Source organism: Bubalus kerabau, chromosome 9 (assembly GCF_029407905.1).
Source record: "Bubalus kerabau isolate K-KA32 ecotype Philippines breed swamp buffalo chromosome 9, PCC_UOA_SB_1v2, whole genome shotgun sequence".
Classification (NCBI taxonomy): Eukaryota; Metazoa; Chordata; class Mammalia; order Artiodactyla; family Bovidae; genus Bubalus; species Bubalus kerabau.
Window position 1 is genome coordinate 63,576,979 of NC_073632.1, and position 288,358 is coordinate 63,865,336.

At 36.4% G+C, this 288,358-nt stretch overlaps 2 long non-coding RNA genes across 4 annotated transcripts; one reads left to right on the plus strand and one right to left on the minus strand.

The window, feature by feature from the left end:
* Positions 1–47,710: 47,710 nt before the first annotated feature.
* LOC129619940 (uncharacterized) lies at positions 47,711–217,609 on the plus strand. Of its 2 annotated transcripts, XR_008698299.1 has the most exons (6): positions 47,711–48,031; positions 132,569–132,609; positions 134,927–135,068; positions 189,649–189,764; positions 204,152–204,247; positions 217,304–217,609. It is a non-coding gene; the product is annotated as an uncharacterized LOC129619940 (long non-coding RNA). The 2 variants fall into 2 exon arrangements; XR_008698300.1 differs by lacking the exons at positions 134,927–135,068; positions 189,649–189,764; positions 204,152–204,247; positions 217,304–217,609 and adding an exon at positions 137,728–138,094.
* Positions 72,474–84,445, minus strand: LOC129619941 (uncharacterized). Of its 2 annotated transcripts, XR_008698302.1 has the most exons (4): positions 84,039–84,445; positions 83,859–83,935; positions 74,974–75,148; positions 72,474–72,992 (listed from the first exon to the last, which is right to left on the minus strand). It is a non-coding gene; the product is annotated as an uncharacterized LOC129619941 (long non-coding RNA). The 2 variants fall into 2 exon arrangements; XR_008698301.1 differs by lacking the exon at positions 74,974–75,148.
* Positions 217,610–288,358: the final 70,749 nt, after the last annotated feature.

The following is a 288,358-nucleotide window of genomic DNA, read 5'->3' on the forward strand; positions in this document are numbered from 1 at the left end:
GTTTCACACTGTTCAGTAGACTTTAGAAGAGCTCACATACCAACTACTACTGTTAAGCAAATTCAGCATTCGATTAAATTCAGTACTTTTTAAGACACTATGAAAGGCATAGCAGACATAAAAATAATAAAAGTATGGCCTCAAGGAACTCATAAAATTGTGTGAAAGGAGACAAAGTAATTATGAATATAATATAATACCACGTGCTAAATATTTCAAAAGAAGGAGAAAAGTATCATTGAGGTTCAAAGGCAGACTATGCGTCCCAAGACTTCTAAAGTGATCCTGGCTTTCTTAAGGTAACCAGGAAACTACTGACCTAGATAATAGTGAACACATGGATATTTAGAGTAAAGAGGACTTAAACATACTGATGCCAAACAGTAGCACATCAATTTTGAGACTATTCCATCTGTTTAAACTTGGTGAAACAGTTTCTTAAATTACTGAGGCAGCAGAATTTAAGAGGATGTGAATAGCATGGCCCACAGTACTACAATAAGTGACCCAAGTTCATAACTTCGTGAACTGTGAAGTTGAACTAATTACTTGTCTTTGGACCCTCATTTTCCACATCATTTAAAGGGTGACACATTAGTACCTAATTTTTAGTACTTAATAAGATGCCTAAGTAAAGACAGTGATTTCTAAGATTTGTTTCAAATATTCAACACTTAAACAAGTGCATGCATACATGCATGCATACACATAGTCTTTAGAAAGCTTGGAGTTTGCCAGCTTAAATATTTGTTGGGCATCATGTCTCTGAATTTGTTAATAGGAAAAACTGTTAATCTCAGAGAGAAGAAATATTAGAAAATATCTCAGCAAGAGATAAAGAACAAGGATACATTTTTCACCCTGGACCTAGTCACAAATTCAAATGCCTATCATAGACTAATAAGTAATGTACAAGGGTAAGATAGGTCACAAATAAATATGTTTATTCACATTTTGTCAAAATCTGCAGTCTGTGGGTCTGTTCTTTTTCCTCTTTTGACAGAGACATAGGTACAGATGCTATTTCTAAACAATTAGGTTGAATGCAAAACCAATTGTGGTTTTACAGTGTTGAACTTTACCATTTGATATTGGAATACATTCTTCAATAAATGTGATTATGTTATACATCATTTTAATATACATTTCTTTATGTGTTTTTAGGAATGACTTATTACTTGCTCTTTATATTTAAGCTATAGAAATACTGTTAGACAAAAGGCAAATTTGAGCAGTTTTTAAATTCAAGTTCAAAATGGGTCATTAAACAGCAGAGACGACTAGCAACATCAACAACACATTTGTCCGAAGAAGTGCTAATGAAGGAATAGTGGTGGTTCAAGAAGTTTTGCAAAGAAGGCGGGAGCCTTGAAGATGAAGAGCGTAGTGGCTGGCTATCGGAAGGTGACAATGACCAACTGAGAGCCATCATTGAAGCTAATCCTCTTACAACTACACGAGAAGTTGTGGAAGAACTCAGAATAAAACATTCTATGGTCATTTGTCATTTGAAGCAAATTGAAAAGATGAAAAATCTTGACAAGTGGGTGCCTCATGAGCTTACCAAAAATAAAAAAATAAAATAAATAAAATCATCCTTTTGAAGTGTTGTCTTCTCTTATTCTATGCAACAACAGTGAACAATTTCTCAACCAGATTGTGACATGAGATGAAAAGTATTTTTTATACAGCAACCTGGGATGACCAGCTCAGTGATTGGATGGAGAATAAGCTCCAAAGCACATCCCAAAGCCAAACTTGCACTAAAAAAAGGTCATGGTCACTGTTTGCTGGTCTGATCCACTACAACTGTCTGAATCCTGGCACAATCATTACATCTGAGAAGTATGCTCAGCGAGTAGAAGAGATGCACAGAAAGCTGCAATGCCTGTAGCTGGCATTGGTCAACAGAAAGGGCCCAATTCTTCTCCATGACAATGCCGGACTGCATGTCACACAACCTATGCTTCAAGTTGAATGAATTGGGCTACCAAGTTTTGCCTCATCTGCCATATTCACCAGGCCTTTTGCCAACCAACTACCATTTCTTCAAGCATTTTTGCAACTTTTTACAGGGAAAATGCTTTCACAACAAGCCGGAGGCAAAAAGTTCTTTCCATGAGTTTGTCGAATTCCAAAGCATGGATTTTTGCGCTACAAGGATAAACCAACTTATTTCTTGTTGGCAAAAATGTGTTGATAGTAATGGTTCCCATTTTGATTAATAAAGGTGTGTTTGAGCCTAGTAGGTGAAGGCAATGGCACCCCACTCCAATACTCTTGCCTGGAAAATCCCATGGATGGAGGAGCCTGGAAGGCTGCAGTCCATGGGGTCGCTGAGGGTCAGACACGACTGAGCGACTTCACTTTCACTTTTCATTTTCATGCATTGGAGAAGGAAATGGCAACCCACTCCAGTGTTCTTGCCTGGAGAATCCCAGGGATGGGGGAGCCTGGTGGGCTGCCGTCTATGGGGTCGCACAGAGTCGAACACGACTGAAGTGACTTAGCAGTAGCATAATGATTTAAAATTCATGGTCGAAAGCTGCAGTTACTTTTGTGACAGTGTGAAACTGTTAGTTGCTCAGTTATGTATGACTTTGCAATCCCATGGACCGTAGCCCACTAGTTTCTCTATTCATGGAATTCTCCAAGCAAAGAATATTGGTGTGGGTAGCCATTCCCTTCTCCAGGGGATCTTCGTGACCCAGGTATTGAAACTGGGTCTCTGGAAATCCAGGCAGATGCTTTACCGTCTGAGCCACCAGGGAAGCCCCAGTGCTTTTGTGTCAACCTAATATAAGAAGAGCATCAGAATGAGAACAACAATAGATGGCAACTGACAGTCCACTGCAGTGTCATGATGCTCCTCTGTCCATGGGGTTTTCCAGGCAAGAGTGCTGGAGTGGATTGCCATTTCCTTCTCCAGGGGATCTTCCCGACCCAGGGATCGAACCGGGGTCTCCAGCATTGCAGGCAGACACTTTACCTCTGAGCCACCAGGGAAGCCCCTAATATAAGAAGAGCATCAGAATGAGGACAATAGATGGCAACTGACACTCCACAGCAGTGTCATGAAGGTAGAAAACAAATGATGGAAACTGTTGATTTGGACACTTTGTGTCCCTTCTAAAAAATAGCAGCTGCTGTTCAGATTTAACAACTCTTGACATGGGGAAATTCAGATCTGGTGTTAGTAGCTTTTGCAAGAGAAATTTAATGGATTTTTCAAAAATAAAAATTAGTTTAACCGTTGAGTAAAAACTAGCAAAACAAAAAATACCCATTCACACTCATTTTGCTGCAAAAACATGTCTGTGAAATTGTCCATGTAACCTCTTCCTTAATGTTCTATTTTATATAACCATAATATGTACACTACTCTCTTGTCTATTTATATTAAAACCAAAGGCAAAAGATAGTTGGCATGCTCTTAGACTTTTCTTAGTGGTTAACTACCTGTCATTGTTTACTCTCAGCCTTTCAGGTAGAAATCAGAGGAGCAGTGCTACACGTTTGGTGTCACTTCTGAAAAATTGGACATCATCTATAATTTAGACTGATAATTATAAGCCCTAGCTCACATTAAACCTGCCCAAACTTTTTTTTTCTTTTAATTTAGTTAGTTTCAAGTAAGTCCAAAGCACATTTGTTATTTTAAAACTTTATAGAAAATTCTAATATATAGACAATAACTGCCCTAGTTTGGACTTATCTTTTTACACATAAGGAAATTGAAGACATGAGGAAATAATACAGCTATAATAGCTATTATATAAACTTATTCCACTTGATGCCTGATGTATGCTAAGTGCCAATGTTAGTGTGTGACTGCTGAAGGGGTTCCTATTAGGCTAAATCTTAGTTTCTAGACATTATGGATTTGTTTTCTACTGTAGGCCTTCTAGTTTGGCACAAATCACACCCCAGACCAAAACAAAGCAACTCTTGGAGACAAGGACTTTATGTTCTGTTATTTCAGCACCACAGTTTCAACCAACAAGTTCCATGTGAAACTACAACCAATGGATTTATTCTTTCAAATGAAACAATAACATACTGTGAATATTACCATAAAATACACTTTCTCCTGGGTGACACTTACAGTGGTCCCATTGAATCATGTTCTTTTGTACTTAAAATGCTTTACCTTTTGTTTAATGTGACAAATAGTTGAAACTGTTAGTTTGCTTTTCAGAAAACTCATAAGAGAAAAAGAAAAAAATATAATCTGAACAAAAAAAAATACATAAAAACAGGATATAATACTCAAGGACCACAGATTTACATAGGGATTTATACCAGGACCTCACACTGAATAAATGTTGTAATTACACATATTATCTCTAGGATTGCTTAGAATACATAGAGAGTATTTTAAAGTAGTTCATAGAGAAGTATATATTATTATTTGATAATGTTCTTTATGAATTTGGAGTGGAGGTAAGCAAAACTTTTTTGTAAAGGGCCAGATAGGTAAATATTTTAGATTTTGAAGTTTGGATTGTCTCTGTTGTAATGATTCAGCTCTGCCATTGTGGTAAAGCAGTCATAGACAAGATGTACTCAAATGGGCATGGCTGTATCCCAGCAACTCTTTTACTAAAAATCAGGTTTCAGTCTGCAGGCTGGATTGTGCCAATGTACCGTTAACCTGTCTTATTGTGGTTTAGTTCCTCAGTCATATTCGACTCTTTGGACTGCTGCACACCAGGCTTCCCTGTCCTTTACTATCTCCTGGAACTTTCTCATACTCATATCCATTGAGTGGCTAATGCCATCCAAACATCTTGTCCTCTGTTTTCCCTTTCTCTTCCTGTCTTCTATCTTTCCCAGCATCAGTCTTTTCTAATGACTTGGCTCTTCTCATCAGGTGGCCAAGGTATTGGAACTTCAGCTTCAGCATCTGTCCTTCCAATGAATATTCAGGATTGATTTCCTTTAGGATTCACTGGTTTGATCTCCTTGCAGTTCAAGGGATCCTCAAGAGTTTTCCCCAACACCACAGTTCAAAAGCATCAATTCTTCAGCACACATCTTTCTTTATGGTCCAACTCTCACATCCATACACATCTACTGGAAAAACCATAGTTTTGACTATATGGAACTTTGTCAGCAAAATAATGTCTCTGTTTTTAATACACGGTCTAGGTTGGTCATGGCTTTTCTTCCAAGGAGCAAGTGTCTTTTAACATCATGGCTGCAGTCACTGTCCACAGTGATTTTGGAGCCCAAGAAAATAAAGTCTGTCACTGTTTCCATTGTTTTCCCATCTATTTGCCATGAAGTGATGGGACTTGGATGCCATGATCTTAGTTTTTTGGATGTTGAGTTTTAAGCCAAAGTTTTCACTTTCCTCTTTCACCTTCACCAATGGATCTAGTTCCTCTTCACTTTCTGCCATAAGGGTGGTGTCATCTGCATATCTGAGGTTATTGATATTTCTTCTGGTAATATTGATTCCAACTTGTGTTTCACCAGCCCAGGATTTGGTATGATGTACTCTACATATAGATTAAATAAGTGAGTGAAGTGAAAGTCACTCAGTTGTGTCCAACTCTTTGAGAAAGCATGGACTATATAGTCCATGGAATTCTCCAGGCCAGAATACTGGAGAGGGTAGCCTATCCCTTTTCCAGCAGATCTTCCCAACCCAGAAATTGAACCAGAGTCTCTTGCATTGCAGGCGGATTGTTTACCAACTGAGCTACCAGGGAAGCCCAAGTTAAATAAACAGGGTGACAATATACAGCCTTGATGAACCCCGTTCCCAATTTTGAACCAGTCTGTTGTTCCATGTTCTGTTCTAACTGTTGCTTCTTGACCTGCATATAGGTTTCACAGGAGGCAGGTAAGGTGATCTGGTAATCCCAATTGTTAATAAATGATTCCTGATTTCTGAATATTGTTCTAATTATAAATAGATATCCATGTCTGATAGCTATAAACATCATCATATATTTAAAAATGAAATTAAAACTAAGCAATATACACAATTAGTAAAGTAAAATGATTAAATAAAATCCGTTTAAAATTTTTTGATGAGTTAATAGGCTAATGATAGAGAAGCTAAAAATCTATAAGTTGCCTAAAGTTCCTTCTTTTCCTAGATAACTTATGTAGTCACTGTTTTAAAAAAGAAGGCCTAACCTATCATTTTATTCTGATGATTCAGATTAGCCACACAACAAAAAAAATAAGTCATAGCCATGTTATATATTGACACTACATGGGTGCTATTAAATCATCTAATTTCTCTTGATCCCTACTATAGAAACTAATTTGATCAATTTCAAAGAAGATTTCATTGAGACAGGGATTCACACTTCATCAGTTTTTTAATTTTATGATGAGACATTAATCTGTATGTAAATTCTACCACTTTTACCTTTACTGGATGATAAATGCCATAGTATGAACACCTGTCTATCTATGTAGTCACCCTATTGAACAGATACTACAGCTGCCAGTAAACATTGCTTTGGACTCTTAAACTGTGATTCATTGTCCAACAACATTTATGTCATCTGGGATCTTGTTAGAAAATCACAATAACAAATCAGGATCATATGTATTAAATTTCAAAAATACTGATTAGGGCACACACATAAACTATGTACTGAGCTACTCAATGGAAATCTGAGATGACTTTATGATCTTATTGTGTTCGTTTTAATTAGGAATTTAACCTAAGTGTGCCCTAACAAGTAGCGACTTGAGCTTTGGCTGTGACTTTGAAATGAATCTAACCTAATAGTGAAAATGTTCTTTAGCCCAATAAGGCAAATATATAATTGATTTTTTTTTAACTTTTTAACTGATGGTTCTTATATTAAGGGAATCATTGTGCATTATGTGCATTGTGGAAATCTTTAGGAGTATAAAACTAAGAAATCTCCAAGATGATTATCAGATTTCTTTTATACATTTATAAATCTGTTTATATAATACACATGTAAGAATAAATTAAAAAGCATTTCTTATCAAAATTGGTCAATATTTTGATATTTTATCATTTAATTCATAAATCTGTATTTTAGGAGAGCATTGTTTTCTATATAGTTATTCTTTTTTTAATATACTTATTCTTGTGGTACATTTACCCAAAGGTGGTTGTTGTTATTTTTTATTCTAACAATTAAAATGTGTTATGGTATAAACTTACCAATGCGAAGATTGTTGGCCATAGAATTTGAGTACTGGAATGAGGAGAAGCGGCTATAAGACACTGGAGAATCCACTTTACCGTCAATTCAACAATGTTTACTTTCTAAGGGTTGAAGGAGAGTTACCTCTTCTTTTCAGGGCCCTGATATCCCTTTAGGTTATTAATGCCTAGAGTAGAATGCTTTGGTCCTGACACAGATTCCCTTTGAGTTACACTTTGACATCAGGAAACTCATGTCTTTACTCCAGAGTCTCTAGAGTATGTGGTCATCCCAATAGGTGTGCAGGGTGATTCATAGGGATCAGGATGACAATATTATTTACATTTTATTTCTAATTATTCTATTTCAATATGCTTTACTTTACTTCTCTTTCTGTACTGTTTATAAAAAGTCAGTTTCCCTGGTGGCTCAGACAGTAAAGAATCAGTCTACAATGCAGGAGACCCAGGTTCAATCCCTGGATTGGGAAGATCCCCTGGAGAAGGGAATGGCTACCCACTCCAGTATTCTTGCTGAGAGAATCCCATGAATAAAGGAGTCCAGCAGGCTGTAGTCCATGGAATCACAAAGAGTTGGATACGACTGAGTGACTAAGCACATGCACAACAATGTATGCATTAATAACTAAATTAATATTAAATAAACATTAATGGAGAGATGCAGACTTGTTTTTTTAACTTAGAATAGTATATGTTCAAAATATGGAAACCTTAAGAGTATAAAACTAGAAAATATCCAAGATGATTATCATAATTATTTTATACATTTATGAATCTATATGTAATGCATATGTAAGAATAAATTTTAAAAACATTTATTAACAAAATTGATCATATTTGATATTTTATCATTTAATTTATAATTCTATATTTTATGAAAGCATTATTTTATATATAGTCTAAGCAAAGCATAGACACTATGTGCTACAAGGAACTGGATTCATAATTTTTGCAATAAAATATCAAAAAGGCCATTATTTCTATAAGCGAGTGATATCATGTAGCCATGACGACATGTAGATCTTAATAAATAAAGCGTAGTCATTTTTTCACACATAGAAGACATATTTTAACTCATTTTGGCTTCTGTTAACCTCAGTAGATGCTTATATTTTTTATTGTATAATAACTCAGCATAGTAGTCTTCAATTTATTTTTCCTATTTCTCTATTTTTAGCTGTCACTTTCAGATATAAATTGAGTAGCTTTTGAAGAAGTTTCATCTTGAATCCTCCAAACTGCATGAATGTTAAACTGCTTACTAAACTGAAGTCAGTGATTGCCTTAAATCTGTATCTTCTGAATATTTAGCAGAATTTCGTATCGTCAGTGTTTGAATTTGATGAAAATAAATACAAATGCTTTTAAAGTGAAACAAAGAAGTGCAACTTTATGCTTTAAAGAATGTAATATTCCTGAAATATAATCTAATCAATTTAAACTGACTACATCCTCATTGGCATTGGTTTGTGTTTATAAGCATTAAATATAACTTTTTCACACTTATTTATAATATTGAAATTGCTGTGAAAGAATGAGACTTGTGATTCTGTTTGAAATTTCTAATCAGTCCCAGAGACACATGCTTAACTCTAGTCTTAAAACAGCAAGAGTATATTCTTCCCCATTTTCCTATTAATAAAGACATCTGTAGTTTAAGAGAATATTAATAAAAGCTAAAATTTGAAAAATCTCTTAGGAGATAGTTTCAGTCAGTTCAGTTCAGCCGCTCAGTTGTGTCCGACTTTTTGCAACCCCATGAATCGCAGCACTCCAGGCCTCCCTGTCCATCACCAACTCCTGGACTTCACTCAAACTCATGTCCATTGAGTCAGTGATGCCATCCAGCCATCTCATCCTCTGTCGTCCCCTTCTCCTCCTGCCCCCAATCCCTCCCAGCATCAGAGTCTTTTCCAATGAGTCAACTCTTCACATGAGGTGGTCAAAGTACTGGAGTTTCAGCTTGAGCATCATTCCTTCCAAAGAAATCCCAGGGCTGATCTCCTTCACAATGGACTGGTTGGATCTCCTTGCAGTCCAAGGGACTCTCAAGAGTCTTCTCCAACACCACAGTTTGAGACAGCAAAAGAGACACTGATATATAGAACAGTCTTTTGGACTCTGTGGGAGAGGGAGAGGGTGGAATTATTTGGGAGAATGGCATTGAAACATGTATAATATCATATATGAAACGAGTCACCAGTCCAAATTCAATGCACAATACTGGATGCTTGGGGCTAGTGCACTGGGACGACCCAGAGAGATAGTATGGGGAGGAAGGAGGGAGGACGGTTCAGGATGGGGAACACATGTATACCTGTGGCAGATTCATTTTGCTATATGGCAAAACCAATACAATATTGTAAAGTTAAAAAATAAAATTAAAAAAAAAACAAAAACAAAAGCATCTATTCTTTGGCGCTCAGCCTTCTTCACAGTCCAACTCTCACATCCATACATGACCACAGGAAAAACCATAGCCTTGACTATACGGATCTTTGTTGGCAAAGTAATGTCTCTGCTTTTGAATATGCTATCTAGGTTGGTCATAACTTTCCTTCCAAGGAGTAAGCGTCTTTTAATTTCATGGCTGCAGTCATATAAATGATCTTTGACTGACTAATGTCACTTAAAGTTTAATCCAGAATCCCACTGAAATCTTAAAGATGAGGGTTGTACTGGGTGTTAGCATAAATTTGAAAATTTTCACTATATAAAAAAAAAGTCATGATAAGGATACTGGCTTGAATTATTTTGACTTCAATTTTTGTATTCTCCTTATATCCCTTGTTGCATTTTAGACTTTTAGTTTGTTACTAATTTATCCATTAATATGAATTATAATTATTTGATAGAGGTTTAGTTCTATGTTTAGATACCTATATGTGTATATTCATAAATATAGTTTATATAAATAAAACACTATAAATTTAATGGATTGTAAGATAATTCTTAATTATTTCTAGATAAAGTAATGACCTAGAATTTGAAAATCTGAGTTTGAATTCACCACTAATTCCATGGCATAACTTTTGGTATGAAGTTCAGTTAACTTTCTAGACTCAGTTTCATCATGTATAAACTGGAGACCAAACCAGCTTGTAGATTTGTAGTAATGTCTGAATCATAAATTATTTGAAATCTATAAAAGTCTAATAAAGTATGTTTTTATACTAATAATTTTACAAAATAGAACAGTGTTCAAGAATTAAGTCAGTAAGTCTTCCAGCTAGTTTCAATGACAACTTAATTTCTTATATATGTGTATTGTATGTATCTGTATATTATTAAATTTTATATTTTAAATTTTTGAACTAAATTTTATCAATATTTTAATTTTTTTCCATCATAGGCTACAAGTTTTAACAGCTTGTCAGTGTCTCACTATATCAAAGTGACACTGTTCATTATGTCTCCTATGAGTTAACAAAATTATTCTTTAATGTGTCAGCATTCAGACTTCAAAAAATTCTACCAAAGGGATAGTTTTCTTTCATTCTTTACAATTTCCATTAATCAGTGCTTAACATGAATAATCTCTGCCTTAAAAAAAGCTAACAGGTAAAAATTCAGAAAACCTCACAGATACCAGTTTTTAACCATTAATAAAAGAATTGTTTCTGAAAAACAAGTCATTTCAAATACATCTTCGATAGACAGCAATTATATAGACAAAACCTTTTCTCTCAATCTAAGATGTAACAAGGAAGTAATTCATAGTAAAGAGAAAACACAAGTTCCAAAAGAAAAAAAATCTCTTGACGTACTAAAGATACTCCAAATTTGCTATACCATTTGCCTCTTTTCATAAAAGCCATTAAATTTTAGGAAAGCAGTGAATAAGATTAAAAAATAATAAGTAATATATTTTATTTGTTTAATAATGTAAAAAATAATGTGGAATTTTCTCACTAAAGTAAGCTTGAAAACTATCTATAATTTTCCACCAGTCATTCATCATTGACCTATATAGCAGTAGTATCTCTTCTTCAAAATTCTATATGATATATATATGATTCTATAGCATTGCTAATTTTAGAAATAATAATGATAATAATAATGATATTTACTATTGACAAAACTAAAAGAATCCCCAAACAGTAGATTTATTGAGCTATTGCTAGTTTAAACATTAGGATAGAGGAGTAAATATGTTTTTGATTTTGAGTAGTTTAAAAATGTCCCAGCTATATACTCAGTAACTAATGATTGCTAGGAAATAACCAGGTAGACTTATTACAATTTGAAAAGTTATGATTGATTTTTTAATCAAAAAGTGCTATTTTAAAATAATTATAAAATTATAAGGTAAAAATTGTAAATGGATGGTTTTCTGGATAATAACTGTAGAACTATATGAACGATTTCTCATTTTTAACTATTGTCAAAATAACTAGTTTAGTACATTCATTTTATAGCTTGCTGACTTTCACCAGCAAATAAACTTGCTTGATGGTTTCTTAGCTATTTATCTGAAGTGTCTTCAAATAATCATTTTTAAAGTGGTAGATGTTAAATGTGTTGTCATAGACCTTTTATACCTGCAGAAAGACAAGAAATGTAACTTACATAAAAAAACAAAGCTATACTTTGTATGAATTTCACAACAAATTGTGAACATAGATTTGTTTGTAATATGGATTATTTAGAATACATTTTAAATAGTATTAACTACACACTTTTGCTCTTATAATATTGTGTTTGTGCATGTGTGTGTGTGTAAACAAGTCTTGAACTTTCAGAACTTTCAAGTTCTGGCAGAAATGATGGAAAACATATTGATTCAGATTTTCTTAAATTTGGAAATTTCCAGCAAATACTATGTTTTAGCTTTGCAGAAATACTAGTAAGATGTTAAATGGAATTTGTGAAAAGTACTGTAGCTTCTTCAATTGAGCACTACTTTTACCTACACTAAACAAAGATGTTTGAACTCTTCATGATAAATTCGATTAATTCATTTTCAATTTCAAATTATCTTTACATTTTGTAAAGCTTAGTAGTTCTGCACAGAAATCTATTTAATGATTCAGATAACTAAATTAGAGTTTAAAATTCTAAGAAAATAAGTTCTAATAAAGTAAACCTTTAAACTATATAACTGGAAGCTCTTAGAGTTTGTGTTCCCAACATGTCTAACATACCAAAGTGGATTGGGCTCTAGTTATATGATCACAATTACTGGACCATGGCATGGTTTGTTTGGTGAGCTCAGCCATCTTATCTGATTTGAATTATTCCACTGTCAGTCTAATCAATTCAGCTGTGATCAGTGGTTAAATATGGCTGGAAAAACAATCAACCGTGAAGCAGTCAATTTAGAGACTGCCTAAAAATACAGATATATTATGGGGAAAATAGATTCTAATGATAATGGAAAAAATGCAATAAAGCAGCTGAAAACAAGTTGAAATAAAGTAAAAGTTATTTTAGCACTTGAACTACTCTAAATACTTTTGGGGGGGTAAGGAAGTTTCTCAAGATAACATGAATTTTTCTAATCCAACTGCCGCCTTATTTCTTTATGAATTTTTTTGTAGAAACAAAAGGAAAAAATCATAATTTATACATTTTCTCTAGAAATGCCCTCTGTTTACACCACTTGTTCACTCCATTTTTCATTCAGAGAGTAATGAAAACTTTAATCCTCTGCTAAGTTTGCTGTGGAAAATCCCATTGCATCTCAGAGCAGTAATCTTTCTAATCTGAAGATAACATTTTTAAAGGTTGAATTGGATGCCTGTGTTTTTCTTAACTAGACACCTGAGAATGAAGAACACAACTGTCAAGATATCTCCTGGCCGGCATTACAGGAAACTTAATCCATTTACTCACTAACGTGATGTTATGCTAGCAGGAAGCTAGAATACACTAATAAAAATTTTCAATTCTTTATTTAAATGCCTGTATTCTGTCCTCACCCCATCCCCCAAAAATAAACAACAACAACAACAAAAATGTACTTTCAGTGCAATTTTAAGATTTTTGAAATTAATGAGAAAGCTGTTTTCTTAGAAACTAGGTAAGTAATGTATTGCAAGTTACTGTAACTCCAAACAAAACAAACATCTTGAAACATGGTAAACATGTATAGATTATTTCTTCAGACAGAGTATTTCAAGTAGATCCCACATAATTAACTGAATTTATTTAGAATCTAAGGACATACCAAACAACCAAAACCCATAAAATTAAACAACAGATAAGTGACCAAATTTCAAAGAACTGAAGTAAAAAGTTTATAGGGCATCAGACCAAGATTGGTATTATCATTACAGAACCTCCCTCTAGTTTAAAAGCAGATAATACATACAACCAGAAATTAAAGGATGGTCATTCATTTTATAGAAAATATAGCCTATCCTAATAAAGTAGATGAAACTTTGAAGACTTAGCCAAACTGTCAAGATAAGTATTGTTTTCCTTCTCATCAAAGCTAGCATCAGTGACTTTAGAATGAAAATCTATTCCATATGTACATAGGAATATTCCATATGTTCCAAATATTCCATATATGTATAGGTCTGTGTATATACTTGTTTGAATACATATACTAATGTATTCTGTATACATATATCTGTGTTAAAAATCTTTTGTACTAGAGCAGTGACCTGTTGTCTTATCAGTTTTCTCAAGTACTATTCAGAAATCTGCTTTGGTTTTTCAGAAATCAATGAAGAAATGAGAAATGCCTCTTTAATAGCAGGGACTGATATTATAATGTTCTTTATTAAGCAGCATCTGACATAACTAGATAAAAATGAACAATGAACTGATCTTGCAGTAAGAGCTATATCAACGGAAAAATATTTACTGTTCCTATTAAAAATGAATTAACACAGACAGCCTTTTAATTGAAATCTTTATCACATTTCCTTCCCATTTAAATGCAAATATAAAATCCTTTTACAAACTAATAGAAAAAAAAAGAAATCAGAAACTAAAAGGTTAACCACAACTTACATGATTCAGTTAGCTAAAATAAGTTCAGATTCAATATAACACATACTAAAAGTATTAGAGTGACTTATAGAATTCAATATAATTTAGCTATTATTTTTAAAAATTCTAAAATAATTGCATATTTCTAATTCCCATCGGAGAAGGCAATGGCACCCCACTCCAGTACTCTTGCCTGGAAAATCCCATGGATGGAGGAGCCTGGAAGGCTGCAGTCCATGGGGTCGCTAGGAGCCGGACACGACTGAGCGACTTCACTTTCACTTTTCACTTTCACGCATTGGAGAAGGAAATAGCAACCCACTCCAGTGTTCTTGCCTGGAGAATCCCAGGGACTGGGGGAGCCTGGTGGGCTGCCGTCTATGGGGTCGCAAAGAGTCGGACACAACTGACACGACTTAGCAGCAGCAGCAACTTCCATGGACGGAGGAGCCTTTTGGGCTGCAGTCCATGGGGTCGCTAAGAGTCGGAAACGACTGAGCGACTTCACTTTCACTTTTCACGTTCATAGGTTGGAGAAGGAAATGGCAACCCACTCCAGTATTCTTGCCTGGAGAATCCCAGGAATGGGGGAGCCTTGTGGGCTGCTGTCTATGGGGTCACACAGAGTCGGGCACGACTGAGGTATTAGCAGCAGCAGCACTGGATTTTAATTACTATGTGAATTGATGTTTCAAACACATATACTTTGTTACTACCTTTCTTGGAATAGTAAAAAAACATATTTTGTCTTTGACAAATTACTACTTTATATCACTAATGTATTGCATTATAACACCTTTTCCCTTACATGAAGTATATAAATGCTTATCTTTGAACACAACATTGCTTATGTAAGCTTAAGCAGAACAATGTGTACATTATGTACTGTGACCACTAGATGTTATTTAAGCCACAGTTTAAATAAAGGAGAAAGAAAATTTTTAAATTCCTTCCATGGCTTCTATCGCAGGAAGAGGGCCCAGTGTTCAGTTGTATGGAATTGACAAATTGGGAGTTATATTCCTTAGTATCTTCAGCACTTGGCAGTGTAAAATCTTCATGTAATTTATTTAACCTTTATGGACTTGAATTTCTTAGTTATTCTAATTAATTTTTTTAATGTTATATTTTAAGGACCTTCAAGAGCTGAAACTCTCATAGTATATGTTTTGTATGAACTCTTATGATGAAAGTATATGTTGCTTACCTAAGGTGTTCAGGTTCTGTGGGGGGCAAGGTGGAACCAGATGTCCAGCTTCTTACCCGAAGGTCAGCCTTCAGATGGAGAAGGCAATGGCATCCCACTCCAGTACTCTTGCCTGGAAAATCCCATGGATGGAGGAGTCTGGTAGGCTGCAGTCCATGGGGTTGCTAAGAGTCGGACATGACTGAGCAACTTCACTTTCACTTTTCACTTTCATGCATTGGAGAAGGAAATGGCAACCAACTCCAGTGTTCTTGCCTGGAGAATTCCAGGGTTGGGGGAGCCTGGTGGGCTGCCGTCTATGGGGTCGCACAGAGTCGGACATGACTGAATCGACTTAGCAGCAGCAGCAGCAGCAGCAGCCTTCAGAATTTGATGTAGTATACAGTTCTCAAGTAGTTGATTTAGTGTTTACCTGAATACACATGGTATATTACACATCTCTTTAGATCTTTTGTCTGCTGTTTAGCCTCCAGGTTTATGAAGCAAATGCTCTTCTTAGTAGTGAGGGAGAGCATATTTACAGTGCTGGATAAGCATGAGTATGTTATTAATTAGAAAAGTATCATTTTCATTATTCTACTCCCTTTACTCCTGACACTCACTAAACAGTAGCTAATGTGAAGCATACTTGGAGCCACTAATAATGCATCTTTTTGTCAAAATTATGCTCCCTTTATTGAGAAAGTTGGCACTGATAAACCTAAATCATTACTGGTTGTTAAGATCTTGAATCTTACAATTGAAAAAGATACGTACTTTTTAGACATTACTTACAAAAAATTAGTGTACACATGTGTATAGTTTTGGTTGCCTAGTAAACAGCAACAATATTTAAAAACCTCCTGAGTTAATTTCATGTCTTTTTTCAAATCAATCTAGATATGAGACTTTATCAAATTTCTTTGCAGCCAAAGTATTGATGTGTAACCCATGCTTGTCTAGTCAGTCTGGTATTAGTACCAGCTGTGCTGTAGGAAGACCTGGAGATGCTGGTGTCCAGTGGCCATGATAGCAGTGTCCTCTCTGGGCAAGATCTGGGGTGTGATTTGGACAGCAGTTCCAAAAACATAGCTTTCTTAGGTGTCTGCCCATTTTACTGAGTCTGAGATTCTGGGTTTTTAGCAATTTAATGATAACATCATTACTTTTTTCAATAAATTTGCTTTCTGACAGGAAAATTTAAAGCAAATTCCTCATGGTACAATGCCAATTCTAGATATTTCAGTAGGTATCTATGTAAGAGCTGTTTTTTAACTAAAACCAGAGCAATAACATAAAAACCATAAAAACCAGCAAATTAAACATTTCTTTAATATGTATTTAATAACTAGGTCATGTTTAGTCTTTCCATTTTATTTTTTTTTTAAGTTGGCTGATATCCAAGCAGAAGAGATCCATATATAAGTGGTTTGTTGACACCATCTCATAAGTTTCTTTTGATAGCTAATAGTAGTCATGTTATCTCCACCCTCGTAGCATTAATTTATTGAAGAAATTGGCCATGTGTCTAGTGAAATTTTGCCAATTTTATCTCATTGTCATGTTTTATTGCTCCACTATCTCCTACCAGCCTTCAAAGAAATTCAAAGAACTCTTTATATAATCTACTCCATCCCATTCCAAGAATATTGGCAGAATTTCCATTTTGCTCCTTTCTAATAACATAACGTGGCTTTGGCCTGCTTTCATCTATTTTGCTGGCACTCAGTTGGATCTTTTAATTTGGAAACTGAAGGTTATCCTTGAATATCTTATTAATAATTTCCTCTTCTCACTTCCATTTTTTGGAATTTTATGAATTTGTATGTTGAAACTCCTATGGTGATTATTATTTCTTATAATCTCTATCTTATTTTCCATATCTTTGCTTTTTGATATATTTTCAGAAAAGAAGCTGCAGCTCTTCTTTACTTTTCATGAATTTTTCTTTTAAGCTAACATTTTTTTTTAAATTTCCAGAATTTGTGTTCTTTCTATTTTATAGCTTCCTGATCTTTATGAAAAGAAGAGAAGTGAAAAGCAAAGGCGAAAAGGAAAGATATTAGCATCTGAATGCAGAATTCAAAGAATAGCAAGAAGAGATAAGAAAGCCTTCCTTAGTGATCAGTGCAAAGAAATAGAGGAAAACAACAGAATGGGAAAAACTACAGATCTCTTCAAGAAAATTAGAGATACCAAGGGAACATTTCAGGCAAAGATGAGCTCGATAAAGGACAGAAAATGTATGGACCTAACAGAAGCAGAAGATATTAAGAATGGGTGGCAAGAATACACAGAAGAACTATGCAAAAAAGAACTTCAGACCCAGATAATCACAATGGTGTGATCACTGACCTAGAGCCAGACATCCTGGAATGTGAAGTCAAGTGGGCCTTAGAGCATCACTACGAACAAAGCTAGTGGAGGTGATGGAATTCCAGTTGAGCTCTATCAAATCCTGAAAGATGATGCTGTGAAAGTGCTACACTCAATATGCCAGCAAATTTGGAAACCTCAGCAGTGGCCACAGGACTGGAAAAGGTCAGTTTTCATTTCAATCCCAAAGAAAGGCAATGCCAAAGAATGCTCAAACTACCGCACAATTGCACTCATCTCACACGCTAGTAAAGTAATGCTCAAAATTCTCCAAGCCAGGCTTCAGCAATACATGAACCGTGAACTTCCAGATGTTCAATCTGGTTTTAGAAAAGCCAGAGGAACCAGAGATCAAATTGCCAACATCTGCTGGATCATCAAAAAAGCAAGAGAGTTCCAGAAAAACATCTATTTCTGCTTTATTGAGTATGTCAAAACCTTTGACTATGTGGATCACAATAAACTGTGGAAAATTCTTAAAGAGATGGGAATACCAGACCACCTGACCTGCTTCTTGAGAAAACTATATGCAGGTCAGGAAGCAACAGTTCGAACTGGACATGGAACAACAGACTGGTTCCAAATAGGAAAAGGAGTACGCCAAGGCTGTATATTGTCACCCTGCTTATTTAACTTATATGCAGAAGACATCATGAGAAACGCTGGACTGGAAGAAGCACAAGCTGGAATCAAGATTGCCAGGAGAAATATCAATAACCTCAGATATGCAGATGACACCACCCTTATGGCAGAAAGTGAAGAGGATCTAAAAAGCCTCTTGATGAAAGTGAAAGAGGAAAGTGAAAAAGTTGGCTTTTTTGAGTGAAAAAGCTCAACATTCAGAAAACGAAGATCATGGCATCTGATCCCATCACTTCATGGGAAATAGACGGGGAAACAGTGGAAAGAATGTCAGACTTTATTTTTTTGGGCTCCAAAATCACTGCAGATGGTGATTGTAGCCATGAAATTAAAAGACACTTATTCCTTGGAAGGAAAGTTATGACCAACCTAGATAGTATATTCAAAAGCAGAGACATTACTTTGCCAACAAAGGTTCATCTAGTCAAGGCTATGGTTTATCCAGTGGTCGTGTATGGATGTGAGAGTTGGACTGTGAAGAAGGCTGAGCCCCAAAGAACTGATGCTTTTAAACTGTGGTGTTGGAGAAGACTCTTGAGAGTCCCTTGGACTGCAAGGAGATCCAACCAGTCCATTGTGAAGGAGATCTGCCCTGGGATTTCTTTGGAAGGAATGCTGCTAAAGCTGAAACTCCAGTACTTTGGCCACCTGATGTGAAGAGTTGACTCATTGGAAAAGACTCTGATGCTGGGAGGGACTGGGGTAAGAGAAGAAGGAGACGACAGAGGATGAGATGGCTGGATGGCATCACTGACTCGATGGATGTGAGTCTCAGTGAACTCCGGGAGTTAGTGATGGGCAGGGAGGCCTGGTGTGCTGCAATTCATGGGGTTGCAAAGAGTCAGACATGACTGAGCGAATGAACTGAACTGAACTGATCTTTATGTATGTATGTGTGTGTGTGTATATATATATACATGTATGTATATATAATTCTTCATTTTTTGAATATACACTTGTTTATCTCTGATTTTGTTCTAAATCTTTGAAAGAGCTCTTTGCTGTCATGGCACTCATCTTTAGACTTTACTGTAAGTTGATCTGTAAGTTGATTTGTAGGTTGATACTGTAAGTTGATTGAGCAGTCTAATCTATAGTCATATTTATGTCTTTACTGTGAGCTTTGCAGATTATCCAGAGAAGGCTTTAACTGACTACCCTAAGGGTAACCTTTGAAAGAAGAAGACATATCTCTGCCTTTGTATATAATATTCACTTATTTGAATTTTATTAAGTATAGAATTCTTGCCCTCAATTCTCCTTATTATTCTTACCCTTTCAAGAAAAGGGTTTTGCTTTACAGACTTTTAAGACTATGTCACCAAACTTCTTGGAAGATTAGGAGGAATCAGTGTTTTGAAAATGAAAGTGGCAGTTTCACATTGCTTTGAAAGTGAAAGTGGGTCTTGTCCAACTCTCTGTGATCCCATGGACTATAGCCTGCCTGGCTCCTCTGTCCATGGAATTCTCCAGACAAGAGTACTGGAGTGAGTTGCCATTTACTTCTCCAGGGATCTTCCCAACCTGGGGATCAAGCCCAGGTCTCCTGCTTTACAGACAGATTCTTTACCAACTGAGCCACTAGGGAAGCCCTAGTGTTATAGGTTTGGTTTTGAGGAAGGAGGTTCTGAGACTGGATTTGTTTGCAGGATGTTTTTTAAGCAACTCAATGTGTTCAATACCTGTAGACAGAAAGGGAGGAAATTATATTTGTATAAAGGAAAAAGTCAAGCTGTGATGTAGTCCCAAAACACTTGGCTGACCCTATAGAGAACTGTGGAACTAGGACAACCCTTCAGAATTGCCACTACTTGGGCTTAAATACTTATCCCTTTATTTGGTCTAGACCTCTATATGATGTTGGTTAGTCTTTAAATGTTGCCCACTCCTAGTAGGGATGAGACTTTAAGTCAGATGGCCTTCTGTAAACTGAGGTAGTGCCTGAGGAGACCTACACTGAAGTCTATCTGAGGCAGCTGTCACACAGTGGGATTACAAATCATTCATAAGGGGGCATCTGGACCGTGCCTTAGAGTGTCCAGCAGCACAGGCATTCACAGAGCTGGACGGGTGGACAGAGAGCGATTCTTACTGCTTCTTCAACATTCTTTCACAAAATACCCTTGTTTTCTCTCTGCCTTTTTCCCCCTCTATAGAAAGCATCCTGGAGAAGGAAATGGCAACCCACTCCAGTACTCTTGCCTGGAGAGTCTCATGGATGGAGGAGCCTGGTAGGCTACAGTCCATGGGGTCATGAAGAGTCAGACACTACTGAGCAACTTCACTTTTACTTTTCACTTTCATGCATTGGAGAAGGAACTGGCAACCTACTCCAGTATTCTTGCCTGGAGAATCCCTGGGACAGAGGGGCCTAGTGGGCTGCTGTCTATGGGGTTGCACAGAGTCGGACACCACTGAAGTGACTTAGCAACAGCAGCAGCAGAAAGCATCCAGTGAGGCCAGTGTCTACATATTTTGTGGCTGTGTAAATTGTATTGCTCAGCTTTCTCCAGTGCCAGGATAAGACTCAGCTCTCTTTGATATGTTGTCAGTCACATGCATCTATAGTCATTCCAGATTCCAAAAAGTTATCTGCTGTTTTACCTTTAACTGTTTTCTTGATACTTATACACTTATGAATCGTTAAAAATCCTTTTAATTCAAAGCAAAAATTAATGGGTGTGTTCAGCTCATCATTTCTATCCGTATGTCCCTGGCTTCACTGGTAATATGAACTTTTATGCTTCTCTCTGCTTTACCTTTTGCTTATTCTTTTCCCCCAAAGTTCACAATACATTTCTATTACTTTATACAATTCTCTTTTCCTATAAATATTAAAAGAATCATTTAAAAATATTATCTCAAAGTTTTATCTGATTTTTCTACTTATTTATCAAATGTCTCTATGTCTTCAATACGTATTTTTCTATGTGTGAAAAAAGAATATGCCTTTACCATGTCCATACAATTCATTTGGTTTAAAGGTGCTTTAAGGGTAGTCATTATAGCTAGGATAGAAGGATATTCTTTTTTCCTAGTTGGGGTCCTTCTACATTATTATTTTCCTATGATGGTGGGAACTGAACAGAAACCGATCTAAGTAAGTAGGTAGGGAGTTACAATCTCACAAAAAATTCTGTGTATTGATATAATGTAAATTTTTTGTTTTACAAGTACAATTAAAGAAGGAAGAAGTTTGGATTTCCTCCAGTCCCTGTCCCTATCTAAGATCATAATATATATCTAAAAGGTCTCAGTGTAAAATAAACATAGGCATTTTTTATTATTTTTTAAGTTTATTTTATTGAAGTATACTTGATTTACAATGTTGAGTTTATTTTATTTATTTATTTTTTATGTGCTTTTGTATTTTATTTATTTTTAATATAAATTTATTTATTTTAATTGGAGGTTAATTACTTTACAATATTGTATTGGTTTTGCCATATATCAACATGAATGCGCCACAGGTATACACGTGTTCCCCACCCTGAACCCCCCTCCCTCCTCCCTCCCTGTACCATCCCTCTGGGTCATCTCAGTGCGCCAGCCCCAAGCATCCAGTATCGTGCATCGAACCTGGACTGGAGACTTGTTTCATATATGATATTATACATGTTTCAATGCCATTCTCCCAAATCATCCCACCCTCGCCCTCTCCCACACAGTCCAAAAGACTGTTCTATACATCTGTGACTCTTTTGCTGTCTCGCATACAGGGTTATCATTACCATCTTTCTAAATTCCATATATATGTGTTAGTATACTGTATTGGTGTTTTTCTTTCTGGCTTACTTCACTCTGTATAATAGGCTCCAGTTTCATCCACCTCATTAGAACTGATTCAAATATATTCTTTTTAATGGCTGAGTAATACTCCATTGTGTATATGTACCACAGCTTTCTTATCCATTTGTCTGCTGATGGACATCTAGGTTGCTTCCATGTCCTGGCTATTATAAACAGTGCTGTGATGAACATTGGGGTACACATGTCTCTTTCAGTTCTGGTTTCCTCCGTGTGTATGCCCAGCAGTAGTATTGCTGGGTCATAAGGCAGTTCTATTTCCAGTTTTTTAAGAAATCTCCACACTACTCTTCATAGTGGCTGTACTAGTTTGCATTCCCACCAACAGTGTAAGAGGGTTCCCTTTTCTCCACACCCTCTCCAGCATTAATTGCTTGTAGACTTTTGGATTGCAGCCATTCTGACTGGCGTGAAATGGTACCTCATTGTGGTTTTGATTTGCATTTCTCTGAAAAATGAGGGATGTTGAGCATCTTTTCATGTGTTTTTTGTTCAGAATTGACTTCATGATACTCAAGCCTTGAGAGGAGTATCTTTGGATTGCCCTTACTCTTAAAATGTATTTTCAAAATATATCTGAATCCATTGATATATCAGTCAGTTCAGCTCAGTTGCTCAGTTGTGTCTGAATATTTGTGACCCCATGGAATGCAGCATGGCAGGCCCCCCTGTCCATCTCCAACTCCTGGAACTTACTCAAACTTGTTTCCATTGAGTCAGTGATGCCATGCAACCATCTCATTCTCTGTCATTCCCTTGTCCTCCCACCTTCAGTCTTTCTGATCATCAAGGTCTTTTCAAATGAGTCAGTTCTTTTCATTAGGTGGCCAAAAAATTGGAGTTTCAGCTTCAGCATCAGTCCTTCCAATGAATATTCAGGATTGATTTCCCTTAGGATTGACTGGTTGGAACTACTTGCTGCCCCAGGGACTCTCAAGAATCTTCTCCAACACCACCATTCAAAAGCATCAGTTCTTTGGCACTCAGTTTTCTTTATAGTCTCACAACCAAATATTCTTACTGGAAACACCATAGCTTTGACTAGATGGACCTTTGTTGGCAAAGTAATGTCTCTGCATTAGAATATGCTGCCTACGTTGATCATAACTTTTCTTCCAAGGAGTATGATGCATCTTTTAATTTTATGGCTGTAGTCACCATTTGCAGTGATTAATGGGCCAAAAAAATAAAGTCTGACACTGTTTCCATGGTTATCCCATCTATTTGCCATGAAGTGATGGGACCAGATGCCATAATCTTAGTTTTCTGAATCTTGAGTTTCAAGCCAACTTTTTCACTCTCTTCTTTCACTTTCATCAAGAAGCTCTTTAGTTATTCTTCGCTTTCTGCCATAAGGGTGGTGTGATTTGCATATCTGAGGTTATTGATATTTCTCCTGGCAATCTTGATTCCAGCTTGTGCTTCTTCCAGCCCAGCGTTTCTCATGATGTACTCCTCATATAAGTTAAATGAGCAGGGTGACAATATACAGCCTTGACGTACTCCTTTCCCTATTTGGAACCAGTCTGTTTTTCCATGTCCAGTTCTAGTTGTTGCTTCTTGACCTGCATACAGATTTCTCAAGAGGCATGTCAGGTGGTCTGGTGTTCCCATCTCTTTAATAATTTTCCACAGTTTGTTGTGATCTGCACAGTCAAAGGCTTTGGCATAGTCATTAAAGCAGAAGTAGATATTTTTATGGGACTCTCTTGCTTTTTTGATGATCCAATGGATATTGACAATTTGATCTCTGGTTCTTCTGCTTTTACTAAATCCAGCTTGTACATCAGAAAGTTCATAGTTAATGTTCTGTTGAAGCCTGGCATGGAGAATTTTGAGCATCACTTTGCTAGCATGTAAGATGAGTACAGTTGTGAGGTAGTTTGATCATTCTTTGGCTTTGCCTTTCTTTGGGATTGGAATGAAAACTGACTTTTTCCAGTCCTGTGGCCACTGCTGAGTTATCCAAATTTGCTGGCATATTGAGTGCAGTACTTTCACCACATCATCTTTTAGGATTTGAAATTGCTCAACTGGAATTCCATCACCTCCACTAGCTTTGTTTGTAGTGATGCTTCCTAAGGCCCACTTGACTTCGTGTTCCAAGATGTCTGGCTTTAGGTGAGTGATCATACCATTGTGCTTATCTAGGTCATGAAGATCTTTTTTGTATAGTTCTTCTGTGTATTCTTGCCACCTCTTCTTAACATGTTCTGCTTCTGTTCAGTTCATACGTTTCTGTCCTTTATTTTGCCCATCTTTGTATGAAATATTCCCTTGGTATATCTAATTTTCTTGAAGAGATCTATACTCTTTCCTATTCTATTGTTTTCCTCTATTTCTTTGCGTTGATCACTGAGGAAGGCTTTCTTATCTCTCCTTGCTATTCTTTAGAACTCTGCATTCAAATGGATATATCTTTCCTTTTCTCCTTTGCCTTTCACTTCTCTTCTTTTCTCAGCTATTTGTAAGGCCTCCTCAGACAACCGTTTTGCCTTTTTGCATTTCTTTTTCTTGGGGATGGTCTTGATTCCTGCCCCCTGTACAATGTCATACACCTCCATCCATAGTTCTTCAAGCACTCTATCAGATTTAATCCCTTCAATCTATTTCTCACTTCCACTGTATAATCGTAAGGGATTTGATTTAAGTCATACATGAATGGTCTAGTGGTTTTCCCTACTTTATTCAGTTTAACTCTGAATCTGGCAATAAGGAATTCATGATCTGAGCCACAGTCAGATCCTGATCTTGTTTTTGCTGACTCTATATGCAGAGTACATCATGATAAACTCTGGACTGGAAGAAACACAAGCTGGAATCAAGATTGCCGGGAGAAATATCAATAACCTCAGATATGCAGATGACACCAGTCTTATGGCAGAAAGTGAAGAGGAACTCAAAAGCCTCTTGATGAAAGTGAAAGTGGAGAGTGAAAAAGTTGGCTTAAAGCTCAACATTCAGAAAACAAAGATCATGGCATCCAGTCCCACCACTTCATGGGAAATAGATGGGGAAACAGTGTCAGACTTTATTTTTCTGGGCTCCAAAATCACTGCAGATGGTGATTACAGCCATGAAATTAAAAGACGCTTACTCCTTGGAAGGAAAGTTATGACCAACCTAGATAGCATATTCAAAAGCAGAGACATTACTTTGCCAACAAAGGTTCATCTAGTCAAGGATATGGTTTTTCCAGTGGTCATGTATGGATGTGAGAGTTGGACTGTGAAGAAGTCTGAGCACCGAAGAATTGATTATTTTGAACTGTGGTGTTGGAGAAGACTCTTGAGAGTCCCTTGGACAGCAAGGAGATCCAACCAGTCCATTCTGAAGGAGATCAGCCCTGGGATTTCTTTGGAAGGAATGATGCTAAAGCTGAAACTCCAGTACTTTGGCCACCTCATGCAAAGAGTTGACTCATTGGAAAAGACTCTGATGCTGGGAGGGATTGGGGACAGGAGGAGAAGGGGATGACAGGATTAGATGGCTGGATGGCATCACTGAGTCGATGGACGTGAGTCTCAGTGAACTCCGGGAGTTGGTGATGGACAGGGAGGCCTGGCGTGCTGTGATTCATGGGGTCGCAAAGAGTCAGACACGACTGAGCAACTGATCTGATCTGATCTAATAGAGCTTCTCCATTTTTTGGCTACAAAGAATATAATCAATCTGAATTGGACCATCTGGTGACATCCATACAAAAAATCTTCTCTCGTGTGTTGGAAGAAGGTGTTTGCTATGGCCAGTGTGTTCTCTTGGCAAAACTCTATTAGCCTTTTCCCTGCTTCATTCTGTACTCCAAGGCCAAATTTGCCTGTTACTACAGGTGTATCTTGACTTCTTACTTTTGCCTTCCAGTCCCCTTAATGAAAAGGACATCTTTCTTCTGTGTTAGTTGTAGAAGATCTTGTAGGTCTTCATGGAACCGTTCAACTTCAGCTTCCTCAGCATTACTGGTCAGGGCATAGACTTGGATTCCTGTCATACTGAATGATTTTTCTTGCAAAGGAACAGTGATCATCCTGTCATTTTTGAGACTGCATCCAAGTACTATATTTCAGACTCTTATTTTGACTATGATGGCTACTCCATTTCTTCTAAGGAATTCTTGCCTACAGTAGTAGATATAATGGTCACCTGAGTTAAATTCACCCATTCGAGTCCATTTTAGTTCATTGATTCCAAAAATATTGGCATTCACTCTTGCCATCTCCTGTTTGACCACTTCCGATTTGCCTTGATTCATCGACCTAACATTCCAGGTTCCTATGCGATATTGCTGTTTACCGCATCAAACTTTACTTCCATCACCAGTCACATCCACAATTGGATGTTCTTTTTGCTTTGGCTCCTTCTCTTCATTCTTTCTGGAGTTATTTCTCTACTGATCTCCAGTAATATATTGGGCATGTACCTACCTGGGGAGTTCATCTTTCAGTGTCCTATCTTTTGGCCTTTTCATACTGTTCATGGGGTTCTCAAGGCAAGAATACTGAAGTGGTTTGCCTTTCCCTTCTCCAGTGGACCACGTTTTGTCAGAACTCACCACCATGACCCATCCATCTTGGGTGGTCCTACATGGCATGGCTCATAGTTTCATTGAGTTAGACAAGGCTGTGGGCCATGTGATCAGATTGGTTAGTTTTCTGTGATTGTGGTTTTTAGTCTGTCTGTCCTCTGAGGGAGAAGGATAAGAGGCTTATGGAAGCTTCCTGATGGGAGAGACTGACTGAGGGGGAAACTGGGTCTTGTTCTGATGGGCAGTGCCATGCTCAGTAAATCTTTAATCCAATTTTCTGTTGATGGGTGGGTCTGTGTTCCCTCCTTGTTATTTACCTGGGACCAAACTATGGTGGAGGTAATGAAGACAATGGAGACCTCCTTCAAAAGGTCTCATACAGGCACTGCTACACTCGTGCCCCCAACCCTGCAGCAGGCCACCGCTGACCCACACCTGTGCCAGAGACTCCTGGACACTCATGGGCAAGTCTGGGTCAGTCTCTTGTAGGGTCACTGCTCCTTTCTCCTAGGTCCTGGTGTGCACTAGGTTCTGTTTGTACCCTCTGAGAGTCTGTTTTCCCAGTCCTGTGTAAGTTCTGGCAGCTCTATGGTTGGGTTAATGGCCACCTCTTCCAAAAGCGGTTATGCCATACTCAAGTCTGCTACACTCAGCTATACCCAAGTCTGCTGCACCGAGATCCCCGACCCCTGTGGCAGTCCACTGCTGTCCCATACCTTCACAGGAGACACTCAAACAGTTCTGTCTCAGTCTCTATGGGATCTTTGGGTCCCAGTGTGCACAAGGTTTGTTTGAGCCCTCTGAACCTGTCTGCCAGGTATGGGGTTTGATTCTAAATGAGATTTCCCCTCTCCTATCTTCTTGCTGGGGCTTCTCCTTTGCCCTTGGATGTGGGGTATCTCCTCAAAGTTGCTCCAGCACTGCGCAGCCACTGCTCCAACACCTGCCATCTTGCTGGGACTTTTCTGCCCTTGGACATGGGGTATCTCCTCACAGTTGTTCCAGTGCCATACAGGCACCACTCCAGCACCTACCATATTGCTTGGGCTTCTCTGCCCTTGGATGTGGGCTAGCTCCTCACAGTTGCTCCAGCGCCATGCATCCACTGCTCCAGATTCTAATTGATAAATAAGGATCTATAATATTTATTCATGTTGCATGTAGATACATGCCCTACACTAAAATTTGCCCTTTAGATAATTTCTCTATTAGGTTTACAATTTCCTTCCTACATCTTGGTAATGAAAAAGTAATAAAGAAGAACAAACATTTGGAAAAGGAATAAAGATTAGTAATTCAGTTATCATAGCACTACTGCTGTTGCTGAATACTATGAAAAGGCTCATTCATCATTTGTCCCAAAATAAAAATTTTAGCATCTATTTTTGTAATCCAAGACCATAGAAACAACCTAGTGTGCTTCTTGGATTCACAAGTCAGGTCAGTATTGTGATGTATGCTTATCACACCAGTGCTTATGTAAAAGGAGTGAACTGTACCCAGTAATGGGAAGGAGCTCTTTCATTATAATGCTAAATACACAGGGTGAATCATACATCATACAGGGTGATAAAAGCTGACATATAGAAGGATATACTGATACAGAAGTTAGCTAAATCTGACAATTTTTTTTCCCCTTTCTGGAAATCTGGTAAATGCTGAATAAGGCTTTTATTTGATCTTTCTTTAATGCAAGCATCAGCTGTTCAGTATAGAGAGAGCTGATAGAAGAAAAAAAAAAAAAAATCAAACTCCATCCTCCCAACACTTGTCTTTAAAAGGTTCCTTTCTAGTAAATGGCAGTCTATTAAGGTTCTTCCTAGACTTAATCAAAGTGCTGTACAGAAAGATCGCCCTCTGTGTGAACAGCTCTCTACTCTCTCTGTGAGAGCCCAGGTCTCTAATTTTGTAGCTGGCCTAGTCCTGCGAAGCCCACACTCTGCACAGTGTGTGGCTTCTCACTCCCTGTGGTTCTTAGTGGCAACAGGAAGTTGAGGGAGAGGCTGCAGTGCCAGGCCTGCAGGCAGGGATGCTGTCAAGATTGCCTTACTCTCTTCTCTGTAAATAAGGGGCTAAATCCAATTGACACACACTGAGGTAAACAGGCAGTGACATATTTGTAGACAAATTGTCATACAGTAGATTATTCACGAAACAAATTGTTTTTGATTTGAACTCATAGATTGGGGGGAAAATGTCTGCCAGCAGTAACAGCTGCTCCCTTTTCAAGGGAAACACGCATTTAATGAAAAAGTTAATTCAAAAATAATGTTCTACTCTTGCTAAAATCCCTTAGGGGAATTATTTAACTCTGCTCAAAACTAAAAGAAAAGATATTTGTTTCAAGTCAATGTAGAAATATCATAATTTCCCTAGGAAATGTAATAGGTCTCTAGTTAAGGTTTTGGAATAATTTGAACTTTCTTAGTGTTGACAGAATAATTGTAAAAGTAATAATAAAAATAATAAGCTTGATATGCCAGTATGTTTCCTATGGCTCTTTTCTCATTCACCAAGCACTTAACAGTTTCCTTGGAATAAGATTTAAGCTTTAAAAAATTGTGTCATCTTCATGACAATTCTGTTTTGTTAATTGAAAAACAAACTTGTATCACTTGAGAATATTTTAGAATGACTTGAGAATCACTACTAAAAGTTCTCATAAGAAGAATTTACATATATTCCACTATCATCACTAAGACAGGTCAGCTTTTACCAAGACAATAACCTATTCTTGCTTTAGGTGGCAACATCACCTTTTATGGCCTCCTCCTGTCTTTAGTAAATCAATTTTTACTGATATCATTGGTTACAAACAAGCATCAGGGCCCTGTTATCTAATCTCAGATCCTGCTTCCTAAATCCACTACTCATGTGTGTGTGTGTGTGTGTGTGTGCGCACATGTGTGTGTTTGTACATGCTTGCACACCCAGTCGTGTACTCCTCTTTATGACCCCATGGACTGCAGCCCACCAGGCTCCTCTGTCCATCAATTTTCCAGGCAATATTGGAGTGGGTTGTTACTTCCTTCTCCAGGGGATCTTCCCCACCCATGAACTGAACTCTCATCTCTTGTATCTCCTACATTGGCAGGTAGATTCTTTACCACTGTGTCACTTGGGAACACCCCACTACTCTTACACAATTTCTTAATTCTCAATTCTCACCCTAGATTTTCTAGAGGAAAATTACATTTCCTCTATTTTGTTTCTTTTGGTTTGACTGAAGTGGTCACCTAGCTAAACTGAGAAGGAAATGGCAATCCACTCTTACCTGGAAAAATCCCATGGACGAAGCCTGGTAGGCTACAGTCCTTGGGGTTGCAAAGAGTCAGACACGACTGTGTGACTTCACTTTCACTTCAAATGATTTTTTAATGGAAAACAAACATTTTTGGTTAGTCTGATCTGTCAGCACTACTCCAGTCATATGCTACAGGCTAGAACAAATGTTGCCTGAGGTTTCCACTCTCCTTTTCTTTCTCATTAGATTAAGTTATACAAAAATATTTCTGAGCTGTGAACATTCTTTAAGTCTGACCAAATAAACCAAATATAGTAAATGTAGTTTGTATTTTGTGACTTGCTTCTCATCTTTTAGCATTGCTATTTAAAACCCATTTCTTCTCAGTTTTCCTTATCCCATTTTCCTCTGTAGTGGCATTATGACTGAATACTTTAATTTATATACAATCATTACTTTGTATAATTTATACTATATAGTATTTGTTGTCTTGAATTATTTAATACTTTAACATATTGAGGATATATATCTCATATAATGTTTTCTCCCTAAAGAAAGAATCTTATATGCTATTTAAAAACATTCCAAATGTTAATTTCCTTCTACATTTCTTTTTATTATCTTCAATATTCGATCTCAAATGCATTGCCTAATGTTTTATTCTTTGACAAATAGTTAAGAATATAATGTTTGTCAAAATGTCAGAACCAGGGGGAGCTTTGTAAAAATTTTAAAATTGTTGTTCTTTATTGTAGACAGTGATTGCATTATTTCAAAAAGGAAACAAATGATCTCACTGTACTTTAGGTCTCTCCTATTTAAACTTATTTCTACTACCAGACGTAATTCTTTCCCTAAAATATTTCAGTATTTTAAAGTCTTCTTATTTTCTTTTCTATTGGAAATCTCTTTCAAGAGAAGAATTGACATAATCATTTACTATGTGTACAATACCTTAGAGATTAATTGATGAAAAAGCACCTTAAGGATTGGAATTTCTTTCCTGTCACTGTACTGTGTCCAGAGCAATCTCTCAGTCTGTCCTCAAAGCTGCTTCCACCAGGGTATTTCATTTTCCATCAATTTCTGCTCACTGAGTGGTCCTAACTGCCAGTTCAGGGATTAATAGAGGGGAAGTAGAATGGAATCCCAGAGCTTCTCAGCAAATAGGACATTTAGCTTCTGGTTCTCCAAATGGGATTCAGTGCCAACATAATAACTGACCTTGTGCTCCAAGAGGACATAGAAATGAATAAAACAAGATCCTTGTAGTGTGCATTGTCTAAGGAGACAATCAGGTACTGAAGCACACACACAAAAATAATGTTAACATGATAATAAAGTCTTATATGAAGTATATCAGCTGCAAAATGTAAAATTAAACCATCTTTTGTAGGTGATAGTGTGGGGAATGCGTCACCAAAGGGATGACATTTAAAGATAGTAGGAGTATTGGATATGAAGATCATGTGTTGCTTGAACAAAGATGTGGGTATAAGAAAGAGTATAGTCTGTTCAAGAATATGGTGGCAAAATACTTATAAGAAGCATTAATATGTCTTAGAGTGAGCTAAAGCTTAGCTGAGCCTCTGCACAAGCCAACATGAAGCTTCTAGAATTAAACTTTATAGAGTTTTAATTTTATCTTAAGGTAGACTATAGAGAGGTGATCTTGCATTATCCAACTGGAATCAGGAAGAATTTGGAGAAGGCATTTAGGATAATGTTTAAACACTTGGGCTTTGAAATCAAACAGAGCTGGATTAAAGAAATAACTCTCATTCACTATTGTTTAGAGTAATGGATTTAAACTCTTTAAACCTCAGTAAATAAGAGGGTCATCTGCAAATAAGAATAATAATATTACATACCTTATAGGGTTCTGTAATAGTGAGATAACATGTTAGAATCTGATAATATTATCATGGGATAATAACATATGGGCAGTGTTCAATAAATGACAACTGTGATTCTTTATCTCTATAGAAAAATGCAGAACAAGGTCATTTTGTTCTATAGCTCAATTCATTTTGTAGTCAGTTTATTTTTCACTTAAGTTAGTTTTGTATGCTGGTGTCAAAGGAGCAGCAGGTTAGCCAGGGGTACAGGTCAGAACAGAAGGTGCATACACCTGCCCAGCCACTGAATAAATCTGTCTTTGTGGGATAGGTGTTGGCAAGCAGACTCAGTAGTAAAAAGTCACAAAATAAGGTGAAGTCTGTATTTCTCAAGCTCAGTTCTCTCTTCCTATCTCTCTTTCTCTATCCCATTTGCTTTCTCACGTTTGCTTTCTCTCCAAACCTGTTACATCAGATTAAATACTTCTAAATGAAACTCATTTTCTAATCTATACCACACTCTACTGTAACACCCAAACAACTGCTCAAATTAGAGAATTTAAATCAACAGTACATATTGGCCATTGAATCCTGTGGATTAAACCTTTAAATTCTTACTCCCCTCCTCCAACTCCACTCCACCAATGCTCTTGGTGAAGTAATTTCAACATAGTACTAATTCTCTGTATCTTCTCTTGTCTTTCTGTATAGAACTAGTAGATTATTTTTTTTGCATAAACATAATCATATCATTTTCACCCCTATAGTTTGCTGCTGCTAAGTCACTTCAGTCATATTCGACTCTGTGAGACCCCAGAGACGGAAGCCCACCAGGCTCCCCCATCCCTGGGATTCTCCAGGCAAGAACACTGGAGTGGTTTGCCATTTCCTTCTCCAATGCATGAAAGTGAAAAGTGAAAGTGAAGTCACTCAGTTGTGTTCGACTCTTAGCTACCTCATGGACTGCAGCCTACCAGGCTCCTCTGTCCATGGGATTTTCCAGGCAAGAGTACTGGAGTGGGATGCCATTGCCTTCTCCCACCCCATAGTCTGACCCATGTCTAATTCTTTAGATCTATCTTGGCTCACTTTAGCCTAGGTGACAGTCAGTATATTCTCTGATTCAAAGCAATGTATATTAACTTAGATGGTAAACATTTGTGGATATAAATCTCAGACTAACCATCACTAACTAGATAACTCTGTAAAATTATTATTTTGTATTGAACTACAGTTATGTCATATATAAAATAGTAATGATAATATTTGCATTGAAATTATTTTCAATTCATAGTAAATACTCTGAAGTACCTAGTAAAGTTTCTTTACTTTAAAGTTCTTACAGACTTCTAAAATTTCTGTCGTGGTAATGAACAAATGAAAAAATGAATGGACCTAAAAATAACAACTCAGATTGTTAGTACCTTTGTACCTATCTTTGCCTGGAATGCCCTCTACCATCTTATACAGTTAACAAAATTATACTCATAAGATGTAACTGACTCTGACTTATTCCCTTACTTATCTCAGGTAGAGTGAAAATTTTAGCACACTGTTTTCTACTCTGGTGTATGGGTGTGTATCCCTAGATGACTAAGGAGTTTAAGCAATTTAACTGACCCAGATTTGGCTACATGATCTTACTTAAATCAAAATCTTTCATAGGCTCTTTTCAGTACTATTAAAACATAAAGTTTGAAATTGAATTTTGGTAAGATCCAAAGTAGAGATGTAAATTGTCTTGTCGAATAGGCTACCCATGGGGCCAGGGGCAATTGTTTCAGTTATTCTCTCTACTCAAGGACGAAACATTCTTTCTAGTGCTATAATCTTACTCTTATCACGTTCTGACATTTTTGTTTCCTAAACGGTATCTACCACTAGCAAACTCATGGAGGGCAAGGCATTTTTTTTTTTTAACATGTAATTTCAGTGCATTTCCTAAACCAATTGAAAAGAAGGGGATTGACTTGTCTCAAATGTATTTAATAAGTGTGACAGTACTGATGGTATAGCTGTAGATATGTCAGGGAGTTCTAGAAAAGGTAATGGGTGAGTGTTCCAGTGGGACCAGTGACAGAGAGGCAGACAAGGAAGTAAGTTTAGAAGAAAGGTATATGATGAACCAGGAAGACTAGCCAATTAATAGAGTATTCTCCAACATATACTGAAGACCTGGGCTGCCTAGATTCAAATTCCAGCTCTTCTGAGTGCTTAGTTCTGTGACTTTGAAAAATTATTTTATTACTCTGTGCTTGAGTTTCTTAAACTGTCCCAGCAATAGAGGGTTATAATATTAGTTATGTAAGACGATCTATAAAAACAGCTTAGAACAGTATTCAGAGAAGACAATGGCAACCCTCTCCAGTACTCTTGCCTGGAAAATCTCATGGATGGAAGAGCCTGGTAGGCTGCAGGGGGTCACTAAGAGTTAGACACCAGTGAGCGACTTCACTTTCACTTTCATGCATTGGAGAAGGAAATGGCAACCCACTCCAGTGTTCTTGCCTGGAGAATCCCAGGGACAGGGGAGCCGGGTGGGCTGCCGTCTATGAGGTCACACAGAGTCAGACATGACTGAAGCGACTTAGCAGCAGCAGCAGCACAGTATTACATAAATGTTAGTCCTATTATTGGGAAATATTGGTAGCAAGGCATTATTTGGAGATCTAGTATTAACAGTTTCAGAGGAACAGGAGTAATGTTATCAAAACTGTAGCTTTGCAAAAGGAACAAAGCAAAGACTCAATCATGAGAACCAAGTTTCAAGGACCACTGGTTATGAAGAAGCTCAAAGAAAAAAGAGCTTCCCTGGTGGCTCAGAGAGTAAAATTGTCTGCTTGCAATTCTGGATACCTGGGTTCAATCCCTGGGTCAGAAAGATCCCCTGGAGAAGGGAACAGCAACCCACTCCAGAACTCTTGCCTGGAAAATTGCATGGATGGAGGAACCTCACAGGCTACAGTCCATGGGGTCACAAAGAGTCAGACACGACTGAACGACTTGGCTTTCAAGGGAAAAAAAACCTAGGCACTAACACTAGATCTAATTTGGGACAGGAACAGAATTAGGAAAGGAACTTGTGAAGGTGAAATTGTCAAATGGTCCTTGAAATGAAGAGTAGGACAATGAAGTACCAGGACAAGAGATTTAAAGATGATTTGGAAATATAGTCTGATTTTGAAACTTATATTTTGGGGGAAATGATGTGAATTTCAAATAATTTACAAGTGAATGTTTAAAAGTAATTTCATTTAAAAATTGTCTATTTTATCTCATTTAGCATGATAAAATTATCAACTTTCTGTTTTTAACATTCAGAAATGAATTCCAGCAGACTTGAAGTATACAGATGATAATTTAAATTGCTAAAGAGTAATGAAAATTTAAACTATGCATTCATGATAGTTAGTGTTCCACACCACTCAGAGCATCTACATGAGGTCAAACTGGCCATGTAAGCCTTCAGTTTTCGTTTTCTTTATGACAACAGTCTGAATCCTCTTTTGTCCACTCACCTTCTTTCTGAGTTAGATGCTATCACACTGTACCAGAATATTTCCTAATTCTTTCTAATTATGATCATCAAAATAAAATATTATAAAGTTATGTAAAAGGAGTCAGCTGAGTTTTAAACCTGTTCATGTTTTCCCAAAACCTGTCAGAGAGTACTCAAAGCAGTGTGACGTTTCTCCGAAGGTCTGCAAGGATAAAGAGAACACTTACTCATGCTTTGTGCTGCTGCTGCTGCTAAGTCACTTTAGTCGTGTCTGACTCTGTGCGACCCCATAGACGGCAGCCCACCAGGCTCCCCCTTTCCTGGGATTCTCCAGGCAAGAACACAGGAGTAGGTTGCCATTTCCTTCTCCAATGCATGAAAGTGAAAAGTGAAAGCAAAGTCAATCAGTCGTGTCCGACTCTTAGCGAACCCATGGACTGCAGCCTTCCAGGCTCCTCCATCCATGGGATTTTCCAGGCAAGAGTACTGGAGTGGGTTGCCGTTGCCTTCTCCGATGCTTTGTGCTGCTGCTGCTAAGTCACTTCAGTCGTGTCTGACTCTGTGCGACCCCATAGACGGCAGCCTACCAGGCTCCCCCGTTCCTGGGATTCTCCAGGCAAGAACACAGGAGTGGGTTGCCATTCCCTTCTCCAATGCATGAAAGTGAAAAGTGAAAGCGTAGTCACTCAGTCGTGTCCGACTCTTAGCGAACCCATGGATTGCAGCCTTCCAGGCTCCTCCATCCATGGGATTTTCCAGGCAAGAGTACTAAAGTGGGTTGCCATTTCCTTCTCCAATGCATGAAAGTGAAAAGTGAAAGTGAAGTCGTTCAGTCATGTCCGACTCTTCGCGACCCCATGGACTGAATGAAGCCTTTCAGGTTCCTCAGCCCATGGGATTTTCCAGGCAACAGTACTGGAGTGGGGTGCCATTTCCTTCTCTGATGCTTTGTGCTATTGCTGGCCAAATTCCCAGAAGTTTGGAGGAGCAGAGTAGAAGAGGGCAAATGAGAGAAAGAGAGCAACCACACCTAATTAGAGGCTAGACCCTTTTTCTTACTGCTCAGAACAGTACAGAGGTCATAATACCCCAGAAGAGAGTTAACGGGAGTCAGTTCCATAAGTTAGAAAACAGTTTCAGTTTACTGAAGAAGGGAGTGATAGGGAAACAAATACTAGGAAAGTAACTTTCAAATTAGCACTTCACATTTATCTCAGATTTGACTTATTTCATCTTGTCAGCAAAGTGTAAGTTATCAGTTATCTTTAACTCAAAATAACCAGCTTCTTTCTCTGATTCAATAGAATATATTGAATAACACAAAAGCCTACTTATTTTGTTTTTAAAAATTAAAACTTATCTAAAATATTTTGGTTACATCTTTGCTTTATACTATAGGACATTTTTATTCTATAAGTTAAGCATTTAATGCTTTTAACTGTCAAATCTAAAATTAGTCTAAATTTTCCCTGAGTATCTGAGAAGAGGTAAATCAATAGTTTATGAGTTAATAATAGAGCCTACACTTTAGAATTAATGAAAGAAAAGAAACTACTTACTGGTCCATATAAAGCAGAATTGTTCTAAAATCAGCAATAAAGCAGTGACATAAATATAAAAAGGACCAAAATAAGCTTTTTAATGTACACTGCTCATTCTATGTTGTATAATTTTTTAATTGCTTCTATATCTTTATAATTGGACTAATCTTTTTTGACATTAATAAGGAGGCATTTTTGCATTTAAATTCTAAGTTTGGCATATTGACACTTTTGGAGGACACTTAGGATGAAAGCCACATAAGTTAGCTAAAATAATTAATGTATATCAATTTTTCTTGATATTCTTCATTTCCCACCTCATCTGCTTGATGGTTGGTTATAGCATTTATATGTTGATGCTTCTCCATGGTTCATATCCAAAGGCATTTATAAACTCAATTTGCTTTTCACATTTTTATTTTTAAGGATTTATGGTAGGATGAAGTGGTAACACATGGTAACTTCCACCAGCCTGGAGTACCAGCTGGTAGTGCTTGGTTATTAAATAATCACCCAGCTTTGCTTTTGTCATCTTGAGAAAAGCAGGATTAATAATAGTTTTAAAATGAGAATTTAAAAAATAATAATGATGAGCATAATGTCCTTGATACTATATACAGAGGAGTGGGGTTAATCATCACTAAAAATGTTTCATCTTTCCTACAGATTGATTAAACTGATTAACAACCAAGAACAATTTTGCACAACAGTTTAGCAGGTGGACTAAAAAAACATACTAGTGGGAGGAGATGAGGTCATTTAGAATACAAGTTAAGAGTGAGTATGGGCAGTGTACTGGAACACACCCACTTGAATTATATGCCAAGAGTATTTTTATAACCTCTGCTGTATTACCAACTAAAATGATACAAGTTGTTTGTTGTTATTGAATATTGGCTTACTTTTCTTATTCCTATTTTTCCAGAAGTTATATTAATTCAAATAATAATTATTGAATAAAACTTTGCAGAGCATTTCCAAAAGTATCTACACAAACTAATATGAACAATTTCATCAATATTTAGTTTTACAAATAAGGCAGCCAATGGATAGGGAAGTATTTCAGTAGCAATTACAAAGTCAATTAAAAAGCAGAGTCAGAATAGAGTAGTCTTCTGAAACAAACTCCTCATTCTGATGATACTCTCCTAAAGGGAATGGACTTAGAGACACAGATCAGTTACTTATTAATTCCAAAATGCCTATGATTTTTGTAATTTTTCCTGAATGCCATGGACCTTATTTATGTTTATTGTGTGTGTGTGTGTATAATAAATAATTTCATTAATTAACATGTATTTGTCAGTTCATAATTAACAGACTGCTTTTTATTTTTTAATAGTCATAGTAGTAAACATTGGGTATGGCCATCTGATGAGTAGAACTGCAAGTTCTCACTACAAGTGCAACCACTCACTACAAGTCAGTGATTCACTTGGAATCAAAATAAAAACTTTACAATTTATTTAAAATAGGCAATGTAATTTCCATTAAAAATGAATCCTGTAAATGTATTTCAACCCCAATTCTTAGCTGTTACCCTATAAACAGACAAATTAAGCAAATAATTCAGTATCAACAAAAAATCATTTTTGGTGAAAGGAAGACTAGTCAAAACCTCAAAAGTATAAAAAATAAGTATAAAATGCAATAATATTGAAAAGTAGTCTTGTTATAGTAGGAACATCACCTTGAAAGTTGCTGAGCAAAATAGCGAAAAGGAAAGAAGCACTGGAAGCAAATATATTCAGACTCATAGAAATACAAAATTATTTGACATATCAGTATTTGTAAATGAGATTCAATGGATAGAGTGAATACTCCACATTTGATCAAAAATAGAACCTCCACCCCCTACAGTATTCTGTATAGTTACTTGAAAATTAAGGAAAAAACTATGTGGTAATTGTGAATGAGAAGAAATCAATAATGGTATTAGTATTAGGAATTCAAATTTAATACAAAAAATATAAATGAAACGAACTTTACAATGATAAAATGCAAAAAATCTGCAATTGGAAATTATTAAGAAATTTTATATATGGATTAGAATTCATAAAGCAAAAATTTCCATAAATACAAATAGGAATAAACAAAATAATAATAGGAAACTTACAGTCAGTCTATTACAAGTAAAGATGAGGAATATTAATAACACTTAGAATACTATAAACTAATAAAAGAAGATACAAAATTCTCTTTATTTCACTCTGGAAATTTTCACACACACGTACACACATAAACACACATACACAAGTATGACTTTCAAGTATGACCTGGATATAAACAATGTGCTTTTATTTCTCATGGCCATGAAACATGAAAACAGACCCTGACAAGTCTTTATACTTCAAGAAACTCTATAAAAAATAGAAATAGTACATGCTGTATTTTCTGGCCATAGTGCAATGAAATCACAAATGAGTGTACAAGAACCCTAATATAAACTATGTCTTTGGATGATAATGATTTGTCAATGTAGGGTTCATCAGTTACAACAAATCATACCACTCTTGTGGGGAATATTGATAAGAACGGAGACTGTGCGTGTGGAGGGGAGAGAAAGGGGCAATGTGGAAAATCTCTGTACTTGCCCTTCAGTTTTGCTGTGCCCCTACTGCTGCTAAGTCACTTCAGTGGTGTCCGACTCTGTGCGACCCCATAGATGGCAGCCCACCAGGCTCCCCCGTTCCTGAGATTCTCCAGGCAAGAACACTGAAGTGGGTTGCCATTTCCTTCTCCAATGCATGAAAGTGAAAAGTGAAAGTGAAGTCGCTCAGTCCTGTCCAACTCGTCACGACCCCATGGACTGCAGCCTACCAGGCTCCTCCACCCATGGGATTTTCCAGGCAAGAGTACCGGAGCGGGGTGCCATTGCCTCCTCTGGCTGTGCCCCTAAAACTACTCTAAAAAATAAAGGGTGATAAAAATAAGTAATACCAACCACCTTGAATTTACAAAAAAAAAAAAAAAAAAAAATCCAAACAAAAGTAAAAGCACTCAAACTTCTCTTTTTAAAAAAATCCCTATCGACAAAGTGAAAACCAATACCCAATTTACATACTGTCTAGAAAGAAATATAGTAAAAACACTATGCATCAGTTCCTATGTGCCCAGTTAAAGAAGTTCTCAGATGAAGATCTATGCCTTAAATGCTTTCATTTTCTAAATAAGAAATATTTAAAACAACAGATTTAAGGATTCAACTAAAAATGATAGAAAAATATGGCCAAGATAAATACAAGGAGAGGTGGAGAAAGTCTTAATAAAGATGGAAGAGAAAATAAAATAATTTGAAATTTTAATAAATAAAAAATAGTAAATCTACAGCAATCTTAATCAAGAAAAAAAGGAGATATTTGTGTTTCTCTTTCTGACTTATTTCACTCTGTATAACAGGTTCATGTGTGTTAACACATATGTATGGAATCTAGAAAAATGGTGCTGATGAACCTATTTGCAGGGCAGGAATAGACATGCAGACATAAGAGAACAGACTTGCCGATACAGAAGGGGAAGGAGAGGATGGGACAGATAGAAAGCAGCATCAAAACATATACATTACTATCTGTAATAGACAGCTAGTAGGAAGTTGTTGTATAATCCAGGGAGCTCAACCGCGTGCTCTGTGACAACCTAGAGGGGTGGAATAGGGTGAGTAGTGGGAAGGACATTCAGAGGGGAAGAGACATAGATATACGTATGGTTGACTCATGTTATTGTACGACAAAAACCAGCACAACGTTGTAAGGCAATTTTCCTCTAATTAAAAATTTTTAAAAAATGGATAATCAACAAAGACCTATGGTACTTGGAACTCTGATCAATGTTACATGGCAGTCTGGAAGGGAGGAGCATCTGGGGGAGAATGGACACATGTATTAATGTATGTAGAGCTGAGTCCCTTCTCTGTTCACCCAAAACTATCACAACATTGTTAATTAGCTATATCCCAATACAAAATAAAATGTTAAAAAAACAAAAATAAAAATAGTGAGTGTGAAAGCACATAATTACAAATAGAAATGCCTAATAATCAGGTAGAGGGGCACAGAAATAATTATAAGATGATAATTTGTTCAGTACTATTCAAGTAAATTTGGAAACTCTGGATGATGCAAATAATATTTTGCAAACATATACACTATCTTTAATGCACAGTATAGCATCAAAAATTACTGGTTCTTCAAAATCAAACCTGTATAACCGTGAAAGAACTGAATATGGAAGACTTTTTGCAATGCATATTCATATTATTAAGATTTTATTAAAAATTCACAAATCTATGTGGAAAAGGCTGAGAATCTAATAGAAATATAGGCAAAATATTTTTAATATTACCTTTATAAGGAACATATCCATCTGGACAGGGAGCATCTTGTTTAACACCATTAGTCATCAGAGGAATGCCCATTTAAACCACATGTGTGCTAAATCATTTTAGTCGTGTCCGACTCTTTGCCACCCTATAGACTGTAGCCCAACAGGCTCCTCTGTCCATGGGATTCTCCAGGCAAGAATACTTGAGTGGGTTGTTATTTCCTTCATCTGGGGATCTTCCCAACCCTGGTATGGAACCTTGGTCTCTTATGTCTCCTGCATTAGCAGACAGGTTCTTTATCACTAGTGCAACCTGGGAAGCCCACAATAAATTACAAATGTGTGTCTGATGATTGTTAGTGAGGAGGTAGTGTTGATAGGTAGGCAACAAGAACTTTCATGCACACCAACTAGAAGTGTAAATGACTACAATCACTTCCAAACACTTGTCAGTATCTACTACTGTCAGTATCTATTAAAAAATTAATTTTCTATTTTATTGAAAATAAGCAAATCCTGTGAACCAGTAATTCCTCCTCTATGTAAACATACAACATAAATACATAAGTATGTGCTCCTAAAAATATATACAAGAATACTTATAGCCACTTATTCTAGATAAACAAAAACTGGAAATGACTTAAATATCCATAAACAGTAGAATATATAAATATATTGTGGCCAGCTCATAAAATAAGTAAGAGTGATGAACTCATGCTTCTGCACATGATGATAAAAAGAAAACAATTCCTGTTACTAGCAAAATCTTGGATCAATCCTAAAAAGTATGGATCAAAAAAAAAAAAAAAAAGAGCCATATACTATAATTTAAACTACACAAAGTCAGAAACCCTTTATGATAGTAGAAATCAGAACACTGGTTACCTTAGGGGACATAAATGAATGGCAGAAGGCAAAGGAAGACTTCTGAAGTGTTGATAACATTGCATATATTCATCTGTGTTATGTTCATATTAATGTGTTTAACATAAAAATACTTTGAACTGTAGCTGAAATTTTGTTTATTTCAATCATTTTCCAGGAAAAAAAATTAAAGAACACTTTAAAAACTTAAAAAAAATTAATACCCCCAATAGAAGGATGGTTATGGTTTATGATTAGGTAATTTGCAAAAGTAAATAAGCAAATAGTTCTTTCTGGAAAAAATATATTATGTAACTTAACAAATAAGCTAGTATTTGTTTAGTTTCAGAAGATAAAAAACCATACCATATTAAAGTATTAAAAGGCTGTGGTGGAATGATATTCTAATATGTGTCTGTTGACTATGTAAAAGAGCACAATATTTCTAAGGAACACTTTGGCTATTTATTTAAACCCAACAAAGAAAAACATACAAGGTCCATATTCTTGAGCTAATTATTTAATCCTTAGCTTTATATGCAAAAGTCAAATGCTTCAAATAAACAAAGGTATTAGCATAAGATACATCTAAGAAAAAAATCAAACTGTTAGCTATAAAAATGTTATGGTATAAAATGTGTACTTTTCAAACATTAAAATCATGTTGATAATAATATTTAATAACACTGGAAATAATGAAAAATATTAATAGACTATATATACATCAAAATTGTAATTATCTTTGATTAATTGTCTATATTATGTATTAATTAGCATATATTAAGCAGAAAATAATTTTGTCTAAAATACATAGTTGTGCAACTAGATCTAAGTGTAAAAACACACAAAGTCCTGAAAACCTGGGTTCCTGGCACCCTATGACTTTGTTCAGGGGATGGTGAGGATGTATTTGCACATTCACTGATCTTACTTTTTAGGATATTGTCGTTCTATATTTCTAGTACTTAACTAGAAGGCATGGCACATGGAAAATTGACTAAGTTTCAGTCCCCACTCACCATGTACTTGTGTTCTTCTGCTAAGCACAACCAGCGCAGCCATTTTCAGTAGTCTCATTTTTCTTTATGCCCAGGCAGGTCCACTGCATGATTTTCTCTTGAGATTCTCATGTTCTGAACAGACACTACTATCATTAACCCAGAACTGCTATCAATCATAATTTATTACAACCTTGAACTCACTTCCAAATATAGATTAAACATTTTTCAGCTCTCTCTAAATGAGGTCTCAGAGTAAAACTTATAAGACAACCTTGAGTGCAGTCTTTTATTAGTGACAATTTCTTAGCTCAGTCAAAAGAGCATGCAGATTATTTAAGTCAGCTCTACTTTAATAAACAATGTTTCTTGGCCTCTCTAGACCTTGAAATCACGTTTATGACTGTGTCATAGACTCTGACTTCTAAAATATTCCTTGTCATATTAAAAATTAAGGATGGAGAAATTAACACTTATTAATCTCCAAGCTCATGTCAAGCACAATACTGGACACTTCTCATCATATAAAATTATTTCATTTCTTATAATGACTCTTGAGAGTTGTGAAAGATCTTTTTTTTAACTGAAGACAGAAAAATAAAGCTCAGAAAAGCTAGGGGACTTCAAAATGATTTTTTTTAAAAAATAGTATGTGGCAAAACTGGTATTTGAACATTTGTGCCTAAAACCAGATATCATGATCTCTAATGGTCTTTAGTGGATAAACCTACATGTACTGAGAACCTTTAGCTTCCATCAGGAGGCAGCACAGCGTAATAATCAGGTCCTTCTGCTCAGGATCCAGACCACCACGTTCTGAATGCTGGTTTTAGCACAATAGGTAAGGAAAGTTATTTAACATCTCTTAGCACTACTATCTGGGTATAAAAGTAGTTATACTCTATCAACTTATTATTAGGAGATCAGTCCTGGGTGTTCATTGGAGTGACTGATGCTGAGGCTAAAACTCCAATACTTTGGCCACCTGATGCGAAGAGCTGACTCATTTGAAAAGACCCTGATAATGGGAAGGATTGAGGGAAGGAGGAGAAGGGGACGACAGAGGATGAGATGGTTGGATGGCATCACCGACTCAATGGACATGGGTTTGGGTGGACTCCATGAGTTGGTGATGGACAGGGAGGCCTGGCATGCTGTGGTTTATGGGGTTGCAAAGAGTCGGAGAACTGAGCGACTGAACTGAACTGAACTGAATTGATCTAATTATTGAAATTAATAAAAAGAATTTAGTGGAGCTTGATACATGATAATCATTTAATTATTGTTAGTTATAATTCTGATTTTGTTTTTTCCTTGGGCTTCCCTGATAGCTAAAGTATCAGGTAAAGAATCCACCTGCAATGCAGGAGACCCCAGTTCAATTCCTGGGTCAGAAAGATCCCCTGGAGAAGGGATAGGCTACCCACTCCAGTATTCTTGGGCTTCCCTTGTGGCTCAGCTGTGAAAGAATCTGCCTGCAATGCGGGAGACTTGGGTTCAGTCCCTGGGTTGGGAAGATCCCCTGGAGAAGGGAAAGACTACCCACTCCAGTGTTCTTGCCTGGGAAATACCATGGACAGAGGGGCATTGTGGGCTATAGTTCATGGGGTCATAAAAGAGTTGGATACAATTTAGTAACTAAACATTTCCAATATCCTTCAAAACTGAAACTTTTACTACCATTTTAAGAATTTAATATTTCAATCTAACAGGATGCAAATTTGATTTTTTTAAATCTCCTAAAAGAATTTATTTAATGTTCCACAATTTCTTAAATTTCCAGTGTCTTCTTATGTTAAATGAAGGAATCTAGATAAACACATGATATTTCTTTGTGAAACATTTGTTGATAATTTAAAAGTTAATTATTTCAAGGGACTCCCTGGCCATCCAGTGGTTAAAACTTCACCTTCCAGTGCAAGGGATGCATGTTCGATACCTGGTAGGGAGCTAAGATCCCACATGCCTTGAAGCCAAAAAACTAAAACATAATACAGAAGCAATATTGTAATGAATTCAGTAAAGACTTTACAAATGATCCACATTAAAAAATCTTTAAAAAAGTTAATTATTTCAAGATTATTTATTCCCAAATGCACATGGCTACTATAAAAGAAGACTGACATAACTTCTCATATGTAAGATTTCTTTTCCTTCTTTGTTATAGGGTTTACATTTTTTGAGGTACTTCTTTAAAAACCATTTGAGACATTCTGTTCGAGTGAACACATTTGAGTTGAAAATCAACATCAAAGCAACAGAAAATCAGAGCAAGTTCAAAGTGAAGAGACTGGCTCATTTTTTGTCCTCTTCTTTGCCTAATGGGAACTTAGTCAAAAATCATTTAATGTTTCTTGCCATCTACAAAAGGTAAATAAAGATTTCTAACATTATGTTTTCTCAAAATTTAAATGAAGGTGCATTATGTCCATTATGGGGTTCAGAGTTCTTTGATACACATAGAAACATAATATAAGAATATAAGAATATAAGAATTATTCATTGGTTCATCTAATAGATAGGTATGCAAAACTTACCATGAATCAGGACATTTATCAAGCTCTGGGACAGCAAAGAACATATCCCTCATTCTTACAACAGTTTGTACTGAGTGAAGTGAGGAGAGATTCAGTAAATTACTAATCAATAAAGTAATTTCAGACTGTGGTTAGTTTTATTAAGAAACTAATATTCAGTGATACTTAAGAAGGGAAAAAACTATATTGCTCCAGGTTAATACTTGGATTGAGATCTGAGATTGAAGAAATAAGTCTGCTACTTGAAGATCCAGATTAGAGTATTAAAGATATTAAGGAAGAGCCTTTGCAGTAGAAAAGGAAGAAAAGATGTCTGTAGTATCTGAGGGACAAACAAAAGATAATATGGTAAGAACATAGAGACCTGAATAAAATGGTTGGAGATCAGGTCTTACAAAGATCTGTAGAGTTTTTTTATTTTAGAATTTTCAGCAATATATACTAGGTATCATTTTCCTTTAAAAAAAATCACTCTGGCTTCACTTTGAAAATGGATTGAAGAAAAAGGCAATTAGGGATGGAATTATGTTTTTGTGATTGTGCAGGTAAAAAAGGATAGTGACAACCCATTGAGGCTGCTAGGAAGACAGAGATAAGTGGATAAGAATGAGCTATAATTTGGATGTAACCCATGGTGAATTGAGTATCTAAGTCTGAGTAAGATAGAGGATGCCTATCTTTTGGTTCTGAGTAACTGGGTAGTTGATGTTGCCAGCCACTGAAAGGTACAGAGGAAGAGTTTGGTGGCAGTAGAGTTCTCACTATGTCAAAAGTGTTCTTTATCATCACTTTCCTCACTTCATATAAAATTTCAGGCTATGTAGCGTAATGTTTTGAGCAGACTGATACTTGTTCTTAGTTACTAATACTAAGAATTATCTGGGTAGAAGAAGTTCTCTAAGGAAACTTGTAATGGGAAATTATTGGAGGATTCTCTTTAAGACATGACAAGAAGTGCAAACAATTTAAAGAAATTTCAAGTTTTATAGATATCTGTATTTGTAGACTACAAGAATGCCATTAATAACTGAACTCTAAGGGGTATAATTGGAGAAGGCAATGGCACCCCACTCCAGTACTCTTGCCTGGAAAATCCCATGGATGGAGGAGCCTGGAAGGCTGCATGCAGTCCATGAGGTCACTAAGAGTCGGACACGACTGAGCGACTTCACTTTCACTTTTCACTTTCATGCATTGGAGAAGGAAATGGCAACCCACTCCAGTGTTCTTGCCTGGAGAATCCCAGGGACAGAGGAGCCTGGTAGGAAGCCCGTCTATGGGGTTGCACAGAGTCGGACACGACTGAAGCGACTTAGCAGCAGCAGGAAAGGGTATAATGATAAAAACAATAACAGTACATTAAATAATCTCTTTTCCTTTTTCTATTTGCATAACTTCACTTATGCTACGGTCCTTGCTCTGGTTATTTATTGCTGTATTACAAATTATCTCAAAATTTAGCAACTTAAAATGATAGCAATCATTAATTTTACTTGCAAATCTGCAGTTTTTGGATATCTCAACACGAATGGCTTTTTTGCTTGTTGTAGCATCAGCTGGGATGGAGGAAGTAAAGCTTGAGGTTTCACTTTCAAGGTGGTTCACTCAGATATCTGGCAAATTGGTATGGGCTGTCAGCTGCGAGCTCAGTCAGGGTGTCATTTGGGTGCCTCAGATGAGTCTCTACATTGGTCTGCATGTGCTTCCTCACAAATTGGCAAGTGATTTCAATCAGCAAGTGTTCCAAGAGGCCCAAATGGATGCAGCAGGGAGTGTAACTTAGCCTTGAAAGTCTCAAACATTCCTGCAGTATTCTATTAGCCAAAAAATTCACTTAGGCCGGCTCAGATTCAAGGAAAAGAGAACTAGATACCACCTTTCAGAAGAAGTGGAGCTTCCATGGTGGCTCACATGGTAAAGAATCTGCCTGCAATGCAGAATACCCAGGTCAATCCCTAGGTCAAAAAGATCCCCTGAAATAGGAAATGGCAACCTACTCCAGTATTCTTGCCTGGAGAATTCCACGTATTCCATGAACACAGTAGCCTGGTGGACTACAGTCTGTGAGTCACAAAGAGCTGGACACAATTCAGCGACTCACCTTTGCAGAAGAAGTAGAAAAGAATGTGTACTCATCTTTAATTTACCACAGATCATCTTAATAAAGGGCTTCTCAGGTGGCTCAGATGGTAAAGAATCTGCCTGCGATACAGGAGATGTGTGTTTGATCCCTGGGTTGGGAAAATATCCTCCACAGTGCTGCTGCTGCTAAGTCGCTTCAGTCGTGTCCGACTCTGTGCAACCCCATAGACGGCAGCCCACCAGACTCCCCCGTCCCTGGGATTCTCCAGGCAAGAACACTGGAGTGGGTTGCCGTTTCCTTCTCCAATGCATGAAAGTGAAAAGTGAAAGTGAAGTCGCTCAGTAGTGTCCGACTCTTAGCAACCCCATGGACTGCAGCCTTCCAGGCTCCTCCATCCATGGGATTTTCCAGGCAAGAGTACTGGAGTGGGGTGCCATTGCCTTCTCCACTCCACAGTGCTACTAGTAAGTAAATAAATGAATACTTAAAAAATATATACTAATATTATGCTGTTCTGATTCCTATGTTAGTTGCTATTAAGAGTATTCCCATTGAATTTTTTGTGGGTGCTAACGAGTTTGCTTATAGTCCAATGAAAATTTGAAAAAAAGGAAATCAATATGTGTGGATTAACCATAAACTCAATTGCAGGTGATTATGACAAACCAAATTTTCAAGTAGAATTTCCATTACAGTGATTCTATGCTAGAAAACAAATTGAAATGCCAAATAATGTTCAGTTGAGTTGTGTCCTCAGATAACACTTTTCTAATTGCATTTCTTGCTTTAGAGAACAGCAATTAGAAAATTACATATGCCGAGAAAAGAGGCTCAGGAAAGGCCTTGAGATTCTGGCTTACTATTGTTAATGAAGTCATACAATCTGTCTTTACTTATTAGGGTTTTTAAGCAGAGAACAGCTGAAAAGTAAGTCCATTTAAAATGAAATTACAGAAAGGCAGAGAAGACTTTGATAAATATATTTGAAAGAGTAGTATTTTTTACCTGTTCATGTGGCGAACATCTGTGGGTTTTTTGCCAATTCGTGTTTCCACTCTAAAAGAAATCTAGTTCAAAGACTCATCCTCCCTTGTATCTATTTCTTTGAAGTGTTCCCTTGGATTCCTTAAACTATGGGTAGCCAAATGATTTTGGCATGTGGAATATAGATTCATTACAAATTGAGTCTCAGGATTCAATATTTTATCTTCCAGTCTGTCACTACCTGCTTATACTTTTAACCAGGTTCTTTTGAGCAGTTAGCCTTGCAATTAAGCAGAAATCCTACTTTCACAGGCAAAACAACATTATGACATATTTTCACACGAAAAGAAAAGGGATGATGAGATTGTTAACTTATAGTGATAAAAGATAATAGACAATAGAGACTGTATATATGCTGGTAGAGAAAGGTTCTCAGATACACTTAAACGAAAGTGAGTACATAAATTTAGGTATTGTCAGTGGTGACATGCAGCTTGCTCTTTGAAATTTGGTTCTATGGTTTCCCTTCAAATTAATAAAGTTATTCCTCAGCATTTTAACTAAATAAATATTTAACATTTTCTTTTTCTTGTCAAGGCTACAATGTATTTAGAAATATAGCGATTTAAAATAAGGAAATGATCAAAACTTAGATAATGAAGTAATCCTTCTAAATGTTCAACCACATATTAAACTGTCCTTACCTCTATGATAAAAGACATGGTATTTTTCCTCATCTAGAACATTTTAACATTTAACATTTCCTCATCCAGAACATTTTAACCCCTAATAAGAAGTGTAATTGTTAAATACTTTTTTTGTATTTGGTGAATTAATGCATTTTGATTCATAGCACCAGAATATTGGTAGGTGACTTTTTTTTGAAAGAAAAGATAACACTTTTACATGTTTTATCTTTAAGGCAGGAAAATATATCTGTTTAGCATTACTAAATTAGTAAGTAGTATTTACTATAGTAAATTAATATTTGTGTGCATGTGCATGCTAAGTCACTTCAGTCATGTCTGACTCTTTGCTACCCTATGGACTGTTGCCCGCAAGGCTTCTCTGTCCATGAGAGTCTCCAGGCAAGAATACTGGAGTGGGTTGCCATGCTCTTCTCCAGGGGATCCTCCTGAATTAGGGATTGAACCTATGTCTCATTGGCAGGTCGGTTCTTTACCACTAGTGCCACCTGGGAAGCCCCAAATTAGTGTTTACCATATTGTATTCTTATAGGCAATTCATTTTTACATATAGAAATATTTATCCACCTTGCTTTGCTTTAGTAGGGATTTGATAGGGGTAATTTGCACCACATCATGACAATTTATCCCTTTTGTTATTATTTTAAACTGTCCAAAGAAGCATATATTTATTTATTAGTTGAAACTATAAGGTGATTAAATTGATTATATATATGTTAGTTATATTCTCTTGAAAATTATAACATAAGTACCATGTGCTATGATTATCAGTATGCACAAGGTGATGTTCTAAGAATGTTTTATTAACTCATTTAAAACACACAAAATTCACAAAATGTGCATGCTATCATAGCAAATTTAATTCAGGGAAGTAAAGTACAGAAAGTTTAAAATAGTGCTGCAAGATCATACAGCTTGTAAATATTGAAGTCAGGTTTTGAACCATGGATTCATAACCCAATTTCTAAAATTTAAATCTACTTAATAATAAGAAATTTGAACACACGTACAGAGGCAAGGTCATATGAAGACAGAGGAATAAGATAGTCATTTACAAACCCAGGAAAGAGACGTCAGACAAAACCAATACCTTGATCCTTGACTTATGTCATCCAGAATTGTGAGAAATCAAACCTGGTAAACCATCAAATATGTGGTACTTTATTTTGGTAACTCAAGCAAATAATATGGATGATATATGGCAAAAAAATCAGCCTGCAATGCAGGACACTCAGGTTAGATATCTGGATTGGGAAGATCCCCTGGAGAATGGAATGACAACTCACTCAAGTACTCTTGACTGGGAAATCCCATGGACAAATGAGCCTGGCAGGCTGCAATCCATGAGACTGCCAAGAATCAACATGACTGAGTGACTGAGCATGAGCAAATAATACAGGACAATGCCCTATTTTTTGACTTTAGGAAACAAGATATCTTCTAGTTGTACTCCCTAATATTTAAAATTTGGGAGGAAGAGTGATCAGGGGAATGGAAATCAGAGCTGTAGTTTCAATTGAGTTGGAGATCTCATTGTGCCTTCAAGTTGAGAAGCCATGCGTACAACTCAGTCAGTGGATCTGGGACCCAGTGAGGTGTAATAGCAATCTGTGAGACATGAGGTGATACCTTATACAAAAGGTGAAATCAGTCACAATATCTATATACTTAGATGTAGTTGTGTAGACTTGTTCTGTGTTTTTATTTCTGTACAGTGTTATTAAGAACCTCCTACAGAGGAGTACAGATAGAGGTAATATCAGTGTTAAAAAAGGTGCTTCATGAATGCAAAAGATGGAAGATGAATAAAGATCAAATGCTTAGAACAGAAGGCCAAGATTGGTGGAAGAGATCTACAAGGACCATAATGAGTTAATCTTTATTTTCGCTTTCCCATAGTTACATAGGAAAATGCAGAGAGCTCTAAAGACCAAAGGAAACACTTAGGAAGAAACCATTGAGAATCACTTAGAGTCCATTTGATGATAGTTTACAGAACTTTTACATTTCCATTTTTGACATATAGTTTGTGATTATCATGGCAGGAGAATGATAGGGATAGAACAGTTTGAGAATATACTAGAGAAAATATTAATAGTATGTCATCAAAATGGAACTCACCACTTTAGGGCTGAAAATATGGATAGTGTTCTATGGCAGCTGCAATGTGCAGGCTGACCAAGGGGTTGTAGAAGCCAGAAAACACAGGATTTGCACTTAAAAGGAAGCTGTCCTAGGGCACATGGCTTGCAGTGACAAGGGACTAAACAGAGAAAAGGGATTTTTAGCCTTCCCTCCTGTTGATTCAACACATTGGCATATATGAAAAGACAAATTCAGATACTTGGAAAAATGGTGGATTCATCCTTCTTACAATTTCACAGTAGGTAAAATGACCTTTTGATTTTAATCTGGATCCTTGCCCTTCCTCTTTGGTTTTATAAAACCAAGAGTTTTCTTTTAATATCTCTGTGCCCAAATTCATGAATTCTTTCCCAGCATACTTGACCCAAATTCAGTGTTGCCTAGAGTTTTGAGTTCTTTTCCCTAATGAGGATGATGACAGTTTTTTAGGTGCAAATATTCTCTTGCAGTGGACACAGATATTTAACTTAAAGAATCTGAATATGAAAATCACCAAAATTTTCTAAGTTCTTTCTTAAAGTTTATGGAAAATATCTTGCATTTTTGTTTACTTTTATGAACATATAAAATGACTATTGTGAACCATGATGTAGAAAAACACACTCAGCAATGGTAAAGCTTATTCAGAACAAGCCTCTCCAAAGTCTATAACTTTTCAAGTTGTTGGAGTGCTGCTTAAAAATATCAAACTGCAAAGATGCACTTCTAGAAATTATAAGTAATTTGTGCATCAAACAATATGTACAATAGTACTATACAGTAAATTGGACCAGCTGCCTATTCCTACCATTACAGCTGGTTGCAAAGTATGTAATTTATGTTTTCTGCAGCAGAAAGTGTGAAGCCTTTTAAAAACTGCGTTCATGCTTTTATAAAGAGCCTTTTCCTGTTTTATTTTTTAACCATTGTAGGTTCAAAAGAGATGGTATTTTTCCATTATGTTTAATGTTAATCCCTTTATATTATAGTTAAAAGGTCTATTAAAGCACTTTTCCTATGACCTTGTATTCATCCTAATGAGTAGATGATTTACTTATTTACCTTCATGATATTCTTAAAATATGAATTCTATTTTTAAAAAAGCATTGGTAACACTAATAAAGGTATCAGTTCAGTTCAGTTCAGTAGCTCAGTCGTGTCCAACTCTTTGCGACCCCATGAATTGCAGCACGTCAGGCCTCCCTGTCCATCACCAACTCCTGGAGATCACTCAAACTCACGTCTATTGAGTCGGTGATGCCATGCAGCCATCTCATCCTCTGTCATCCGCTTTTCCTCCTGACCCCAATCCCTCCCAGCATCAGTCTTTTCCAATGAGTCAACTCTTTGCATGAGGTGGTCAAAGTACTGGAGTTTCAGCTTTAGCATCAGTCCTTCCAAAGAACACCCGGGGCTGATCTCCTTTAAGATGGACTGGTTGGATCTCCATGCAGTCCAAGGGACTCTCAAGAGTCTTCTCCAACCCCACAGTTCAAAAGCATCAATTCTTTGGGGCTCAGCTTTCTTCACAGTCCAACTCTCACATCCATACATGACTACTGGAAAAACCATAGCCTTGACTAGATGGACCTTTGTTGGCAAAGTAATGTCTCTGCTTTTGAATATGCTATCTAGGTTGGTCATAACTTTCCTTCGAAGGAGTAAGCGTCTTTTAATCTCATGGCTGCAATCACCATCTGTGGTGATTTTGGAGCCACAAAAAATAAAGTCTGACACTGCTTCCATTGTTTCCCTATCTATTTACCATTTGGATCACAATAAACTGTGGAAAATTATGAAAGAGATGGGAATACCAGACCACCTGACTGGCCTCTTGAGAAACCTATATGCAGGTCAGGAGGCAACAGTTAGAACTGGACATGGAACAACAATCTGGTTCCAAATAGGAAAAGGAGTACGTCAAGGCTGTATATTGTCACCCTGCTTATTTAACTTCTATGCAGAGTACATCATGAGAAACACTGGGCTGGAGGATGCACAAGCTGGAATCAAGATTGCTGGGAGAAATATCCATAACCTCAGATATGCAGATGACACCACCCTTATGGCAGAAAGTGAAGAGGAACTAAAAAGCCTCTTGATGAAAGTGAAAGAGGAGAGTGAAAAAGTTGGCTTAAAGCTCAACATTCAGAGAATGAAGATCATGGCCTCTGGTCCCATCACTTCATGGGAAATAGATGGGGAAACAGTGGAAACAGTGTCAGACTTTATTTTGGGGGGCTCCAAAATCACTACTTGAAAGCAAATAATTGGCTCTTAAAATTTAGTAAATGGCATATGTTCATCTAAAAAGTTAAAAAAAATAATGCTTTCTATTGATAAACTGAACAAGTTTCAGAATGTCACTGTTGCAATTTCTTTTACTATTTCTTAGCTTTTTACATTTGTTATTTGATAACAAACAATATAAAATATATTTATATATTAATCACTGTTTTCCAGCGTGTATGATAGAATGACTCAATATCTGAGGAAAAGGTTAAATGTAGAACAGTTATTTAGAAAGAGATTTAATTTTGAGATTTAGAATACCTATCCCATTTTCAAACTAACCCTTAAAAAATTTGAAAATTGCTTAATATGTGACTTCGGTTGTAGGATTCACTTTTTAAATTCAATAGTGTCATGGGAAAACACAAAATGTAGATTAATGTCTAGTGAATATGTTAATGGCTTATGAAATTTTACTGATTAATTTGGATGTTTTTCATGGTAAATTTACATGTTCAAGTTACATAAATTTTAAGCTTTGGAATATAAATATTCATATTATCCAACTTTAATCAAATAATTATTATTCATTTAGAATATGAACAAAGTAATCCTAGGTGAACTGCATCCTTCCTAAAGATTCAGGTGATATTTATGAGTAAATTATATAAATGAAAAAATATTAATTGTGACCTGACTGACTTTAGTAAAACTCATAATATTTATCTCCTGTAAGTAAAATACAAATGTGTAGTTGAACATCTGTTAAAATTCTGAGAGGAATATTTCCAAGGTTTTTTTTTTTTTTTCTTTTGGTTATTTTACTCACTAATCTGGCTTTATTTTGGTTGTTTTGATTAATTAGTGATGACAAGAAATACACTCTCAGCATTTCCAGGATAAAAGGAACTAACACCTAATGGACACCAGTGCTCTTGTGTGCACTTGCCCAGATTGGGGGCTCTGAGTGTTTCTGATAGGGGAGAGATTTCAGGCCTCTTGAAGAATGGAGGAAAATAATTTTCTCATGTTCGAACAAGAGGAAAAGAAAAGGGTTGCCTTTTCAGAAAAGTTACCTTTTCATGAGCTTTCTCTAATTCTTAACGTTCCACCAGTTGACTGTAGTCTGGGAGGAGCAACTTGGGTTCCCAGTAAACTAATTTAGCAGATTTAAAAAAAGGAGGAAAGACAAAAGCTAAGGTTCTTTCGAGTGAACCTGTAGAAAATATCATTAGCCCATTTTTGAACAATTGTTTTATATACTGACATATAATTATGAAGCCTCTGTATTTATATATTTTAGTCAACTCAGTTTATATACTGTATTAGAATAGGATATTCCACATTTGAGAAGAAAATAAATATAATCATTAAATATATATGATCTCAGAAAATATATATGATCTCAGAAATATAACTGTGGCTGCCTGAAATGATGCTCATGGTCTCATTAAAACTTCCAGAAATGTAATAATTTTGGTTACAAAAATAAAATGTTGAATTTCCCTCATGTTTTATCCCTTTAATTTCCTATTCTTTCAGTTTGCCTTTGTTTATCTAAAGATAAGGCACCCTCAAGCATCCTCACTGAGTCTGTTGTCTTTAACATGGTGTCAATATTAAATCTTTATCTTGATGATTGAGAATTCTGGAGATGATGGCTCTAATGAGCCTCGCACAGACCTGTTTATTATACTGTGCATGCTACTCTTAAAATCCCTCTGATGGTTTTTTCACACTCTGTTGCTCTGTGTAAGTAAATGAAAGATGATTGACTTTTTAAAGAATAAAGCCTAATATGATTCATTTCAATAGAAAAGTAGAGAGGTAAAGGATGTTTTTTTGTTGTCAGCTTGAATAAAGATAATCTATGTTGTGGGTTATAACCTAAAAGATTATGAAATTGGAATCAAGCAGATTTGGTTCAAATCCCATCTATGTTATCCCAGGTATTAGTCACCTGGGTTATGATTTATTTAACTTCTCTGAGAGTCACTATCCTCTCTATAAAATTTGGAATTAAATCTCTTTAGGATTTCTGTGAGGATTATAAATATCACAGGGCCTATCAGAGTAAAGACATTCATGGTGTATATAGTTGACTGTGTGTGGGTGGCGTTAATTATCCTCATTTAAATTATTTTTTTAACTTTAATTTTGTCTTATTTGAAGAAAAGCTTTAACTTCCTTGTTGTATTGGTTTCTGTTGATCTGAAATAGTCAGCCTGATATTTCCCCAGCAAAAATGGGTTTGTCTGGGGTCAGCAGAGAATTGCAGTTTGATGTCTGCCACCATAGTGAGCCATATGCAGCTGTCTGAAGAGCATGAGGAAACAAAACAAACACACTTTATAGAGGGGAAAATGAAGTTGGGAGGGTTGTAGAAAGCATAGAGTCCATGGCTTTTCAATGGCTGAGTCCTTGCGAGGAAAGAGGAAGAGTCTTTCTTTTTTCTTTTAGGTTTTGCTCTTGTCTCAGGGCAAGAGAACTCCCCATTCTGATCTCCCACCTATATTTAATTGAGGTTGTTATTTATTACTTTTTTTATAGCTCCCTTTTTTAATCACAATTTTTGGAAGCATCACTCCTCAAGAGTCAGCCTTTCTAGATTTAACAGATTTTTGTCTCTCAAGGCCAGGGAGGAACTTTCCTTGGTATAGTGTCTCACACTGAAAGGAGAGTGCACAGATAAGAAACCTGTAGAGGTCACATTTGAGTAACAAAAAGAAGTAGAAGAGAGAACTCTCTGGCAAATTTTATGTAAGTCCATATGTTATCAAGATTTTAGTCATTGGAGATCACTTGAATTATGTCATCATCAAATGTTTAGTGATAGATTTCCAAGAAGCATGGTTCAGATATCTTTGGAAAGCTGTTTCATCTGATGTGGTCTGCTTCAGTTCTAGGAAATCTGTACTTTGAGGTCACTAGGTGATGTGCAGGTCCAGTCAGGGTTTAGTGCTTACTTTAGATGTGTCATGTGAATAAGAGTCTTTTCTTTGGAGTGTGGTGGCACAAAAGTGGGTAAGCAGAGCTGGGGAAAAAAAAAAAAAGTTGGTAAGCAGTACCTGTTAGGGGCCTGTCCAGTGAGGTCAGAGAGAGTTTTTCTGGAGATGTCTTTACTAATAGAAGAAATCTCCAGATATCAAGGTATGATGCATAAGGTCTTTGTATCCTGAGAGTACACTATGCAAAGATTTTTCTATGAAAACAAGATTATGTCTATCAGATTGTATTTCAACAGCTGGGACGAGTCAGGTAGGCACTTTTTATGACCTTGCAAATGTTTCCCCATCAATATTAACTCATGAAAGCTATCATTTTGTCAGTAGGCCGGCAGTTTAACATGTGTACAGTGATGAGGAGTGGGAATTTTAGAGTCTCTAGTAGGACTTGGTTGATAGTTGGCCTAAGCCAAGACTTTCTCCTTTTTATCAAACTTACAATTGTTGAATTTCCAATCTTGTTTTTTTCCTTTTTTAGGGCCAATTGATGGGTTTCTGTAGCCAACTTTTCTATAGTATTGTTGGGGGAAATATTCCTTGGACCATGACAGAGGCTTGGCTACTCTTTGTTCTTTCAGGACAGCACTCTTTGTGAAAGTATTAGCAAGGTGATTTCCCTTAGTTGCAGAATGTCAAGTTTAGAAGGCCTCAGAATCTTAAGAATAACTAAAGTGGTAGTTAAAAGTAAGGCATCTAGTAATTTGGGAATACTTTTAATTTTATTTCAGATGGAAGTAAGGAAGCCACATTGCTTCTGCAACATTCCAAAATCACAAGCTACTCCAAAAACATATCTACTAAGGATATTGGGAGTTTTACCCTTGGCTGAAAATACAAGCCAATGTGCATGCATGCTGTCTCTCAGTGATGTCCAACTCTTTGTGACCCTATGGACTGTAGTCCACTGTAGGCTCCTCTGTCTATGTGATTTTCCAAGCAAGAATACTGGAGTGGGTTGCCATTTCCTCCTCCAGAGGGTCTGTCAACCCATGGATTGAACCCATGTTTCTTGCATCTCCTGTGTTGGAAGATGGATTCTTTACCCCTGAGCTACCTGGGACACCCCACAAGCCAGTGCAAGAGCATAAAATTCAGCCTGTGGAGCTGAAATAGCCATAGATAAAGATGCTGCCTCAACAACATCAAAAAGAGTAACAATAGCATACTCAGCACAGTATTTGCCACGTCATCTTTTATGTAAGAACCACTAGTGAACCATGCGAAGTCAGTGCTACCCAGAGGAATATCCTGAAGATCATCACAAGAAGACAGGAGGTAATTGATCAGCATTGAGTAGTTGTGAGGGGGATAGAGGGGGAAAAAGTAGGATTAAGGTTATTACAGTGTAAAAGAATTATATGAGGAGCACTTTGCAAAAGGACTTCACAGGAGGTGAAGCATCTGGCTGGTTAACATTGAGTGTGATAAGAATTCAGGAAAGCCTTTATTGCATGAGATACAAAAATGGTTAAAGAAGATCCCACAAAGTTTTTCTCAGTGGTTTAACCAATGGATAGTTGACAGTATTGGCTCTATAAGGATGGAGGGTATCCCCATCCCACAGGGTTCATTTGCTGATTGGAATACCCCAAGGGCATTTTCTTCCTTTTCAATATGTAAAAGTAAAGGAGGAATCTGATTATTGGATTGCTCAAGGGAGGTAGGTTCATTAAACTACCTTGAAGGCCTTAAAGTTTGTGTCATCTGGCTCTTCCCATACTATGGGTCAGGCTTGTTATTCTTTAGTAAAACATATGGAAGTTTATCCATAAGAGAGAAATTAGGAATCCAGTTTTGGCAAGAACCAACTAGATGGAAAAAACTTCAAAGCTGATGCTTAGTTTGTGGTTTGAAGAAACTCAGGACATTGTGAAGTCTGTATAAATCTAGGTCTAATAGTTGTCCGGATACAGATAACCTCATTATCAAACCTGAGTTTGGGCAAACTGAAAATTTTCTTTGATGGTCTTAGGTCCCTTTGAGAATAAAAGTTTAAGAAAGTGCATGTAGTCTTCCTGTGAGGAACCTGAGAACAAACAGGCTAATAATCTACATATTGAAACAAAGTAGAACCTCCAGGCAATTTTGTATCACTCATATAAGCCTTTAATATTTGGGAGAAATAAGAAGGACTCAGTAAAACTTTAAAGCATTACTGTGGAGCTGAATTGTTTTTCTTCTCAGTTCAGTTTAGTTCAGTCACTCAGTCGTGTCCTACTCTTTGCGACCCCATGAATCGCAGCACGCCAGGCCTCCCTGTCCATCACCAACTCCCGGAGTTCACTGAGACTCACGTCCATCGAGTCAGTGATGCCATCCAGCCATCTCATCCTCTGTCGTCCCCTTCTCCTCCTGCCCTCAATCACGCTCAGCATCAGGGTGTTTTCCAATGAGTCAACTCCTCACATGAGGTGGCCAAAGTACTGGAGTTTCAGCTTCAGCATCATTTCCTCCAAACAAATCCCAGGGCTGATCTCCTTTAGAATGGACTGGTTGGATCTCCTTGCAGTCCAAGGGACTCTCAAGAGTCTTCTCCAACACCACAGTTCAAAAGCATCAATTCTTCAGCGCTCAGCCTTCCTCAGAGCCCAACTCTCACATCCATACATGACCACTGGCAAAACCATAGCCTTGACTAGACGAACCTTTATTGGCAAAGTAATGTCTCTGCTTTTGAATATGCTATCTAGGTTGGTCATAACTTTCCTTCCAAGGAGTAAGCGTCTTTTAATTTCATGGCTGCAATCACCATCTGCAGTGATTTTGGAGCCTAAAAAATAAAGTCTGACACTCTTTCCACTGTTTCCCCATCTATTTCCCATAAAGTGATGGGACCAGATACCATAATCTTCATTTTCTGAATGTTGAGCTTTAAGCCAACTTTTTCACTCTCCACTTTCACTTTGATCAAGAGGCTTTTTGGTCCTCTTCACTTCCTGCCATAGGGTGGTGTCATCTGCATATCTGAAGTTATTGATATTTCTCCCGGCAATCTTGATTCCAGCTTGTGCTTCTTCCAGTCCAGCGTTTCTCATGATGTACTCTGCATATAAGTTAAATAATCAGGGTGACAATATACAGCCTTGACGTACTCCTTTTCATATTTGGAACCAGTCTGTTGTTCCATGTCCAGTTCTAACTGTTGCTTCCTGACCTGCATATAGATTTCTCAAAAGGCAGATCAGGTGGCCTGGTATTCCCATCTCTTTCAGAATTTTCCACAGTTTATTGTGACCCACACAGTCAAAGGCTTTGGCATAGTCAATAAAGAAGAAATAGATGTTTTTATGGAACTCTCTTGCTTTTTCGATGATCCAGCAGATGTTGGCAATTTGATCTCTGGTTCCTCTGCCTTTTCTAAAATCAGCTTGAACATCAGGAAGTTCACGGTTCACGTATTGCTGAAGCCTGGCTTGGAGAATTTTGAGCATTAATTAACTAGCATGTGAGATGAGTGCAATTGTGCAGTAGTTTGAGCATTCTTTGGCATTGCCTTTCTTTGGGATTGGAATGAAAACTGACCTTTTCCAGTGCTGTGGCCACTGCTGAGTTTTCCAAATTTGCTGGCATATTGAGTGCAGCACTTTCACAGCATCATCTTTCAGGATTTGAAAGAGCTCAACTGGAGTTCCATCACCTCCACTAGCTTTGTTCGTAGTGATGCTTTCTAAGGCCCACTTGACTTCTCATTCCAGTATTTCTGGCTCTAGGTCAGTGATCACACCATCGTGATTATCTGGGTCGTGAAGATCTTTTTTGTACAGTTCTTCTGTGTATTCTTTCCTTCCCTTCTTAATATCTTCTGCTTCTGTTAGGTCCATACCATTTCTGTCCTTTATCGAGCCCATCTTTGCATGAAATATTCCCTTGGTATCTCTAATTTTCTTGAAGAGATCTCTAGTGTTTCCCATTCTGTTTTTTTTTTTACTCTATTTCTTTGCATTGATCACTGAGGAAGGCTTTCTTATCTCTTCTTGCTATTCTTTGGAACTCTGCATTCAGATGCTTATATCTTTCCTTTTCTCCTTTGCTTTTCACTTCTCTTCTTTTCACAGCTATTTGAAAGGTCTCCCCAGACAGCCATTTTGTCTTTTTGCATTTCTTTTCCATGGAGATGGTCTTGATCTCTGTCTCCTGTACAATGTCATGAACCTCATTCCATTGTTCATCAGGCCCTTAAATCTATTTCTCACTTCCACTATATAATCATAAGGGATTTGATTTAGGTCATACCTGAATGGTCTAGTGGTTTTCCCTACTTTCTTCAATTTAAGTCTGAATTTGGCAATAAGGAGTTCATTATCTGAGCCACAGTCAGCTCCTGGTCTTGTTTTTGCTGACTGTATAGAGCTTCTCCATCTTTGGCTGCAAGAATATAATCAATCTGATTTCGGTGTTGACCATCTGGTGATGTCCATGTGTAGAGTCTTCTCCTGTGTTGTTTGAAGAGGGTGATTGTTATGACCAGTGCATTTTCTTGGCAAAACTCTATTAGTCTTTGCCCTGCTTCATTCTGTATTCCAAGGCAAATTTGCCTGTTACTCCAGGTGTTTCTTGACTTCCTACTTTTGCATTCCAGTCCCCTGTAATCAAAAGGACATCTTTTTTGGGTGTTAGTTCTAAAAGGTCTTGTAGGTCTTCATAGAACAGTTCAACTTCAGCTTCTTCAGCGTTACTGGTTGGGAGATAGACTTGGATTACTGGGATATTGAATTGTTTGCCTTGGAAATGAACAGAGATCATCCTGTCGTTTTTGAGATTGCATCCAAGTACTGCGTTTTGGACTCTTTTGTTCACCATGATGGCTACTCCATTTCTTCTGAGGGATTCCTGCCCGCAGTAGTAGATATAATGGTCATCTGAGTTAAATTCACCCATTCCAGTCCATTTCAGTTCTCTGATTCCCAGAATGTCAACATTCACTCTTGCCATCTCTTGTTTGACCACTTCCAATGTGCCTTGATTCATGGACCTGACATTCCAGGTTCCTATGCAATATTGCTCTTGACAGCATCAGACCTTGCTTCTATCACCAGTCACATCCACAGGTGGGTATTGTTTTTGCTTTGGCTCCATCCCTTCATTCTTTCTGGAGTTATTTCTCCACTGATCTCTAGTTGCATATCGGGCACCTACTGACCTGGGGAGTTCCTCTATCAGTATCCTATCATTTTGCCTTTTCGTACTGTTCATGGGGTTCTCAAGGCAAGAATACTGAAGTGGTTTGCCATTCCCTTCTCCAGTGGACCACATTCTGTTAGATCTCTCCACCATGACCTGCCCATCTTGGGTTGCCCCTTGGGCATGGCTTAGTTTCATTGAGATAGACAAGGCTGTGGTCCTAGTGTGATTAGATTGACTAGTTTTCTGCGAGTATGGTTTCAGTGTGTCTGCCCTCTGATGCCCTCTTGCAACACCTACCGTCTTACTTGAGTTTCTCTTACCTTGGGCATGGGGTATGTCTTCACAGCTACTCCAGCAAAGTACAGCCACTGCTCCTTACCTTGGATGAGGGCTATCTCCTCACCACCTCCCTTCCTGACCTTCAACCTGGGATAGCTCCTCTAGGCCCTCCTGCTCCCTGGCATGCATGGCTCCTTGGAAGTGGGGTTGGTCCTCCCGGCCGCCACCCCTGGCCTCAGGTGTGAGGTTGCTCCTCCCGGCCACTGCCCCTGGCCTTGGGCATGGTACTGGGTAGCTTCATCAACTGAATGCTAGGGAATGCTCTGCATAAATCAATCATAATAAAGAATGGACTTCTGGTGAGAATGGATGTTAATAATGGTAATGCATTAACGTTAGGAAGGACAGGGTGTTGAGGGATAACAATGTTGTTTATTGATCCAGAGCAAACCACTGTCCTCATATCTTAGGTTTTCATATTGGTGAAAATAGAGTTGTTACATGGGCCAGTAGTACAAGTATAATGAAGTCTAGAAGTTTGTGATCTTCTATTATGGACTTTATGCCCTGAAGGGCTTCTGATAGGGCATTGCCTAATTCTGGGAGAGGTTTCAAGGCCTCTATTTGAATCTTGATGGGAGGCATGCTATGAATTTTGTCACTATCACCTGGAGATTTGGCCTATAAAGAGAGTGGTAGCTAATTAAAAATGGACAAGTGATCACTGTTTTCAGAATCAGCTCTATCATCATAAGAGACAAAACAAAATTAAAGGTCATTTAGTTCAATTTTATGATTACTATTCTAGATTTATTCACACCTTTTGGGGGGAAAAAAACCTGGCATAATGCTTCTCTAAGAAGTATTGTCCTAAAGGGGCAGAGAAACCAAGGAGGAAATGGTGTGTATATCCCAAGGGACCTAAATAAAACAGAATAGGTTCAGAGACAGGGATTTCTTGAGGTTCATTAGTGATCTCCCCTATTTGAACTATCTTTGTACGCTGAAGTAGGGACTTCTTTGTAAGGGGGGGTTGAGCACCAAGAATGGCTCCAGTGTAAGTCAGAACTGGAAGAGATTCATCCCCAATCTGTAATAATGTTTGTCTAAACCAGTATAGAGGTAGGATTGGGAAAAGTGTAGTTCTTCATGACCCTATCATCAAAAATTGGGAACGGATTAGAAAGGCTGGTTAGATAGCTGAAGGTGCCCAAAGCACTGCAATTTATAACATTCTTTTTTTCCAGTGCCCTGGCTCTTTGTAATAATACCAGAAGTTTGGAGCATCTTAGTTTTGTTTGCATACCTAGTCACTAAGTCATGTCCAGTTCTTTGTGATCCCATGGACTGTAGCATGCGAGGCTTCTCTGTCCATGGGGTTTTCCAGGTAAGAACTCTGAAATGGGTTGTCATTTCCTCCTGGGGTCTTCCCAACCCAGTGATTGAACGGGTGTCTTCTGCAGTGGCAAGCGGATTTATTTCCACTGAACCACCTGGGAATCCCTGGTTTTGCTTAGCTGCCATCATTTACTGGTATTGAGGATTCAGAATTTTGACTGTCTTCCTATGAAGTGACTCATGTAGAGTATGAGAGAGCTGGTTTGTTGGATTGAGTAAATCTAGAGTGGATATAGTTTCCCGTTCTGTTCTGACCTTTTTTGCTAGAATGGAAAGGTCCAGGTTCAACCCATAATAAACAGATTTAAAAGCTACCCAGGAGGAATCAACATCTGAAGGAAGACCAGAATTCTCTTTAAAAGTAATCTAAAGTCAATTCTAATAGTCATGATTGGATTCCTCAGATTTTTGTGTGCAAGTCTAAATTTTGTTTCAATCAACAGCCCTCAATTCAGTTCAGTTCAGTTGCTCAGTCATGCCCAACCCTTTGTGACCCCATGGACTGCAGCACACCAGGCTTCCCTGTCCATCACCAACTCCTGTAGATTACTCAAACTCATGTCCATTGAGTCATTGATGCCATTCAACAACCTCATCCTCTGTTGTCACCTTCTCCTCCTGCCCTCAATCTTTCCCAACATCAGGGTCTTTTCAAATGAGTTGGTTTTTTGCATCAGGTGGCCAAAGTATTGGAGTTTCAGCTTCAGTATTAGTCCTTCCAGTGAATATTCAGCACTGATTTCTGTTAGGATGGATTGGTTTGATCTCCTTGCAGCCCAAAGGACTCTCAAGTGTCTTCTCCAACACCACAGTCAAAAAGCATCAGTTTTTTGGCATTCAGCTATCTTTATAGCCCAACTCTCACATCCGTACATGACTACTGGAAAAACCAAAGATTTGACTAGATGGACCTTTGTTGGCAAAGTCTCTGCTTTTTAATATGCTGTCTAAGTTGGTCATAACTTTTCCTCCAAGGAGCAAGTGGCTTAGAATTTCATTACTGCAGTCACCATCTGCAGTGATTTTGAAAGCCAAAAAATAAAGTCTGCCATGGTTTCCACTGTTTCCCCATCTATTTGCCATGAAGTGATGGGACTAGATGCCATGATTTTAGTTTTCTAAATATTGAGTTTTAAGCCAACTTTTTCACTCTCCTCTTTCATCAGGAGGCTCTTTAGTTCTTCTTCACTTTCTGCCATAAGGAGGGTAGCATCTGCATATCTGAGGTTGTTGATATTTCTCTTGGCAATCTTGATTCCAGCTTCTGCTTCATCCAATCCAGCACTTCACATGATGTGCTCTGCATATAAGTTAAATAAGCAAGGTGACAATATGCACCCTTGACGTACTCCTTTTACTATTTGGAACCAGTCTGTTGTTCCATGTCCAGTTCTAACTGTTGCTTCCTGACCTGCATATAGGTTTCTTAAGAGGCAGGTCAGGTGGTCTAGTATTTGCATCTCTTGAAGAATTTTTCAGTTTGTTGTGATCCACACAGTCAAAGGCTTTGGCATAGTCAATAAAGCAGAAGCAGGTGTTTTTCTGGCACTCTCTTGCTTTTTCCATGATCCAGCAGATGTTGGCAATTTGATCTCTGGTTTCACTGCCTTTTCTAAATCCAGCTTGAACATCAGGAAGTTCACAGTTCATGTACTGTTGAAGCCTGGCTTGGATAATTTTGAGCATTACTTTGCTAGCATGTGAAATGAATACAATTGTTTGGTAGTTTGAGCATTCTTTGACCTTGTCTTTCTTTGGAATTGGAATGAAAACTGACCTTTTCCAGTCCTGTGGCCACTGCTGAGTTTTCCAAATTTGCTGGCATATTGAGTGCAGCACTTTCACAGCATCATCTTCTAGGATTTGAAATAGCTCAACAGGAGTTCCATCACCTCCACTAGCTTTGCTCATAGTGATGCTTTCTAAGGCCCACTTGACTTCTCATTCCAGTATGTCTGGCTCTAGGTCAGTGATCACACCATCATTGTTATCTGGGTCATGAAGATCTTTGTTGTATAGTTCTGTGTATTCTTGCCACCTCTTCTTAATATCTTCTGCTTCTGTTAGGTCCATACACTTCTGTCCTTTATTGTTACCATCTTTGCATGAAATGTGCCCTTGGTATCTCTAATTTTCTTGAAGAGATCTCTAGTCTTTCCCATTCTATTGCTTTCTTCTATTTCTTTGTGTTGATCACTGAGGGAGGCTTTCTTATCTCTCCTTGCTATTCTTTGGAATTTGGCTTTCATATGGGTATATCTTTCCTTTTCTCCTTTGCCTCTCACTTCTCTTCTTTTTTCAGCTATTTGTAAGGCCTCCTCAGAAAACCATTTTGCCTTTTTGCATTGGGATGGTCTTGATCACTGCCTCCTGTACAATGTCACAAATCCCCATCCATAGTTCTTCAGGCACTCTGTCTATCAGATCTAATCCCTTGAATCTATTTGTCACTTCCACTGTATTATGGTAAGGGATTTGATTTTGGTCATACCTGAATGGTCTAGTGGTTTTCCCTCCTTTCTTCAATTTAAGTCTTAATTTGGCAATAAAGAGTTCATGATCTGAGCCACAGTCAACAGCCCTAGGAATTGCCTAGCAAAGTCACCTAGCAATTGTCCAAGTCTTATCATGTGGAAAGTTAGTGAACTGCTCTTCGAGTTGTAACCCTAGAAACTTTTCATGATTTTCCCAATTATGGATTTTACCCAGTACTAGGCCTGGCTTTCACAGGCAAGCATATGAACTATCTAATGAAAGTCCAGCCTGGTAAGTTTAAATTTCTCAGGAAGTATATAAGGATCTTCAACTACTTTAGGAAAATCTTTGATTAATGGTTCACAGTTCAGCTTTAGTCCAGGCAATATAAAAAAGAAGTAGAAATAATAGGGGTTTAGCCTCTGGAGCCTCAAAAGTTGTAATTTTAAAGGGATGGGTTTTTAATAAGTTCAGAAGAAAACAGAGTATGGGTAGTTTTAGAGAAAAATAAAAGTTTGAAGGAAGAATCAGTAATAGAAGAGGTGCAGGAATTAGAAGAGGCACAGGCTGTGTTGAAGGGTATGAACTAGAGAGCACCAGAGGCAAAGTCTGATTAGGATGAGCTAAAGGAGGGAGACAAGGTGGAGCTGGACAGGAACATGAGACAAAGAAGCAAAGGAAGGAGAGACTGAGGCTTCAGGAGAAATTTATCTTGTAAGTGTTTGTTTACCTCACTTAATCTTGAAGTTTTATTTTGCAGAGAGTAATTTTAGACTTTTTGTAACATTGGCAGCCTCAAAATAACAATTGAAAAAAATCTTTCGCCTCAGTTCTGGAAATTTTTGAGCTATTGTTGTCCCATTCAGTTTTAAGGAAATTAAGTATGGAATATCCAAAATTCCCCATAGTGGTCATTGATATTCTAAGTTGTTTTCGGTCAGATTGGTCTATTTTATCTAAAATGTGTATGAGGAAAGCTCACTGTTTTAAAACATTAAATTGACTATAGTCCCTGTAATGGGTGTACCCTCAAAATATTTAGATACCTGGGATCTCATTTTCAGAAGTGTCTCTCTAGAATAAAGGAATAATTTTCAACAGGTCCAACATCTTACAGATTAAACAGCTCAATTCAAACAGCTTTCAAGCTAGTACCAGCCAATTCTAAGGTAACAGCTTAGTCCTAGAGGAGTCAAGCCAAAAACTTTTTCAGCCAGTATCCAGAGAATATTCTACTCTAATATGCTGATGGATGACCCGGCACTGTTTTAGTGAAGCAGCTCCTGTTACCTATGGAATGGGCTAAGTGTTTTTTAGCAAGCTTTAGCTGAGTAGTCTGATCTCCTTTACCTTTCCATTTAAAAGCTAGGATAATACTGTCTGTATCTATAAAAATCTCTTTATGGAATAATTTTAGGAATTGCATTGAACCTTTGTTATCAATTTTAGATGAACTTCAAAAATCATTCTCCAAATCATTATTTATTATTATTACCTTTAAAACAATGTTAAAATCTCATGAGTTTTTATTAATGTATTGTATTTCTGTTTCTCTCACTAAAGTATAAACTAATTCAAGCAAGGAGATCTTTCAATACCCATCCATATATTTCTGAGGTTCAGCTTGTTTGTAAGCAAGAGAAGGTGTTCACTAAATATTTACAAATAAATTGCATTAGAATTATCACAGTTACATTACATTCTCAATGTTTGTTTTCTAATTCATTATTCAAAATAATGCCATTCTTTTAAAACTTAATTCATTCCTCTTTACTCCATGATGATATGCTTTCATGTATTACTTTTGGTAGTTTAGACAATACTCCTATTTGTTTGATAGTATCATGAGTGCATCAATGTTGAGGTACTTTAATGGACCAGAACCTGGTGGTCCAGAGTCGATGATAAAAAAGTAAAGGAGAGAGAAAGAGGCTGATATTCCTTGGTTTACACAGAAAACCAAGAAGGCCTCAGGTGCACTCTCGATGGGGTGAAGCCACAGAGCACCTTCTCAAGAGGGTCTTAGAAGCCTGGGCAGGAAAGTGAACACAGAGGGCCTCTGCACTCCAGAGAATTAGCCTGAAAAAGAAAGAGAGAGAAAGAGAGGGGGAGAGAGAGAAGACACGGGGACCAAAGCTCTGATGGAGCAAAGGTGTTTTATTCACCATTGTGTGAATATTTATACTGTCTTACAAGGTAGCTATTTTCAGCAGAGATAAAATCAAAACTTACAAGTTATCAGGGAAACATGAGGTCATCCATATGAAAGAGAGAGGGTTGTAATCACTTTTACCATATGAAAAGGAAGAGGGTCGTAAATAGTTGCATATCACTGTATGGAAATGCATACACTGCTTGCTGCTCCACTTAATTCCTGAATATTCAGGAATTAATAAGGGACAGAGGATTCATGACAGATCCAAAACAGCACACAGGAAGCCTCCTGTTAAATGCTTCCTGACACATCAAAACTTATTTTAAATTGTGTCTTTGTATGTGTAGGCTTCCCCGGGTAGCTCAAATGGTAAAGAATCTGTCTGCAATGCCGGAGATCTAGGTTCAGTCCCTGGGTTGGGAAGAGCCCCTGGAGAAGGAAATGGCAACCCACTCCAGTATTCATGCCTGGAGAATCCCGTGGACAGAGGAGCCTGATGGGTTACAGTCCATGGGGTCACAAAGAGTCAGACACGACTGTGCGGCTAACACTTTGAAATAACTTGTAAATATCTGGGAATTTACATCTATGAATTTATGTTAACAGATCAATTATTTTCAAGGGACAATTGGAGTTCTGATCCATTGGAAGTTTTTCTCTCTGTTGTCTTTGTAAAGCCTAAGATTGCAGTATATTCTTCAATATTCATTTTTCTCCTTACATTTTTCAAGTCAGTCATACTTTTGTAAAGATATATTAGCCATTTATGTTTTGTTTTTTCTTCTTTTTTTTTCACCAGTTCAAAAACAACCTATGGACTGTGTTTTTAAAACTAGATTAACACACTTTTTTTTTTTTAACTAGGACCTCTTCTTAACTAATAGTACCAGTTCAGATTCTTCAGGGCTTCCCTGGTGGCTTCAGCAGTTAAAAATCCTCCTACCAATGCAGGAGATGTGGGTTCAATCCCTGGGTTGGGAAGATCCCCTGGAGAAGGAAATGACAACTCACTCCAGTATTCTTGCCTAGAGAATCCCATGGACAGAACAGCCTGGGGGCTACAGTCCATGGGGTTGCAAAGAGTCAGACATGACTTAGTAACTAAACAACAAACAACAAATGGACCATACAAAGATAAGGGTGATTTATTATATTTTTAATTGTGGGTTACATATTATCATAGGCAGATTCTCTTACCATTATCCTCTCCTGTCTTTTCACATATTGTACATTCTTCTAGGTCTCTCTCTTATGTAAATTATTTTCTGAATTCATCGTATATACCTGATGAATTCTCTTTCATTTTTGCATAATATTCAATTTGTTATTTAATGGGGAATTAAGTCTACAGTTTCTCTTGACAATTCTTTTATTGCCATCTAGCCATTAGTTAAATAGTTTTTTTTTTTTTTTTTTTAACTTCTATTCATATACTTTGCTTTTCCCCCCAGTTGTAGGTTCCTGGAAATCTACAGTATATAGTATATTGTAAAAACATGATTATCATTTGATTTGAATAATATTTATTTATACCCCAAAAACATAGTAAATGGTCTATTGCAAGCCAAAGGCTGTGCTTTAAAAGGCTTTAGCAGTAGCTTTCTTCTATTTTTATCTTAAGAATATTGGTCAAACAAGTGTCAGGGTATTTTATTGTAATGAATATTCATACAGTCAGGTCAATATGATGGTTAAGAATTTAGCTCTGTGATGAAATGGTCTCCAATCAAATTTTTGCTTCATCTTTTCTTATTACTTCTGTGACTGTGAGTAGATTATTTAGGCTTTCTAATGTATATTTTATAATAAAGATAGTACAATTATTATTGTAAAAATTGCATTGTACAATATTGTGATTAAAATATCAAATTTTCTGTGATCAAATTCCAGTAAATATTACGCATGTTTGAGAAATGTATCTTTCTATACCCCATTTCTGTGAGGATGAAATGAAGACTTTGTTGTGAAAATGAAATGAGACTGTGTATGTAAAGCACTCAGTATGCACTTGTAATATAGTAAGTATATGATGTTGGTTGTTCAGTTGCTAAGTTGCTTCTGACTCTTTGTGACCCTGTGAACTGTATCCAGCCAGGCTTCTCTGTCCATGGGATACTCCAGGCAAGAACACTGGAGTGGGTTGCCATTTCCTTCTCCAAAGCATATGATAAATATTACTTTTTATTAGTGGTAGATCTTTAAAGTGAATGCTTTTTTGTATCCACCAGTTACATTGCTCAAATTATTGCAATTATTTGGGAAAATATTGCCATTTGATTCAAATTATTATATTTATTATGCTAGTATCTTAGAAGAACTGGGCTATAGCACCTGAAACTTTTGAGGAAGGATGATGAAAACCTCAATTTAAAGTTGTTTTCCTCTAAAAATGAATGTTGTATAGTCATATAAATAATATTTAATATGTTTTCAATAATGTGTAATAGTACTATTAATATTTAACTGTTAAATTTGTTCATTTTTCTCCAACAATATTATGCCTGCCTTTCTAGAGCACATGTTTAATTTTAATAAATCCGGATTCTTTGGAAGATTGTTACATTCATTACACCCCTCTATACTAATTTTTATCACTAATACTGTCTCTATACGCTGGCAAAAAATAGTCTGATTCTCTTTGATCAAATTTCAGTAAATATTTTGTGCTTCCATACAGTGAAATCTCACTGGTTTCCATCTATCTCCCAGGCATAATTTTAGTTAGAAGGCAAGCCTTAGGGAAAGAGCTTTTAAAGATCTTTTAAAGAAAAAATTGTCTTTCTGCCTTAGTGACTGTCAACTCATTTTTGATCTAATTCTAATGAAATTGATACTCGTATGTTTCTGAAGGTTGTGTGAGAATTTACATCATGGCTGTTCTAGCTTAATCTTCTTGTTTGTTATCCCTCTAGGTTAGTATGGGTCCCAAGTGATTTCAGAAAATTGAAATAGTGAAATAATATCAATTGAAAAAATGATTGCTGCTTATGGAGTATTAATCTGTGGAGTTCAAACTCATTAATCTAGATCACCTCCCTTTGAGAGAGCAGGAAGCATGTATGACAAAGCAATTGAGATATCAGATTGCAAAAAAAAAAAAAAGAAGAAGAAAAAGAAGAAAGGGGATGAAAGTAATATTAAAGAAGTCCAAAGTTGCATAATCAATCAAAAGTGAATTAGAAAATTCACTAAGCTTCTAGTTTGTTTATCAGGTACTGACACTTCTCAAAGTCAAATACAGTTACTTTTGTTTACAATGCTGTAACTAATCCAGTGTTTCAAACTTCAGAAATTAAGTTTGATAATTTTTATATATAGAAAAAAATTCTATTAGGAACAAATTTTGAGAATTTCCCCCTATTTCAATATAAGCTCTTCAGTCACAGGTGAAATAATTCATCCTAAGAATGTAATTGGACTCTATGTGATTTTAGCCCTTTTATACTTTGTTCAGTTGTTATTTGGAGATTTAGAGAGATAGGTATTGAGAATGGATGTCATTTGTTACTGTAGCAGCTGTGACTGTTTGGATAGCAGGAAAGACATTTGTCAAAACATATGTATTTCTAACTTGGCAGGTGAGTCCTTAATGACAGCAATGGAGCCTCATAGCTTACTGGGAAAATGACAATATTATTATTTATAAACATCCCATAACAATATAGGAACAAATATATGGATATACTTGGGGAATCTAAAAAATAAATTTAATGTCAAATTTCATAGCCATAGAACTAAGAACATAAACAGCATTCTTGGGAGTTAAATAACCTGATTGTGGCTCAGCTGGTAAAGAATCCACCTTCAATGCAGGAGACCTGGGTTCCATCCCAGGGTTGGGAAAATTCCCTGAAGAAGGGAACAACTACTATTCTGGCCTGAAGAATTCCATGGACTGTATAGTCCATGTATAGTCCCATGTATAGTCCCATGTATACAGTGGGTTACATGGACTATCCCACTGTGTAGTCCATGGGATCACAAAGAGTTGGACACCACTGAGTGGCTTTCACTTTCACTTTCAAACAACCTGATTAAGCAAATATAACTACTTTGTTAGGCAAATTCATTGCCCAGTACAAATGTAATGGAAGCCTAATATCTGGCACATGGATTTCCATGAAAGAACAAACTATTCTAAACAAAAGAGGGATGAGGAATTTTAAGTGTTGTAAAGGATGACATAGATTTCAATGAAGAATGGCTCAGCAACATCCTTATTAGTGACAAGTTCAAGGCAAGACAAACTGACAATGTCTACTGTGAGCTTTTGTTATTTAATTTTTTAGGATTGTTTACTGTATTGTATGTATAATATAAAGCTTCTACAAAGATTATAGAAAAAATTTAATTAAATCTGTCAGGTGAGTCTGTAATTTCCTCGGTTCTGTCTTGCCACAGCAAAAAATTGAAGTGATAGATGGGCCAGTGTTACAGCTCAGTTTTATTTGGCAAGCAAAGGAAAATACATCCTGGAGGTCAGAGGGCGGGCCAACCCAAAAGATTCAAAGAGAAGAGAGGTCAGAGGCCCAATTTTGGCTCCTCTTTTTATATATTTTTTTCTCCTCCCCTTGAGCCTGCCCTGTGTAAATTGGACTAGCCAGGAGGGCTGTTTGTTTCACCTGAGGTTCTCATTCCAGTCCTCACACCTGCCGTTATTCTATTTTTGTGGGCTTTTCCCTTCTTTATCTTTTAGCCACCACATTTTGAACTCCTTTTTCCTATTCTAACTACCTAACATTCCCCCCTCAAGAGTTGAGATGCCCAGTTCTTTGGGAATAGGGGTGTTGAGGTCTCTCTGGCTATTTCCTGCTAAACTGGGACAGCGAGGGGCATTGGGCCTCCTTCTCTTGCTAGTCTCAAGGTGAGTGATATTTTCCATAGTTGCCTGTAGGTTTATATATCCTTGTTGAACTGTCACTGCATGTTGTAGCATGTTGACCTGGACAGAGAAAAACTGGGTTAGACAATTGATAATACAGGGAATAATCATAAGCAGCATCAATATGATGATAGCAGGGATTAGTAGGGGCATTAGCCAACTCCAAATTCTCCATCACCAAGAGAAGTATCCCCCAGTGATTGTAGCCACCTGAGAATTCTCCAGCTCATTCTTTGACATCCAGTAGGATATGGATGTTTTTCTTGAGGATTGTGAGACTTTTTTAACTTGACTGGAGGTGTTTACCCAGAAACAACACGTCTTATTCAAGATGGCTCAAATCCCTCCTTGTTCAGGGACCAGGAGATCTATCTCCTGTCTATTTTGGAGTACAACCCTTGCCAAGTTGTATTGGCTCTTTAGGGCTATCCTGAGAAATTTTATCCCTAGAAACTTAATTTTAGGGGTTTTCATTAGAATGGCACTCATTTGTAGTTCTGAATAGGTATCTGAGATCTCCCAGGGACTCATAGGTGTATTGAGTGTCCTCTTCTGTTTTCTTCCATTGCTTGACTCGTGTGTAGTAAATCCAGGAGTCATGTCCAGGTACCTTGACTACTTTGGGGGTAGACAATATTACAGGGTAGGGCCCCTTCCATGTGGGCTGGAGTTGAGCCTTTGGGGACCCATCTTTCCAGACTTTAATTAGGACTTGAGTCCCTGGAGCATATAGTGGTGACTCTTTAGAATTTTTGAGGTCCTGGTTGATACCCTGCAGGCATATATCCTGTTGGAATTGACCAATGGCCATGGTATAAGAGTGGAGAGTCTGAGCCCCTAGATCTAGGAAGAGGTCATTGACATAAACAAAAGGTCTCCCATATAGCATCACATAAGGACTAAGACCAACCTGTTCCTTAGGGGAAATATGAGTTCAGAGGAGAGCTATTGGTAAAGCCTCCTTCCATCCCAGGGAGGTCTCCTGGGTTATAATTTTTATCGCTGATTTTAAGAATTGGTTGGCTCTTTCTACTTTTCCTGAAGACTGAAGCCTCCAGGCACAATAGAGACAATAAATAATGCCCAATGCTTTAGAAAACCCTTGGGTGACTTACAAGTAAATGATGCCCCATTGTCACTTTGTAATGACCTGGGCAGACCAAATCTCAGAATAATTTCATGGAGCAGTTTTTTGTTTTGTTTTGTTTTGTTTTGTTTTAACCACCTCTTCAGCCTTCTCAGTCCAGGTGGGAAAGCCTTAAATCCATCCTATGAATGTATCTATCATGGCTAATAGGTATTTATACACTTGAAAAACTGGCATCTGGGTGAAGTCCATCTGCCAGTCCTCTCCTGGATAGGTCCCACGCTACTGGGTGGGCTGGGCCAGCTGGGGTCTTCAAGGTCCTTGGGGGCTGTTTAATTGGCAAGTGGGACAAGAGGAGACCACTTGCCTTATAGTTGTTTGGAGGCCTGTTCCTCTGAAGGACCTTTCTAGTAATCTTTGGAGGGCCTTCTCCCCTAAATGGATAGTGGCATTTAAGGAGTTAAACAACTTCTATTGGAGGTTCCCAGGAAGAAAAAGGAGTCCCTCCTTTTGGAACCACCCCATATGATCTTCTTGAAAGCCCTCACTCTTAGCTTTAAGAGTCTCACCTTCAGTATATGAAGGAGTTTCTGGCAAATTACTCTGTGAAACTAAGGTGGCAACCCCTTTTAGTTCATTGTTCTATAGTGCTGCTCTCTTAGCTGCCTGCTTGGTTCCCTTGTGCCACTTCTGTGCTCCCTTTTTGGTGTCCTTTACAATGGGAGACTGAAACCTCAGCAGGCAGATGGGCTGCCTCCAAAAGCCTAAAGGATTTGATCACCATATTTAATTGGGGACCATCAGGTGGTCAAATAGCCTCCTTCTTTCCAAATGGCAGCATGTGCATGTAACACCAGAAAGGCATACTTGGAATGTAAATGGCTACTCTTTTTCCTTTTCCCAGCTCTAAAGCTCAAGTGAGGGCTATGAGCTCAGCTAATTGGTCTGAAGTACCTGGTGGCAAAGGTTTAGCCTCTGTGGTCTCAAAATTGGAGACTACTGCATATCTGGCTCTTCTTTTTTCCATCCAAGACAAAGCTGCTTCCATCAGTGTACCAGATTTCCTCAGGATTTGTCAGAGGATCTTCTGACAATCCCTCTGAGGGTTTTGTCCAGTGGTCCAAAATTTCTAGGCAAGAGTGAAAGGCGAAGAGAGCCCTCAGGTACAGGCAGGAGGACAGCTAGGTTAAGAACCTCACAAGGGGATGTAGTGAGGCCTGAATTTTCCATCAGCCCTGCTTGATACCTGAGGATCCTTTGATCAGACATCCATAAATGGCCTCTCCCATTCAGGAGTTGTTTCACTTGGTGTCTGGTAAAAATAGTTAGTTTGCCCCCAAAAGAGAGTTTTAAAGAATCTTCTATCAGGACTGCAATAGATGCAAGATTTTGAAGGCAGGGAAAGATCTCTTCCCAATAAGGGAGTAGGACACTCAGGGACCACCAGAAACTAGTGGGAAAATATTTGTCCATCCCAGCAACAAAGAAGTGCTTGGGTGAATCTTTTGTAATTGTTTTTCCTGTGGCAACCAAAAAGGTACAGGTTTGGCAGGAGAAGGCTCTGGAGCAGGAGGTCAGGACAGAGTAGGTAGCCCCTGTGTCAACCAAGAAATTCTCAGATCTACTTGCCACATCCAGTTGCACCCTTTGCTCCAGCCCCGTGATGGTTATCTGTGACAGGTGGGCTGGCAGGAGTGGGCCGCTTCAGTCCTGTTGAACCATCATGAGGGAAGGCTTGGCACTTGAACTTGAGGCTCTTAAGTCCCAAGGGCAGAGTGCCACCTAATGTCCCAATTTATGGCATTTGTAGCAAGCCATTTTAGGAGACTTGTCATGGTTTGGACATTCTTTTAGCCAATGTCCTGCCTGTCTACAGATTAGGCATTTGGCTCGTGCCTTGTCCTTCAAGGACTCAAGGTTTGCCATAGAGCTTCCTGGAAGGTGGCCAACATTTGGGCATGCCTTGTCTCTTTCCTTTTCTCCCTTTCCTGGATCTTGGCTTCCCTCTCCTGTTCTCTGTTATGAGAGGTATTGGTGGCTGCCTGGACCATCTCATCTAAAGATGCAGCAGGGTCTTGCTGCTGTAGCTGTTGTAACTTTATCCTGATGTCTGATGCACATTGGGACAGGAATTTGTCACTTAAAACCACCTGTCACTTGTAAGAGTCTAAGTTCAGATTGGTAAACTTTTGGGGAGCTTCTTTCAGCCTTTCCAGAAAGTCAATGGGGTTCTCATTGGGTGAGTTATTGCTAAGATCCAGGGATAGTTGATTACTTTTTGCTGGGCTGCTTTTAGTCCTGCCTTTACATAGATCAGCAAATGATCCTTTTCCCATGTGTGTTCAGAGTCATTATAATTCTAATTAGGATCTGAGGAGGGGACTGCAGTTTCCCCTACTGGGTATTTATCACTTGGCATATGAAGCCCTATAGCATACATTTGGGCTTCCTTTAAGACCCTAGCATGCTCAGGGTCAGATAAAGTTTGACTAAATATGACCATGATGTCCTTTCACATCAAGCCAAAGACCAAGGTAATATGTTGGAATGTATCTTATATTTGCCTGTTTCATATGTATATCTTCCCAGGTCTTGTTTGATCTGTCTTAGTTCTGAGAGGGAAAAGGGCTTATGGCCCTGGGTTGGTCTGAATTCTCCTCCAGTTTCAACTAAGGGACATACTCGAGTTGGCTTTTGTGGAAGGGGTGCTCCCGGATATGGGGGCACATTTGGATACAAGGAAGGAGCAGCAGACAACTCAGGAGCCATGAGACGTGAGTCTTCATGGAGGGCTTCCTTCTCTTAGTTGTCTGTGCCTAACACCATTTGCCTTATAGGCTCACTTTTAGGGCATACAACAATCCCATACTTAAGACAGAGTTATATCTCTTAGTCAGAAGAAGATTTGGGCATGGGGGATCTCTGTCCATTTCTTTTGTCTTTTGTGGAATAAGTCTAGCTGTCAGGAGTCACGTTAGGCATTAGTGACAAAATGGAGGCACGGCCCCACCCCCCTCTCCTCATCCTGCAGGCACCATCCCAGGCTGAAGGAGTTAGGTCTTGTGATTCTGACTTGTTTTTTCCTTGCTTGGGTTGAGTTGGCTGGAAAGAATGCTAAGGTGCTTATTGTTCTTGAGAGGAGCATGAGAAAGCACAAAACCTTCTGCAGTTGTGCCCAGAAAATAATCCATAAAGTTAACATTGATATTTGTTCTAGGATCTTTACAAAGAATGTCCCAGGATGAGCATGTAGGCCGCAGCTTGAGGCCACGGGAGGGATTGTTATCTGAGACCTGTTTGTGAGGGAAATGTTTATGGCAAAGGAAGTTTGCTGAGTTTAGGGTTTAGGAATAATTAAGAATAGTTAGAGGCTAAAAGTTTAAAGAATGTTGTAGTGTTAGCATATTTTACTATAGCTTATAGGGATTAGGAATTTTAGAGATATTAATAGCTAGAAGCCTTTTTAGGAGATAGTGAGCTTAGGATGCTAGGGGCAAGCAGGGTTTAGAAAGATAAGAAATAATCTGAGGGATGTGGTATGCAGCCCAGACATAAGCATGAGTAAGTAGATAATAGATAGTAAACCCAATTCTGAGAGAATCGCTGAAGCAGGAACTCTGTTTGTAGGGCAACAATGATTTCTGGAGACAATAAACCTGGGTGACAGGGAACTGAAAATGTCAAACCTCTGACCTAATGCTTTTGTCAAAGTATAAAAGGAAACCTGAAGCTTGGAATAAACATGTAGTCCTGCACCTTGAGTCAGAAGCTACATCATTCTCTACTGACACTGCTCATCTCTTCAGGCTGATTCCCTGGCTGCTGGAGCTGGACTCCAGCATCTAGCTGCAGGATGATATTGTAATTTAAACTCCCATCCTCAGGCCAGTGTTCCTTGTCTCCCAGAGGATACTGTGGTTACTCAGTGGCACAAAAGAATTTTAAGCAACTTCTCTTTAGAGTTAGGGCTTCCCTGGTGGCTAAGAGGTTAAAGTATCTGCCTGCAATGTGGGAGAACTGTGTTCGATCCCTGGGTTGAGAAGATCCCCTGGAGAAGGAAATGGCAACCCACTCCAGTATTCTTGCCTGGAGAATCCCATGGACAGAGGAGCCTGGTGGGCTACAGTCCATGGGGTTAGAGGATCAAACAGCTTCCAGTTATCAAGGGTGCATCTCAAGGGCATCTGTAGAGAACTGGATTGGTTAATTTCCCATCTAAAAGTGATGACAGGGAGGAAAAGAAAAAAGAAAAAAAACTAATAGGCCTCCTGTTTTTATCGGTGACTTTATTAGGTGTGAGTCTCTCTGAAGCTTATCCTACCTAGTCTGTTGCAACCTGATAGCCAGGTGTCCCTGGGTCAGGGTGCAGATCCCCAAGCAGGCTGAGGCATGACTGCCTCCTGGAGATTGAATCCCTGGGAAAATTGAGGCAGGTCAGCTTCCTGGGACCTCTGGACTGACAGATCCCCAGCAGGTTGAGGTGTGACAACCTTCTGAGGACCAGATCCCAAGGCAGTTCGACTTCCTGGGACCCTAGGCCAGAGTTGAGCATCCCTAAGGTCTCCAGAATGAACAATGCTGGGTAGGATTAAGGGGTTGTAATCTTAACTCCACTGATATCCAATAGCATATTGGGCCCCTACTGACCTGGGGAGTTCCTCTTTCAGTATCCTATCATTTTGCCTTTTCATACTGTTCATGGGGTTCTCAAGGCAAGAATACTGAAGTGGTTTGCCATTCCCTTCTCCAGTGGACCACATTCTGTCAGATCTCTCCACCATGACCCGCCAGTCTTGGGTTGCCCCACAGGCATGGCTTAGTTTCACTGAGATAGACAAGGCTGTGGTCCTAGTGTGATTAGATTGACTAGTTTTCTGTGAGTATGGTTTCAGTGTGTCTGCCCTCTGATGCCCTCTTGCAACAACTACCATCTTACTTGGGTTTCTCTTACCTTGGGCATGCGGTATCTCTTTACAGCTGCTCCAGCAAAGTGCAGCCGCTGTTCCAGTACCCCTGACCAACACAGATTATAATTGTTGAAGTGCCTCCTTGATTGTCAAAGAATCCTCAGATCTAAAAGGGGCCTGGTAAAGCAGGCTGTCTGTTGGCACGTGTCTGTGTTTCCTGGAGCCCTTGTGCCAAGAGGTGCAGCTGGGATGCCAATCCCACTCACAAGGAGATGACAGCAAGATAGTACTTCGCACCCTGGAAGCTGGTGGTGGCCAAAGCTGACACAGTTGGGGTCGGGGTCAGGGTGAAGGTGGATCTGGCCGGTGCTTGGGCACCTTTGACACTATGCTGGCGGCTGGGCCAATGTCCCCTGCGCTCCCCGCAATTTGCTGGCAGAGCTGGAGTACTGGAGGCAGCCCAGGGAATGGGCGGGTGCAAGAGCAGTATGAAAAGGCAAAATGATAGGATACTGAAAGAGGAACTCCCCAGGTCAGTAGGGGCCCAATATGCTACTGGAGATCAGTGGAGAAATAACTCCAGAAAGAATGAAGGGATGGAGCCAAAGCAAAAACAATACCCAGCTGTGGATGTGACTGGTGATAGAAGCAAGGTCCGATGCTGTAAAGAGCAATATTGCATAGGAACCTGGAATGTCAGGTCCATGAATCAAGGCAAATTGGAAGTGGTCAAACAAGAGATGGCAAGAGTGAATGTTGACATTCTAGGAATCAGTGAGGTCAAATGGACTTGAATGGGTGAATTTAACTCAGATGACCATTATATCTACTACTGAGGGCAGGAATCCCTCAGAAGAAATCAAGTAGCCATCATGGTCAACAAAAGAGTCCAAATGTAGTACCTGGATGCAATCTCAAAAACGACAGAATGATCTCTGTTTGTTTCCAAGGCAAACATTCAATATCCCAGTAATCCAAGTCTATGCCCAAACTAGTAACGCTGAAGAAGCTGAAGTTGAACAGTTCTATGAAGACCTACAAGACCTTTTAGAATTAACACCCAAAAAAGATGTCCTTTTGATTATAGGGGACTGGAATGCAAAAGTAGGAAGTCAAGAAACACCTGGAGTAATAGGCAAATTTGGCCTTGGAATACGGAATGAAGCAGGGCAAAGACTAATAGAGTTTTGCCAAGAAAATGCACTGGTCATAACAAACACCCTCTTCCAGCAACACAAGAGAAGACTCTACACATGGACATCACCAGATGGTCAACACCGAAATCAGATTGATTATATTCTTTGCAGCCAAAGATGGAGAAGCTCTATACAGTCAGCAAAAAAAAGACCAGGAGCTGACTGTGGCTCAGATAATGAACTCCTTATTGCCAAATTCAAACTTAAATTGAAGAAAGTAGGGAAAACCACTAGGCCGTACAGGTATGACCTAAATCAAATCCCTTATGATTATACAGTGGAACTGAGAAATAGATTTAAGGGACTAGATCTGATAGATAGAGTGCCTAATGAACTATGGAATGAGGTTCGTGACATTGTACAAGAGACAGGGATCAAGACCATCCCCATGGAAAAGAAATGCAAAAAAGCAAAATGGCTGTCTGGGGAGGCCTTACAAATAGCTGTGAAAAGAAGAGAAGCAAAAAGCAAAGGAGCAAAGGAAAGATATAAGCATCTGAATGCAGAGTTCCAAAGAATAGCAAGAAGAGATAAGAAAGCCATCCTCAGTGATCAGTGCAAAGAAATAGAGGAAAGCAACAGAATGGGAAAGACTAGAGATATCTTCAAGAAAATTAGAGATATCAAAGGAACATTTCATGCAAAGATGGGCTCGATAAAGGACAGAAATGGTATGGACCTAACAGAAGCAGAAGATATTAAGAAGAGGTGATAAGAATACACAGAAGAACTGTACAAAAAAGATCTTCACAATTCAGATAATCACAATGGTGTGATCACTGACCTAGAGCCAGACACCCTGGAATGTGAAGTCAAGTGGGCCTTAGAAAGTATCACTACGAACAAAGCTAGTGGAGGTGATGGAATTCCAGTTGAGGCATTTCAAAATTCTGAAAGATGATGCTGTGAAAGTCCTGCACTCAATATGCCAGCACATTTGGAACACTCAGGAGTGGCCCAGGACTGGAAAAGGTCAGTTTTCATTCAAATCCCAAAGAAAGGGAATGCCAAAAATGCTCAAACTACTGCACAATTGCACTCATCTTACATGCTAGTTAATTAATGCTCAAAATTCTCCAAGCCAGGCTTCAGCAATACGTGAACCGTGAACTTCCTGATGTTCAAGCTGATTTTAGAAAAGGCAGAGGAACCAGAGACCAAATTGCCAAAATCCACTGGCTCATTGAAAAAGCAAGAGAGTTCCAGAAAAACCTTGATTACTGCTTTATTGACTATACCAAAGCCTTTGACTATGTGGATCACAAAAAACTGTGGAAAATTCTGAAAGAGATGGGAATACCAGACCACCTGACCTGCCTCTTGAGAAATCTGTATGCAGGGCAGGAAGCAACAGTTAGAACTGGACATGGAACAACAGACTGGTTCCAAATAGGAAAAGGAGTATGTCAAGGCTGTATCTTGTCACCCTGCTTATTTAACTTATATGTAGAGTACAAATGAGAAACCCTGGACTGGAAGAAACACAAGCTAGAATCAAGATTCCCGGGAGAAATATCAATAACCTCAGATATACAGATGACCCCACCCTTATGGCAGAAACTGAAGAGGAACTCAAAAGCCTCTTGATGAAAGTGAAAGAGGAGAGTGAAAAAGTTGGCTTAAAGCTCAACATTCAGAAAACAAAGATCATGGCATCTGGTCACATCACTTCATGGGAAATAGATGGGGAAACAGTGGAAACAGCGTCATACTTTATTTTTCTGGGCTCCAAAATCACTGCAGATGGTGATGCAGCCATGAGATTAAAAGACACTTACTCCTTCGAAGGAAAATTATGACCAACCTAGATAGCATATTCAAAAGCAGAGACATTACTTTGCCAACAGAGGTTCATCTAGTCAAGGCTATGGTTTTTCCTGTGGTCATGTATGGATGTGGGAGTTGTACTGTGAAGAAAGCTGAGCACCGAAGAATTGATGCTTTTGAACTGTGGTGTTGGGGAAGACTCTTGAGAGTCCCTTGGACTGCAGGGAGATCCAACCAGTCCATTCTAAAGGAGATCAGCCCTGGGATTTCTTTGGAAGGAATGATGCTAAAGCTGAAACTCCAGTACCCTGGCCACCTCATGCGAAGAGTTGACTCATTGGAAAAGACTCTGATGCTGGGAGGGATTGGGGACAAGAGGAGAAAGGGACAACAGAGGATGAGATGGCTGGATGGCATCACTGACTCGATGGACGTGAGTCTGAGTGAACTCCGGGAGTTGGTGATGTACAGGGAGAGCTGGCATGCTGCGGTTCATGGGGTCGTGAAGAGTCGGACACAACTGAGCGACTGAACTGAACTGACTCTTAACTCATTGCTGGTTGTCCACCATGAATGGGAACAGATACCATGATGTAAAGCAATCCAAGTTTGTACGCTGAGACTGGGAACCTGGTGAAATAGCCATAAGCCTTATCCTCTTACTGCTCCAAGGAAATGTAACTCACTAATTTATTCCCCTGGTCTTCCATAAGAGCAATTTAGGGTGTTTCCAAGACTAAACATTTCATTGTCATAGACCCACTTTAGGAAATAGGAAAAATAATAACAAAAGAGTGGGTTATCTGGTCCTGTTAAGGGCATTAAGAGTATTTTAATAATAGGCAGGGTGGAGCTATGTTGCCTACAATGGGACAGGTCTTGGTTGTAGGAATTTGTGAGTGGCTTAAGATCAAATTGCTTAGAGGCAACAGACCAGACATTCCAATAAAGGTAGAAGGGAGATTTGATTCCAGGGATATGTTTGTAACTTTAGGAGAAGGGTGGTAATGGTTTGGGCCCAAACAACCTTCAGGGTTCTCTCCCAAAATGGCAAACATTATCCCTGTAAGCCCAATTGCCCTTGAAGGGATGCCACCAACAGATGGACTTCTAGCAGGCATTGTGTGCCTGTCACCCACCCTAGCAGATTCACTGAGAGATGCTGTTGTTGCACATGTTGTAGGAAACATGGAAGATGAAGGTCTGAACATCTAGAGGGATTGGATATTACACAGTGTTTCCCTCCCAAAGGCCATCTATTTTCCATTTGTCCCTTCAGAAGATTGTAGAGGCAACATTGTGGGCTCAGAGGGGACTCAAGAAAAGAGCATGAAACAGGAGCAAAGGAGGCAAGGCACAACTTTTGAAAGAATGACATAACCCAAGGACATATATTAACTGATTAAAATCAAATGGATCCAAGATGACAAACAAGTCAAATTCAACTAAGCCTTGATTCTCAATCTGCAAGCTAAATGACACATCCAGAGACACCAGGATAGTTCCAAGGCACTATCAAAGACCAAGGAGTGGATGGTTCCTCAATCGTTGGAATGATCCTTCCACTCATTAGCATATGGAATCACCCAGTTCAAAAAAATTAATCACACCACATTCTAATCCTCAGTGATGATCCACACCCTGTGGAGTGTGCTTCTCTCTAAATCCGAACAAATTCACCTGTTATCTATCTCTGTGAGTCGCAATGATTTTTTTTTTTTTTTTCCCCAATGACACATCAAGGGCCTGAGCTTCATCAGGTCCTGAAGCCAGGCACCATGGGTTTTGGTCTGGCTCAAGTCCCAGGAGAGAGGAGCTGAAGGACAGGAGGAAAAGGTAGTGGGAAACATGTACCGAGAAATCCCCTTCATAACCTGCTGGAAAATCTGCTAAATACCTGACCTGTGCTCACAGTTTTCATTGGCCTGATTCTTGGCACAAAGAAGATTAAAGACAGAAGATCACTCACCTGCTTGGGCAACAGCTACTAAGGCACAGCAGATAGTAGAGCCTTCCAGACACACTGGGGCACCCATGACGGCTTGCCTGTTTGCCAGGGGATCAAGGACACAAGAAATGAGAGATTGTAAAGGAATTAAGATTTTGTTAGCCATATGTCCTTCCATCCATAGGAGCGAGTACTTCCTACCCCATCCAGAGGTCTTCTGAAATCTGAGCTGCATGAGTTTTCTGCCGAGTTTATTTTTGCTGTCCCGGTTGCAGCATGCTGGGCTTCTTCCAGCACACCCACTTCCCCTACACTTGGGTGTTCTTCGTGTTCAGCTTCCACCACGGGCCCTTTCGCTGAGTTGGGCTTCTGCTGTGCTTAGCCTCTGCCTTGCAGGGGCTGAGCCGAGGTTGTTACAGCCAGGTTAAATCCAAGAAATGGCACCAGAGATGTCAGGGGAGTTTGTAATTTCCTCAGTTCTGTTTTGCCACAGCAAAAATTTGAAGCACTGGACAGACCAGTGTTAAAGCTCAGTTTTATTTGGCAAGCGAAGGAAAATACATCCTCAAGGTGGGAGGATGGGACAACCCAAAAGATACAAAGAGAAAAGAGTCTAGAGGCCCTGTTTTGGCTCCTCTTATTATGTTTTTTCTCCTCCCCTTAAGCTGCCCTATGTAAATTGGGCTAGCCAGGAAGGCTGTTTCTTTCACCTGAGGTTCTCACTCCAGTCCTTACACCTGCCTTTGTTCTATTTTTGTGGACTTTTCCCTTCTTTGTCTTTTAGCCACCTCCATTTTGGACTCCTTTTTCCTATTCTAACTACCTAACAAATCCTCTTAACCACTTTTGGTTTCTTTGAAAATTAGAAAAAGCTTTGAATTTTGTGTCTAGTGGGGCATACTGTAATGTAAGAACCAAAGACTTAAGGAGATACAGAGGAGATTTTTATAATAGAATGTTGCAACAAATATAAAGGCACGTTAAAGGAGACAATTTATGCTGTAATATCCTTTCACCAGTAAGACTACTCTGTTTCTGATTTAATTTTAATTGCAGAATGACCACATTTGAGATATTCTCAGCTTTACTGCCTGACCTAGATGCCTTTTTTAGATTACACTTATTAATCAAACATAAAATGGTATAGTTGAAAATATTCAAAGAAATAAAATATTTTAACTTTTTAAAAAAAGTATTCTGATTCCTGGTCATAATTATGGAAGTTAAAAAACAAAAAAGTTTTACACGACAAACCTGAAGCACATTAATATCTTCATGTGGTTAATTAAAGGAGAATGCTAAAAAATGTTAAGTATTTAGTGAATGAAAGTGGTTCTGTTTTTTTGTGTGAGGAAAAGAGGTATATATAAAATTTATGTATCTATTTGTGGGTGTGGTTAGTTGCTTAGTCATGTCCAACTCTTTGCAACCCCATAGATTGTAGCCTGCCAGGCTCCTCTGTCCCTGGAGATTCTCCAGGCAAGAATACTGGAGTGGGTTACATTTCCTTCTCTGGGAGATCTTCCCAACCCAGGGATTGATCCCAGGTCTCCCACACTGGAAGCAGATTCTTTACCATCTGAGTAGACATTATTTTCTATTTATTCATTAAAACTATTTCTCATATCCCAAAAACTATCTAATTAACATGTAAGTTAAAATGACAAATATTTATATCATTGGTAATTGGAAACTAAAGTTTGTTTTCAGGTATTTATTACTTAAAATAATATGTATCATTGACTAATGAAGTTAAATGTTGCCCCCTGAGAAGAAATATTATAAATATTGGCTTTGTATTTCTTATATTGAGACAATTTTAGAGAAAACAATGATGGAGAAATTAAAAATATATGTGTGTATAATCTTAGTGTTTTCCTTATTTCAATATTAATGAAGATAAAGTTTGGGAAGCAAATACTTCCAACAGGTTCATGGATTTCATGGAGTATATAGGGTATTCAATTTTTTTTTCTCTGTTGATGCCTTCCAGATATCTGTGCTTTTTTTGTTTCTTTTATAGAATTAAATAATATCACTCAGTTGAATAATAGTTAACTGGTAGGATAGTGCTTTTTATCCTTTTTATGGCATATTGTCCTTTTTCTCCCCATACAGCTTTCTTAATTCTAAATTTATTTGCAAATTTAGAAAGTAGTTGAAGAAGATTTTTTAAAATATTGAACTCTAGAAATCAAAAACTCAGTATCTCCAATTTCAGCTTGATGATAGACCCCTGACTTTTTGTCTTACGACTTTGTTATCTGCTTCTTTTTTTTAATGTCACAATAACACATATTATAAATAGATAATGTATGAAGATGTGCAGGCTTATCTTAGTCATAGTTTTAGCAAATCAATTAGTGTCAAGTATTTTTTTATATGAATGCTTGTCTTCTAGATCTGTAACTGGAAGATAGTACATGCTGAGCCAAAAAGAAAGGACTTTAGGCCCTTCTTCCACTTTAACCAAAGATGTTCCACTTGGGTTAGGTTTTGTATCAAGTTTCTCAATAAGCTTTTAGATAATGAAAAGTCTTTTAAATTAAAAACAAATATTAAAAATCAAAGTGCTGAAGCAAACAGGCTAATATGTCCTCTACTATTAAGGTCCAGGCTCAAGAACCAGATTCCTTTGGTTCTAATTTTGGTTCAGTCACTAAAATGAGATAATAACAGCACTAAGTACCTCACAGAGTTTCTTTGAGAGTAAAACACATTATCATGCAGAAGACTTAAAATAATGCCCAGTATATTAATAAATTGATGAAACTTGATAGAATTAATATTTTATCATCATTACTGCTATATTTTTATGATTATGCTCTTCAGCCATTGTCATATCTCTTCTTATATTGACATTGGCATAGATGTCTAATTCCTCTCACTAAATTGTAGGCTGCATAAAGAGTGAAGGGAGTAGTTAGGGCTGTTCACAATTATTCTGGTTGTCCTATCTGGGTAGTTTGAAGCTGACATCTCTGCTCATATAGTTAGGAACTGCCATGTAATTTCTTTGATCAAGTAAATATGATTGGGCCTATGAATTCCACTTTAAAGTAAAAGCTTTGATAGCCAATTCACAATGTCCTGAGTCCTCTTCCTATATCTTGATGATTATGGAACCAAGTGTTAAAATGGAGTCTTCATTGGCCTTAGTATATGTAAGGACTCTGCAACCCTATGGACTATAGTCTGCCAGTCTCCTCTGTCCATGGGACTCTCCAGGAAAGAACACTGGAGTGGGTAGCTGTTCCCTTCTCCAGAGGATCTTCCTGACCCAGGGGTCAAACCTGGGTCTCCCATGTAGCAGGCAGATTTTTTAGCATCTGAGCCACCAGAGAAGCCCTGGTAATATGTAATCAACAGAGACCTCATCACTGTCTTGTATTTAACTTGCAGCAAAAGCAAGGTATAACTTTGTGTTGCATGAAACCACTTAGAACTTGGAGTTAGTTTATTATTGTAGCATAAATTAACCTATTGTCACTTATATAGGAGCAAAATATTGGTATTTCTTCCCTTTTCCCCTCATCTTATTCAACAAAACAGTAGCTTGTCAAATAAATGAAAGAAAATATCTTTACTGAAATAGTTGTTCATCATTGTGAAAACATGTGAATTCTACAGACTCTACTCTCTTCAATCAAAGGATTATTTTCACCTTGTGTTTGACATTTTAATATCAGTTGACTGTTGCCTAATCCTGCTTCTTTCATTTCATCTTGTCATGAATCTACCTCATAGAGCTACTTTCAATGGGAAATTTATAGATGATTTTAGTGCTTGTCTATAAAACCACATTTTGACATTTATTTCCTTGGAAATGACAATGAAAGAAAATCGGATATGAAAATATTTGATTTTTCTTGATATTGGTTACAGAAAGTTGGAAATGTTTTATCCCCCAAACATGTAGTTTCACCTTTCTAAAAGTACTAAATTAAGATTTCAGAAAATATTAGGGGTTAAGGAATTCAGTAGTGATGATGAGGGAACAGGATATTAAAAGCTCTGAGAAAGAAGGAAGACTTTGAGAAAAGACAGTGGTTCCTAGAACATTTATTGAGGCAGCTTTCTAAAACCTGACAGGTTTTCATGAGTCAGTCTGTACACAGAGGCAATAAGTACACGCCACTTGCATGAAAACATGTTGAAGAGAAGCTTGCAGAGGCAACAGAACACCTTTTGTAAAGTACACATTTTCTTCTGAAGGTATTTGAAGGGTAGACAGTATAACTTCATGCTACCATCTAATATTTTAATGTATTTTGGATTTTTAAGTTCTTCCTTAGATTATGATCTTCCTGAATACAAAGTCTGAATTTTGTCACTGAATAGCCAGAGGCTGTCTCTACTAGTCTAATGTTGCATTCTGGTTTGGGCAAGCATATCTCTAGCAGTTGGTCTACACAAAAACAAAAGAGCCTTGGCTAAAGAGTAGACTGGAGAGGTTCTAAGCTACTTATGTACTCCTTGTGTATATTGAACTTATGCACATAGATCTATGAGACTGAAAAAGGTCCAATAAGTAAAAACAAAGACAGACCTATAAATAACCTGAGTATTGAATGCTCTTCCTCTCCAACATGCACAACATGCAAATCTTACTGGCTTCAGACATTTAAATACAATCCTATCCAATCATTAAGTGACTACTAATATATGGACATAAGAGTTTGGCTTACAAATTGGGCTTCCTTGCTAGCCCAGCTGGTAAAGAATCCGCCTGCAATGCAGCAGATCCCATTTTGATCCCTGAGTTGGGAAGATCCCCTGGAGAAGGGATGGGCTACCCACTCCAGTATTCTTGCTTGGAGAATCCCCATGGACAGAGGAGCCTGGCGGGCTACAGTCCATGGGGTCGCAAGGAGTTAGACACAACTGAGTAACTAAGTACAGCACAGCGCTTACACATTAGAATAAGAATAATAGCAACAAAGCCAAAATAAGACAAAATAAACCAAAACTAACCAAAAAAAAAAAAAAAAAGTTTGGCACAGTTTTCAATGGTCTTATACTGCAGGAGAAAAAAGATATTATAGATTTAGGTCAGGCAAGGTATGAAACATAGAAACGATTCTTTAAAACTGAGAAGTAAAAGCAACAACCTTCAAAAAACTTCAATAATCTGAAATGTCCAATTCTCATTTTAAAAATTATGAGACTTGTAAAGAAAATGTAAATTGCGACCAATACTGTCAATAGCAACATCTCCAGATGTAGGATTTAGCATATCTCAAAAGGTCTAATATAAATGTGTCTAAAGAAGTCAATGAAATTATATTTAACAAATTTAGAGAAAGTATGTGTGCAGTGAAGCAACTAAGAGAGATTCTCAAGAAAGAAGTAAATTTGTTAAAAAGAACTAAATGATAATTCTGGAATTGAAGAGTACAGTAATTTAAATAAATTTTAAATTATTACTGAAGAATCTCTAGCATACCTGTGGCGGATTCATTTCGATATTTGGCAAAACCAATACAATATTGTAAAGTTTAAAAATAAAATAAAATTAAAAAAAAAAAGAAATAGAAATTATATCATCTAATAAACAGAAAGAACAAAGAAAAAAGAGCCTCAGAGGTATACAGGAAAAAATCATGTATACAAACATATGTGCAATTGGAGTTCCCAAAGAAAATGAGAAGGAGAAAGGAACTCAAAACGGTATTTGAAAAAACAATGACTGAAAACTTCTACAACTTGATGAAAACATTAATCTACAGATCCAAAAATCTCAACCAATTACAAACAGAATAATGACAAAGAGATCAACATTGAGTCATCAGAGACATAGAACTGAACACCAAACACAAAGAAAATACCTTGAGAAGAAAAACAAAAACAAATCATCATGTATAAGTATCTATATGGTTAATGACTACCATCTCATCAGAAACAGTGTCAGAATGTGATGAAGTAATGTATAGTATTCAAAGGACTGAGAAAAAATTCATCCAAGAATTCTATGTCTAGAAAACTTACCTTTTAAAAATGAAACTGAAATAAAAATATTCCTGGGTAAAGAAAGAAGGAACTTGCTGCTAGAAACTTTTTTCCCCAAAAAATTTCTAAAGGAAACCCTTTAGGCTAAAAAGGAAATGCCACTAGATGCTAACTCAACCTCACAGGAAGGCTTCTGTTTATCTTCTGTTTCTTCTGAAGAACCCATTCACTTAACTAAAATGGCTGACGTGGGCTTTTCTATGCCCTTCTCACTGATTAACTTATGTCCATCAATCTATCCCATATGACTAGCTCAGGGATATACAGAAAACTTAACCAGGGCCAGTAAATTCAGGGAGAGCATTCTATTTCTAAGAAGAAACATTTTCTCTTTGCTCTGTCAAAACCAGAAACAACTATTTCTCTGACATTCTCTCTTTTTATGGGAATGTGAACCTTTTGACTAACAGTTTACAAACCTGAATGATTCTAGGGGAGGGAAGCATATGGAAAATTAGGAAGGCAACACCTCAAAAAGCATAGAGGAGTTATAGGGCAAAGTCAAGTCTTTGGTGATATAATTTCAGCCACTAGCTCAAGCCTCACTAACTTACTTTTGCATTTCAAATACACTTTTTTCTCCAGAGCAGTTTTAGGTTCACAGCAAAACTGATCAGAAAGTATTGAGAGTTCCTATATATCTCCTCCATTCACACAGCCTCTCCCACTAACATCCACACACCAGAGTGGTACATTTGTTAAAACTGATGATGAATCTACACTGACTCATTATTACTCAAACTTTAAAGTTTGCTTCCCTGGTGGCTCAGATAGTAAAGAATCTGTCTGCAATGAGGGAGACCTGGGTTTGATCCCTCGGTCTGGAAGATTCCCTAGAGAAGAGAATGGCTACCCACTCTAGTATTCTTGCCTGGAGAATTGTGTGTACAGAGGAGCCTGGTGTGTTACAGTCCATGGTGTCTCGAAGAGTTGGACATGACTGAGTGATTAACACTCACTCTTAGTATTGCACTTTTTGTGAGTTTGGACAAATGTGTAATTGCATATATCCCCCACTATAGTATCATATAAAAAAGTACTGCTATTCTAAAACTTCTCTGCTCCTATTCACTTCTCCCTCAACAAGCCCAACCCCTGGCAGTTATTGATCTTTTTCAGTCTCTATGGCTTTGCCCTTTCCAGATTTGCCTTTTTATATAGTTGAAATCATACAGTATGCACCATTTTCATTGGCTTCTTAAACATAGTAATATGCATTTTTTCCCTAATGTCTTTTCATGGCTTGATAGCTCATTCCATTTTAGCAATAAATGATATTTTATTATTTGTATGTTCTACTGTTTGTCCATTCACCTACTGAAGGACATCATTGTTTCCAAGTTTTGGCAATTATGAATAAATTTGCTATAAACTTCTGTGTACAGGGTTTTGTGTATCCATACGTTTTCAGCTTATTTGAGTAAATACCAAGGAGCACACCTGCTGGATCATGTACTTTAAGAGTATGTTTTGCTTAATAAGAAACTGCCAAACTGTCTTCTGAAGAGGCTTATACTATTTTTCAGTCTTGTCAAATGAATGAGAGTTTCTATTGTTCTATGACCTTTCCAGAATTTGATGTTATGAGTGTTTTGGATTTTGGCCATTCTAATAGTTGTGTAGTGGTATCTCTTTGTTTTAATTCCTTGGTGACACGTGACATGGACCATCCTTTTGAATGGTTACTTTCCATGTGTATAATTTCTTTGTTGAATTGTCTATGTCTGTTGTCCAGTAAAAAAATTTTTTTGTATTCTTAAGTTTTAAGAGTTCTATATTTTGGATAACAGTTCTATTAAATATGTATTTGCATATATTTCCCCAGTCTTCGCCTTATTTTCTCATTTTGTTGACCTCTTCACTTTTTAATTATGTGACTAAATGTATCCCTTTCAATTTATAAGTCATTTAAGAAGTCCAACTAATAGAATATTTTTCAAAAAATAATTGCATGGTGGCATAATCATACAGAAAAGAGAACTATTTCAGATGCTGAGAAATAATGCATTTTGATCATGTATTTCTTTTTTTTAAAAATATTTTTTTTTCTTTTGGCTGTGCTGGGTCTTTTGGATTTTTTATTTTGGCTGTTCTGGTTGTTAAGTGGATTTTTCTCTAGTTGCAGAGAGTGGATGGTACTCTCCAGTTGCAGTGTGTGGGCTTCTCATTGCAGTAGCTTCTCTTGTTGTGAAGCATAGGCTCTGAGCATGTGGACTTCAAGTGATTGAATAGTTGCGGCACGTGGGCTCAGTATTTGCAACTCCCAGGCTCTAGAGCATAGGCTCAATAGCTGTGCTATATGGGTTTAGTGGTTCTCAGGCATGTGGGATCTTTCTGGACCATGGATCAAACCCATGTCTCCTGCATTGGCAGGTGAATTCCTTACCACTGAGCCACAGGGAAGCTCTCAATTGTGTATTCTAGTGAAATATAGGCTAAATATATAAAAATGAAAGAAGACTCCATCAGCCACATTCAATAAGATTATTAGTTGCAATAATATAAGTATTTTTATTTTGAATCTAATTTTTGTATATTTAAGGAAATTAACCAGTATGTTAATATTATTAGGACTCAAATTTTAATGTAGGAAAAAAGATACAAGCATAAGACTAGAGAAGTCAAGTAAAACTCTAATCTTTAATTTAAAATTGTATTATAAGTATGAACTTATAGTTCTTTTTTTCCTGAAAAATAGGTATTTTCTAGTTTTATACATTAAAAAGAACAAGAATCAATAGCAACCCAGTGACAATGAACATTCACTTGTGGTTGCCAAAAAATGTACTGCTAGAGGAACCAGGACTCAGAGAAATGAATAATTTTAGGTCTAGAGAAATATGTAAATGTAGAAGATTCTACAACATCATTTTCAAGGAATCAAGGAATTTTTCAGACTAATGTGGTCGTATGAAAAGGATACATGAGTCAACCTGAAGGAGTTCTCATCATTATATGAGAAGACAACCTAAGCATCAAAAAATAGAGACTATAACTTCTTAAAAGACCCAGAGGGATGGTATAGGGAGGGAGGTGGGAGGGGTATCAGGATGGGGAACATGTGTACACCCATGGTGGATTCATGTTGATGTATGGCAAAACCAATACAATATGGTAAAGTAATTAGCCTTCAATTAAAATAAATTTATATTAAAAAAATAGTTCATGAATTCATAGTGGTATTCTAAAAAATATTACAAATTGTTCACCATTTAAAGTTGTTAGGGAAATAGTCATTTCTTTGAACATTAGAAGTAAATGAAAATAATAATTAAAAATTTTTTATCAGGGTATAGTTGCTTTACAATGTTGTGTTTGTTTCTGCTTTACAATGAAGTGAATCAGCTATATTTTGTGCTGTGCCTAGTCACTCAGTTGTGTCTGACTCTCTGCAAACCCATGGACTGTAACCCACCAGGCTCCTCTGTTCATGGGGATTCTCCAGGCAAGAATACTGGAGTGGGTGCCATGCCTGCCTCCAGGGGATCTTCCCTAGCCAGGGACTGAACCCCCATCTCCCTCTTTGCAGGTGGATTCTTTACTATCTGAACCACCAGGGAAGCCCACAAATACTGGGGTGGGTAGCCTATCCCTTCTCCAAGGGATCTTCCTGATCCAGGAATCAAGCTGGGGTCTCCTGCATTGCAGGTGGATTCTTTACCAGCTGAGCTACCAGGGAAGCCCAAATCTGCTATATGTATATGTATTTTCCCTCCCTCTTGGATTTTCCTGCCACCCACCCACCCTCTGCCATCCCATTTATCTAGGTCACCACAGAGCACCAAGCTGAGTTCCCTGCACTATACAATAGGTTCCTAAGAGCTATCTGTTTTACACATGGCAGTGCACACATGTCGATCCCAAGCTCCCAATTCATGTCTACATGTCCATTCTCTACATCTGTGTCTCTATTTCTGCCCTGCAAATATGTTAATCTGTACCATGTTTCTAGGTTCCACATACATGTGTTACTATATAATACTTATTTTTCTCTTTCTGACTTAATTTCACTCTGTGTGATAGGCTCTAAGTCCATCCATGTCTCTACACATGACCCAATTTTGTTCCTATGTATGACTAAGAATTATTCCATTATATAAACAATAATTTTATGAATAAAAAAGACAAGACTTTTTTTTTTTCAGAAGTCAGTCCACATATAGTTAAGAGTAGTCCAGAAAAATTGAGAGTTATTAAGCTTTACTAAAGATTGCCTGGGCTTCCAAGGTGGTGCTAGTGGTAAAGATCCTGCCTGCCAATGCAGAAGACATAGGAAGTCATGGGTTGGATCCCTGGGTCTGGAAGATCCCCTGGAGGAGGGCATGGCAATTCTCTCCAGTATTCTTGCCTGGAGAATCCCATGGACAGAGGATCTTGGCGGACTACAGTCCATAGGGTCTCAAAGAGTTGGACATGACAGAAGCAACTTAGCACACATGCACGTAAAGATTACCTAGTCAGTATAAAGTGGATATTTAAGCATTGGAAAAATATTTTAAAATGTGGCCTACATTAAAGTTCAGTAGCAAAAGAAGATGAATGTCTAGTGTATTTAATAGAAAATAGATTTTACTAAATTCTAAGAATATCGATGCTCTTTTTTTCATTCCTGGTATTGGTTATTATACCTTTTCTTGATTTCTTATCAGTCTCGCCAAGGATTTGCTTCATTTTATTAGTCCTTTCACAACAAACTGTGGAAAATTCTTGAAGGAATGGTGAGATGGTTGGATGGCATCACTGACTCAAAGGACATGAGTTTGAGCAAACTCCAGGGGATAGTGAAGGACAGGGAAGCCTGGTGTGCTGCAGTTCATGGGGTCACAAAGAGTTGGACATGACTTAGCGAGAGAGCAACAATTAGTCTTTTCAAAGAACCATTGCTTCCTTTGTTAATCCACTCAATTTGCCTGTTTTTATTTCACTAGTATCTGTGCTCAATTTTATTTTTCTGCTTTTTAAATTTAATTTATGCTCCTTTTGTAACTTTTGATATGAATGCATGATAATTTATTTTTATTTTTAAAATATGTTTCTAATGTGTACTTTGAAGTCTATGAATCCCCTTCAAAGGGTCCCCTTCAGCTGGTAAAGAATCCACCTGTAGTGCTGGAGATCTGGGTTTGATCCCTGGGTTGGGAAGATCCCTGGAGAAGGGAAAGGTTACCCACTCTAGTATTATGGCCTGGAGAATTCTGGGGTTGCAGAGTCGGACATTACTGAGCAACTTTCACTACAATTTCAATTATAATTCAGCTTAGAACACTAACAATTATTATTTAGTCTTGTTTTTAAATAGTCCTCTGACTCATGGGTTATTTAAAGAGATAAAAATTTTAAAAACTAGAATTTTTAGCTATTTTCTGATTTTGTTCCTAGTTTAATTCTATTGTGAAAATTCTATTCTTTATGATTTTCATCCTTAAAAATTATTAAAATTAACATGATAGACCAACATATTGTCGATTTTGGTAAGTGATCCATGTGTACTTGCAAAGAATAAGTGTTGCTCAATTTTTAGATGTCATTTCATCTAAAAAAAAATGAAATGTTAATTAGCTTAATTTGTCATATTTGCTCTGTTCTTCTAGACAGTAACTTTTGTTGTTGTTGGATTGTTGCTGTAATTCACTGAGAGAGAAGTATGAGAATTTGTCATTCAGTGATTGCGAATTTATTTCTCCTTTTACTTCAATCAAGTTTTTATCTCTTTTGCAGCATTACAATTAACTGCACTTGAACTGAGTATGTATTCTGATGTCCCTGGTTGGAGTGTTCTATAAATGTCAGTCAGTTCAAGTTTATTAAAATCTTCTGTATGCTTACTGATTTTCTTTCTCCTTGTTTCATCATATAATTAAATTTGAGTAGTGAAATCTCTAATTACAAAAGAGACATTTTCTCTTTTCCTTCGATGCAGTAGTTTTTGCTTCATGCATTTTGGGGGCAAGGACATTTAGAATTGTTAGAATTAGACATGTTAGAATTGTTATGGCCTCCTGATGAACTAACCCCTTTGATCATGTTACAGGATCATTTTTATTCTTGGTAAATTTTTTTGATCTGAAATATACTTTGTCTGAAATTAGTATAGCGAATTCAGCTTGCTTTTAACTAGAGTTGGCTTGGTAGATCTCCTTCCATACTTTTACTTAACAGCCTTTTTCTGTTTTTATATTTAAAATTTGTTTTTTTGTAGGTGGTTAATAGTTAGGTCTTGTTTATTCCCCATTCTATCTCTGACTTTTGATTGGGAGTATTTAAATCATTTCTTTTCCATGTGATTACTGATATTGTTAGATTTAAGTCTATCTTCTTATTAGCTTTCTATCTCATGTATTCTGTGTTCTCTTTTATCACTTTTTGTTCTTTTTTTTTGAATTAAGTATTTTATATGATTTTTAAGTGTCCTCTCCTTTATGATTTATTAGTTACAAATTTTGTTGTTTTATTTTAGTAGTCAGGGTTTATAGAAGTTATCTTTAAATTATCACTGTCTAGTTTCCATTGATAACATTTCACTTATAGAATAAGAATCTCCCAGGCTTTTTTATTATTTTCATATACTGTGCATTTAATATTGTAAACACATACTACATTGATGTTATTTTTAAAGAGGCAGTTATATTTTCAAGGAGATTTACATGAAAAGAAAATATTTCTTATATATTTGTCCTTGTAATTACCATTTCTAATGCTCATTGTTAGTTGTGTAGATTCATATCTTTATACCATACATATTTGTGTAGACTCATATCATCACTTCATCTGGGAGCTGGTGATAGATAGGGAAGCCTGGTGTGCTGCACTCCATGGTATTGCAAAGAGCCAGTCATGACAGAGTGACTGAACTGAACTGATATTTTCATGTAGTATCACTTTTTCTACTTGAAGGATTTAGTTTAATATCTTGTACTATGGGCTGTAGGAAATGAAATATTTTAGATTCCATATGTCTAAAGAAGTTCTACTTGCCTTCATTAAAAAGAAAAAAAAATCATGCTCTGTATAGAATTCTGGGTTGACTTTTCTTTCAATAATTTTTCCCCCTATATACTTCTTTTGCATTTCCCCCTTTCAATGGAAAGCTACTGTCAATTTTATCTATATTCTTCTTCCAGTAAATAAGATATCTTTTTCACCAGTGTTTCTAGGATATTTCCCTGCATTCCTGGTTTTGGGCAATTTGATTATGGTGTTCCTTGGCACTGTTTTCTTCATGTTTCTTTTACTTGGAGTTCCTTGAAATTCTTGGACCTTTGCTTCAAAGATTTTATGAAATTTGGATAATTTTCCAGCTTTATTTCTTAAAAGTAGGCCACTTAAAGTTTTACTACTGGTTAATGATGCTGTTTACATTTTCCTCTCTGTTTTGTTTTGGTTTGTCCATTGCTATGACCAATTCAAATTTAGTAATCTTTTCTTCTGTAATATCCTATTTGCCATTCTATTTACTGTATTTTTCCCCCACAACCAGTATAGATTGTACACTAGAATTTTGATTTGAACATACTTTCCATTTTTGTAATTATCTTTTTGAACATGCCCACATATAGTTATAGCTATTCAACATCTTTGATTGTTAATTCTAAAACCTGTGTCAATTATGAATCACTTTCAGTTAACTTGCATTTCTTCTCTTTGTTTTCTTGCTTCTTTTCATGCCTGGGAATTTTCCATTAGATGCCAGATATTGTGAATCTTACCTTGTCATGTGCCTGATATTTTGTATTCCTATGTATCCTCTTAAGCCTTATTCTAAAATATAATTAAGTAAACTTGGATATCACCTTCATGGATGACAGCCTTGTGGTGGTAAAGGGGCTTGCATAACTCAATGAGGCTATGAGCCATGCTGTGCAGGGCCACCAAGACAGACAGGTCATAGTGAATAGTTCTGACAAAATGTGGTCTATTGGAGAAAGAAATAGCAACCTACTCAAGTATTCTTGCCTGGAGATCTCTATGGACAATATAAAAAGGCAAAAAGATATGATTCCAGAAGGAAGCCCCCAAAATCAAAAGGTATCCAATGTTCTACTGGAGAAGAGCAGAGAGCATCTAATAATAGCTCCAGTAAGAATGAAGAGGATGGTCCAAAGCAGGTACAATGCTCAGTTGTGAATGTGTTCAGTGGTGAAAGTAAAGTCTTATGCTATAAAGAACAATATTGCATAGGAGTCTGGATGTGAATCAAGGTAAATTGGACTTGGTCTAGCAGGAGATGGCAAGACTGAACATTAACATCATAGGAATCTAGGAATCAGTGAGCTAAAATGTATGGTAATGGGAGAATTTAATTCAAATGACCATTATATCTACTACCGTAGTCAAGAATCCCTTAGAAGAAATGGAGTAACCCTCATAGTCAACAAAAGCATCTGAAATGGAATGCTTGGGTACAATCTCAAAAACAACAGAATGATCTTGGTTCATTTCTAAGACAAACCACTCAACATCACAGTAGTCCAAGTCTGTGCCCCAACCACTAATGCCAAAGAAGCTAAAATTGATCCTATCTATGAAAATCTATAAGACCTTAGATCTACATGGGGGATTGGAATGCAAAAGTAGGAAGTCAAGAGATACTCGGAATTACACACAACTTTGACCTTGGAGTACAAAATTAACCAGGGCAAAAAACTAACAGAGTTTTGTGAGGAGAACACGCTATTCATAGCAAACACCGTTTTCCAACAAGAGACAACTGTACACACCAGTTGATGAATACTAAAATCAGATTGATCATATTCTTTGCAGCCAAAGATGGAGAAACTATATATAGTCAGGAAAAACAAGACCTGGAGCTGAACATGACTCAGATCATAAGCTTCTTATTGCAAATTTCAGGCTTAAAATAAAGTGGGGAAAACCATAGGCCATCCAGGTATGACCTAAATCAAATCCCTTTTCATTATATAGTGGAGATGATGAATAGATTCACGGGATTAGATCTGGTAGACAGAATACCTGAATGACTATAGACAGAGGTTCATAACATTGTACAGGAGCCATTGATAAAAGAACATCCAAAGAAAAAGAAATGCTAGGAGGCAAAGTGGTTGTCTAAGGAGGCTTAGACAACTTTCCTAAGTTGAGGAAAAATGAGAAGCAAAAGAGAAGGGAGAAAGGGAATGATATATCCAGCTGAATACAGAGTTCCAGAAAATGGCAAGGAAAGATAAGAAGGCCTTCTTAATTGAACAATGCAAAGAAATAGAGGAAAACTATAAAATGGGAGACTAGAGATCTGTTGAAGAAAATTAGAGATACTGAGAGAACATTTCATGCAAGGAAGAGCACAATAAAGGACAGCAGCTGTAAGGACCTACTAGAAGTAGAAGAGATTAAGAAAAGGTGGGAAGAATACACAGAAGGACTATACTAAAGAAAGGTCCTAATAACCTAGATAGGTAGGATGGTGTGATCACTTACTTATGGCCAGACATCCTGGAGTGTGAAGTCAAGTGGGCCTTAGGAAGCATTACGATGAACAAACCTAGTGGAGGTGACATAATTCCTGCTGAGCTATTTAAAATCCTAAAGGATGATGCTGTTGAAGTGCTCTACTCAATATGCCAGCAAATTTGGAAAACTCAGCAATGGTAACAATACCAGGAAAAGGTCTGTTTTCATTCCCATCCCAAAGAAGAACAACGCCAAAGAATGTTCAAACTACTATACAATTGCACTCATACTTGTAACAAGGTAATGCTCAATATCCTTCAAGCTAGGCTTCAGCAGTATGTGAACCAAGAACTTCTAGATGTATAAGCTGGGTTTTGAAGAGGCAGAGGAACCAGAGATCATATTGCCAACTACTGTTGGATCGTGGAGAAAGTAAGGGAGTTCCAGAAAAACATCTGCCCATTGACTAAACTAAAGCCTTTGATTATGTGAATTATGACAAACTGTGAATAATTCTTTAAGAGCTGGGAATACTAGACCACCTTACCTGTCTCCTGAGAAACCTGTATGCAGGTCAAGAAGCAGCATTTAAAACTGGACATGGAACAACAGACTGGTTCACAATTGGGCAAGGAGTACATCAAGGCTGTATATTGTCACCCTGCTTATTTAATTTATATGCAGAGTACATCATGGGAAATGTCGGGCTGGAGGATTCACAAGCTGGAATCAAGATATCAACAACCTCAGATATTCAGATAATACCACTCTATAGGCAGAAAGTGAGGAGGAACTAAAGAGCCTCTTAATGGGATGAAAGAGGAGAGTGAGAAAGCTGGTTCAAAACTCAACATTCAAAAATCTAAGACCATGGCATCTGGTCCCATATCTTCATGGCACATAGAAGAAAAAAGTGGAAATGGTGACAGCCTTTTATTTTGGGGGCTTCAAAATCACTGTGGAGAGTTACTGCCGCCATGAAATTAAAGTATGCTTGCTCCTTGGAAGGAAAGCTATGACAAATCTAGACAGCATATTCAAAAGCAGAGACATCACTTTGATGACAAATCTCCGTGTAACCAAAGCTATGATTTTTCCAGTAGTTATGTATGGAAGTCAGAGTTGGGTCCATAATGAAGGTTGAGCACTGAAGAATCAATGCTTTCAAACCATGGTACTGGGGAAGACTCTTGAGAGTCTCTTGGACTACAAGGAGATGAACCAGTTATTCTAAAGACAGTCTTCCCCGAGTATTCATTGGAAAGGCTGATGCTGAAGCTGAAGCTCCTATACTTTGCCACCTGATGGGAAGAGCTGACTCATTGGAAAAGACCCTAATGTTGGGAAAGATTGAGGGCAGGAGGTAAAGGGAGAGACAGAGGATGAGATGATTGGATAACATCACTGATTCAGTGAACAGGAATTTTTGCAAACTGCAGGAGGTAGTGGAGGACAGAGAAGCCCGGTGTCCCAGCAAGACCAACAGGTCTTAGTGACTGAACAACAAATAAACTTGGATGTGGTTTGATGCTTTGAATTCATGCTTTTAATATCAGTTGCGCACTATAGCAGTGTGTATTTTGAGGGTAATTTTTTTAGAAAAATTTTTCTCTATCTGGATTCTTCACTTAATGCCACATCAATTATGAAGTTTGCAGTCTGATTGGTGGAAATTAGCTCTATTCTTGGCCCTGTGTGAATGCCACTAGGTACTGTTACTTATAAGCTGGAATCAAGATTGCCGGGAGAAATATCAATAACCTCAGATATGCAGATGACACCACCCTTATAGCAGAAAGTAAAGAGGAACTAAAAAGCCTCTTGATGAAAGTGAAAGAGGAGAGTGAAAAGGTTGGCTTAAAGCTCAACATTCAGAAAATGAAGATCATGGCATCTGGTCCCACCACTTCATGGGAAATAGATGGGGAAACAGTGGAAACAGTGTCAGACTTTATTTTTTTGGGCTCCAAAATCACTGCAGATGGTGACTGTAGCCATGAAATTAAAAGACGCTTACTCCTTGGAAGAAAACTTATTATCAACCTAGATAGCATATTGAAAAGGAGAGACATTACTTTGCCAACAAAGTCCGTTTAGTCAAGGCTATGGTTTTTCCAGTAGTCATGTATGGATGCGAGAGTTGGACTGTGAAGAAGGCTGAGCGCTGAAGAATTGATGCTTTTGAACTGTGGTGTTGGAGAAGACTCTTGAGAGTCCCTTGGACTGAAAGGAGATCCAACCAGTGCATTCTGAAGGAGATCAGCCCTGGGTGTTCTTTGGAAGGAATGATGCTAAAGCTGAAACTCCAGTACACTGGCCACCTCATGCGAAGAGTTGACTCATTGGAAAAGACTCTGATGCTGGGAGGGATTGGGGGCAGGAGGAGAAGGGGATGACAGAGGATGAGATGGCTGGATGGCATCACTGATTTGATGGACGTGAGTTTGAGTGAACTCAGGGAGTTGGTGATGGACAGGGAGGCAATTCATGGGGTCGCAAAGAGTCAGACATGACTGAGCGACTGAACTAAACTGTTACTTATAAAGCCTTATAAATGTGTCCTTTTGTTTTTCTTTGGGTAGTTCAACCATCATGTCTTGATTAATAATACTACTATAAAATGCTCCTCTATATATCTGTATATTATTTTTTTCCCCTCTAAGCATCTTCTTCCTCTTCATTGGTCTGCTCTACAAACTCCATCTGCCTTGGTTTCCCCAAAGTCTTAGCTCTGTCTTGGCCCATAGAGTTGCCAGAGAACCCACTCCTCATACTATAGTCTGGAAACTCTGTCATGTTTTTAACCTGAAAAATTATAGTGTTTACATAATTTTTTTATTCTTGCCTTACTGGTAACTTTCCTTCATAGCCTGAAGTCTAGTTTCTTGAAAACTTTGATTAAGAATTTGGTAGTTTCAAACAGACAATGTTCCAAGGAGGGAAAAGTTTGGTTCTTGTTATTCCTTGTTGGTAAGAAATGAAAGAACTTATTCATTTAATTCTTAATTTTCTTAATTTTTTTTTTATTCTGGCATTTTTGCTTAATTCTCTTTTATACTCTTCTGAAATTGTTAACTTATCCCTAATTTAGTCAACATATTCATCATAATTATCTACATTTATATTCAATAACTTTAGTATATATCTCCCATAGTCTGTTTATATTTTTCCTCTCTTAGTTTCCAGTAACTTACTGTATTATTTATAGTTGGGCTATGTTTTTATGAATGGTATATTAAACTTTTATCAACTTTTGTTAAGATGGGTGCCTATCCTTTATTCCTAGGTGTAGCCCTTTGTGGCTTCAACTAGACATCTCTATAAACCCAGGTCCATCTGCTAAAACATATGTCAAATTCAACTTTTTTTCAAATCAATAAGGTAAATCTTCATAAATTCTGCAGCTTTCAGCTATGTTTTAATCAGTATATGCTTTGAAAGGAAGAGCACACCAAATATTGAGTTCTCCTCTCCTGATTTTCTTTCTCGCTGGAATTGAGTAGCTCTCAATCCCAAGGCTCTCGCTGCCTTGGTAGCTTTGGGATTACTGCAAACAATTTTTTTTTTTTTTTCTGTCAAGTTTTCAAGTAGTTTTCAACTTAAAGGCTGATGTGAAACAAACTAGTATTCCAAAGCTGAAAGCAGAAACTCCCCAGTAATGTATTTTAAAATAATTGGAAACAGAAAAATTATGGATACTGACTTAGTGCCTTCTTGGTTAAGACATTTTAAAATCTAATAGATATATGTTCAGATCAGTTCAGTCACTCAGTCATGTCCGACTCTTTGCTACCCCAACTGCAGCACACCAGGCCCCCCTGTCCATCACCAACTCCCGGAGTCCACCCAAACCCATGTCCATCAAGTCGGTGATGTCATCCAACCATCTCATCCTCTGTCATCCCCTTCTCCTCTGGCCCTCAATCGTTCCCAGCATCAGCGTCTTTTCCAATGAGTTAGCTCGTTGCATCAGGTGGCCAAGGTATTGGAGTTTCAGCTTCAACATCAGTCCTTCCAATGAGCATTCAGGACTGATCTCCTTTAGAATGAACTGGTTGGATCTCCTTGCAGTCCAAGGGACTCTCAAGTCTTCTCCAATACCACAGTTCAAAAGCATCAATTCTTCAGCACTCAGCTTTTTTTATAGTCCAACTCTCATATTCATACATGACCACTGGAAAAATTTTAGCCAAGAGTTAAAATATGTAAGGAAATAATAAACAATTTTCTCTATTGATTTATTAAAATATTCATGGAGTTCTTACTACTAACCAGAATGATCACATTACATTAAGCATTTTAAAAATATACTATTCCATTTGTACTTTTAAAAATGTGCTTTTTTATCTTCAAAGGGTAGTTTGAAATAGGTAAAGCAAGAATTTTATAGATTTGAAATTTGTGGTACTATTGTTTAACAGAGTTGTAAGCTTCTTAATTATAATTAGAAGCAATAAAGGAAATGCTCAATAGATTATAGCTCATTTATTTATTCAAATAATATGCAATTTAACTCAAATAGACATTTATTGAGTACTTATTTTTGTAAGTTTCTCTGCTAAGCACTTGTTAGAGGGAATGTTAATATAGCCTCCACCAAAAAAAAAAAAAAAAATATATATAGCCTCCACCAATATAGAATCATTTTCACCCTTGCATATAACAGGAAAATACTTTACTCTTGTTCCTGAACAATTCAGTTGTAGAGTTACAGATCTGATAGAGTCCACTGATGCGACAAGCATGTAAAAATTGGTTCCTTATAATGTTTTATGCTGTGAAATGTTGGTAAAAACCTAGCCTCTCAGTGACTCATCATCACCAACATAATAGATCGAAATTATTTTGTTTGTGTCTTTTGCTTTTCTGAACAAGCTTAACTGTTCATCACTCATCTTTGGACTACTTACTCTTCAACATGAAATATTAGCTTACACTTATTTTACAGCATAGTAAAGTCTTTCCTATCTCATTTACAAATGGAAATCTCCTACACAAACTTAAAAGTTTAGTTAAATTATTATTATGTATCTGAAGCATTCTATGAAAGCTTTTCTAAGCTTAAATTCTTCATTTCATAACAATAATTTTTGTGTATGGTCTGACCTTTGTGTGTGTGTGTGTGTGTGTATTGAGAGATATATTGGAAAGTTTCATTTGAAAACTCAAATAATTCAAACCTATTTCTGAAGAAGTATGGGAAACATTTTTAAAAACTAATTTGATACACCATGACACACCATGAGTCAATAGATTAAGCAAGTTCATAATTCATTCTGCTTCAGTTCAGTTCAGTTCAGTCGCTCAGTCGTGTCCAACTCTTTGTGACCCCATGAATCGCAGCACGCCAGGCCTCCCTGTCCATCACCAACTCCCGGAGTTCACTCAAACTCACATCCATCGAGTCGATGATGTCATCCAGCCATCTCATCCTCTGTCGTCCCCTTTTCCTCCCGCCCCCAATCCCTCCCAGCCTATAAATTATTAAATTATGCACCTTTGATAAATTTTTCATTTGAGCTCAATTAACTCCATTTTAAAGCTTTTATATAAAGTAAGACTTTATTGATATATTACATCATATTCTTTCAATTCGTACTATTCAAATTTGCATAAAATCCAAATACAGTGCCCTATTGTTACAGCACTTGCTTTAATATAGTGTATCCATCTCACCAGTAGATTGTGTAATCCATAAGGACTGAAAGATATTTTTTCATCTAAATATCACCAAAGCTGAAAATTGCATAAGTGTGCAATAATTGTTGAATGAATTAAAAGACAAAAATGGGCAGACCCACTAACCAATATAATTATTTGAGTTGTCCATAAAAGGAACAAAAATAACTAAGGGAAATAAGAAAGGAAAATAGGAAGGAAGGAAAGGAAAGAGGGAAGGAAAGGAAGAAAATTTTAATCCAAGAATGCATAGAAAAATAAAAAGTATGTGTCTTTGTATGCATGTATGTGAGGTTTGTATGTATGTTTGATATTGTGTGGGTTTTCACACAAACAGAAAATATTAATATTGGAAGATTATTGATTGAAGTCACTCTGTGATATTTTTTAGTTCTGTTTCATTTTATTTTTTGCATTTATTAATAAACAGTATGGTTTAATTCACCTCATGTGCTATAAACTATCCCAGTTGATTTTACATATTAAAAGTGTTTTTAAAGAAATTATAATGCAAACTCTATTTCAGCTCATCCATTTATTATTGACAATTCTGAATTTTAACAGTTTACATGAAAATGAAGATTGTAACAATCAGTATACCTACTAGAATTATTCTAGAATTTCCATTAAAAATAATGACTTAGGATGTAGAAACGGGCTTGAAAGTATGAAAATGTTACTTGCTAAGTCATATCCAACTCTTTGCAACTCCATAGACTGTAACCGACTAGGCTCCTCTGTCCATGTAATTCTCTAGGCAAAAATACTGGAGTAAGTTGCCATGTCCTTCTCCAGGGGATCTTCCAGACCCAGGGATCGAATCCAAATCTCCTATATTGCAAGCGGATTCTTTACCATTTGAGTTACCCAGTAAGCCCAGAAATGGGCTTAGAAAGAATTATAAAAACAATGTGTTTTCCTTAAGTTCCACTTTTACATTTATATACTAAAAGTAAAAAAAAAAAAAATTACTATTTTTGACACTTTGCATAAATGTAACTACTTAGGTATTGTGCATAATTTCTTTCTTATATTTTGTTATCTATGTTTTCAGTTAAATATATAAAACTTGTTAAAATGCTGTTAAGTACTCATAACTGATTAAAGTTATTATTTGAATTGCCAAACATATTTAGATACCCTGGGGCCACATTTCAGTAGAAAATCTCATAAGATAATAGGTAAAAATCATTACAACAGAAATAATTTTTTCATTCTGGATTAGCATTTGAAATAGTTACTTGAGATATTTGTATATATCTATTGATCTATGCACACACATATTTGTTTCCTGAAACTTACTTGTATGTACCTATTGAAGGCATAAACTTGCTTTTTTTATATTAGAATTGCTGATTGAATATTTTTTTGCTGGCAGAATCATAAACCTCAAAGGGTAACATTCTTGTTTTGTAACAGATATCAGACCTGTATACTAATAACAGCATTGCTATTTGCTTGGAAAATCTAGGAAACTAAAGATGATAGTATATCTTCTCATAGGTGATTCCATCTTCCCATGTTATAAATTTTGGATTTTTTCCTTTAACTTGTGCAAAAATTTTATGTCAGCTTCAGGACAGAAGGGAAGATCCACATGCTAGACTTTTCTTTTTCTAAGTGATAAAATGCAAATTAAAATAAAGCATATATGTTGATATTAAAAAGGGTTTGTAATAAACCTCAGGCTATGAGAAGAAATTACCTATGTATATTAAAGGTCTAGAGAAGTTTATGGAATTAGAACGGTCTTGTTTGGAAACTGGCAGAAAGACGCTTGGCAGTGGAGTTATCCCCAGGATTTTGTTATTGTTTTCCAGCTAATAAAAAAAGAAAGAATGAAGACAAAAAGAAATAGAAATATGATATCAGGACATTTATAATTTAACTGTTTCTAAGCTTCTTTCTTTTCCTTTTTGCATGCTGTCTTACCCATGGACAGATGCCATATGCCATTAAAGCAATTGGTTCTTTAAACTGGACATTATCCAGAATCCAGTGTGTAAAGATGAAAAATAAAGAAATATTGGAGCCAGGATGTTGCACATCTTATCTTACCATATATGATGGCTGTCTATGGTTAGTATGGTCAAAATTGTCATTAGGCATGTTGAACCTACAACACAAATTCCAGTGTCATGAATTCAGTTTAAAAGCAACTCTTCTGCAGTCAGGTTCTGGCAAAACTTCAAAGCTAACATTCAAAGTTGGAAAGCTTAAAACCGTGCAAGCTTATTTAGATTCCTTAAATGGTCTGGTTTATGAGATTTCTGGGTATTTGAAGCTTTGTAAGCCATTGCAGAGTGAAAAAAGTTAATCTATGCAGCTACATTTTCAATAACGTGACATTAGATTAATTTCAAAGGCTTTTCTTCTTGGGTATCAAACCACACTCAGGATTTCTCCAGGGTGTAGGATACAGGCTCTTATTTATTTATTTTTAATGAAGGGATTGCTTCTCATGTTGAGGATTATATAGCCAGACTCTAAAGATATCTGTGTTGTTTGTTATATCAAAAGACCAACAATGGAATGTTTTATATATGTATATACACACACATCTGAACTAAAACAGAAACTGCATTTTTTTAGGCAGGAAATTTCCTAAAAATATAGGTAAACTTTCAGTAAAACTGACATTTGTGTCTGTAAGGGCTGCATCAATATGACATTTGAAACATAAAATTCTAAATGCACATCCTTTCTGGCTTTCTGTCCCCTCTCTCATATTTCAACAATTTTAGAAAGCATCTTTCTTGTATGAAATGAATATTTTTATATCATTGACAGCTTATTTCTATGTAAATCTTCCAAAATTCATTTTTAGATTTCAGGCAACTTAAGAGTTAATAGCAAAACACAAAATAGGACCCGAGTAACCAATAGTAACGGAGAAGGCAATGGCACCCCACTCCAGTACTCTTGCCTGGAAAATCCCATGGACGGAGGAGCCTGGTGGGCTGCAGTCCACGGGGTCGCTACAAGTCGGACACGACTGAGCGACTTCACTTTCACTTTTCACTTTCATGCACTGGAGGAGGAAATGGCAACCCACTCCAGAATTCTTGCCTGGAGAATCCCGGGGACGGGGGAGCCTGGTGGGCTGCCGTCTATGGGGTCGCACAGAGTCGGACATGACTGAAGCGACTTAGCAGCAGCAACCAAATAATAAAGGAATGTTTTAGAAAACAAAAATTTTATTCCTATTTTGTTATTTTTATGTAAGGAGAAATTTTCCCATTAATGAGTTTTATCAAAGTGCTTTACTCTGAGTATTTCTCTCCATAAGATAAGGAGAATTTGACATTAGAATGGATAATTCTTACTCAGATCTGTTTATTGGCCTGAGGTGCTCAAAGCTATAGTCCTTGCATTTGGGGATATCTTTTACGTGAAATATTGACATTGAAAATTTTAAAAATAGATATGAGTAGCCACATAGCCTGTCTGTAGGTTTTGTTTATTTTTCTTTGTGTTTTTAATGACAAACTGTATCTCACCAACTTGATTACAAGTGTCTGGGTCATAATGATTTAATCTTAAAACATATTTTCATCTTTCTGGGTATCTTTCAAAATATTCTCCACAAAGTAGAGTAATATAAGCCAGTTTTGGATGAACAGATACATGAAATAATGAATAACTGAACTTTGACAATTATTTGGAGTTATATTTTGGACTCCAAACCCAAGTTGAAAATTAAGTTAATCATTTAATGATTCAGAAATCAGATTTTTTTTCCACTGAAGCAAATTATGTTGTCTATTATTATTTTCATAGATTTTCAGTCATATCCTACATGTGTGTATATTTAATAATTAAATTAATCAAGTTGAAAATAACATATCCCAAAATTTCATCAACTAGAAGAATTATGTAAATCCATAATGATGTAGTATGTAGACATTAAAGCAGTAATCACTATTTTTAATGTCCTCTGTCAACTCACCTTCATCTGTGTTCCTTCCACCATCTCAAGAGGGAAATAGAATTTCAGGTCCTATAATCCCTTTCCATAATTGTTTCATTTTAGATTCTGAAGGCAAAGAAGAAAGCCCTTGTTTTCTAGAGCAGTTGTACACAAGTCTCCTATAGCTTTGGAGGTCTCACTTGAGGATTACCCTCTTCAGTACTGAGATAACCTAGGGTTTGGGGTAGCATTCCCATGCCTCTAGAATGTTTCTTCAGAAACACTCTCTTTTTTTTTTTTTTTTACACTCTCTTTAATATTGAGATATGGCTGCAGTCATTGGTGGCAACTTTTTTTTTTGCAATTTTTCATTTTCAGATTAGCTTTTCTAGTCTTCACTCTCCCATCCTATTGAGCAGCACTGTAATTTCCTATATTATGTCTCTTTCTACTCTGGTTTCCTAGAGTGGCTCCTGTTTTCTACTTGCACCTTGAACGCTTCATCTAGTTACATCATAAATTTATATCTATTGATATGACAAGATGTATATATTGTTAAGTGGAAAAATTAAACAAGATATAAAATAGTATGCATAAAATGGTATTGTTGTCTTCTTACATTTATTTGTAGTTTTAAGTGTAGGCATTGAAGATACCCAAAAGTTCATGGATGTCATGGATCACATTGTTAACAGTGTAATTTTTTTCTAAGTTTTGAACAATTAACATGGACTATATAGCCAATAAAAATAAATAAAAAAAAGAAAATTTGAATATACTAATACATGCTGCTGCTGCTATTGCTGCTGCTACTGCTGCTGCTAAGTCGCTTTAGTCGTGTCCGACTCTCTGCGACCCCATAGACGGCAGCCCATCAGGCTCCCTCGTCCCTGGGATTCTCCAGGCAAGAACACAGGAGTGGGTTGCCATTTCCTTCTCCAATGCATGAAAGTGAAAAATGAAAGTGAAGTCGCTCAATCATGTCTGATTCTTAGCGACTCCATGGACTGCAGCCCACCAGGCTCCTCCGTCCATGGGATTTTCCAGGCAAGAGTACTGGAGTGGGACGCCATTGCCTTCTCAGATACTAATACATAGTTTAGTGTAAATATAGGTATGATGATTTTAATTTACAGAACTATACTGGAAAATGTGCCAAATTTTTGTACATTTTTGAACATGTACAATATTCAACCTCTATTAGCCTTGGAGTAGTAAATGTCCACTGAGGCAAATCCTTGTGATATTGTCAATTTACTTTGTGCTTGTTGGACATAAATCCTTTCTTTGGCAGATAATACATCATAATTCAAATGATCCACAAACACATGGATATTTTTTAAATGCTAATACAAAACAAATGTTACCTACAAATACCTGTCCTCAGCTACAGCTTTTCTTAGAAATACTCAGTGTTTTGAATTTTGTTGTTGTTTTACCTTACAAAATTCAAAACAAGTATTTTATGGTTAATTTGTTGTAGAATCTAAGCAAGAGGATATATAAAGTCTTTTTTGTTTGTTTCTTTGTTTTTTCCTTGTTTATAAATTGTTGAAAATAAATTTTGTATTTTTCTATTTACTTGGTAGATTAATAATCACGTACTCTTTGGGTCCCTTTTTGAAAATATAAGATCTTCAACAAAGAATGTGTCAGAACTATAAAGTGCTGGCTTAAAAACAAACCTGTCTTAATATAGTTAAACACTAAGTTAAACTTTTATTTTGACTATAATCGGATAGATATCTCTGAAAATATTTGTAAAAGTTAATTTCTTACAGAATCAAATTAAATCAGGGTACAAGTATAGTATATATCTTTTTAAAAATAAAACATCAAAAAAAAATCTTGACTAACTCATTTGAAATGAAAAACAGATAATGTATATTTAATGCTTATAATTCTTTCCCCAAGTTTTAGGAAGCTTTATCATAAGTCTTATTTATACCCACTTCATGGACTAATTTCACAACAGTTTTCTCAAAATGATGGACAAACAGCAAAATGAATGGAGCATTTCTTGTGCTCTAAAGCAAAGGAACTTTCATTGTATTCTAGAAGACAAAAAAGGCTATTGTAAATGAGGTGCTATTTGCAAATACCTAAGAGATAAGTCTAGAAAGACAAACTGTTGTGACAAAAGGGACCTGACACTTTAGCAACAAAGCACTTAAATATCAAAGGTGAGTTTAGGAGTCAGCTGAAAAGCAACATAAAGGTATTTAAAGATGGAAACATACTGGAAATACTTAGATAGTTCTTCCTGTTTAGGATAAAGAGCAGAAGTGGAAACCTGACTTGGTCCATTAGTAGAAACAGATCTAGGAGCCTAAATTAATTGTATCTGTGTTTATATACATTGATATTTTGATGATAAAGCTGAACAAATGAAAATTAGTATAAAATTAGAATATCAGAAGAACTAAAGCTAGTTGAATTAGTAAATATAAATTATAAATATAACCTCAAATATGTATGATTTATCCAATGAAAATAAAAATAATCTTTAGAAGTCAGGAATCATCATTTAGCCAACTTTATTCTAATGATACAGTGTATTTAAAATGTAGGGATTAAAACAGTTCAAAGGTAATCATGGCAACATACTTTAAGAAATATGCTATTTATTGGTTTAAATGAAATAGTAAGTAAATTTATTTAATAATATCACTGGAACTGCCTACTAATGATTTAGCACTTTTCTCTGACACACCACACATTCCATACTCTCACCCTGATGCATTCATCACACACTATTAAATTCATAGGTGTAGGCAGCATCAAATGAATACTTCTCACTATTAGGTTAACATCATTGAAGCTAAGTGGTTTTATTTTACATAGTAAAAACTACAACACTGCTCAAGCAACTGCTGACATGTAAACAGTTTGCATAAGTTACTAATTTGAAATATCTATTCAGATAAGCAAGGGCAGTATCTCCATGTTTCAACTGTTTGACACAATGATGGATTATTTATTTACTGAACAGCACTGGTGGCCAGAAAATCTGATTTCCATGCATGAAATCCATGAAACCTCAGCCACTGAACAGTTTCTTTTACATGTGGCAAAGGTCATCTATCAAGGGATTTTCTCACGTTTTGTGTGATTGGTCATGCCTCATTTCCTTCAAGAAAATATGATTTCCCTAAAGTCTATGCATTTTCATAGGCTCACAAAAGGCCTAGAAAGTTATTTCCTCTCTGTTTGTGATAAGCACAAAATATAGAGGCTAACCTACAGGGAATGACAAGCAACTGTTTGTAGCTAGAAACCATATTTAATCCTATCATTAGGAAAGCCTTAGCACTCACCAGGTATAAAAGGGCTGCAAAATTAGACACTTAACCTTGTCATTTAACCTTGCGGAGTTTAATCTGCATTCAAAGTTTAAAAAAAAAATCCCATAGACCTATCTTTACATATTAGAAAGGATTTGTTTCAGATAATGTATTTCAACTTGAGAGTCATTTGGGGAATGATTGTGTGAAGATTTGGTTACTCTTTTAAAAAGTCACCATTTCCAATTTTTGACCTGAAAAATCAATGAGAAAGAATAGTAAGACACTACATTTTTATGAAAAATCTGAAGGACAATAAATATAAAACATAGATAAATCAAGAGCAATTGAAAGAGCTTTGTTTGCTTGAAAAGAGATTATGCTAAGTTGCTTCAGTTGTGTCTGACTCTGCGATGCCATGGACTGTAGCCCACCAGGCTTCTCTGTCCATAGCATTCTCCAGGCAAAGATACTAGAGTGGGTTGTCATTTCCTCCTCCAGGGGATCTTCCCAACTCAGGAAAAGACATGATGCCCTACAATTCTTGGAGATTAAAGAGAAAAAGCCCTAGTATCCTAACAACTGTGTTTATAAAATATTCTTTGAGTCCCAGTTAAGAAATATCTTAGAGTTCTGCAAAGAGCTGCAATCTCTCAATGCATGCAGGTTCTGTCTAAAACTTCCAAATAGTCAATAGTTATTGAACATAACCGGAAATACAACCATGCTTCATCACTGTGTCCATGTGTTTAGTTCAGGAATGTGATAGAGGCAGGTCAGGAGTAATCTCTGATTATTAGTGTTATTGTGATAGATTATGGAGACAACAGCTCCAGACAGTAGACAAAAGGGTATGATAAATGATAAATAATACTCTGACAGTTACTGGATAAAACACTGTCACGAGTACTAGATTTGTTGTGAATCTACTGAAGTTTAAGCTTCAGAACATTTAATTATTTGTGTTCTTTTCAAGACTTGCACATAATTTTGAGTTAATAATTTTGAATTGTTTTTCTTAATGAAGGAATTTCTGAGTTTATAAGCTTCAGGTCTTCAATATCTGTATTCATCAAATTGTATCATACCTGGATTTCATTTCTATTTTTAGCTCCCTTATGTGTAAAACATTCATTTGTCTGCCCAAGACTATTCAAAGCAAGATTTGGAGAACAATGAATAGGAGATTTAAAAAATCATACCATGCATATATTGCATACTTTAGCTTTCTGATGGGAAGTGTGTGTGTGTGTGTTTGTATGTTTGTCTACTGTTGAATTTGACTTGTACTGATATCTTCTTTGAAATAAAGAATGTAATCATCATGGATAACCATCATACTTAAAGTGGTGGTTACAAGAAATAATACAAAAAATAACAATAAGTTCCCTGAGGGAGCTGTAAAAGAAAGGTAGAGTCTTTCACAAGAAGATTAAAAACAATATTTTATACACTGGCATTTGGAAATGAACAAATTGGGTTAATGCATCTTGTTTTTCATTGCAACCAATATATGTGGAATTTGAGGGAAATCACCCCTAATTTGTTATTTTAGTTATGGATCTTCCTTGGTTGTGAGCTACTTTGATATGCCAAACTTAATAAAATAATATAAATGAAATATATTTCCACACACACACACACACACACATATATATACACATATACTACTTTTGGTTAAGTTAGTATATATGTGTATTTATGTGTGTGTGTATTTCTCTCTGTGTGCATACATTATTGAGACCAAATATCAGCTCAAAGGGTTTTAACTTTAATAGAGACTATTTTTCAGTGATGGACTGATTGTGAGTAATTAAATTCTGTTGATGGAATAATAACTACTCAGCTGACTCAACATTAGACACATATTTCCTAGTGCAGTCATACTATTAATATCAATGATAGAAATATTAGGAATTATAATGTTGGCAATAATTGTTACCAATAATTTTTGTATATTTCATTGTATAGAATATTTCTGACATCTTTTCTAAATCCTTAAGAAAGGTCATTCCTGAGTCTTTTTACAATACCTTCAGTTTTAATATTGCACTTCTGTCAAACTGTATTTGTTTCAAAGAGAAGAGAATACTAGAGAATTAGCTACAAATAATTAGACTATTTCTTTAAGCTATTTTAATATTATACTCTTTTCAATTGTAGATTCTTAAAGTTTCTTGAATTAGATTAATTTTGAAGGCAAATTATTTTTCTACCTAGTTCCATAAATATTTTAAATTATAAGCAAGTGTTTTACCATTACCAGTATGAAGTAAAATGCACTTTAAATAGGTATGGATGATATTCCTCAACTATTAAATATATCTTTCTTTTGATATATACACATGGATTTTCTACTTCAAATTTATGTAGTATGTTTGAGACACAAACTACATTATATATTTAAGATATATAGATTTTTAAATAGATATTTTGGAATTTAAATGGCATGATTTGTTTATAGTATTTTCAGGGTTACAGAAATGTTCAAGCAAAGAATTGAATGGCATTTATTTTCTAATAGATTGTTACTAAAAGTAGACTGACAATCTTTTTGATGCTTTTTGTATTATGTACAAAGGAACATTTCTTTTTTTAATATATATATTTTATTGAAGTATAGTTGTCTTACAATATTTCAGGTGCACAGCATGGTGATTCAGTTATACATATACACATATCTTATTTTTCAGAATATTTTAAATTATAGATTATTACAAGATATTGACTAAAAGTCCCTGTGCTATGCAGTAAATCTTTGTTGCTTGTTACATATCTATTTTTTTAATTATAAATGTAGCATCCTATTCAGGAGAAGGCAATGACCCCACTCCAGGACTCTTGCCTGGAAAATCCCATGAACGGAGGAGCCTGGTAGGCTGCAGTCCATGGGGTCACAAAGAGTCGGACACGACTGAGCGACTTCACTTTCACTTTTCACTTTCATGCCTTGGAGAAGGAAATGGCAACCCACTCCGGTGTTCTTACCTGGAGAATCCCAGGGATGGGGGAGCCTGGTGGGCTTCCATCTATGGGGTCGCACAGAGTCGGACACGACTGAAGCGACTTAGCAGCAGCAGCATCCTATTAATACTAAGTCAAACAAAATGAATCAAAATGTCATAAATTTTTTTCTTAGGCAAAAGTTCATAAGGTTTCTAAAATACATTTATAATATTTATATATATGTATACAAAGGTTTTTCTACTATGCTTGAGAAAGAAAATCAAAAAAGAAAAAGAAGTGATGGAGATATTGGAAAAACAAACTAAATTAAATGGGAGCACTGAATATGAAATAGAAACGTGCAACAAACGAGATAAAAGTAAAAGATCATCATATAGTCTAGTTGTTTTTAAACATGACTGCTCATTATAAACATATCTGGAGTTTTGGAGAAAACAGCAATACTGTTTTTTGGCCATTTGTAATTTTCAAAAATTCCAAGATAATTTTGAAATGTATCTGAGTTTTAAGAAGTGATTACAGATTTTTCTGTCAAGTGGTCATTTCAGTGGTATCAGTTCAGTTCAGTTGCTCAGTCATGTCCGACTCTTTGCTAGCCCTTGAATCGCAGCACGCCAGGCCTCCCTGTCCATCCCCATCTCCAGGAGTACACTCAAACTCACATCCATCGAGTTGGTGATGCCATCCAGCCATCTCATCCTCTGTCATCCCCTTTTCCTCCCTCCCCCAATCCCTCCCAGCATCAGAGTCTTTTCCAATGAGTCAACTCTTCACATGAGGTGGCCAAAGTACTGGAGTTTCAGCTTTAGCATCATTCCTTCCAAAGAACACCCAGGGCTGATCTCCTTTAGAATGGACTGGTTGGATCTCCTTGCAGTCCAAGGGACTCTCAAGAGTCTTCTCCAACACCACAGTTCAAAAGCATCAATTCTTCAGTGCTCAGCTTTCTTCACAGTCCAACTCTCACATCCATACAAGACCACTGGAAAAACCACAGCCTTGACCAGACGGACCTTTGTTGGCTAAATAATATCTGTGCTTTTCAAAATGCTAAGTTGGTCATAACTTTCCTTCCAAGGACTAAGTGTCTTTTAATTTCATGGCTGCAGTCACCATCTGCGGCGATTTTGGAGCCCAGAAAAAAAAGTCTGACACTGTTTCCACTGTTTCCCTATCTATTTCCCATGAAATGATGGGACCAGATGCTATGATCTTCATTTTCTCTGTTTACCTATCATGATACAATGGTATTAAGTGAGTAATAGCTACATAATCTGAAGAAACCAATGGCACCCCACTCCAGTACTCTTGCCTGGAAAATCCTATGGACGGAGAAACCTGGTAGGCTGTAGTTAATGGGGTTGTGAAGAGTCGGACACGGCTTCACTTTCACTTTCACTTTTCACTTTCATGCATTGGAGAAGGAAATGGCAACCCACTCCAGTGTTCTTGCCTGGAGAATCCCAGGGATGGGGGAGCCTGGTGGGCTGCTATCTGTGGGGTCACACAGAGTCGAACACGATTGAAACGAATTAACAGCAGCAGCTACATAATCACACTAGTGAAAGATGTTTATCAGTTTTCACAGTCAATAGCCAGACAAAGAATAGAAATTACAGTCGCAAGCCATAATGCGAACATGATTAAGCTAACAACATAAAATACTTGCATACAGTTTTGGGGGTCAAGCAGAGTGATGTGGTAAGTGGAAGTGCATACCTGTACATGTTTTTTTCTGGCCAGCCAGTCTGTATCTTGTTTGGTGAATTTAATCCATTTACATTTAAAGTAATTATCCATATGTATGATCCTATTACCATTTTCTTAATTGCTTTGGGTTTATTTTGTGTAGGTCTTTTCCTTCTCTTGTGTTTCCTACCTAAATAAATTCCTGTAACATTTGTTGAAAACCTGGTTTGTTGGTGCTTCATTCTCTTAGCTTTTGCTTGTCTGGAAAGATTTTGATTTCTCCATCAAATCTGAATGAGAGTCTTGCTGGGTAGAGCATTCTTAGTTGTAGGTTCTTCCCTTTTATCACTTTAAGTAAATCATGCCATTCCCTCTGGCTTATAGAATTTCTGTTTAAAAATCAGTTGATAACTTGATGGGAGTTCCCTTGTATGTTGTTTAAAGTTTTTCCCCCTGTTGCTTTTAATATTTTATCTTTGTCTTTCATTTTTGTCAGTTTGATTCTAAGTGTCTCAGTCTATTCCTCTTTGGGTTTATCCTGCCTGGTACTCTGTGCTTCCTGGACATGGTTAACTATTTCCCTTTTCCCTGTTAGGGAAGATTTTGGATATTATTTCTTCAAATATTTTCTCAGGTCCTTTCTCTCTTTTCCTTCTGGGCTCCCTATAATGTCAATGTTGGTGTGTTTAATGTTGTCCCATAGTTCTCTTGGAATGTCTTTTTTTTTTTTCCCCCATCCTTTTTTCTATATTCTGTTCTGTGGCAGTGATTTCTACCATCATGTCCTCCAGGTCATTTATCCATTCTTCTGCCTTAGTTATTCTGCTATTGATTCCTTCTAGTGTATTACTCATCTCTGTTTATTTGTTCTTTAGTTCTTCTAGGGCTTTAGTAAACATTTCTTGCATCTTCTCCATTGTTTTCCCCAATCCTGGATCATCTTCACTATCATTATTCTGATTTTCTTTTCTTTCTTTGTTTTATTGTTTTCTGGAAGGTTGCCTATCTCTACTTCATTTGGTTGTTTCTATGGTGTTTTCATTTTCATCTGGAATATTTTTGTTCAGTCACTCAGTCATGTCCAATTCATTGCTACCCCATGGACTGCAGCACACGAGCTTTCTCTATCTTTCACCATCTTCCAAAGTTTGTTTAAACTAATGTTCATTGAGTCTGTGATGCCATCCAACCATCTCGTCTTCTGTCAACTCCTTCTCCTCCTGCCTTCAAACTTTCCCACCATAAGGGTCTTTTCCAGTGAGTTGTCTCTTCACATCAGATGGCCAAAATATTGGAGCTTCAGCTTCAGCATCAGTCCTTCCAATGAATATTCAGGACTGATTTCCTTTAGGATGGACTGGTTGGATCTCCTTGCAGTCCAAGGGACTCTCAAGAGTCTTTTCCAACACCACAGTTCAAAAACATCAATTCTTTGGCTCTCTGCTTTCTTTATAGTCCAACTCTTACAACCATATGTGACTACTGGAAAAACCATAGCTTTGACTAGACAGACCTTTGTTGGCAAAGTAATATCTCTGCTTTTTAATATTCTGTCTAGGTTGGTCATAGCTTTCCTTCCAAGGAGCAAGTGTCTTTTAATTTTGTGTCTGCAGTCACCATCTGCAGTGATTTTGGAGCCCCCCCAAAATAAAGTCTCCAACACCACAGTTCAAAAGCTTTAATTCTTAGATGCTCAGTCTTCTTTATACTCCAACTCTCACATTCTGGAAAAAAACAAAGCTTTTTCTATATGCACTTGGAACAAAACTTTCTATTTTTCATTCTGATTAACTTTTTGTAATGAGGTTTTTGGCCTAGGTCCCCTGGGGTTGTGGTTCTTCTTGGCTTTCTGTCTGCCCACTGATGGAGGAGGCTCAGAGGCTTGTTTAAGCTTCCTGATGGGAGGGACTGGCAATGGGAAAAATTGGTTCTTGATCTGATAAGCAGAATCTTGTTCAGTAAAGCTTTAATCCAATTATCTGGTGATAGGTGAAGTTGTGCTCCCTCCCTGTTTGTTCTTTGGTCTGGAGGCAATAGAATGGGAAAGACTAGAGATCTCTTCAAGAAATTAGAGATATCATGGGAACATTTCATGCAAAGTTGGGCACAATAAAGGACAGAAATGGTATGGACTTAACAGAAGCAGAAGATGTTAAGAAGAGGTGGCAAGAATACACAAAAGAACTATACAAAAAGGATCTTCACAACCCAGATAATCACCATCATGTGATCACTCACCTAGAGCCAGAAATACTGGAATGCAAAGTCAAGTGGGCTTTAGGAAGCATCACTATGAACAAAGCTGCTGCTGCTGCTACTGCTAAGTCACTTCAGTCCTGTCTGACTCTGTGCGACCCCATAGATGGCAACCCACCAGGCTCCTAGGTCCCTGGGATTCTCCAGGCAAGAACACTGGAGTGGGTTGCCATTTCCTTCTCCAATTCATGAAAGTAAAAAGTGAAAGTGAAGTTGCTCAGTCGTGTCTGACTCCTAGGGAACCCATGGAATGCAGCCTACCAGGCTCCTCCATCCATGGGATTTTCCAGGCAAGAGTTCTCAAGTGGGTTACCATTGCCTTCTCCAATGAACAAAGCTAATGGAGGTAATAGAACTCCAGTTGAGCTATTTCAAATCCTAAAAGATGATGCTGTGAAAGTGCTGCACTCAATATGCCAGCAAATTTGGAAAACTCAGCAGTGGCCACAGGACTGGAAAAAGTCAGTTTTCATCCCAATCCCTAAGAAAGGCAATGCCAAAAAATGGTCAAACTACCGCACAGTGGCACTCATCTCACACTCTAGTAAGGTAATGCTCAGAATTCTCCAAGCCAGGCTTCAGCAATATGTGAATCGTGAACTTCCAGATGTTCAAGCTGGTTATAGAAAAGGCAGAGGAACCAGAGATCAAATTGCCAACATCCACTGTATCATTGAAAAAGCAAGAGAGTTCTAGAAAAACATCTATTTCTGCTTTATTGACTATGCTAAAGCCTTTGACTGTGTGGATCACAATAAACTGTGGAAAATTCTTCAAGAGGTGGGAATACCAGACCACCTGACCTGCCTCTTGAGAAACCTGTATTCAGGCCAGGAAGCAACAGTTAGAACTGGACATGGAACAACAGACTGGTTCCAAATATGGAAAAGAGTATGTCAAGGCTGTATATTGTAACCCTGCTTATTTAACTTATATGCAGAGTACATCATGAGAAACTCTGGCCTGGAAGAAGCACAAACTGGAATTAAGATTGCTGGGAGAAATATCAATCACCTCAGATATGCAGATGACACCACCCTTATGGCAGAAAGTGAAGAGGAACTAAAAAGCCTCTTGATAAAGGTGAAAGAGGAGAGTGAAAAAGTTGGCTTAAAGCTCAACATTCAGAAAACAAAGATCATGGCATCTGGTCCCATCACTTCATGGGAAGTAGATGGGGAAACAGTGTCAGACTTTATTTTTGGGGGCTCCAGAATCACTACAGATGGTGACTGCAGCCATGAAATTAAAAGACACTTACTCCTTGGAAGAAGAGTTATGACCAACCTAGACAGCATATTGAAAAGCAGAGACATTACTTTGCCAACAAAGGTCTGTCTAGTCAAGGCTATGGTTTTTCCAGTGGTCATGTATGGATGTGAGAGTTGAACTGTGAAGAAAGCTGAGCACTGAAGAACTGATGCTTTTGAACTGTGGTGTTGGAGAAGACTCTTGAGAGTCCCTTGGACTGCAAGGAGATCCAACCAGTCCATTCTGAAGGAGATAAGCCCTGGGATTTATTTGGAAAGAATGATGCTAAAGCTGAAACTCCAGTACTTTGGCCACCTCATGCGAGGAGTTGACTCATTGGAAAAGATTCTGATGCTAGGAGGGATTGGGGGCAGGGGGAGAGGAACGACAGAGGATGAGATGGCTGGATGGCATCACTGACTTGATGGACGTGAGTCTGAATGAACTCTGGGAGTTGATGATGGACAGGGAGGCCTGGCGTGCTGCAATTCATGGGGTCGCAAAGAGTCGGACACGACTAAGCAACTGATCTGAACTGACCTGAGTGTTCTTCTCTTGATGATTCTTCAACAGCTAGTTGCAATATTGGTCCTCTCCTACAAAGGAATATTTCTTATGCAACCTACCCTTTTTATGAATTTTAAAAGTAACAAATAATCATAACTTTTTAACATTTTTTGAGTTTTTAAGGATTTAAAAAGTTGATTCCTATAAAAGTAATATTCAAATCACTGTTTTAAACTACTCAATACCACAAAATTGATTTTTATTGTTTGAAATAGGGTGATTAATATATTTTTGCTGATTTATTTTTAAAATTCTATAATCTGTGTATCCAATTGATATGAAATAAGATGTAATTTCTTATAGCACAGTAATATATGTTACCAGATTTGACAATTAATTGTATACAATGAGAGCAGTGCTTAGTAAATTGCTGAGTTTTTAAGAACAAAACTAGCAATCTTTCCCTTTATTATTAATAAGTATCAAGTGTAAAAATGAAACGACTCACAGGAACTCAGTTGTGAAGATCTGACAGTGTGTCTCATAGCTGTACACTGGAGCTCTTGGTAGCATATGCCCCATGTGGTAAGGTGATGGTTAAAATGGCTAAGGTGATCGAGAATTACTGGATTGCAAAGACAGTAATAATCGGGGGAACATTTGTTGCTTTGATGTTACAAATTTCAAAAGAAGATGCAGTAAAAAAAAAAAGTGGCTCATGCATTGTCTAGAACAAAATACAGAAAAGTAAGAAGAATTCCAAAATACCCTAGTGTTCAAAACTTTTCCTCTGATGCAAATGCAAAGTCCAGCTCATAAGAGACTAGTGAAATTCAATTTTCATAATAATTTCTCACTTACTGATAAAATGCAGAGATTTTCCCTTGAGAAAAGAAATGCAAAATTTCTATCGAATAAATGTAAAAAATGCTAATATGGTGATTGAAAAGTCAAATACATATGAAGTTTGACCCTATGGATTGCTTTGATTTCTTATGTTATAGATTGCACAAAGATCAGAATTATTTAACATAGTAGTTAGTTCCCCTTTTTGTTCGGTTCAAGAAAACACTCTGTTCCATTACCTAACACTCACCATCATCAGTTTTCTTTCTTTTCCTCATCTCTTTATTTTATTTTATTTTGACATGGCTTATGGGATTTTAATTTCCCAAATAGGGATAAAACCCAGGCCTTAACCACTGGATTGCCAGGGAATTCCCCTTATCTCTTTATTGAACATATTTTTTATTCCCATAAGTACAAAGACAATTCATTTGTTAAACTATATGTTGTATCTTTACATTTATTTTGTCTTTTCTTGATTTAAGTAATAATGTTGTTATTGTTCAGTTGCTAAGTCACATCTACTTTTTGCAATCCCATGGACTGCACACCAGGCTTTCCTGTCCTTCACTATCTGCCGGTTTGCTCAAATTCACATCCACTTAATTGGTAATGCTATCCAACCATCTCATTCTCTATTGTCCACTTCTCCTCCTGCCCTCAATCTTTCCCAGCATAAGGGTCTTTTCCAAAGAGTCAGCGCTTAACATCAGGGTCCAAAGTACTGGAGTTTCAGCTTCATCATCAGTCCTTCCAATGAATATTTAGGATTGATTTCCTATAGGATTGACTGGTATCCTTGGTGTCCAAGGGACTCTCAAGAGTCTTTTCCAGCACCACAGTTCGAATGCATCTATTCTTTGGCACTCAGCCTTCTTTATGGCCCAACTCTCACATTGGTACATGACTACTGGAAAAACCACAGCTTTGATTATATGGAAATTTGTCAGCAAAATGATGTCTCTCATTTTTAATACACTAGCTAATTTTGTTATAGCTTTTCTTCCAAGGAGCAAGTGTCTTTAATTTCATGGCCAACTTTATGGTCTGCAGTGATTTTGGAGTCCAAGGAAATTAAATCTGTCACTGTTTCCATTTTTTCCCCATCTATTTGCTATGAAGTGATGGGACTGGATGCTGTGATCTTGGTTTTGAATGTTGAGTTTTAAGCCAGCCTTTTCACTCTCCTCTTTCACCTTTATCAAGAGGATCCTTAGTTCCTCTTCACTTTCTGCCATTAGGGTGGTATCATCTGCATATCTGAGGTTATTGATATTTCTCCTGACAATCTGGATTCCAACTTGTGATCTACTCAGCCCAGGATTTTGCATTATTTACTCTGCATATAAGTTAAATAATCAGAGTGAGAATATATACCTTGTCATACTCCTTTCCCAATATGGAACAATAGAACAATAGTCTATTGTTCCATGTCCAGTTATAACTGTTGTTTCTCAGGCGGCAGGTAAGGTGGTCTGGTTTTCCCATCTCTTTAAGAATTTCCTTGTTTGTTTTGATCCATACAGTCAAAGACTTTAGCATAGTCAGTGAAGCAGAAATAGCTGCTTTTGGGGATTCTCTTGCTTTTTCTATGATTCAACATATGTTAGCAATTTGAAATGACCACAGTTGTACAGTAGTTTGAACATTCTTTGACATTGCCCTTCTTTGGAATTGGGATGAAAAGTGTCCTTTTCCAGTCCTATGGGTGTTGCTGAGTTTTCCAAATTTGCTGACATATTGAGTGCAACACTTTAACAGAATCATCTTTTAGGATTTGAAATAGCTCAGCTGGAATTCCATAATCTCCTCTAGCTTTGTTCATAGTAGTACTTCCTAAGTTCCACTTGACTTCACACTTCAGGATGTCTGGTCCTAAGTGAGTGACCACACCATAGTGGTTTCCCAGGTCATTAAGACCTTTCTTGTACAGGTCTGTGTATTCTTGTCACCTCTTCTTAATGTCTTCTGCTTCTGTTAGGTCTTTGGGGTTCCAATGAATAAACCTAAAAATGGAGCTTTCAGAGACACAGTAATAGTCTGTTTCTATTAGATTATCAGATTTTCTTGTGTTATCCTGAATTAAAATATATGCATGTTTATGCATAATAAATTCTATATGCTATAATGATTAGTATGGATATAATACTATTTTGTAAATATTCAAATCAAGGATTAATGTTTGCAAACATTTAAAATAATATTAATGAATAAATGAAGAAATTCGTTTTGGTAATGAGACTTGGTAATAGTCAAATGCCTCTCTGGGAAATTATATGTGACTATTAACTAATAAAATGACTGCTTTTTTCATAATGTAGGTGACATTTGGTGTTTTACACTTGGAATCTTATATAGGTTACTATATTGAGGAACAGTCCTGGCTGTGTGTATTTCTATTTTAAGGAGCAATGAAACATGAAGCTGCATTCTGAGAATTGAGAATAAATTCGGGACAAATAATTTTAGATTTTAAGATAGTAAGAGATGGTCACACAACCTTGGCATTCCATAAAATCCTGCAGGGTGACAAATTAATCACTTACCTCAATCTCTCACAAGAAGTCTAAGTCATTCTTGAAAACTCTTCATGTTTAACTCTGTTGGCTTTGGTGAATATTCAGCAACTACCCAATTTCCTGTATCCATTTCTTTCTAATACATTTTCTTCGCTCCAATCAAGTTAATCCCATTATTATTTTCTAACCAGAAATATCTTTGATCTTACTCTTCCTTAAATATATTCCATGTTTTCAAATTTCTTCCAAGTCTTTTTTTTTTCTTTCAATGCAGAAATTAGGCTTTTAGAGTGTTGTCAAACCTCCTTACCACTGATCTCCCAAAACAATAGTGCTGAGGACATTTAAATGGTTGACAAGTGTTGTTTAATTGATAACAATATATGGAAGATTATAGTCAATCAACAAAAATCATAATAGCCTTGATAACACAACAATTTATTGAGTATATACTGTATGCTCAGTTTCTCATTTATTCTTTAATACTCATAATGACTCTCTGAGATAGAAAAAACTATCCTATTCTCATTTTACATGTGAAACTAAAACCCTAAGAATAATTTAAAAGTAATGTTTGAAGGCATCATTTATATGGTCTTTCCTCTTATAGGTTTGGTTAAGAGAATTTAATGGTGACATTCTGCATACCTCTACTCCCACATCACATCATGGTTGTTAGCACTCTCTTTCCCACTAGAAATGGAGTCATGTGTTTTTAACTCTAATCAGATTAAAGAACCACTTTGAGAAACAGAGAACCAGTTCAGAAAACTGATCCTAACACTGTGGTCCTCTAAAACAACTGTTGGCACCAGAATCTACAATAGTCAGGGTTCTTCTTGAGGGAACAGAAGCAATCCCGTGTGTGTGTGTGTGTGTGTGTGTGTGTGTGCGTGTGTGTGTGTGTGTAAAATCCCTTATATATCTATATCTATCTATCTAGAGAGAAAGAGATTAATTGGGAATTTGTTCACACTATTGTGTAGGTTAGCAAATCCAAATTTTGAAAGATAAGCTAGCAGGCTGGAGACCAAGAGAAGAGTTCAGGTTTTATGTTGACACCTTGACTCCCAAGGCAATCTGGAGGCAGACTTTTCTTTTCCTCCAAGGACCTCTGTCTTTATCTTCTTTCGACATTCAACTGATTGAATGAGGCCCGCCACAATATATGGAGTGTAATCTGCTTTTCTCAAAATCTATTGATCTAAATGTTAAATGTTGATCTTATTTAATAAATACTTTTACAATGACATTTACCCTGGTGTATGACCAAATATCTGAGTACTGTGGCTTAAAGTGACATATAAGATTACACAGTTGCTCTGGACCTCCAGAAAAACATGCACAGAATGCTTTCAGAATTAATTCCCTAAAAGGATGGGATACTGGGGTATCTACTCACTGGCCACTCCCCTCTCACCTCACACATGTTGAATGAAGTTTATCCTTAGAAACACTGCTGATGCTGCTACTGCTGCTAAGTCACTTCAATCGTGTCTGACTCTGTGCAACCCCATAGACGGCAGCCCACCAGGCTCTGCCGTCCCCGGGATTCTCTAGGCAAGAACCAGAGTGGGTTGCCATTTCCTTCTCCAATGCATGAAAGTGAAAAGTGAAAGTGAAAAGTGAAAGTGAAGTCGCTCAGTCGTGTTCGACTCCTAGTGACCCCATGGACTGCAGCCTACCAGGCTCCTCTGTCCATGGGATTTTCCAGGCAAGAGTACTGGAGTGGGGTGCCATTGCCTTCTCCATTAGAAACACTAGACTCCTTATTCTTCTTTGTTGGACTAAATGAGTTTCTGTGGCATTGGAGATACTTCTGGACAAATTTATAAAGACTCAGTTGAATCTAAGCTTACAGGTAACTGACCTGCAAGTAGCTGAGCTGAAATTAGGTGTGGCCAAAGAAGATGCTTCTTTGAGAGTTTCCAAATCTATATCTCTAGCCCTTCCAACTCTGCCTCTGCACATATAATATTAATATTAATAGTCTAATAATCACCTCAGACATAATAATACCCTGATTAGCAATACATTTTGTATTTTTGCCACCTGCTGGTCTTCCAGTATTTTTCTTATTAGTGAGTGGTGCCAATGCTCATCAATTTGCACATCGTGTACAAAGGAAATCATGCTAATTCTAGTATTTGCTAGTAACAATGTGTTCTCTTGGCTTTACCTTCAATATGTATCCTGAATCTGGGTTTTTTTCCTCACGTCCACTGTTCTGTCATTTTACTCCAAGTCTTGTCAGTTCTTGCTGAACAAACCAAAATAGGTTTTTTGTGACCATTTAAAAATATAAATCAGATCGTATCATTCTTGTGTTCAATAGAATCCATCACAATCATAATAAAACCCAAACTCTGTACATAATTTGACTCTTCCCTGTCCTCCAAACTGTACATAATTTACTCTTCTCTATCCTAGAACTCCATCCTTTATCTCTTACTATTCCCTCATTTGTTATACTCCAGTTATATTTTATTCTAGTGTCTGCTCAAATGTGATCTTCTCAAACATCTCCAAGAGCCTTATATGTAAAATTGTCCATTATCTTTTGCTTTCTATGATCACATTCTGTGCCTCACTTTGTTTTACTGGTTTCATGGCATTATTAATACCTTGCATTATCATATACATATATTTAAGTTTATTTTCTCTCCATCATTAAAATATAAGCTTCACAAAGGCAAATTTTTGCCTTATTTATATCTTTATTTTATATACCTAAAACATGAGATCATCACATAATTGCACTAAATTATTAGTTGTTGCAGAGAAGGCAATGGCACCCCACTCCAGTACTCTTGCCTGGAAAATCCCATGGATGGAGGAGCCTGGAAGGCTGAAGTCCATGGGGTCGCTGAGGGTCGGACATGACTGAGTGACTTCACTTTCACTTTTCACTTTCATGCATTGGAGAAGGAAATGGCAACCCACTCCAGTGTTCTTGCCTGGAGAATCCCAGGGACGGGGGAGCCTGGTGGGCTGCCGTCTATGGGGTCACACAGAGTCGGACATGACTGAAGTGACTTAGCCTAGCCTAGCCTAGCCTATTAGTTTTGGCTGAAAGAATTGTTAATGAAATTATATATGTGCAATAGTGGCTAAATGGAAAATTCAAATATTACAGCCTATTTATGTATGATATAATTGTAATATTAAAGGATTCACTTAAAAATGTTCCAGATACTTTTGCAAAAAAAAAAAACAGTACGCAAAATACCTTGAGTATATAGTTAACTTACAAAGAAATGCATATCATGTTGTTTACTAATAATGTAATTTCTTAATTTGTTATTCTTTTATCTACTACTCAGACTTTTTCACCTAAACAATTATGTAAGGATAAAGGCCACAATACTATACAGACATGTTATATGTATTTTTTTTATATTTGCTTTATAATTTAAAAAATACAAGACCTCTTGGCATATATATATATATATATTTTTTTTTTTTGTCTCATTTTAAGGTAAAAATATATATAATTCTCCCATTGTTTTAATGATTTTTTTTTCCCCTTAGGAGAATTACTTTTTCATTTTCCACTGACTTTTCTGTATCCAAAGGTTTGGTATCCTGAAGTAGTGAAAGTATTTGTCGCTCAGTCCTATTCAACTCTTTTTGACCCCATGGACTGTAACCTGCCAGGTTCCTCTGTCTGTGGGAATCTCCAGGCAAGAATACTGAAGTGGGTAGCCATTCCCTTCTCCAGGGGAACTTCTGGACCCAGGGACTGAACCTGGGTCTTCTACATTGCATACAGATTCTTTAACAGTTTGAGCTACCCCCCGCCCCTTAATAGAATTACTTTTCAATCTCCATTTGACTTATTTGTACCTAAGAGTTTGACATCTTAGACTCTATGAAATGTTGCCTTGATAAATATGTGCTTAATACATCTACCTAAATTACAACAGCTAAAACTGAAATTTGAGGCAGATTCTGTGTTAAACTTACTATGTTAAAGCACCCTGAAAATAACTCATACTGAGAATAAAACAATTAAAAACAAAAAATATTTCTCTGGCTTTAACAATATTAAATTATCATTTAAATCCATAACTTATGGGCATTCTCAAAGGGGAAACAATAACATTTTGAATGTTTACTTGTAGTGCAAAAGAAAAGAAAATGGATGGCCTTTTATTTAACTTTGACATTAAGGTGTTGCATCCTTATTGTTATGTTGATAAATGGTTCATGGTTTTTACTTATTAATTGTTGAATGAAAATGAATTGGAAAGAAAATATCTTCTATCTTTTGTTTTATGAGCAATTTGAATGTCATCCCTGACCCAATTTGACTTTTGTTAAGGAGCTAGACAACTATTATAAAAATTGTTTCAAGTGGCAAATTTCAGGCTTCCCTTAAAATTTCATAAAATCATCAAAAGTTCTTCTCCTATTATGATATTGACTTAAAGGTCTATTTTTTCTCTATTTCTTACTCAAAGTCTTGTCTTTATTTGTAATTATATAGATTTAAATTTCTCTTCTACATCCAGTACATAGTAGTATCTTCTCATTTAACTTTGTGAAAAGATAATATTTTTCAAAAAGTCAGTTTTAATTTCGTATTATTTTTATTTCTTCCTCATGGTCTTCTAATTCATCAACATTTTTCTTACACTAAGATATCTGAATAAGATATCAGTGAGATCAGATGCTGCAAAGAGTAATGTTTCAAATGCCATGTCTCATTTCCAACACATACCAAGTCTGATTTCTATTATCAATATAGTACTTTAGCCTAACTTGGTTTTCAGTTCTATTTGACCATTAAGTGTTTCAAAATTATGTTCTATTATTTTCTTCCAGGCACAATCATTTTCTCAAATTGAATTTCTTTCCACATTTTTCAAACCAGGGAGTGAAACTGATAGTTTTGAACACCCTTAGATGCTATCTTTGGCTTCACAGTGTAGCATCATCACCATCCTACATCTGCACAACACCATCCTGCACAAATCTGCCACTCCATATGTTGCATCATGCAAAGAGATTACAATAGGCTTGAATTTGGATCTCAGTCAGAGATTCTCTGGAGACATTCCACAGGAAAAAGTATTGCTCAAGCCAACATTTAAATCCTTGCCTAGAGCTACCCCCCTTCCAAAGACAAATATAATGAGAATGAAAGCACAGACCCCCAAATTCAATTGCCACATTTTTTTTTCTTCTTTTGAGGAGTTTGTCCTGTTCTCCTTGTTGTTATTCCTTTCTGTTGGTACTGGCAGTTGCCAGATGGGCTTTATTTTAAAATTTAAATGTTTTATTTTGTGGCAGTATTGCCCATTGCATCATATTCAATGCCAGCTCTTATTTCTTCAAAATCAAATGCTTGGCATATTCTTAAACTGTTTTAGGATCAGGCACTAGGAACTTAATGTAGAGAAAGGGGAAAAGCTATACATTTCTATCACTCTAATACTGAGAATAACTGAAGCATAAAGTGATATTTAAAGAGAAGATTTGAACCTAGCTATGTGTTCTTTCAGTCACAACCAGTGGATTAAAACTGTTCACAACATGTGAACAAATAGTAAAATCTAGCAGAATGTAAGCTGTTAAAGACGTTCAATAATCCAGAGAACAAAGGTACCTCAAAAAACAAATTTGATCTATTCCAGTGCCCTCACTTCTTCCTTACCAATATATACACAAGGGGCAGAAATTTGGAGGGGTGAGAGCCCTGCACTTTAGAAAGTCATTTACTAATAGAAAAAAAAAAAACAAAAAAACTATTTAACTTGAAAATAAAAGCAGAAAATCTATTGTGTTGAAATACTTTTTTCTAATTTGAGCATATTTGAATATTAATACTTTAAAGTAGGAAATGACAATCCACTCCAGTATTCTTGACTGGGAAGTCCCATGAACAGAGGAGCCTGGTGGACTACAGGCTATGGGGCTGCAGAGTCAGACATGACTGAGCACAGCACCCACATACACATAGATTAATATTTATTAAAAATTAGTAAAATTTATTGCTTGGCATACATGTTTTTCAACAATGTTCTTTACATTGTTTGGCAGACCAGTTAGAGACTAAAGTGAAGGTGAAAGTCACTCAGTCGTGTCCCACTCTTTGTGACCCACTCTTGGACTATATAGTCCATGGAATTCTCCAGGCCAGAATATTAGTGTGGGTAGCCTTTCCCTTCACCAGGGAATCTTCCCAACCCAGGGATCAAACCCAGGTCTCCTGCATTGCAGGCGGACTCTTTACCAACTGAGCCACCAGGGAAGCCCATTAGAGACTAAAACTATGTATTAATATAAAAAGTATCTTCTGATAACCAAAGACCAGTTCTTTTATGTGTGCAAATTACTATCTGAATCTCAGTTAGAATCCATATGTGAGCTAACCAGATTCTCATTATAGACTTCTAGTACTGAAAAGCATTTCTTAATCCAATCTGTTCAGGCAAGTGGTCAATATTATAAGGCACACCTCAGTTCTGTCTCTCATCTTTATTTAAAGTACAGTCATCTGGCAGTTTAAACATTTCAGAACATATTTCGCAAGGAAAGGAGAATCACTGGCCTCTATGCAGTAACAAGATCACTGTAAATCCATACACTCATGTGTGTGTACTCCTTAGCAATTACTTTGACCTTAGCCTTAACTCACACCTCTGCAAAACTCTCTCTGCCTAGAAACTTTTTTTTTTTCTTTCAGAACTCAAATGTTCTTTTTTAAAATTTTTCCTTTCAGAACTTAAATGTTTCTCTGACTCACAGGGGCAAAATTAGTTGCTCCCTCCTCTGCTTTGCCATTTTATTTATATTATACCTCTCCTCTTTGTTATGTATTTACCTTTAATTATGCTAAAGTGTAAGAATTAATGAGCAGAGGCAAAAATGGATTTATCTTTATATTTTCCAACAAAATATTTTTTATCTCATAGTAAAAATAATAACTGGTTAATTATCTAGTGCAAAAAAATGAATTTAAAAATATCACTGTTTTCAGTTTTAGATCATTGACCCCCTCCTTTCAGCTGTACTATAAGGATTTTACAAACAAACCAGAGCTAAAATATATGAAGCATTAGAGAAGAGAAGGGGACAAGGGAATTATAAGTCAAGGACACAGTGATGATGATGATGATGATAGTAAATAGGCAGTAATCATGAATGTCAGACACAAAATTAAAAAAAAAACAGAAACTGAATAAAAAATAAGTTATAGGTTATTATGAAAGATTATGATCACTGAAGTCAAAAATTATTAGCCAGAGTCATCAAGAATATTAATATAGATTGGTGAGAAATAAAGGAAAAAAAGACATTACACCACTTATTTTATCACTGCTATATTTAACAATAGGATGAAGCACTGAAAACTCAGCATTACTTAAACACTAGGTGTTGGAGTTTTTCAGTGAGAAATCTGACAAAATAAGTGTAATATCAGAAAACTACATTTGTCATTAAAATGTCTGAATCATTTGGAAGAAAGCATTGTCTTTTTGCCAAAGACTAGTTCTCTAAGTAGATTGGTCTTTTCAATTTTTCTTTTTAATGAAATGACAAAATTGTAAAAGTAATAATGTCCCTGAAATTGTCCTGCCCTGACTAAAAAATAGTGTCCTTATTTAAATGTTTCTGTGACTCTTTGTTGTGCTGCTCTGTCCAATTTTGTAGGTACTAGATCAGGGAGCTCTTTAGATAATGTTCAAAGAATGAGAAACAAAAGTCTGATGGAACATGCTGACTAAAAGGGCATCTTGAAACAACCAACTGAGTTGTTAGTTAAAAATGGAAAAGCAGATTACTAACAATAAACACAGAAAGGCTTCTCAGGATTGGTAGAACAAGGTTGCAAATGATAATCTTACCTCTCCACTTGTGTCATTCTTCAAGTTTTTCAAAACCAAGAGAAATACTGAAGAGATAAGATGGTATTGCAATGCAACCTGGAGAATATTTTGACACTTCAACCCCTCTCTTTACACATATTTGTTCCAGAATAGAAGCCCACAATGCAATGTACACTCTGTCATGGAACCAAGAAAGTCTACAATGGAAATAACACAGCAGAACTCTGAAAATAAATATTTTGTGAGATTTTAATAATATTCTGTAATATAATGGTATATTGATCCTTAATAGTTTCTGTGGTTCCAAGTTCATTCTATAATAACAAAATGGAAAGAACTCCTTTTACCATTTGCCCTCATAACCCCTGGTTGCCATTTTCCTCAACATCTAATTATTTTATAGTTAATAAAGGAGTTCTTTCTAAAATTTTTGCTTGCAGCTCAAGGTTTGAACTCATACTGCTGATTGTATCATTTAATCTGAAAAAAGGAAAAGCTTAATTATGCTCTATAAGTAGGCCTAAAATTATTTTTATTTAATTGGCAACTGAACAAAATCTTTTTCTTTCAGAAAGAAATGAAAGAAAATTGACTTGAATTTTCACTATCATGGTAAGTTTAGTGTACATAAAATATATTTTAAAAATGGAAGAACTACTAAACATTGATTGTTATAAATCTGCTGAAAATGAGATATTGAACTGTTTTTTTAATTAATAATTTAAATAAACTGTATTAGAATCGCATTTAATCTGCTTTTGCAAATTACCTTTGCAAAGAAGAAGGTATTCAGATTTTTTTCCTAAATTAATAATTAGGTAAATGTCTTTATATGCCAACTGTGTGTGTGTGTGTGTGTGTGTGTGTGTGTGTGACTCAGTTGTGTTTGACTTTTTGAGACCCCATGGACTATAGCCGACTGGGGTCCTCTGTCCATGGAATTCTCCAGGCAAGAATACTGGAGTGGGTAGCCATTCACTTCTTCAGGAGATCTTCCCAATCCAGGGATAAAACTCGGGTCTTCTGCATTACAGGCAGATTCTTTACCATCTGAGCTATCTGGGAAGCTCATATAACAGTTAATGCATTTTATGTAAAACAGTAAGATCCCAGTGTACAGTAATGAACACAAATTTGTAAAATAAAAAAAAAAAAATTGACCTCCCACACCTAACCTAACTACATGTTTAATTAATTAAATGTAATTTTCTACAGTTAAATATTAATAATGCAGGTTTTTCAAACAGTATGTTTCCTCAGATTTACATAACAACATACCCTATAATAAAGCCATAAAAATTTGGGTAAAGTGATAGAGCGAGAAATGAAACTTCATGGTGTTAATAGGATGTAAAATGAAAGGAGTTAAGTATAGTTGACATTCAGTTTTCTCCAGGCTTCTCACTTATCTTTATAAATAAACTAAGCACTTTCAATTCTCAAAAACTTTTATGTCAACAATTCATTTATTCAAAGTTTCTCATCAAGTATATTCATAACATATTGTCCTTAGGGGTCAACCAAAAATTTAACCTAGTTTAAATCAGAATATTTTAAATGATATTAATTTGCCTTTATTGAGTAAAAGTATGAGAATCATATGAGCCAAATGAGATTAAATGCAACATGAGATTTAAAAATTACTCCAATATTTATGATTTCTCCCTTGATATGGTTTTTCTTGCAGAGAATAGGAAAGTAAAGAAAGTAGAAGTTTGTATAGTCCTACTTTTCCTTACCTTACCACTTCTCGGTTACCTGCTCATTTCCCACCCCACTTCTGGACTGTGTCTGTTATTCCTTTACTAATGAAACAATCTTCATTATCTCTTGGAAGATTGTGCCTTTAATAGCTTCTATTGTAAAATCTACATACCCCAGCTCTCAAAAGTCTAAGAGCACCTTGAGTACAATGCTCAGCTTATTAACATATTTATATTCTCACAACTAATATGGTTTAAAGCATAATTTATAGTAGGAACCCTAATTTTTTTAATGAATAACCTTTTGAATCAATTAAACAACATGATTAATATCTCCTCTTTCCTGGGTAAAGCAGTGATTTTAAAATTTCAATGACTTGAGATGATTTTATAAATAATTTTATTTATAAAATTAAAGACAAGAGTTACATGCATCACAGCAGAACATCAGAAAAAAGTTTTGCAGCAAGTATTAGACTCAATTTCTGCTAAATTAAATTACCTAAATATGAATCCCTTACTATTTATCTACAATCTCTGCATTTTCTCTAGTAATCAAATAATAAGCGATAGTTGATTATTAGCTGAAGTGTAGAACAGAGGAGTAGAGTAGAAGACATTATTCAGTTTGATACCATACATATATACCAACAAAAAACAAAGGACTTTCATGTTGATACTGAGAAAATAATTTTTAAAAAGATAAATTATATAATATTTTAAAATTCTCTGCTAACATAGAATGAATCTAAAATTCTACAAAATGGCCTATAACTATTAATACAACACATCTCATCCTCTATTCTACATTAAACATCAGTAAGGGCTTCCCTGGTGGCTCAGAGGGTAAAGAATCTGCCTGCAATGCAGGAGACCCAGGTTCAATCACTGGGTTGGCAAGGTACCTTGGAGAATGAAATGACTACCTACTCCCTTATTCTTGGCTAGAGCGAGCCTTTCATGGATAGAGGAGCCTGTGGGTTATAGTTCATGGGGTTGCAAAGAGTTGGATAGGACTGAGCAATTAACATTTTCACTTTACAAAGTTACAATAGCAGCTGTTTAAAATAAAGCAGAAATTAGATTAAATTCTCTATAGTTCAGAATATATAACTGGGCTTATTTTTTAAAAATGAGAGGTAAAGAGAGAGAAAATAAATGTCAGCTCCCATCTTTATGTGGCATAGGTGGGATGGTTATAAATTTCACTCTTGGGTTCACCTCAGATATGTGAACAACATCCATTGATATATATGATGAATAGCGGCTGATGGCTATGACCTGCTATGACAGGCTAATGACATCTTAGTTGTGGTGACTTGGCTAGCTGGCCCCCTACTACATTTGCAGATTTGTGATCATCTTCTGGTAAGTGTAACATTTCAAATCTTTTTATAGAAAATAAATCCTCAGATGACTCTTTCAGGGATACCCAGATTAGCTTTGTAATCAACTGAAAAGAGGCATACATAAGGGGTTGAGGGAAGAGAAGTCTACACAGTTGCTTCTCATTTTATCTGTAGGAAAAGAAATGATTATTAATTTCCATGTGAAATATATAATATACTCTAAAGACTTCATTTTAAACCATCATTAATGTGCTGAATTTCCTCATTTTGAAATGTGAGGATCATTATAAAAAATATAGTAAATTTCAAAAAAAAATGTCTTAAATATAGAGGATTCATCAACTTAAATTATCTACAGGCTGGATACTGATGTCTCAGTAAATAAAGAGATGGAGCCAAAGCGAAAACAGTGCCTAGTTGTGGATGTGACTGGTGATGGAAGTAAAGTCCAGTGCTGTAAAGATCAATACTGCATAGGAACCTGGCTCAGTTCAGTTCAGTTTAGTCACTCAGTCGTGTCCAACTCTGCGACCCCATGAACCACAGCATGCCAGGCCTCCCTGTCCATCACCAACTCCTGGAGTCCATCCAAACAAATGTCCATTGAGTCGGTGATACCATCCAACAATCTTATCCTCTGTCATCCCCTTCTCCTCCTGCCCTCAATCCCTCCCAGCATCAGGGTCTTTTCCAATGAGTCAACTCTTCACATGAGGTGACCAAAGTATTGGAGTTTCAGCTTCAGCATCAGTCCTTCCAATGAAAACCTAGGACTGATCTCCTTTAGGATGGACTGATTGGATCTCCTTGCAGTCCAAGGGACTCTCAAGAGTCTTCTCCAACACCACAGTTCAAAAGCATCAATTCTTCAGTGCTCAGCTTTCATCACAGTCCAACTCTCACATCCATACATGACCACTGGAAAAACCATAGCCTTGACTAGATGGACCTTTGTTGACAAGTAATGCCTCTGCTGTTCAACATGCTGTCTAGGTTGGTCATAACTTTCCTTCCAAGGAGTAAGCGTCTTTTAATTTCATGGCTGCAATCACCATCTGCAGTGATTTTGGAGCCCAGAAAAATAAAGTCATTCAGTGTTTCCCCATCTATTTGCCATGAAGTGATGGGACCAGATGCCATGATCTTTGTTTTCTGAATGTGGAGTTTAAGCCAACTTTTTCACTCTCCTCTTTCACTTTCAAGAGGCTCTTTAGTTCTTCTTCACTTTCTGCCACAAGGGTGGTGTCATCTGCATATCTGAGGTTGTTGATATTTCTCCCGGCAATCTTGATTCCAGCTTGTGATTCCTCCAGCACAGGGTTTCTCTTATGATGTGCTCTGCATATAAATTAAATAAACAGGGTGACAATATACAGCGTTGACATACTCCTTTCCCTATTTGGAACCACTCTGTTGTTTCATGTCCAGTTCTAACTGTTGCTTCCTGGCCTGCATACAGGTTTCTCAAGAGGCAGGTCAGATGGTCTGGTATTCCCATCTTTTTCAGAATTTTCCACAGTTTATTGTGATCCACACAGTCAAAGGTTTGGCATAGTCAATAAAGCAGAAATAGATGTTTTTCTGGAACTCTCTTGCTTTTTCCATGATCCAGCGGATGTTGGTAATTTGATCTTCTGCCTTTTCTAAAACCAGCTTGAACATCTGGAAGTTCATGGTTCATGTATTGCTGAAGCCTGGCTTGGAGAATTTTAAGCATTACTTTACTAGCATGTGAGATGAGTGCAATTGTGTTGTAGTTTGAGCATTCTTTGGCATTGCCTTTCTTTGGGACTGGAATGAAAACTGACCTTTTCCAGTCCTGTGGCCACTGTTGAGTTTTCCAGATTTGCTGGCATATTGAGTGCAGCACTTTCACGGCATCATCTTTTAGGATTTGAAATAGCTCAACTGGAATTCCATCACCTCCACTAGCTTTGTTTGTAGTGATGCTTTCTAAGGCCCACTTGACTTCACATTCCAGGATGTCTGGCTCTAGGTCAGTGATCACACCATTGTGATTATCTGGGTTGTGAAGATCTTTTTTTGTACAGGGATTAGATCTGATAGATAGAGTGCCTGAAGAACTATGGATGGAGGTTCATGACATTGTAGAGTAGACGGGAATCAAGACCATCCCCAAGAAAAATAAAAGCAAAAAGGCAAAATGGCTGTCTGAGCAGGCCTTACAAATAGGTGAGAAAAGAAGAGAAGCTAAAGGCAAAGGAGAAAAGGAAAGATATATCCATTTGAATGTAAAGTTCCAAAGAATAGCAAGGAGAGATAAGAAAGCCTTCCTCATTGATAAATGAGAAGAAATAGAGGAAAACAATAAAATGGGAAAGATTAAAGATCTCTTCAAGAAAATCAGAGATCCCAAGGGAACATTTCATGCATACATGGGCACAATAAAGGACAGAAGTGGTATGGACCTAACACAGCAGGATTAAGGATTGAGTGTTGTTTAAGGAGGGCTTCCCAGATGGCTCAGCTGGTAAAGAATCTGCCTGCAATGTGGGGGACCTTGGTTCAATCCCTGAATTGGGAAGATCTCCTGAAGAAAGGAAAGGCTACCCACTCCAGTATTCTAGCCTGGAGAATTCCATGAACTGTATAGTCTATGTCTATGGGGTCACAAGGAGTCCAGCATGACTGAGGGACTTTCACTTTCACTTTCCCAGGTGTCACTATCAGTAAAGAACTGGCCTAACCATCAGTACAGTAGAGGTAAGAGAAGCGGATTCGATCATTGGGTCAGGAAGATCCAGTGGAGGAGGGCATGGTAACCTACTCCAGTATCCTTGCTTAGAGAATCCCATGGACAGAGGAGCCTGATTGGCTACAGTCCTTAGGGTGGCGCAGAGTTGGACCTCCCTGAAGAGATTTAGCATACGCATTGTTTGAGAAATATGCAAAGTTGATTTTGTTATTCTGTTTTGTCGCCCCACGCACAACGCCTTCTCTCTTCCTTTCCCACTCATGCACACTTCCTTGTACTATGATATTACAGATCATTCTTCATTGTAATGTCAATGAACCTGCACAATATTTAACGCAATTTAAATAAAGTTAATTGAGTTAAAAGTTAGCTATTAAATGTGACTTTTTTTAAGGTATTTTTTGACTGCGGTAAAAAGTCAATGTTACGATACATGTATAATTCCAGGCTATATTACAAAATCTCAAACTTTAGGTTATCACTTCTTTTAATACCTGGATAACACAGGTAGGTCCTCACACAAAGCCTTCTTTCTACTTTTTTGTAGGAAATCCATTCTTCCCTCCTTTCCTTCTTCCTTCCTTCAGTGTATCTTATTTACTATTGCTGCTGGTGCTAAGTCATGTCAGTCGTGTCTGACTCTGTGCGACCCCATAGATGGCAGCCCACCAGGCTCCCCCGTCCCTGGGATTCTCCAGGCAAGAACACTGGAGTGGGTTGCCATTTCCTTCTCCAGTGCATGAAAGTGAAAAGTGAAAGTGAAGTTGCTCAGTCATGTCTGACTCTTAGTGACCCCATGGACTGCAGCCTACCAGGCTCCTCCATCCATGGGATTTTCCAGGCAAGAGTACTGGAGTGGGGTGCCATTGCCTTCTCCATTTACTATTGCTAAACACCCTCAAAGAATTCTTGTCAACTTAGATGGATTGCTATGACCTTTTGGGAATTGCTGCCCCAGGCATTTTTTTTGTCAGCTATTACAGTTTCACAGCTACTTTCCCTTGCCACTACAGGTCTCACTGGTTTACTTTTCTCCAAACATAACAAAGTAAACCAATACACCTTCCCAAAATCCTAATGGAAATGAAAATTTTACAGTATAGGAAAGGAATAGGAATAAAAGATATTACAACTTGAAGGTTCACCAGTATGGCCCATATTTGCCATGTCTCTCTTTGACTCCTTGGTCTGTCATGATTGTCAAGGATCTTGCTACTACTCAGAGTGCCCTGTACTCAGGGCCTTATTCTCAGGCCCCCTTTATTCTTACTCAAGGCCTACTGTTACAGCCAGAGGAATACTAAAAAATTACTTGTACTAACCTTTATAAATATTGAATTGTATCTCCAGCACCAATAGAGATTTAATTTTTAGATTAAAGTTGTTGCAGTTGTATTAACTCACAGGTAAAGCTTCTGAGAGTTGTATACTTCCATTAAGTTTGCATGACCTTACCTATCCCAACTCCTACCTGTCAGTCCAGAACTAGGACAAAGGCCAAATTTCCCAGCACAAATTTTAAGTCTGCAAAGACTGATGACCTGCACATGGCAATTCTTTTGTCAACTAATTTAGATATGACTCTCATAATAGAAATATTATAGCTCTTTCTCTGCAATAAACCTTCATCCTATACTCAGGAAACAATTTTTGTGTACATAAAATGAAAAACAATGCATTACCAATGTATACTCAAATTTTAAAGTCATATTTTATTGTAATATTGTTGCTTATTGCCTACATGGTTTTAAGGCATAAAAATACACTCTCACATGCACACGTATATATGTTGTAAACGGAATGCTGTGATTCCATTAACTTTTCCCATAATTTGTAATTAAAATGATCAATGTATTTAGACAAAAGGGAAGATGTTCACATTTCTTCCTTTAGTAGATGGAAGTTATTTTGTTTTAATTTGTGCTTGAGCATCTCATTATGTTGTTTTGGGAACTCTGGAGACTTTATAATTACCTCTTCAAATGAAAATTGATCAAGGTTGAATATCAAAGGAACTAGAGAAAACGTTTTAAATACATTTGATTTCAGAAATTTCAAAAGTATACTCTAATAGGTACTATTTCTAGTTAAATCTTAGTGTCTATTTTTTAGTCTTTGGTATTAGACTATGTAATCAACCTAAAATTTGTTGGCTTCTATTAGGAATATGAGCTGATAAATATTTTGTATAAAATGTAAGTAGAACCCTGAACCTGGATATAATTTATTTATTAATTCTACAAATTCAGTGTTTACTTATGTTTTCATTTTTTATTGAATTTTATGTTCAGTTTGTTTCCCTCTGTGTTTTTGTTTGTTTGTTTGTTTAAGAGCTAAGGGATATTTTTATTATAGACTGCTACTTGTGTGGATTGGTATTTAGAGCAATAACACATAAACATTTATGTACAATTGCTGATTAAAGTTTTTTAAAGTAAAATTGAATCTTTAATCAGATAACTTTGCACTGCAACTTGCTTGCATTCTGTAGTTGCTGAGCATTAATTTTTTTTTTTTTCTTCCTCTGTGTTAACCTATCAGACATGACTATATCACAATGCCTCCATGGCTTGGAGAAGGTTCCTTTCTCACTGTGTCTAAAGATTAAACTATGAACGCTAATTATTAAAATCAAATGTTTTTTCATGCATATATACAACTACCATCATTAGTAATTATACATTCATGCCCCAGACCAAACAGAAAAAGAACTCATAGAATTATATTCAAACTGTGGAAAGAAGAAATAATAATTGAATTAAGTTAGTCAAATGTGCCATCAAAGGCACAGAATAACTGATGATTCAGCAGTAGACCCACAAATTGATTTCTTTCCTACATTTCTACAATAGAATGTCAGATTTGGGTAAAAACTATTATACATAATATTTTTAGACACACATATTTGTGAAAAAGCCATGTAGTCATGAATGAGCATTTCTCTTCTTATTTCTATAAATGTGATTTGTAAATTTTGTCAAGACAGTGTTATTTTGAAAACATGAAAGCAGGGCTCTTACATTCCTTTGCAAACAGTATCTAACCTGAACTGCTTTAAAATCCTTTTTAGTTTATGGGTAAAATACATTTAGACTACCAATAATATTTGCTCTGTTAGAAATAGTCACAGAATGTTTGCTTACTAATTTGTTCAAATAGGTCAGCTGTGACTTGTACATGACAGCTAGGAACCCTACACATAAGTGCTATGTCTGACCAAGTTACTCAAGAAATGATATTATAATCACCTCTAATACCACATGTATAAAAACAGACTTAGGCTGTTCTCCTAACACATCCTGTTAGATTTGTATATTGGCACTATAGGAGATATTGGCACTCTTTTGAAAGAAAAAAGAAAATAAATCCACAGGGCTTTAGCCATTAAATCCCATTTTGGTAATTACACAAGTTATTTGTATCCCAGGTGAAAAATATTGAAGTTGGTGCATGTTCTGAGTCTTGTGCAAAGTTATGCTCTTAATGTCTGTAGAACTAATTACATCAGTTCAGGTCAATTCAGTCACTCATTCCTGTCTGACTCTTCAGGACCCCATGGACCACAGAAAGCCAGGCCTCCCTGTCCATCACCAACTCCTGGAGTCTGCTCAAACTCATCTTCATTGAGTCAGTGATGCTATCCAACCACATCCTTCTCTATTGTCCCCTTCTCCTTTCGCCTTCAATCCTTTCTGGTATCAGGGTCTTTTCCAATGAGTCAGCTCTTTGCATCAGGTGGTGAAAGTATTGGAGTTTCAGCTTCAACATCAGTCCTTCCAATGAACACTCAGGACTGATCTCCTTTAGGATGGACTGGTTGGATCTCCTTGCTGTCCAAGGGACTCTCAAGAGGCTTCTCCAACACCACAGTTCAAAAGCAACAAGTTTTCAGTGCTCAGTTTTCTTTATGGTCCAACTCTCACATCCATACATGACTACTGGAAAAACCATAGCCTTTACTAGATGGACATTTGTTGGCAAAGTAATGTCTCTGCTTTTTAATACCCTGTCTAGGTTGGTCATAACTTTCCTTCCAAGGAGTAAGCATTTTTTTAATTTCATGGCTGCAGTCATCATCACAGTGATTTTGGAGCCCCCAAAAATGAAATCAGCAGCTGTTTCCACTGTTTCCCCATCTATTTGACATGAAGTGATGGGACCGGATGCCATGATCTTAATTTTCTGAATGTTCCACTGTTTCCCCATCTATTTGACATGAAGTGATGGGACCAGATGCCATGATCTTAATTTTCTGAATGATGAGCTTTAAGCCAACTTTTTCACTGTCCTCTTTCATTTTCATCAAGACGCTCTTTAGTTCTTCTTCACTTTCTGCCATAAGGGTGGTGTCATCTGCATATCTGAGGTTATTGATATTTCTCCCGGCAATCTTAATTCCAGTTTGTGCTTCATCCAGCCTGGCGTTTCTCATAATGTACTCTGCATATAATTTAAATAAGCAGGGTGACAATATACAGCCTTGACATATTCCTTTTCCTATTTGGAACCAGTCTGTTGTTCCATTTCCAGTTCTAACTGTTGCTTCCTGACCTGCATAAAGATTTCTCAGGAGGCAGGTCAGGTGGTCTGGTATTCCCATCTCTTTCAGAATTTTCCACAGTTTATTGTGATCCACACAGTCAAAGGCTTTGGCATAGTCAATAAAGCAGAAATAGATGTTTTTCTGGAACTCTCTTGCTTTTTTGATGACCCATTGGATGTTGAGAATTTTATCTCCGGTTCCTCTGCCTTTTCTAAAACCAGCTTAAACATCAGGAAGTTCACGGTTCACATATTGCTGAAGCCTGGCCTGGAGAATTTTAAGCATTTCTTTTTTAACGTGTGAAATGAGTGCAATTTTGTTGTAATTTGAGCATTCTTTGGCATTGCCTTTCTTTGGAGTTTGGAATGAAAACTGACCTTTTCCAGTCCTGTGGCCACTGCTGAGTTTTTTGTTTTTTTTTTTTTAATTTGCTGGCCTATTGAGTGCAGCACTTTCACAGCATCATCTTTTAGGATTTGAAATAGCTCAACTGGAATTCCATCACCTCCACTAGCTTTGTTTGTAGTGATGCTTCCTAAGGCCCACTTGACTTCATATTCCAAGATGTCTGGCTCTAGGTGAGTGATCACAGCATTATGATTATCTGGGTCATGAGGATTTTTTTTGTACAGTTCTTCTGTGTATTCTTGCCACCTCTTCTTAATATCTTCTGCTTCCGTTAAGACTATACCATTTCTGTCCCTTGTTGAGCCCATCTTTGCATGAAATGTTCCCTTGGTATCTCTGATTTTCTTGAAGAGATCTCTAGCCTTTCCCATTTTATTGTTTTCCTCTATGTCTTTGCATTGATCACTAAGGAAGGCTTTTTTACCTCTCCTTGCTCTTTTTTGGAACTCTGCATTCAAATGGGTATATCTCTCCTTTTCTCCTTTGCTTTTGGCATCTCTTCTTTTCACAGCTACATGTAAAGCCTCCTCCGACAGCCATTTTGCTTTTTTGCATTTCTTTACTTGGGGACGGTCTTGATCCTTGTCTCCTGAACAATGTCACAAACCTCCATCCATAGATCATCAGGCATTCTATCTATCAGATCTAGTCCCTTAAATTTATTTGTTACTTCCACTGTATAATCATAAGGGATTTGATTTAGGTCATACCTGAATGGTTTAGTGGTTTTCCCTACTTTCTTAAATTTAAGTCTGAATTTTGCAATAAGGAGCTCATGATCAGAGCCACAGTCAGCTCCCAGTCTTGTTTTTGCTGACTTGTTAGAGCTTCTCTATCTTTGGTTGCAAAGAATATAATCACTGATTTTGGTGTTGACCATCTGGTGATGGCCATGTGTAGAATCTTCTCTTGTGTTGTTGGAAGAGGCTGTTTGCTATGACCAGTATGTTCTTTTGGCAATACTCTATTAGCCTTTGCCCTGCTTTATTCTGTACTCCAAGGCCAAATTTGGAGTAATTTGGAGTAACTATTTACATGCAATTTACAAAATTATAAGTCTTAAGGCATTACCTCTCCTAATATTCCCAGTATTTAAAAAAAAATTATTGGTATATTGACAATTAACAATGTTGTGATTGTTTCAGGTGAACAATAAAGGGATTCAACCATAAATATACATGTATCTATTCTCCCCCAAATGCCCCTCTTGTCCAGGCTGCCACATAACATCAAACAGTGTTCCCTGTGCTATAAATATACAATAGGACCTTGTTGGTTATCCATTTCACATATGGCAGCGTGTACATATCCATCCCAAACTCCGTAACTATCACTTTACCCCATTCTTCCCCCTGGCAACCATAAGTTCATTCTTATAAAAGACTAAAAAACTAAAATCATTATGAGTTTTTGTGTATCTTAGTAAGCGGTGTCACTACCTACTCAGTTGCCTGAGACAACAGATGAACATTCTTGATGTCTCCTCCTTAAGTCATCAGATGCTATTTCTGATCAAGTCCTGTTGGTTCTCTATCTTGATGATGCCTTAAATTCCTCCTTCTCTTCTTTACACTTACTGCCAGTATTTCAGTTCCAGTATTATAGTATCCCATGGGACTATTGTAATATCAACCTCTGCCCTATCTTTACATTTGGTAATTTTCTTATTTTAATCTATCACATACCATTCCTCAAGAGCTGCCTCTCTAAAACACAAATATGAGTTTGTTTTTCCATTTTATTTCAGTAAATAGTTTCTTACACTTACACAAAATTTATTTGATTATCAGGTCTAAGTTTTCCTCTACTTAGTCCATTCAGCTCAACAATTAAACTAAGATTACCCAGATAAAATGTGCTTTTTAATATTTCACTGCCTTTTGTTTGTTTGCTTGCTTGTTTGTTTCTTATGTTATTTTCTCTGCCTGAACTTCCTGCTGCTCCTGTCCTATCTCCTTTCCTAATTGAAACAAATCAAATATAAAATCCTCTGTAGACTCTACATGATGGATCACCAGCAATTGTGTCTCACACATTGAATGAATGAAAGATGGATAAGTTGAAACAAATCAGAAAACCATTTGAATGGTGCATAAGTAGCAGGAACCTTTCTAAACCCCATCTTGACATTGTCCAAGCACAACAACATTATAGTGAGTGGTGTTGTGATTAATGGTGGTACATTAAAAAAAAATTTGTCGTAAGCCGTAAGTAAACATGCTTTTAGATGGTTGAAAATATGCTTTACTTGTGCCTCTATTGCATATATTTGTGTTTGTGTTCCACACTATAAGTCATTAAAAACTGAGATGAAATATACTGAATGTGGGTAAGTGAGCCAGAGAATGTGACTAGCTTATCCTCTGCATATTTCAATGTTAGTGGACAGAGGAATCTGCATCCTAATTTTATTTTATTTTATTTATTTATTTAATTTTTTTTAATTTTATTTTATTTTTAAACTTTACATAATTATATTAGTTTTGCCAAATATCAAAAATGGGGACACTTGAATAGACATTTTTCCAAGGACACATATTGATGGCAACAAAGACATAAAAGATGCTGAACATCACTGATCATTAGGGGAATGCAAATCAAATCCACAGTGAGGGTATCACCTCACATCTATTCTATTGGTTGTCAGAAAGACATAAAACAGGAAATATTGGTGAGGATGTGGAGAAAACAAAATCCTTTATGCACTGTTGGTGGATATATAAATGGATATAAACTCTATGGAAAAACGTATGGAGTTTCCTGAAAAAAATTTAAAAATAGAACTACTATAACATCTAACAGTTCTACTTCTTGTTATTTATATGAAGAAATCAAAAACACTAATTTGAAAAGGTGTATGTATCTCTATGTTCATTGTAACACTATTTACATGACCCAAGGTATGGAAGCAAACTAAGTATCCAAGAACAGATAAGTGGATAGAGATGTGATATGTATAATACATATAATAGAATATTAGCCATAAAAAAGGATGAAATATTGTCATTTGCTGCAGCGTGGGTGGACATAGAGGCTACTATGCTAAGTAAAATGTCAGACAAGGAAAAACAAACATCATATTTTTCCATTTATATGTGGAATATAAAACTCAATATAAATGAACAAACAAAACAGAGACAGACTCAAAGATAAAGAGAGCAAACTAGTGGTTGTCAGAGGGTAGATGGGTATAGGGATGAATGGCATAGATGAAATTGTGTGTATTAATCAGGTATTCTTGTATACTTTTCAAAATTTTCTTTTTTGTCACTTTATTCATCAAGTTCTTAACTTTTTATTAATAATTTGAATTATATCTGCAAATGTAGGTATGTGACAATTTGTTATATTCTACTATTCTCAAATTTTAATTTGCATTTAGTTAAATATGCTGGAATACAGGTAATTTTACATTTAAGACACAATCTTTTAAAATTTATTACTTCTAAAGTTACTGCTAAGTTTTAAAAGTACTCACACATTAAAAATTTTGATTAAATTAATTTCTATTCTATCTTTTCATATTTGTTTAAGTTCTTTATATTAAATTATCAGTCAACTATAATTTCAAGTAAGCTACTTAAACATTAAGAGTTCAACATTTCAAACATATGATTATCATTCCTTGACTCTTCAGAATTTTAGGGGAATTATTAGCTTATCAAAAGTGATTTTCTAATTCAAACTTGGCTCAGCTTGTAAAATCTAAAGATGATAACCAAATAAAAGGTATTTTTCAGAGACACTGAAAAGATATCGATAACATTTTTGATCAAGGGGCGACCTTAAATAAGGGCCTTCCTGGTGGCTCAGTAGATAAAGAATCTTTCTGCAATGCGGGAGACCTGGGTGTGATCCCTGGTTGGGGAAGATCCCCTGGAGAAGGAAATGACAACCTACTCCAGTGTCCTTGTCTGGGAAATCCCATGGTCAGTGGAGCCTAGTAGGCTACAGTCCATGGAGTCGCAAAGAGTCAGACACAATTTGGCAACTAAACCACCAGCCACCACCACAGATGGCTCAGTGGTAAAGAATTTGCCTGCCAATGCAGAAGACACAAGAGGCATATAGTCTAGCTCAGCATAAGAATCCTACCCTTAGATCTGCTTCCATTATTCTCCACAATTTTAGTTTTATTCTCTCCTTTTAATTTTGAATTCATGGATTTTCTCAAAACTCTGAGCCAGTAGTTGTTTAGCTTAATGGAAGAAAAGTGAGCAGAGGACAATCTCTGGGTTTTTATAGTCAAGTAGTTTACATATTGTTCAGATTTATTTACGTCTGTGTGTAGTCGCTCAGCCGTGTCTGACTCTTTGTGACCACATGGACTGTGGCACACCAGATTCTTCCATCCATGGAATTCTCTAGGCAAGAATACTGGAGTAGATTGCCATTTCCTTCTCCAAGAGTTATCTATAGTTGATTTATAATCACCTTTTAATGGCAGTTTATATGATTATTTAATAAGGAATCTACTCTTTTGGTGACAAAGAAAGTAAGCTTTAAAACAATTTGGAATTAGCACACTATCAGTCATTAAAAACTGAGATGAAATATAGTGAATGTGGATAAGTGAGCCGAAGAATGTGACTAGTTTATCCCCTACATATTTCAGTGTTAGTGGACAGAGGAATCTATATTTTCTTTTCTGTAATAAGAGAGTCTTATACTTCCTATCGTTGCCAGGAAGTGAATTCTAGCAATAGAATCTTTCTCTTAGTGGGTCAATCATGTCTGATTTTGCCATTGCCCTCATTGCATACACCTGCTAATGGAATTTAATATACTAAGCAACATGCCTCCTTTTTCCTATTGCTTCTAGTTGGATCTCATACATTTGCATTGAACTCAGAAGGCTGTCAAATTATGTGCAACAATTTAGATTGAGCAAGACCTTTTAGAACTAACACCCAAAAAAGATGTACTTTTCATTATAGGGGGCTGGAATGCAAAGTAGGAAGTCAAGAAACACCTGGAGTAACAGGCAAATTTGGCCTTGGAATACGGAATGAAGCAGGGCAAAGACTAATAGAGTTTTGCCAAGAAAATGCACTGGTCATAACAAACACCCTCTTCCAACAACACAAGAGAAGACTCTATACATGGACATCACCAGATGGTCAACACCAAAATCAGATTGATTATATTATTTGCAGCCAAAGATGGAGAAGCTGTATACAGTCAGCAAAAACAAGACCAGGAGCTGACTGTGGCTCAGACCTTGTCTGGGAAACAATTTGGCACCTCCTCAGTGCCAAATTCAGACTTAAATTGAAGAAAGTAGGGAAAACCACTAGACCATTCAGGTATGACCTAAATCAAATCCCTTATGATTATACAGTGGAAGTGAGAAATAGATTTAAGGGCCTAGATCTGATAGATAGAGTGCCTGATGAACTATGGAATGAGGTTCATGACATTGTACAGGAGACAGGGATCAAGACCATTCCCATAGAAAAGAAATGCAAAAAAGCAAAATGGCTGTCTGGGGAGGCCTTACAAATAGCTGTGAAAAGAAGAGAAGCGAAAAGCAAAGGAGAAAAGGAAAGATATAAACATTTGAATGAAGAGTTCCAAAGAATAGCAAGAAGAGATAAGAAAGCCTTCTTCAGCGATCAATGCAAAGAAATAGAGGAAAGCAACAGAATGGGAAAGACTAGGGATCTCTTCAAGAAAATCAGAGATACCAAAGGAACATTTCATGCAAAGATGGGCTCGATAAAGGACAGAAATGGTATGGACCTAACAGAAGCAGAAGATATTAAGAGGTGGCAAGAATACACAGAAGAAATATACAAAAAAGATCTTCACAACCCAGATAATCACAATGGTGTGATCACTCACCTAGACCCAGACATCCTGGAATGTGAAGTCAAGTGGGCCTTAGAAAGCATCACTACGAACAAAGCTAGTGGAGGTGATGGAATTCCAGTTGAGCTATTCCAAATCCTGAAAGATGATGCTGTGAAAGTGCTCCACTCAATATGCCAGCAAATTTGGAAAACTCAGCAGTGGCCACAGGACTCGAAAAGGTCAGTTTTCATTCCATCCCAAAGAAAGGCAATGCCAAAGAATGCTCAAACTACCGCACAATTGCACTCATCTCACACACTAGTAAAGTAATGCTCAAAATTCTCCAAGCCAGGCTTCAGCAATATGTGAACCGTGAACTTCCTGATGTTCAAGCTGGTTTTAGAAAAGGCAGAGGAACCAGAGATCAAATTGCCAACATCCACTGCATCAAGGAAAAAGCAAGAGAGTTCCAGGAAACATCTATTTCTGCTTCATTGACTATGCCAAAGCCTTTGACTGTGTGGATCACAATAAACTGTGGTAATTCTGAAAGAGATGGGAATACCAGACCACCTGATCTGTCTCTTGAGAAGTTTGTATGAAGGTCAGGAAGCAACAGTTAGAACTGGACATGGAACAACAGACTGGTTCCAAATAGGAAAAGGAGTTCGTCAAGGCTGTATATTGTCACCCTTCTTATTTAACTTATATGCAGAGTACATCATGAGAAACGCTGGACTGGAAGAAACACAAACTGGAATCAAGATTGCCGGGAGAAATATCAATAACCTCAGATATGCAGATGACACCACCCTTATGGCAGAAAGTGAAGAGGAACTCAAAAGCCTCTTGATGAAAGTGAAAGAGGAGAGTGAAAAAGTTGGCTTAAAGCTCAACATTCAGAAAACAAAGATCATGGCATCCGGTCCCACCACTTCATGGGAAATAGTTGGGGAAACAGTGGAAACAGTGTCAGACTTTACTTTTCTGGGCTCCAAAATCACTACAGATGGTGACTGCAGCCATGAAATTAAAAGAGGCTTACTCCCTGGAAGGAAAGTTATGACCAACCTAGATAGCATATTCAAAAGCAGAGACGTTACTTTGCCAACAAAGGTTCGTCTAGTCAAGGCTATGGTTTTTCCTGTGGTCATGTATGGATGTGAGAGTTGGACTGTGAAGAAGGCAGAGTGCCGAAGAATTGATGCTTTTGAACTGTGGTGTTGGAGAAGACTCTTGAGAGTCCTTTGAACTGCAAGGAGATCCATCAAGTGCATTCTGAAGGAGATCAGCCATGGGATTTCTTTGGAAGGAATGATGCTAAAGCTGAAACTCCAGTACTTGGCCACCTCATGCAAAGAATTGATTCATTGGAAAAGACCCTGATGCTGGGAGGGATTGGGGGCAGGAGGAGAAGCAAATGACAGAGGATGAGATGGCTGGATGGCATCACTGACTCGATGGACATGAGTCTCAGTGAACTCTGGGAGTTGGTGATGGACAGGGAGGCCTGGCATGCTGCGATTCATGGGGTTGCAAAGAGTCGGACACGGCTGAGCAACTGATCTGATCTAATCTGATCTGATAGTTTAATCACATCCAGAGATGATTAAAAGAAAATGTTATCATCTATTTCCTTAGTTTGACTTAATTTCTTATTAAGTTGGTACTTTGTCTTACATTTCATTTTTACTCATTTTTACTGAATATTCTATATAACTTTAACATTTTCTACTTAAGAGAATGGAACATTCTTTAGAAATATGTTAATGTGATAGCAATAGGAATGCAGTTACAAGAGCTTTGCAATCATTCTTATTCTTCCTTTAAGATCAGATCAGATCAGTCGCTCAGTCCTGTCCGACTCTTTGCAACCCCATGAATCGCAGCATGCCAGGCTTCCCTGTCCACCACCAACTCCCGGAGTTCACTCAGACTCACGTCCATCGAGTCAATGATGCCATCCTGCCATCTCATCCTCTGTCATCCCCTTCTCCTCCTGCCCTCAATCCCTCCCAGCATCAGGGTCTTTTCCAATGAGTCAACTCTTCGCATGAGGTGGCCAAAGTACTGGAGTTTCAGCTTTAGCATCATTCCTTCCAAAGAAATCCCAGGGCTGGTCTCCTTCAGAATGCACTTGATGGATCTCCTTGCAGTTCAAGGGAGTCTCAAGGGTTTTCTCCTACACCACAGTTCAAAAGCATCAATTCTTCGGCGCTCAGCCTTCTTCACAGTCCAGCTCTCACATCCATACATGACCACTGGAAAAACCATAGCCTTGACTAGGCGGACCTTTGTTGGCAAAGTAATGTCTCTGCTTTTGAATATGCTATCTAGGTTGGTCATAACTTTCCTTCCAGGGAGTAAGCATCTTTTAATTTCATGGCTGAAGTCACCATCTGCAGTGATTTTGGAGCCCAGAAAAATAAAGTGTGACACTGTTTCCACTGTTTCCCCATCTATTTCCCATGAAGTGATGGGACCAGATGCCATGATCTTAGTTTTCTGAATGTTGAGCTTTAAGCCAACTTTTTCACTCTCCACTTTCACCTTCATCAAGAGGCTTCTTAGTTCCTCTTTAGACTGCACTCTTTGTAACAACCCCTTTGACCTCATAAGATTCAACCTGTTTCCTTCAAGTATATTTATTTCCCCCTCTCATTTCCAGAATGCTAAGTTGAAACCATTAACATCTGGCTCAAACAGATGGCCCTGAAGTTCTACAAACATAAATTTCCCCTCAAACTAATAGTATAGGTATAATAACAAAGGCATTTTTTTTAAATATATAGAATTTATTGTTTTCTGGTTTTCTCTCCTGACATGATACCATTTTATAAGAGATTATTTTACATGATTTTTTTTTTCAAGTGAGATTCCACTTATGAAGTTGTTTTTAATTGTATGGTTTTCAAAACTAAGATTTGTTTAAGACAGTTTAATTTCCATCAAATTAAGTCCATTAGTAGTTTACCCATATTTTCCAACAGTATTGAGTAATTGCTTTTTTCATACCATGGACCTAAAAGTGGAAGTTTATATGAAAAAAGCGTATGATTGAAAATTCATAAAAGAAATTAAACTGTGGTAGAAACAAGACAAAGTCACTCTCCAAAATTAGATATACCTATTCCTGATAATTTGACAAATATTTAAGCAAGAGAAAGAGGGGAAAACATTCTTCCTTTCTCCTTTACACATTGGCTTTTTGCTGAGACTCTTCATCACTTGGCCAGGTCATTTTCACCTCTGCCTTCACTCCTTATTTGCATTGTGTCTAGAGATCACCCAAAGCTTAGAGTTGGTTTTAGATATTTTTTTCTGAGTGCAAACGCATGCATGTGTCTCTATACTCCTAGGTATACAGGGACACTTTTAAATGCCTTAATTCCCCCAAATTTTCTGCCCAGCTCTTCTGAATAGGCTCTCCAAGCTCTTTGTATCCTCAAGGATGTAATCTTTTGACTCAGGCTGCTGTGGGTTATTCATTTATCTTCCAACTGTGTTTTTGAGAAACACAGTTCGCTCATCTTGAGTAGGTTCTTAGTTAGGCTAAACAAAAACAAGTGCTTTGCATTGTCTTTCAGGTAACGCCCAGACTGGCTGGAAATGAAAAATACAATTGCTTGTAAATAAGGTCTTCTCTATTCCCTTCAGATAACTGCAGCACCAGGGTGGGGGTAGAGAAAGGGCAAATCAATCACAGAGCTTTCCCACTCTTTAAGTTGATTTTCCTTGATTCAACATTTGCTAGGTTGCTATAAACCTTTGCCTATTTTTTTCAGAGTTCTTAGAAAGTTGATTCTGTCAGTTTTTATTTGATTTTTTAGGCATGTTTCTCAGAGAGACATGTGGTTTAGAGCTTCTTCATTTTCACTCATTACTCCCTACTTCTTTATATTCTGAATTTTAAGTTGTATGGTAAATATTGTGGATGATCCACTCACTGTGTTGAGCTTTGTTCTGACAAGGAGTTATATTAGTGGAAAATTTTCTTGACCCCGTTTTTGTGTGTTTTTTCCTGTGATGAGTCTATTTTTACTTTTGTCTTTAGTTTTGGGTCATATTCCCTAAAGCATGGTGATGCCTAAAATGTTGCCTCTCTGAGTCTCACCCAAATGTCTGAGTTACTGTGCTTTTACTCCTACAACTTCTGAGTCTCTGCTCAGCTGTTTATTCCCAAGCAGTCTCTCCTTATAAGCCTTTGCAGAGTCCTGCTGCACATATTCACGGCCCTGTCTTTGGTAGAGGACTTAGAGAGATTTCCCACATAGGCTTCTGAGTTATTTTCACCTACCTACCATGAGTCTTGCTCATGTCCAATGTCCCTCCCTGAAAATTCCAGCCATTACAGTCATCCAAAATATATCTGTTCCTCTTTAACTCAGAAAAGAATGTTCTCTCTTTGGACACTATCTTGCTGCATGAAAGTATTTGCAAGTGGAAACCTATGATAATTGTGGAGCTCATATTTCCCTTCCTTCCAGTATTCCACCTAGTTCTCTTATTTAATTCCTGGAAATAGTTGCTTTATAGATTTTGTCTATTCTTACATGACACACTTTCTGTCTTGAAGGGAAGTAAATGTCAAAGACACTCATTTTTTTGTCTTCCAATACAGTAATCTTGTAGGAAATTATTTGTAGGAAATATACAGAAATTTTCATGATGTTATATGCTCAGATCAATTCACTACAGTTGTTAATGTTTTAAAATTTAAAGCAACCTATGTTATGTATGGACTTCCCAGGTGGTGATAGTGGTAAAGAATCTTCCTGCCAGTGCAGGAGACATTTGAGACACGGGTTCAATCCCTGGGTCAGGAAGATCCCCTGGAGGAGGGCATGGCAACCCACTCCAGTATTCTGGCCTGGAAAGTCCCATGGACAGAGGAACCTGGCAGGCTATAGTCCATAGGGTCGCAAAGAGTTGAACATGACTGAAGCAACTTAACTCATGTGTTATATATAAAATATATGATGTTAGTAAATGGCCCTTATTCCTTTGATTATTTACTTCTACACTATCATTTTCACTGAAAATCATTAATAGTGTAGAAAAATCCATGTTATGTTAAAGATCAATAAATAATGTATGCAGTATGAGCCAATATTATTTAAATGTTTGTCTTGGGGTGTATGTGTCTATATTTACATGCATAAAATTTATTCATGTGTACCACCTTTTTGTCATAACAAGTATAATCAGATGAGTTATTTAAACATTTTTAATTCTTCCCTATTATTTACTATAAAATTAACTGTCTAAATATATAAACTTCTTTCCTTAGCATTTCAGTCAAAGTCTCATTTTGTTTTTTCTTTGCTTCTGATGACTCTCCTAAAAGCAAACTGCATCTCTTCAATAAAATTGATCAGTTTTGCTAGGATATTTAATATTTTCCATTAGTATTTTTGTCACTTACGGCTGAATTATCCCCTAAATCTTGGTCTACAAAAATCCTGCCTATTCTTTAATTACTATTTCAAAGACACTACTTTAATGAACTCAATAACTGTATTTTTTTCCATACCTGCTAAACTTATGAATTATTTTTGGTTTTTGTTTGTGGCATTTACTACATTCTACCTTGTACTGTAGCTGTTAATCTGCTATGTTTTATTTCTTTGCTAGTTTATAAGCTTTATAAGAAAGGAAGCAACATCTTATTTTTCCCCAAGGTCCTCACAATAGTAGGTCACTGAGTAAATACTGAATGTGTTTTATATCTTTATCTTACATTCTGAACCATTATATCTATAGTCTCTTGACCAGTCCTCTTTTTTTATCTCCCTTACTAATTTGTACCTACTTTTCAACACTCAAGTAAATTATTTTCTTCTTCAAGTATTCTCTAAACACCTAGTAGTGTAATTTTAATAGTTAATTCCGTGCAGTTGCACTCATCTCACACACTAGCAAAGTAAAGCTCAAAATTCTCACAGCCAGGCTTCAACAGTACCTGAACGGTGAAATTCCACACATTCAAGCTGGATTTAGAAAAGGCAGAGGAACCAGAGATCAAATTGCCAACATCCATTGGATCATCAAAAAAGCAAGAGAGTTCCAGAAAAACATCTACTTCTGCTTTTTTGAGTATACCAAAGCCTTTGGCTGTGTGGATCACAATAAACTGTGGACAATTCTGAAAGATATGGGAATACCAGACCACCTGACCTGCCTCTTGAGAAACCTATATGAAGGTCAGGAAGCAACAGTTAGAACTGGACATGGAACAACAGACTGGTTCCAAATAGGGAAAAGAGTACATCAAGGTTACATATTGTCACCCTGCTTATTTAACTTATATGCAGAGTACGTCATGCAGAATGCTGGGCTAGACGAAAGACAATCTGGAATCAAGATTGCTGGGAGAAATATCAATAACCTCAAATACATAGATGACACCACCCTTATGGCAGAAAGCAAAGAAGAACTAAAGAGCCTCTTGATGAAAAGTGAAAGAGGAGAGTATAAAAAGTTGGCATAAAGCTCAACATTCAGAAAACGAAGATCATGGCATCTGGTCCCATCACTTCATGGCAAATAGATGGGGAAACAGTGGCTGACTTTATTTTTCTGGGCTCAAAAATCACTGCAGATGGTGACTTCAGCCATCGAAATTAAAAAATGCTTACTCTTTGGAAGGAAAGCTATGACCAACCTAGATAGCATATTAAAAAGCAGAGACATTACTTTGCCAACAAAGGTCCATCTAGTAAAAACTATGTTTTTTTCAGTAGTCATGTTTGGATGTAAGAGTTGGACCATAAAGAAAGCTGAGCACTGAGTAATTGATGCTTTTGAACTGTGGTGATGGAGAAGACTCGAGAGTCCCTAGGACTGCAAGGAGATCCAATCAGGCCATCCTAAAAGAAATCAGTCTTGAATATTAATTGGAAGGACTGATGCTGAAGCTGAAATTCCAATATTTTGGCCATCTGATGGGAAGAACTGACTCACTGGAAAAGCCCCTAATGCTGGGAAAGATTGAAGACAGGAAGAGAAGGGGACAATAGAGGATAAGATGGTTGGATGGCATTATCAACTTGCTAGACATGAGTCTGAGCAAGCTCTGGGAGTTGGTGAAGGACAGGGAAGCTTGGTGTGCTGCAGTCCACAGGGCCACAAAGAATCGGACATGACTGAGGGACTGAACTGAACTGAGTCTAATTTTGAATCATACCTCTATCACACTTTAGGAATCTTTGATGAATTTTTTGTCTTCTTCTTCTTTCTTTGTTTTTAGATAGTAATCTCCTTCAGAGAAGGGGCTAAGTTTATTTGATATAATTGCATGGTACAATTCCTGACACACAGTAGGTACCATTATTTATAGAAAGGAGAAAGTTATGGGAAGGAAAAACTACTGAGTTTTGTGCACTAAAAATTTATTCTTAATCATTTCCCATTTGTGTGAAGTTAGAAAAATATAAAGAAAATACTAGCAAGAACTAGCAAGAACTGGAGAAGGCAATGGCACCCCACTCCAGTACTCTTGCCTGGAAAATCTCAAGGACGGAGGAGCCTGGTAGGCTGCAGTCCATGGGGTCACTAAGAGTTGGGCATGGCTCAGTGACTTCACTTTCACTTTCCTGCATTGGAGAAGGAAATGGCAACCCACTCCAGTGTTCTTGCCTGGAGAATCCCAGGGATGGGGGAGACTGGTGGGCTGCCGTCTCTGGGGTTGCACAGAGTCAGACACGACTGAAGCAACTTAGCAGCAGCAGCAGCAAGAACTATCCTTTACTTTCTCTGTTTGAAAGTGAAAGTGAAAGTCCCTCAGTCCTGTCCTACTCGTTTTGTGGCCCCATGGACTATACAGTCAATGGAATTCTCGAGGTCAGAATACTGGAGTGGGTAGCCTTTCCTTTCTCCAGGGGATCTTCCCAATGTAGGGATTGAACCCAGGTCTCCCACATTGCAGGCAGATTGTTTACCAACTGAGCCTCAAGGGAAGCCCAAGAATACAGTAGTGGGCAGCCTATCCCTTCTCTAGCTCTCCAACTTTTAGAATACTATAAACTTTGGATATATATTGTCATAAAAATGGGGAAGGCAGGGTTATGGATTCTGATTAAAAATAACTTTTATTTATGCAAAAATTTTGACATACATATCTATATAATACACCAGCATGAATTTTTTAACTTTTGTGGGTCATTTAGTTTACCTTTCTTTGATCTTTAGCTACATTTCTGCTGTTCATAATATAGACATCTTACTTTTAAGGTTTAACTTTTTATAATATTGAAAATATGCATCAGATAATCATGAGTCTATGATTATCAGTACAATAGATTCTAAAGTGTTTTTTATAGTCATGCAATAGCATTTACCAACTGATGGTGTCAGTTTTCATACTTAAAAGATAACTATGTCAATCTGAATTATTTTTAGAAAGAAAAAAAATTACAATAAAAAGTAGGTTAAATTTTTTTAAAGTTGATTCCAGTATATAATTCTAAAACATCTATCTGCCTGGGTATCTTATATTTAATTGCCTGGACTGACAGCAGCACTGAAGGAGGACTATTTATCGTTGAGATTGAGAACAGAAAGATCCTGAAAAGAAGTCAAAGTGATGTCCCTCATAGGTCTGCTACCATGTCTCCCTACTGTGATCCACCATATATTTCTTAATAACTGAAATGGCATTGTACCTGCAACTCATCACCAAGTTAATTATCTTTTCACTCTTATCTAGCCAGGCAAGGAATAGAATAAGAAAATAAATGACAATCTTTGTTGTTAATGATATTTAAGCAAATTTCCTAGATGACAGTTTCTCCTGAAGGAAAGAAATCATATTGAACCTCTGTCACATGAAGGCTCAGAGGAAAACTCAGGTTTGAGCCTCACTTGTGTGCTTGCAAATAATTGCATCCCTTTTCAGCTAGGAGGCTTTAAAGCATGCATATTTCTTTTATACCTCTTTTAACATGATGGTGGTAAATCAACAAAAACATTTCTTTATAAACTTTACCAGTTAAGAAATACCTTTAATTGAACAACCCAAAGTAGGAAGATAGGGATCTAATGAGTGAAGGGAAAAAAGGTGAGGGTTGCTCTGAAGAGAAAGTGAGCAAGGGAGAAAGTCCATCTTCCTTTTCAGGTGTATCCTCATCAAAATCATTGATCATTTTTAAGACCTTGATCAGTGAATGCATAACTGTGGTTCACTATAAGTTGGCTATAATTGTTAGGTTTATTTTAAGCTTTAAGCTTTTATATTTATTTCTGTATTTCAAAAAGTCAGAAATCATGGGAAATCAATGTCAATGAGAAATTATTTTATTTGGGAATAATAATTATCATTCTCTTAGAAATATGATTTACGGACCCAATATAGGATGTCTTCCCTTTACAGGGTAATACAGAACAGCAGTAATGACCTGTGCTGAAACTGTGCAAAGCAATCTTAATAATCAATGGTAAAAATGAAAATTATTCTGTGACTTTTAAAAATTTTATCAAAATTTTAAAATTTATTTTGTTGTCAGTTATGTGTATAGGGAAACAAAAAAGAGTAAAACTAATATTTATTAAATTGTATTTAAAACATTAGTAATATTTTAAATTAGAGGGTTATTTATTTGTATAAAATCATCAAAAAGTTTTTTGAAAAATACTTGCTATCTTCATCTTATCATATAACTTATAATATGGAGTGAAAATCTTTGCCTTGGCACATTGTCACAGTCCTTTATAAGTCTGAATCATCTCTCGACATTTTATACATTGCACTTTCAATGTCATGAAATATCTTTGATACTTTGTTTAATGCAAAGTATTTTTGCAGGGCTACTTCCTCTCAAATATTTTTTTCCTTTTTTATTACAACTATTTTCCTCATTTATGGGCACTCAAAAAAATACAACAGATTTAGTGGAAAACAATACTGTTTTGTTTCTTAAAGAATGAACACATCTCATAAATAATTTATTATAGGGATTAGAAGAAAAAAAATTAAAGCTTCCTTAGTCTCAAAAGGACAATAGTAAATATTGTATCTGACAAATTAGAGCATATATCAAGTTGCTATGGAAACAGAAATACTAGAAAAGTAAATGAGTAAAACAAAAAATTTAAATAAAACAAATGTAAAACATTTTATGCAAATTAATGAAGAAAAAAATTAACACTAAGGAAAATCAAGTCACTAATTTTGAGAAAAAATCCTGAAGTAAATCTCACAAAGAATGAGACAGAAATAGAGGAAAAAATGAAAAATTATCTGATATAATGATTTGAATGGAAACAAGAGAGACATGAAGACAACTTTCTAGAGCTGATAAAGTCTTAAATATATGGATTGAATACCATATTTTAGAAAAAAAGCCACACAAATAGTAAACTCAACATCAGAAAAAATTTAGATATAAGAAAATGAGCATAAATTATGAAAATATATTTTCTCTCATTTAGAAAAGATTCAAATAAAACAGTCATAATAAAGCAAAATATGATAGTATTTGCAGTGAAACTGAAACCAACCTGGCCTCGGGTACTCTGCAGCACTCAATGCCAGAAGACAATAAGTAACATTTATATATTCTTGAGGGCAAATATTATGCCATAATTTTTAAGAACTATATTAAATTTCACATTTGAAGGTCAAGAAAGAGAATCTCACTTATAAAACTAATACAACCATAAATAATCTGATTTTTTTAATTGCTTAAATGTATGATATAGTGAATCAACAGGTTAAATAAGTCACAAATTCAGAATTGATTATCTGAGGTATGGATAATGAGAAAGTCAATTCCAAAAATTGTTGTCAATTGTGTTGCAATTTGATTGGATCATTTAGCTCTTTGGACATCACTGTGTGTGCCCGCAATTAGTCGCTCAGTCATGTCTGACTCCTTGCAACACTGTGGACTGTAGCCTGCCAGGCTCTTCTGTCTATGGGGTTTCCCAGGCAAGAATACTGGAGTGGGTTGCCATTTCCTCCTCCAGGGGATCTTTCCGATCCAGGAATCCAACCCGGTCTCCTGCATTGCATGCTTATTCTTTACTCTCTGAGCCACCAGGTAAGCCCTTGGGCAATGTTAGAGTCTAGCAATAGTATAGTGGTATATTTACTCACAGGAGTGCTTGGGCTTTGTTACTCCTATATTTGTGCCTTAACATATGCTATATGACATTGAATAAAGCTATAAAATAATGGTGACAATATGTAATTTGAGTGTGACATAAATAATGCAATTACATAAACAAAAATGAGAGATAGGATAAGTGGTCTCCTTCCCTATATCCCTGTTATTATATATAGAAGCTGTTGCCCCAGAATGACTCACACTTGAGACTGACCAATACTGTGGACTAGGGCTGGTGCAATCTATATGCTCATCTTCTTTTGTTCTAGTCCTTCAATATTGCCTTTTTGCCTCAAGATGTCTCTTAAATATATCCTCTTTGATGAATCTCTGCTGTTGTTTCAGTTGTTCAGTCACCTAGTTGTGCATGACTCTTGGCGACCCCATCGACTGCAGCATACCAGGCTTCCCTGTCCATCACCATCTCTACATACTAATATAAGATCTCTTACTTGGACTTCAGTAGCCAAGCACCTACTCCATCCATCAATTATGGCATGAAAGATCCACATTTACATTCCATTCAGCCCTAATCTTCATACTGATATAGTGCCTTCCTTTAAGAATTAAAATTTGATGGTCTATACTTGCTTACTTCTTCTTCTTTTCTGGCAAACTGTATACTTCATGAAGTATATAAAATACATTCTATTACTTTTCTACTGATGTATGAGGATTTATAAGCCATGATCATAGCAGCTTATAAAAATATAAATGTATTATTTCATTGTTTCCACTGGTCAAGAATCCAGCTCAACATGGTTCGTTCTCTTTAGGTTTAAAATCAAGGTGACATCAGAATATCCCTTCATCTAGAAGCTCAACTAAGGTCACTTACAAGCTATCTCAGCTTGTTGACAGCATTTATTTCTGTATGATTGCATTGCTGAGGTCCCTGTTTGCTCACTGGCTGTTGGTCAGGCCAAGCTTTCAGCTAGCTCCTAGATGTCACTCTCAAGTCTTTGTGATGTGTATGCTTCTATTGGCCCTCATAATTCCATTCTGTTTTATGTTGACTGAACTTAAATGCCCCCTCTTGTCAAGAAAGGTCCAGTTCCTTTTGGAGTCCCTTGATTAGGTAAGGCTCATCTTTTTTAAAAACAAACTGAGCAGTATAACATAACATAACCATGAGGGTGATTATTTTTGCTGTTCAGTCACTAAGTTGTGCCTGACTCTTTATGACCATATGGTCTGTAGCACACTAGGATACTCTGTCCTTCGCTATCTCCTAGAGTTTTCTCAGATTCATGTCCATTGAGTTGATGATGGTATCTAACTATCTCTTCCTCCACTACCCTCCTCCTCTTTTGCCTTCAATCTTTCCCACTCTTCTAATGAGTCAGCTCTTTGCATCAAGTGGCCACAATATTGGAGCTTCAGCTTAAGCAACAGTCCTTCCAGTGAATATTCAGGGTTGATTTCTTTAGGACTAACTGTTTTGATCTCTTTGCAGTCCAAAGGACTCTCAAGAGTCTTCTCCAGCACCACAATTAGAAAGAATCAATTCTTTGACATTCAGCCTTCTTTATGGTCCAACTCTCACATCCATATGTGATTCCTGGGGGTTATATCCATCATATTTATAGATACCACCACATTCAAAAGAAGAAGATTGTACAGGATATATAGATTGTGGGATAAGGATCTTCATGGCCTTTTTAGAACTTTGCCTACCATGAACATACTATTTCTCACCATTTTATTACCAGCAGTCAACATAGTGCCTGGCCTAACGTAAGTTTTTAATACAGATATTTTTACCTCAAATCTCTTTACTGAGTTCCAACTTGTATACCCATCTGCTAGGTTCACTTCTGGGAGATGGTGAAGGACAGGGAAGCCTGGTGTGCTGCAGCCCAGAGGGTCACAAAGAACTGGAGACAGCTGAGCAACTGAACAACAACTACTACTTCACTTCTCCATGTGGATGCCTTGTAGTCATGTATCATTATTAGGACCAAATTAGAATGTTTAATTATGTCCCTTACTTCTCAAGTCTTGCACAGGCCAGGACATTGTATTATTATTCAGTTGCTTCTCAAGTCAAAACTTCAGCCTCATTTCTAGTTCCTTCCTTCCATTTCATTTCATATCAATTCATTCACAAATTCTGTAAACTTTATTTCTAAAATTTATGCTAAATCTGATACTTCATTGTTTTCCCCTTGTCGTTATCCTAATCCAATTTATGTTGCTCTCTGGAAACATAAGCGATTTCACTGTTTCCATGCTCTGCCCCCACACCTCCTTTCCCTCTGTTTTCTAGTGAGATCTTTTTAAATGAAGATGCAATCATTTTTTCCCAATCTCATTCTAATCCTCTTGTCCTATTTTCTTATGATCCAGGCTCTATGGTTTTTATTCTTTCTCTCAGACACCAGATGCGTTCCTGCTTTAGCAGCTTTTTCCTTCATGATACCTATTTATATGTTTGTCTGCTTTTTGCTGATATTCCAGTTCAAGTGTTTCTTGTGCAGAATCACTTCTCTTGATATCTTAAACTGAAGTTCTTTACAATTTTGTCATTCTCTATCAAATTACCCATTTAGTTTTCTTTTGATCACTCATTGCTCTCTGAAATGATCGTGGTTATATGCCACAGGACTGGAAAAGGTCATTTTCATTCCCAATTTCAAAGAAGGGCAATGCCAAAGAATGGTCAGACTTACCATACAGTTTTGCTCATTTCACATGCTAGTAATGTTATATTCAATATCTGTCAAGCTAGGCTTCAGGAGTATATGAACCAGGAACTTCCAGATGCACAAGCTGTGTTTAGAAAAAAAGGAGAGGAACCAGAGAGCAAATTGCCAATGTTCCTTGGATCATAGAGAAAGCAAAGGGATTCCAGAAAAACATCTAGTCCTTCATTATCTACACTAAAGCCTTTGACTGTGTGGATCACAACAAACTGTGTAGAATGCTGAGAGAGATAAGAACACTAGACCACCTTACCTGTGTCCTGAGAAATCTGTATGCAAGTCAAGAAGAAACAGTGAGAACCAGACATGGAACAACTGACATGTTCCAAATTGAGAAAAAAAGTACAACAAGGCTGTATATTTTCACCCTGCTTATTTAACTTACATGAAAAGTATATCATGCAAAATGCTAGGCTGGATGAAGCTGGAATCAAGATTGCCAGGAGAAATATCAATAACTTCAGATATGCAGATGATACCACTTTAATGGCAGAAAGTGAAGAGGAACTAAAGAGCTTTTTGATAAGAGTGAAAGAGGAGAGTGAAAAAGCTGGCTTAAAACTCAACACTAAAAAACTAAGATCATGCCATTCAGTCCCATTACTTCATGGCAAATTGAAGGGAAAAAAGTGGAAGCAGTGGCAGATTTTATTTCTTGGGCTGCAGAATCACTGTGGATGGTGACTGCAGCCATGAAATTAAGACTCTTCTTCCTTGGAAGGAAAACTATGACAAACCTAGAAAGCATATTAAAAATCAGAGACACCACTTTGCTAACAAAGGTGTATATTGTCAAAGCTATGGTTTTTCCAGTAGTCATGTATAGATGTGAAAGTTGGACCATAAAGAAGGCTGAGCACCAAAGGATCAATGCTTTCAAATTGTGGTGCTGTAAGAGACTCTTGAGAGTCCCTTAGACTTCAAGAAGTTCAAACCAGTCAGTCCTAAAGGAAATCAATCTTTAATATTCATTGGAAGGGCTGATGCTGAAGCTGAAGCTTCAGTACTTTGGCCACCTGATGTGAAGAGCCACTCATTGGAAAGGTCCCTGATGCTGGGAAAGATTGAAAGCAAAAGGAGAAGGGGACTGCAGAGGAAAAGATAGTTAGATTACCATCTCAGTGGACATGAATTTGAGCAAACTCCAGGAGATAGTGAAGGACAGAGGAACCTGGTGTGCTGCAGTCCGTGGAGTCATAGTCAGACAAGACTTAGCGACTGAACAACAATATTTGTATTTATGAGTTGACTTTCTGATTTTAGTTACAACACTGACCTATACATAATAAGTGTGCAATAAAAATAGGTTGAATAAATTGATACTACCATGATAACACTTTAACATATTTTAAAGGGCCTTCTGCATATCATTCTGTATAGGCTTGACCTTTCTAATATAAGACTGACTGCCTTAACTAACAATGGAAGAAGGGAAGCACCATCCCTTGGAGAATGCTGTGAAAATACTAACTGGTACAGTGTGCAGTCTGGCTGCATGGTTTCAATAGAATGGACTAATTCCTGAAACAACCTACTCAATTACTAAAAGTAACTGTGTATTAAATTTGAGGGTCAGTTTGGGGACTCATGACAATAATCATTCCTAAAAAGTTCTCCAATATGTAGAATATCCAGGATAAAGCAAATTGTGCCATTTAACATAAACATAAAATGCTATCCTGATATAGGAGAAATGATGTACTTCAGATGCAAAAGTTTTGGGAAAGTGAGTAGCAATCATTAGAGCTGACCACTTTATGCACATTATTTCATATATAATGTACTATTATTTTTCCTCATTTTGCTGTGGAGAAAATTGAGTTAGAAAAGGGGTAAAGACTTGGCCAAGGTCCTACAACAAGTAATTAGTGGAGCTGGTATTTGAACCCAGGAAGTAAAATCCAGAGCCAGAGCATTCTTAACTATCATATTACACTCAGTGTGGAAACAACAGGAAGTAAACATTTTTCCCTACAGTAGGTTCCATTATTATAATAGCATGCTTAATGGAGAAATGCAATTAAATCAGAATTTCCCAAAATGTGCTTCATAAAACACTAATAACTCTATATAGTCTGTGAGGGGAAAAATATTTTAAAGTAAGATCATTTAAAAAAAAAAAAAGTCCATATAATTGTAATGCTTTCCTCTGGAAATTCTGTTTCTTATCAGTCTTATGAGAGCTCATCTGGTACTGAAGACTCAAAAGTACTGAAACAGAACATCCCCACATTATTTTTACAAAGGAATGAATCCCCCCCATTCTTTTTTTTTTACTTTATATTTATTGATATCCCAAGAGATAAAACACATGTTTGGGAACCTTTTTTAAGATAAATTCTTTGGACACTCCAAACATTTGGCAGAACTGGCAGCAGAATATCAGAAAAGAGAATGGGGGTGGTTTTGTTGCACTTTCATCTATTAAAGGCTATCAGCATTAGCTGACTGAAAATGCTTAGTCCCCACTTTATTGATAGGCTATTAATGTACAAAGAAACAGATCTGCTTGTGGTGTGCTCATGTGAAGTCAGTCAGCCACACTTAGGAACACAGATCTCTGTGTGGGTGTGCATATGGGCTGTGAGGAGGGAGAAACAGGGCAGCTGAGAGGAAAAAAAAAGCTGAGTTACATACATATTTAAAAGTCAAGAGGCTGTGGTGCTTAATTTTTTTCTTGGATTCATTACATCTCTAATCCCTGACTTTGTTACCTTTAATTTTGTTGATTAAAAGATATTATGAGAGTCGGTGAGCACTGTGGTCTTACTGAACAAGTAGCCAGTAGCTACAGTCCTTTTTTTTTTTTGCAACAAGAGAATTAAAAATGTAATCAGCTTTGAAAAGTGACGGGTAAAAAGAGAGACCATGAATAGATATAGATCTAAATAACTGCCTGACTAGCAGACAGTCATTGCACATCCCTAGAATTTGGATAAATTCTTTTTAAAGTTTAGAGAAGAGTCAGATTAGGAAAGAGATAATTTTTCTGATTGATCATTGCATCCAAAAAGGCTTGACTTATGCATTTTGAAACAGAACACAATGTAAAAGCTGAAAAATAAACCATAAAATACAATGCTGAAAATTTCCATATCACAGCTGCCCAGAGTGCATAACAAGAAGGATATTCGTAATGTCCAGATGTACATAAGTCTATAGGGATGCCTCTTGCCAACAGCAAAATGAAAGGAATGACAATGTCAATCACATCCAATAGACTATGTTAATGTTTTTCAAACAGTTCTTTCACACTCAGAAATAGTACTCATTAATAATGGATAGTACTGTATGAAGGAGAGGGAATGTTGCCTACAAAACTGATGGAATTCATTGTTCATTACTCATCTCCTCTCAACAGTGAACTACATTTCTGCAGGATGATTTTTCTTTGTCTTTAAAACTATGTCAAAATAGGTTTCAAACCTTTTAAGCTAATTGATCTCTTTCTTTTCTGAACATTTCACATGTGGCACTAATGCGTTGCCCGTTCTCACACTTCCCTCTTCATCCCTACCTGTCCCTATTTCACGTCACTCCTTTTTAATCATAGTTTTTGACTAGTACAGTTGAAATATGCAGGAAAGTTCTCAAGTTTCAAAACTGCCTTGAAATCCTGATGGTAAAATCAATATTGAATTTTTTTTTTAATTCTACTGTTCCCTTCCTCTGCTTGCTTGTTCAAGCAGCTATCAGTAGGGCCTGTGGATTTCCTGATATATTTGAAGGTTTCCGGATTATATAATCAAATATAAGAACTGAAAAATGACTGATTTCAGAAAGGTTACCAATTCCATGGAGATTAATTTCCTAATATGTCACTTTCTTTTGGGAAGCACCTAATTATCTCTCTTAGACTAAGAAGCCATTTGGAGTTATTTTTGTATAATGACCTCCACTTTTAATATTTTTTAAGCAAATGCTTTTTTGAAATAACTTTGAATATCAGACCAACGGCCTAGTATGCTGTTCACATTAAAAGCTACCTTTTAGCAATATATTGGAAAGCTCATGTATAGAAATATTCACAAGATACAAATTGGAGCTATGCTGCTGCTGCTGCTGCTGCTAAGTCACATCAGTTGTGTCTGACTCTGTGCGACCCTATAGACAGCAGCCCACCAGGCTCCCCAGTCCCTGGGATTCCACCAGGCAAGAATACAGGAGTGGGTTGCCATTTCCTTCTCCGATGCATGAAAGTGAAAATTGAAAGTGAAGTCACTCAGTCATGTCTGACTCTTCGCAACCCCATGGACTGCAGCCTACCAGGCACCTCCGTCCATGGGATTTTCCAGGCAAGAGTACTGGAGTGGGGTTCCATTGCTTTCTCCAAATTGGAGCTATAGAAAAATCATATTTATACTAAACCCCACTTAATGATAACGCCTTCATATAAAACAGTGCATGTCAGATGAAAATGACAATTTACATTAACATATATAGCAATAAAAATATAAATTCTATCTTTGTTCATAGATCCAACTGCCACTTAGTTGAGAAATTCAAATTTGATTAAGTTTTTCCCATTTCTATAATTTAATTACAAGGGTGATTTCCTGTCAGTTGAGATTCATTTGCCTCAGTTATGTCTTATCAAAGGAAAGAATATTTAATTATTGCATATCCAAATAATAAAGAACACATATGGGGTAGACAAAATAATTATCAAACCTCCCTCCCCTGCCAAGATTGTCAAAATTCAAATTCATACTACCTGTGACTGTGCTATGTTGCATAACAAAGGGAGATTAAGGATGTAGAGGGAATAAAGGGTGCTAATCACCTGCCCTTAAAAAAAAAAAAAATATATATTATCTTGCATTATCTGGTCCAACACAATCACAAGAGCCGTACAAGTGAAAGAGGAAAGCAGAAGAGAAAGTCATACCTTATAAGAAGGACTTTGCATGCCATTGCTAGCTTTGAAGATGAACGAAGGGGACCAAGAGCCCAGGAATGCAGTGGCCTGTAAAAGCTGAAATAGGCAAAGAAAAGGATTCTCCTCTAGAGCCTCCAGGAAGGAACTGATTTCAGTTATTACCTTGATTTTAGCACAGTGAAAGCTGTGTTGTACTTCTAATACACAGAACTGTAAAATAATACATTTGTGTTGTTTTAAGTCACTATGTTTGTAGTAATTTGTTATAGCAGTCATATAAAAGTAATATAATATATATGGAATTTAGGGGATAGTCATGTTTGTCTTTGCCTTTCCTTGCTAAGTAGCTCTGATTAGTATCCCTTATATTTATCAAGGTTCATCCAAAGGGGCAGAAAAAATACATGATGTATGGATATATGGACTATACAAGGATTTGGCTTATCCAGTTGTGGGGGCTGGCTAAACAAGTTCAAAGTTTACAGGGCAGGCAATCAAGAAGGAAGGATTACAAACAGATTGAAATCCCATAAATAAAGGCCAATCCCTGTTACTCACTAATGGCCCTCTCTTTTTCTCAGGGAAAGTTTGTGTCCTGTTTTAAAGGAGTAACAACTGATTGAGTCAGACATACCCAAGATAAACTATTAAATTAAATTGATTAGGAATTGCATCTGCAAAATCTCTTCAAAGCTACAACTAAAGATGCTTGGTGTTTGATTTGTGTTTGGTTAAAAAGCTGGGAGAAGTTGTATGTGTGTGTGTGTGCATTGTTACTTTCTTTCCTCAGACCATTGCAAGACAGTATCTTTTGAACTGTTCTTTATCCCCTATCCAGACATATACTAGAAAGGGAATTCTTGGGAGCATAGTTTAGCCTAGATAAATTAACACACTAGAAAGTGATTATCAACCCTCAGTTTGGGATGCGTCTCTCCTAACTATTCTGCATCTATCAGTCTCCTTTCAATTTCTGTTCCTAGGAGAATATACAATGTCTTACTACCATGTATATTTTGCTCCATTTGGAATACCAATAATAGAAAGAGTATCATGAATCTGAAGGATAACTAGTGGTCTAGGATGGTGAGGACTTTACTGTGCATAGTTCTTAATGATAAACAAAAACAGATAATGTTTAACATTTCACTTTGAGTGGGATCTTATATCTTTTTTAAATTTATCCCTTTGAGAGAGTCAATTCCTAGGCGGGTTGATAAGAAGTCCAGGGCTCCCCCTCCCCACCCCGAGGAGAGAGGGGTCTGGGGTTCTTGAGGAGGAGATAGGGGTCTAGGGTTCTCAAGAAGGAAGAAGGGACAATGTTTATTTCTCTACATTCCTTAGTCTTAGTCACACAAAACAGTTTTTTTCCTTTAAGCCTGGAACTGATTATTACACAATTCAGTTTAAATTCTGTACTAGGGATTATATAACAACAATGTATCCTGCTTGAGGACAGTTTCTCCTTCCTAAAAACCTTCTGACTAATCCTGATATTTTAGAGTGTATATTATGGGAGTGGGTCTGGTAGGATCTTTCTATTGTTAAATTCTAATCCTGTTATCCTAAAATGTAAATTTTGGGAGTGGGTCTGGTTAAATTTTTACAACCTTGAGACACTCTTTTGAGTTATTGTAATAACTAATTACAAAAGTATATAATTCCCTTGCTAACACTAGTGAGGGGTGCATTCTGCATACCCCTTCTAATGTCTATGTCAGAAGCTTTCTCTGTCCCTTTCATACTTTAATAAAACTCTGCTATACAAAAGCTCTTGAGTGATCAAGCCTGGTCCCTGGTCCCGAAGCTAAATCTTTTTCAGAGATCACAAATCTGACACCATTCACCATAAGCTACCACCTTTCTATGGTTATTGCTTACTGAATGTCTTGCTGCCAAACTGAAAACATTTGTCTGTTTCCCACCTTTGCCCATTCCATTCCCCTAATCCAGGGTGTTAGCTTCAGAATTTCACAGGACTTTCTCCACTGATTCAATCAGATGGGCCCTTTGATCACATCCATGTTGTTCACTCTTTATACCTTCATGCTGCTGCTGCTAAGTCGCTTCAGTCGTGTCTGACTCTGTGCGACCCCATAGACGGCAGCCCACCAGACTCCTCCGTCCCTGGGATTCTCCAGGCAAGAACACTGGAGTGGGTTGACATTTCCTTCTCCAAAGCATGAAAGTGAAAAGTAAAAGTGAAGTCGCTCAGTCGTGTCCGACTCTTTGCGACCCCTTGGACTGCAGCCTACCAGGCACCTCCGTCCATGGGATTTTCCAGGCAAGAGTACTAGAGTGGGTTGCCATTGCCTTCTCCATTATACCTTCATACTATGTTCTTATTCCTAGAACCAATTACTATCTTAAATTTCATTATACATTGGCTTACTTCATTATTTTCTGCTCTCCCTGTGCAATTAAATTTCCTTGAAAGTGGGAGCTGTCTCTCTGTAGTTCAACATAGTATGTCTAGCAATCAGAACAGTACTTAGCACTGTCAATAGAATTTGTTTCATTCTGAGGTTTAGCTTAAATGAATGTGTAATCAAAACTTCTCAAAAATAATGGAAGAATTCTGGGCATTTATATATCTTAATATGGAACAGATAACTTAAAATTTTTCAATGAATAAATATGTCACTAATGTTCCTAAGACAACTGAAGGCAGTTTTTTTTTTAATATTAAAAAGATAAAGTTCACAATAATTTATGTTTTGTAAAGTCTTTTGTTTTGAAAAGTCTTTTGAGTATAGAATGAGGGTTTATTTGTCATTGGGAATTTTTTTTTTTTAATACAACAGTCTTTTGGACTCTGGGAATTTTCAATATGCTAAATAATAACTCTGAGATGGACAAATTCATAGACTCAGGTTGGATTGTAGTTCAATCACATCTCAGCTGTGTGACTGTGGACAAAATTAGGTTTTTATTGTCTTTCAAGTGAGGATAATATTGGATCCACAGATTTTAATGAGGATTTCATGAGGTCCACATAAAGGAAATCCTTAAAAAATGCTATCTACCTATTCAATTCTTACCAGTGATAACATAGATTTTTCCATGGACAATACATATAGTCTTATTTAATAATCAGTATTTGGGGTAGAGCTGCCACGAGCAAAAATAAAAATTCTTGCATCTATGCATGTGGGATCACTTTGGTTGTGTCCAACTCTGTGACCCTATGGACTGTGTCCTCCTACCAGGCTTTTCTGTCAGGGGATTCTCCAAGCAAGAATGCTGGAGTGGGTTGCCACACCTTTCTAGAGCACTGTTTCCTGCTCCCTAGCGGTCAACTCCCCTGAGCAGCTGGCGCTGCCAGGGCCACAGCAACATATGCAGCTGCACCACCTCCACACCTGGCACTCACTGGGGAAGACCCAAGTCCTCCAGGGCAGCCTCAAGAACAAACCCCAGTGGATGACCCACATGCAGCGGTGGGGATAAAACCACAATTGAAACTCAGGGGCAGGGTGCCTGCCCCAAAACCTTCCCATCAGCTGTATAAGCTGCAGATTAAATCCACATGGTCAGCTAGGCAGACTCTGTGTTAATGGAATATATAAAAAGGCATTGAGCGCTCCCACAAAAGAAAACACTAGTTCTGATGGCTATGGACATTGGAGGCAAGAACACACAGGAGGAGGACCAGATTAGAGTCTGAGCTGGCCCCACAGCAGGTCCAGAAGCTAGCGCAGTATTGGAGGGCATCCTAGGGAGGTGAAGTGGACTGTGACTCCCTGCAAAGGGAAAAGGACACTGACAGCAGAGACTGAAGAAAGGCATTTATTATTCTTATATTTTGACTTGTTCTGTAGTTTCATTTGGATTTTGTTGTTGTTGCTATTGTTATTTTTTCCTTTTCTGCCCACCTCTGTTGTAGTTATCGATTTTATTAGCACTATGAAATCTATTTAAGCTTTTGAGTTTTTACTTAAACCACACTTTTTATTTCTGTTACAAACTTCTGCCTCTATGTTAGCCTTTTGTAGTTCTGTAGAATTTCCTTTTTTTCCTCTCTCTCTTTTTTTAATTTTAATTTTTTAAATCTTAAAATCTATTATTATTTTTCTACATTTATTCCTTTATTTGTTTTCCTACTGTTCTTTTCCCCTTGCAATTAATCTTTAACATACAGAAATCTTCTTTACCTGTATTTAACTTTTCACTTCTGTTCTTTCTTTCCTTTCTTTTTCTCACCATATTTGTTAGTTTTGTTTTTATTGCTTTATCCCCCAGTTAGTAACTTGCTTTAGCTTTGTTTTCCAGTTTGTGCTTTAGTTAGTTTTGTTCTTAATTGGTGGATATCATTTTTGGTTTCCTTTGCTCACTGAGTCAATCTATTGTACTTTGCTTTTATTGGACTTTTTTGATTTTGCTTATGGGTGTTTATGTCTGTGTGTATATTCCATTATTTTGATTGTTATTTACATGATTTTTAATTGTCATTTGTCTGGGTTTTTTTCATTTTTGGGTATTTGTTTTAATCCATTTAATGCCATAACAAACCACCTGTGGAATCTCCGTTCCTGGCCAGAGAACAAGCTCTGAACCTTTGGAGTGAGAGCACTGATTCCAAGACCCTAGACTACCAGAGAACTCCTAATACTAGAGAGTATCAAATAGTGAGAACTCCCAGGCAACCACTTATATGTAAGACCTGGCATCACTCAACTACCTGTGCCAATCACACTGCACAATCACAGACCTGTACCAATCATCCTGTGTAGGATGCCTCATCTAAACAACAAACAAGACAAAAATACAAACCCAATCATCAGCAGACAGGATTACCAACTCACTCAACCTTGCCCATCCAGGGTAGGGGGGGATTTCACCTCCTCCCACCAGGATGCAAGCACAAGTGACACTCTACACAAAACTTACACAAACCACTGAATCAACCTTATGAAGGCAATGACCAAAAGAAAGAAAGGATTCAACTTTGAAGCCTGGAAAAAGGAGACCTCAAACACCATATGCCAATAATAATAACAATAATGAAAATGAAGAGAAATACTGCACAAAAAAGGAACAAACTAGAGACACACGAGTCCAAATAAATGAAGAAGAAATAGGCAAAGTACCTGAAGAAGAATTCAGAATACTGATAGTAAAGATGATCCAAAACCTTGAAAATAAAATGAAGAAAAGGCAAGATTCAATCAACAAAGACATAGAAGAATTAAAGAATAACCATACAGAGATAAACAACAAAAATACTGAAATTGAAAATACACTAGAAGGAATCAATAGCAGAATATCTGAAGCAAAAGAACAGATCAGTGAGCTGGAAGATAGAATGGTGGAAATAACTGCTAAAGAGCAGAATAAAGTAAAAAGAATGAAAAGAACTAAAGATAGTCTCAGAGATCTCTGGAACAATATTAAATGCACCAACATTAGAATTATAGGGGTCCTAGAAGAAGAAGAGAAAAAGAAAGGCTATGAGAACATTTTTGAAAATTATAGTTAAAATTTTTCCAAACATGGAAAAGAAAATAATCAAATAAGTCCAAAAGGTGCAGAGTCCCATACAAGATAAACTTAAGGAGAAACATGTCAGGACACATACTAATCAAACTAACAAAGATTAAACACAAAGAAAGAATATTAAAAGGAGCAAGGGAAAAGCAACAAGTAGCATACAAGTAAAATCCCATACATTTAACAGCTGATCTTTCAGCTGAAATTCTGCAGGCCAGAAGGGAATGGAAAGATATATTTTAAGTGCTGAAATGCCAAAATCTACGACCAAGATTGCTCTAACTGGCAAGGAGCTTATTCAAAATTGATGGAGAAATCAAAAGCTTTGCAGACAGGCAAAAGTTAAGAAAATTCAGTACCACCAAACCAGCTTGACAACAAATGTTAAAAGTCAAGAAATACAAGAGAAGAAAAAGATCTACAAAAACAAACCTCAAACAATTAAGAAAATGGCAATAGGAACATATATATTAATAATTACGTTATATGTAAATGGATTAAATGCCCCAAGCAAAAGACACAGACTGGCTGAAAGGATACAAAACAAGACCCATATATATATGCTGTCTACAAGAAACCCATTTGAGACCTAAAGACACATATAGACTGAAAGTGAGAGGATGGAAAAATATATACCATGCAAATGGAAATCAAAAGAAAGTTGGAGTAGAATTCCCCATATCAGACAAAATAAACCTTAAAATAAAGAATATTACAAGAGAAAAGGAAGGATACTACATAATGATCAAGGGATCAATCCAAGAGGAAGATATAACAATTGTAAATATCTATGCACCCACAATAGGAGCTTTTCAATACATAAGACAAATAGTAACAGACATAAATGGAGAAACTGACAGGAATACAATCATAGTATAAGACTTTAACACCCCACTTACACCAATGGACAGATCATCAAAACAGAAAATTAATAAGGAAACAGTCTTAAATGATACATTAGAAGAGACGGATCTCACTGATATTTTCAGATCATTTTATCCAAATGCAGAAGAATACACCTTCTTCTCAATTGCAGATGGAACATTCACCAGGAAAGACCACATCTTGGGTCACAAACCAAACCTCAGTAAATATAAGAAAATTGAAATCATATCAAGCATCTTTTCTGACCACAACACTATGAGACTAGATATCAGTTACAAGAAAAAACTGTAAAAAACACAAACAAATGAAGATTAAGCAATACATTTCTAAATAATGAACAAGTTACCAAAGAAATCAAAAGGGAAATCAGAAAATTCCTAGAAACAAATGACAATGAAAACATGACAACTCAAAACCTATGAGATGCAGCAAAAGCAGTTCTAACAGCAAAGTTTATAGCAACACAATCCTACCTCAAGAAACAAGAAAAACATTGAGCAGACAACCTAACTTTGCACCTAAAACAACTGGAAAAAGAAGAACAAAAAAACTCAAAATTAGCAGAAGGAAAGAAATCATCAAGATCAGAGCAGAAATAAATGAGAAAGAAATGAAAGAAACAATGGTAAAGATTAATAAAATTAAAATCTGATTCTTTGAGAAGATAAACAAAATTGACAAACCTTTAGCCAGACTCATCAAGAGAAAGAGTGAAGAATCAAATCAACAAAATTAGAAACGAAAAAGGAGAGGGTATAACAGAAAATGCAGAAATACAAAGGACTATAAGAGAGTATTATGAGCAACTGTATAGCAATAAAATGGATAACCTGGAAGAAATGGACAGATTCTTACAAAAGTTCAATCCTCCAAGACTGAACCAGGAAGAAATAGAAATTATGAACAACCCAGTTACAAGCTGCTGCTGCTGCTAAGTCGCTTCAGTCGTGTCCGACTCTGTGCGACCCCATAGACGGCAGCCCACCAGGCTCCCCCATGCCTGGGATTCTCCAGGCAAGAACACTGGAGTGGGTTGCCATTTCCTTCTCCAATGCATGAGAGTGAAAAGTGAAAGTGAAGTCACTCAGTCGTGTCTAACCCTCAGCGACCCCATGGACTGCAGCCTTCCAGGCTCCTCCATCCATGGGATTTTCCAGGCAAGAGTACTGGAGTGGGGTGCCAGCACTGACATCGAAGCTGTGATCAGAAATCTCCCAAAAAACAAAAGCCCAACCAGATGGCTTCACAGGTGAATTCTATCAAACATTTAGAGAAGAACTAATGCCTAGCCTTCATGGAAGAAACATTCCAAACTCATTCTATGAGGCCACCATCACCCTGATACCAAAACCAGACAAAGACAACAGGAAAAAAGAAAACTACAGGCCATATCACTGATCAACATAGATACAAAGAACCTCAACAAAATTCTAGCAAAAAAAATTCAACAACACATCAAAAAGCTCATACACCATGATTGAGTTTGGTTTATTCCAAGAGGCAAGGATTCTTCAGTATATGAAAATAAAACAATGTGATACAGCATATTAATAAATTGAAACATAAAAGCCATATGACAATCTCAATACAAAATTCAGCACCTATTTATGATTAAAGCTCTTCATAAAATGGACATAGAAGGAACCTACCTCAATATAATAAGGGCCATATATGATAAGCCCATAGGAACATTATTCTCACTGGTAAAAAACTGAAAACATTCCTCCTAAGATCAGAAACAAGACAATAGTGTCCACCCTAACCATTATTATTCAACATAGATTAGGAAGTCATAGCTACAGCGATCAGAGAAGAAAAAATAAAAGGAATCCATAAAAAGTAAAGCTCTCACTGCTTGCAGATGACGTGATATAGTACATCAGATCAGATCAGATCAGTCCCTCAGTCGTGTCCGACGCTTTGCGACCCCATGAAGCGCAGCACGCCAGGCCTCCCTGTCCATCACCAACTCCTGGAGTTCACTCAGACTCATGTCCATTGAGTCAGTGATGCCATCCAGTCATCTCATCCTCTGTCGTCCCCTTCTCCTCCTGCCCCCAATCCCTCCCAGCATCAGAGTCTTTTCCAATGAGTCAACTCTTCACATGAGGTGGCCAAAGTATTGGAGTTTCAGCTTTAGCATCATTCCTTCCAAAGAAATCCCAGGGCCGATCTCCTTCAGAATGGACTGGTTGGATGTCCTTGCAGTCCAAGGGACTCTCAAGAGTCTTCTCCAACACCACAGTTCAAAAGCATCAATTCTTCAGCGCTCAGCCTTCTTCAGAGTCCAACTCTCACATCCATACATGACCACAGGAAAAACCATAGCCTTGACTAGACGGACCTTTGTTGGCAAAGTAATGTTTCTGCTTTTGAATATGCTATCTAGGTTGGTCATAACTTTCCTTCCAGGGAGTAAGCCTCTTTTAATTTCATGGCTGCAGTCACCATCTGTAGTGATTTTGGAGCCCAGAAAAATAAAGTCTGACACTGTTTCCACATCTATTTCCCATGAAGTGATGGGACCAGATGCCATGATCTTCGTTTTCTGAATGTTGAGCTTTAAACCAACTTTTTCACTCTCTACTTTCACCTTCATCAAGAGGCTTTTTAGTTCCTCTTCACTTTCTGCCATAAGGGTGGTGTTATCTGCATATCTGAGGTTATTGATATTTCTCCCAGCAACCTTGATTCCAGCTTGTGCTTCTTCCAGCCCAGCATTTCTCATGATGTACTCTGCATATAAGTTAAATAAGCAGGGTGACAATATACAGCCTTGACATACTCCTTTTCCTATTTGGAACCAGCCTGTTGTTCCATGTCCAGTTCTAACTGTTGCTTCCTGACCTGCATACAAATTTCTCAAGAGGCAGATCGGGTGGTCTGGTATTCCCATCTCTTTCAGAGTTTTCTACAGTTTATTGTGATCCACATAGTCAAAGGCTTTGGCATAGTCAATAAAGCAGAAATAGATGTTTTTCTGGAACTCTCTTGCTTTTTCGATGATCCAGAGGATGTTGGCAATTTGATCTCTGGTTCCTCTGCCTTTTCTAAAACCAGCTTGAACATCAGGAAATTCACAGTTCACATATTGCTGAAGCCTGGCTTGGAGAATTTTAAGCATTACTTTACTAGCATGTGAGATGAGTGCAATTGTGCGGTAGTTTGAGCATTCTTTGGTATTGCCTTCTTTGGGATTGGGATGAAAACTGACCTTTTCCAGTCTTGTGGCCACTGCTGAGTTTTCCAAATTTACTGCCATATCGGGTGCAGCACTTTAACAGCATCATCTTTCAGGATTCGAAATAGCTCAACTGGAATTCCATCACTTCCACTAGCTTTGTTCGTAGTGATGCTTCCTAAGGCCACTTGACTTCACATTCCAGGATGTCTGGCTCTAGGTCAGTGATCACACCATCGTGATTATCTGGGTCGTGAAGATAGAAAACTCTAAAAATACTATCAGAAAATTACTACAGCTAATCACTGAATTTAGCAAAGTCACAGGAAACAAAATCAATACACAGAAATCACTTGCATCCCTATATACTAACACAGAAAATCAGAAAGAGAAATTAAGGAATCGATCCCATTTACCATTACAACAAAAAGAATAAAATATCTAGCAATAAACCTAAGGAGACAAAAGAACTGTATACAGAAAATGATAAAACTCTGATAAAAGATCAAAGATGACATAAACACATGGAGAGATATGCTATGTTCCTGGGCAGGAAAAATCAGTATTGTGAAAATGGCTATACTACCAGATGTAATCTACAGATTCAATGTGATCCCTATCAAATTGCCAATGGCATTTTTCACAGAATTAAAACAAAAAATTTTACAATTTATTTAGAAACACAGAAGACCCCATATAGCCAAAACAATCTTGAGAAAGAAGAATGGAGCTGGAGGAATCAACCTTCCTGACTTCAGATTATATTACAAAGATACAGTCATCAAGATAGTATGGTGCTGGCACAAAAACATAAATATAGACCAAAAATGACAGAAAGCCCAGAAATAAACCCATGTAACTATGGGTACCTTATTTTTGACAGAGAAGGCAAGAATATAGAATGGGGCTAAGTTAACCTTTTCAATAAGTGGTTCTGGGAAGACTGGACAGTTACATGTAAAAGAATGAAGTTAAAACACTTTCTTACCTCCTACACAGAGATAGAGTCAAAAGGCCTAAATGTAAGACCAGAAACTATAAAACTCAGAGGAAAACATAGGCAGAACACTCGAAGACATAAAGCAAGATCCTTTATGACACACCTCCTAGAGTAAAGGAAATAAATACAAAAATAAACAAGTGGGACCTAGTTAAACTTAAAATCTTTTGCACAGAAAGGGAACTATAAGCAAGGTGAAGAGACAACCCTCAGAATGGGAGAAAATGAAACCAACTGAAACACCTGACAAAGGATTAATTTCCGAATATACAAGCAGCTCATACAACTCAATACCAGGAAAACAAACAGTCCAATCAAAAAATGGGGAAAAGACCTAAACAAACATTTTTCCAAATAAGACATACAGATGGCTAACAAACACATGAAAATATGCTCAACATTATTCATTATTAGAGAAATGCAAATCAGAACTACAGTGAGATATCACTTCACACTGGTCTGGATGGCCAACATCAAAAAGTCTACAAACAATAAATGCTGGATAGGCTGTGGAGAAAAGGGAGCACTCTTGCACTGCTGGTGGGAATGTAAATTGATACATCCACTCTGGAAGACGGTATGGAGATTCCTTAAAAAACTAGGAATAAAACCACCATAGGACCCAGCAATCCCACTCCTAGGCATATGCCCTGAGGAAACCAAGATTGAAAAAGACATGCATACCCCACTGTTAATTGAAGCACTATGTACAATGGCTAGAATATGGAAGCAATCTAGATGTCCATCAACAGATGAATGGATAAAGAAGAAAGAAGTTGTGGTACATATACACAGTGGAATATTGTTGTGGAGTCACTCAGTTGTGTCCGACTCTTTGTGACCCCATGGACTGTAGCCCACCAGGCTCCTCCATCCATGGAATCTTCTAGGCAAGAGTACTGGAGTGGGTTGCCATTTCCTTCTCCAAGTGGAATATTACTCAGCCATAAAATGGAATGCATTTGAATCAATTCTAATGAGATGGATGAACCTAGAGCCTATTATTCAGGGTGGAGTAAGTCAGAAAGAGAAAGATAAATATCGTATGCTAATAGATATATGTGGAATCTAGAAAGATGGTACTGATGAATTTATTTGCAAAGAAGCAGTGGAGAAACATAGAACACAGACTTATGGACACTGGGAGAGAAGAGGAAAGGGTGACATGTATGGGGAGAATAACATGGAGACTTAATTATCATATGTAAACTAGATAGTCTATGGGAATTTGCTGTATGTCTGAGGGAACTCAAACAGGGGCTCTGTATCAACCTAGAGGGGTGGGATGGGGAGGCAGATTCAAGAGGGGAGGCAGGTTCAAGAGGGAGGGGACATATGTACACCTAAGGCTGATTCATATTGATGTTTGACAGAAAACAACAAAATTCTGTAAAGCAATCATCCTTCGATTAAAAAATAAATAAAAATAATAATCAGTATTTAGCACTGACTTTTTTAAAAATAGGAATAACAGCATCCTCTCATTGCATTAAATATTTAGTTTTCAACAATATGCTTTGTTTTATTTTTTACTAAAACATATTTTTATAACACAACCATAAAAAGGGTAAATTAAAATAAATATTAGAAAAAACATGTCACTGCTAAATGACAAGAATATGAAACTAACTAGATATTGACCCAAAGGCCTTGTATGCCATAGTGCTGTGATACTCTAGGCGACACCTGTTGTTATGGTGTAAGCAACAGCATCCCCTTTCATTCTCAAAGGTTTATTATGAATTTTATTGTTGCACTAATTGAAATAAACAATATGAAGGAGTTGAAGAGAGACTTAACTACAGATATTTCAGAATTTAAAAGAGAGAAAAGAGTATTATGTACAGTTGACTACCTGTGTATTAGAGAACTTAGATGGAACAGATATATTCATTTAAAGACAATGTATTAAAATTGGCAACTATATATATAAAATTCTATAAATGTAAAACTTATAACTGCATACATATATATATATATAATATATAGTATGCACACACATACCTAATATATATATAGTATACATATAAAATTTGAATAGTACTAAAAGTCTTTAGAGAAGTTGAATGTGTTAAACATCTTCTGACAAATAAAACACACCTGACTTAGATGGTAGCATCAAAGAATAAATAATCCAATTTTAATATATCTCTCATAGAGAGAAAAGTCATCTTAATGAAGCAAATATAATTTTAAAAGCAACATTAGGTACTGTGTTACTGTGTTAGTCATGCAGTCGTGTCCAACTCTTTGTGACCCCACAGACTGTAGCCCGACAGGCTTCTCTGTCCTTGGAATTCTCCAGGCAAGAATAAGTGGATTGCCATTCCCTTCTCCAGAGGACTTCCCAACCCAGGGATTGAACCCTGGTCTCCTGCCTCACAGGCAGATTCTTTACCATTTGAGCTACAGGGAAATCTAACATTAGGTAAGTATAACATGTTATATAGATAGATAGATAGATAGATAGATACATAAGTATAATATGTGTGTATATATATATATATATATAAACATTACATAAGTATTACACTAAAACAACAAAAGAAGAGAAACTTAAGAAAAACACTCTTACTTGAGAACATAGTTACAAAACCCTAAACAAAATATCGGCAAAGCAAATATAAATACTTTTCTTCGTAAAAAAATCAAAGGGCTGAACCAATGGACATATACAATGCGTGTGTGTGTGTGCACATGCACGTGCATGTGCTCAGTCACTCAGTCATGTCTGACTCTTTGAGATCCCATGACTGTAGCCCTCCAGTCTCCTCTGTCCATGGAATTTTCTAGGCAAGAATACTGGAGCAGGTTGCCATTTCCTATGCCAGGGGATTTTCCTGACCCAGGGATCAAACCTGAATCTTTTGAGTCTCCTGCATTGACAGGCAGATTCTTTACCATTGTATCACCTGAGAAGCCCATATAACACGTAACTCCTTCCAAATCAATAACTAATTGCTTATCACTAGTGTAAGTCTTACCTTTTTGTCTTTCCATACTGTTAAAAAAGGTAAGACTTCTCATTTCATACAAAGATGAGCACAATAAAGGACAGAAAGCATATGGACCTAACAGAAGCTAAAGATATTAACAAGAGGTGGCAAGAACACACAAAAGAACTATATTAAAAAGATCTTCATGACCCAGATAACCATGATGGTATGATCACTCACCTAGAGCCAGACATCCTGGAATGCAAAGTCAAGTAGGCCTTAGGAAGCATCAGTATGAACAAAGCTAGTGGAGGTGATGGAATTCCAGTTGAGCAGTTTCAAATCCTAAAAGATGATGCTGTGAAAGTGTTGCACTCAATATGCCAGCAAATTTGGAAAACTCAGCAATGGCCTCAGGCCTGGAAAAGGTCAGTTTTCATTTCAATCCCAAAGAAAGGCAATGCCAAAGAATGCTCAAACTACTGCACAATTGCACTCATCTCACAGGCTAGCAAATAATGCTCAAAATTCTCCAAGCCAGGCTTCAACAGTATGTGAACCATGAACTTCCCGATACTCAAGCTAGATTTAGAAAAGACAGAGGAACCAGAGATAAAACTGCCAACATCTGCTGGATCATCGAAAAAGCAAGAGTTCCAGATAAACATCTACTTCTGCTTTATTGACTATGCCAAAGCCTTTGACTGTGTGGATCACAACAAACTGTGGAAAATTCTGAAAAAGATGGGAATACCAGATCACCTGACCTGCGTCCTGAGAAACCTGTATTCAGGTCAAGAAGCAACAGTTTGAACCGGACATGGAACAACAGACTGGTTCCAAATAGGGAAAGGAATATATCAAGGCTGTATATTGTCACCCTGCTTATTTAACTTATATGCAGAGTACATCATGAGAAACGCTGGGCTGGAAGAAGCACAAGCTGGAATCAAGATTGCCAGGAGAAATATCAATAACCTCAGATATGCAGATTACAGCACCCTTATGGCAGAAAGAGAAGAAGAACTAAAGAGCTTCTTGATGACTATGAAATAGGAGAGTGAAAAAGTTGGCTTAAAACTCAACATTTAGAAAATGAAGATCAATGGCATCTGGTCCCATCACCTAGTGGCAAATAGATGGGGAAACAATGGAAACAGTGACAGTCTTTATTTTGGGGGGCTCCCAAAATCACTGCAGATGGTGACTGAAGCCATGAAGTTAAAAGGCTCAGAAGAAAAGCTATGACCAACCTAGACAGCATATTAAAAAGCAGAGACATTACTTTGCCAGCAAAGGTCCATCCAGTCAAAGCTATGGTTTTTCCAGTAGTCATGTATGGATGTGAGAGTTGGACTATAAAGAAAGCTGAGCACCGAAGAATTGATGCTTTTGAACTGTGGTGTTGGAGAAGACTCTTGAGAGTCCCTTGGACTGCAAGGAGATCCAACCAGTCCATCCTGAAGGAAATCAGTCCTGAATATTCATTGGAAGGACTGAAGCTGAAGCTCCAATACTTTGGCCACCTAATGGGAAGAACCCACTCATTGGAAAAGACCTTGATGTTGGGAAAGATTTAAGGCAGTAGGAGAAGGGGACGACAGAGGATGAGATGGTTGGATGGCATCACCGACACGATGGACATGAGTTTTAGTAGGCTCCGGGAGTTGGTGAAGGACAGGGAAGCCTGGTGTGCTGGAATCCCTGCAGTCTCAAAGAGACAGATACTACTGAGAGACTGAACTGAACTGAGGGTAAGTCTTTCCTCTTACATAAAATCCACATATTAAATTCTTCACTATAGTGATCTAACTGGATAAACCCATAGACCCATCAAATTCAGAATTTCCCAAACTTCATTTATATGATGATATTTATTAAATCTTTCTCACTTCCTCTTTTTCCTATCAGTACATTAATCAGTTCACCAAGCAAGAACTTTTGAAGTCATCATAAACTATTTTTATCCCTGAACTAAAAGCTTACAGTTGATTACTGAGTCCTGCCAGTTCTGTTGTTGACATGGCTCCATCTTCAGTGATAATCACCATGTAGAGAACTGCAGCCACATTTGATGTCATCATATTCTTACCCATCTTACCCAGTTTCAGTGATACTGCAGATTTATCTCTTTAACATGTGAATCTGATCATTGCTATCTACTTAAAACTTTGTTGTGTTTTTCTATCCACTTCAGTATTAAAATCTAATGTCAACATAATATCTGTGTTTCTGGCCCCTGACTTCTAGATGTTACCATATTCCTATACACTATGCTCTATTAATACTAAATTACTTGCAGCACTTACATAACACCTTATTATGTTTCTTTGCCTTTACAAATATTTCTTCTTTTGCTTGTAACATTTTTTTTTCTTTCTTAAATGGTTGATCCATACTTTCTTCAAAGAAGACAATCACATGAGACATCTACTTTGAGATTCTTCCCACCTACTTTTTACCTTTCTCATGAAACCTCCTCTCCCCCTTTACCATTTCTACTGTACTTATTACACTGTAGTTTAATTTTCATTTTATTTATTTTTTCCTACCTAGACTTAAAATTCCTTGAAAGATTATGGCTTGATCTCTGTCATAGTGCCTAGCATATGCACTCAGTGAAGCTTTGTTAAAGAAGTGACAAACGAATGTATCAAAGTAGAATGTAAAAGCATATGTACTAGTATGCATATATACACTCAAAATTTTGAAAGTGATTCTTTTTGTTTTGACTAAATGTGAGATAATTTTTCCTTGTAGTACCCTTCTTAGTTTATATTTTGAGAAATAATGTGCACATGCAGTTCCTAAGGTGGACAGATCATTAATATAAAGATTCACTGTTGAATGAGTTAAAAATATGTGTTTGGACTTTTTGTGTTCTTTTGGGTTGCTAAAAAACTTTAATACTTATTCAAACACTTGAAACAAAAAGAAACAGTAATCTGTAGAAACTACACCACACTTTGGCATGTGGTATGCATTTGCTGAAGCAGAGGCCTGCCATATGCCATATGTGATGTGCCACCCAACTTTGCCATCATGTCAGTGAATTCATTGTATCCTGCAGCCAAGCCACATGGGTATGACATGCCTTACACTTCAGTATTTCTATGAACATTTTTCCACTCAATTCTGTCACACATGGTATCCATAATCTGTTAGGATGAATTCTGCCCATTTTGTCACCTTTAACATCTGAAAGCTCTTATGAGGGTGCCAAATTGATTGTTCTTCTGATTTGACTCAGATGTGAGTCATTCTGGGCGAAATTTTTAAAAGGATTTCCAGTAGTCATTTTTCCATGAAAATTGAAACAAGAATGCGTAATGACACATACAAGAGATCACTTGGAGTGTGGTTAATTACATAAGAGATTATTTTTTACTCACATATACATGACTAAATATTTCTTGAACCTCCATGATGTGCCAAGCACTGTGCTATAGGCTGAGGAAGAAATATAAGAAAAAGTACTAAACCAGGATTCTCCTCCTCAAGAAAGTTGTGGGAAAATGAAAAAATAAAATAAATTATAATGAAGTTTTTCTTTTATTCAATTCATATTATCTTGTTATTTAAAAGTGATCTTTAAATAAATGTCCACTCACATTTTCTTCTTGCCACTTCAACAAAGGCAAAATACAACCTATAATAGAGGTATTTATTTTTTCAAGACAGAATGACATACAGCAATTTAGAATTGTAGAGAAGAATCAGGAAAATTTTGTGTGCAAACAAAGCAAACAAAAACTGTGTACCCATTTTTGTGCATATATTTTCTATAGAAGTCATTTGGGGACTTTGACAAAAAAGACTGCATGAAAAACATCTACTAACAAGGCTTTATGTATGTTATTTGGAAGAAAAGAGGGTTTTTTAAACCGTTTTTTAAAAAACATTTGTTTTGGTGGTCATATTAAGAAAAAGTACTGTCCTCAAAAACAAATATAAAATAAACACTGAAGACATTTGCCTTTTTCAAAGAATATCATAATTAGTAAGGAAATGAGTATAGCCTGAAATAATGGCATAGGCAATTTTTTAAACTAATTTTTAAATTAAGATGGGAATGTGTGTGAGCTAGTTAAAATTTGTGAATAACCATTGCTTATGAATGAAAAAGACAAATTTTTGCAGACCTTGACATTGCATGCCAATCAGAATTGAATTTCTGAACATAGGAACTTTGCTTACTATGCCCTGTATATTTCCATAGGCATTCATTCAATTTTGACTGTATGACACTTATGAAACTGTGTTATCATATTATTATCATAATGAGAATTGCTTTAAAGTTGAAGGTAGATTTGTGGTTTGAATGATTATTTGTCCTATCAAAAATATTAGCAAACATGATTATTTAATTTTTTATCAATCATCTAGAGTTATAATGTAATAAAAATATTTGACAATAAACTGATTACCCATTAATTGGTTCCTAACGGTTAGTTAATCCTATATTAAGAGCATAGCATATAGGCAAAAATTAGAAAAGATGGACCTTCCTAGATTAAAGTGAGAAAGCTATTGAATTCAATAAGACATAAAGTGAAAGTCGTGTCTGACTCTTTGTGACCACATGGACGATAGAATCCACTGAATTCTCCAGGCCAGAATACTGGAGTGGGTAGGCTTTCCCTTCTTCAGGGGATCTTCCCAACCCAGGGATCGAACCAAAGTCTCCTGTATTGTGAGCAGATTCTTTACCAACTGAGGTATCAGGGAAGCCCATAATGAAATCAGAAAAGAAATGTTAGGATTTGAAGGGCATGGTTAATATTTTATATGAAAAGCAAATTGAGAGTTAATGAATTAACATTTGTTGAATTCTTTAAAGTTCTCAATGGTATTATTGACATCATATATTTGACCTGCGTCTCCTTCAAACATACTTAGAAATAACTTCACAAGTTAAATAAGGGAAAATTAATAGTATAATTTTTTGAGGAGAGAATATTTATATCATAGTTTTAATTAATGTAAGACACCTCAGTTCAGTTCAGTTCAGTGGCTTAGTCATGTCCGACTCTTTGTGACCCCATGAATTGCAGCATGCCAGGCCTCCATGTCTATCATCAACTCCCTGAGTTCACTCAAACTCACATCCATCGGGTCCGTGATGCCATCCTGCCATCTCATCCTCTGTCATCCCCTTCTCCTCCTGCCCCCAATCCCTACCAGCATCAGAGTCTTTTCCAAAGAGTCAACTCTTCACATGAGGTGGCCAAAGTACTGGAGTTTCAGCTTCAGCATCAGTCCTTCCAATGAACACCCAGGACTGATCTCCTTTAGAATGGACTGGTTGGATCTCCTTGCAGTCCAAGGGACTCTCAAGAGTCTTCTCCAACACCACAGTTCAAAGGCATCAATTCTTCAGTGCTCAGCTTTCTTCACAGTTCAACTCTCACATCCATACATGACCACTGGAAAAACCTTAGCCTTGACTAGACAGACCTTTGTTGGCAAAGTAATGTCTCTGCTTTTGAATATGCTATCTATTTTGCCTTCAGAGAAGGCAATGGCACCCCACTCTAGTACTCTTGCCTGGAAAATCCCATGGACGGAGGAGCCTGGTAGCTCCAGTCCATGGGGTCACTAAGAATCCGGCAGGACTGAGTGACTTCACTTTCACTTTCTTTGGTCATAACTTTTCTTCCAAGGAATAAGCATCTTTTAATTTCATGGCTGCAATCACCATCTGCAGTGATTTTGGAGCCCAGAAAAATAAAGACAGCCACTGTTTCCACTGTTTCGCCGTCTATTTCCCATGAAGTGATGGGACCAGATGCCATGATCTTCGTTTTCTGAATGTTGAGGTTTAAGCCAACTTTTTCACTCTCCTCTTTCACTTTCATCAAGAGGCTTTTGAGTTCCTCTTCACTTTCTGCCATAAGGGTGGTGTCATCTGCATATCTAAGGTTATGGATATTTCTCCTGGCAATCTTGATTCCAGCTTGTGCTTCCTCCAGCCCAGCGTTTCTCATGATGTACTCTGCATATAAGTTAAATAAGCAGGGTGACAATGTGTAGCTTTGATATACTCCTTTTCCTATTTGGAACCAGTCTGTTGTTCCATGACCAGTTCTAACTGTTGCTTCCTGACCTGCATACAGGTTTCTCAAGAGGCAGGTCAGGTGGTCTGGTATTCCCATCTCTTTCAGAATTTTCCACAGTTTATTGTGATCCACACAGTCAAAGGCTTTGGCATAGTCAATAAAGCAAAAATAGATGTTTTTCTGAAACTCTCTTGCTTTTTCGATGATCCAATGGATGTTGGCAATTTGATCTCTCGTTCCTCTGCCTTTTCTAAAATCAGCTTGAACATCTGGAAGTTCACAGGTCATGTATTGCTGACGCCTGGCTTGGAGAATTTTGAGCATTACCTTACTAGCATGTGAGATGAGTGCAATTGTGCTGTAGTTTGAGCATTGTTTGGCATTGCCTTTCTTTGGGATTGGAATGAAAACTGACCTTTTCCAGTCGTGTGGCCACTGCTGAGTTTTCCAAATTTGCTGGCATATTGAGTGCAGCACTTTCACAGTATTTCAGGATTTGAAATAGCTCAACTGGAATTCCATCACCTCCACTAGCTTTGTTCGTAGTGATGCTTCCTAAGGCCCACTTGACTTCACATTCCAGGATGTCTGGCTCTAGGTCAGTGATCACACCATCGTGATTATCTTGTTTGTGAAGATCTTTTTTGTACAGTTTTTCTATGTATTCTTGCCACCTCTTCTTAATATCTTTTGTTCTGTTAGGTCCATACCATTTCTGCCATTTATCGAGCCCATCTTTGCATGAAATATTCCCTTGGTATCTCTTAATTTTCTTGAAGAGCTCTCTAGTCTTTCCCATTCTGTTGTTTTCCTCCATTTCTTTGCATTGATTTCTGAGGAAGGCTTTCATATCTCTCCTTGCTATTTTTTGAAACTCTGCATTCAGATGCTTATATTTTTCCTTTTCTCCTTTGCTTTCTGCTTCCCTTATTTTCACAGCTATTTGTAAGGCCTCCCCAGACAGCCATTTTGCTTTTTTGCATTTCTTTTCCATGGGGATGGTCTTGATCCCTGTCTCCTGTACAATGTCACAAACCTCTGTCCATAGTTCATTAGGCACTCTACCTATCAGATCTAGGCTCTTAAATCTATTTCTCACTTCCACTGTATAAACATAAGGGATTTGATTTAGGTCATACCTGAATGGTCTAGTGGTTTTCCCTACTTTCTTCAATTTAAGTCTGAATTTGGCACTAAGGAGTTCATGATCTGAGCCACAGTCAGCTACTGGTCTTGTTTTTGCTGACTGTATAGAGCTTCTCCATCTTTGGCTGCAAAGAATATAATCAATCTGATTTTGGTGTTGACCATCTGGTGATGTCCATGTGTAGAGTGTTCTCTTGTGTTGTTGGAAGAGGGTGTTTGCTATGACCAGCCCGTTCTCTTGGCAAAACTTAATAAACATGATATACATGCTTAAAAAATAAAAACAATTGCCCAATGCCATTTTAATAAAACCAAACACCAAATATTCTCTAGACTCTCACAATTCTAGGAAACTTATTTTTAGATGAATATTTATAATAAGATAACTTTTTTAACCAAAACATATAATTCCTACCTGTCCCTGGTACCTCTAGTCAATTTTATGCATAACACAATCAGCACACTAATTGAATTGGCAATAATACAGGAGCAATAGTAAAATTCAGGCAGCTATAGACACAGAAAATATTTCAATCTATTTAATAAAGATAGAAGCAGTAATGGGTTCATAAAGCAATTTGTAATAGCTAGGGCTGTGAAACTGGCTAAATCAAACCTCTATCACACAATCTCACCAATGGCCACACTGAGTTTTCATTTCTGTCAAAATGAGCAAGACAAACATTTACAAATTCATTATTGTCTATTACTGTCTTCCTTCAGAAATATTGCTTCAATTTCATATATCTCTACAGATATTTTAGTGATGCCTGAATAAACTGATGTAGTAGAAAGATCGCTGGCTTGGGAATTGTGAGACTTGGGTCGTTGACATTCAATATATCTAGGATCTTGGAAAAGTTAGCATCTTGGTATATTAATTTCCTATTCTGCAACATGAGAAACTTTGTAGATGACACTTATGATAGTCTATATGTCTAACATTTATAACTACATCAATGATCAGAAAGCACTTTATAGTAGTATTACTGTTGATAATTATGTATAATAGCTTTAGATATATGCATGTAGGCAGAGCTGAAACCTAAGCACTGAGAGCCTCATCCTTAGTATCCACTGTGCTCACCTTCATATTTTCTTTCCTTCCTTTCTTCCTTTTCATCTTTCCTTCCAGTTCTGTAGAGTAGAACAAAATGTAGGAATTTAATTTTTTGTTTTGGTATATTGGTGTGTGTGTGTGTGTGTGTGTGTGTGTGTGTACATGTGTGAGGGAACTGACCATAGAAATTTGCATTAGCTTCCCTAGTGATGATGGTGGAAAATTTCAACCACATAAAAATTCCTTCTGAGTTTTCTTTAATGCATGCAGTCTCGGTTTTTTTTTTGTTTCTTATTCTCATGTCACACCTAGGTGTTATTTTTTTCTATTCTTTCCTAAATTTTAAATTAGATACCTCCTGCTGGTTGGGTATAGAATTCATCTGATGTACGGAAAAGGAAAAATTCTGGTGATACTAGGGAACTTAAATAATTAACACTGTAATCATGGTTTCCTGCCTTACCAGAAGTAAAATTATTAAAATTTTGAAGAGGTAACTACTTTTGGATAACTCATCAATGATTTTAAGTTTTGGGGATGAAAAAAAGAACAATAACTCATAGAAAGTGAAAGTGAAGTCGCTCAGTCGTGTCCGACTCTTTGCAACCCCATGGATTATAGTTTACCAGCCTCCTCCGTCCGTAGGATTTTCCAGGCAAGAGTACTAGAGTGGGTTGCCATTTCCTTTTCCAGGGGATCTTCCAGACCCACGGATTGAACCCAGCTCTGCTGTATTGTGGGCAGATGCTTTACCGTCTGAGCCACCAGGGAAGTCTAAACATCTCATAAACCTTAGCTGAATTACTTGGGTAAGTACTTGCTCATCCACATTTTTAATATTTTAGACAAAAGATTAAATTTACTTCTTGAAACTGAGAAATCTCTTCTCTGCAAGTATAGCTCTGTTTTGAAAACAGAAAATAAGGAAATGTTATCCTGATGTGTCCTCATATCTTCTCCCTTTTTCCTCCAATGAAACCAGGCTCACCTTTTTTAAGGTAAATATTTACAGACTTATCAAGAATAGCCATTTTCTATATGATCACACTCACCAGAGTTCATAGTTAAATCATCAAAAAGCCAAGACTTTGTCGTCGAGAGGTTTCAGATGGGTTTCGAGTTGTAGGGCAGTAACCGGCATTTAGAAATCTTTAGTAGACTCCATTCACATAATTAAACTCAGATAAGGATCCACCTATGGTATCATGCATAAATTTCTATTTATTGTAACACATTTTGATGTGAAATTGACTATCAGCAAAATCCTTTTTGAAGAGGTTGATTAGTCACCAATGAATACTGTTGTGGTCTTTATTTATAGCAGACCTTAACAGCATATTAAAAAGCAGAGACATTACTTTGCCAACAAAGGTCCGTCTAGTCAAGGCTATGGGTTTTCCAGTGGTCATGTATGGATGTGAGAGTTGGACTGTGAAGAAAGCTGAGCACTGAAGAATTGATGCTTTTGAACTGTGGTGTTGGAGAAGACTCTTGAGAGTCCCTTGGACTGCAAGGAGATCCAACCAGTCCATTCTAAAGGAGATCAGTCCTGAGTGTTCTTTGGAAGGACTGATGCTAAAGCTGGAACTCCAATACTTGGGCCATCTCATGCGAAGAGTTGACTCATTGGAAAAGACCCTGATGCTGGGAGGGATTGGGGGCAGGAAGAGAAGGGGACGACAGAGGATGAGATGGCTGGATGGCATCACTGACTCGATAGATGTGAGTCTCAGTGAACTGTGGGAGTTGGTGATGGACAGGGAGGCCTGGCTTGCTGTGATTCATGGGGTCGCAAAGAGTCAGACACGACTGAGCAACTGAACTGAACTGAACTGAACTGAAGGTACTGTGAGTTCGCTTCCAGACCACCACAATAAAGTAAATATCATAATAAAGCTAACCTCACAAACTTAGTTTCCCAGTGCATATAGAAGTTATTTTTACACTATGGCATGACACATTAATTATGCAATAGCATTAAATCTAAAAAAAGTGTGCATACCTTAATTTAGGATAACTGTTTTCTGAGACTTTAGCAAATCATAACATTTTTGCTGATGGTTAGTCTTACCTTGGAGAAGGCAATGGCAATCCACTCGAGTACTCTTACCTGGAAAATCCCATGGGCGGAGGAGCCTGGTAGGCTGCAGCCCATGGGGTCGCAAAAAGTCGGACGTGACTGAGCGACTTCACTTTCACTTTTCACTTTCATGCATTGGAGAAGGAAATGGCAACCCACTCCAGTGTTCTTGCCTGGAGAATCCCAGGGACAGGGGAGCCTGGTGGGCTGCTGTCTCTGGGGTCACACAGAGTCGGACACGACTGAAGCGACTTAGCAGCAGCAGTAGCAGCAGCAGTCTTACCGTTAGATGCTTCCCCGGTGGTGCAGTGGTAAAGACTCTGCTTGCTGCAGGTGACAGGTTTGATCCCTGGATCAGGAAGATTCTCTGGAGTAGGAGATGGCAATGCACTCCAGTATTCTGGAGTACTCTCCACTCCAGAACCTGACGGGTTACAGTTCATGGAGTCACAGAGTTGAACACAACTGAACATGCACGTACAAGCCTTACCTTAAGGTCAATGTGCTAAGTAACTTCTGTAGTGTCCACCTCTGTACTACCCTGTTGGGCTATAGCCTGCCAGGTTCCTTTGTCCATGGGATTCTCCAAGCAAGAATACTGGAGTGGGTTGCCAAAATCCTCCAGGGGATCTTTCCAACCCAGGGATCGAACCTGCGACTCTGTTTCCTGTATTGGCAGGCGGGGTTCTTTACCACTAGCACCACCTGGGAAGTCCAGGTCAATGCCTGAGGGTTATTCAGGATAATAGTTGCTGAATGTTAGGTTGACTGTGAATATTTTAAATAAAACAACAATGAAGTCTGCCACATTGATTGAGTCTTTCTTTAGTAAGTGATTTCTCTGTGGCATGCACTGCCGTTTGATGATAGCATTTTACCTACAGACAATTTCTTTCAAAATTGGAGTTAGTCCTCTTGAAGCCTACAGCTGCTTTATCAACTAAGTTTCTGTAATATTCTAAATCTCCCCTTCTTGTCATTTTACCAACCTTCAAAGAATCTTAACCAGAAATATATTCCATCTCAAGAAACCACTTTCTTTGCTCTTCCATAGGTAGCAATTCTTCATCCATTATTGAGAGATAACAGTTGATTTGCTCACATCTTTAGACTCCATGTCTAATTCTAGTTCTCTTGCTATATTTCTACCACATCTGCAGTTACTTTCTCCCTTGAAGCCTTGAACTGAACCCCCTCAAAGTCACCTGTGGGGTTGGAATCAACTTCTTTCAAACTCCTGAGATTGTTGATATTTTGACTTCTTCCCATGAATCATGGGTGTTCTTCATGACTTCTTAGAATGGTGAATTATTTTCAGAAGATTTTAAATTTACTTTTGCCATATCCATCAGAGGAATCATTATCTATAGCAACTATGGCCTTATGAAATGTATTTCTTTAATAATAAAACATGAAAGTTGAAATGGCACCATGATCCATGGGCTGTACAATGGATGTTGGTTATTAGTAGCGGGCATGGAAATAGCATTCATCTTGTCGTATAGTCCCATCAGAGCTTTTGAGTGACAAGGTTCATTGTCATTGAGCAGTAGCTGTAAGTCTCAACAATGGGCTTAAAATATTCAGTAAACCATCCTGTAAACAGATTTGCTGTTATGTAGGCTTTAGTGTTCCATTTATAGAGCACAAGCAGAGTAAATTTAGCGTAATTCTTATGGACCCTAGGATTTTCACAATAGTTAAATTAGTGTTGACTTCCCCTTAAAGTCACCAGCTGCATTATTCACCCCTTACAAGATCATTTGAAGTTTTGAAGCCAGACATTGACTTCTTTATGGCTATAAAAGTCCTGCTGCTGCTGCTGCTAAGTCACTTCAGTCGTGTCCGACTCTGTGTGACCCCATAGACGGCAGCCCACCAGGCTCCCCCGTCCCTGGGATTCTCCAGGCAAGAACACTGGAGTGGGTTGCCATTTCCTTCTCCAATGCATGAAAGTGAAAAGTGAAAGTGAAGTCGCTCAGTCGTATCCGACTCTTAGCGACCCCATGGACTGCAGCCTACCAGGCTCCTCCATCCATGGGATTTTCCAGGCAAGAGTACTGGAGTGGGGTGACATTGCCTTCTCCATAAAAGTCCTAGGTAGCATCTTTTTTTTTTTTTTTAATTGAGACTGTTTTGTTTACATTGAAAATATGTTTTGTGTAGCCACCTTCATGAATTGTCTTAGCTAGATCTTCTGGATAACTTGGTGCAAACTTAGCACTTGGCTGCTTCACCTTGTACTTTTATATGTACTTTTGTGTTCTAGAGACAGCTTCTTTCCTTAAACCACATGAAACAACCTCTATTACCTTGCAACTTTTCTTCTGCATGTTCCTCACCTCTCTCAGCCTTCATAAAATTGAAGAGTCGAGGCCTTGCTCTAGATTAGGCTTTGGTTTAAGGGAATGTGGCTGGTTTAATCTATCTAGACTACTAAAATTTTCTTCATATCAGCAATAAATTTGTTTTGCTTTCTTATCATTAAAGCATTTATTGGGGTAGTAACACTTAATTTTCTTTATAATTTTTTTCTTTATAAATAAAAGTAACACTTTTATTTCTTTCAAAATAAGAACTTTCATTTTGCATTTACAACCTGTCTACCTGTTTAACCCAAGGGGCCTAGCTCTTAGCATATTTGTGCTTTTGACATGTCTTCCACACTAAGTTAATAATTTTGAGCTTTTGAATTAAGATGAGAGATGCATGACTTTCCCTTCACTTGAACACTTAGAGGCCACTGAAGGATTATTAAATGTCCTGCTTTCAATATTATTGTATCTCAGGAAATGGAGAGGCTTGTGGAGAGGAAGAAAAAGGGAATGGCCAGTTGGTGGAGAAATCAGAACACACACATTAATCAGTTAAGTTTACTGTCTTATCTGGGTGCAGTTTGTGGTGCCCCAAAACAATTACAATACTAATATCAAAGATTACTGATTACACATTACCATAACAAATATAATAATAATGAAAATTTGAAATATTGAAAGAATTACTAAAATATGGCAGAGATGCGAAGTGAGTAAATGCAGTTAAAAAAAAATGGCACCAATAGACTTGATATAGGCTAGTCACAAACCTTCAATTTATATATTAAAAAAAAAGATCTGTGAAGAACAATAAAGCAAAATGTAATAAGACAAGTTATGCCTGTATACTGTTTTGCCAAATGTCATCAAAGAAAAAAAATGAATTAATATTACATAATTCCTTTTATCCCCTAAATTTTGATCAGTCCTTTAAAGTTCTATAGAATCTAGGCTCTCATCACTTGTAAAGGGATACTAAATTAGTTGTGGCTTGCTTATTCTCTAAGTGAACCTGTAAGCTACAGTATAAATAAATGGCATATATAATCATAATATTTTCAAGTTATAGTTTCTATTCATTGCTTTTCTAATCTAAAAACATATTACACACAGGTAGGTAGACCACTCTACCACTGAAATGCTTTAAAAATAAATAGGTATAGAAATTTCCAGACATGACTTAATGAGTGAGAAAATCATTGGGTTTTCAGATTGAGAGACAGAAGCTCATTATTAATTAGCCAAAAACTAGGAATTTGAAAACACAAATGAGTTTATTTTCCCTTGATTGCTTTTATCCTTAACTGAAGCTTGGATGCATAGAATTGAATTTATAACAATATTTGGTTCATAATATAATTATTATGGATATATCCATAACTTTTTTAATGATGAATTTTATGATATTTCATTCACATACTTATAGTATATTCAATCATCATGAACATACTGTCCAACCTCAGAATTAGTTGCACTCTTTATTACTTGCAGGTAAATTCTATAAACCTTCTCTAATTCTTCCCTAAGACTTTCCTTTAGAAATAACTACTATTACTGTCATTTTTTCACATATATAATTTATGCAGCAAAAATTATGGTTAGTTTTTACTTGTTTTCAATCTATATAAAAGAAATATGGAACATATTTTCTACTCAGAATTTCTCTTCCATCACAAATATGTTAAAAAGATTTATCATTGTTGAGTATGCCTGCTGTTCATTTATTTTTACTTTTGTATATTATTGAATCAGTATACTTTATTTGGTATGCTTTACTTTTTATCTATTTTCAGTCAATGAGAATTTCAATTTTTATGGTTTTCTAGTAATGCATAGATCACTGCCATAAAAAATCTTATTCATGTTTTCTGTTTTAGAGTACCTAAAGTTGTTGTTTTATGAGATTCAACTTTATAAAATATTGCCAAATTGTTTTAGAAAAAAATTATTGAAAACTTTCACTATAAACTTTAAGCAATACAAACTGTGTAGAGACCCTCAAGCCTTTGATAAGGTCAGCGGATTTAGACTGTGTGACTCAAATTTTTTAAACTGGTATCTCTTTTATGTTTTTTTTTTTTTTTTTTTTTGCTTAATAATGAAATTGAACATCTCTTAATAAGATTTGAATCATAAATATTGTATACTATTCATTCATGGTTAGTAACTTTCTTCTATTGTCTCACTAGTTTTTTAATATTACATATTATGCATTGCTCTACACATTTTTTGTGAATATGTATTATAAATATCTTGTCTTTAATAGTGTCTTTCTCTTTCTTTAGATGTTTAAGAAATTAATTTTAAATTTAATGATATGTTTATTATTTTCCTTTCTGATTAATTTTGTATTTAAGTATATTTCCCAAAGTCAGAGAGATACACACTATATTTTTTCTACATATTAAAAAAAATTCTTTTCACATTCAAATTATTAAGTCAGTTAGTGTTTATTTTTCTGTGTGAGATGAGTTAGAAATTTTTTTAAACTCCATTTATTGAATAATTTCTTATTTTTCTAGTGATTTTCCATTCAACTGGTATTATTTCTCAAAGTTTTAACTAAATGTGAGTCTGACTGTAGGCTCTCACTGGGCTCCATGATCAATTTAGTCTATCCCTTCACCAGTACTGCTCCATCATAGTTATAATATTTTATAGTAACTTATAAGGTAAGTACTTCCTTATTCTTGTTGTATGTTAGTAGTTCTTTATGGCACTTTACTTCTCTTTTTATGATTTAGGTTATCCTTTCATTTAAGGAAACTATTTTCATTTCTTTAACAAATCCTTTTCCATTCATTTTTCTGGACAACTTATTTTATCTAAATGTTGTTTCTACTTTTATCTTCCACACCTCTTAAATTTTACCTTTTATCTTTCTTTATCCTATTTTCTTCTGAGAGAGTTTCTTAATATGATCAACTGAACAACTTGATCCTCAGCTAAATTTCATCTACTGTCCCCGTTAATCTTTTTATTATATTTAAATTAGTTATATATTTATATATAATATATAGTTATATTTTTAATATATGCAATATATAGTTATATATAATATATGTTGCTGCTGCTGCTAAGTCGCTTCAGTTGTGTCCGACTCTGTGTGACCCCAGAGACGACAGCCCACCAGGCTCCGCCATCCCTGGGATTCTTCAGGCAAGAACACTGGAGTGGGTTGCCATTTCCTTCTCCAATACATGAAAGTAAAAAGTGAAAGTGAAGTCGCTCAGTCATGTCTGACTCTAGCGATCCCATAGACTGCAGCCTACCAGGCTCCTCCGTCCATGGGATTTTCCAGGCAAAAGTACTGGAGTGGGGTGCCATTGCCTTCTCTGATATATAATATATAGTTATGTACAATATATATAATATATATACAGTTATATATATAATATAGTTATATATAATATATATATATATAAATATATTAGTTATATATAATATATAGTTATATATATAATATACATATTAGTTATACATTTACAACTAATATTTTCACCTGGCTATTTATAAATCAGTTCATTATTCTCTTTGAAATTTGTATTTGCTAACATAACTCATTTTTAAAATTTTAGTCTGAGTATCCTCGCAAAGAGTCAGACACGACTGAGCAACTGATCTGATCTGATCTGATCCTAGTATTTCTGCTTCAGATGTATATAATGTCCAGTCTTTTTCCTTTGGAGGGGAACAATTCTCTAAGTGTTTAGGTTTTCTTTTTATTCCAGGAGTTCTTATTTTCCTGACTCTATCATGTATTCTTGTAATATGTTTTAAGAGATTGAAAGCTAGAAATTAGTTCAAGTGAGGTCAACGAGGCCATGGAAATAAGTCCATAGGTGGAAAGCTCCAGCCCATAAAACCATTATTAATTGCCTATGTTTCTTATCATTTCCACAAGATCGGGTTTAGGTTGCAGAGAGTCAGACATGACTGAGTGAGTGAACTGACTGACTGATTGACTATGCATACCAATGTATAGGAAGTGAAACTTATTTACTTACAAAAAGATAAATAATTTAAAGTGATCAATCATATTTGTGAGAAAGCATCAGTTCAGTTCAGTCACTCAGTTGTGTCTGACTCTTTGCAACCCCATAAACCACAGCAGGCCTCCCTGTCCATCACCAACTCCCAGAATCTACCCAAACCCATGTCCATTGAGTTGGTGATGCCATCCAACCATTTCATCCTCTATCATCCCCTTCTCCTCCTGACCTCAATCTTTCCCAGCATCAGGGTCTTTTCAAATGAGTCAGATCTTCATTTCACGTGGCCAAAGTATTGGAGTTTCAGCTTCAACATCAGTCCTTCCACTGAACAGCCAGGACTGATCTCCTTTAGGATGGACTGGTTGGATCTCCTTGCAGTCCAAGGGACTCTCAAGAGTCTTCTCCAACACCACAGTTCAAAGGCATCAATTCTTCAGCACTCAGCTTTCTTTATAGTCCAACTCTCACATCCATACATGACCACTGGAAAAACCATAGCCTGGACTAGATGGACCTTTGTTGGCAAAGTAATGTCTCTGCTTTTGAATATGATGTCTAGATTGGTCATAACTTTCCTTCCAAGGAGTAAGTGTCTTTTAATTTTATGGCTGTAATCACCATCTGTAGTGATTTTGGAGCCCAGAAAAATAAAGTCAGCCACTGTTTCCCCATCTACTTGACATGAAGTGATGGGACTGGATGCCATGATCTTAGTTTTCTGAATGTTGAGCTTTAAGCCAACTTTTTCACTCTCCTCTTTCACTTTCATCAAGAGGCTCTTTAGTTCACTTTCTGCCATGAGGGTGGTATCATCTGCATATCTGAGGTTATTGATATTTCTCCCGACAATCTTGATTCCAGCTTGTCCTTCCTCCAGCCCAGCATTTTTCATGATGTACTCTGCATGTAAGTTAAATAAGCAGGATGACAATATACAGCCTTGACAACTCCTTTTCCTATTTGGAACCAGTATGCTGTTCCATGTCCAGTTCTAACTGTTGCTTCCTGACCTGCATACAGGTTTCTCAAGAGGCAGGTCAGATGGTCTGGCATTCCCATCTCCTTCAGAATTTTCCACAGTTTGTTGTGATCCACACAGTCAAAGGTTTTGTCATAGTCAATAAAACAGAAATAGATGTTTTTTCTGGAACTCTCTTGTTTTTTCAATGATCCAGTGGATATTGACAATTTGATGTAAATCTGCTTCTTTTTTATTATATATATATATATATATATATATTATTGAAGTGTAGTTGACTTACAATAGTTTAGGTGCACAGCAAGGTGGTTCAGTTATACATATACACATATATTATTTTTGAGATTATTTCCTATTATATTAGTTGTTTCAAGTTATTGACTATAATTCCCTGTGCTATCCAGTAAATCTTTGTGGCATCTTATTTGTTTTTAACTAGAAATCTAGCATTCTATTCATACTAAGTCAAACAAGTGGAAGCAAAATGTGATTTTTTTTTACTTAGGCAAAAATTCATAAGTTTTTTAGGAGGTATATTATACATATTATTTACATATATATATACAAAAGCTTTTCTACTATACTTGAAAAAGACTTGAGAAAGAGCATCAAAAAGAAAAAAAAAGAGATGGAGAAGTTGGAAAACTTAAACTAAATGAAATGGGAGCACTGAGTATAAATAGAAAAAGTTAAGCTAGATAAAGGTTAAAGATCATCATATAGTCCAGTTGTTTTTTGATGTCTATTTTTATTTATTTAACATATTTTTTAATTGAAGGATAATTACTTCACAGAATTTTGTGGTTTTCTGTCATACATCAGCAAGAATCAGACATAGGTACACCCATGTCCCCTCCCTCCCAGACCTCCCTCCCATCTCCCTTCCTATCATACCCTTTAGGCCCTGTTTGAGTTCCCTGAGTCATATACCAAATTCCCATTGGCTATCTATTTTGCATATAAATTATAAATTTATATGTTACTAGTCCAGTTGTTTTGAAACATGACTGCTCATTAGAAAGGTATCTGGAGCTTTGGAGAAAAGAAAAAAGAACAAAACAGTATCTGGTCATTTGTATTTTTCAAAAAATTTCAAGATAATTTTGATATGATCTGGATATTAAAAAGTGATTACAGGTTTTTCCATTTAATGGTAATTTTGGTGATTTAGAACTTTATTTTCTGTTGACCAATCATGATACAATGTTATTAAGTAATAGTTGCATAATCACAATAGTAAAAGATGTTTATTAGTTTTCACAATCAGTAGTCAGACAAAAAAGAAAAGATAATTACAATTTAAGTCATAATGGGAACATGATCAACCTAACAATATAAAATAATTACATACAGTTTGGTCTATGTCTTTTGATTGGTGCATTTAATCCATTTACATTTAAGGTAATTATTGATATCTATGATCTTATTACCATTTTCTTAATTGTTATGAGTTCTTTTTCTTTAGGTCTTTTCCTTGTCTTATTTTCTGTCTAGAGAAGTTCCTTCAGCATTTGTTGTAAAGCTGGTTTGGTGGTGCTGAATTCCCTTAGATGTTGCTTATCGGAAAAGCTTTTGATTTTTCCATCAGATCTGAATGAGAGTCTTGCTGGGTAGGGTATTCTTGGTTGCAGGTTCTTCCCTTTTGTTACTTTAAATATAGCATGCCATTCCCTTCTGGCTTGTAGTGTTTCTGTGGAGAGAAATCAGCTGATAATCTGGGAGGAGTTCCCTTGTATGTTATTTGTCATTTTTCCCTTGTTGCTTTTAATATTTTATTTTTGTCTTTAATTTTTGTCAGTTTGATTACTATGTGTCTCATTGTGTTCCTCCTTGGGTTTATCCTGTCTGGTACTTTCTGTGCTTCCTGGACTTGGTTGACTATTTCCTTTCCCATGTTAGGGAAATTTTCAGCTATTATCTCTTCAAATATTTTCTCAGGTCCTTTCTCGCTCTCTTCTCCTTCTGGGATCTCTAAAATGTGAATGTTGATGCATTTAATGTTGTCCAAGAGGTCTCTTAGTCTGTCTTCATTTCTTTTCATTCTTTTTCCTATTTTCTGTTCTGCAGCAGTGATTTCCACCATTTTGTCCTCCAGGTCATTTATTTGTTCTTCTGCCTCGGTTATTCTGCTATAGATTCCTTCTAGTGTATTGTTCATCTCTGTTTGTTTGTTATTTAGCTCTTCTAGGTATTTGATAAACATTTATTGCATCTTCTTCTCCATTTTTTCCCCCAGACTCTGGGTCATCTTCACTATCATTATTCAGAATTCTTTTTCTGGAAGGTTGCCTATCTCCATTACATTTATCTTTTTTTTTTTTTTTTTGGTTGGGGGGGGTTGTTTATCTTTCCCCTTCATCTGGGACATTGCTTTTTTCTTTTTCATCCTGATTAACTTTTTGTAATGTGGTTTTTGTTCTAGCCACTGTGGGATTGTGGTTTTTCTTGCTTCTTCTGTCTGCCCTCTGATGGAGGAGGCTAAGGGGCTTGTGTAAGTTCCTGATGGGAGGGACTTGCAATGGGGATGGCTGGGTCTGGTGGGCAGGGCCTTGCTCAGTAAAGCTTTAATCCTATTATCTACTGATTTTTGGGGTTACACTCCTTCCCTGTTAGTTATTTGGCCTGAGGTGACCCAGCCCTGGGGTATATGGGCTCTATGGTAGGATTAATGGTGATTTCCAAGAAAGCTTATATCAAGGGGGGGTCTTCCAAGATTGATGCCGCTAGTGTTCCCATGCTGGTTGTAAGCCCCTGCCAAATACCAAAGATAAATCAGAAAGAACTAATGTATTTGAAAATTAAGAAATATACTTAGAAAGAGTTAATATTACACAATAAAATGCTTATTAAATATTTATTCAGGCCTCCTTGTTGGCTCAGACAGTAAGGAATCTGTAAGCAATGCAGAAGACCTGGATTTAATCCCTAGCATATGATGTTAAATTTTGAAATTTGTTATTTTATTTTATAGAATACAACTCTGGATTTTGTGCTTTAAAGTTAAATAATATATTCATTAGGTCTGCATCAAAATTGCCTTATTCTGTACACTTTTAAATTCTCATTTCCATTAGTTGGAATCATTCTTAGGAAGTTTTCTGATTCGTGTAACATGTCCGTTGCCTGGAACCAGGCTTTTCCTCCTAACCTCTCAACAACCCATTAACTTATTTAGCATTTATGTTCTTTAGCTATTTAGTTTGCTGTTCAAAAAAACTTAAAAAAAATAAATTGAAGTATAACTTAGTACAGAAAAGTGTGTAAGCTTAGATATACCTCTATGTGTGCAGATCAGTGTATAGTGAGTACAGACTATATAACCATCACCTGGTCAAGAATTGGAACATGGACAGCATCATGAAGCCCTTAATAGCTCCTATGGGTCAAAGGAGCAATCAAGGTGGATATTAGGAGATACTGATCATAATACAAATCAAATTTTGCAGAATGAACTTAAACACTGTGATTAAAAGACAAACAATCTTGGACATAGCCTGGAAACTCATCAGTGGGATATTATCTAAAATTTTGAGCCATAACCTTGTATGGTAACCTTGCATGGTATTTAAAGAAGCTTAAATAGGCATCAAGGAACTGCAGTCAATAAATTCAAATATAAAATTATTTTAGTAGCTTAGAAGTGAGGTTTTTATATACAGATAGAGAGACACAGTGAAAGATGGAAAGGAGATGGTCTGAAAAGATATAAAGAAATTATTAACTGTAATATGTCAATTACTTGGGTGATGGTGAAGGAGTGAAAAGGTAGCATTACGACTTTGTTCCTGAGTGGCAGTGACATTTGAGAGAAATAAAGAAGCACAAAAATGAGTTTAGATAGATGGGCATTAATTACTTACCTTTGTCTCAACCTCTTGGTTATAATAATTTATTTTTGTCATTAAAACAAAAAATAGATTTGTGTCTGATAATAAATTAGCATCATATAGAAATCTTTAAAAAATATTTTTAAAAAGTGGTTTGGTCTTTCTGTACAAAGAAGAAAGTCTGCAGTACACACTGGGTGACTGTATTTAGATCATCCACCCTCAACCGAATTAGAATGTACAGTGTAATAGTTTACACAAATATCAGAAATGTTAAACTCAAAACCACATATGACAAGTGACTGAGGTAATTCTTAAACTGGAATCATATTCACATTTACTACGTATATTTCTTTGGTTACTTACCAACTGGAATGCAATCCTGAGAAAAAGTGAGTGGCAATTTTCAGAGAGGCTTTAAATATATATGGTCCACAGGAGTTGTTAGAGGAGCAGTCTTCTAATTTGTATCTCTCTGTAGTTGCTATTTGAGATGTGAAAATGATAGGGTCATTTTTGTAGATCTTAATACCCTGGAAACTTGTCTCTGTACTTGGAAAAGCATCAGACGATTACATTAGGAGACAACTTAGGGAGAACAGTTTCAGGCCTGTTATTTGTATGCTGCTTCTGAACAGGATCAGGTTTTGCTACTTTTGAAAATAAGGGTCAATTGACACATTGGTGGAATGTGCTTGGTCTTCTGACTGTTTAAGATCACTTTCTTCTACTTCACATGAGACTTCTGTTTGGCACTAACATTGATTTAATTATTTGGATACCCCTCTCCTTTTTTTTTTTCTTAATTAGTTGTTGTTGTTGTTCAGTCACCAAGTCTTATTGGACTCTTCATGACCATATAGACTGCAGCATGCCAGGCTTCCCTGTCCCTCACCATCTCCCAGAGTTTGCCCAAGTTCATGTCCATTGAATCAGTGATGCCATCCAACTATCTCATCCTCTGTTGCCCCCTTCTCCTTCTGCCTTCACTCTTTCCCAGCATCAGGGTCTTTTCCAATGAGTTGGGTTTTCCCATCAGGTAGCCAAAGTATTGGAGCTTCAGCATCAGTCCTTCCAATGAATATTCAGGGTTGATTTTCTTTAAGATTGAATGGTTTGATCTTCTTGCTCTCCAAAGGACTCTCAAGAGTCTTCTCCAGCACCACAGTTCTTCGGCGCTCAGCCTTCTTTATTGTCCAGCTTTCACATCTGTACATGACTACTGGAAAGGCCATAGCCTTGACTATATGGACCTTTGTCAGCAAAGTGATTTATTTGCTTTTTAACACACTGTCTAGGTCTGTCATAGCTTTTCTTCCAAGAAGCAATCAGCTTCTAATTTCATGGCTGTCGTCACCATCTGCAGTGATTGTAGGGCACAAGAAGAGGAAATCTGTCACTGCATTCACCTTTTCCCCTTCTACTTGTAACCTTGTTTTCTAATTTTGTTTTTCAAATTCTACAACTTCCATTTCAGTATCATGTGTGTACAAAGATCTTATGTGTGAGAAAAATGTGGCTTGGGTACATAGGATAGAGGAGTTGATGGTTAAAATTTTCAATCTTGCAACTCTGATACTTTTTCTTCAAAATAGGGAATTGTTTTATTTTGAATAAATTTAGTTAAGCTAATAAGGAATTTAAATATAAATATATTGGTTAAAATTATTCTAAGTTAAAAATTTATGAAAATGTACCTAAATTGCTTTGAGTAACTAGAGTTTTTATTTCCATGAAAGTATACAAAGCAATTCTTCTAAAAATTGATAATGTTGATATAACATAATATATAATATATAATTGGTATAAATGTATTATCTTTAGTTATAAATAATGGGAAAGATTATAGATCTTGGTCTGCATTATCACAGAGTTCAAATTAATAATTTTAATTCATGAGTTCTTACTGTGTAATTCTTTAAAAAATAAAGTTTTAATTTTGAGGAACTTCATTTTATACAGTAACCAGTGGGTGATTGGATACCCTGAATCTCTCACAGAGTACTTTAATACATGCAGCCCTGTAGAAGACACTCTCAAGATCAGTGAGGTCACCACACATGAAGGTGTATTTCTGCTGTTGAATCAGTCAGAAGGTAAGAACTCTATCAAGCAAGTCACCAGGGGCTGTGTCACAAGTTTTCCAAGTTGCCACTTTCTCTGTCCGTGTTACAAATGTATCTGACACTAACTGTGACTCTTATAACTTAGCATTCATTTCTTCTGATACTTTGACACTAAAGTGAAACATGGCAGCCTGGGACAAAGAGATTTGGTGTTCTCATCATGAATCACCCCATATGGGCTACTGATAAACACTGAAACGAATCATGGATAGCTAGCAAGGTCCTCTGCCCTAATTTGTTTTTTAAATTTTCATTCAGGCAGTGTAACTTCATTACAACCCTGCAAGCAAGACCCCAGGCATTTTTTGAGGCAGATTTATAGCCAAGTAAGGCAACCATTTCAGACTACAGAGAAATCCCTTTATTTGCACTGTATTTGAACTTTTCTTCTTAGTTGGGGAAAGTTGATTTCATATAATATTACTCTTTTCATTTTTAAAGACAGTTTTTTGTTTTTGTTTTTGTTTTTGTTTTTCCCCCATATGTCTGATTGAGGGAAATTACAGCTGGATGTGAAGAAGCAACCAGCATTCATTATCATCTCTAGTTAAAGTTTCATTGAAAATCAATGTATAAAAACTATCTTTAATATCTTTTACTGTTATTCTTTTACACAATTTCCTTTCCCCTGTTAAAAGGTAAAAAGAGTTCAGCAGATTGACTCCAGGTGAGGATATGCATTCTGACAAAAGGCTGGAAGTAAGATGGAGAAAGAACGTATCATGTCAGACACCTTCAGTCATACTGTTGATAAACCAAATCTTGTCGAGTACTAGACAGCTACTTTCCCACCACACTGTCTCTCCTGTTCAAACTACAGCATTATAACCCGGCAGATCAACTTTTAATATTGACAGAAATGTTGCCTACTTAATATTGCTTGGAGAGTAAATAGTCCAACTGGACTGTTAAGAAACTTTGACACACATAAACAATTTATAAAAACTTTTATTTGACACAGTGAAAACAACTCAACTGAAAGATTTTGAGCAAGAGCATATTGGAAAGAAGACCTATTTCCTACGAAAGGATAATAGAGGAGCCCTTTAAAAAGCCTGTGATTTATTTGTTAGTGGTAATCAAAAAATCTTACCCCTTCTTTTCCATTGAATTTTTGTTAATGATAAAGAATGTCTAGGTTACTTTAAAAAAAGAATTCATTTTTATGCCATACTGATGTCAAATTTTTATAGAAATTATATTATGCTTTGATTTAGAACAATAATTCTATTTTGAAACATTAATTTGATTTACTCTAAAGCTGAAATACAGTTGTTTAAAAAGATAAACTAAGAACAAGGCCTGCTGCTGCTGCTGCTGCTAAGTCACTTCAGTTGTGTCCGACTCTGTGCGACCCCATAAACGGCAGCCTACCAAATGCCCCTGTCCCTGGGATTCTCCAGGCAAGAACACTGGAGTGGGTTGCCATTTCCTTATCCAAAGCAGGAAAGTGAAAAGTGAAAGAAGTTGCTCAGTCGTGTCCGACTCTTAGCGACCACATGGACTGCAGCCTACCAGGCTCCTCTGCCCATGGGACTTTCCAGGCAAGAGTACTGAAGTGGGTTGCCATTGCCTTCTCCAGAACAAGGCCTACCTAGCAGTAAATGCAATCATATATAAAAGTAATTAAAACTTCACTGAAAGTTTCTTAATATTCAGATGTTTGTTTTGAAATCATTTAGAGTTGAATCTAGATAAATAATCTAGATTCTAAATAAATAATCTAAATAAATAATCCAAATAAATCTATTTAGTCTCATGTGTTTGTCATTCCCTTGAGGAAAAGACTTTCTCTGAATTGAACCTGGAGTTCAGTTTCAGGCTACAAGTGAAAGTGAAGTTGCTCAGTCGTGTCCGACCCTCAGCGACCCCATGGACTGCAGCCTACCAGGCTCCTCCATCCATGGGATTTTCCAGGCAAGAGTACTGGAGTGGGGTGCCATTGCCTTCTTCGCAGGCTACAAGAGTGAGTCTAAATATAATGCAGAAAACTGCTTATTATAACTTCAGTGAATATTTCATTCATATACCTCTCAAAAGCTTTCAACAGGGTAATCAATAAATATTTAATTCTCAAATTGTAGCTCAGCAATTCTGGGTGGCATCAGGAGACATGCTAATGTCAGTTAGGTGGGCAGCATCTGCCCTGCAGGCCCTCAGCCTGACATACCCAGGAGTGGTGAACTTTGATTATTTTTAGAATTATTTTTTATATTGATACAATAAATCCAAACCATATCAGTTTGAGATGTTGGCAACATGTTTTTATATTCCCAGCAGTGAGGGGCATTGTGTTCTCTCCCATATACAGGACAAATAAAAATATTAGAAAACAGAATAGAAATCAATATTTTTGTTAACTCTATTTGAGCAAAGTCATTTTTCTTTTTCTTTCCAGTAAAAATTATGACTACAGAATTGTTACTTTTGGGTTATTATACATACTCATTGTAATAACTATGCCTTTGAAGCTTATTCATTAGAATTCTGAATATCCTGTTAAAATGTTTAAACTAATGTTTCTGTTAAAATTAGAAATAACGCATATTAATAAATAATAGAGTTGATTTCTAGACAGCAATAAAAAGCTAGATCACATAAGAAAAATGACACAATTTTGTTTTAGTTTATAGTAGAATATGCACATGTTTTCTTTCTGCCTTTTTTTTTTTTTTCCCTGTTCAGTAAAGGGTAGTGCAGTAATCTGAAGGTGCTCTGCTTTCTCCTAAAGGGTAAATCTATTTATTTCCTTATTTGATAGCATGGAGTATAGCAAAATGCTTCAGATAAAACACAACCTTTACAATTGTTTGAATTTTAACTGGCTACTGTGTTTAGATTTTAAATTTTCCTTCCTTTCTCCCTGCCAGTTTTGAAGAGTGTTCATATGCCTCACAATATGCTGAGCCGAAGATGATCAGCCAAGTCTTGGCTTCTTTGAGAGCTTAAACCCTTTAAACTCAGTGCTCTTTCCAGCTGGCAGGTCAGCAGCACTGAGCAGACACTGCAGGTTTCTGCTTAGTTAAGTTTCCACAAATGCGCCTCTGCTTATTCTTAGTGAGAAAGGGGAAAGAGTATCTGCCCCGTGAACAATTCTATCCATCTTCCTTTTCCTAGCTCACTGTGTCTAATCTGTTTGGCATTGCAAGATTTTTATTTTCCTTTTCCCAAGTTTTTGACTGACAGATATTATTAAAAACAAACAAACAAACCATACAATGTTAATGTTTTTTAATTCCTGAAAGCATATATTTATTTTCATTAAGTCTGCAAAAGTTTCACTCATTTTTCCATATTACATTAATAGACATGTTTGGCAAAATAATGCTCTCTAAATTTACTCTTCAGATGTTAGCTTTTATAGACAGATTAAGATTACAAAAAGCAATATAGACTTTCTTTGATCTCATTCCATTCTTCAGACATTTATTACTTAACCCTTTAACTCTTGTTCAAATACTGACAGTTTTTCTTGGGTTACAAAGTGACTCAAACCAGCTAAACAAAGTTTGAATATCTGTTTATTCTGGGCATTTTCTTTACCTCATTACTAAAAACTTAACACAAAAATAAATGGATTTAGGATAGCCTTCAATTATGAATATAACTTGTGAATGAAAAAAATTCAGAATGAGTGAAGTCAGCTTAAATATATTAGAATTAAAATGCAACATTGCATTGCTACATGTTCTTGATCTTTATATGTATCTGCACATGAAATGGAGAAGGAAATGGCAAGCCACTCCAGTATTCTTGCCTGGAAAATCACATGGAGAGGAGCCTGATGACCTACAGTCCATGGGGTCACAAAGAGTCAGAAAGGACTGAAGCAACTTCACACACACACATGAAATTACTGGTTTACACTGGTTTTGGTTTGATTATTTTATTTTTCTATGGTAGAATTCTGTAAATAGTTGAACTCAGAGAGCAACGCAATAATGCCATTTATTATGTACTGTTAGTTTAGTTGTAGTCTAAATAATAATTACTACTGATTTTGATCTTATATGTTAAAATAGCCCATACCAATGCACTTTATTTTAAACTGATTATTCTGAATTTTAAATACCTCCTTCAATTGTCATTTATTTTCTTTTTTTAATTTTTAGCAGAGATATCATATTTTACACTAGTTTTTCTAAAGTTTAAGGGAAAACCAAATCATTTCCTCAACTTCTTACCTATACATTCTAGCCATCTGATTTATGTAATTTGTCCTACATACCTTATGTTCTTAATTAATTAGGGATTTCTAACCCAGGCATTTTTAAATGTCTTTGAACAAGAAAATGGTCTACTTGTATGAAATTACTCTATAATTCAAATTTTATTTAGTAGTATGGCAAAATGTTAGGAGTTGGAGGAAGGTAGAAACAATGGAATGCTATTGCTGAGATGGAAAACTAGGTTTATAGTTCTTAAAAACTTCTGTTTAAAGCAACATGTAATAATGATAAGGATGAAATGTTTAATGTGTTGTCTTTTAAAGTATGAGAAAATTATCAAAATCTATTTTGGCCTAATCTATCAAAATTAAAATTGTTGCTTGATATCCACTCTTGATCATTGTTTCTGCTAAATCCCAAAATCATAATGTAGAAAATATTTTATTTTTGACAATTCCAACAAGAAACCAATACCTGAGAATCTGAAATACAAAACTCAGGTGCTAGAAAGTCAGTCCCCAGGATTTTGTAAAAAAGTGACTTTGAGCAAAAATTTTATAGATAACCCAACCTAGTTATCACTTAGACTGAAGGAAAGAAACACATGGCACACTCAGAAGGGTTGATTCAAGAGATTAATATTGGGATTTTTTTGTTACAAAGCTGTTGCTACAGTTAAGAAAAAAATAAAGGATGGTAAAGCATCCTATACTTTTAGCAGAGGGCTGCCTGACCCTTAGAGAGAAGGTCTGCACCACAGCCAACTCATAGCCAAACAGTGAGGGATCTGGCCTTATAAATATCTTAACTTGGATTTTTTTTTTTATATTAACCACTAACACACTGCTAGTAATTCCCACTGACCAACCCAACTGGAAGCCTTAGAGCCAGAGATTCTAACTGATGTTGTTTGGGGAAAATAGCAAAGTAGAAGAGTAGAGAACAAATCTGAGTAAGCAGAGCAGAAGTAAGAAAATAATGTTTGGTATAACTAACAAACTGAAATGTACACAGTATTGAAGTCATTGGCTAAATGATACATTTCAGGTAAAGGGATAGTATACTTAATATAGAACAGTATATATCCTAAATCATCCATCTCCACTGACAATGAAAAGTGACTCATTCCCATTTCACCAAATCATCAGAAAATATTATTTCATTATATATTATGAATGAGTTTCACATTTGTTTACAGAAAGGAGGTGATGCCTTTTTAATTAGAAAAGTCTAGTACTATAAAACTCTGCTGCTGCTGCTGCTGTTGCTAAGTCGCTTCAGTCGTGTCTGACTCTGTGCGACCCCATAGACAGCAGCCTACCAGGCTCCCCCATCCCTGGGATTCTCCAGGCAAGAACACTGGAGTGGGTTGCCATTTCCTTCTCCAATGCACGAAAGTGAAAAAATAAAATGCAGTCGCTCAGTCATGTCCAACTCCTAGCAACCCCATGGACTGCAGCCCACCAGGCCCCTCCATCCATGGGATTTTCCAGGCAAGAGTACTGGAGTGGGGTGCCATAAGTCAAATGTTTACTATATAAGAGAATAACCTCATTTTTCTGATGTGTGTGAGTATGTGTTAGTTGCTCAGTCATGTCTGACTCTTTATGACCCCATGGACTATAGTCTGCCAGGATCCTCTGTCCATGGAATTCTCCAGGCAAAAACACTGATGTCAGTATCCATTCCCTTCTCCAGGGGATTTTCCTGACTTAGGGATGGAACCCCAGTTGGTCTCATGAATTGCAGGCAGAGCCCCATTCTGATAGCCTATACAAAGCAAATGGTAATTTGTTAGTAATGAGTAACTAGTTTGTGACTTTAGAATATATGTTGTGCAGATGCATGAAAAAGAATAAGTTGATGAGACATAGAAATAAAGGGAAAAAAAGGGGAAAACCATTTGGTTGCCAATATTCTGTTCAATTCAGTCTCAATAATTTTAGTATTAAGACTTTTAGACCATTGATCAAGGTACCATGTTTTTCTCTTTCCCCATTTTTTAAATTTTTTTTTTGGTCTGGGGTTATGTGCATTATTTTAAAAAATCATGCTTTTTATAGTCTTATAGAGAACACATACAAATAAAACCACTTATGGATACACATATATGCACATGTGGGCACACAAGTGCTTTGAAGAGGAAGATGCATACTATGATGTTCATAAAGTCTAAATTTAATTTCAAGTAGAATCAAAGATTTGGAGTGAATACTGAAGACAAAATTGTATAGTGATTGAAGCCAATGCAGCCAAAAATTACAGAGTAGAAAGCAGCACTCTTTATCATGGATAGGAAGTAGAAATACATTTAAGGATGAAAATTAAATTTCATTTTACTCTACATGTTAAATTTGTGAAGAGGGATAGTTATTACTCAAAGAGTAACTGCCACTGCTTGCTGGTGATTAAAATAAGCTTCCTTGTGCTCTCTCTTCACATAAATGGTTATTGCCTCTCAAATTTACCAGGAGTATTCTAATCCAGAACCTAAACCTATTGATGATATGCAATACATTTTTGCAATAAAAAATAAGGAACAAAAATAAGGAACCAAGCCATATAACTTAAGATGTACTGGTCTTAAATTCTGCTCTTATAGAGTTTAGTTCAGACAGGTTTATCTTGGCTTTTCTGGGGGTATGTGTGTGTATTGTGTGTGTGTGTGTGTGTCATTAGAAAACAACCAAGACTTGTGTTTCATCAAGGGAAAACTGAATATCATTTAACCAATTGTCTTGTAATGTGATCTTTTAAGTCATTCAGTTCAGTTCAGTTCAGTCGCTCAGTCATGTCTGACTCTTTGAGACCCCATGAATCGCAGCATGCCAGGCCTCCCTGTCCATCACCAACTCCCTGAATTCACTCAGACTCACGTCCATCGAGTCAGTGATGCCATCCAGCCATCTCATCCTCTGTCGTCCCCTTCTTCTCCTGCCCCCAACCCCTCCCAGCATCAGAGTCTTTTCCAATGAGTCAGGTACTTTTAAAATTCTTTCTTGCATTTGTAGAAAAACACAGGAACCAAGAGACCCAGCAGGCCTGTTTGAGTCATGCCAACACTTAATCCCGTTGGTTGCGTTTTGTGTTCTTTTATGCAAACAGGTCACCAGAAAAAAAATTAGCAGTATCCCATCTAAAAATATTCTGGAAAAGTCAGTGTATGTTTGTGCTGAATGATAAATCAGGAAGGCTACCTAAATAATGTTTTTGTTCCCTGTTGATTATTGCTCAGGTTGTATATTAATACAGATTTTCTATAATTTTCTTAGCCTCCTGGTTTCAGCCAATTTTCTAAACACTCTATAATAGAGATTGAGAAGGACGACAGATTCAAAGTTCATTTTAAAGAATTATCAGCTAATCTTTCACTTATCTAAAATCCGTTTTTGAAATATCAGAGAGTACAATGGGTTCAGTAATTAGAACACTTGCATTCCTATTTTTGTCAAAGGCAGAATACATTTGTCAGATCAAAATACATTTAATCAATTCATTGCATCTTCTTTTCAGATATGCCTTTAGAGTTTTTTTTTCTGATGATTTACTTTTTTTCATGAGAGGAGTTGAACTACTGTCAGGAATATTTTTAACAAAGCCATGAAAATGGTAGCCGTGACAACAAGCATATTTAAATACTGCCAGTTGTGAAACACAGGCCTAAGCATCTTAGATGGAATTTCTCATTAATTCTTACAGCGTCTTCTTTTGACCAAATTTTTAGTTTTGTCAAGTGTTAATGGTCTACAGGGTGGTCTACGGAAGATACTATAAGAATTATTGGTGTTGTCATTGCTACCATAGTTGTAAGGAGAAACTATTTTTGTCTCAGTCTTACATAAGAACAAAAATATCTGGATCTTGGACTCTGCTACTTATTGAAGAGGAAACAATCCTTAATGAATAATCTTGCACAAGAGCCTAAAAAGAGAGAGAAAGTTAAATTGGCAGGCATGAGTGTTTGCAAAGTAAATTAATCATGCACATTACATAGCCTGTATAAACAAACCAAGGAGAGATATGTTAACTTCCTCTTCTGTATTAAATGGTAACAAAGGAAATTTATTCCATAATTTAGAATTTTAATGTTTCATTCCTGTAAAATTAAAAGGGAAGATCTTCTGTATGTCTAGCAACATGTGTTTAATGTTTATTCCCTTACAGTGATATTCTTTAAGGAAAGTAAATAATTATATGTCATTCAAACCTGGGTAAATACTGTCATGTTATTATTAATAGTATTCCATAAATGATATAAAAATAAAGACATCTTTAAAGTATTCATAGAAGAAGGATGACCCTTCTATTTTTTTTAATTTATTTATACTTGGTCTTTGTCAGAAAGTACTAGATTTTTACAGTGTTTTATTAAGATAATTAAAAAACATACAAATCATGAAGTAGAATGAATTTATCATTTTATTCACTATTTGTAAAAAAAAATGAAATATTTATTTATGTCCCAAATGCAAAGAATAACACACACACACATACACCTGTATTACAGGCTTCCCAGGTGGTGCTAGTTGTAAAGAAACTGCCATATATATGAAATTACTTTCCTTAGATTCTTCTAGGGACTGATTACAATACCACAAATATAATAAAGGCACAGTTTGAAGAAATTAACATAGATTTTGTTGTGTGCATGGTATGCATAAATAGCATCAAAGAACAAAGCAATCATGCTTGAAAACTAAAGGAGGGATATCAAGAGATATCAACAGAGAGAATATCGTAACTCTCATCTTGTTGGTCAGTGACCCCACATCTAACTGTAAAATTCTCTTTTTATTTAGCCCCTGAGTCTGTGTGATTGCTGTAGGTCACATATCTCTTTCTAAAAAGAGAATTTAGGAACCATCGATAATTTACACTTCTGACTGATCTTTAGGTGAATGAACATATGGCAAAGAATACCTTAAGGACAGACTTTGAAAAAGTCTTAAGTGTGTAAACTTGGTGCATTAGTACTTCAGGCAACTTAACTGTCCTCTAAAGATCTATAAATCATGAAAATATATATTTGATAATAAAATATATTATTTTACAAAGTATATGTATTATAAATTTATATTCTGTATTTCATATACCTAATTTTTAAAATTTATCTCAGCCAATCATAAAACTCACTCTCTTTCTAAATTGTAGTTTACATGATTGAGATATAGAATGAGAAAACTGTTCCACATTGGCACATTCCATATTACTTAATGGAAACATTTTAGAGTACTGAACTGAGGGGAAAAAAAAAAGATTAACATTTGTTGTTCAGTTACTAAGTCATGCCCAGACCTTTGTGACCCCATGAACTGCAGCGTGCCAGGCTTCCGTCCTTCACTATCTCCCAGAGTTGGCTCAAACTTATGCCCATTGAGTAAGTGATGCCACACAACCATCTGATCCTCAGTCACCTGGTTCTCCTCTCGCCCTCAATCTTTCCCAGTATCAGGTCTTTTCCAATGAGTCGATTTCATCACATTAGGTGGCCAAAGTATTGGAGCTTCACCATCAGTCCTTCCAATGAATACTCAGGGTTGATTTCTTTTAGTTTCGACTGGTTTGATCTCCTTGCTGTCCAAGAGGCTCTCAAGAATCTTCAGCACCACAGTTTTAAAGCATCAGTTATTCAGCACTCAGTCTTCTTTATGGTCGAAATCTCACATCCATACATGACTACTAGAAAAACCATAGCTTTGACTAGATGGACCTTTGTCAGCAAAGTGATGTCTCTGCTTTTGAATGTGCTGTCTAGGTTTGTCATAGGTTTTCTTCCAAAGAGCAAGCGTCTTTTAATTTTGTGGCTGCATTCATGGTCCACAGTGATTTTGGAGCCCAAGTAATTAAAATCTGTCACTGTTTCCACTTTTCCCCCATCTATTTGCACATCTATTACACATTGCTTATGTATGTCCAGACACTTGCATTTTAGTCTTGGTTCTTCAATTAACTTACTGTGCAACCTTGATTTCTGAGCCTGTATCTCTTTTGATAAATAAGATAATTGAACTAGATGAAGTATTTACAAATGGGTATTTTGTGAATGTAGTAGGAATGGATATATATGACTATAATGTCATTTTCAGTCTATTAGTATTATCATTCCTAGGATCGAGTCCAGCACTTGAACTTTTGATGTATTAAAAATATTTTATTATAAGACAGGTTGACCTATAATGATAGTTTTCCAGTGAAGCTCAGAAAAATAAAAGCTGAAATTATGCAATATATTTTGAGTCCTTTTTCTCTCTAGAGAAGCACCAGCAGAGGAGACCAGATAGATTGGTGGTGAACTCCAGTTAAATATCAGTTCAGTTCAGTTCCATTGCTCAGTTGCAACTTACTTTTTGTGACTCCAAAGACTCCAGCACGCCAGGCCTCTCTGTTTATCACCAGCTCCTGGAGTATACTCAAACTCTTGTCCATTGAGTCAGTGATGCCATCCAAACATCTCATCCTCTGTCGTCTCCTTCTCCTTCTGCTTTCAATCTTTCCCAGCATTAGGGTCTTTTCCAGTGAGTCAATTCTTCACATCAGGTGGCCAAAATATTGGAATTTCAGCTTCAACATCAGTCCTTTCAATGAATATTCGGGACTGATTTCCTTTAGGATTGGCTGGTTGGATCTCCTTGCTGTCCAAGGGACTCTCAAGAGTCTTCTCCAACACCACAGTTCAAAAGCATCAATTCTTCAGTGCTCAGCTTTCTTTATAGTCCAACTCTCACATACATACACGACTACTGGAAAAACCATAGCCTGACTAGATGGACCTTTGCTGGAAAAGTAATGTCTCTGCTTTTTAATATTCTGTCTAGGTTGGTCATAACTTTTCTTCCAAGAAGCAAGCGTCTTTTAATTTCATGGGTGCAGTTACCATCCACAGTAATTTTGGAGCCCCCAAAAATAAAGTCTCTCACTGTTTCCACTGTTTCCTCATCTATTTTCCATGAAGTAATGGGACCAGATGCCATGATCTTAGTTTCCTAAATGTTAAGTTTTAAGCCAACTTTTTCACTCTCCTCTTTTACTTTCATCAAGAGGCTCTTTAGTTCTTCTTCGCTTTCTGCCATTAGTGTGATGTCATCTGCATGTCTGAGGTTATTGATATTTCTCTGGGCAATCTTGATTCCAGCTTATGCTTCATCCAGTCCCGCATTTCTCATGATGTACTCTGCATATAAGTTAAATAAACAAGGTGACAATATACAGCCTTGACATACTCCTTTCCCAATTTGGAATCAGTCTGTTGTTCCATGTCCAGTTCTAACTGTTGCTTCTTGACCTGCATACAGATCTCTCAGGAGGCAGGTCAGGGGTCTGCTATTCCCATCTCTTTAAGAATTTTCCACAGTTTATTGGGATCCACACAGTCAAAGGCTTTGGTGTAGTCAATAAAGCAAAAGTAGATATTTTTCTGAAACTCTCTTTCCTTTTGATGATACAGATAATGTTGGCAATTTGATCTCTGATTCCTCTACCTTTTCTAAATCCAGCTTGAACATCTGAAAGTTCATGGTTCACATACTGTTGAAACCTGGCTTGGAGAATTAGGAGTATTACTTTGCTGCGTGTGAGATGAGTGCAATTGTGCAGTAGTTTGAGCATTCTTTGGCATTGCCTTTCTTTGGGATTGGTATGAAAACTGACCTTTTCCAGTCCTGTGGCCACTGCTGACTTTTTTAAATTTGCTGGCATATTGAGTGCAGCACTTTCACAACATCATCTTTAGAATTTGAAATAGTTCAACTGGAATTCCATCACCTCCACTAGCTTTGTTTGTAGTGATGCTTCCCAAGGCTTTCTTGACTTCGCATTCCAGGATTTTGGCCCTACGTGAGTGATCACACTATTGTGATTATCTGGGTCATCAGGATCTATTTTGTACAGTTCTGTGTATTCTTGCCACCTCTTCTATGTTAGGTCCATACCATTTCTGTCCAGTTAAATATAGGTGTTTTTACATTTTTAGTTTTTATGAAGGAAATAGCAGTGTCCACAAAGAGGGTTAAGTGAACACTGACCTTAAGACTAGGTATATGTGTTTGAAATTTTCAAATATAAAGCATCAGTGTAATTATCTCCTAGATCTTCAAAAATTGTAATCATGAGAATGGTGGTTGAATCTTCTAGTTTTATCAATAATTTGATATAAGGATATTCTTATTTCAGCCTAATTTTTGGTTTTCTAATTGGTTTAATCCCATAGCTATAGATCTGAGGTATGAAAAATTTGACTTCACTAAGGATTTTTTAACTTGTACCAAATGCCCTAGTTAACAATTCTAATAACTTACATCATCAACAGATTTATACCTTTAGCCATGCTCCCGCACTTCAATTGTGACCTCAACCAGAATGTAATAGAATGTGTTAGATTTCTTATAACCATAACAGTATTGTTTTTTCTCTACCTTTGTTAACAAATATTAATAAAATTTAATTTTCCTATTTCTGTATCACTTCATTTGATCATCCCTCCTTTCTAAGTGATAACCACAGCACTTGTTAGTTTTCCAAATAAGGCCCTTATGATATTATTATAGATGTTGTGATTTGCAGTTCAGTGCTCCTTCAGGACTGAAAGATACAGTCCCTGCTGTAAGTGCTTCCAGGTGGTAGCCCACTTAGGCTATAGTCCTCAGCTGGAGAGAATCATTTCACTCTTGGTCTTGGTCCTTCAAACTCCTATCACTGGTGAATGCATGAGTATACGGGCTTAATCCCTTGACCACAAAGTGAATGCTTCAAAGGAGTTCTCCCCAACTTTGTATTTTACCTGGGCACACCAGATGCTTTTAAGACTAAATTGCAATCCAACTTTTCCTCTGGTCCATTTATTCTTTCTTTCCTTTTTCAGGCACTGATCTTGCACCTTTGTCTCCATTAGAATCTGCCTTCCAGGGATCCAACCTGAAAAAATATCAAAGTTATTTATAATCTTTGGACATTTTTTGGTTTTACACATATGGTCTTCCTGTAAACAAGAATGAATTTATTTGCTAGAAATAAAATACAGTATGCTCTTTCTGTCATAGATTTTAGAGTATAGGAATCAAGCACATTATTTTTCCAATAAAATATAGTTAATATTCATTGTTTAGCATTCATTATAATTTGTCTGTACCTTTTAACTATTTTAAATTGTATAATAATTCCCTTTCAGCTGGGGTACAAACATGACAGTAGGCAATTTATTTGCCAAGGTTTTTCTGTGGGCCATAGGAAAAGAATTAAATTAACAAAAAACAGATTATTGATTTCAAGTACTTTTTTCTTTATTCTTTTAAAATTATTTTTAAAGGATTTGATCTCATATTTCAAAGATCTTTTCCATCTTTCCTCTCTGTATGGTACTCAATTGTTCTCAATATCTTTAACTTTTTTATTTTCTAATTATCCTGACCTTTTGTCTTGCCACTGGTGGAAAACAAATATTGAGATATTAGAAAAAAAATTAATAAGATGTAAGCTTGTTTTAGCAAAATTGAGTATTAAACTCTAAGTAAGTTTAGTTCATGGAGTTAGGAAAGAGTTTTAACGTAAGGTTGACATACTACACTTGAGATCTGTTAAAATGCATTATAATAGGGAAGACAAAAAGAGAACTGTGATAGAAAGACACTAATTGTCTAATTAAATATGCTTCATGGTTCTGAGTAGATATGCCATTATATCTATTAGGTCTTACACACAAAGTCCAAAACTTCTTTGCATGACTGGCTAAGTTGAAGGTTCTCCATTAATCACCAGCTGTGTGCTTATCTTTTATTTATTTCTCTTAATTTAAACAAAAAAAGGAAAATTAAGTAGTTATCTTCTACAGTGTTGTGGGATAAGCTAGCATGCTTATCTGGCCTAATTTATTTAAAAATTGTTAAGTTCAATGTTTTAGTATAGTAACATGCTGCTGCTGCTGCTGCTAAGTCACTTCAGTTGTGTCCAACTCTGTGTGACCCCATAGACGGAAGCCCACCAGGCTCCCCTGTCCCTGGGATTCTCCAGGTAAGAATACTGGAGTGGGTTGCCATTTCCTTCTCCAGTGCATGAAAGTGAAAAGTGAAAGGGAAGTCGCTCAGTCATGTCCGACTCTTAGCGACCCCATGGACTGCAGCCCACCAGGCTCCTCCGTCCATGGGATTTTCCAGGCACGAGTTCTGGAGTGGGGTGCCATTGCCTTTTCCGAGTATAGTAACATATGAACTATCCAATAAACAGATGCACACATTCAGTTTAGTTGAATAGAAAGTAAACAATAAGTCTTAAATTAAAAAAAAAAATTACTTAAGATAAACTCACAGGAATTATTTTAAGAAAACTTCCAGATAACATGCATGGTTTCATTTGATGAATTCCAACAGAGTATGGTACCCCAAACCCAAAAGTGCTGTTTGAAGCAGCTTCTGCACCTACTGCTGGTCTGAAGCAACAAATTCTGGCACTAGAATGGGGTAGGTAGAACAATACCTCAGGTAGATACTTATCTTAAGAAATAGGTGGAAAACCTCATACAGAAGGCAACCAATAGCACATCTCTGTCAGCAGTATATGCCACCCCTTTACCATAATAAAAAGAGCAGGTTGATAGGGAATATAATCATATGGCTATCAGATTTAACAAATAATAAGGACATCCAGTTCAAAATAATAAGCAATGAATAATATCTTAGTATAATTGTGTATCAAATATTGCATCCTGTATTTTATGACATTTCTATATAAGCTTCCAAAAACAGGTTTTAAGAATATATTCAAAGAAAAGAAAGCAGAGAACACTTTATGTATTTCAAACAGAGGGAATTTAATACAGAGAACTGGTTGCACAGATGTTGGAAGGCCTAAGAGAGCAAAAGGGAATAACTTGGTACTCAAGACATTAGAAACTGCAGGAAAAAGCCATGATCTGCACTGCTGAGGGATAAGAGGGAGGGGCTTATTTCCCTGGAGCCCACAGTGAAGAGGAGAGGCTTCTTGGCTAGAAGAGACCCCACTAATGGTGCTGCAACAGAGGAGGTACTTAGAAGGAACCCCAGAAAGAAAGTGTCAGTGTGGAGACCAAGACCACCAGGAAGGATCGAAATTCTCAGACTGTTAATGGCAGGAAAGAAGCTCTTTGGAGAACAGGGTGTCAGCTGTCGCTGGACTAATGCTGACATCAGTGCCTCACCAATCATTCACTGGCAGAGTCCAACCAGAAACCAACTGGCCAGGAACTCTGAGGAATATAGGTTTCCACACCCTAAAATACAGAAAGGAATCCAAAAAAGTGTGAATAGGGGCTGAGAGCAATCCTCAATCAAAGAATATTTTTAAAAAATCTGTACAGAAGAATAAGATTCAGAAAAAAAAAAATTGAGAAAGAAAAACAGTGTTTCAAAATGAGCAAGCTAAAGAATTAATAGATATGAAGTTGTTCCACAAATGACTTGAAGTCATGATACCATGTTGTCTTAGAACTCTCAATGATGTGATATTTCTTTGCCTCTAAACTTCTGAATAAGAGAAAAATAAGAGGAAAATCAGAGCCATAGGAAAAGTGAATATACATTCAAATTTGTGAGAGTCTTGATAATGCCTGTTGTTCTGATGTAATTATTAAGCATATCCATTTTGCTCTCAGAAGTATGTGATCATCAAAATATTAGATTAATATAATCTGAATTTCAAATGTCTAGGTCATTTTGCTGCCAAAAATAATACCCTCATCTGAAACTGCCTATGTAAAGGCCTTTGCTGAGGAGAATCAGATAAAGAACTTTACCATACACAACACTAGTCTTTTTTTTTGGACCAGTTTGAGTATCTGATCCACATGTGGATTATAGGCAGTGATCAGTGACCTTGAAAAAGAGCTCTACCCATTAGGCATTTCATCAGTGAACTAAGCCAAGCAATCTGAACAGGAGTTATGAAGGGAATTGGTAAGAAGAAAACAGATACAAGAAAAGAATCTATAAAAAGATAACTTACAGGATTTGAAGTAGTAGCATAAGCTTAGAATTGTCACAGATTCTGGTTGACTCTGCTTCTAGTCCATGTGAATCCTTTTAGCAAAATCTATATTCCTCTAACATCACCTCAGATACCTATAATCATCTGCAGATGATGAACCCAAAAGTTCTTACCAACACAGCAAATCACAAATCCTCCTCTTCCTATTGTCCTGAAGCATCATAGTCATCCCTTCTTTTCCCCTTAGTTGATTTATTTTCCAGGTGACTTCTCACTTTTAATGCAGATGGACTCTTCTGTGTACCCATAAAGGCCCTTCTGTCTCTTGGTCTACTGAAATATTTAGCCCTAAGTATTATGTTCGGAGAAGGAAATGGCAACCCAATCAAGTGTTCTTGCCTAGAGAATCCCAGGGATGGGGGAGCCTGGTGGGCTGCCATCTATGGCGTCGCACAGAGTTGGACACGACTGAAGCGACTTAGCAGCAGCAGCAGCAAGTATTATGTTGCCCATATATGATTTATTAGGTGAATTCTTCAGGTAATTTGGACATTTTTTTTCTGCACTATACTCTAAGGTCTAAAGCATGCAGACTATGTATTTTCTCCATGTCCAACAAAGAACAGTAAACAATAAAAACTATAGACTTGAAAAATTATCCAGCTGTTCAGAAAAGGAAAGATAGCATTTCCTGGAATCAAGACTTGGTTTTAAGTTCTAGATTTTCTACTTACCACTGCATTGTACCTTTAGATATTTTAAACATTCTTTGCTTTGTATTCCCCATCTGTACAATAGTTATTACAATACTATCAATCTTCCTTGGCTGGTTGTGAGAATTAAATGAGATTACATATAATTATACAGTTATTTAAAACATGCAGCATTTCTTTCCTTTCATCAAAATGAAAACAACATTGCAGGCTAAAACTCAGTTATTCACTATACTCAGTGAATACCTTCTAAGTCTATTTCAGCAAGAACACTAAAAACTTTGGATTGAAATCAGTTTTTTTTTTTTTTTTTTTTTTTTTTTTTTTTTTACTCTTTCTAGTTTTATTGTTAATCTCTTCTTTTTTTTTTTTTTAAGATTTTATAGTAACTTTATTTTTTCTTTTTAATTTTATTTTATTTTTAAACTTTACATAACTGTATTAGATTTGCCAAATATCAAAATGAATCCGCCACAGGTATACATGTGTTCCCCATCCTGAACCCTCTTCCCTCCTCCCTCCCCATTCCATCCCTCTGGGTCGTCCCAGTGCACCAGTCCCAAGCATCCAGTATCGTGCATCGAACCTGGACTGGCAATTCGTTTCATACATGATATTTTACATGTTTCAATGCCATTCTCCCAAATCTTCCCACCCTCTCCCTCTCCCACAGAGTCCATAAGACTGTTCTATACATCAGTGTCTCTTTTGCTGTCTCGTACACAGGGTTATTGTTACCATCTTTCTAAATTCCATATACATGTGTTAGTATACTGTATTGGTGTTTTTCTTTCTGGCTTACTTCACTCTGTATAATAGGCTCCAGTTTCATCCACCTCATTAGAACTGATTCAAATGTATTCTTTTTAATGGCCGAATAATACTCCATTGTGTATATGTACCACACCTTTCTTATCCATTCATCTGCTGATGGACATCTAGGTTGCTTCCATGTCCTGGCTATTATAAACAGTGCTGCGATGAACATTGGGGTACTCGTGTCTCTTTCCCTTCTGGTTTTCTCAGTGTGTATGCCCAGCAGTGGGATTGCTGGATCATAAGGCATGTCTATTTCCAGTTTTTTAAGGAATCTCCACACTGTTCTCCATAGTGGCTGTACTAGTTTGCATTCCCACCAACACTGTAAGAGGGTTCCCTTTTCTCCACACCCTCTCCAGCATTTATTACTTGTAGACTTTTGGATTGCAGCCATTCTGACTGGTGTGAAATGGTACCTCATAGTGGTTTTGATTTGCATTTCTCTGATAATGAGTGATGTTGAGCATCTTTTCATGTGTTTGTTAGCCATCTGTATGTCTTCTTTGGAGAAATGTCTATTTAGTTCTTTGGCCCATTTTTTGATTGGGTCATTTATTTTTCTGGAGTTGAGCTGTAGGAGTTGCTTGTATATTCTCGAGATTAGTTGTTTGTCAGTTGCTTCATTTGCTATTATCTTCTCCCATTCTGAAGGCTGTCTTTTCACCTTGCTTATAGTTTCCTTTGATGTGCAGAAGCTTTTAAGGTTAATTAGGTCCCATTTGTTTATTTTTGCTTTTATTTCCAATATTCTGGGAGGTGGGTCATAGAGGATCCTGCTGTGATGTATGCCAGAGAGTGTTTTGCCTATGTTCTCCTCTAGGAGTTTTATAGTTTCTGGTCTTATGTTGAGATCTTTAATCCATTTTGAGTTTATTTTTGTGTATGGTGTTAGAAAGTGTTCTAGTTTCATTCTTTTACAAGTGGTTGACCAGAGTTCCCAGCACCACTTGTTAAAGACATTGTCTTTAATCCATTGAAATCAGTTTATACTATATTCTTCACTTACCTGAATCCTTAAATACAGAATATAGATCAAAATTCAACCTAGTTTTGGTGGCTCATTCGCCAATACAAGTCATTATTGTACTAGTTTGAATTTGGTGATTGCTCAATGCTTAGCTTTTCAGCTCTGTCAGCAGGAAGTAAGAGTATCTTTAAAAGCTACCAAGGAGACATTCCTCTGTCCATGGAATTCTCCAGGCAGGAATACTGGAGTGGGTAACCATCACCAGGTGGCACTAGTGGTAAAGAACCCACCTACCAATGCTGAAGACATAAGAGAAGAAGGTTCTTCCCTGGACAGGAAGATCCCCTGGAGTACATGGCAACCCAGTCCAATATTCTTGTCTGGACAGAAGAGCCTGGCAGGCTATGGTCCACAGGGTCACAAAGAATTGGACACGAATGAAGCAACTTGACAGGCACGTGCACACTCATGCAAGAAGACACACATCACACTTTGTTTTAAATTAATGATTGGTTTCTCTGAGGCTGTCTTTCCCTTCTTTAATCACTAAAGAAGCAGCCACCAACATTCCTAGTCAATTACAATTTCTTCACTGTTTCTAAAAGGTTAGAGACATTGCTTAAGACAGTGCATCCTCTATTGTACTCTATACCTGTATCCATTCTTTTTCATTGCAGGATAAAGTAGTTGTAGTCACACTTCCAAGGTCTATCAATAATACTCTGCTTACCACTAGTGATAGGGTTTCCATTGCCTGCTGACCAGCAGCTGGTTCAACTACAGACTTCCATCCTCCATATGTGCTTCTTATAACCACTCCTGGTAACAAGCTTTTTAGGTAATATTTCCTAGAAGCAGAGCCTAAGACAAGAATTTGGGCATAAATGATGCATTGAAGGAGTGATCTTCAGTAAAACTTGTAAGGGAGCAGGGGAAGCAGATAAAGAACGGAAATGAAATGGTCAAAGATGTGTCCTCAAGCAGACATTCTAGGCCTGGGATTGATAGAAATTTCTAGGGCACAGATCTCTACATAAGTTGCATCCCCTGGAGCTAAGTGATCAGCCTGCATTGCTTTTCAGCTGCTCCCAGAACACAGGTAAAGGTGTAGGATGTATAACTTTCTGGGCAAGGGTTCTGCCATTAACAGAGAAGTATTCTCCAGGGAAAAGGGGCAGTTCTGGAGGTGTCTGCACTGGCCATTGAAGGAAAATCTGAGTTGGAGCACAAATAGGGTCCACTACAGGTAGATCATTAGCTTCATGAAATTTACAGATGGGAAAGCTCAGATGTCAGTAACAGAGAGCTTCACTAACCCGCGCCAAGCCTCACATCTTGGAGCTCATATTGAAGCCAAGCTTCTCTCACCAGAATGCCTGCTCTTAACCAACCTTGCACATTGTCTCATACAGGGAAATAAGGAGACTCAAATGGATTGAGGAGAAAAGTAAAGAGTGGAAAAAATGAGGACCAATTCAGGGTAACAGTATGACTGGACTTTATTCTCAAAAGGGAAATGTCAGTGAGAGAAATCAAGGAAGTAAGAAATAGAATCATGCTTAAAATAATTTTACTTCAGTCCTGTTTAAGTTATATTAATATCTCTGTAGAATAAGGAGGAACAAGTAGGAAAAAACCTAAAGAAAAAATGATGAAAGAAAAAAGACACTAAAGAGAGGAGGAATTTGAAATAAGCCTACTGAAAAATATATCTTGATTCCAACTATGAAAAAAAAAACCATATCTATATATACACATTTTAAAAACAGAATCACAGCATAGCTATTTTGATAGGGCACAAGGGAGGGGCATGGGCCCACCAATATAGCACAAGAATTATTTAATTTCTGGTTTTCTCCATCAACAAAATCTAAAAATTCAAAAAAGTTTTTTAATTCTTTCAAAAGTTATTTCAAAAATTAATACAAGGCATTTCAGTGTACTTTATACATTGTAACTTTATTTATAAAGTTGGTTAAATAGTGTCTAGTTATTAGAGCTAACTTTAGTATCTGTATTTTCTTTCTAAAAAGAATATGTGAAAAATATTTAATATTTCCAAGTCTAGATACTAAAAAAGTTTTGAAGATATTATCCTTTGTCCCCATATATGTGGTCATCAGACCTCTTTTTATAATCCTTTAGCATTCTTAATCAAACCTTCAGAAGCTTAAATTATTATTGAGCAATTTATTTAGCATTATGGCTTAACTCATGATTCTAAAATGAATATACTATCAACTTCTAGGAGTAAAATCACAAGTAACATCATAATCATCTAGGCCAAATAGAGCTTGAGCAATTTAAAATACCCAGGATTTGAAGGAATTAATAGATAAGAGGATAGATTCATTATGTGGTCAAGAGGTCATTTCATAAAAATATTTTAAATTAAAAAATTAAAAAACCTTTTGGTTTTAAGACTGAGGATGAAATGGATTGGCAAGAATTAAAGAAAAAGCCTGAAAAGTATGCACCTGATTGAAGGACTAATTAAAATTATCTTGAATGCATTGAAAGCTTTTCTCTTGGAATTTTTTGTCTCTGGATGAAATGTTCTTTTATTGTTTTCTAAAGGAAAATATGCTCAAAAACCTAAATAATCTCTCTGTCTGAGAGAAACTTCAGATAAAATGTGGTATAAAGTTCAGTTTTATATCTCATTCATGTCCTTCTTATGCTAGTCCTAAACAGTGCATGCAGCCCAAAGGGCTATGAATGTCTGACACCAAAGGCCACCAGCAGCATCATTCTAAGAATTGCCTTGGGTCTGTGATAAGTATTTCATGCAGAAATACCTGAAGACTACACCTTCAGTCTATGATTGGAGAATGATTTAGGAATCACAGAAGTGCTATTCCTTTGCCTCAAGTTAGGATTCATTGATCCTGCAGATTTCTGCATAGGATCAGATAGTGCCCAGACTTGAGCCAAGATGCTTTCCCTCATTTCCCTACAGGATTCACTTCAGGACACTTCTTCAATAAACCACCTGCATAAAGGTTTTGCTCTCTCTGTTTCTCTGATATCAGTCAATGATGCAGTGGGTCTCAAAGTTTAGTCTGTCCCAGAATCACAAAGAGGGCTTGCAAAAACATAGATTGCTGAGGCGGTAAGTCTGGAGCAGAACCTAAGAACCTGCATTTCTCAGAGTTCTCAAGTGCTGCTGCTACTCTGTGGCTTCAGTAGATGGGAGAGCATGACAGAATTTGGAAAGGCAAAATTCCAGACTTTATAGATTAAGTTTAAAAAATCAAAAAAAAAAAAAAAAAAAAAAAGAAGTTACCCTGGATTTCTATACATGCGCAGGATCAAGGTTCTTGATGTGATTATTGCTCAATGGCCTCAATGTAAGATGTGGCAGAGAGACAGTGAAGGAGAAGGGAGAGGTGAAAGTGCACTTGAAGGAATGCAGAGTTCTGAGGCATTTATAGATGGAAGCCTCTAGGCTTTCATAAATTAACACCTAACACTAAGGGCTCTTTTCATTACTTCCACCAAAGAAACTTCAACGTCAGAGCCAGGAAGTCTTAATTTTGACTATGTAGACACTCTCTTGACAACTGTTGATAGAGATCTGTAAGTTGGGGAGAGTCTCCACTGTATTATTTAATCCTTTTCATATACAGTTATTACAAATATCTCCTCCCAGTCTACCACCGAGCTTAGTAGTTAATGCATCTCCATTTTGATAAAGAAATCTTTAATTTTGATGTGTATAAATGCATTATATTGTTCCTTCAGTTCCATTCAGTCAGTTCAGTTGCTCAGTCATGTCCGACTCTTTGCAACCCCATGAATTGCAGCACACCAGGCCTCCCTGTCCATCACCAACTCCCAGAGTTCACTCAAACTCATGTCCATCAAGTCAGGGATGCCATCCAGCCATCTCATCCTCTGTCGTCCCCTTCTCCTCCTGCCCCCAATCGCTCCCAGCATCAGGGTCTTTTCCAATGAGTCAACTCTTCGTATGAGGTGGCCAAAGTACTGGAGTTTCAGCTTTAGCATCATTCCTTCCAAAGAAATCCCAGGGCTGATCTCCTTCGGAATGGACTGGTTGGATCTCCTTGCAGTCCAAGGGACTCTCAAGAGTCTTCTCCAACACCATAGTTCAAAAGCATCAATTCTTCGGGGCTCAGCTTTCTTCACAGTCCAACTCTCTCACCCATACATGACTACTGGAAAAACCATAGCCTTGACTAGATGGACCTTGTTTGGCAAAGTAATGTCTCTGCTTTTGAATATGCTATCTAGGTTGGTCATAACTTTCCTTCCAAGGAGTAAGCATCTTTTAATTTCATGGTTACAATCACCATCTGCAGTAATTTTGAAGCCCAAAAAAATAAAGTGACACTGTTTCCCCATCTACTTCCCATGAAGTGATGGGACCAGATGCCATGATCCTAGTTTTCTGAATGTTGAGCTTTCAGCCAACTTTTTCACTCTCCTCTTTCACTTTCATCAACAGGCTCTTTAGTTCCTCTTCACTTTCTGCCATAAGTGTGGTGTCATCTGCATATCTGAGGTTATTGATATTTCTCCCGGCAATCTTGATTCCAGCTTGTGCTTCTTCCAGCCCAGCGTTTCTCATGATATACTCTGAATATAAGTTAAATAAGCAGGGTGACAATATACAGCCTTGACGTACTCCTTTTCCTATTTGGAACCAATATGTTGTTCCACGACCAGTTCTAACTGTTGCTTCCTGACCTGCATATAGGTTTCTCAAGAGGCAGGTCAGGTAGTCTGGTATCCCCATCTCTTACAGAATTTTCCACAGTTTATTGTAATCCACACAGTCAAAGGCTTTGGCATAGTCAATAAAGAAGAAATAGATGTTTTTCTGGAACTCTTTTGGTTTTTCGATGACCCAGCTCATGTTGGCAATTTGATCTCTGGCTCCTCTGCCTTTTCTAACACCAGCTTGAACATCTGGTAGTTCATGATTCACATATTGCTGAAGCCTGGCTTGGAGAATTTTGAGCACTACTTTACTAGTGTGTGTGATGGTGCAATTGTGTGGTAGTTTGAGTATTCTTTGGCATTGCCTTTCTTTGGGATTGGAATGAAAACTGACCTTTACCAGTCCTGTGGCCACTGCTGAGTTTTCCAAATTTGCTGGCATATTGAGTGCAGCACTTTCACAGCATCATCTTTTAGGATTTGAAAGAGCTCAACTGGAATTCCATCACCTCCACTAGCTGTGTTCATAGTGATGCTTTCTAAGGCCCACTTGACTTCACATTCCAGGACCTGGCTCTAGGTCAGTGATCACACCATCGTGATTATCTTGTTCATGAAGATCTTTTTTGTACAGTTCTTCTGTGTATTCTTGCCACCTCTTCTTAATATCTTCTGCTTCTGTTAGGTCCATAACATTTCTGTCCTTTATGGAGCCCATCTTTGCATGAAATATTCCCTTGGTATCTCCAGTTTTCTTGAAAAAATCTCACGTCTTTCCCATTCTGTTGTTTTCCTCTATTTCCAGTCCCAATTCTTCTTGTCAATTAGATGAGGAAATCAGAGTCAGGCTTTTTTTTTGGTTGGGGGGTTGCTCCAAAATCACTGCAGATGATGACTGCAGCCATAAAATTAAACAATGCTTACCTCTTGGAAGAAAAGTTATGACCAACCTAGACAGCATATTAAAAAGCTGAGACATTACTTTGCTAACAAAGGTCCATCTAGTCAATGTTATGGTTTCTCCAGTAGTCATGTATGGATGTGAATGTTGGACTATAAAGAAAGCTGAGAGCTAAAGAATTGATGCTTTTGAACTGTGGCATTGGAGAAGACTCTCGAGAGTCTCTCGGACTGCAAGGAGATCCAACCAGTCCATCCTAAAGGAAATCAGTCCTGAATATTCATTGGAAGGGGTGATGTTGAAGCTGAAATGCCAATACTTTGGTCTCCTGATGTGAAGAGCTGTCTCATTTGAAAAGACGCTGATGCTGGGAAAGATTGAAGGTGGGAGAAGAACGGGATGCCAGAGGATGAGAAGGTTGGATGGCATCACTGACACAATGGCCATGAGTTTTAGTAAACTCCGGGAGTTGGTGATGGACAGGGAAGCCTGGTGTGCTGCAGTCTATGGGGTTGCAGAGTGTTGGAAACAACTGAGTGACTGAACTGAACTGAGAATACAGAGAAACAAGAGAGGCACCATCAGTATACATGAGTGGTGTGTTCATCTTTCTTTTGGAAGGACTAATTTGACTTCTGCATCCACTAACTAGTCTTGTTCACCTTCTTTCTTTTGCTGACCATACTTGTATTTTGTTTTATTTTTTTCTCTTAAAGTTCTTTAATCTTATCTGCAGTACTGTACCCTAATTTTTATCAACATATTATTTCAAATTCTTTGTACAGCAGGATACAAAATAAGAAGATTTAGGATTAAAAGATAAAGAGAATCAATATCTAATTTATTATTGAGAGAATTTTTAAATTTCCTAAATAACAAAACTACAACTGAATAACTAGAGAGATTTTGAATAACTGAATAACTAGATCCGGCAAGGACCAGATTTTCTTTGGGAGCCAGCAGTAGCTTATTAGAAGATGAGACCACAATAATCAGGTTTATATATTATCACCCAAATTAATCTAAGAAATATAGAAGCCACAACAGAATATTATGAATATTAATAAAGTGTTTGGAGGATCAATGTGAAACTTCTAGTCTATGAATCCAAACACATACACAACCAAGTATAAAAGGTGCCAAACAGAGGATTTCACTAAGGCCCCATGCTCCACAGATACAACTTAAGGGAAGCATCAGTGTTTCTGTGAGAGAGGGACTTAGATTTTCAATACTTACCTTTGATACACCTAGGACCTGAAGAAACAAATTTGTTTACTGAAGAACTATTATTGGAAACTCCAGAAACCAAGATCTTCTGCAATTGATGGTTCCTCTGATGACTTCTTGAGCTTAAAAAATTGTAAAAATTCTTGATGCTGTAGCTCATGCATGTAAGCACCAGAAGCATCCACAAAGGAAACAAACTATATTTCATCAAAGAAGCAGTTGGAAGATTTGAATATCTCATTCAGTTACTGCCTATTCTCCAGAAATTGGAAATAATGGCCTGAAAATTCATAATTCTACAACAAAGGCCAAAGGATACCACCAGGAGCTGAAGAAAGCAAGGACCAGATTTTCTTTGGGAGCCAGCAGAAGGAACAAGATTCCCTTACCAATACCTTGATTTTGGCTCAGTGATACCAATTGCAGATTTTTGTCATGTAGAACTATAAAACAAAAAATTTCTGTTGTTTTAACTACCTATTTTGTGATAAACTGATATAGCAACCACAGAAAATTAATACAGGGTCCACCTGAATAATTCAGGATAATCTCCAGTCTCAAAGTCCTAAATGTATTTTTCCCCATATAAGTAATATTTATCCTTTTTCTATGTAGATTACTATTCATGGGTCCCAGGAATTATGATGTGAATGTCTTTTGGTATACAATTTTTTAGGCTACTACAGTAGTTAAAATTATGTTTTGGAAATTGTCTCACATTTGCTATTGGGACTGTCCTTGTCTGATTATGATATCAAGGTTTTAATAACTTCCTGAAGTTCTGAAATTTACTAATAATTACCTTGTTTATGAATAGGCATATTAATTTACTAGTAATCTGGAAAAAAACAAATTTGCAAATTTTACATTGAAATTTCACTTTAGCCCTATACAACTGAAAAAAAAAAATAGGCAATTTAATAATACCAAAGCAGTCAAGAATTTGAGGGAGTGAAAATCTTAATAGACTATTGATGAAGTGAAAATTACTGTGTGTGTGCATGTTAAGTCACTTCAATGATGTCTAATTCTTTGCTACTCCATGGACTGTGGCCTGCCAGGCTCCTCTGTCCATGGGATTCTCCAGGCAAGAATATTGGAGTGGGTATTTATTAATAGATAGCATATTCAAAAGCAGAGGCATTACTTTGCCAACAAAGGTTCATCTAGTCAAGGCTATGGTTTTTCCTGTGGTCATATATGGATGTGAGAGTTGGACTGTGAAGAAGGCTGAGCGCCGAAGAATTGATGCTTTTGATCTGTGGTGTTGGAGAAGACTCTTGAGAGTCCCTTGGACTGCAAGGAGATCCAACCAGTCCATTCTGAAGGAGATCAGCCCTGGGATTTCTTTGGAGGGAATGATGCTAAAGCTGAAACTCCAGTACTTTGGCCACCTCATGCGAAGAGTTGACTCATTGGAAAAGACTCTGATGCTGGGAGGGATTGGGGGCAGGAGGAGAAGGGGACGACAGAGGATGAGATGGCTGGATGGCATCACTGACTCGATGGACGTGAGTCTCAGTGAACTCCGGGAGTTGGTGATGGACAGGGAGGCCTGGCGTGCTGCGATTCATGGGGTTGCAAAGAGTCGGACACGACTGAGCAACTGATCTGATCTGATTTATTACCTACTCCAGGGTATCTTCCTGACCCAGGGATCAAACCTGCGTCTCTTGCATGTCTTACACTGGCAAGAGGATTCTTTACCACTAGCACCACCTGGAAAGTCTCTATAAATTACTACAGTTATTTTTAAAACAACTGGACAACTCTTTTTTTTTTTTTTTTGGACAACTCTTATAAAATTAAATATGTAAATAATTTTGACACATTACTTCCATTTATTGCATAGTGCTATAGAGATACTTATGTTCAAGGAGTCAGTCTCAAGAGTATTTATTACAGTATTATTTTTGTAACACAGACTTGGAGGCAGCAGGGTTGTCCACATAGTGAAATAAATGATGAAAGTATTTTACATGCATTCCAAATATATCTACTACATATAAAAATACAACTTTGAATATATATATATATATATATATGTATATATTTATATATACACACACACACACAGACATGTATAGGTGATATAATGTTAAAATAAAAATTAAAGACATATTGAGATTTGCATCATATGGCCATGTAAGGAAGCAGAGAAGGAGAAGATATGGAATGTGAACTCACAGATATTATAGGGTACTGTATTAGTCAGGGTTCTCCAGAGAAACAAAAGCAATAGTATATCTATCTATCCATCTATCTATCTTTCTATCTCCTTATCTATCTATCTATCTCTATCATCTATTAAAAATTATTATAAAGAGTTGGGTCACTTAATTATGGAAGATGAGACATCTTAAGAAGTGTAGTTAGCAAGCTGGAAATTCTGAAGCATCATTAGCTCCAGTTTAGTTTAAGCCCAAAGCATTATAAGACTAATATTCCAGCTCAAATAGTCAGGGAGAGAGATGTTTTTTTTTTTTAACTCAGCTTTTTTATTCCATTCAGGCCATCCACTCATTGTGTGAGATCCATTCACACTGGGGAGAAAAATAAAAATCTTTTTTTACTCAGTCTATCAACCTAAATGTTAATCTCATTCAGAAAAGCCCTCATAGATACATCCAGAAATAATGTTTAACCAAATATCTGGGCATCCTTTGGCCCAGTCAAGTTGACACATAAAATTAACCATCACAGGAAAAACAATTTAGAAAAATAAAATGAAGTGGTATGAGATAGTGCTATGTATGTATAGCGATAGAATGCAAACATGCTGTAAAAACAAAAACCAACCAAACAAACAAAAAAAACCAGATATATGGGGAAATAAAAAGAGGGATGCATGTGATGTTTCTTCCCAAGTTTAGTAGAGCAGGGATTCAGAGAAAAAAGTGAAGCCAGTAATATTATATAACTTGCCACTTAATAGTGGGAAGCATATTCAACCCCATCTTGAGTATCTATTAGTGAATTTTATGGGACTTGTGTACCATATTTTTCCTTCTAGTAATAATTTACGAGATATAGACCAATGGAACTTATCTAAGAACTGCCGACTGAAGAAAGATGAATGTTATTTTATAGAATGATCAACCCTTGCTTTTTTATTCTTTTTATCATGATTAAAGATGTTGCAGTGCAGTCTAATGAATATTTTTCCCCCAAAATAATTAATTATCCCTCTGTACTCCAGTCTTATACTCTTTCTTTTTCCCCCTGTATACTTGTAGTAAGACATATGGGCAACACATTTTCTATTTTTACAATAAAATTAAAATTGCTCTTTCTTCACCTCACCCAAAATTAGATGGTATATTTGAGGGGAAGAGGGACAGTACTGTGATTTTTTTTTTTTTCCCCCTAATAAGTCATCTCTACTTCCAAGATCACCCTAGGATAAAAAGTGCCAGCATAACTTTGTTCTCTTTAGCCGCTTCCTAGGAAAGATGTTATATTTTGTGAAATTTTACAGGCTCTTATATGGTATTTTCTTGGCCTGGTAATTTGCATTAATGGATATTCAAGAAACCAATTTATACAGCTCACTGATGTAAGTTATAACAAAGTCTGGAGACATATGAGGACACATTTTCAGTAGGCTTTTGAAAATGTGCTGACACATTTTAGGAGTGCATCTGTTTTGCTTGCAAAAACTCACATTTATGTGTGCAACATGAGAAACTGAATGCACAAACAGGTGGTTTTAAATGGTTTTAAATACTCAAGCAGAATTTAAATGGAGACACTCACAACCTTATTGGAGCCTATTGAAAGTTTTTCCAAATTTCACATTGAATCCAGTGGCAAATGTCTTGGTATTTCTGCTATTTGTGGCTTTATTCTTTCATTTGAAATAGCTCTAGTAAGAAGACTTATAGATAGCTTTCTGACTTTATAAATGGTTCACTATGTGAAATTGATTAAACTGTAAATCTTTATACTTTAGTGTGGTATATACTAACTAAAAATAATACATCAGTCTTGGGGGGAAATCGTATATATGTAGAAAACTATAAATAATTTATAAAATTATATATTATAAATGCAAAATTAGGTCTTTACATGCCCAGGTGGATATTAAATGCACACCTATGATAGCTTACAGTGAATAATGCTGGATTCATGATCTCTGAAGAAGATTTATTAAGATCAGGGACCAGGATTGATCACTCAGAACTTTTGTGTGGCAGAAGTTTTATAACAATGAAAAGGATAGAGAAATCTTCTGACATAGACAGCAGAAGGAAGAAGGAGAATGCCTCCACCCTAGCTAGTCTTATCAAGACCTTATATACTTTTATTCCACCCACTCCTACAACATACATCTTAAATTAACAGGATTAGAACCAACAATAGAAAGGTCTTACCAGATCCACTCCCACCTGAGATAACAGGATTAGTCAGAAGGTGCTTGTTAAGAAGGACAAATATGTCCTTGAGCAAGATACATTGTTGTTATATAATCATTAGTACAGAGTTTAAGGAAAAACATAGCCTTGAGCAACATGAGTTGTTTTGTTTTATAATCATTAGCTCTGGGCTTAAAGAAAATAAAGGCTTATGCACTAAGACAAAGGAATGTAGAAAAAAAAGTTTGTCCCTTTCTCCTCCTAGAGAGCCCTGGACCCCTTCCTCCTTGTGGGCCCTGGACTCCATATCAACCTACCTAAGAATTAACTCTCTCACATACGCACACATATCTCAAACACTTAAGATTCTACAGTGAACCATATATTCTGCTAACCAACAGAAATTAAAAAAAAAAACAAAAAAACTAATAATAGCTCCTGCATCAAGGCATTTTAGCCTCTTATAAAGAAAGTTATTCAAATAGATATTTTAAGAATTTCAAGTAAAGTGATTTAAGTATGTAGAGTAAACCAAGAGTCACAAATAAGAATATCATTTTAGAGAAAAGAGGGCAGTCAAGAAGTCAAGATGGAATTTCCTGGTTGTCCAGCAGTTAGGACACCATGCTCTCACTGGTGAGGGCCCAGGTTCAATCCCTGGTCAGGGAGTTAAAATTCCACAAGCTATGCAGCATGGCCAAAAAGAAGTCAAACTGAGCTTGAATTGAATTTTAAAATACATATATGTATATGCATATATCTACACATATTACAAATGAGAAGAAATGGCGTTCATACAGAAGGAAAATTGTAAATGAAGGCAACAGTAGCATGAAAGGAAGGACTGTATCTGAGATTGGTTGTTCAGCTCCAATTTGCAATTTTGGAGTTCTCACAGGAGAAGATGCACATCCTTCTATTCCACCATCTTGGATTCAGAATATCCTTTTCATCATAGGAAACTGGAATATGCTCAAAATTCATCCTGCTCAAAATTCTCCAAGCAAGTCTTCAAGAGTACTTGAACCAAGAACTTCCAGATGCTCAAGCTGGATTTAGAAAAGGTAGAGGAACCAGAAATCAAATTGCCAACATCTCTTGGATCATAGAAAAATCAAGATAGCTCCAGAAATGCATCTATTTCTTCTTTATTAACTATACCAAAGCCTTTTACCATGTGGATCACAACAAACTGTGGAAAATTCTTGAAGAGATAGGAATACCAGGCCACCTTACTTGCCTCCTGAGAAACCTGTATGCAAGTCAAGAAGCAACAGTTAGAACTGGACATGGAACAATGGACTGGTTCCTAATTGGGAAAGGAGTATTATTATTTAACTTATATGCAGAGTACATCATGTGAAATGCCAGGCTGGATGAAGCCCAAGCTGGAATCAAGATTGCCAGGAGAAATATAAATAATCTCAGATGTTCAGATGACACCACCCTTATGGCAGAAAGTGAAGAGAAACTGAAGAGCCTCTTGATGAAAGTGAAAGAGAAGAGTGAAAAAGCTGGCTTAAAAATCAACATTTAAAAAACTAAGATCATAGCATCCGGTCCCATCACTTCATGGCAAATAGATGGGGAAACAGTGGAAACAGTGACAGACTTTATTTTCTTGGGCTCCAAAATCCCTGCAGATGGTGACTGCAGCCAAGAAATTAAAATAATCTTGCTCCTTGGAAGAAAAGATATGACCAATCTAGACAGCATATTAAAAAGCAGAGACATTACTTTGCCAACAAAAGTCTGTCTATTCAAAGCTATGGTGGTTTTTCCAGTAGTCATGTATGGATGTGAGAGTTGGACCATAAAGAAAGCTGCTGCTGCTGCATCACTTCAGTCGTGTCCAACTCTGTGCGACCCCATAGATGGCAGCCCACCAGGCTCCCCCATCTCTGGGGTTCTCCAGGCAAGAACACTGGAGTGGGTTGCCATTTCCTTCTCCAATGCATGAAAGTGAAAAGTGAAAGTGAAGTTGCTCAGTCGTGTCCGACTCTAGCGACCCCATGGACTGCAGCCTACCAGGCTCCTCCATCCATGAGATTTTCTAGGCAAAAGTACTGGAGTGGGGTGCCATTGCCTTCTCCGAAAGAAAGCTGAGGGCTGAAGAATTGATGCTTTTGAACTGTGGCATTGGAGAAGACTCTTGAGAGTCCTTTGGACTGCAAGGAGATCCAACCAGTCAATCCAAAAGGAAATCAGTCCTGAATATTAATTGGAAGGACTGATGCTGAAGCTGAAACTCCAATACTTTGGCCCTGATCTAAAGAACTGACTCATTGGAAAAGACCCCTGATGCTGGGAAAGATTGAAGGCAAGAGGAGAAGCGGATGACAGAGGATGAGATGGCTGGATGGCATCACCCACTGGATGGACATAGTTTGAACAAGCTCTGGGAGCTGGTTGATGGACAGGGAAGCCTGGTGTGCTACAGTCCCTTGGGTCGCAAAGAGCTGGACACAACTGAGCTATTGAAGTGAACTGAGGCAATTAGATCAATGGGATTGGAGCTTAGATAACCTAAAACTATAATCATCATGACTTCTTGAACAGAAACATATATCAGAATCACTTAGTTTGTTTTTCCCACTTACAGAGAACATGGCCCCAATCCAAAACTGCTGACCTAGATTTGCTGGAGAGAGACACAAATTTCCCTTTTGAAAATGTCCTTCTGTGTTTCAATATACACTTTAAATTTAGATCCCCTTATCTGAATGATGGTTGAAGTCACTTGTATATAACATGCTTCCAAAAGGAAGTACTGCACCTGGGTGTTGCCAGATTAAGGTAATGGCAAATAAATAGGATTACTGAAGAGAAGAGGGAAGATTTAGAGGTAAGAAGATATTAGGATAAAAACTGATATATGCTGATTTCAAGATATTTTTAAACATATTCCAGTGCTACAAAGCTCAAATTAAAGAATTGAGTCTACATTGAATTGGAGAATTAGAAGTCCACTAAAAATTTTCCCCATCTATCAGCTGGAAAAATCATTGCAGATGGTGACTGCAGCCATGAAATTAAAAGACGCTTACTCCTTGGAAGAAAAGTTATGACCAACCTAGATAGCATATTGAATAGCAGAGACATTACTTTGCCAACAAAGCTTTGTCTAGTCAAGGCTATGGATTTTCCAGTGGTCATATATGGATGTGAGAGTTGGACTATGAAGAAAGCTGAGTGCTGAAGAATTGATGCTTTTGACCTGTGGTGTTGGAAGACTCCTGAGAGTCCCTTGAACTGCAAGGTGATCCAACCAGTCCATTCTACAGGAGATCAGCCCTGGGTGTTCCTTGGAAGGAATGATGCTAAAGCTGAAACTCCAGTACTTTGGCCACCTCATGCAAAGAGTTGACTCATTGGAAAAGACTCTGATGCTGGGAGGGATTGTGGGTGAGAGGAAAGGGGAACGAAAGAGGATGAGATGGCTGAATGGCATCACGGACTCAATGGATGTGAGTTTGAGTGAATTCCGGGAGTTGGTGATGGACAGGGAGGCCTGGCTTGCTGCGATTCATGGGATCGCAAAGAGTTGGACATGACTGAGGGGCTGAACTGAACTGAACTGAACTGAAAAATTTTCCCAGTTCTGATTCCATGAAGTAACATTCATAGTGGAACAAATATTAGATGTACTTAACTTGGGCAGAAAGGGAAATGTGTGGGGGGCAGGGAGGCAGGCGGAAGAGAGTAGGGTGGGAGGGGACCAGGATCAAGGGAAAATTCCTAAATATGAATGAGTCTTCAGCATGTTTGTAGCCTTTGGGATTTAATCAGTAGACAGAGCTAAAAGTAAAAAAGAAAACCAATTGATGCAGTAAGATTTAACAAAAGTGTTTGAGGAATAATGGTTTAAAAAGTTCTACCATGAAATAAAGTCTGTGCAGATATTCACTGAGACTATTGTATTTGGCTCTGTAGATGGTAGTATGTGCCAAAACCTGTTAGATGGCATCCCCACCTTCTATGTAATTACGAGTGTTAACACTGATTCTGACCAGAAAATAAAGGATGCATGCAGTCTGATGTCTAATTTAAGTGATAAAGTTATGCCTTGACTAGATTATAGATGTGGTTTGATGAGAAATGTCCCAGGTGTCCAGAAGTCAGATGCAGATACAGACTATTGTGAATATAAATTTACACCTCTTTTTGAAATATCTTCATTTTGTTCAAGTCAAATACTAGCATGTATATATATATATATATATATATATTTTGTAAAAGAGTGCTATTTCTCATGGCACCTGCCATTTGGTAGATCTGATTAGCATAATATCATTTGGATGCATTCATATATTCGTGGCACAGAGGACTGAACAAAGAGAAGTGTTTGAATTGCTTTTCATTGAAAATTTTCTATCAGTGTGAATGTCAGAGTGAATGAATCTTTACAAACCATATTAGCAGTTAGACCAACTAGAAGTAAAGTAAATCAAGTGGCATATACCCTAGCTTAATATAAAAGAAATACTATTTATTTCTGAATGAGTGTTTTATGTTAATTTATACTGAAAGGTGGAAAATCAAAAATCCTGTTTTATTTCTGAGAGGACTTCTTCACAGATGAAATATAAGAATGTATCTACTTTCAAAATTTTGTGGTTATTTTACATTTCATGTACATATGTCTTGCCTCCCCATCTAAGTTGTAAAATCTGTGATGGCAAGGAGTATGTTTTTGAAAGTAGGTGTCTGACTGAGAGCTCTTTGAGGACTCTTAGTCATTGTTGTATCTGTTTACTAATTACTTTAGCTGGTGCATAGACCTCTATGCTACATCCAGAAAGAACATGAACAAATGGCATAATTAATACCACAGTGGGTTGCCATTCCCTTCTCCAGGGGATAAAACCTGGGTCTTCTGTATTGCAGACAGATTCTTTACCATCTGAGCCATCAAAGAAACCCTAATTTATAAATATATTGACATAATTGTTGCTAATTTAAACACTATTTCCTAATGTACCTTCCGTTTTGGAATTAATGTTGCCATGGAGAAAAAGTAAAGAATTACAGCAACCTGAGAGGCATTGTGTATTTGGGGACTTCTACGTTTCTTTCTTCTTTTTTTTAATAAAGGCAGAACAGTGTAAAATAAATAAATAAAGCATTGACATGACATTTGGATCTTCTTAACCAAGCAGAGTGACAACTTAGAACCATAAAGGTAAATGAACATATTGTGAAAACTACTGATATTTTCTCTTTCATATCTTAGTTTGAGTCTTTGTAAAAGTTCTTAGATTCTATGGAAACCTGGGAATTGTCTTCTCTTTAGTTTGTGTCTGGGAAACATCACAGCTGTTCATTAACATATGAATTTAGTAGAGTTTCAAAATTCGCCATTGTTATCTCTGAGCATATTCTTTGTTGTGAAGGGAAGTGAGTCGTTATTTTATTTATCTGAAGATTGTACTGTGTGTCAGTAAGATAAGCAAAGTGTCAGAAATAATCATACCAAATGCTGTCTACCACAATAGCATCCAATTATGCTTTACGTGTCTTTCATGGAGAAAAGAAGTGAAGGAATTTTTAAATTACTTATCATGACTTGATGAGCTGAACACTTTAATGAAAGTTGCTTAAACTCTTGAGTAAGATTATTAGAGATACTACTAAGATATATTTCAGACCTGTTATACGTCACAGCACATAGATTCCAGGAAAATTCCTAAAAGGTAGAAAAGTTTTCTTGAGCTTTCAAAGTCTAAAGAGTTCACATTAATTTGGGTGAAACAAGATATAAATAAATATAAATATCAAACAGCTAACATTTGTCTGTGTGGATTTTCATATCTTAGAAGTTAAGAAATGGGCCTCCTTAATGAAAATGTCAACAACTCTCAGAGGAAGCACCTCTGTGCTTGCCCTGTCTTTCCTTTCCATAGTTGCCTCTTATTTTGTTGTTGTTTTTCCTTCTACCACTACTATAGATAGTCTAATTTAAGTTCAGGGATGGTTATAGGAATACATTCTGGTAAGCATAACAATGGAGAAGGCAATGGCACCCCATTCCAGTACTCTTGCCTGGAAAATCCCAAGGAAGGAGGAGCCCAGTAGGCTGCAGTCCATGGGGTCGCTAAGAGTCGGACACGACTGAGTGACTTCACTTTCACTTTTCACTTTCATGCATTGGAGAAGGAAATGGCAACCCACTCCAGTGTTCTTGCCTGGAGAATCCCAGGGACGGGGGAGCCAGGTAGGCTGCCGTCTATGGGGTCACACAGAGCCGGACACGACTGAAGTGATTTAGCATAGCATAGCATAAGCATAACAAAACTAAACAGACCTGTTACCTAAAGATATGTTTATTGATAGATCCAAAGCCAAACAAAACAGCAGCATTTTTACGTTTTTTCCATTCTCTTTCATGGGGAAGTTCCATTATGCCAAGGCAAATGCAGTCTCTTAGAAAAGTAAGTGTAACAGAGAGTTAAAGGAATGTAAGTGAGAACGGAGTAAAATACCTATTTTAATACAAAATTTTTATTTCAAAAAGATATTACTAGAGGGAAAAGGAAAATGATGAAAGGAATTTATTTCCCATTAAATACATTTATACATTCAGTGTGTACTTCCTCTGGCAATCTGAAATATATGGCTCTCTTTTAGCTTTTAGTTTATAATTCATTAACCTCATTCTAACAGTATAAAGCCTGTGAATAGTCTGGTCTGAACACATCACACCCCTCAAAGCCCACTACAAGTCATCATTTCCTGCAGAATAAAAAGCAAATTCATTAGTCTGAATTCATTAGCCTAAAATTTCATATGTTCTCACTTGCGTTTCTAGTAGGACCTTCATGGCACATGTTCACCTAGATATGATTACTCTCCACAACTGGTAGGCTGAGCCACAGGATACATTTTCAAGAACGTTGCAGTCTAGTTCTTAAACATTTTTAGCTTGACATAAGCCACAGTGGGGGTAATTTATACCATGAAAATCAACAAATACAACAAATGTTTGTTTGTTTGTTTTCCTTCATGTTGTTAAATTGGAAGTGCCAGTTATTAAACATTTGGTAACATACCCCTGCTCAATTCTTCAAACGCCTATGCGCTCTTCTGGCTATTTGCCTGTGGTGTTCTGTTTTGTCTCTGGATGCTGCCTTTCTGTCTTTGCATCTGCGTGTGTCCATCGTTTTCCAAGATCTCACTTAATTTTCTATTTCTGGCTTGTATTTTCTTTTCCTGACAATTGTTTTCTGAGTTTTGGATTGCTGTACATCTGTGTCAATGCAGCCCAAGTTCTATGCTGTCATCAATCCTTCCTAATACATGAGTGCTAACATTTGGATCACGAAGACTTACCCTTCTTCTGTGATAGTTCAAAATTCAGCAATTAAAATAATTAGATTTATCAAGGCACTTTTACTACTCTTCTGTTCTTATTTGCTAATGCCTAAACATGTGTGTGTGGTAAGTCACTTTAATAGTGTCTGACTCTTTGTCACCCTATGGTCTATAGCCCACCAGGCTCCTCTGTTCTTGGGATTCTCCATGCAGAAATACTGGAAAGGGTTGCCTTTTCCTTCTCCAGGGAATCTTCCCAAACCAGGAATCAAACCCACATCTCTTATGGCTCCTGCATTGGCAAGTGGGTTCTTCACCACTAGCACTACCTGGGAAGCCCCCTAAACATGTGTAGGCTAAAGCAAACTATAAAAATTCTAATCTAGTGAGAACAGATCTTTCCTAAGTATGAAACTATGTCTCGCCTTCCAGATTCTTTTTATAAAGTTCACTGTGTTGATGTGGTGGGAGGAACTTACTCAGGTAAATAATTTATGGTTTGAATGCTACCAGGAAGACACTTCTGTTCTCTTATTAGCACTAAATCATTTTGTTTAGAGCTACCTCCTGTTGACTTCTAGGAAAGCTACTTAGTAGCAGAAGGGGGATATTAAGAGATGAGCTTAGATTGTTTTCTTTTAAAGGTTAAATTTACATATTCACCATCACATAAACTTAAATAACAAACAGATAAATATATTTCTTAACTTATATTTTTGAGGGTCTAAATTTAATTGATAAAAAATTAATTCACTTTTTAATTTTTTTCCTCTTATTTGTGTACTCTGTACTTGGGACTGGAGACATAGTGAGGGCATAAGAAAGTCCCTATGCTCATATGGACTCCATTATGATGGATGAGAGAGACAGTAGTCAAGTGAAAAAACATGTAAACACAGTGATAAGTGCTGTTAAGAAAAAATATGGCAGGATAAGAGGATTAAGGACACTCAGTAATTAGATACAGAGTAATTTCTTTCAAAAAGGAATCTTCATAATAACCTATTCTTAAATATCCTGTGTAACATGCAGTTTCAATCTGTTAACACCATTTTGCTAAAGCCTCCTACAAATATACCAGTATGCTTTGCTAGCCTACATACCTGCCACTTACCAGTGTTGCCAGAATTGTTTACATGTACTCTAACATCTAATCTGATATTCAATATTTAAGTATTATTATTTCTGTTTTGAGGATTTGAAAAGTATTTTTTAATGTTTATTCAGTCAGTCAGTTCAGTTGCTCAGTAGTGTCCTACTCTTTGTGACCCCATGAATCGCAGCATGCCAAGCCTCCCTGTCCATCACCAACTCCCGGAGTTCACCCAAATTCATGTGCGTCAAGTCAGTGATGCCATCCAGCCACCTCATCCTCTGTCGTCCCCTTCTCCTCCTGCCCTCAATCTTTCCCAGCATCAGGGTCTTTTCAACTGAGTCTACTCTTCACATGGGGTGGCCAAAGTATTGTAGTTTCAGCCTCAGCACAAGTCCTTCCAATGAACACCCAGGATTGGTCTCCTTTAGGATGGACTGGTTAGATCTTCTTACAGTCCAAGGGACTCTCAAGAGTCTCCTCCAACACCACAGCTCAAAAGCATCAATTCTTCGGTGCTCAGCTTTCTTCACAGTCCAACTCTCACATCCATACATGACTACTGGAAAAACCATAGCTTGACTAGACGGACCTTTGTTGGCAAAGTAATGTTTCTGCTTTTGAAGATGTTATCTAGGTTGGTCATAACTTTCCTTCCAAGGAGTAAGCGTCTTTTAATTTCATGGCTGCAATCACCATCTGCAGTGATTTTGGAGCCCCCACAAATAAACTCTGACACTGTTTCCACTGTTTCCCCATCTATTTTCCATGAAGTGATGGGGCCAGATGCCATTATCTTAGTTTTCTGAATGTTGAGCTTTAAGCCAACTTTTTCACTCTCCTCTTTCACTTTCATCAACAGGCTTTTTAGTTCCTCTTCACTTTCTGCTATATGGGTGGTGTCATTTGCATATTTGAGGTTATTGATATTTCTCCAGGCAATCTTGATTTCAGTTTGTGCTTCCTCCAGCCCAGCGTTTCTCATGATGTACTCTGCATGTAAGTTAAATAAGCAGGGTGACAATATACAGCCTTGACGTACTCCTTTTCCTATTTGGAACCAGTCTATTGTTTCATGTCCAGTTCTAACTGTTGCTTCCAGACCTGCATACAGGTTTCTCAAGAGGCAGATCAGGTGGTCTCGTATCCCATCTCTTTCAGAATTTTCCACAGTTTATTGTGATCCACACAGTCAAAAGCTTTGGCATAGTCAATAAAGCAAAAGTAGATGTTTTTCTGGAACTCTCTTGCTTTTTCCATGATCCAGTGGATGTTGACAATTTGATCTCTGGTTTCTCTGCCTTTTCTAAAACCAGCTTGAACATCTGGAAGTTCACGGTTCACGTATTGCTGAAGCCTGGCTTGAAGAATTTTAAGGTTGTCTATTAATCAAAGTACTGAACCACCATTCAAAATTAATTTAATTCTGTATATTATTATGTTCTATATCTAGCTAATGAATTTCATCAAATTTAGAAAGAAGATTTGTAGTCACTCAGTTGTTTCTGACTCTTTGTGACCCCATGAACTGTAGTCCACCAGACTTCTCTGTCCATGGAATTCTCCAGGCAGGAATACTAGAATGGGTTGCCATTCCCTTCTCTAGGAGATCTTCCAGACCCAAAGAAGGGCCCAATTTAAAACACACAGATTGCAAATGTGGTGATCAACTAAGTATGCAAGGTATGTGGTAGGATAAAATTTTAATGTATTTATTGATGTGCATTTTTCCTCAGAGACTTCCTTGGTCGCTCAGATGGTAAAGTGTCTGCTTACAATGTGGGAGACCTAGGTTCAATCTTTGGGTTGGGAAGACCTCCTGGAGAAGGAGATGACAACCCACTCCAATATTCTTCCCTGAAAAATCCCATGGATGTAGGAGCCTGGTGGGCTACAGTCCAAGGGGTCAATTTTTCCTCATTTGTATTTCTTTAAACCTATGACCTTCCCTTTTTCCCTTAGGTAAATCATAAGTCTCTGTCTTCTTAAGGAGATTTTCTTATGGCTAAATACAGTTAAAATAAGTTTGTTATTTTTGATGTTCAAAATTCAAGGTCTTGGTATATAATATTAAGATGGTTTTACACTCTTCCCAACTGAATAACCCCAGAAAGTTTTAAAGTTCTATCTAATATCAGAGGTGAAAGTGAAAGAAGAGAGTGAAAAAGTTGGCTTAAAGCTCAACATTCAGAAAACTAAGATCATGGCATCTGGTCCCATCACTTCATGGGAAATAGTTGGGGAAACAGTGGAAATAGTTGGCTGACTTTATTTTTCTGGGCTCCCAAATCACTGCAGATGGTGACTCCAGCCATGAAATTAGAAGACACTTACTCTTTGGAAGAAAAGTTATGACCAACCTAGACAGCGTATTAAAAAGCAGAGACATTCTTTGTCAACAAAGGTCCATCTAGTCAAGGCTATGGTTTTTCCAGTGGTCATGTATGGATGTGAGAGTTGGACTATAAAGAAAACTGAGTGCTGAAGAATTGATGCCTTTGAACTGTGGTGTTGGAGAAGACTCTTGAGAGTCCCTTGGACTGCAAGGAGATCCAACCAGTCCATCCTAAAGGAGATCAGTCCTGGGTGTTCATTGGAAGAACTGATGCTAAAGCTGAAACTCCAATACTTTGGCTACCTGATGCAAAGAGCTCACTCATTTGAAAAGACCTTGATGCTGGGAAAGATTGAGGGCAGGAGAAGGGGACGACAGAGGATGAGATGGTTGGATGGCATCACCGGCTCGATAGACATGAATTTGGGTGAACTCCGGGAGTTGGCGATGGACAGGGAGGCCTGGCATGCTGCGGTTCATGGGTTCACAAAGAATCGGACACGACTGAGTGACTCAACTGAACTGAATATCAGAGGGGCCTTATATCCTATTCTTAGCTAAAATCTGAAGGTGCAGCAACTGCTTAACTCCCCCATGTCATGAAATGGCAGTAGACTAGACAGCCACTGCCATTTTGATTTTATCTGCCACTTTGATTCCAGGTACACTGGAGTGCATTATTAAAAAGATGGTCAAGATGCTCAGTTCAGTTCAGTCGCTCAGTTGTGTCCGACTCTTTGCAACCCCATGAATCGCAGCATGCCAGGCCTCCCTGTCCATCACCAACTCCTGGAGTCTACTCAAACTCATGTCCATTGAGTTGGTGATGCCACCCAGTCATCTCATCCTCTGTCATCCCCTTCTCCTCCTGCCCCCAATCCCTCCCAGCATCAGTGTCAAGCAACCTGAAATAGTTCCAAGCAACCTTCAGTGTGTTCCAAAATGGTTGAAAGAGATTTGAACCAAGAAAGAGCTTGCATTCAGGAGCAAGGAACAACACATAAGCAACCCTGAAGACTAGGTGGGAACAAAGATATGTTATGAATACCAGCATGTAGAGATGACACAGTTCAAGGAAAAGTCATTCTACCCAATTCCTTGGTGTTGGGCTTCACCCTGCATGTTTACCAGCCCTGTACTTGCCCAGTGTAGGGACAGAATAAAGAGCCTAGAATTACCACAAGAGATATTAATGAGTTAGTGGATAGGGAGATCTTACATGTCTGAAGCAAGGTCCTGGTGTGACACCCACCATGCAGCAGATGGAGGCAGGATGTGGTAGCAGTCTTCACTACTGTGGGAGGGTGAAGTTACCACTTGTAGGGGGACTGGACATCAGATTGCCCCATCAGTTAACAGAGAAACAAGCAAAAGGGCACACCCCTCATCACCTCTTTGATAAGCTATCTTGGTGAAGAAATTCTTATCTCGAGATTAGAGCAGTCCTCTAGCTGCAGCCTGGGACATGTACGTGAAAAGGTCAGTCACTTGAGTAAAGTGTAGGTGAAGCAGGCACTGGTTCAGCAGGGATGTATGTATGTGAAAGTCGTTCAGTCATGTCCGACTCTTTGCTTCCCCATGGACTGTAGCCCAACAGGCAACTCCATCCATGGGATTTTCCAGGCAAGATACTGGAGTGGATTGCCATTTCCTTCTCCAGGGGATCTTCCTGACCCAAGGATAGAACCCAGGTCTCCGCATTGCAGGCAGACTCTTTACCATCTGAACCACTCAAGGGATACAGATAGCAAGAAAACAGCCATCTTGGGTGGCCTGATCACGGACTTAGGGTTGCAAAGACTACCTCTCAATGAAAATGGTTGGGAGTGTGAGTGCTGGTGGTATTCTGGACAGACCTGCAGTAAAACTGGACAGACCAGTTTTTAGACACCTGATGGAATGAAGCTATGAAAGAGAAGACTGAGTTGCCTTTGTGAAGTGTAATGTCACATTTCTTGCCAATTTAGTTTGGACAAAGATTGTAGCCATTTGCAGAAGGAATGTAATCTTAGAATTAAAATATTCTAAATTATTTGAGAGGTAGAAACCACTCTCGACATTAAAAGATAGGGATTCATAACAATATCCTATAGCAGAAAATAAAACATTTTATTATTGGTAAATGTGATAAGTAAAAAGAAAAGAAAAAAAGAAAAGGAGTAGTAGTATCTCCAGCTTTTGGATTGTAGAACCTGATGGGAATCCCAAGATACTGTTTCTCTAAAACTTGGGAAAGGGAACAGTGTCAAGTATAAAAATTAAATGCTAGACTTGAATTGTCTTAGTTTTATGTAGGATATAACACAGGGGATTTAGAAGTGGACAAAAAAAAGAAAATTGTAAAAAAAAAATTGCTGACCAGTGTCTGTATATAAATATTATCAAGGGGTGCCAATTGCTAAAAAATTAATGAGAAAAATATCATCATCCAAAATTATTCAGTTTTAGTGGCATTTATGTATTTCCTGTTTTACTAATTGATTGAGTGTATTTGTCATTTTCTTAAATAATAAAAGATAACAAAGCAATACTCTGTGCATTCGTGCTCATCACATACTTCTCTTTCTTCTTCCCTAGTTATAAACTGTTATATCTAATCATTGGCATTAGACAGAATTGGGTCCTAGAAAACAAAATGCTTATTTAAATAAGATAATTTAGCCATTTATTCCTAAAATTTAATGTTCTAAAAAAATGGGAATTATAAGTGCAAATTTCAGAGACCTTTTTTGTATGATAAGTTAAAGTTGTATAATTTGATTTGAAACAATTTTGTCATGTGTGTTCCTTTTTACATGAAAAAAAAAAAAAGAATGTATCTGTCTTTAGTCTTCAATTTCCAATGTTGTTTTTAAGAGTGGCAATCCCGTGCAAAATGTAAGTCTCAAGCTACACTGCAAGAATCTATTTTTATAGAAGGAAATATCCTTCTGTGTGATCCTCAAATGAAAAGCTGTCATCCATCTTCTGAATAGGCTTTATCCCTCCTTCAATGGCTAGTTTTTGAAACTGCTGATGACTAGAAGCAATTCTTTATAACTCCCTAAATAAAGACATCAGTCTATCAGCAAAAAACAGTACATGAGCTGGAAGGGGCAGCTGTCTCCAAGGGGGTGGGGGATGGGGAAGAAGAGCACTTATCAGCTTAGTTAAAAGCTGCTCAGTGTTATTATTGAGTGTGTGTCAATGTGATGTGTCCTTAAAATTTAAAATGCCGCTTTAAGTGAAAGTTTTTTTCTTCTTTTTTCTTAATTTATGCTATATTAACCTAAGTATATAAATTCTTCTGTACAAAAGATTCATACCCTACCATCAAAGGTAATTAGAGTCGAAAAGGAAACTTCAAAGCCAGAATGAGAACTGAATCTTAAAGTGATCAGTTCATTTTAGGATTAAAGAAAAAGCATTATTCAGAATTTCTTAGAGAAAAGCAAAGGTGAAGCAAAAAAGTCTATAGTGCCTCATCCATATATCTCACCCTCTCGTACCCTGATGTTGCCTCTTTATTGTACTCTTTATGTGAAATAGGATATATTATAATTAGAATCATTGAAAAGGTACAGTGTGATATGCTATGCAAAAGTGATTGGATAGAGTTAGAATTTATCACTCATGTAGCTTATATATTTTCTTTATAGAATAACCTCATTTTTCCCACTGCTTATTGGAAAGGTTTAAGGATCTTCTTTTTCTTCCCCATATTTTGAAAAATCATAAAAATGTCCCTTGGTATAGATCTTTTAAAAATCTGTTTTTGCTGGGCACTTTAGTTTAGTTTGTATAATATGTAAACTCATGTTCTCTAGTCCTAGGGTATGTCTTAAAATTATTTCATTGAAGATTTTTTCTCTTCCATTTTTTCTCTTTCTCTCTGTTGGCTCTGTTTGATGAGTCTCCTAGTATTCCATTCATTTTTTTCCCACCATTTAATCTCTCTCTGTCTTTCTGTTTCTCTCCCTTCTGTCTGTCTGTCTGTCTGTCTCTCTCTGTTTCTCTCTCTCACTCACACACACACACACACACACACACACACACACACACTCTTTTCTGTTAACCCTGGTTATGAAATGAAGTATTAGTAAGATATTTGTTAGCATGGTCCTTTTCCCTTACTCTTTCCTTTACTTTTTGTGGTGAGCTATAGATAGATGGAGAGAGATAAATTTTAAGCTGAAAACTCAGGTTTCTCCATTAAATGATTTTATTTTATCATTCTCTGATAAGTTGTTTATTTCTTGAGCTCATATTAATTTATCAGAACTAATCAAATGCTGTAAATTTGTTGACTTTACTTGTCAATTTCCTATGACATTCTCTTTTTGTTCTATTTTTCCAGATAGTTTTCATGACTTATTTTAAAAATTATTTTGAATTTTTAGTTTCTTCTTTTGTATTTTTAACTTTCAGAAGAGCTTTCTGCTGTTCTCCAATTACATGCCTTTTTTTCTGTTATAACTTGCTTATATTTCATAACTGTAAGATCACTTTGTGAACTGTGTGTCAATTCCACCTTCTTTATTATTTCTATTGTCTACTTGTTGATTTTGCTTTTTGTTGTTTGACTTGATTTGTTTATACTGTTCTCTGATTTTCATTCTAGATAATGCAATGTCTATTCTGTTAATATTTGAGAATAAATCACCAAAAGTTAATGATAAGGTCTGTGCACAGGTACATGTATCAGAGAACTTTTAAACTGTCCCTTTTAGTGTGGGATAACTGTTTGGAGGGCTTCCCTGGTGGCTCAGTGGTAAAAAATCTGCCTGCAGTACTGGAGATATGGGTTCAGCCCCTGGGTCGGGAAGATCTCCTGAAGAAGAAAATGGCAACCTGCCTCAGTATTCTTGCCTAGGAAATCCAATGGAGAGAGAAGCCTGGCAGGCTACAGTCATGGGTTTGCAAATAAGGCTGATATGAGTTAGTAACTAAGAAACAAAACAGCAACACTAACTGTTGGTGGGGGTGGGGAGGAAATGATCTTTTCATTGTACAAGGAGAATTAACACATATGAATATTGGGTATGGCTTTTTTCTTGGTACATTTATTTTCTCCATATATGAATACTCCCTTTTGCTGGCCAGTGTTCTAACCTATCTACCAGAGTTCTGTAAACACAGTAAGGAAAGTGAATCAGAGGAGGGAATAGATTTCACCCTTCAATTTGTACTGTAGCCATTATTTGCCAGGCAGTATATGTGTTTGTATTTACATATCTATATATTTAAATATATGATACATAAGAAGAATACTAACCTGAAGCATGTGAATATGAAATACTTGAATCTAGAACAGTGTGGTCATTTTCTAAAGTTATGCTTTCCTTACACAATGTGACTACATCTTTTTTGCCAGCTGGAGAGGAAGTATAATAACCATTCTGAAAAATTGCTGGCCTCCTAGAAGTATTTCCACTACATGACTGTGCATTAGAGTCAACTGGAGGCTGTTCATTTACTATTTACTAAGGCGATGGCACCCCACTCCAGTACTCTTGCCTGGAAAATCCCATGGACGGAGGAGCCGGGTAGGCTGCAGTCTATGGGGTCTCTAAGAGTCAGACACGACTGAGAGACTTCACTTTCACTTTTCACTTTCATGCATTGGAGAAGGAAATGGCAACCCACTCCAGTGTTCTTGCCTGGAGAATCCCAGGGACAGTGGAGCCTGTTTATCTAATTTAATATTTTTATTTGTCCTGTATATGTGAGAGAACACAATGCCCCTCACTGCTGGGAATATAAAAACATGTTGCCAACATCTCAAACTGATACGGTTTGGATTTATTGTATCAATATAAAAAATAATTCTAAAAATAATCAAAGTTCACCACTCCTGGGTATGTCAGGCTGAGGGCCTGCAGGGCAGATGCTGCCCACCCAACTGCCATTAGCATGTCTCCTGATACCACCCAGAACTGCTGAGCTACAATTTGAGAATTAAATATTTATTGATTACCCTGTTGAAAGCTTTTGAGAGGTATATGAATGAAACATTCACTGAAGTTACAATAAGCAGTTTTCTGCATTATATTTAGACTCACTCTTGTAGCCTGCGGAGAAGGCAATGGCACCCCACTTCAGTACTCTTGCTTGGAAAATCCCATGGACGGAGGAGCCTGATGGGTTGCAGTCCATGGGGTCGCTGAGGGTCGGACAGGACTGAGCAACTTCACTTTCACTTTTCACTTTCCCGCATTGGAGAAGGAAATGGCAACCCACTCCAGTGTTCTTGCCTGGAGAATCCCAGGGAAGGGGGAGCCTAGTGGGCTGCCGTCTACGGGGTTGCACAGAATCGGACACGACTGAAGCGACTTAGCAATAGCAATAGCAATATTTGACTATTCTCCAAACCATGTCTATTAAGTCAGAATGAAGCTCTGAGATCAGCTATTATAATTTTTATTTTACACATTATTCTGATGCAGCTGAACCAGTGAGAAGCATATTATAGTAAATAGCCAATAATAAATCCCTTATAAAAATAAATTATCAGATATATCACAGCAGTAAGAAAATGATACATTAGAAAAATTTCCTTCTTCCAAATTCTAATTCTTTAAACTGGAATTCTTCTAGGAAGTGTTTATTTCTGTGCCAAAAAACCAGAGTGAAAAAGGAGTAAAAAATACAAAGTTTATTTCTCTCCAGTGAAGAGCTCTGAAAAGTATCATAGTGGAGAATTGTGAGGCTGAGTTTATCAACTCAGGCATTGGTCAGTGTTATCAAAGTAATGAAAAAAAAGGATTTGCAACCTCGGTCATTGACTCCATGACCAGGCAATCTAAATTATTGTTCATAGAGTATCAGGAAAACATGCATGTATATTTTGAGTTAGTAGTCAATAACTAAAGTCAATAGACAAGTATTTTTCTAACTTGCTTAATCCTTAATATCACTTGGTATATTTGTTAAAAGTATTTCTGAGCCAAGTAAAATTCACTACACCTCAGAATTTAGACTCTAAGTAATGTTAATGAATATATGTATTTTTAGCAAATGCGTCTTGATTTTTTTCTTTACAGATTTTCCTATTAAATGGTAGTGATACAGAATCCTGTTATTTCACTGTATCATTATTTTCATGATACAGAATTCTATTGTTTCCTGTTGACCAATCATGATAAGGTCTTCCCTGGTAGCGCAGCTGGTAAAGAATCCACCTACAATGCAGGAGACCCTGGTTTGAGTACTGGGTTGAGAAGATCAACCTGGAAATATGGGAGACCTGACTTAGAGCCCCAGATTGGGAAGATCCTCTGGAGGAGGGTATGGCAACCCACTCCAGCATTCTTGCTTGGATAATCGCTATGGACAGAGTAGCCTGGTGAGCTACAGTTCATGGGGATTGCAAAGAGTTGGACATGAATGAGCAAATAAGCACACAATCATGATAAAAGTATTGTATTAAGCAAAAATTATAGTAGCAGAAGACATTTATCAGTTTTCACGATCAATCAGATCAGATCAGATCAGTCACTCAGTCGTGTCTGACTCTTTGCGACCCCATGAATCGCAGCACACCAGGCCTCCCTGTCCATCACCAACTCCTGGAGTTCACTGAGACTCATGTCCATCAAGTCAGTGATGCCATCCAGCCATCTCATTCTCTGTCGTCCCCTTCTCCTCCTGCCCCCAATCCCTCCCAGCATCAGAGTCTTTTCCAATGAGTCAACTCTGCATGAGGTGGCCAAAGTACTGGAGTTTCAGCTTTAGCATCATTCCTTCCAAAGGAATCCCAGGGCTGATCTCCTTCAGAATGGACTGGTTGGATCTCCTTGCAGTCCAAGAGACTCTCAAGAGTCTTCTCCAACACCACAGTTCAAAAGCATCAATTCTTCGGCGCTCAGCCTTCTTCACAGTCCAACTCTCACATCCATACATGACCACAGGAAAAACCATAGCCTTGACTAGACAAACCTTGGTTGGCAAAGTAATGTCTCTGCTTTTGAATATGCTGTCTAGGTTGGTCATAACTTTCCTTCCAAGGAGTAAGCGTCTTTTAATTTCATGGCTGCAGTCACCATCTGTAGTGATTTTGGATAGGCAGACAAAAAAAAAGACCATTACAATGCAAGGCCATCATGGAAACATGATTAACCTAACAATACAAAATAATTATATATAATTTGTGTGGTTAAATAGAATGATGTGGTAAATGGAAGTGCATATATGCACATATTTTCATCTCTCCATCCAGTCTATGTCTTTTGGCTCATGCATTTAATCCATTTACATTTAAGGTAATTATCAATATGTATGTTCCTATTACCATGTTCTTAATTGTTTTTATATAGGTCTTTTCCTTCTCTTGTGTTTCCTGCTTAGAGAAGTTCTTTAGCATTTTCTGTAAAGCTGGTTGGGTGGTTCTGAATTTTCTTAACTTTAGCTTGTCTGAAAAGCTTTTGATTTCTCCATCAAATCTGAACAAGAGTCTTGCTGGGTAAAATATTCTTGGTTGTAGGTTCTTCTGTTTCATCTTTAAATATACAATGCCTTTCCCTTCTGACTTTAGAGTTTCTGTAAAGAAATCAGTCGATAACCTTATGGAAGTTTCCTTGAACTTTATTTGTCATTTTTCCCTTATTACTTTTATTATTTAACTTTGTCTTTAATTTTTGTCAGTTTGATTACTATGTGCCTCAGTGTGTTCCACCTTGGGTTTATCCTGACTGAGACTCTCTGTGCTTCCTGGACTTGGTTGACTATTTCTTTTCCCATGTTAAGGAATTTTTCTACTATTATCTCTTCAATATTTTCTTAGATCTTTTCTCTCTCTCTCATCTTCTTTTGGGACTCCTATATTGTTAATGTTGGTGTGTTTAATATCCCAGAGGTCTCTTAGGCTGTCTTTTTTTTTTTTCTATAATCTGTTCTGTGGCAGTGATTTCCACCATTCTGTCTTCCTGGTCATTTATCTGTTCTTCTGCCTCCGTTATTCTGCTATTGATTCCTTCTAGTGTATTGTTCATCTGTGTTTGTTCTTTAGTTCTTCTAGGTCTTTGATAAACAGAGACCATCTCTGTTCTTCCATCTTCACTGTTTTCCTGAGATCTTGGATCATCTTCACTATCATTTTTCTAAATTGTTTTTCTGAAAGGTTACTTATTTCCACTTCATTTAATTGTTTTTTTTTTTTTTCTGGGGTTTTATCTCATCTCTTCATCTGGGATATAACTCTGATTTTTCATCATGATTAGCTTTCTGTAATGTGGTTTTTGTTCTAGCCACTGTGGGATTGTGATTCTTCTTGCTTCTTCTGGCTGGGCCCTTCCAGGACTGTTCTGCCAGTGCCCCGTCCCTGCAGTGAGGCACTGCAGACCCGCCCAGTAGATATGGGATTTGTTTTTATTGCAATTATATCCCTCCTACCATCTCATCACAGCTTCGTTTTTGTCTTTGGACATAAGGCATCTTTTCTTGGTGAGTTCCAGTGCCCTCCTGTGGATGGTTGTTCCACAGCTAGTCGCACTTGAGGTGCTCTTGCAGGAGGAGATGAGCACGTGTCTTTCTACTCTGCCATCTTGAACTAGATGACTGCCTATGACTTTTAACAATAGGTGTATTTGGATAACCATGTGCTAGATACTCAACTGCAGAATATCAGGGAATTGTGCTTCTTTTTTTCTTTTTAATTTTGGGGTTTGCCTGACACAGATGAACTCCATGTGTAATTATGAGTTAGTAACTTTTGGCATGTAGTGTAAATTGCCTACTAATGGATAAGTTTATATTTAAATATAAACCAGTTATATTTATTGTCTAACTGAAATATTTGGAATTAACCTTCTCTTAATTATCATTTTATGCATTAAATTTAGACTTTATTGTTGCTTTAATTATTTTCCTCCAAGTCTTTCATTCTGTGGACTGAGTATAATTCTTCTTAACTACATTACTTTTCCCTCATGATGTGGAAGTTTTACATCTAAGTTGTATTGCATTCAAATTTAACTTGAAGTTTAAAAAAGAACTGCAACATAAATATCTATATCTGTTTCTCTAATTATGAGCATTGAAATTGTATTCTGTTTTAAAATACCTTGGAGTATAAAATTAGAAAATTAATATCTTTTGTCTTGCTAATTTCCTAAATTAAATGCCCCAAGAATGAGTGGATTTTAATCACAAGTATTATTTTTATTATTTCTCTTTGTGACAGGCATTTTTCTTATTTTAGTTTTACCTCCATTGAGAATATCTTATACAAAGAATTATCACTTGTTATTCTTTCCACCTGATAAAGCTATAGGAATACTTCTCTGAACAACTAGTGCTTATATCTAACTGATCCATAATGGAATCTATGTGTAATTTGGAAAGAGTTTTTAGTTCTTTGCTCGTTTAGAAGATGGAAAACAAACAGTATATTCTCTCTGTAGCTGTTCTAACTTCATATTTATTTTGTTGACCATTTATTCTTCAAATATGATTACTTATATATTATTGTTATGTGATTAAATAAATTTAAGTGATTGCAAACATAACCTGGACTGGACTGGTAAAATGGAATTAGAAGTTTTGGTGTCGGTATGGACAATGCTGCTGCTGCTGCTAAGTCGCATCAGTCGTGTCTGACTCCGTGTGACCCCATAGACGGCAGCCCACCAGGCATAGTATGCACTAATTTGGAAAAGACAATGGCACCCTACTCCAGTACTCTTGCCTGGAAAATCCCATGGATGTAAGAGCCTGGTAGGCAGAAGTCCATGGGGTCGCGAAGAGTCGGACACGACTGAACGACTTCACTTTCACTTTTCACTTTCATGCATTGGAGAAGGAAATGGCAACCCACTCCAGTGTTCTTGCCTGGAGAATCCCAGGGATGGAGGAGCCTGGTGGGCTGCCATCTATGGGGTCGCACAGAGTCAGATACGACTGAAGCGACTTAGCAGCAGCAGCAGCAGCATGCAATAATTTATATATGTTTAGAAGACAGAGGATTCAAAGAAGAATCAAGAAGTTTCAAGTTTGCTAACTTGTACTCTCTTATCTAAAAGAAAGTCAGAATCCAGCAGTTTCAGCTAAATATGATTTGCTCCACATTGTACAGAGAATGAAATCCTTATGACTCTGACTTCTGACTTCTAACTTTGACTGTGAGAACAGTCTTAGAATTCAGGATTATTTTATATGAAATCAAGTTCCCACCAAATTTGCCTTCTCTTTGCCGGCAACTGATTTCATTTTCTCAGTGACTGCTTTTCCTGTTTTCTGATTTGAATGTTTCACTTCTTCCTGTCTATTTAACAGTGCTCATTTTAAAAAGTTTAGCTAAAATTCTGGGCCCTTGCAAATGCCTTCTATGAATACATTATTTGTGGATGATCTTATTCTTCTCTAACTCTGATGACTTGTGTCCAAACAAGAATTTAACTCATTTTTAATTAAAAACATTATTGAGGTACATATAGATTCACATATAGTTATAATGAATAATAGAGAAAGAACACACCAAGAATTGTATTGATAACAGACCACTGATCTTATTCAAAGTTCCTTAATTTTACTTGTATTCATTTGTGTGTGTGTGTGTGTGTGTGTGTCTTGATATTGCTTGTCTCTGATGTTGCTTACTACTTATACATCATCTTTCTCTCTACATATAGGTGATAGCACTTGGGACCAAGGGTTATGCTATGTTTTTTATTAGGTGACTGACACTGCATTCAAACATATTACTTTATAGACAGAATTCATGTAACCAATGATATTGATTGGTTCATTGATCAGGTAAATGGGCTGAGTATTTTCCTTCATTTCTCTATTTCATTGAGCTTTGGAGACAGAAGCCACTATTATTCTTGGACAGTGATCTTCAGCTATATACACTATAAAGCTATAAAAATCACCAAGGATATTTTGAATAATACCTTTTCTCAAATTGGAATTCCTTGCTTAGTAGATGTGGGGTTGGTTCTGGGGAACTGTGGTTCTCTAGGTTTGTCTGATGAGAGTCTGGCTTTAATGTAGAGCCCTAAACCATCTGATTTTACACCAGAATACTCTTTAGAGATGGAAAAACCAGAAGGAAATCCTACTGTGCTTCTTTCTAGGATGTGATAAAGGTGAGTGCAGTTCAGTTCATTTCAGTCGCTCAGTCGTGTCCATCTCTTTGTGACCCCATAGACTGCAGCACGCCAGGCCTCCCTGTCCCATCACCAACTCCCAGAGTTTACTCTAACTCATGTCCATTGAGTCAGTGATGCCATCCAACCATCTCATCCTCTGTCGTCCCCTTCTTCTCCATCCTTCAAACTTTCCCAGCATCAGGGTCTTTTCCAATAAGCCAGTTCTTCGCATCAGTTGGCCAAAGTATGTTTCAGCTTCAACATCCGTCCTTCCAATGAATATTCAGGACTGATTTCTTTTAGGATGGACTGGTTGGATCTCCTCGTAGTCCAAGGGACTCTCAAGAGTCTTCTCCAACACCACAGTTCAAAAGCATCAATTCTTTGGCCCTCAGCTTTCTTTATAGTCCATTTCTCACATCCATACATGACTACTGGAAAAACCATAGGTTTGACTAGACAGATCTTTGTTGGCAAAGTAGTCTCTGCTTTTTGATGTGCTATCTAGGTTGGTCTTAGCTTTTCTTCCAAGGAGCAAGCGTCTTTTAATTTCATGGCTGCAGTTACCATCTGCAGTGATTTTGGAGCCCCAAAAAATAAAGTCTGCCAGTTTCCACTGTTAAAGGTAGGATGGTATAAATGAACTGTGTGACACATGAAAGATTACAGTATTACAGAAATTTTTTGGTATCTTGAGTTTATCACAGTATCTTGAGTATATTCACTAATCTCTGAAAGAACATACCATGTCTGCAAAAATTTGAAACTTGTGTGCTAATTTATACATGCTATGTGATTTTCCTTTGGTTTATTTTATTCTCCTTCATTGCACTGGTACAAAGAACATCATGTTCCTACAAACAGAGATTATGAAATCTAAATTTAAAAATTAAAAATAGAATTTTTGTAAGCATATTAAAGAACTTACTAAATATCAAGCTTAAACTATGTATTGATAAGAAATAAATTACTGAAAATGATTTTAAAAACTGGGTTATTTTTGGCATAAAAATAAAAATATCATTAACATATGTTTAGAGCTGTTTGTAGCCTACTGCTGTTGCTGCATCACTTCAGTCGTGTCCGACTCTGTGTGACCCCATAGATGGCAGCCCACCAGGCTCCCCCGTCCCTGGGATTCTCCAGGCAAGAACACTGGAGTGGGTTGCCATTTCCTTCTCCAATGCTTGAAAGTGAAAAGTGAAAGTGAAGTCGCTCAGTTGTGTCCAACTCTAAGCAACCCCATGGACTGCAGCCCACCAGGCTCCTCTGTCCATGGGATTTTCCAGGCAAGAGTACTGGAGTGGGGTGCCATTGCCTTCTCCTTGTAGCCTACAGATAGCCTTAATTATTATGGTATTTTACATTTACAAATATTAAATTATTATGACATTATTAACAACCATTTATGCAGGTAAAGATAAAGATGTAAAGCAGAACAAAAAATGTGTTTGAAACATATTAATTATATTTTAATTATTATTATATCAGTATATAAAGCATACACTATGCTATATCATTCAATTTAGTATATAACTATACACTGTTGTATAAAAGCATACACTATATGTGCTATATATATTTATAGCTATTATATTCTTTTCTATTGCCATTTTATTTTATTTTATTTATTTATTTTTTGTAACTTTAAACTTTTCATTTTGTATTGGGGTATAGACCTTGATATTGAGATATATTGAGGGCAGAAGGAGAAGGGAGCAACAGAGCATCCTTCTGGTTGGATGGCATCTGGTTGGATGGTTGAATACCTTCATCAAGTCAACGGACATGAGTTTGAGCAAACTCTGGGAGATAGTGAAAGACAGGGAAGCCTGGCATGCTGGAGTCCATATGGTCACAAAGGGTCGGACATGACTGAGTGACTGAACAACAGCAACATAGCCAATTACCAATATTGTGGTAGTTTGAGATGAACAACAAAGGGACTCAGCCATACATATACATGTATCCAACTCCCCCAAACTCTCCTCCATCCAGGCTGCCACAAAACATTGAGCAGAGTACCATGTGCTATACAATAGATCTTTGTTGATTATCCATATTAAATATAGCAGTATGTACATGACCTACCAAAGTTCATAATTATTCTTTCCCCCTTGCAACCATAAATTCATTTTCTAAGTCTGTGAGTCTACTTACCTATATGTTTTGTAGGTAAGTTCATTTATATCATTTCTTTATAGATTCCACATATAAGGGATGTCATACAATATTTCTCCTTCCATGTCTGACTTACTTCCCTCAGTATGACACTGTCTAGGTTCACCCATGTTGCTGCAAATGGCATTTATTTCATTCTTTCTAATCTCTAAATAATATTGCATTGTATATATGTGCCACTTCTTTATCTATTCCTCTGTCAGTGGGCATTTAGGTTGCTTCTGTGTCTTGGGTATTATAAACAGGCTGCAATGAACATTGGGGTGCATGTATCCTTTTGGATCATGTTTTTCTTCAAGTATACACTGAGGAGATTATTTTAATATAGCTTGCTTAGAAGTATTATATAAAAGATATCTAAATTAGGTACAGTAATTATCCTTATAAGGATAATGATTAATATATGTAATTATAGTAATAGCTGATTCTGTAAGATGGAAAATTTGAAACCTTTGCTAAAGGGTTCCCTAAATCAAATTTGAAAAATCCATAATAGCAATAAAAAAGACTGTAATACTTATTAAGGGACTTTTAACTGAAATTTGATATATAATTACATATATTTAAGTTATTCTAGCAATTCAAGAACAAAGAGTAGTAGAATATAAACATATGAATCATTTATCTGTATAAAATTTTTATGCTATTTTATTTAATTGAGAAATGGAAACATTTTTTTTCAATATTGCTGAAACAAGACTCTAAGCAGGTCAACAGAAGGATTAGTTTTGGTGTGGGAAGAAAAGAAATACTTCCTTTGAATTGTTTGAGTAAAGTAAAAATAAGACATCTAGTTCTCTGAAATGATAACCTTTTGTGAATATAGAATGTAATATTATCTGCCTATAACAATTAAATAATTGAGTAAAATATTATTGGATTAGCCAAAAAGTTCATTTGGGTTTTCCTGCACCATCTTATCAAAAAACCCAAATGAAGTTTTTGGCCAACCCAGTTGTGTGGAATCATGATAAATTAATAAGTTGCCTATAAAATATACAAAGCACAATATAAGGAAAATAGACTATTTGTCAGTTTATAAAATAATCACTTTTGAACCTTTATCACATAGAAAATTATTGATATGATTATGTTTCAGATTTTATATATAAAAATAAAAAAGAATCAAAAAGGTAGGGATATATTTTTATGGAAAGTTAATTTTAAAGGATTATTTTAATAAATATGAATAGTTTACTCTTATTATATAAATTAGCAAGTAGTACAAACAATAGAAATAAAATTACAAATGATAAATAACATCTATTAATAAAATGGGTTACTAAAGCCAGTAATCAGTATATAAAAATTCAAGCAGTTTTGAGGTACTATTTAAAAACTGTTGGATTACCCCCAACACTAATTAACAGATATTTCATACCTGTAGACCACTGAATTTGATAAAATAGTTTATTCGTTGTTTGAAACAATATACCAAAATATTTTCAATGATTGTGTTCATATTGATTAAGCATGCAACTCTATGGAACTTATCTCAGAGAAATAAATAATTTTTTCAAGAGATAAAAATCTGTTGCATGAATTAATTTGCTTCATAAATAAATAAAAACAACCTAAATATTCTAAAACTGTTGAAAAACTAGATTGTATTGCTTTGAACTCATGGTATAATGGATAGTAATTAAAATTAAAATCATAAAGCCAACTCTAAAGCATGAAAACATGTATTAGATAACATGAAAATTAATCACAAGACAAAATTGGAAATATGATTATAAAAAGTTAAGTAATATACCCTCACATATGCACATATTAGTTTTCATTTTATGTTGTGGGCTTACATTTTTACCCTTTTTACAAAATTATTAAAATCATATCACTGTAAAAAATAATGTATTGTTATTACATTTTTACCATCAAGGGGAAAAAAGTGCTATTTCAGAAAACTGAACAAAAACAAAATCTTTCAATAAAGCAGGTATATAATGTAGTTAAATTTGCTTAAAATTGTTAGAAAGCCTACATCATAATAAAATTTAAAAAGAAAGATAACAGATGTTAACTTTATTTCTTGGCTGCATGATTTCATAAGATAATCTTTTTATACAATAAATTAATGTCATAAAAGATGTAGACTGCAGATGTATTGTTGATTAAGTACAATAAATGTCAAACAGAATGGAAATAGTTAGCAAAGGAAATCGTTGTGTATACAAAAATCATGCATGTATAATTTCCACACACATAGTTAAAATAAAAAACAACAAATCAGTGAAGAGCAAACTCTAATGTATAACATTTACTCTGTAGTGGAATAATGTACAGAAAATATCTGTTCTGAAAGAAAAACATTTTTAAATTTTAATGTCATTGCAAGCATTAAACTTAAAAGATAAGAGAATGCTTTTTAATGAATGTGAAGTAATATTTCATGGGAACACTATTCTCTAATAGAAAGTTACTATTCATAGAAACTAATTATAAGAGGATTTCACTAATTTTAAAGGTGTCTGACCAAGGTGAAAAATTAACAATGAATCATATTGCCATTGGCTGATCATCTGGTGATGTGCCTGCGCTTCATCAAGTGTGTGCCTGAGAACTCATGGAATTTACTGACCCACTTGCCACAGATGCATTCACCACAAGATTGCTGGGTGTGTGCTTGTAGAATATCAAATTATTAAATGGCATATTTAAAAGTCCTAAATTTCAGTGAATTTTTTTTCTTTTTCACTAAGATATTCATAATTCTTTACGGTGACAAGTAATTACTCAGTGAATAAGTGACAGGCTAATTAGCTAATGCTGCATTTGTACTTTCATAATTCAAAGGAAATGTAAACGAATCAGTCATTAATAAAAATAAATTTTGATTGGATTGGTTTCCTTGAGAATAAAAATCTGTTTTTTTCCAAAGTTTTTTCATCAATAGAGAATATAAAAATTTTGACCATTTAAGTTTTCTAGTATTTATCCAGATACTTGATGTGAAAATCTAATTGACTTCATATCTTCATAGCTTAGGTGAGATTTGGTAATGTTTTGGCAAAATGTACTACTGATGAGTCAATATGGGAAAAAATAACAAAACGTTTCTAAAACATACTTCATTTTTTGAAGTTAAGAAATCTAAGTTTCTATATTGGTACTATATCTTTTTCAGAAAAATCATTGTATATTTTTAAAAAGGCTCCAAACAAGCACAAGGTTTTTCATTTCAAAACAGAAAAATCCTAAAGTAGCACTTTTCCATAATATACAAAGAAATTGATTAGTGTAAAATAAATGGGATTTCTACGGGAACAATCCACATATATCAAAAAACAAGAGAAACATTTTTTTATGTTGATATTTAAAGTTTGACAAGCTTATTAAATTTCATTTAACATCATTTCCTAAATGATGTTTGATAAATGATGTATATGCTTTAAGTAATATTTTTTGCCAAGTTTTTTTCATTAAAGATATTTTCTATATGGCTACCTTTTTTGAGAGAGAAAGATTCTTGTTTGAAGAATAAGAATGATACCTTAAACCTCCAGTATTTATAAAAGAACATTGTCATATTTTTATTTGCCAGAGGTTTTCCAATTGTGAGTGTGTGTGTGTTTTTATTTTTTCCTGTTTAATTATAGTTTTATTATACAGCATTCTTGGTGTTTGTACCAATAGGCTATATCTATATATTTTAATTATGGTAAAATATAAATAACCTAAGATTTACCATTTTAATCATTCTTAAATGTACAATTCAGTGACATTATGTACATTCACATTGTTGTACAACCATCATCACTATTTCCAGAACTTTCTCATCATCCCAAACAGAAACTCTGTGCCCATTAAGCAGTAACTCCCCTTTCCCTTTCCCCTTACCCCCTGCCAATCTCTATTCTACTTTGTCTCTACTTCTTTTGTGTGTGTTTTCTAACAAAGGAGAACAAAATCTCAATCAGCACACTTGGTGTGGTGTCTGTTATTTTTAGCCAGATTTATATAGGTATATATGCTTCTTTTAACCTGGTATAGTCAAAAGAAAATTCATGCATAGGATCTACTGAGGCTACTTTTTACAGCAGTTCGATTAACTTGTTACGCATATATTATACTTATTTAATTTACATTTAAGAGTGTTTTCCAAATTAGCTTTCAAGATAGAATTTCCTTTTACTGATGTTTTTTTTCATAGCTCTTTGCAATCTCTAAAAATCATTCTGTCTTCTTATATTCTGCTTGTGAGATTATTTCTAATGTACCTCCTGGGAAATATTTTCTTTGAAATTGGCAGCACTTAATGAAAAATATATACATATTCATAATTAAAAGGAAGATACTGAAAAATATTGCTTGTAAATAATCGCTCTGAGCAGAAGAATTATTTTGAACATGAAAGAAATCATTAACTGTAAATAATCCAGGGATCAAAGATCTGAGGAGGTGAGAAAGAAAAGTGGGCTAGAGGGCAGACTCTCCACCTTGTGTGGGCTGAATGAAGGGCTATCTGAAACACAAGCTCAGAGAAGAAAAAGAAGCACAATTATGCCAACACCAAAACTTCCTTCAGGATAGGCCAGGAAGCATTAAAAGAAGCTCCATGAGGCATATTAGTAATGGAAAGGAGAATGATTTTTGATTAACTGATTTTTGCTTTAACATACTAATGTTGAAGTTTTCTCTAATTATGGCTAACATTTTAATGAAGGAAAATAAATATATGGTTTCGGAAATTCACTTTTCTTCACTAAGACTCTCTCTTGAGTTAAAAAAAAAGATCTTTTTCTTTTAAATACATTTTTGGTCATACAAATTACATTGCAGATTTAGGATTTTTGAAACATCATTAGGCTCAATCATGTCACAACTATCCATACTATAATTGTGTGCATTTAAAATTGGGCTCAATTTATGAAAGTTAGCATTGCATACACATTTTTCTCTATATGATGTACTTTTGGGCATATATATGTATATTATGGGTTATATATTGTACACATATATATTAGAATTTTATCAAAAAGCACCCATGTTAATTGTTAAGACATTTCTCTATTTTGAGAAATGCCATTGTGTCGGTTAGGGATAAATTTATTTCTGGACACAAGTTTAAACTTTCTGAAGTTAGCAACACTATATTAAAGTTTTTGTATCACTCAGTTTTTATAACCTTTAGAAATATGCAATTAGAAAAATGAAGGGATGAACAAATTGCAAGATAATAGAAAGCTAGGTAATTTTTTTTTAAGTTAGTTATTGCCTTTGAAGTTGACAATATTTAGGATAAAGACTATGATGAATAATGAAATACGGGAACGTATGTTTCTCAGAGTAGTAGTGGGAATGAGATATATTGAAATAAGTTAAACTATTTTCTTTTGTCTTTTGCACAACCAGTTGAAATATTGAGAACCTATAAATTAAAAATATGGTGCATGATAGCAAAGTTAACTAGGTTTTGAAGAATCAAAAATATATCCTCAAAATTATTTTATTTAGATGGTACTTAAGAGCTACATTGAGAGATAAATATAGGAATAAAAGTGCATAGCTACCTAGAACTTCCAAAACAAACTAGATGCATTCATAAAGTCTCATCACACAAATGGTTTTGATGTTATGGGCAAGAACCCAGATCTAGTCCACTGATTTATTTAGTTCTCAACCATTTTTGTTATGCATTTGTTCCTGTGAAGAAGTAGAAAGAGCATTGTGTTTGAAGTAAGAAAAAGGTATTTAATTCTAACTTTGCTGTTTATTAGCATTTTGACTTTGAGCCATTTAAAGAACTAATTTGAACTGCGGATTGATCACACTGCCAAGAATGAGAATAATAATGCATAACCACAAGTTTGTTGTGATAATTAAATTAAGTCATACATGAAATTACAGTGATGAGTAATTATCAAGTGCTCAATCATGAAATGTTTTTATTCTCTTTTACTTCCAAGACTCAGAAAAATATTTGAGTACCTAGGTCTAAAGATGGACTGACCTGGGAATAATTTAAAGTCAGAGGATTTTCCCAATTTTAAATGAATTTTAGTTATTTTTTGGCCTGTGATGGATTCATAACCACAAAAGTGGGGCTTGAAAGTGTACTCTTGTCTATTTCCAATGGTTGTGAATTGCCCCCCAAAGTTGTATAATGTGGAAATTAGTACTATTTATATTCATCTCTCACTGATAAAATCAGTAGTACATTATAGCAAAATGACTTCTAATTAGAATATAGTCTTTATTTTTTTCCAGTATATAATTTATGTAGTTTTTGTGATGCTTTGCCTTTGAACATTGATTGCAAGCAAAATGTTTCATCCATAGTAAAAATTGAGGCTTGAGATTTATCTATTATACTTAGATTGGATTATCATCATCATTGAATAAATTTTTAGAGCTATGGGATACTAAAACTTTAATTTGGGTAACCATTTTGCAATATCTGTCCTCCAATCTTGACAAGTTTACTTCAAATCCTAAATAAAATAAATGCAGAGGCAGAATAGACCCAGTAATGACAGGAGTCATTTCGGTCTCTATCGTGTATGTCCAGATTCAGTACTGTGCTAAGGCTGTACCAGAAGCAGTAAGAAAAATTAGTCTTAAATAATTTAAATGTTAAGGAAGAGAAATGTACATATAAACTCTATATTGTATGCATAACATCTTTCAAACAGGGTGTTATTATTGTAGTATATTTGGAAGTTGATATAAACTTTACTGCTTGTTCTAAAAGGTAAGAGATTTAAATTTTCTTCTAAAAAGAAAATTGATTTATAAGAAAGAGAAGAATGCCACTGCTTGCTTGAGATATCAAACTGACATTATTTTCATTTTCATAAGAGCAATGCAATATTTTACCTAGTATTCTTCAAAGTATAATTTACAAATATATTCATTTAGTAATATAACCATAACTTTTTAGTGTATTGTATACTTTCTTTTTGAATACTTCCCCATATTTGTTGATTGTTTAGTTACTGATCTGAGACAAATACAAATACAAATATTCCTTTATATTTTATTAAATGCAAACTTACATCTGAAATGTATTCTGCCCTCCTTCAACAAATGTGTTCCATTCAGAAACTAACATTATCAAGATGTTATTGACATACCATAGTTTGTAGTTAGAATAAACATTTAACTGAGTCTTTAGCCATTACCATAATTCTCTGTTATTATTTTTCAGTAACATAGCATAGAAACTCAGTAGCAAAAGGGTACTTTTTTTATTTCTGATTAAATTTATGGCTGACATGAAACAAAAATTTTTTATGGTTTCTTATATAAATTGTACTATTTTACAGAAGGTTTTTGTATTTCACAAAATGAAGTGAAGTAGCGATACTTTTTAAGTGGCATATTATTCATTTTGAGATATTGTTTCATTTTCTCTCAAGAAGAACTTTAGGGGGCACTGTGCTGCCAGTAGAGAGCTCTTCCCCACACAGCACATCATACTGTTTTCTTTCTTTGCATATGAAAATATCTAATTTTTTTTAAGAAATCATGCCAAAAATATTAAACTTTCTTAAATTTGTGTTTTTCAACACAACACTGCCTAGAAAAACAATTTTGAAAGTTGTCAAAGAACACTGAATATTAATTGCAAGCAAAATGTTGCATTCCTGAAAAAAAAGTTACTTTCAATAGTTACTTGGAGCTAAAGTTTGCTATCTCCAATTTCTGTGGTTTAGGAAACAAACTGTCCCAAACAATACACACAGGAAAAAGCAGAAAAAAAATCATCTCACCTGAGAGCAAAAAGGGTGTTGTAAAACTGTTTTTAGTAATGATTATCTGTACCATAACTGGGAAAAAAAATTGTGCTAGTTGTCTGTAGAAAACAGTCTCTAGCAAGAACCAAAATTCAAGATGTAGAGAATTTTTTTTAACAAACTTTAGTTAACAGGAAAGCCAAGATAAAAAGAGAAACAACAGTGACAACAATAAAAATAAAATGGTACCAGTACATAATCGTTTGGTATTTTCAATCGCTTAGCCCTAAAAACTTCTCCTCCGTCCCCACTTTCATCACTCATCTCTGACATCTGTATTATATTCTGAAACCAAAGCAAATCTTTTGTCATATGGAGAGATCAAAGCAAAGACTTTTGAAGAAATAATGCATCCTGTTAACAGAAACTTTTTCCCTTTGCTTGCATCTTTCAGATTGTCTGATTGTAATAAATTAATTCAGTTGCTTCTGATAGAGCTACCTGGATGCTTTCTGTAGTCTACATCCAAATTATACAACATTACCTAACATAGTTATACATTTTTCTTTTAGATATTTCAGGACCAATTAAAATGTTTGTCCTTCATATTAGAAATGTATTTAATATCTCTTCTTCCTACATTTTCAGCTGATATTTGAAGTTAATGCCTATGACACATGAATGGGTATCATAGTAAAAATGCAGAGTTGATTGATTTAGAAGAGAAAATATCTTTTTTATTATATTTTTTCACATATCTTAATTCCCCAGGAAATATATGCTTAGATATGATGGTCACATGAAAAGGAAAGCAAATGAGTCTGAAGAAATCACAAATATTGAAATAGAAGTATATTAAACAACAGTGAGGAATTTTTTTAAATGTTGGTTTTGGGGAAACAGATGAACACTTGTGCTACTAGTAAAAAAGAGTTTAGTATATGTAGTACATCTTTTCACAACGAGTGGTGATTTGACATCTAGTATATTTCAACTGTTACCTTATTGTTCTACTCTTTTTTAAAGCCTGTTAACTCTGTGTTGGTGTGATAGTACAAAGAGTAGAAATAGGCAAATAATATGCATTTAACAAATATTTAGCTATCATCACATACATAAGACATATGAGAGTGAATATCTAACAGTTTTGTTAAGAAAAAGTGAACAGATCTAAGAAAAATTGTAGCTGGGCTTCTTTACTAGAGAACAGAAATGGTGAATAAATTAAAGATTCTAGTCAGTTCCTGATTATATCTTTAATTAAATGCTAAAAATTTATGTAAGTAGCTATCTTTACTTAATTTTAAGCCTACATTTTTTGAATCACTGGTACATCAAGTGAGTTGCTTTCTTTTTTCAATTCTGTATTAATGCAATTATGGGGAAAATTATTTGCTATAACGATATTTAAGAACATGTGAGGCTCTCAAAATGCATTGTTTTTGAATGTCAAATGTGTTTAGAGTTTCAAAATAGTTTTTCTCTAGCTAGCTGTATTTCCAAGCATTCTTATTCTCTTAGGGCTTAAATCAATGGGGAGAATTAAGAGTAGAAGAAAGAATATCAGATAATCCTAGATTTTATATCTTTATCAGTGCTCATAGGAAGAATTTTAAGAGATTAGCAACAGGCTAAGTGGATTTCTTACTTCCTCCTGTGAAATTTAATAATATTCTTTATCTCCTGTTTATGACTTTGATGAAGTTCAACAAAATTCATAAAAGAATTCCTTGAAACTCTTTGCCATTTCCTTCCCACATAGGTATGCTCTTCATGAAAAATGTAACATGATTTTGTTTTTTCATGAACTTCTGTAAAATAAAACTAGTGGTTAAGCATATAGAATGATGGCTACAGTATAGATTTTGTGATCCTCAGTGGAAATTGTTAATATTTCAGAAATCACAGTCATAATTTTGCTCTGCTTTTCACTTTCTGCTATTCACTTTATCAGTGGAATATCTGATAATGTCTCATAACTTTAGGGGCAAACACTACTAAGGAGTTTCTGTATCACAGAGTACATGTATATTCTCTAGAATATGGTTTCATTTCATAGTAAACAATATACTATACCATCTTTTTTGAATATCTTTTTGACCCTCCAGGTTTTAATTAAATAAGCATTTTCCCCCCATATTAAAGTTTATAGTTTTAATTTTTTTAAACTGAAGAACTATATTTTCTGTAAGTTTTTATTATTTTTAAAAAATTAAACTATAAAGAATATACTCATCTACTTATTTGGATATGTTTTTTTCAAGGATTAGATTTTCTTTTGACAATTATACATTGAATTAGTGTAAAGAATAAAATTGTCATATAATAATATTCACATATACATGAATGCATACATCAGTAAAATACAATATTGATATATGAATTAGCTTAATTTAATATTTTGTAACCTTGAGTAAGAAAAGTATTCAATATCAAAATATTTTTATGAAGACTATATGGAAATTCTAAAATTTACTTACAGAGTTAACTGAAAACATTTTGCTCATCTATATTTATTAAGAGCATTTCCCAAAATATTCTTAGATTTGTGGCAATCCAGAAACATTTTTTTTTTTTTAAGAGCGAAGTAGAATGGCTATTTGTGGATTTGAAAGGATATTTTTATGTATAGAAAAAGCAATCATCCCTGCTAAGAATATCTGTAGAAAAATCCTTTCTGAACTAAATTTTATTAGTTTTTTTTTTTTTGAATTGTTTATACACAAGTAATCAAATAACAGCCAAAGTCTCCTCCAGTACATTTTATTTGCTTTTTTTTCTAATATGCTAATTTTTAGCTCTTGTTGGTGTCATCTATTCAGAGTGTACTTTGGAACCAAAAACATCAGAGTCTCCTGGGATCTTGCTAGAAATAAAAACCATTAGGCTTGTTTCAGACCTTCAGAATCTGCATTTTCAAGAATCCCTAGATTATCTCTATGCCTCATTTTTAGAAGCACTAGTAAAGGATAATGAAGTCTTGGAATAAAATTTAGAAGTGATAACCAGAAAAGGCCAGGATAGAATGAAGGAACCCAGTAAAATGTTACTAACCCTTACCTTTTTTATTTTTTACTCTTGGGTCATCTGGCTTTATTTATGTTCAATGCCAGCATACTGTCTTTTCTCTTAGGGTTCCCCTCGTTTATCTCCAGAATCTCCAACCCCTGTTATAATCAAAAGTATAATGTATAAATATGAAATTCTCAGTAAGAAGTCATTACACAATGAAGAGTATTTAAAGAATGGACATATCACCCCTTAGACTTCAAAACACACAAAAAAGGCAGTGGCTGCTTATTTGATGGCATCTTTAAAGAGCACTAATGGAGTCACCTTCCTCCTGCAATGTCTCTGACAGCCACCCATAGTGTTAAACTTGAGTACCTCATTTGAGTGTTTCTGGTTTTTTAATTGAGCTATAATCATAAGCATGCCCTGCTTCATGGGAAATAAAGCTATGACTTTTTTATGGCTTTTTCTCTTTCATTGGGAAATGTGAATTTATCATAAAAACTAACCAGGAATTTAAAAAAAGAAAAAAAAAATGGTTGAGCTGCTGTACTTGAATAAAGAGAAACTAATGCCTCAGAAGAAATGAGAACTTTATCTTTTTTTTTTTCTACACCATAATATGTTTGAAGAAATACATGAATAAACACATATAGTTCCTAGAATTTATATTTTAAATATTATCTTTTTTCCCTTGAGTGCCCTTTTATTACATAACATTGAGTGTATTATTTTAAGTATAAGATGGCAATTATAACAAGTACAAGAACAAATTTTAAATTATTTTATTATATTCTTACTTCAGATCCATATGCTATCTCTGTGTCAACTATTTAACTCTGTCTTTGCTGCAGGAAAAGAACTATGGACAATATGAAAATAAATGGGCATGACTCTGTTTGAATAAAACTTTATTTACAAAATGAAACAGAAAGTTTGATTTGGCCCATGCTAATGCCCTTTCCAACTATTTTTATTTACAAATAAAAATTGTAAAGTAAATAAGCTTATTCAAAGTTCTAAATTAGTACTTGCCTATGCAAAACAGGCTTAAAAAGAAAATAATATATATTTGTCCAACTTTCAGGGAAAATACTCATTATTCCTAGTTTCTTCAGTAGTGGTGGTGGTTTAGATGCTAAGTCATGTCCAGCTTTTGTGCTCCGTTGACTATAGCCCTCCAGGATTCTTTGTCCATGGGATTCTCCAGGCAAGAATACTGGAGCGGGTTAACATTTCCATCTCCAGGGAATCTTCCCAACCAGGGAATTGAACCCCTGTGTCCTGAACTGCAGGCAAATTCTTTACCAACTGAGCTACAATGGGAAGCTGCCGTTTTGGATTGTGCAGCTTAGACTTAAGTGTCTCATGAGTTTAAATAAGACAATATTTACAACTTTTCATTCTGTGGGCGTTTCATCTGTTTCAGATGGAAGGGGATTTGATTGGGAGGTTGTTGGGCTTGACATGTACTCTTATACCAACTAGATCTAAAGAAAGACTATTGAAAGAGACTTCCTACATATCTCTGGAATAATATTTTCAGTTTAATTTTTGTCTTTCCTCTCAGCAATTTGTAAAACATTGACTATTTTTAGCTCTTTCAGACTAGATTTCTTTGCATACATATTAGGTATTTGTTGGTTACAATGTTAGATTACAATGTTTCTGCTGTCTGTACAGGTATATTTAACAAATCTCACATTCTCTAAGATATACCAAAAAGAAAAGCCAAATATATACATACATATACATATATATATATATGTATAGGTATGCATACACACACACACTCTGAACATTTCAGGAAATCATATTTCATTCCAGAAAGGATCTTCAATCTCTTTTGGGGGCAAGGGATGTATCTCAATGTAAAGTATGTTTTTAGTAGTAGTAGTAGTACTAGACTGTTTTAACTTTCAATTTTAATTCTGTTATTTTAATTAGTACATAACATTTTGAAGAAAGGCAAGGGTTATTGATATGAATGAATTACAGTTATATGATTTTCCTTGCAGATTAATATGATTTAAGGTTAAATCTGAAATCTAATGGAAATCTACATCATAATCTACCATTTTTATCCTTATTTTTATTAACATCAGTATTTTGTACACTTGGTTGACTCTAAAATGGTAATGAATAAAAGCATGCTCATTCTCCAGATCTACTTAGATATAGAGATACACAAACAAAAATTACTGCTAAGACACAATGTCTTTCACATAGAAGCAGATAAGAAGGAGAAAAAAAATGCTTCCATAGTCAGTTATATTGAATTAATCCACCTAAAGCTCCTACATTTCAAAAGAATTTCTATGCATTTAGAAAGCCTTTAACAACATTTCTGGCTTCCTTGGAGGTTCTAAAGAGCTATGTGGTAGCAATAAAAAGCTCTTTACCACAGGGATTCCTACAATTAAGAAAAGCAGAGATTGTAAAAGTTTGCTAGTTTTGAAATATTAGCTTGCCTCCTACTTAAATCCAAACAAAAGCACACTATGGCTCTAGGTCAGCCCAATACAGACAAAACCTGAACTCTGATTTGCCCCATACAAGGAACTATAATGGAGTGGAAGCAGCAGCTACTTAATATATGAGTTAAAATTGCCCGTGACTGAAGTGAGCACATCAATCAAAAGTTTTGGCATGTAGTGAGCCAGACAAACCAGTGTGGTGAGCCTGAGGGCAGGAAAAGCCTCTGTTTTGTATTCAACAGTTTTCAAATTACCATGACATCCCTTTGCATACACCACCCGACTTCCAGCAGGTGGATTTTTGAGGCATTGTGCTTGGAGCACAAAGATGGATCAACTAAGAGCATTTGAGATAGCTTCCTGTTTTATGTTCTGACAACTTGGGTTACATAAAGCCTTCCAGATTCTTAGCATTTTTAAGTGTTGGGGAAGGAATAAATACAGACATCCAAGAACAGAAAATTCAGCAATTAGAGATAAAATAGAAACATCTGTCCGTACTGATTTATGTTTTAAATAAAAATTGTACTTTCACTTGAACCATCTCAACATAAGTGCAATTTGTTAGTTTAAATGATTTCATTCAAAGTCCTATTGTATCTAGTTGTCTTTATCAATTTTAATTAGTTTTTAAATATCTTGAAAACTGAAAAAGAGCCTTTCTATTTATGTAAATAGGAATTTTGTACAAGCATGTCCAGGAGGAAAGTGCAATACACAGTTATTGCAAGATACCTCCCATCTTTCACACATGAGTTCTGTTATTAATCTCGGAGTGAATTCTGCCCACAGCTCTATATAACTACTTTCCACTAAATCTCTGAGAAGCAATGATGGAAAATCTAAGAGCAAAATTTGCTTCAATAAGAATATAGATGTGCAGAAATATGATCAAATAATTGTACCCACTTTCTAACTCACTTTTTCACTATGACATAATATAAACATATAAGGTATTCTGTTTTTTCAAATACCATACCCGTTGTTGATTTTATTATTTGTATAAAATAACTCAGTTCTGAGTTAGTAGTAATAATATTTTAAAATATTATTTAAATATAATATCTTAAAAAAACATTTAAGATATTATAATTGCAGAGTAATAAAGAGACTCATGTCAAACTATAAAGCAAACAAAATAACCTGATAGACACAAAAATATATGCTATAAAATATTTTAGTTACAGACTCAGAAAGAAACTGAATTAGTGAATAAAAATGGTAAGAAGTACTATGTTAATGCTATAAGACTGGCAAGTTAAATGAGTTATTAACTTCAATAATTGTGAAGGGACCTTGGATAAAAGAAAAGTCATAGAAATAAAAATATTTTTGTTTGGTCATTTTACCCACTGATTTGAATAGTTGAGACAACTATGAAGTTAATATCTAAATGTTATAATATCTTTGTTTCTGTGGTCAAGTGATAATTTTCTTCTATAGCATCTTTTTCCTTGTCTTTTAATTATTAAATATAATTTGAAATATGCATGTTCATAACAGGGGCAGAATGAATATAATTTATTTTAATAAGAGAGATATAATAAATTTTTAAAGATATATTTAAAGTACTTTGGTTGTATTCATTGTGTAACCACTCTACCATACCATACTTCATATATGAAATGATGGAATAGCTAGTTATTTCCTGTAACATAATGCAAAGTACACCAAGTATCTAGCATAATAATTTTTACATTTCTAAAAGTATGTTATCCCAACAACATGAATTTTATGGTTTGACTTAAATATATACAAAAGATACAATTATAATACAAACACATTTTCCTTGAAAAAATTAACATTATCATGAAAAACTGAAGTTTTGCAAACCTTACAGCAGAGCAAAAAATGCAGTATATCCAAGAGAATGTTGACACAAATGTCCCAGCAAATGGTACAAAAATATTCATAGCCCCATTGTCTGTATGGCAAAACACTGAGGATATGGTAAATTTTCACTTTCAGGATAATACATTGATAAATTATAGAATGTTTACAAAGTAGAATATTACACAATAGTGAAAATGAACCACAACTTCAAGCAGTAACATGAATGAAGCTTGGAAGCATATTACTGACTAAAAAAAAAAAGTAAGTTTAAGGAATCAATATTCAATAAAGTACAACTAAATATATATTACTTAGGGAGAAAACTAAAAAGAAAATAGAAATGAAGTTTAAACACAGGTGTCAGAATTTGGGGAGACAGTAGAGGTGAAGAACATACAGGAAGATATAAATTATTGGCAATATTACAGTTCTCTAGCTAAATAAATAGCATAAAATATGGCCTGGCAAAGGACAATTGATAATAGTGTTTAAGAACCAGAAATTATGATCAGTCTATCCTGTGTACTTTAAATCCTCAATAAGAGGGAATAACAATGACTGCATGTATTAGTAAGCTTGGGCTGCAGTAAAAAAATTCCACAGACCTTAAACAACAGATATTTATGTTCTCAAGATTCTAGAGGCTTAGAAGTCCATGATAAAAGAGTCAGCAAATTCTGTTTGTAGCAGGTCTGTCTTCTTTCTGTGTCATCATGTGACGTCTTCTCTGTGTGAGCAGAGAAGCCCTCAGATGTCTCTTTCTCTCTTTATAAAGACACCCGTACTGTCTGATTAGGACACGAACTTTCTGACTCATGTAACATTATTTACCTACCTAACACTTCTATTCTAAATACAGTCACTTTGGAGTTTGGGGCATCAACAGTTAAATTTTGGGGAAACAATTCAATCCATAATTCTGCACAATGGTGATACTATAATATTACATTCAAAAGTATTTTATAAATAAAATAAGAACCAAATATACTATAAGTATAAAATATATTCAACACTTAAATAGAAGCACATTATATTTATAACAAAATGCAACATTTTACATATTTAGAAGTGCTTTCTGAAATTAAAAAAAAAATCAGCTTTATTCCAGTTTCAAAAGAAAATACCCAGTATGCAAGAGGAATGATGATTTGGGAATATTGAAAAATAATGTGATTTTTTAAAACTAAAGATATACAATTATATATCTAAGTAATGGTGCTTTCAGTTAGGTTACTGTGCTTAATGATGCATGCTCTAAAAAAAAAAGTCTTGATTTGAAAAATAAAGGAAATTCAAACATAGCAAAGACTTGTAAATAAGAACATAGCTATGCTAAGAGCCTCACTTTGAAATCAAAACAAAAATCAGTATTATACTACAGTTCTGTCTTGGCTTCATTATTTAACTGATTTTCCTTGGAAAGTAATTTGAGGGAAATTGTTGAATGATAATGTAAGTTCTCTTTGTTTGGATGAAACAAAGCTTCATACTTTGTAAATACAACTGATACATAAAAATACTCACTCAATCAGGTCTTTCTTCTATGACAAGGAGTAGTATGAAGTCAATGCTTCTCTTTGTATTCAAATGTACCTATTTTGCAGTATTGAAAAATCTCCAAATGATGTATAAAATTATATTTTCATAAAATTTTACAAATTTAAAAATTTGATGCCTTTGTGATCCTATGTGTTTATCAGAATAAAATTATAATTAAATTCTACAGAATTAAGATACTGTATTATTCTTTTAAAATCTATTTATCATCAGCAAAAGCTATTTAGGAAATTTACATAGGATATTTTTGTCTTCACTTTGAGTCTTATTTAGGCTCCAGATGTACTTTAGCTAGGCTGCACACTTATATATTTTTACAGACCAGTGAACACGTATACTCATCTCTGAAATTTACAGCTTATCAATCTAGTCATCTTTCTTCTATTTCTTTTTTACTTATACCTTTAAAAACTTAAATGACCATGGAAGACTATTTGGCCATTCTTATAACCTTGTAACTCTGAGTCACGGTGTAGGACTCTGCTCTGACTGTTCTTCTGCTCCTCCCTTTTATAGCATTACATATGCAAATATGGAGGGAAAAAACAAAAGTTATACATTTAGAGGATTGTTCATTTGTTTGTTTGTTTTTAAAATCATTACCCTGTATTTACTTGGTGCATCTATTTCATGGAAGTCTTAGTGAGGTCAGTGAGGATTCAAAGTGTGAGAATATTTGGATCCATGCTAGTTTATGCTGGGCTGCTCTAGATTGGTATCCACAGAAGCCTGCTGAAGGACTGGTAGGAGCAGCAACAAAAACTCATTACTGATGGAGCTCCAGTCCAGAGCACGGCAAGACCTGGGCTGCATGCTGTATCATGCCAATGTTTGCTCATGTGAGACTTCCAAAATGGGGGGGGGGATAAATGCAGGGGATGACAATGACTGAATGAATAATCAAGACTGAAAGAACCCATAAGGCGAACAATATGTTTGCAAGGTGAAAGCCAGGTTGAGAATAGCCTTGACATTTTATTAATAAAATTAATCAGGCTACTTCACCTACAATTTTCTTGACTAGGTTTCTCAAAATTATACAGTGACTCTCTGTGAACACTCTTATTGCATATAATTGCATTCCAAGATGCTAAGGTCAAACCTAAACTTTTCAGAAGCACAGTGGTTCTATTAGTAGCTGCTTTATGTAGTCGCTTCCAGGAAGAAATCTTTATGAGGTTTTCGTTCACTGTCCTGTGACTCATTCATCTGATTTAACAGTAACGACCTCTGCTGAGAGTGACTTCCTCTCACAGGAAGACACCTGGAGACACAGGTGTTCCTCTGTGACAGAACTGTGAGAAGTGGTGACTTTTAATAACAGCTTTAACTGGTTCAAATTAAGAAGTAGACACAATTTGTCTTTACTGCTCCACCAACTCACTTTGTTGTGAGATTTTGCATCTTTTACACTTTACCATGCCTTTTGTCCTAAATAATTAATGTGTGCTTAGTCATTCAGTCATGTCCAACTCTTTGCGACCCCATGGACTGAAGCCCACCAGGCTCCTCTGTCCATAGTTGTTGTATAATCCACACTAAGGGAGAGATTCTTTTAGGTGTATTTTAGCTATGGAATCAAGAATTGAAGAGAGAGACATGTGGTGTTTCAGACATCATGTCAAGGAGTGCTTATGTAGCTACCCCTCAGGTTACCCCATGAAGGCTGATACTATTCTGCTTTCAAATAATACCATCTCTTTTCTAAGGATGGTTAGAGCCCTCTAAGATAGCCTCTTACCAACTACAGAAACCATTTAGCTACTACCTAGACAGTTGTTCAAACACAAAGCTCCTTGATTCGTTAAGCAAGTAGTTTCACTAACTCAAGGCTCTACCAGAGTTTTTTTGTTTGTTTAACATAGCTGAAATCTGGTTCTTGTTATTTTTCACCTTTCTGTCCTCTCCTGCCATATTTGAATCATAGGATAAGCTTATCTATCCTTTCTGTAGTCAAATACATTGATTTCTTTGAAGCAGAAAAGCTTAATAGTGCATGGAAAGCATTTTGGTCTGGTCAGAAATACTTCTTTTACCAAATGGAATAATGACAATAATCTCAAAAGTGACTCAAATGAGTATACATTTTATTCTAAGGACTTTACATATATTAATCCATTTAATTATCACAAAATTCCTGTGAGTTAAATATTATTATTTACTATAATTTCCATTTATCACATGAGGGAATTTAGACACAGAGTGATGAAGATATCTGCTTAAGGTATAGAGCTACTTAGGGGAGAAGTGAGATATTATTAAAAATTCTTCCAAATTAAAACATACTTTGAAACAAAACCAACAATCTCATGTATCAAATGTAAAAGACAATAACAGTTGATTGTTCTGCCACACTTGATGATTTTTTTGGTGAGTGGGGTGTTACAGGTCCTACTGAGTATAAGCAGGCCTAAGTTAGATAACAAGCTAGCTTAGTAAAAAAAAAAAGGAAACATTTTATTAAAGAACGAGATTAAAGGAGAAGAAAATACTTAAATAACATGTCTTTGGTAGTTCTGAAAAATATTTGTATTGATCAATTGTAATCAAGGAAGCATACAGTAAAAAATGTACGTGAACAAGGCTTCAGAAAGCAACCTTGGTATTTTGTTCTGATAAGCTAATGTGCAGGTATAAGCATGATTGATTTTTAAATACAGTTCTTACACAGTTTGGTCCCTTATATATAACACTCAAGCAAATGTTAAGTTCATATACTATTCCTTCATATTTGCCTAGTCTCCTAATTGTTTGAGTAGATAGTAAAAGCCCAAGGCTTAAATGATTTCATAACCTAAATATATTAATCTTTCAAATATGTTAGAAAACTAATAAAGCAAAATAAAGATAAAAGTGTTGTTTATCAAATAAGCATACTGTTTTCTACATATGAGATTATTTTAGAAATTGACAATTTTTAACCCACTGTCAATAAATATTGATTTTTCTCATAGTGAATATATATCATACTAATCCATTCAGACTCTTCTTGAGTCTCAGCAATAATCAAAAACAAATATTGTCGGTGCCTAATAGTAGTCATAATAAATGGGTAATAGACCCAGAAAAATTAAATTCCTAGCTTTAGCTTCAACTTTGTCATGCTAACTTGCTAAAACTATGATTGTAAAATATAAACATTATGAAAATGCACTGTTTATTCACTGTTAACACTTCTATTTAACATTTCTTATGTATCTGCTGCATTATAGATATAGATTCCTATTCCAGTATAATAGAAAGATAGACTGGTAGACAAATAGATAATTCAGTGAATGCTTAAAAATCATTGATCTTTATTATGTATAAATGTTTTAATACATAAAAAGGATACTATGAGTTAAACAAATTGGTTAAGCTATTCTTAAACAATTTTTATGCTCAAATCCTTATTTTGAATGTTTGACTCATAGCTATCAATAGTCATGTTTTCCACACAATGGTTTCCTCTTTGTTATCAAAGGTACTTCCTAACAGAGTATTCCTTTATTGTCTTGAGGATTTTATTCCCAATCTTTGGCACCTGTTCTGCAGTTTAATGTGCCTGTGAAGGCAGAGGCAGCCATGTCACAGCTGCTGCCATCAACATCCTGATAGAAGGTCAGAATATGAAGAAGCAGATATCTAGTGCTGAAGTGTCCTGGAAAAGCTTATTATATTCAGAAAAGCTTTTGCTACATATGTTATGATTATATAGCAACTTTAAGCAAACACATTTCAGCAAATATTTAAATCAATGTATATGTTTTGGAGTAGGTGTACATGTGTTACGGATATAAATACAGGTGATTTGATTTTAGTATTTCTAATATCCATTTCTTAATTTCTATTTACCACTGGTCTAATATAGGCATTTTAAGTTGTTCATGATCAGATGACTTTTTATTTTGTATCCATCTATTAATAAACATTGCCATTAAAAGTTAGGAGATTAATCTCTAAACATTCAATTATTTAAAAAGCATTAACTTATAAAATTGAAGGAAATTTATAAAATTGAGGGGCAGGTCTGCAATTTTGATTTCTACTTGGTACATTTAACAAAGATGGGCTAATCCAGTAACCACAATTTATCAAAGCAAATTCTCTCACTTTTTAGTGGGAAAACTTAAAATAGCATGCTTTCTTATATTTTCCTTTAATTATGAAGTGCCACAAAATATACTGTATATACTCTGCCCTTAACCTGAGGTCAATAGTTAGAAATATGATATAGAGTATTATTGGTAAGGACATAAACAAAGGATGTGGGAATAAGTTTCATAAGACTCCCTCAATTATTTAAAGCCTTACTTCTGAAATATATGTGTATTTAACTGTGTGCCTGCTAAGTCGCTTCAGTCATGTCTGACACTCTAAATCTTATGGAGGAGCCCACCAAGCTCCTCTGCCCATGGGACTCTCCAGGCAAGAATATTGGAGTGGCTTACGATGCCCTTCTCCATGGGGTCTTCCCTACCCAGAAATCAAACCCACTTTTCTTATGTCACTCACATTGGCAGATGGATGGGTTTTTTACCAGTAGCGCCACGTGGGAAGCCCATATTCAACTACAGCTAAGCATTTGCTCCTTAAGGCTGAGATTGATCGAAAGACTAGATAGATGGATACATGATAGGTAACAAACAGGTAAAATTCTTCAGGGTTTTGTTTAGACAGGTAACACAATGTCCTACATTATTGAAATAACTGGCATAAAGGCTTTAAAAAAAATGCCAAATGTGTAAGAGGTACTATTCACTGTAACCTAGCAGAATGATGTTTAAAATGTAAAAATAACAACAGCAAGAACAGCAGCATGATAAATATTTTCAAAGACAACACATAAAAATAAAAGACTGCAGGATATATAACAAATAGTTGAGTATTTTTGGATTATAAAATAGTGGATTAGGAATTTTCCTATTTAATATTGTATCTTGATATTACAATACATTTTTGCAATGTGCTGCCTTTTCTTTAAGAACTCAATACATGAGGATACAGTACTTATACGTTCTAAAAATTTCACCCACAGAAAATATTATTAATATTATCTGAGTGCTAATGAGTTTTAATGTATTTTTAAGTATTTTAATAAAAATTATACACATTTTGAATACATTCTATGTAGCTTGTTTCCAAGTGGAAAATTTATGAACTCTTCAACAGAATTTTGGTACAAATTCTATTTAGATGATAACCAGTTTAGAAAATAAGATAAATCAATGCTTTGAATAAACATACCAGGTCATTTTATTCATTACTTCTCCTTAGTCTCCTTAAAGAACTGTAATTGATTCCCTCTCAATATTTTACTCATCATGAGAGTAAATCTAATATTTTTAAAAGTATATATGTTTGAGTAATATATTTTTATTTTCCTGTATGGCTCACATAATTAAAAAGATTTATCATTTTAGATCTCTAAAAATTTTTTTTTTTAATTCACATACCATAAAAAAATTGCCAATATTTTTCAGGAAAAGCCCCAGTTGAATACTTAAATTGTTATTTCAAATGTTATGGTAAATTATAGTAATATTAATTTCAAAGTTTCATATACTAAAATAAATTATATATTTAGGGCAGTATATCATTCTAAGCATCTAGGTGGCTTTTGCTAACTAAACTATGAATTAAATATGATGAGTTATTTCTGGCTTTGTTAAATTCAGTACCGTGACAAAATGTTTAACTTGTGTACTTATATTACAGAAATATAAGTAAACAGGAAATTAAATATAAAATGAGCAAACACTAATTATTAATCTTGATAATAGATGCCCAAAGATCCAACTAAACACTGTATGAACAGTTTCCAACAGCTTTATCAAAACCAAAGGGAGGTCACAAATTGAGAAAGATTATAGCTGAGATGGAAAAAAAAATCAGGCTCTAACACCAGATGCCAGTTTCATTAAAGTAAAAGCTCTTGAAATATTGAGAAATCTGCTGATAAAAATACTCAAATCTACCAAATAATTGGGTCAAAAAACAGTGTCCATAGGATATGCAGACTGTGGGTAAGTGAGGTGGGAAATGTACTCGGATATTTTGGGAGACAGTGTGATTCGAAATATGAAAGGAAATGAAAAATCAAACGAAACAGACTAAGCCTCTACTCTCCTTTCTTTCAATAGGAAGCCTGGCATGACAGAGTTTATTTCACTTTTGGCCAAGGAAATTGTCCCTTTAAGCTATGGGAATGAATTGTCTCTTTTTAACCGCCTTTTCTCCCTGCAGTACATAATCACTGTCTGTCACACTTTGATGTCATAATCATCCGCTGAAGCTTCACCGTTAAAGAGTAAATCTGCTTAACTCACAAAAAAGGAGGAAAATTGCACAGAGGCACTTGCTTCCCTTGCCTCAATGGCAGCCCATTTGAATTACAGAAGTGCAGTGTTATGTCACTTTGGTATTACGGGTGCCATTTCAAAAGGCAAAAGCCTATTTTTAAAACTATATCTTAATCAGTTCAAATAGAAACAGCAACTATTTGCCGTTAAATGAACATAGTGCTTGTGTGAAAGTGTGTAGGTAGGGGTGTGCGTGTGTGTGTGTCTGTGTGCGAGCGCCCATGTGTGCATGCGTGAGCAGCATGAAAAAAGCATTAAACAGCTGAGGAATGTTAGTGTATCTGCAAGCTGCCACTTACCAAAGGCGAGGAACTCTTAACTTTGCATCTAAGCTTCCTTATCTGAAGAAATATTTTGTATTACTTATTCAATCCTAAGGGATATTTCACAATTAATCCTCTTCACATCACATGAAAGAATAATTCAATTAACCTTGTAAAATAAATTGAAAATTTTTATCAACAATTATTTTTATGAGGAACCAATGTTATTTTTTAATCTGATGTTTATTAAAAATAAAAACTTGAATATTTATTTATTCTTTATACTGCTTAAACTGGAGATTGAATAATTTGTGTTTACAAAGAATCTGTGGTATAGTTATGATCAGAACAATATCAGTATCAATAAAAGCAATTTTTTTTTCATGTTTTGTTATCCACTACCACTTTGCAGCTGAATGTCATGTTAAAAAGTTCACAATTTTAAGAAAAAAACTGGGTTTTCACACAGATGGTCCATATCGTCTCTTCTGCAAGCATTTTTAAGTTATAGTCCTTTTCTTTGAGTTATTTTCTCCAATAAGAATGAAAAGAAACTTAAAGATAAAAATTCCACTTTATCACTTTCATGTCAGTAACATTTTGTTGCATCATGATCACTATGTATTTATTAAAGAAATCCCAAGAAAATTTTATCAGTCTACTCTGTGTATAAAATACTATAAGCTTACCCTATTTGGAACAGGCATTTGAACCTCTGCATAAGTTGTTCCCTGCTGCTGCTTGTGCTCTTACCCGTTTAATAATAATAAAGAACTCCTCAAAAAAGACATGCCCTTTCAAAGATTATTTTAAATCAACTTCCACAGTAAAATACTAAAAATTTACTAATTGTTTTATATTGTGAGATTTTTATAAAAGCAGTCAATTGAATGCTGCATTGGCTGCTCTATGTTTATTTCATATGAAATGAATAATCCTAGATTAATTTTCAATCCTTCAGAAAGGTGACGAAGTCCTTTCAATGTAAATTTTCTTGAATTAATGAATTTTAGTACTGTGATTTCTCTTACCATAGCATCTCTAGCTGTCATTTCTTTGCGTACAATGTAAGAAGATATTTTGATCCTCAGTCTTCAAATTTCCTCAGTTTTATGACTTAAACTTGGTTAGGACACTCGCCTTAATATGGTAAATATAGGTGATTGCTTTACACTGTCTTTATTATGGAAATATTTATATTTATTATTAAATAGCAAAACAATCCAAACAAAACACTAAAATATAAAATATTCTCTAACCATCTTTATATCTGTCATAATACAGTCAAATTCATTGAATGCATTTCAACCTAACTGTTCCTTTGTTCATGAAATCTATGATCTTGGGGTTTCTAATTACAACTTTTAAATTACAAATTTAGGCGATTCTCTCAGAAACAAGAAAGCTGCAGTAAGAAAATGAGATCTTTCTTATCATAAAATGAGGACAAATTGCTTTCATAACTTGAACAATGGAAGCAGTATGAGCTTTCCTGGACATAATTTATCAGGTTTTGCTTTTTCTTGCATGTGATACCATGATAAATTTTGAAAGTTTGCTGATGGATAAATCTTTTAAAAAGGAACCTTTAAATCATAAATGTATAGGGGTCCAACTCTATTGTAAGACTGTCCACTCTTTCTTCATACCAAAAGGAGATGCTATTCACTAACAGGAGAAAGGCTTGCCACAACAAATAGTGTGAATCACTGTTCACCCAGGGCTTGTGCAGCTGTACAGGCAGAGTCTCCATAAATCAGGACCTGTGGGACTTTCTTCCTTCCCTTTGTCTCCACTCCTTTGGGGGAGTATACAATCAGAGTGGCAAAACAGCCTACACTGTATCTAAAAGTCACTAGTTTTGTATTCTGTACCATGTCCCTCATCTCTCAGCTCAACCTGGCTCATGAAGACAGGGTTCGTGCATATTTAGTTAAAAGTGAATTTTTGTAATGAAGTCAAATTTGGAAATTAATATTGGCACCAGCATAATTCCCTTAAATAAAATTCATGTAAATGTTTAGCAATTTAAAAGCCACAATGCTCTTAATATGGGACTACTAGTTAGTACTAGTTTTTCAGTGGACTGACATTTGAAATGGAAAAAAATCATGGCAAATAGAGTCTATCTGTCTATCTATCTATCAGTGTTTATATCTATCTGCTACATTTATGTAGAAAATAATGCAGTTAATAGAGGTGTAAAGCCTCTGTTTATAAGAATTTGTGTGTGTGTGTGTGTGTGTGTGTATGGATTTGAAAGCCAATCAGAGGAGTGATGATTACATGAAGGCTCTAACATTGTTAACCATTGTTGACAGGGAATTATTTTCTAGAATAAGTTGCAACTTGCAAACAGGAAAGTAGTGATCTTAAATGTCATATCAAGCATTTTGCCACTGAAATTCATGATGAGATAAGTGACATGACTGATCCTGAACTTTAGAGAGACACATCTGGAGGCAGTTTGGATAATGGCTTGAGAAATTAATAAGGAGGATGCAGGGAAGCTAGCAAGAAAATAAAAGCAGACATTCAGATTTGTAATTGTGAAGACCTGAGTTAGGAATTCTGCAGTAAAAATGAGGTGACATCAGCAAAATTGAGGACATTTTGTAGGATGCATTGAATACATTTAAGGACCAGTTAAAAGTCAGTTGTGCTTAGGAGGGGAGGATTATTTTTGTTTCTTGGTTGATTAGTTTGTTTTCCCCAAATTCAAGGATTTTGGATATAGAAAACATAAATTGTACTGAGTTCTTACTTTAAGCTTTCTGGCTTGGAAGACTTGGAGGAGAGTGATGGTGACTAAGACATAGGTAAAGGAGGAAGAGTCGTGTTAGAAAAAAAAAAAAACAAAATAGTTTTAGAAATGTGAATCAGTTATTGCATTTGGTAACACAGAGTTAGCAATAAAAAATGTCTAACATTTAGTTTATATTATTTTGTTTTTTGCATCTTGTTTCTTCATAGTGCTGGTGTCAACCTACTCACCAGCCAGTGGAGGCACCTGCCCTTCTCTCTGGTAACACCATATTACTACCATGCTGATCCCAATCTCACAAGGCAATTTCATTCTCTAAATGATTATTTACAGACTTCCAAATATTTGTATTTTTCTGTACGGTGAAATTCTGTTCATTCTCTGAATCCCTGATCAAGTGTCCTCTTTGAAATAGTCCCTCCCCACTCCCTTCACCTCCATTTCACGGCCCTGACTCACACTGCTGCCATAGCACTAACTCTTCTTGTGTTGAAAGGAAGGGTTTTTCAATCTTTTTCTCCATTGCTGCTCCAAAGATGGGTAGATAGTGAGGATTTTAAGAATAGAGGCTGTATCTTACTTACACTTGCATCTCTGATACGCAGTATCCATGAGAAGATCTTAGTAACTGTCCATTACATTGAATTAAGTAAATGAAATATGCCACCTGTTAGCGAAAAACATTACAGAGAAATTAAAAATTCAAATTAAATAAGCTATCTTCACATGAAAACCGTATATCATCAGACATTTCCCTGTGCATTGAAATATAACTGTTTCCCTCAAGGATTCTTCTCCCTTATATCATTCCCACTGGAATTCCAGAGAGTTCTCCAAGATTTCCCTACTATTTTGAAGGCTTTATGTGGAGGGCCTTATGTTTTCATGTTCAACTCTGGATCTGTATCTTTTCTTTAGTGATTTAAGCCCTTATCTCACATAATCTCCTGTATGTTCCCTGCATTTCAAATGCTTTGGAGATGGGCATACAACTGGACTCTAGTTGAGTTTCACAAAAAACATCTCCGTCATCAAATATATGTATATACGTGTGGTGAACTTTAGAAAGGAGGTATGAGGCTCAAATAGGGTACTAATTTTATAGATAGAAGGTACTTCAGTCTAATATTTGACATTACACATAGTTTTCCTAAAACTATCATCTATCATTTCTCAGTGATTTTTTTGTTTTTTGTCATTTCCTGACACATTGTTTCTGGCTTCATATGCTCACCTTATTGACTCCCTGATGGCTTTCTCTTTCTGTTCCATTACCTCCCTTCACATTCTTCTACCTTAGTTACTCAAAGTGATCCAGCTGTAACCAGCACTACATTAATCTCTCTGCCCACCCTTTCCTGCTCAAATTCACTCAAGAAGTGATAGTTATAGATGTCAGGGTTTCTGCTCTCTATGATATCTCTGTATCAAAATTATATCTTCTTTAGTAAAACTGGAAGTGAAATGAATTTGTTGCAAAATTAGCCTAAAAATTTGTTTCCTTTGTATAGTAAAATTACAAGAACAGTAAGTCTTCCTGTATCTTACAGTAGTACAGCTTACAGTTTATAGTCTTATATTCTCTGAGGATTAATCTCAGTATCTATTTTCTTCTTTAGTATCTCCTTGGCTTTTTTCTACAGGGTATTCATAGAACAAGTTTTTATTTCTACTCTCAAAACCCTGAATATGGGAAGAAAATGATTCACTATTTTTATTAACCTTGAAGATTATCTTGTATTCCTCCTGTTACCATTATACATTCACTTTCAACTAAGTTTAAATATCTTTTTGCCTTGATCTTACACTTATCTTCAATATAGAATTAGGATGACAAACTATTATCATTTTGATTTCTTGGCATTATCCTATCCGTAATCTGATTCCCAATGTTTACTTTTTGTTTAGGTAATTTTGAATTAAAAAAAAATTGCATTTGAAGTTTTGCAATTCAGTATTTTATGCAATATAAAATGATCTAGACTTTATATCCTAACCCATCAGGAAAACTTTCCACTGAGAATCATTATGCTACTTCAAAACCAGAAATTATATTGAGTTTTCTGTGTTCTATCAGTCATTTTTTTTAATCATTATTAGATCAATATCATCTTTTTGTCTGATAGACATGTGGTTCACAGCCATACCACTTCTTATACAACACACCACGTATTCCAAATCCTGTTTCTTCCCTTACATCTCTAAAACATCATCCAAAACAAATAGTGCTTTCTTCTTTTAAAAACATGTTTTGTCCTGTCCCTGGAGGCGGATACTGTCTCTCACATGGTGAGTCTGAAATGTTATTAGAACAAATGCTATATGAGAAATAATCTTCAGGACACAAAGCTGCAGGGGGCACATAATTTATTACTAGAATGTGTTTCTGGACCTGGCTGTTCCTCTACCTCTTTCATCCTTGACCCTGGATGGCAGTTGGGCAATGCCTGTGTTTAAGGGATCTATGTGCTTTTATGTTCAGTACAATGGTTCAGTGTCTTAAAGTACTGCCAGGTGTTTTTATTAGTTACTTAAGATACTCTTGTTAATAACTAAGATACTGATGTCAATAATAAAGGAAAAATATTGAACAAATCAATGGCCACCAATACAATCATGAAGGAATATCCAACTAAAAATATGAAGAAGTGTATCACTTGTGTTATCAAGCTAGAATGTTTTGAAAAGAGTTCAGCTTAGAAACCTTCATATTTCCACAGGGAGAACCTGACATTTTTCAAAGAGGAGGCATTAAATGAATACCTATTGGAATGATTCTTAAAGTTAGAGACAAGAAAAAGTTTAATATCTTGGAGAGAGTAAAAAAGAGACTATGGCAAAAAATTGTTTAGGGGATCATTAATTCTGCTGCTTTTCCCTTGAAGGCACATGATAGGATTATGCCTCCTCACCCTCCTGTAGTTAGCTGTGGCCATATCGCTTACTCTGGCCAGTGAAATCTAAGTGGAAGTAACACAAGTCACTTCCAGATAATAGCTTTCACAGCCCATCTGCAATTTGCCATATGCTCTTTTTCCTTCTGGTGTGGTGATGAACATTTGAGATACTCACTGCTTTCTTATCCTAGGCCTCCAAAGACTTCATTTAGTGAAAAGCCTTGATGCCACATAAAGTTGTGCAGAGTAAGTGAGAAACCATTTTACGTGGTTGGGTTTGCTGGTTAGTTGTTACTGCACCATATCCTAGCCCAGCATGTCTGGCATGCTTGTTTCTCCAACAACTTTGTACAGGGCTTTGGATCCAAAATGTTTTAACTTTTTACTTTATACAGATTTTCAAAACAAAACAAAAAAACTTTCCCCAAACCTTGGTGATGGCACATGTTTAAAAAAACTAAAAAGCAATAAAGTTAAAACTTTC